Source organism: Equus asinus, chromosome 2 (assembly GCF_041296235.1).
Source record: "Equus asinus isolate D_3611 breed Donkey chromosome 2, EquAss-T2T_v2, whole genome shotgun sequence".
NCBI lineage: Eukaryota > Metazoa > Chordata > Mammalia > Perissodactyla > Equidae > Equus > Equus asinus.
The window spans coordinates 147,957,996-148,246,353 of NC_091791.1; the positions used below are offsets into that span (position 1 = coordinate 147,957,996).

At 39.6% G+C, this 288,358-nt stretch overlaps 3 protein-coding genes and 1 long non-coding RNA gene across 10 annotated transcripts; 2 read left to right on the forward strand and 2 right to left on the reverse strand.

Moving 5' to 3' along the window:
- The first annotated feature begins 12,728 nt into the window (after positions 1-12,728).
- SHC4 (SHC adaptor protein 4) lies at positions 12,729-137,566 on the forward strand. Its single transcript, XM_014852853.3, has 12 exons — positions 12,729-14,209; positions 49,054-49,124; positions 75,619-75,682; positions 79,084-79,203; positions 88,934-88,987; positions 93,079-93,130; positions 101,987-102,110; positions 103,904-104,075; positions 106,871-106,931; positions 114,236-114,415; positions 128,394-128,647; positions 135,226-137,566. The coding sequence occupies exons 1-12, from the start codon at positions 13,625-13,627 to the stop codon at positions 135,379-135,381; spliced, it is 1,893 nt and encodes a 630-aa protein (XP_014708339.2). The 5' UTR covers positions 12,729-13,624; the 3' UTR covers positions 135,382-137,566.
- On the reverse strand, positions 83,607-85,680 carry EID1 (EP300 interacting inhibitor of differentiation 1). Its single transcript, XM_014852856.3, has one exon. The coding sequence runs from the start codon at positions 85,249-85,251 to the stop codon at positions 84,676-84,678; it is 576 nt and encodes a 191-aa protein (XP_014708342.1). The 5' UTR covers positions 85,252-85,680; the 3' UTR covers positions 83,607-84,675.
- On the reverse strand, positions 88,128-95,077 carry LOC123282960 (uncharacterized). The gene is made up of 3 exons (XR_006523343.2): positions 94,920-95,077; positions 94,279-94,323; positions 88,128-88,715 (listed from the first exon to the last, which is right to left on the reverse strand). It is a non-coding gene; the product is annotated as an uncharacterized lncRNA (long non-coding RNA).
- An 8,266-nt stretch (positions 137,567-145,832) lies between the features above and the next one.
- CEP152 (centrosomal protein 152) lies at positions 145,833-240,682 on the forward strand. Of its 7 annotated transcripts, none has more exons than XM_044764926.2 (27): positions 145,833-146,411; positions 151,179-151,272; positions 159,338-159,441; positions 159,665-159,731; positions 159,819-160,097; positions 161,668-161,833; positions 164,703-164,846; positions 165,951-166,090; positions 169,068-169,268; positions 177,045-177,192; positions 178,851-178,942; positions 179,716-179,879; positions 192,261-192,465; positions 198,494-198,622; positions 199,243-199,352; positions 200,122-200,250; positions 200,386-200,521; positions 207,442-207,723; positions 216,829-216,960; positions 220,807-221,457; positions 224,785-224,926; positions 228,822-228,989; positions 233,001-233,097; positions 233,649-233,752; positions 235,538-235,694; positions 235,942-236,045; positions 238,903-240,682. In XM_044764926.2, the coding sequence occupies exons 2-27, from the start codon at positions 151,186-151,188 to the stop codon at positions 239,943-239,945; spliced, it is 5,181 nt and encodes a 1,726-aa protein (XP_044620861.2). In that variant the 5' UTR covers positions 145,833-146,411; positions 151,179-151,185; the 3' UTR covers positions 239,946-240,682. The 7 variants fall into 7 exon arrangements, with proteins under 7 accessions (XP_044620861.2, XP_014708348.3, XP_044620864.2 ...); XM_014852862.3 differs by having other exon boundaries at positions 145,840-145,977; XM_044764929.2 differs by having other exon boundaries at positions 145,840-145,977; positions 192,264-192,465.
- Positions 240,683-288,358: the final 47,676 nt, after the last annotated feature.

Genomic DNA, 288,358 nt, shown 5'->3' on the forward strand with positions numbered 1-288,358 from the left:
TCTCAATTTAAAAAACAATCAACGTATGTGGTCAGCTCAAGAGGCCGACAGGGCTCCCCGGGATTGTTCCAGCCCCATTTATCCTGACAGAAGTCCTGGGCTGTTCCAGCTCCTCTGCAAACACTGCCACATCACCCTTCCTGGACAGTGAGAGGGCCACCAGCCCTACACAGTTTCCCAAGTATAGCGCCAGGCCCTCCTTTCCTTGACTGACCCCACTTTCCTGCAGCAAGCTGGATTCCTCCCTCTCATCACTGACTATTAGGCCAGGGAGGTTCCTGAGCCACTACAGAGGGAGGGTCCTAGCAAGCCCCATTCACTTTCCCCACTGGAGGGAGAAGTCTTGTGGGATGAAATTCCTGTCCTTAAAGAGAAGGCCCGGGCTTAACCCAGAGGCGCCGTGTTGCCCGTGGGCCCTGAGTTCTTTCTCTGTGAAAGGCCTGGTCCCAGTTGGACTCCCAGGGGAGGCGCTGCTTTCCTTTGGGTTCTTTGGGAACCTTGAGGAGCAGCTGGATAATATTTTCATCACCATACAAGCAATGGCACTTTCCGAGACTACAATAATAAAAGCTCACTCTGTATGCATACTTTTAGTTCACAAAGTAAATCCACACACTCTTTTACCATGGTTCCCAGAGCAGTATCTTAAAATTTCATTTGGAGATGGACCTAAGGTTGCTGACTTTTATTTTGCCACGTAAAACCATTTTAAAGGTACTATTTATGATTACCATTACTTCATAACAGAAAGACATTTTTCCACACACACAAAATAGGAAAGACAATCTCAAAAATTTTAAAAACACAGTATTTAAATTTAACTTTATAAAACTCTTACTATAAGGTTCACCTCTCTCCCTGTATACTTCTAAAATTATTACTATTTCTATATAAACTGGTGAAAACTTTTTCACAGACAAGCACTGATTTGGGAAGCAATGTCTGGGAACCATTTCTCCATTGTTTGAGGACGATTAGCCCTGAGCTAACATCTGCCGCCAATTCTCCTCTTTTTGCTGAGGAAGACTGGCCCTGAGGTAACATCCATCCTCATCTTCCTCTACTTTATATGTGGGATGCCTGCCACAGCGCGGCTTGCCAAGTGGTGCCATGTCCACACCTGGGATCCGAAGCAGAACGTGCGCACTTAACCGCTGTGCCGTGGGGCCAGCCCCTGTCCGTTGTTTTTGATCCTTATGATCATCCACTTGTAGACGAGGAAGCCGAGTTTTGGAGACCATCAGCTGATAAGTGATTGAATTAGGATTCAAATTCAAGTCCATTTGCTCCAGAACCAGTGATTTCTCCTTATTCCACATTGCATCTGTGTACCCAGGTTGCCTTTGTGGTTATTCCAGGAAATAGTTGACAGAAAATAGGCCTGATTTGCTTTTCCAAGTCTCGGCTAGATGTGGGTCACCAAAGTAAACCCAGTGGATTGAATTTTGTCTTTGATCCAAAAATCACTGAGCTCATCAGATGGTATTAGCCTCTCAGAGGAGCTCTCCCTAATTTCCTTGTTCACCAAGGACAGCGGAGCTGTCCTTACAGGGGATTTCAAGGGGAGGAGCACATGTGAGAATTCTAATCTGCCCTTAACCTCTACTGACTGATGCCTGGAATTCCTCCAGTTTGATCACTTCCATTGATGTCTTTGAAACAATGATTAAAAACTTGGACACAAGGTAAAAGGGTGAAGAGTATATCCGCTCAATGTTACACTGAGGTATTAACCAAGAATTGTTTAATTGTCCAGGGGAACGTGGCTGTGTCTGACTTTGCTCTTTACTATTAATTAATGGCTCAGACTCCGAAGTTACATGTTAACTTGTAGGGCTTGTCTGGAATAGAGGCAAATAATTTCTGTCCAGTAGAAAAGATAACCCCAAAGGTTATGGTTTTACTGCCCTGTAGAATATTAACCAGCTTTGCCCCTAACTTGCTAAACTTATTTCATAATGGCTATACAGACCCATTTCTCTAATCCACATTTCAATGAGCCTTACCTTATTGCTGGTTTGTTCCCTCTTTGAGGAGCTAAATAAAGTCTATTTAAAGGCAGTCACCACCAATACCCCTTCACAATGTTATCAGTCATTCATCTCAGTGTGAATGAAGAACCTGAGAACAGATTTTGAGAAGTAGAAAGATGCCGTATTTGGGATCTGAGGAGGGAGAGGGTGCCTGAGGGGAGGGGAGATTAGCTGGACTTCTGGGGACAGTGGTGCCAGAATACCTGCATTTTTTCACAAAGTTCCTTTGTTCTTGAGCATTAGTGAGTAGCATGTCTTGCTAAAAATAGGATTTACAAGGACTAATGACTGGAGAAGAGGTTGAAAAGCTAGTTGGGTGAAGGATTGGAATTCTATCCTGTAAATCATAGGAGATATTAAAGGTTTTAATCCAGGAACTGATAGGATCATATTTTTGAATTAGAAAGAAAGATAATTTTGATGACAGTGTATTGGATGGGTGGAGGGAGAGTCTTGGTGAGAGAGAACCAGGGCTTGAGCTGTGTGTGGATATATGTGAATGGGAGGTTGGGTATAAGATCCAATGGCAATTCAAAGGTGGAACGGACCGATTTGGTGAACGATGAGATGTAGGGCATGAAGAGAGAGAGGGAGGAATCTGAGATAACAGCTGGATGGTTGGAAGGATGGTGATGGTGATTAAGGTAGAAGACTACGCTTTTGACCTGTTGAGTTTGAAGACTGTCAGAAATTTGAATCTGGAACTTATGAGTTTGGGCAAGAAAGAAAATCTGAGGTTTAGCAGTGCATTGGTTATGAATAGAAGACATGGACACGTGTATGATTGGTAAAGGAAAACGTATCATTGGAAAACTCTATTACTTCACTGGCTAGGAAACAATCGCATAGTTCACCAGGAGTCATCATTTAATTACAGTATGCTACTGCTATGAGCAGAGCCGCTGCCCAATGAGCAGTCCCGTGAACAAGCCACTGCCCAACACCTTGGAAAAAAATATGCATTCCCCATACCCATTTTACTTTGTGGAAATGGAGGCTCAGGAAGACAAACAAATTTCTTAAACATATGTTGCAGGAACGGAAGATCATTCTGGAAACACCTCCTAGAGTTTCCTCTAGCTGCAGTCCTGACAAGCATGGAGGACCTGAGCCGAACTTCACAGCCCTCATGTCTTCCTTTCTGTTGACAAGCCTGACAAGAGCAGAGCTGAGTATGGGACGATCTGTCTACATTTTTGTGCCCCTCTCCAGCCCTGCTGTCTGCAGTGCTTTTACTTGACCTCCATGCTCCATCTGTAGGATCAACATTATTCCAGGCTCTGCAAAAGTAGGCAGAAAAGAGTCATTAATTCTCATGTATCCATCATCAAGCTTCAACAATTATGGACACATAGCCATCTTGCTTCGTTTGTGCCCCATTCCCTCAACTTTTTCTCTCCTGCTAGATTACTTCAAAGTAAATTTCAGTGATCACATCACTGCATCACTAAATACTTCCATATGTAGCTCAAAAAGATAAGGACCTTTTTTTGGACATAATTTAGGGAAAATTTTTAAATGTTCTAGATCAGAATGTATGGGCTCAGTATCCATTCGGCCTTGCTATTTAGTTCTACTTCTCCTTTGGGCCTCTGTTCTGATAGTAATGGCTATGTCATAATGATGGACTATGATGTGTCACACATCCATTTAGTCCTTACAGTAATGCTACATATAAGGTAGACATTATTATCTTTCTTATACAGATGAAAAGAGACTGAGGCACAGAGAGGTGAAGTAACTTGTAAAAATGACATAGATGGTGTGAAAGGAAGACTCAGAGACAAAAGCATTTCAAAAAGAAAAATTGTTTACCTTGTAAGGCAGTTCTGTAAGGGAGCTTAAGCTTCAGAAAGCTTAGTTCACAAAATAAAAAAAAATTTCTCTTCAGTTTCAGCCCCAGTTTCTCTTTGTCTATATGAGAAAAGTAATAATGTCTACCTTATATGTAGCATTACTGTAAGGACTAAATGGGTGTGTGACACATAGCAGGCCATCATTATGAGATAGCCATTTATTATTTTAACTTCCCGTAGGTAAGTCCGTCCTCTGGTCACCAAAGTGCATGTCTGTCCCATATGCAAAATACATTCACCTCATCCCAAGGTCCCCCAAAGTCTCAACCTACTATAGCATCAACTCAAAGTCCAAAATCTCAGCAGCTCAAAAATCCCAAACCTCATCAACTAAATTATCTAAATAAAGTATGGATGAATCTCTGGGAATGATCCATTCTGGGGCACAATGTCTTTCTATGTATCAACCTTTGAAACTAAAGCAACAAATTATCTGCTCTCAAAATATAATGATGGAACAGGCACAGGATAACAGTTCTAGGTATTCCAGTTCCAAAAGGGAGAACACTGAAAGCAAAAAAGAGTCATTTGTTTCAAGTAATTTCTAAATCCAGCTGAGCAAATTCCACTAGGTTTCAAGGTCTGGGAATAATCCTTTGGGGCCTGTGGCTCTGTCCCTTGGGCTCACGGCTCTGCCGTCCGAGGTATCCTTCCTTTTTTCATGAAGGGTAGCATGTGTTTGTAGCTGAGCAGTTTTATCAGCCTATTTCCTGCCTATGGAATTTGGGGAGTTTGACAACCTTCTTTCATTTTGGACTTTCTCTGTTTATGTCTTTTCAAGCTGATAGTGTTTCTGCTGGCATGACATTCTCCAGAACCTTGTGGGTCTCCCATGTATATTATGGGGATTTACTCTGTTAGAAAAGAGGCTTAGTCACAGACCTGTCCTAGATAATCCCATATCTATTTTTGTCCTCTGTTGGTATGGCTGAGAGAACAGACCTTAAATTCTCCAGTTTGATGGAGGGTATTTGTGAGGCACACGCTTAATATAAGAGCATTTTGTGTGTCTTTATACTCTGACCTTTCGGTCTTTCCAAGGTGTCCCACCTTTGGCTTTTCCTGTAGGGCCCACATTCCTAACAGTGAATCTTTTAATTTTAGCATCTTTTGCCATCCGGATAGTCTGAGAGTTTTCAAAACTATCAAATCCTGTTTATTTTTTGTTTAATAGTTCTTCCCTCAATTTATGACTTTCCTCTGACATTTTACTAAAAGCAGCAAGAAGAAACTAGACCTCACTTTCAACACATTACTTGGAAATCTTGTCTGCTAAATGTCCAATTTCATTTTTCACAAAATCTGCTTTGCACACAACTGCAGGACCCAGTTCCACTAAGTTTCCTGCCACTACGTAACAGGGATCTTCTTTCCTCCAGTCTCCAGTAACATGTTTTTCAGTTTCTCCGGAGACTTCAATGGTAATACCTTTAATGTCCCGATTTCTACTAATAGTCCACTCAAAGAAATCTATGTGTTTTTGATCATGACCTTCAAAATTCTTCCAGCCTCTGCCTATTGCCCAGTCTCAAAGCCATTCCACATTTTGTATTTGTTACAGCAACACCCTACTCCTGGTGTCAAAAATCTGTATTAGTCTTCTATTGTTGCCATAACAAATTACCACCGACTTAGCTTAGACAACAGAAATTTACTATCTTACTGTTCTGTATGTTAGACTGGAAGTCTGACATGGATCTCACCAGGCTAAAATCATAGTGTTGGCAGGGCTGCATTCCTCTCTGCAGGCTTTAGCGAAGTATCTGGGGTTTTTTTTTTTTTTGCTCACTTGGATTGTTAGAATTCAGTTCTTAGCAGTTGTAAGACTGATATCTCTGTTCCTTTGTTGGCTGTCAACAGAAGGCCCTTCCTAGCTTCCTTGACTCATGGCCAGCCTTCCTCTTTCTTCAGTCAGTAACAGCAAGTTGAGTCCTTCTCATGCTTCAGATCTCTCCTCCTTCTTTTTCTGTCTCAAATCTCCCAGTTCTTACCACACGTGGCAAAGGTTCTTTGCTTTGAAGGCCTCGTATTGTTACTGCACAACATTGGGGTTCTCTTGCACGATGAGCATAAATGGCCAATTAATTATGGCATAAGCCTTTGGGAAAAGCTATCAGCTTTATTCTGTGAGATCAACTTGCTGGGAGGCAGGGGGCATGTGCCCTCAGATCTAACTCTCTGATTCCGGATTTGGGGCAGAATTCAAGAAGTTAGGGAGAACAAGCTGGCGTGTGGAAATGCTGGAAGGACAAGTTTTGATTGGTGGGCTTCGAGCATTTATGGTCAAGTTTTAAGGATTTATGATGAGGTTCTAAACTTTTATGATAGAGTTCTAAACATTTATGATGAGGTGGGGAAAGAATTTTAATGCCGGATCTTCCTGAATGAAGGAACCCTTGCTTCTGATAGGAGTCTGACTTTCAAGTTCCAGATGTGTCCTGGTCCTTTTGTTCTGGATCTTTAGTTCTGTGGTGACTTCAGGTCAAGATTTCTTCTTCTGTGCATGCTCTGGCTATGTGACTTTGCACATCTTCTGAAAGACAATTCTTAATCACGCTGTTGATAGGAGATGGGGTCAGTTGAACTGGTCCTGGAGGACTCACGATTACAATGTGATTAGGTTGGGCCCACCCAGATAAACCCCACATCTCAAGGTCTCTAATCTTAAACACATTTTGTGATATTGCGATTTATAATAAGAAATATATATTTGGTCCCCTTCCCCATTGCTGGGACAGAGCTCCTAAAACTCTTGGAATTTCTCAAGTGATGAGAGCGACAAACATGCCTATTGTTATGTTGATGAGCTGATTTTTGTTCTGCACATAAGGATGGGAGCTGATTGCCAGGGGACCCAACTATGTGATTAGAGGGTTAGAACTTTCAGTTCCATCCCTCAACCTCCAGGGAGGAGAAACAGGCGGGAGGTTGAATTGATCATCAATGGCCAATGATTGATCAATCATACCTATGTAACGAAGCCTCTATAAACCCTAAAATGACAGGGTTTGGTGAGCTTCTGGGCTGTGAACACCTGGAGATTTGGGGAGAGAGGCGTGCTCAGAGAGGGCATGGAAGCTCCACACCCTTTCCCTATATCTTGCCTTATGCATCTCTCCCAGCTGGCTGTTCCTGAGTTGTATTCTTTCATAATAAACCAGTGATCTAGTAGATCAAATGTTTCTCTGAGTTCTGTGGGCCACTCTAGCAAATTGGTAGAACCCAAGGAGGGGGTCATTGGAAACTCCGATCTATAGCTGGTCCATCAGAAGCACACGTGACAACCCAGGCTTGTGATTGGTGGCTGAAGGAGGGGGACAGTCTTATAGGCCTGAGCCCGTAACCTATAACTCCAGGAGGGGGTTGTCAGAACCTCCAGTCTGTAGCTGGTTGGTCAGAAGCACAGGGAATAACTTGGGGTTGTGACTGGCATCTGAAGTGGGGACAGTCTTTGGGAACTGAGTCCTTAACCTGTGGAATCTGATGTTATCTCCATGTAGATAGCATCAGAACTGAGGTGAATTGTAGGACACTCAGCTTGTGTCGCTGAGAATTGCTTGGTGGTGTGGGGGAAACCCCCCCGCCATACACACACATATTGGAATTTGACGACCAGAACCACCTTTTATGTTTGCAAAGTGTTTTTGCTGTGTCCCCCGTAATAGAACATGGACATCTTTGGGAGACTTTAGTCAGCCTACCATACTGTCAGCATGCAGATTTGAACCCAAGCTGGTCTGACTACATTTGGACTCTTTTCACTAGACTCTATAGTGTCTTCTCATAACTGTCCCGAGGCCCTGCTCATCTTGTACCCCTGTTCTTGCCACTGTATTTGTATCAGTAGTATGCTTTGGGCTGTAAGTAACAGGTAACAGCTAACTAAGAGCTGCTTGAGCTGCTCAAACCAGTAACGGTTTGTTTTTCTCACATAACAATGGATCTGGAGATGGTTGCTGGTCTTGTTTCAGTGATCAATGATGTCAAGACCATTGGCTTGATAATTTGGGTGGCCTTTCCCTCATTGCTGCAATATGCTGCCACAGCTCCAGATATCACATCCACATTCAAGACAGGAACACATGGGAAAAGGGGGTGTAGGCTCCAGTTTTGTCTGCCCCTTTTAACAGGAAAGCAGATGTGTTCCCAGGAAACCCCCCTTGAAACTTTCACTACAGTTCGTAGACTGGTACTGCGTCACGTGCCCCCATCCCCTGCAGTTGCAAGGAAGCCTGAGGACGTGAGTAGTTAGCTTTGCTGGTGGAGGTGGGCAGAGGAAAAGAGGATGGGAAATGAAGTCTGGATTAGTCAACTTATAGTGCCAGAGTTCCCGTCTGTCCAGGACCCTATCAGACACCTCCTGGTGACCATGCTCTGCCCACCTGTCCAACTCCCCCTCATTCCTTCTTCTAAGATATCCCTGACCCTAATTAACCACTTAGACTGCCATCTGCAGTGGCCTGAAGGCAATCCTGTCACTGTCTGCTCCTGGCCCGGGCAGCACCTGACCGCCTTTCAGAGGCCTAGAGACTCTATCAGTCCTATTGGCTCTGCAGAGGCACGCTTCTGTTCTGACAGCACCTCTTCTGACATAGGCCGTTTTTTAAGCTTTGTGTGTGTGTGTGCACATGTGCACTCAGAAGAAAGGGGAAAATGGGCCACGTTGACCTAGGACATTTTTATCCTATGCTAGCTTTAATTTCTATCTAGGTAGAAAGTCTTCTGGAAAGATTACTATGGCAGAGATACTATATCTACTGCAATATCCATTCCCTTCCCATTCTCCAGTAACAGACTATGATTTTATGTGCAGCAGCCATGCACCCAGACAAAAGACTTCTTCATTCTCAGATGAAGATGATTTCACTTTCTCTTACAGCTAGGAGCAGCAATGTAACCAAGTTCTGGCTAATGTGATGTAAGTGGAAACGTTGTATTGAGCTTCCAGGATATTTCTTTAAAGAGAGTGGGCAAGTCCTTCTTTGTCCTTTCATCCATTTTGCTGCCTGGAGTGCAGATGAGATGGCTGGAGCTCCATTAGCCATTTTGGACTATGAGGAAAAGAGATATACTTCAAGGATGGCCAGGAGCTGACACTATTCCTGAACTTCCTACTTCCAGAGAAATTTTTTGTTTATTCTTTTGGATTTTTGTGTTATTTGCAACTGAAACTGACCCTAAGTAACTCTTCTACTTTTCATCTGCATGATGTCTAACTCTATACATAGTGCTTCCAGGTACATTATCTCATTATCAACAGAAGGGAAAATATCAGTTTTCCTGTGCTTTTTCTAGCTGGTCCTGGTGCCAGGAGAGCCACCTAGGGTCAACAGCAACCATGAGAGAGCTGTTTACTTACCAAGCTTGAAGACTGTGGGAAAATTGAAAACATTTGGTTCAGGAGGCAAAGGAAGATGTTGCTTTCAGTGTGAATGACAATTCTGGGGAAAATGGACCTGCCTCTATTTTTGTGAAGCTAGGCCCTGACTCTCAGAGACTCAATCCTTCCTCACCATTTCACTTCCCCATCCCTAAAATGATATTTTGGTCTCTGCCAAGAGCTTTATATAAATATTGTTTTGGGGAAATGTTTTTTTCCTGAGATAGAGCTTCAGCAACATTTTCATCCCTCAATGATAGGCTGTTGGGCTCATCCCCAGCAAAAATTCTTCAAGAGTAGGTATTGCCCAATGGTGGTTCTTCCGGAGGAGATCTGCTTTGAGAAAGAGATGGTAGTGGTGGCTGGAATAAGAGTCTTTGTGCAATAGCACTCTGAAGCCACCTGCTCCACTTTGTTCCAAAGGAGCAATCAGCCTACAATCCCCCAGAGTTATTTCCATCTTGTTCTGCCTCCACTTCCCTACCCTCTCTAGCATGCCCTTCCTCCACCCCACAAAAGCTAGGCAGGCATTTTTGCTCAGGTTTCCTTCTCCCCTGCTCCTCTAAGAAATCCCAGCAGGACCTGGCTAACTCCAGCACAGCCCAGTCTGACCCAGCGTTTCCTTGAACCTGCCTGTTCTATGCAGAAAGCCCAGCCAGGGCAGGCTGTCCCTTAAGAAGCTGTCATGTTGATTCACAGCAGGCACCCTTGGAGGGCGATGTCTCAAAACCAGGGAAGCATACCACAGTGGGCTAAGCCCAACCCTGCTTTCCAAGGGCGGTGATGACAAGGATTAATGGTACTCTGACAGTTTAATGACAATAATGGTTTTTCTTATCTATTATTCATATTTTTACTCCTGGCAATCCCGTGAGGTATTTAGGGTGAATTTTACAGATAGGATCTCCAAGAAGGAGAAAGGAGCAAGAACTAACATTTAGTGAGTGCTGGGTGTGAGTTAGGTTCTTGCACACACTGGCTGGTGTCACAGTGGGTACGGGCATGAGGTTGGAGTGAGTCAGCACTTTGTTCTACACTAGACCTGCTGTGTAGACTCTCTGGCTGGGGGACTTGGACAAGCTGGTAAACCAGAGTGCTTACTATAAACTCAGAGCCTTGACTGCCTCTTCTGCAACGTGGAGATGGCAGGCCCAGAGTCTAGACTCGAGCTCTCGGGTGCCCTGGGGGGCAGCAGAGTACAATGGCTACAGCACAGGCTTTGCAATCAGGCAGAGCTGCTGGAGGGATCCTGGCATCATTGTTCAACAGCCAGGGGATCTTGGCCAAGTCACTGGACTTGCTCTGAGCCTCGTTTCCACAACTGTAAGCAGTACTGCAAATAGCCCCAGCCTCCAAAAGTTGTTATAATGATTGATGAGAATGCAGGTAAACTGTCTTTTGTTCCCTAATTAGTAGCTCTTATTAATATTCTTTTCATTGTGTCTAATTGAAGAGGATGTTCTAATGTCCTGGGAAAAAGGAAACCATCCACCTTGCCCACCCACCTCCTTGGGAGATGTGCTCAATTCACAAGCCTTCTCTTGGGCTGTTGGGGCAGACTTCCAGCCCCTGCTTTTGGGCTGAGAGCTGCCCAGCTGGGCTGGCTGGGCCTCTGAGGCCGTTCCCCACTCCCCAGTTGCAGATCTGGTTTCTTTCACTCTCATAAAAGGCCCTGGCAAAGCTGCATAGGAGAGCCAAGGTCTCCAGGGTCCCCAGGGAAGATGAAGGAGCCCATGGTGCCGTGGCTGCTTTCTTACCTTACCTGGTCCCACCTGGTTCTCTGCGCCCACCCAACCCTCCCAGACTCATTCCTCTTGAGGAACGTGGGCTGCTCTGAGCCCTGGAGGCTGGCCAGCGGGGAGAGCTGGCTCCCCCGGGCATCCCATGCTCCAGTCCTGAAGACCTCAGCAAGAATTGACATCAGCCACGCGGGCTCCTGTTTTTCCCTTCCTTCTCCAGGCCCGCACGATTGTTAGGAAAGTGTTTCTTAGGACAGGGCTGGCTTTCTCAGCTTCTACTTTGTGCTAGTTTTTCTTTTTAATTGCCTGGAGTGGTGTAGACTCTACAGTGTAGAGGGGAAGAGTACCAGCTTCAGGGGCGGGCGACCCTGGTTCAAATGGCCTTTTTCACATTGCCCGGCATGTCCTTAGTGAGGCAGGCTCTGTATGGAGCATGGTGCCAAGTGCTTTACAGGTGTGAGGGTTATCTCACGAACCCTCCTAACAGCTCCAGTAGACAGCTGCTCTTAACAAATGAGGACATTCAGGCACAGAGAGGTAAAGCAACTTTCTCAAGGCAGCATAGCATGGGGTCTGTGACAGCAAGGAAGGGACCCCTGGGAAGGGAGGACAGAGGAGAGGGAGAGAGAAAAAGATGAAGGTTACTTCACAGTCTTTCCTGGAGCCTGTCTCCTCAGTCCCAGGGACTTGGGGTCCAACTGATTTAGTCACTACCCTCAGTCTTGCCAGGAGGAGGTGTGGGGGCAGAGAGAGGAGGTCAGCAAGGATTGAAGAGATGGTTCATGAAGATGCAAAATGGCCTTCCCAAGGAAAAACACCTCCTAACAGGTTTGGCAGACAGGATGTGAAAAGGTGCATCATTTGGGTGTAGGAGCAGGAAGCCAGCGAGGAGGATTTCTGGCTGGTCATGAGCAGCCATTTAATTCAGAGCCTGTGTTTGGATCCCAAGGGCACTCAGGCCACCAATGTCATGAATACGCATGAGCCTAATGCAGCCTTGTGGGCAATAAGACAATGAATGAAGGTGGCGTCTCTGATTCCCATGGTTGCCAGTTTGTTTTAATTTTTGAATTAATGAACAATTGCAGATTTGAGAGCCTTGGCTTGCTGAGAAATGTAACCTTCAGCAGAGATTTTCTTGTCTCTCCTGATATGTGATTTCCGCCTCCCCCCAGTGTTTCGGCAGTTTCCTCTTCTCCATTCCTCAAAGAACCTGTCTTGCCCTTTCCGGGCTCCCTTCCTGCTTTCCTGTGTGCTGAGCCTCTTGCAGTTGCCATCCTGTCTTCAGAATGCATTTGATAGGTACAGGAAGTTGCACCAGACGGGAGATGGAACCAGCAATCAATAAAAAAAGAACCATGTTTCTAAGAAAAATGCATCACGGCTTCCCACAGGAGTTGTATACCATATGTCCTAATACCCGTGGAACAATGCATCTAATTTTTAGCTCTTCTGCTTGGCTGTACTGGCCATCTCAACCAAAAAGAAAATAGACCTTTTAACCTGCTGCTGCCCAGCTTAGTGATGATTTATAGTAAAGATTTCTTTCCTTTTAACCCTTTCATCAGATATCACAAAGTAAAATCTCTCCCTCCAGCCTTATTTCTCCTGGCTACTAGTTTAGTATATTTATGGTGCATGAGTCATCAAGCTGCCGCCTGATTGGATAAAAACCAAGCACCCCTGAGACCATCAGTCAATTACAGCTATTCTCAGCTTCATTCACAGATTTATTAGCTTGCACACACAGAGAGAAATTCATTCAGCAAAGTTCATTCATAAAAATTTCAACACACTGCGTGTCATCCTGCACATCTCAGCCTTCTGCTGCGGATGGGCTCCTGAAAGAAGCTCTGAGAGGAGTCCAGGAGGGAGGGAGGCTCTGGGTGAGGGTGGGCAGGCTGGGAGGGGATCTGAGGAATACCGAGGGATGCAAGCCCGTGAAATAATGCAGAGCAGCGCCTGTCACTAGTGCTCCTGGCTTGTGGCCCAGACGGGATGCAAGACAAGATCTTCCAAGAGAGGGCAGCCATCAGAATCAACGAACTCAGGCAGAACGGCCTTTGGCTCCTATATACATTTTTCTTTTTTCCTTTTTAAAATGAGCAATCACTGGAACAAATAAAGGGTTAATAGGCCAGTCAGTGCCCCGCCCTGTGGGAGCCGGAGGGAGCAGGTTTGAAAGTTCCTGTGTGCAGAAGAAGAGGTTGGGGGTGGGGGGCGCTCAATATTTCTGCAAGGCTCCTGCACCGCCGGCGATGCGGCGGGACCGACTGGTCGGTGCCCGGCCCGGTTCTGTGCCTAAGAGTTGGCGGTGAGCGATCCCCGCCGCCGCCGGCCTGGGTCCGGGCTTTCCCAGCAAGGAATCCAAAGCGAGAAGGCTGGGTGCTGCCGCCTGGGCCAGGGAGGGACTGGAATCAGCTGGAGAGGCGTTTTGCCTCTGGGCTGTCACCCTGAAAGGCCCGGGAGTCGAGGCGGGCAAGGGCGAGAGCAGAGTTGGAGAGGTGGCTGCCGCGAGTTGCACGGGGCGTTGAGGCTTTTGCTTTCCGTTCGGTTTATCTAGCAGACGACGAGGCGATTTATGCAACAGTATCCTGTTTCGGCACTGCCAAGGCTATGCGAGAACGCGGTCAGGACAGCCTAGCAGGACTCGTGCTGTATGTAGGACTCTTCGGGCACCCCGGGATGCTGCACAGGGCCAAGTACAGCCGCTTTCGCAACGAGTCCGTCACGTCCTTGGACGAAGGCAGCCCAGGAGGATCGGTCGGGAACAAGGGCTCGCCGCAGCCTCCCTACCCCGCCCTGGCACCTCATCTGCCGGCTGAAGATGCCACCTTGGCGTCCCAGGAGAGCCCCACACCACTGTGCACCTTGATCCCTCGCATGGCCAGCGTGAAGCTGGCCAACCCAGCCACCTTGCTGAGTCTGAAAAACTTTTGCTTGGGTACCAAAGAGGTGCCCCGGCTGAAGCTCCAGGAAAGCCAGGACCCAGCTCCCAGCAGCCCGGCTTCTCCTGAAACCAGTCTAAATAGGGCTGTGTCTGCACCTCCACCGCAGCCGGACCTGGTGGGGCACAGGGCAGCCGCCTTAACTCCAGATGTTTGCCCCCCTCCTGGCCCTGGGGAGCCAACCCCGGGGAGCAGGCAGGACAAGCATTTTCTGCAGCACCTGTTGGGGATGGGCATGAACTACTACGTGAGGGTAAGTCCATTTCCCTATCTGCACTCTTTCTAAGAACTCCTGGGGAAAGGCACATCTCTGTTTTCTGTGAGGGGCTGCACACCACCTGGCTTGGGTCTCGGTTTGGACAAGACATTGTGCAACTGGACCGAGGGGAGGAACGGAGCCAAGCTTACAGGTTTCTCTACGATATCTGGCTTGTATTGGAGTCAGACAACTTTGAGTTCAAAGATATGAACTGGTGCTAACTTGTAGGTAGTTGCCAGGTGTGAGAGCACCTTCTAATAGAGACAGCCAAGATGGTGCCTTCTTGTCCCCATTGGACTTAGCATTCTGGCCAAGAAGAGTCAAGAATTTCAAATCTGATTAGTGATTGAGACCTGGTAGGTTATACTGGCCGTTGTAATTCAGTAGAGATTTTTGTGCTAGAGGAATACATAGTGTCTGAGGGGCTTGAATTATTTTTAAAAATTTAATTCAGCATTTAACAAACACTTCTCAAAGCAGGCTGAGTCTCTAGCCTTGTGCTGGGAGCTGGCCTTGGATCTTGGGTGCACTTTCTTTTGCCCTTATTGCCGATAATGTGGCAGGTGGGCCTTGTCTATGAGCTATGTGCAAAATCAAGGTCCTTACTGGCCTTCCGTCTGCCCTTGCCCATTCCAGCTCTGGGTAAAAGAAGAATAGGAGATGTAGCCCCCACACTTCTGGAGCTCACGTTTCAGTTGGGGAGACCAGCAAATGCATGTGAAATAGTAAGAGAACAATACTTAGCAGTAGATGTCGAGCGTGAGAATGATGAGGGAATTCAGGAAAAGGGAAAGGTTGTTGGGTCTGGGATTCATTCACACCGGAATCCTGCAGGAGAAGGTACATCTCGGACGAGATAGCAGATCTGGATTGGCAGAAAGGAAGAGCTTCCTGGCAGGGCAAGAATACGAGCAAAGTCAAAAGCCGGTATCCCTGTCTGCTCTCCTATCATTGTGGTGGCTGCAGGGTGGCATCACATAAGCTGGGCTTACTTGAAGAGGAGGGGGATGCCGGAGGGTGGTGATGATAGAGAGAGTGGCTAGCTCTCTTGTCATAGCTGGTACTCAAGCAAATCTGAGTCAAATAAAGATAAATATAGATCATGGGTGGCTTGGGGAGGAGGGAGCAGTTGATCGAAGCTCTTAAATGCAGAATGAGGAGTCTGTAAATGCTCTGATTGGCAAACAAGAACCCTCAAGGTGTGCAGACAAACTATGACTTGACGAAAGTGGTTTCAAAAAGCTCAGTCGGTGGATTTATTTGAGATGGATTGAACAGGGAAAAATTAGAGATTGGGAGGCCAGTAAGAAAGATGGTCTGAGGGTTTAGGCGTGAGAGATGAGAACATGGATTAAGGTGGAGATGAGAGAAAGGAGATGAATGCAAGAGACTCTGAGAAGCAACAGTTTTGGGTGATTGATCAGATCATTTCAGGTTGTAATGCAAATAACCGAATAGTGAACATTTATTGAGCAGTGACTAGATTGGTGAGTTTGTTATTATTATTTACGGAGATCGACTATTGATAATGGGTTGTGAGGAGTGAAAAATAACTTCAAATTTAAAATTCAGAGTGGGATTAGCGATGCCAGTGATAGAAACAGAACTAGTTGGGAAGGGGAGCTTTTGACATATTAAGTTTAAAGTAATGATATCTCAGTGACACTAATTTGTAAGTAGGCAATCATGCAAGACTAGGACTCAGGTGAGAAGTCTGATCTGAAGGCATAAATTTGAGAGTTAGCCTAATAGCTGTATCACAAACAGAAAATTAAGGTCTCCAGGAAGGCCAGATAATGAATGCTGGAAGGGATACAGAGAGAACGGGCTTGGGACAGCCTTGGCGAATGGATAACTAAAGCCTCTAGGAAGATAAATTTATGGGACACTCAGCTCTTGCCCTCCTCCACAATGATGTGGCTCATAATGGCCATAGTTTCATGTTTCTACCAAAAGTTCATGGACACATTCTCATTTGTCAAGCTTAAGTGTCTGCCAGGCCCTAATGGGAAAGCAAGTGATTCTCCAAGCCCATGCTCGCTGCACCTGCCTTGCCATCACCTAGACATCCTCTGCCCTCTGCCTCGCCTTTCCTTCCCCTCTGTACCTCCTTCCACCTCCCCACACCCATGCACCTGTACAATTTTAACTGTGAAAGAGTTGCTGTGTGATGTGCATTTCCCCTAGGGAGCATCCCCGCTGGTATTTTAGATTTTTAATGAGGACACCATCTGTCTTTTCCTGGCGATGATAAATGACCCCAGGAAAAGTGCGTACCCTGTGACCCAAATGAACAACCCCGTATTGCCAGTAGACAGTGATGTGAGATGCCAGTTAACATCTCTCTTAGGAAATCAAAATACATGGAAAAGCCTACTTTATTAATTTTTATAGAGTCCTAACTTTGAAAGACGGAAAGGACTTGGAAGTTATTGAGTTCAATGCCTCTATGGGGAAACTGAAGGCCAGAAAAGTGATTTTTTAAGGCCGCATGGGAGAGACTTAGCTCCGGAACCCAAGGCTCCTGGGTGTCATTCTTTGTTCTTTTCACCACGCGTTTCCATCCTGGTGGAGGTTCTGTTCCTCAGAATTCTTTGAGATGTGAGCCAATTAAAAAAAATGAAATGCCAACCTATTAATTTACAGTGAAAATTATCACCCCAAGTGAACCAAAATTGTGATCCCTGTATTCCCATCTGTGGGAAAATGCACATAGGAAGATTTCAATCAAAGGTTGCTCGGTGATGATGGAATCAGAGCAGACAAGTGAGAGAGATGTTCTCAATGGCTAGAGGACATAGGGGCGAATTTTGTCGGCAAAACGCAGCCACGTATTCTACTTCCTTATCCACGTCACATGACTGCTTCCCTCCTTGCCCAAACTTACTTGTTTATTCATTTGCTCATTTATTCAACAAATATGTAATGCAAACCAATTTTTCAAAAGAAACTGTTGCAGGCCCTGGGGATTCATCCACGAATGAAACAGACCAGGTCTCAGCCCTGGTGTAACTTACATCCTAGTGAGCGGAGATAGGCCCTGAGTGAGTAAATATTACTTATTTATTCAATGAGCAATGAAGCAGGGCAAGAAAGAAAGGCAGTTCCTTAGGTGAGATGGAAGGTACTGTATTCCTTTAGTGTAAAAATGGCGTAGTTATAGCTACTCTTTATTTTGTTTTCTTGCATATTTTATCTTCACAGTAGCGACTGTATTTGCCATCTACTCTAAGTTTGAGTTGACTCTGGGTTAAACATCCTTTTTTAAAAATGACTATTCTTTCGGTCTTATGATGTAGAATCAAATACACAGTTGAAAATACTTCACGAATCCTGAACAACTATTTTTCAGTTGCTTTCCTTAAGATCAGACTTTGAACCTCCTGAGGGTCTCTCAAGGAAGGTAGGCCAGCAAACCGTTCTTTGAGAGATACTGAGTCAGGAATGGGACAGCCAGACCCCGATCTGAACAAAGTAGTGAGGTGGGTGTAGTCTGTTAATGCCAAATAGTGACTTTTGTTCCCACCATAGGATTAAGTCTCATTTCCTTCTGAGATCTTTCCAAGTCACTTCGTCCAACCACAAACATTCACTTGCAGGTCTCCCAGGTGACCAGCATAGTCTGTAGCGAGTGTGGAAAATACATAGCATGACCAGTGCGCTCATCTCTAAAAGGAGAGGATTAGTCTGTATGACCGTGAAGGTGGCCCCCAGCACCAGCATTTAATGACTCAAGGGCTCCTTTCTCCACGTGGGAGGTATTTTAAACATTAGTTCCCTTTCCCATCCCCAAATGAGGACACGGAGACCTCAAGAGCACGTTATCTACCCTACATTTTACAACTTAAGTAAGTAGCGGACAGGATTCAAATCCAGGTTTGGCTCACTCCAAGGCTTGTCTTCTTCCCACCCTCACACTCCACCTCTGAGCGAGACAGGCAGTTCTGGAAGTTTGTGAATGGATTATAGAGAGGACCACCCTGGGCGGGATAGCTCTATTATAGGACCAACCTGTAGAACTTGCCTGCTTGCATTCATTTGCATGATTTCCTTCTCCTCACTTCAGCCTCGCCCAGCCCAGCCATTTCCCCTGACAATACTAGTTTCCTAAGGCTTCTGTAACAAGTATCACAAGGTGGGTGGCTTACAACAGTAGAAATTTGTTCTCTCGCAGTTCTGGAGCTAGAAGTCTGAAACCGAGGTATCGACAGGGCCGTGCTCTCTCTGAAGGACCTAGGAGAGGATCCTTCCTTGCCTCTTCTAGCTTCTGGTGGTGGCCAGCAATCCTTGGCATTCCTTGGATTGTAGATGCCTCCCTCCAATCTCTTCCTCCATCTTCCCGTGGCTTTCTCTCTTGTATGTGCATGTCCAAATTTCCTTCTTCTTATAAGGCCACCCGTCATTGGATTAGGGCCCACGCTCATCCACTATAACGTCATCTTAACTTGATTACACCTGCAAAGGCTCTACTTCCCAATCAGCTCACTTTCATAGATTCTGGGGGTTAAAATTTCAACTTTTATTTTTTTGGGTGATGTAATTCAACCCATAACAGTCTCCAAGAACATTTATTGCAAGGTGTTCGTCCACATGGACGTTCTTGGGTATTGGACTCATCAGCTTTGTGTGCAAACATGAATTTGAGTTGAGGGGTTTTCTTTACTTCCTTTGGAAATCTCACAGAGTACTCTTACCATCCATCCTCCCTTGTGCTATGTTGTAGCTTAATACTGAACCAATAGACTAGCGTTGTCTACTGTCTATTGTCTAGACTAGATGTGGTCCATGGTACCACCGAGTTCTGTCTGCCTCAAGTATCTTTAATGCAGGAAAGCACAGGTCTAGGAGTTATGAGATTTGGGTTAAAGTAATGGCTCTGACACTAATCAGCTGTGTGATCTTGGGTGAGTCACTTCACCTCTCTGGGCCTCATTTTCTTATATTTAAAATAAGAACAAATGAAACAAAAGAAAAATTTGAACAAAATGGCCGCCTAAGATCCTGAGACTCCAGATGTCCTTTCCCGCTGGTCTGAAGTCTCCTTCTATTAGGATCTCTTTTGGTTAGAAAACAGATTCAAGAGAGTTTCCTGAAGGAAATATTTTTAACATCTTTGTGTTAATAGAGAGGAGAAGGAATATCCTTAGCACCCTCTCCCTAACACTGAGCTGGCTTCACCAGTAAAGCAGAAAGGGGGGTGTTCTCCGCGCACGGGCACAGGTGGCCAATTTTAGAGAGACGGTGAGAAAAGAATCTGGTTGTGGAACTGCAGCCAGGTGTAGGATTCCAGTGAGGGGCAGGGTGTGGGCAGGTCCAGGGGGCAGGCCCGGGTGAATGATGGTAACCGGGATTCTGAGAACGTGGCATTGCTCTTGTGGTCTAGCCAGCTGGGCCGGGCTGGGGCTTGGCATCCACCCTGAGGACTGTAGAAGCAGCAAGAGTTAACCCTTTTCTGTGCTCTCTGGACAAAAGTGCTAAGAGAAAAAGGCCCTGCCACACACGTAGACAGTGTGGAAACTCTAACCTTGACGAGGGAGGTTTGTAAAGCCAGGAAACCCCTGAGGAGGCAGTTCCATGGTTCGTGCAAAATAAAGGCAGACCTGAGTGGTGGGCGTCACCACAGCCAATGGAGATGGCTTTCTGCTCTACTGATTTCCCTCGGTTCTGTTATTGATGGTTAAAAGGGAGGTAATATGGGTGGGAGGATATAATTCCAGCCAAAACTTACAATTTGGCATTGAGGGTGTTATATTTTCCTTCCTGTTTCTTTTTGTTAAAGATTTTATTTTTTTCCTTTGTCTCCTCAAAGCCCCCCGGTACATAGTTGTGTATTTTCAGTTGTGGGGCCCTCCAGCTGTGGCATGTGGGATGCCACCTCAGCATGGCCCGATGAGTGGTGCCATGTCCTCACCCAGGACTCAAATAGGCGAAACCCTGGGCCACCAAAGCGGAGCGCGCAAACTTAACCACTCGGCCACGGGGCCGGCCCCCTTTCCTGTTTCTTTCTTGCAGTAGATGTAGAAGTAGATTCTGCTAGAACTTAGGAAAATCCTGGCAGATTTGACCTGTTGTTGTTATTCTCCTTAAACCCTTGCACATCCCTTGGTATTACCAGTCCTTGCCCACCCCTGACCACTAGAGCATGAACCGGAAGAATGAGTCTTAGAGATCACCAAGTCCAAACCCTTCATTTTACAGTTGAGGAAATGGAGATTCAGAGCTGTGAAGTGACCTGCCCTGAGGCACACAGCAACTTAGTGGTGGAGCCCAGAGAGGAACTCCCAGTTCTGTGTACAGCACTCTATTTTCTACCCACATCTTGTTTCACCTTCCCTTACTCCCTGAACTAAACATGCTATGCCAAATGTCTCTATTTGATTAAAATGCTGTGTCTATACTTTTCTTAAAAGACAGAATAAAAGCTTTTTTTCTAATAGGAAAATTGTCTTTACAAAATGGCAGTAAGGGAAAAGAGAGCAAAGAAGAGTGACGAGGAGCCCAAAGTGCATTGGCTTTGCCAGTTTCACCCTTTAGTTTAAGGAGGTCCCTGTGGATGGCAACATGTCCACGTTGGGCCAGGACTTGTACGATGTGCATGGACTGACCCCCATCTCATTCATCTTCCACAGCCCTTTGGGTCAGTTCCCCAATATGGCTTCTCTCCCTTCTAATATCATATTACTCCAAAGCCAATAACATGTCATCCCATGGACTGGATTGAACCGACCCTGTTTTCTAATACAACAGTTCCATCATGAGGAGAGTGATCTAAATGATGCACACGGCTCATGAGTCAAGGCTATTCCACACCCTGCTCTCCAGCAACAGTGATATGAGGTGGCTGGGGTTTCTTTTCCTCTCGTAAAAAATACAAAATTTGGATCTTGGGGGCGTCTGGCCAAATTTGCATTGACCAAGATCATGTTGACCAAAAAATACAGACTTCAGTGCTGCCCACAAATAGCCATTACATGAAAAGATTGCATCCGAAACAGGAGAGTTTGCAAGGCAGTATTTGGAAAAGTCGAGAGGCCTCAAAAAACTGCATTTTTGATTGAGAACATTGGTTGAGATGATATGAAATGTATTGATATCGCAGTAATGATGCTAAGTAAGTATAAATTTACAACCATAAACTCAGGTGTATACGAAATGTCATTTAAAAATATATTTTTAAAATTACATGAAACCAACACCAAACCCTTTCCTGCTTGGCTGGCAATAATTTCAATTTTGGTCATTATCTGTCCCCCAACTCTAACCAGGATCACATAGCGAGTCAGGGGGCTTATTTTGTGCCCCTAAATGGGGGAAAGGCCTGTGACATTCAGTTCATTGTTTAGGATATTGATGGTCCCCTAAAGACTGGGGGCACCCCCATGTCTAGACCTCCATTTTCACACTAGAATCTCTACCCATTCTGGGAGCCCCTTGCTGAGAATCCAGCCTCCCTAGCTGCCCCTCCAGCCATTCCCCTTGGGAGGCCTTGTCACTTCCTTGGGACCCTGCAAGGATGCAGATCGAGGGTCCATAATGCTCAGAGACCCCCCCAATATCAACCATCCATCCTCTTCCCATCACTGCCTCTGAAGAAAAGGGGGGACAGATGGCTCAAGCAAGTTAATGGGAACTCCAAAAGCAACCAGCAACCAAAGAGGTGGTGATGGAGGGAGGACACAGCAGAAGGGCACAAAGGAGAGGGCAGCCCACCTATGGAGACGTTTAAGGCTGGGCAAAGATGGAATGAAGTTTAAAGTGCTGCTACCATTTGTCAGGGTCAGACACTGGCAGCCAAGGATTCTGAAGGCAAATGAGGCCGGAAGGCAGCTCTTGGGAGGAGATGGAAATTATATTGCCTGTGGGAGGTTGATGGGATCGAGAGCGGGAGGGAGGGAGAGAGAGGGAAAAGAATGCACCGTGCAGGCAGTGCCTACCCAGAAAGAAGCTGGAACACGGAGGACATCAACCAACAGTTTACTGATATGTTTGGTTTGGTCAGATTAGAAAAAAAAAATTCTTTTGGATTAATTTCCAACATTTAAAAACCAAGAAATTCCATGTAAAACTCTGAAATTCTGGCTTCTCAGAAGAGCTGGCAGCACCAGGCTGGCTATTCCACACATCGACTGATGGCCAGAGCTGGTACCACGTCACAGTCCCATCCACTTTCACTCACTTATGTCACCTGGCTGCCCTTAAAGGCGGCTGGATTTGTATACCACCTGTGGCATTGGAACAAGAAGAAATTTCTAACTCCTTTGTTTTCCATTTTCCAATTCCGAATACTTGGGAGAGAAGCTGAGAATGTTTTCTTCTTGGGCCACATGCCAGGGCTTTTTCTTTTATGTAACAGGACTGAGTACGGGGGCTGAGCGAGACCTGTGAGGGGGGGCCTGCCTCCCAGCTCACAGAGCCTTTTCCCATCCTAACAAAGTTGCAGAGTTTTTGAGGGCAGTGGAGCTGCAGGACTAGCACAGACCATGGGTCAGAAGTTAGTTTGTACCTCGGTTCTTTAGGGCAATGAATTTTCCCAGAGAAATAGCGTTAAAAGTTGATAAGCTTTCTCATGTGGTTAAGGAGAGGATTAAGTGAAAAAATACATGTAAAAAGCTTAGCACAGAGCCTGTCACGTAGTAGGTCCCAGATGGAGGGAGGAAAATGAACTTTCAAAGGTCCAGGAGTGACTTTGGGTGAAAAATTTGAAGTAGGCTAAATTTGATTTGGGCGTTTCACCCTGTCCCTTGGGCATTCTTTCTCCTGGCCAGCAGTGCCACCCCAGTGGAAGTTTCTTCCCTAAACCTTTCCTATGGTGCTCCCCAGGGCAGGCCTGCCCTCCTCTCTGAAGTTGTCCACCACTTCTCCACTAGTCCACTTTCCTCTTCCCTCAGTGCAGCAGAGTGAAAAGCACTTGCTTTTGGAGTAATATTTATTTACTTCATTGAATCTGCATTGTAATATTTCCCAAAGTTTGCTAAGGGCCGTCTACATCAGTTAAAAATGCAGATTCCCAGTCTCCGTCCTAGACTTACTGGATCAGAATCTCTGAGTCTGGGGCCCAGAAACCTGCTCCCTATGTGATTCTGAAGCACAGAACATTTGGGATGTGCATTAGGAGGTAATAGTGAAGGGAAGAATAAAGAATTGAGTCATTTGGCTCCTGAAAAAAATCTAAGCTACGTCTAATTTTCTCAAGTTTTCTTCTTTTTCCTCTTTTAAATCCACAGATTCTCTAAAAATTACAGTTCACTCTCTCACCCCCACCCAAACAATACTCCTATGGCTTCCACATCCAGATCAAGTGATGGCATGAGAATGGGGCAAAGCAGCCACATGTTGCTATGACTCACCTGCAGATCAGCTGTGTCCACGTTAGCAGCAGACTTGACCTTAACTCAGGCGCACTCTGGGCTAAATGGCGTGACAGGCTAGCGTGGTATCTACCGTTATTGGTACCTTTATTTCCATAGGGAAATGCACTAAGAGTTTTAACAACTATCTTATGAGTACCTTTTAAGAACAGAGCCTGTCTTGGGGTTGGAAACTTCCTCTAGTTGGAGGAGAAGCAGTGACAGGAAGCAAGCAACTTGAAGAAAATTCCTGCATGTTCTAAAGACAACCCCAGAAATTGGATTTTTTCCTTCACTGTCATCAGATAATAATTTATATGAATCATTTATTAGGAAATGGTGAAATGTATAATTCAAATGTAATTTTTTCCCTTTTTTTTTTACCCTAGTGCCAACTCTAGGTCCTTGAAAGGCATTCCCCTCCCTCTCCTCTCTTCTTAAATCATGGTTCCTTTAACCCTGGACTCAGGACTCAGACTGATACTTTAGACTACAAAGTTCTGTTTCACAGTGAATTCAGCTATCCAAGGTCACAGGGCTAATCAGCGGCAGAGCAAGAACTAAAATTCAGGTCTCCTGACTCCCAGGCCAGCGCTCTTTCACTACCTTTTGTGAATAAGATATAATTCTTGCATGAAGAGGTTACAGGATGAAAAGAGAACAAAGACGTCCACACAAATTACTGTAATACAGGGTGATGTGTAATAAATGACACCAAAGTGATACAGGTAAAGCATGTGGGAGTTTGGGGGGAAAGGGGACTCCTTCCATCTGAGATGATTAGAGTAGTTTTCATGAAGGAGGAGGCATCTTAACTAAGTCTTGAGAAAGGGCAGAGATGAAGGAAAAGCATTCTCTGCAAAGAGAATGACGGGAGTGAAGACACGGGGGTGGGAAAGTGGAGGATGCATTTGGGGAAGACTTGGTTGGACAGTGCATGAGGTCTATGTAGGAGATCAGAGGGAAAATAAGATGGACTGATGCTATAGCAAAGTTGTGTGTGTCTGAAAAGTTGGGTTTTCCAACAGCAAACTATTGAATATTTTTTTATAATAGGGGAACGACAAACTCAGAGGTATGTTTTAGAAAAATTATATGGGTTGCAATGCTCAGAGAGGATCCAAAAGAAGGGAGACTGAAGAAACAGAGGCCAGGTGAGAAGAACTATTGGAACAAAAGCAGTGGCAAGAGAAATGGGGAAAGATGTGAGATCCATAAGAGGAGAAAGTGAGGAGGCAGGAGGGGTTTGGGGGCCAGGAGTGAGTGCCATTTTGCCTGTGCTGCATGAAGCTGCCCTCAAAGCGTCCAGGTGGGAATCTCCAGCAGAAAACAGAACGGTTAGGACTGAAGAGAAACTATTTCCGTTACTATCGTCATCAAGGCTCAGGGAATAGACAAGGCTACCAAAGAGAGAGTGTAGAGCAGGAAGGGAGGAGGGCTTGGGTGTGCCACAATTGGTATTCCATGGAAAGGGAGGAACAACAGGCATCGGTGATGGAACAGCAGCACGAGGAGCAGGATGGAGAGAAGACAGGGTCATCTAGGGAGAGGGAGGAGAGAGTTTCGAGGAGAGAAGGATGGACGAAACATTGTCAGAACCCATGGAGGAGTCAAGGAAGATGAGAACTGAGAAAGAGTCATGGGTTTGGCGTTTTATCTTCCTACTTCCCCTCTCCACTAAGATGTTAAATTCAGCTGTTGCAAACCAAACATCCTATTGGATACCCAGCACCTCCACCCAGTGGCACCTCCCAGTTGTCCGAGAGTCATTCTAGACCACTCACCTTGTCTTACTCCACACAGCCTTCAGTTATCAAGTCCTGTCAGTCCCACCTTTATGACATTTCTCATACCCATCCATTTTTCTCCATCCCCACGACAGTTTCTAAGGTGGGGACTATAGTGGGCAGCATTTTCAAACTTACTGCTCAGCTTTCTATGGAACTGCTATTTCATGGAACTACTCTTTGCAAAACTCTGCTGTTGTAGCTTTCAGTTGAAACTAGGAGATGAATAATCATAATACAAGGTAGAAAATGATACATACCTATAGAAAATAGTCAAATACATCAGCATAGTGAACTCTAAGAGGTAGAGGCAACTTAGAGATCTCTACTTAGAGAGGTAGAGACAGCTGGGTGATCAGAGAAGGCTTCGAGGGAAGATTGTGGTATTTGAGATGGTCCCTAAGATTGGATAGAAGTTTAACCACAGGGAATATAAAAAAAAGGTATTCCAAATGGAGGGCACATAGATAAGGAAATATAGGTTATATATAAGACAGGGCATTGATTTTAGTTTGGTTAGAGTAGAAGCTGGTTGGAAAGGACTGGCGGATACTAAACTAAGACTTGAACCAGGTTATAGAAGGCCTTAAACATCAGGCTAAGGAGTTTAGATGCTTGAGCAGAGGCATGAGGATTCATTTGTGCTAGAGAAGGGAGTGACTGGAGGTGGGGAATCCCTTTCAAAGGCTATTACAGCGATAGTCAAGGTGAGAAGTGTCTATATTAGGGTCTTGATAGAGGGGGTGAAGTAAAGAAACACAAATAGAGATATTGCAGAAGAAAAATTTGATGAAGGGGCAAAGAGGGAGGGCAGATCCCAGTCCAACCTGCCTGAGGTTGTGAGGTAAAGGCCTCTGGTGGAGTGGGGGGCCATGCCAGTAAAAGACATGGTGGACCACAGGAGGAGAAGCAGTGTTGAGAGGGATGGTAAGAGGTTTGATTTTCAATATGTAGAGCTTGAAGTTGCAGAGAGCACTCTGGATGAGAGGGAGATGCCCAGCAGGCAGGCAAAGTTGGGGAGAGCCTTGGGCCTGGGGTGCACTTTGGGGGTCAAGTCAAGCGATTGGACATTCTTAACTAACAACTGTCCCATTAGGCAGAGAGATTTTAGCTGATTTTTGAGGGTGGTAAAGAATGGAGTGTTTTAAAACATTATATAGTACAAGGCTTCTTCTCTGATGAAAATGTTTCGTATATACTTTTCACACTTAAGTTAAACTTACAAAAATGTGCTTTTTGTGTTGTAGATTCAAGGCCTTTTCTCTCAATTTTATACATAGTAGGATTAATATCTCTTTTCATCAGTCTTGCATAAATTCTACCCAGAGTTTTTCATCTGCATTCCTCCTTTCAGTATCTTCAAAATGAGATGAGCTCTTAGAGACATCGTCAAGGCAATCTGAGTACAGAATCCGTTTCATTTTAAAAATCTTTTAGAGTTCTTTTATCCACATCTAATTTAACATTATTTTTAAAAGCAACTTGTCTTCATAAAGTCTTTCCAAATCTTCTGACTTAATTTTCATAGAAGTGACTCACTTTTTCAAAAATCGACACTCACATTTTATCAGTTTGTTTAATGGCTACTTAAATGGTGTAATTTCAATAGCAATTACAACCGCCATAAACAGGTGTGGCACAAACATAGCAGGATTTGGGGTAAATCCACAATTCAAATGGTGGCAGCAGAAAGCGTGGGCATTCTAGTAGCCTGCTGACTGCAGCAAGTTTGTTAAGTGGCAACCAGTTAGCAGAGTTTTATTGTGGTGTTGTGTGTTAACAATTAAGCAACTTGCTTTGTTGATATGTCTCACAATGCATTTCCAATTTTTGTCATCACGTAAATGCCTGGTTTCATGGTTGTAATCAATGAGCATCTCTTACATTCAACTTTTTTCCCCTACTGAACCCAGCAACAATATCTTGCCCTTGAAGAACAGACAGCAGTTAATGAATACTGTTGTGCTTACTCTCCAAACGGTTTTTGTTCAGGGAAAGTGATATATAGAGAGTGTCCCACGGTAAACAAGAAAATAAACACAGCTAGGAAGGCAGCCGCTGTCCTGACTGCCTTGCAGAATCCTATCCAAGACCCTGTTTTAAGAAGATGAGACTGAATCAGCAACTAGAAGGGTATCTCTGGGGGTGGAGGTTTAAATTTAGAAATTCATCTATGACCCTAAACCTTTCTCTTTATCAAGAAAACCAAAAACACGCGAGATTTGAGTTCCCCCCACCGTTGCCAACATTTTTACCAGCTTGAGACTAAGTGAAGACCCTCTGTTTTTTGTTTTTCTTAATAACAATCTGCTTTTTATAGGGTGGCCTTTGCATCTCTATAGCATTTTGTAAACATTAAACAAATAGACTAAGTTTGTTCCAAGGGCAGATGTAATGTGTTCTCAGTAGGTTTTGTTCGTCATTTGGAAAAAATACATATCTTTCTCAGATATCATTACATAATCTACTGGAAATATGCTCTAGAAAAAAACAAGTTGGTTTTGCATATCTATTTGCCGAAAACCAAGGTACTTTACTCAACAAAATGGATATATTTTGACTCTTATTTACCCAGTGCTTTTAGCAATGGCTCCCCAATCCTGGTGAATGAGATTGTTCTCTCACTTATGTTTTTTAAAAATGGAAGAATGAAGGAGGAAGAGCAATGAGGACTAACTTTTCTGAGCTGTTTTTGCTTCATCTAATTTTTCTTTATTGCATTTTTCTGAAATGTCAAAGATAAAACTCATTTTGGGGAAAATTCGAACAATGCAGAAGGTGAAAGATGATCGTCCCTTCTCTAGGGTAATTGGCAGCATCGGCAGTCTGTTTTGTGTTCTTTCAGACTTCTTCCTAAGCTTTGCACACTTCTATACACACACACAGACACACTTGTGGACACAGATGAAGACGGTGGCATGCATGCAGTTCTTCAACATGCGTTTTTCTCTCTGACTGCAGATTAGGGCACCCTCGTGTGTCAGTACTTGCTGATCCTCAGCGGCAGCACAGTGTCCTAGAGGAAGGGCCGTGCTTCCGGCCGTTCCTCTGTTGGTAGACAATTCCCTGACGTCACCTGACCCTGGGAGAAGGCCATCTCCTTCCCTGCACTGTTTCGGGTTGCTCTCTTCTGTCTCACAGCTGCTCTCCTCACCTGAACAAAGCTGCTTCCCCAAGCCCGACCCCCAGGAGGTGGATGTTCCCAGTACATGGGGATCCTGGTCCTCAGTCTGGAAACATGTTCTTCCACTTCTTGTGTAGCTGGAGATGCTGAGATCCGTCAAGACAGACCACTTCCTCAGGGAAAGTGAGAGAGCCTTAACTAAGATTAGCCACCCTGTGACAACTCACCCCAGGGTGTGGGTGCATGTCTGTAAGTGTGAGCGTGTATGTTGTTTCAGAAAGCAAAACCTATAGTTTTGGCTGATGTATTTCTATTAGAGAATAATGTATGCATTTTTGCCTGACGTTTGGTTCATTCTAGTATACAGCTAGCTTATTTAGGGCTAGAAAGGATGACATCTTTTCAGACTCTTGGTTTTTCTTTCATCATTCAACTTCAACTCAGCTTCTAAAAGTCAAAACTAGTCATATGTGATTACCCTTGAGCAGATGAGAGAAGGTATGGACTGTGGAGGGATATTCCTGGGCAGACAGAGTCCCCTCTCTCCTGCCCACTGCCTCCACTGGCTTTGCTAGAGAGCACAATGAGGCCTGGAGCTTCAGCCAGGGATGGAACCTGCCTGTGGGTTGGAGGAGAACCCTGACCAGAGGCTCATCTATTTTTATGTTGGCTTTCTTTTGGTTTCTGAAATGATGTTAAAGATACTTATTCTAGCTAAATGAAGAGATGTTTGGAAAGAGTTTTTGATTTGAAAATAAAGTATCTTGGAAGTACTGAAAGTTTGAAATAAACACCTAAACATTTCAGAGTACCTCTAACTGCATCTGTGCCCTCTCGACTTCCCAACATAGACATCATGACTAGACAGCGCATGGGGGCTAACACAGGCCTGTCTGCATGATGCTGAACTCTCAGGACCTCTCTATTATTTCAAGTATCTCTTCTCAATCTCTTCAAATACAGAGATGAGTTTAAAAAATATGTTAACTCATTTGAAGTAGCTATAAGCTGTTCACTTAAAAACGAAGAAACGCTTATTCAACACCAGATCTTAAATTCTTTATCTTTTACGACAAGCAGTAATAAGTTGCAAAATTCTGTGAAAATAAAGGCTAAGACTGCAAGCACCATATCATTGTGCCTAGTCCAGCGATAGGAAGCTTTTGGGAAGGGAATGTTCAGAATGTATTGCACAGAGAGCAAGGAAGATGATCAGTGAGGAGGGGGAGAGAGCCAGGCAGCAAACCCAACATGAAATAAATCTCATGTGTGGTGAATTTCCAAATCTTCCCTTCATAAAAAGTAAGACTATGATTTCCTGACTAGGCTATCAGCTATGAAAAGAAGGAGGAAGAGAAGGAGGAGAAGAAAGGGGGAGGAGAGGGCGTAGAGGAAGAAGGAAGAGGAAGGAAGAGGTAGGACGTCAGCACTGCTGTGGGAGGCCCTTGGGTCCTGTCAAGGAGCGAGGATTGATCCTGGAGGCCTCCAGGAAGCATAATGTGCATACTCACGGGTAAGATATTTATTTATGATTTATACCCTGCTGACTTCCAGAAGGATTTTGAGGTGGCTCACCTGCTGGTGAGTTAATACTTCCTACACACACTGAGCAACTCTGAAAAAGTGAGAGGGCAGAAACTCTGTGAGTCATCACCCAACTGTTTAAGAGAGCTAAGAAGGGGCCTGTTTCTTCTGAATGAGGTGCCCACAGATGCTGGCAACACTCACCGGTAGGAATCCTAGTGCAGCCAAGCTCGTTTAGTTGACATCACTAGGAAATCTTGGATTTTTCAGCTAACTGAAGCTTTTCCTTTTAAAATATTTTACATAAAAATCTCTGTATAATGAAGACTACGTACTTCTTTCTCTTCAGAGATGCTTGATAACTGATTGAAAATAATTTTTTTTGAGAGGGAAATGCCAATTTTTTTTCTCTAGATCTATGGTTTATTTATTTATTTATTTTGGTGAGGAAGATTGGCCCTGAGCTAACATCCGTGCCCGTCTTCCTCTATTTTGGATCTGAGACGCCTCCACAGAATGGCTTGATGAGCGGTGTGTAGGTCCATACCCGGGATCTGAACCCACAAACTCTGGGCTGCCAGAGCAGAGTGTGCAAACTTAACCACTATGCCACCGGGCCAGCCCTGATCTATGCTTTATTTCTTCACAAGAGTTTTATTGAGATATAATTCACATACCATAAAATTCACCCTTTAAGTGTACAATTCAGTGGTTTTTCATATATTTTCAGAAGTTTGCAACCATAACCACCATCTAGCTTTGGAACATTTTCGTCACTCTGAAAAGAAGCCACATATCCATTAGCAGTCACTCTCTGTCAACCCCCTCCAGCCCCTGGCAGCCACTAATCTACTTTCTGTCTCCGTGGATTTGCCTATTCTGGACATTTTGTATAAATGGAATCATATGATATGTGATCCTTTGTGCCTGGCTTCTTTAACTTAGCATAATATTTCCACGATTAATCCAGGTTATGGCATGTATCAGCATTTCATTCCTTTTTATGGCCGAATGATATTCCATTGTATGGATATACCACATTTTGTTGATCCATTCATCAAGTGATGGACATTTGGACTACAGTGAGCATTCATGTATAATTTTTTTGCATGGATATGTGTTTTTGGCTTTCTTTGGTATATACCTGGGAGTGGATATGGATTAGAATGTAACCTCCTTTTTCTTCTGGTGGAAATGGAGCCTTCATTCTAACAGTCATTGTATTGCTCTGGGACCCAGGGCACACCCTCAATAGCTAATGAGTGTGATGGGTTAGCTTCCCCTGAACTCTGAGTCCCCAAATGGTTGAGCGTTTTGAGCTAGCCTGTCTCTACTTTTATAATTTTTCAGATTCTTTCAGCTCTCACTCTTTGCTTTTGACAGTGAACTTGTCTCTAGGAGAACCCATCGCTTGGATTTGGGCTTCTGAGCTTCTAAGAGGACAACCTGTTACAACTGTATCTAAATCAAGAGTAGATGGGTTCTGAATGAAGGTGTTGCCCTAAGAGAAAAGCACAAGCCTGAGCTTTTGTGTTAACAAGTTTTATGAGTCTCTCTGGGCACCTACTTCTGTATTCTCAGCTATGTTTAGGATATTCAAAGTCATCAAATATGAGACTTTCAGTTAAAGTGTTATTGTATAAAGGCTCTGCTTTCAGATAATAAGGATTAAAATGTTGCTTTTGCTGGAATATAGGAAAAATCCATTTAAGAGTCACTGAACTGATTCTAGTCCAAAATCTAGAGCTCTCATCTGGTAGCAAGGGAGCCACAAAGGAGTCCTGACTCCTTGACTGCCATCTGCAGAGCACTGTAAGAGGCCTCTGTATCTCTTTGGATTAGGTTATCACAAAGCCTCAAATAACTGGAGTTTAGATAAGACAGAGGTTTTTTTGCTCTTGTGAAAGAAGTTTGTAGGTAAATAGGCCAGGACCGCATGGTGGTCCCACAGTCATCAATAACCCAGGTTTCTTCCATCTTTCTGTTTGCCTATCCTTAACACATGGCTTCCATCCTCGGGCTCACTCAAGATTGCAGCACCGCCTTGGGAGCATCCCACATCATGTCCATTTTCCAGGCAGCAGGAAGAGGAAGGGCAAGGACAAAAATGGTGCACTTCCTGACTGAGCTGGCTCCTTTTAAATAGGTTTCCTTGAAGTCCTACCCAATGACATGCTCCTTAGTCTCCTGGTTTCAACTTCAAGGGAAGTTGAGAAATGATAGTTTTTAAGCTGGGCACATTGGGGATACTGTTAGTAAGGAGGAAAGGAGGAAACAAAAAACGGGGGAAAAGATATAGGTAGGCAACCCAGAGTCTCTGCCTTGGCCTCCTAGGAGCTCATGGTTTAAGATGGAGGAGGCAAAGCCAAGTCACCCCCACTGTTACACACAGAGCTGTGCAGAGCTTTACAATGGCCCATCCCTGAGCCACTTCCTAGTTTGTAGGCTTAGATTTTTGAAAAGGATGATTTTGGGTACTGGTTCAATAGTCCATCTCAGTTCTTCAGTGGAAGGATCAGAGGACTTTCTGGAGGATACAGGATTTCAAAAGAATGTTAAAGGAAATGATGCTATGAACAGAGACCCTCTTCAGGTATTATGGGAATGGCTGGCCTAGAGGCATCTACATGGTGTCACGTATGCTTCTTGGTTCCCATTTGTGAACTCATGAATATCATTGGTCAGGGGTGGTCAGGGCAATAGTTGGAAGTTCAGAGTGTAGTGAGAGGCTGGAGAAGTAAAGAAGCTTCTTGATTTCCTTGGGAATCTCAAACCTGAACTAGAATCCTCATTATTTGCTATAACTGACTGACCTCTTCCTGCCCCTGGAATCTTACTTCACGTTCCTATCTTTCTGATTACTTATATCAAATTATATATCCTTGTAGAAAGTCTTTACTTAATGTAATAACGAATAGTACTAATAATCCACCTCGCACTAACATACTTTAAAGGACAATAGGATCTTCCTTGTACTTTTTTCTTTCTCTCCAGCTAAAAATGCTGAGGTTTTGTTTTAAGTGTATAAGCTATAATACAAGCAGTTTGAATATGAGATTGTCTTTTATCTAAAGGTATTATTTGAGTTTGACTCACAAATCTGCGTTAGAATTTGTCGGGAACTTGATGTCTATGGTGTAGTGAACAGGTTAGCAAATTCCTATACTTGTTTAGAGATTTGTGATGTTGCCCAATGTTGTTCAAGTCCCTTAAGTGTTTTAAAAATAGGGGGGTTGGGGCATATAGTCTTTTCCAATGCAGAGATTTTATGAGTCTAGAGTTTTTTGTTTTGTTCTGTTTTGGTGAGGAAGATTGTCCCTGAGCTAATATCTGTTGCCAATCTTCCTCTTTTTGCTTGAGGAAGATTGTCCCTGGGCTAACCTCTGTGCCAATCTTCTTCTATTTTGTATTTGGGATGCCTCCACAGCATGGCTTGAAGAGTGGTGTGTAGGCGCATGCCTGGGATCCAAACCTGTGGTCCCTGGGTTGCCGAAGCAGAGTGCACGAAGTTAACCACTACACCACCGGGCCAGCCCCCTAGGGTTTTGGTTTTTGTTTTTAAATATTGACTAGTAGGTCCCTCCTTTCTAGCTCCAATCACGATGCTCCTGGGATTTAATTCTGTAGCAGCTCCACAGTTGCTGAAGCCATAGGATTGTACTGCTGTCCACCATGACAGCGTTTCCGCTTACACAGACTTAGGCTCAGTCCTGATTATTTGTAAGAATATTTAAGAATCCCCAAATGGTATCCAGACATATCAAAATGGCAAATGTTTCTTCCAACTTTGAAAACTATTTGATTTGGGCACTTAGATGATTCTGACTCATTATTAAAATAATTCATTTAAATCATATTTCATGGATAGTCACCACTTCTGCCTCCATGGGGACTGTGATCTCACCGTTCTCACCCTGTTCCTGTTATTGTCAACCTTTCTATCATACGAGTGTGTGCAAGTCTGTTCCATCCTTAAAATAACCTCCTCCCCATAGCTTGTCTTTCCTCATTTGTTAAAATATAAATTTCTCAAAACAAAAATGAAAACAAAAGCACTGTGCTCACTGGTTTCTTTCATCGCTTCTATGTCACATTCCAAATCTCCTGTTCTCTGGCTCTTGATATTGGTCCATGAAAGCCAGCAGTCGCCAAATTCCAGTGGACAATTTCCAGCCCTGCAGCCTATTGGTCCTCTCCACTGTTCTGCATTCAGTTAACAATCTCTTCTGTTAAACTCTGTGTGCCCTTGATTTCCCCCATATCATACTCTTCCGTTTCTCCTTGTACGTTTCTGACTTTTATTTTGTGTCTTTAGTGGACTCTACTCTGCCTGCCCTTTAAATGCTAGGTGACATCAGATAAGACACTTAATTTTTATCCATGAAAAGTAGAGGGGTTGGATTGGATGATCTCTAAGGTCCCTGCTGGCTCTAGTTCCTTTTAGTCATATTATCAGGAGTTGGAATTCACTGATTTGAGCTACAGAAAACTCTTAAGTTTCATTTAAAAAGAAGTGTAATGAGAGATCGTTAACATTTGGGCTGCAGTTCTGCAAAGGCATCTTGTTGGCTGTTTCTTTTTCAGAGAAGTCATAAAAGCTGAAAACTCGTACGACATCATTCAGCAGTTTATCACCGTGTGGGAGACAGACTACTGTGAGTTAGCGTTTCGGCATAACAGAACAACTGAGCATTCATGGAGGACTTGACTGCTGTGACTTGGAGGGAGGGTGGTGTGAATGAGGTTCTTTGGCCACCATGGCCTCCAGCCGTGACCACACACTCAGCGTGATTACAGTCCTAGACAGCTGGGAAGACTGAGACTACCACGGTACAGAGCCTCCTATTGGGGATGTCATGTTTGACTAAACATGGCAACCGATGACAAAAATGTTGGCCTTTTCCAATTGGCCTTTTTCAGTAACACTTAATTAAATGGTACCCATAGTTTTTAATAGTAATTTAGTTATATATACTACTCTCCAAGATTTCCGATTACTCTCTGAGAGCGGGATTTAATTTGATAGGCGGGGCAGGAGCAGAAGTTTAAGGGTATTTGAATCTCTAAAAGGGGTGAGTATGGACACTGCTGGGTGAGGAAAAGGGAATAGAAGGAGAGTTTGATGGAGCTGCTAAAGTTTGTGTACCTCGTGGTAGTACTTTTGCAGTTGCTTTCGTTTGTGAGAGCCTAACCCTAACCCTCCAATAAGTGTTCAATTCAATCAAAAACTCTAGGTCCTGGGTACACAACAGTGAATCAGATTTGTGTGATTTTGGGGTGCAGGGTATAATTTATTTAATATTTTGTTGTGGAGCTCAGAACTGAGAAATAAGGTCATAAAACCCCAAAGATATAGCATTTTAAGTGGATTATGGGTTGGCAGGAGAGACCATACACACAACATCACTATTAGATTAGATTAAGTTCCCAACTTAATTAGACAAGGATACAAAATATAATTGCTAGGTCATCTGCTAAGCCATTCTGCAAAGACGTTGCCTTGGCTACAGCAATAACCAAATTAAGGCCATAGCCAACAAAATGGTGGACATGTTAGACCATTGAGACAGTAGGCAGGGCCCTACACCTTTTCTTGAGCACATACTCAGAGCACCCTTGTTAGTCTTTCTGCCTGGGCCTGTCCCTCTGCTGCTCTGTATGGGATGCACAGCACTGCTGCCCCTTGGCTTCTCTGATTGGGAGCCTTGGAATACCAGATGGGCACCCAATGGAAGGTCTGGGAATTATATTAACTTGATCTGCACGGTGATAGTGCTGGCATTCTGCCTCACCTTTCAGAGCAAAGGACATCCAGCAACACTCTCCTGGGAAGTAGATTAACTTCTGTGAGTCACTGCTTTTCCATCTCATTTATGATTCATGACCTAGGCTATATTTTTAGCTTGTATTTATTTGGGCCTGAGAAGTGGGCTGGGTGGAAGTGTTGTTTGGAAACTTATGGAAGAATGAGGAGAAATTGGCATCACACTTAAGCCTAGGTGGCCTGAAATCTGGTTGTAATCATCAGGCATTCTGTAAACATTTATTGAGAGCCTACTGTGTGCCATGATCTGTGTTGGATTCTGAGGATGCAAGGTAAGTGGGACCCTGCTTCTGGTCCCCAAGAGCTCATTGAATTGTGCAGGCAAACAATTAAATAGACAACTAATATACTGCAGCCCCTGACTATACCCCAGTCATATCTCTGGACTTTAGTCATATTGAAGTATTGGGTGTTTGGGGAGCACCCTTATTCTTTCCCTACCTCTTGCACATGCTGTGCCCATTTCCTGGAAATTCTTCCCCCAACTTCTTCTTAGTTGCCCTTCATGACTCATGTCAGCATCCCTTCTTCTGAAAAATCTTCCCTGATCCCCTGAGGTTGGGTTGGAGCCCCTCTTACACACTCCCATAGCACCTCACATCTGGGTGTTTATCAGACTCTTATAAAGAGTGCTCTTGATTGGGGTCCCTTCACAGTAGTTGAGGTTTATTCTTCAGCTCCCCAAACCAGGAGGCAGGTGGAACTGAGGGGGATTGGGAAGAACAGCATTGGCATCCCAGAATAGTTACTGCCATTTGCTGAGCCTTTTTGTGTGTCAGTCACTGTGCTCAGCACCACGCATGTTTTGCCTTATTTGAGCCTCTTAATAACTCTGTGAAAAAGATGTTATTACCCCCATTTTATAGATGAGGAAGCCAAGGCCTTGAGATGTAGTTATTTGCCCAAGATCTCCCAGCTAGTACACAAAAGGCTGAGATTCCAACCCAGGCTTGCCTGACTCTCTCAAAGATGCTACTCCTAGACCCTATGGCAGATTCCTTCTCCCCTTTCATGGTTACTAGATCAGTCAGGATAGACGAGGTCATGCTGTGTTAATAAAGCCATCCCAGCATCTCAGTGGCTTAGACAAAAAGGTTTATTTCTTGCTTATGCCACGTGTCCACGGCAAATTGGCTGGGGCTATGCTCTGTGTCGCTCTCCCTCAGGGACCTGGGGGGGCTCTGTCTCTGTGCTTCCCCAAGTGCAAGAGAAAGGAAATCTGCAAAATCACCCAAAGTGGTAGTCTGCTTGAATATCATTAACTAAATCAGGACCCGCACCCAACTTCAGAGGGGTGGGCGGAGTGCAAGCCTACATGCTAGGAAGGTGAAAAATTGCAAATATTTGTGGAACAGCAGTAATAAACTCCCCCATATACAAAGAAAGGAGTGCAGGAAGCAGATAAATGAAAACAAAAGAGAAGGATAAAATGTCCTGAGGAATGAAGGCCTTCCCATGAACAAGTGAGAGCTTGCCTTTTAACCACAGGTCTCTAGTTAAACGGCTGTTGGGATCAGTTATTTGGATGTTCTTCCTGTAAGCAGCACTGTGAAGGCTTCTTCTCTTCAGGATGTACTCATGCTTTGACACAACTTGAGATTTCTCTGGGTCCATCAGGAGAGAGTAGTCAGTTGCTGTGATGAAAGCAGCTTAATTTGAGTAGGGCCAGTATTCCAAGTCTCATTTTCATCATGGGGAGCTAGCCCTGCCAGGTTAGAGACCTTATCCAAGAACAACAGAAAACAGCATTCCTGATCTGCTAGGATCATGCCTACACAGTGATAAAACTCTCTTAAAGGTTCTTGGGAGGCTGGGACCCAGTGCCCACAAAGGCCCTAGCTTAAAGCGATTGGTTGCAGCTTTTCAACCTCAACAACATTAAAACTGAATATAAGATACAAGGCCCCCAAGGAGTTTCTGCAAAGAGCACATTGAGAATATTTTGGTCAAGGAGAATTCACCTTTGTACGATGCAATTCTCGCTTTTTGAGAACACAAAGAGTGATCGATATGGTGTGGAACTGAGTGCAATACTTACTATCTTGGTGGATGCAACAATCATTCTTCAAATCACTATAAGTTATTATAGAATGTAAAAACATTTTCCACCTCCAGAGGGTGCCTGGCTTTACCACTCTTCTTTCTCTTCATGCAAAAAAAGAATTTTATACACACACACACACACACACACACACAAACACACACACACATATGTACATTAAGAGTTTGGGTGAGTGGGAGACATGTAAAATTATTCCTGGGGCAAGTTGTAGCCCTCCAAATGCTCTGGATGTGGTTTTGCCCCACGGGTGACCTCTAGTCCAGTGACTATGTCTGTGCTCAGGTCTGTAGGCAGAGATGAAACCTCTCTCAGTTCAAAAAATCCCCCTGTGTAAGGGCTTTTCAATGGGAGTAGGACTATTGGTATGAGACACTGCATAGCTGCCTCGTGTGGTGCAGATGGTTGTCATACTTTCCTGCCCACAGAAGACCAGTACTTTTTTTTCAGATGGATTGGAAGGTTCTTTGGACTCTTGAAGACAGCCCATATCCTGGTATATTAGAGTCACCAAAGGGCCAGCCACACCAAGGTCTGTCTTGTGTATCTGGGCTTCTGGCACTCAAGACGCTCTATTTGCAGGATCCTGGCTTGTTCACTGTCAAAGAGAAACTTTTCTTGTGAATCAATTTAAAACTTCTCGCATGTAATTCTAAAATTCCCCAGGAGACTATACTTAGGATGTTATCAGTTCTGCTTGCCTTAGAGGGAGTAGGAATGGACTTTTTAAAAAGCAGGTGCTCTCTCCACCTGCTGCAGGCGAAGGAGTCTCCTTATGGGGAGAGAGCATGGAAGGCGAGGTTTGGGCCGGAGCGACAGTCTTCACTCCCTTCACAGCCTGCTTCGCTTGGGTAGGAACCCTGGAGAGGAAGCTCTTGCTTTTGGAAGAACAAGCAGAACACACAACTTACTTTTAGAAAATTCCATCTTTGTAAGACTTAAGGATTCAGAGGGTTGAAATTCTCTGGTTGCCAAGACCCCGAGTGTGAATGAATGAGCAAATCCAGATTTTCAGGCTTTTGAACCTGGAGCAGGGTAGATGTTGGGATTTTTAAGAACATCTTCAATTCAATCAACCCAGGTTTATTCTGAGGAGCTACTGTGTGCCAGGCAGTATTCTAGGTGCTGGAGATAGAGCAGTCCTTCCTGGCTCTCTGCCACTAACCTTCCAGTGGGGTAGAGACAACGAGCAAACAGATACATAATACTGTCGGCAGTAAGTGCTCTGAAGAAAAACAAATACAGGAGGACAGAGAGTGGTGGAGTGAAGGAAGTGTCAACTGCCCTGTGCTCTTGGATGGGAAGTTTCAAAGGGGCTAGAACATCACTCTAAGAAAAGTCAGTGTTTGCCAAGACCACGTGTGTCTCCCTCTTTGTCTCACTGAGCTCCCTCTAAACTTACTCCTCGATACTGCTCCCCATTCCCCAGGCGGGGTCCCTTGTCCCCATGTCTACCAGCTGGGCTTTCATTAGACTGGTGCTGCACTAAAAGGAGAAGGGTTTTTCATTCCCTTCTCACATGAGGCACATCCCAATGCAAACCTGGCACTAGGAGGGCTTTGACCAGCTTAACTTCAGGATTCTTTTAACTGGCAATATACCTCTTTAAGAAGGAACACATTACAGATGGTCCAGTTAGGATGCAGGTTATTTTGAGACTTCCTGAGCATCATTTCTTGGCTACTTCATTCAAATAAATCATTTATTGCCCTGTAAGAGGTGCTGGGGATAATGATGACTAAGACTCACTCCCTGCCCTTGAGAAGCCCACGGTCCAGCGGCGGGCATAGCCATTGAAATAGATAAATTGCAGCACCACTGGATCAGTGCAACCTTGGGGGGGGTGACCAAGATGCTCTGGGAGCCCAAAGGAAGAGCAATGACCTCTGCCTCAAGGATGCTGAAGATGATTTCAAACAACTGTAATGATTTCCGATGCCTCAGTCACTTATTCATTATTCATCCATTTACACTTATTTCCTGAATAGTTTATATCAGGGTCACACACTGCCTGCAGATGTTGTTTGTTTGGTCTGTTATTGTTGCTTGGTAATAGCCATATTGAGATATAATTCACATACTCTACAATTCACCTGTATTAAGCGTACAATTAGGTGGCTTTCAGTATATGCACAGAGTTGTGAAACCATCACCAATATTAGAACATCTTTATCAATCCCAAAAGCAACCTTGTATCCGTTAGCAGTCATCCCACATCCCCCTAAACCTTCTAGTCCTTTCTAACTCTATAGATTTGTCTATTCTGGACATTTCATATAAATGAAATCATACAATATTTGGCCTTTTGTGACCGCCTTCTTTCACTTATAATAACATTTTTGGGTTCATCCATGTTGTAGCACATATCAGTAATTCACTCTTTTTTATTACCAAATACTATTCCATTTCTTGATATACCACTTTGTATTGATCCATTCATCAGTTGATGGATATTTGGGTTGTTTCTACTTTTTGACTATTATGAACAATGCTGTTATAAACATTTGTGTGCAAGTTTTTGTGTGGACGTATGCTTTCAGTTTTCATGGGTATATATCTAATAGTGGAATTGTTGGTTTATATGGTAATCCTAAATTTAACTTTTTGAGAAGCTGCCAAGCTGTTTTCTCTAGTGGCCACACACCATTTTACATTTCCATCAGCAATGTATGAAGGTTCCAGTTTCTCCACATCTTTGCTAACTTGCTACTTTCAGTTTGTTTAAGTGATAGCCATCTCAGAGGTTGCAAAGTGGTATCTCGTGGTTTTGGCATGTGATTCTCTAATGATGAATGATATCGAGTAGTTTTTCATGTGCTTATTGAACATTTGTATCCCTTCTTTGGAGAAATGTCTATTCAGATTATTTGTCCAATTTAAGGTTGAGTTATTTGTCTTTTTATTATTGAGTCATAAGAGTTCTTTATATGTTCTAGATGGAAGTCCCTTATAAGATATATCATTTGCAAATATTTTCTCCCCTTCTGTGGATAATCTTTTCATTTTCTTGATGGTGTCCCTTGAAGCACAAAAGTATTTAATTTTTATGAAGTCCAATTTATCTATTTTTTCTTTGGTTGCTTGGGCTTTTGGTGTCATATCCAAAGTCCTGACAAGTTGTGCCTGCTTTCTTTTAAGAGTTTTAGCATTTTAACTCTTACATTTGGTTTTTGGATTCATTTTGAGTTTATTTTTGCTTATGGTATGAGGTAGGGGTCCAATTTCATTCTTTTTTATGTGATACATTCTTTTGTATGTGATTTCATTCTTTTGATATATAGTTGCTCAAGCACCATTTGTTGAAAAGATTGTCTTTTCTCCCATTGAATTATTTTGGCACCCATGTCAAAAACCAATTGACAGTAAATGTGAGGGTTTATTTCTGAACTGTCAATTCTATTCCATTAATCTATATGTCTTTCCTTATGCCAGTATCATACCTGTTTTGATTCGTGGCTGGGAATTAAGTTTTAAAATTGGGACATGTGTGTCCTCCAACTTTGTTCTTTTTCAAGATTGTGTTGGCCATTCTGGGTCTCTTGAATTTCCATGTAAGTTTTCAGATCAGCTTGTCAATTTCTGCAAAGAAGCCATCTGGGATTTTGATAGGAACTGAGTTGAATTGGTAGATCAGTTTTGGGACTATTGCTATCTTAACATAAAGTCTTCTGATCCATGAACATAGCATTCCTTTCCATTTATTTTGATCTTCTTGAATTTCTTTCAACAATATTTAGTAATTTTCAAAGTATAAATTTTGCATTTATTTTGTTAAGTTTATTCATAAATATTTTATTCTTTTTGATTCTATTGTAAGTTGAATTGTTTTCTTAATTTCATTTTTGGATTGTTCATTGTGACCTGTTGATTTTAAAATTTAGGAAAATTCATAAGTAAAGTCTTATTTCTGACCTCTCTTGAAAAATCAGATTTGGCTTCCCAAATGGCAACAAGGGGCTGGAGTGTGTAGTTTTGGTTTCATCTTTCTTGTAGGCCATGTGGTTCCAGGTTTACCTCCATCTGGCTACTTTCTTTCTGGATCAATTCACTGATTAATATCTTAATTATTAAGCATTGAGTTTTTGACTATATGATTATTCTTTGGGAAATCTAAGCTAGATGAGATTCAGTTTGAAAGAAGGATTAATATTATCTAAGTCTTTAATATGATTACTTATATACACATCCTATCCTTTCTCAAAAGTTATTCAAGCCATATCTTACTCATTCATCTCAGGAATGTTGGTGAGCTAGGTTCTACACTGAGGATGCAAAGAAGAAACAGACACCATTCCTGCTCTAAAAGAGATACAGACACACTGACAAAAAGAATACCATACGGGCAATTTAGAGTTTTATGAAAGGTCTGCTGGGTATCCATACAGTGTAAGGGGAAAGGGAGCAGTCAAGTCTGCCAATAAGAAAAGGGAAGAAAAGGAGAGGCTTCATAGAAATGACTTTCGCATGATGATAATTGGGGTCCTTGTCCACTAAGCTAAGAAAGTTGGATATTTTGCTAAGGACTGTCGTTTTCTCGAAAGTGTAATTCTTGGACTACCTGTAGAGGAATCACGTGAGTGCTTGTTAAAATGCAGTTTCCTAGACCTACTGAAGCAGAATCTCTCAGATCCTTTACAAAGGAATATCCTTTGTAAAATATGCCTTTTAAGTTTCCCTGGTGATTCTAAAGTTCTCTAACGTTTGAGCAGCTCTGCTTTAAGGATGGGGGCCCTGTAAGGGTTTTAAGTGGGATTGAGGTGGGATAGGATGGATTGAAATCATGCCAGATCTGTGTTTCAGTAAGGTGCCAGCTGCACTGGGAAAGGCAGATTCAGAGGGTGGGACACCAGAGACTGTCTTAGGGAGGGTTATGTTCTAAATTCAGCACCAGGGTGAAACTCAGGTGCAGTAAAGGATACTCTGGGCAATCCCCGAAATCTCCAACACCTGTGCACCTGAAGTGTCAAGGGTCAGAATCAATGGTTTGTATTTCTGTTTACATTTACAGAGAAGTCTCCTTTCCTGGGGCAGTTGAGGTCAAAGTCTAGTTTGAGGGGTAGGGCTGGGGGCTGAGGGGCAGAACAAAGGGACTGATGTCTTGCTTTCTGCCAGCCAAACGGATATAGTTGAATTCATGTACACTGAACATGCATATAATGTGAGTCCGCTCTATCACGATTAAGAGACTAGGTGTGCCTAAACTAGGAGGGTAAAAGTTGGTGCATGGTGCAGGGTTGAGGGGAGAAGACACGGCAGATATGAGAGATGATATGGAGATAGAATTGATGGAGCTTGGCCCCTGATTGGATGAGGGATTTGAAAGAAAGGGAAGAGTTGAGTTTTCTGGTTTATGTTACTAGGTAGAAGGTGACACTATTGGTTGAGATCAGATATCTAAGTAGAGGGATAATTTGGATATATTGAATTTGAGATGCAAGTGGAATGTATACATGGTAGAGATCAATTTTATTGGATTGGGGTAAAACTTGGGAATCAGAATTTTTTAAGCTTCCCTGGAGATTCTAATATGCAGTCGGGGTTGAGAACCAATGGTGAGAGGAGAAGGGACATTGGTTAAAGAAAAGACGGCGGGGGTGGGGGGGAAGGCGGGCGGGGGAAAGGACCAGCAAAGGGGACTGAGAAGGAATACTCAGAGGCAAAAGATGAGGAACCGGAGAATAAGCTCAAGAAAAACAAGAAAGGAGAGAGGTTCAGGGGAAAGAAAAGAGGGTGGCTAGAGGTCAGCAATGACAGATGCCATAGACAGGTGAACCGGAGAGCAGACACGGTTCACTGGAGTGAACTACAAGGAGGTAGTTGGTTTGCTCAGGCAGTTTCAGTAGAGTCTCGAGGCCAGAAACTACTGTTGTGAGTTGAAGCAAGAGTGCAAAGTAAGGAAGTAGAGACAATGGCTTAAAAGTTATGAAGAGAATGTCCTCCCCCACCCTCCTTTTTCTTTTTCAAATGGCGAAGACCAGAAGTTATTTAAAGGTGGCAGAAAAATCCTGCAGTGTCCTCAGACCACGTTGGTGGCCTCTACTGTTGTTGAATATTTATTACATGAAGGTCAGACCCTTGTCATAGCATACTTGATTATATGCTGTTCTTCAGTGTTCTGATTGTCTCAAAGTGTCATTCTTCCCTGTCTTATCAAGTGCGGGGCCTACGCCTTAGACCTTCTCTTGAACAATGTTCCTCCACACTCCTGGCACGGGGTGGGCACATTCTAACAAAGGGAATGTGCCATTGAAAAAAAGAGATTTAACTCTACCTAGTAATCAATAAACTCTGGTTCCTAGATGTTAAGTGGCAGCTTTACTTAATTATTTAACTCTAAAATAATGCTACCTACTTATTTTTTAAAACATAAGCAATACAAAATTTTAAAGTAAAAAGTAAAAGTCTGCCTCTCTCCCATTTCCAGAGGTAACCACTGTTAACAGTTTCTTATGTAGCCTTCAGATATTTTTTCTGAGGATATAAGAATATATATCCTTTTTCTTTAGGTAATATTCTTGAAGTAATCATTCTGTAAAAGAGTCAGGATGAGAACTTCCCATAAGCTAGCTATCATTCTTTTTCTCTGAAAACCCAAGTAATTTCTTTTCTGGAATGCAAAGCCCAAGATACACATGGCCATGAATAGGCTGTTCACCTCTCCTTGGGAGCAAGTGGTTGAAGCTTAGACAGAACAAAAATATTGTTACTGCCTTAGGGCATGAAGGGAGAGCATGAGCTGGGAGTTAGGTGAGCGTCTGTTAGGTGATGGATGGGAAGGTTGTCTGAGCGCTGCTGAGCTCCACCACTCTCTCACCACCCCTGTACACCTCTAATAAAGGTCTTCAGTGTCCTCTCCTCCTTACAGGGTCAGGAATTAGGGAGTGTCTCTTGTCTCATGTGCCACCTCCTGCAGTGCCCACAAGACCTTGGATTCATGCCTGCTCTTACCATGTGGGCCCCAGGCTCATCACCTTCTTACCCACCTGGGTAAACCAAATGAAGGGTCCGTGGGAGCTAGCTGGATGACCCCTTCTCTTTTTGCTTTTCCTGTTATACAAGGCTTACACACAGGCTCCCAGGAACGGACTGTGGGCTCTGGAGTAAGCTCTGATTCAGTCTCACTGGATAAATGAAATTGAGCCAGGCACTTCTCTTTAATAGGCCTTAATTTCCTCGACTATTAGATGGAATTAACAACAATGACTAACCTCATGGAAAGAAAAGGTAAATCATCTCTTTTTCTGTTGTCCTATCCTTCTGGGGCTGGGTTTCTCAGGAACAGAGACCATGTCTTATGCGGATCTGCATTTAATAAATGAATGAGAGGTATTGTCATCCCCAGTTTATACCTAAACTAACAAACTAAACCTCTCCTCCCTTGGGCCTCGACATTCAGCCACTGTCCGCTTATGCAGTCATCAGGTACCTAAACAAAGAAGCGGGCAGATTATTTTCACGCACTGCTTTCTCCCCGCTTCTGCACAGCAATGGTTTCTGAGTGACTGTGTGGGTCAATGGGAAGACCAACTCCATCTGGGCTTTGGGGTAACTGTGGCAAAAAACAGGCATTGATGCCCTCCCTTCACTTTGCTCACGTGGCTTCCTCCACCCATGTCCACGGTGGAAGGAGAAATGTACTCGTGATCACCTCAGGCCATGACTCACGTTTCTTCAGAGCCTTCAGTTTTTCACAGGGAGGCTGGCAGAAGGTGTCGCCTGTGCCGTTGCTGACAGACAAGTGTGGGAAGCAAAACAGAGGTTCCAGTGAAGGGAAGGGGATCCGAAGCAATGCCTGGGCCTGCCTTAGAAGGAAGGAGATGAAGTGGTTATCGCCATGAAGTGTGATTAAGAACAAAACCTTGCAAGATTCCCTCTCTGCCTGTCCTCCCCTCCTCCTCTCCACTAAAACCCCTCTCCTCACCGATAACCAACATCCTACCCTTGGTGATTCACTTCACTTGGCTGAGAACTGCCCCTACTTTGTCCCTCTCTCTCACTAATAAGCCTTGGAGGTCTCCATCCCAGTTGACTCTCTTTGCCTCTTTTCCCCTCCTGTTCAGGTATGCAGCCTGCCCTCCTCTCCTGTTCAAGTCCCACCATCAACTTCGTCATTCGTGGCTCTCCCATTCCCGCCCTAGAACACCTGAGGAGTATAGCACATTCTCCCCACCTTCCTCTCCCACTTCACTACAACCCCCTCTGTTTATGTTGTTGGTTGCCAATCTCTCAGATGGGACAATAACAAAAATAGCCAACCTGGAGGAAAGAACAAAGAAATCCAGAAACCTTTCAAAGCTGTCATCCTGGCCTCTAGTTCCTGCATCTCCTTCTGAGTTGTTAGCTCTCCTGTACTCCTCTCATCTCCCTGGATAGACAGACCTGGCAAACCTTCACCTCCATCAGTCTCTTTTCCCTCCCTCTGCACATTTTAAAGATACTGTTGGAGTTGAACAATAGAAGCTTTATTCATTCTTTGAACCAGCATTTACTGAGGACCTACCGTGGCCCAGGCACTGTCCCAGGTGTTGGGAAGACAGTGGTGATCATGGTTCTTACTCTTCTGGTTCTTACAGCCAAGGAAATGAAGACTTGTAATAAAGAAGCAAATTAGCAAGTAAACCTGATAATCAGTCACTGGCATGAAGCTGACAAATGGGGGCTGTGATGAAGGGTGACAGGAGGGGGCCTCTGAGGCAGCAACATTTGAATTAAAACCTGAAGGATGAGGAGTCAGTCCTTCAGAGTAATGGGGAAAGAGGAACAGCAAGTGCAAAGACCCTGTGTTTGGAAAGAGTAGGGTGTAGAAGAATGGAGTTAGGAAGAGTCGAGGAATAGAAAGAAGGCCAATGTAGCAGCAAAGTGCATGGGAGAGAGTGACACAGACAGGATCAAGGGGGTAAGCAGGGCCAGAAAACACAGGGTCTAGGGGTTTATAGTAACACATTTGTTCTAACTATAAATGTCAGGGGTTGTAAGCAACGGAGGGACGTGGTCCGATATTCATTCTTGAAAAATCTGGCAGAGGATGAAAATGTAGGAGCTTGGCGACGTTTTCAAAAAGTGTGCCCTGATAGGCTGTCTGGCTTCGTCTAAATTGATGATTTACAGCTGAAGGGAAAGACGAAACCCACCTCCGCACCGACAGGGCCTCCTGGGGGAATTGGAGGTGTAGCCCCAACCTGTCCACGAACCTGTGTGGGTTGTCCATTCTTTCCAGGTTGAGGGTGCAGGAAGCAGAGACACTGAAAGGCAGGAAAAGCCAGAGCAGCCAATGAGGATATGGACCCATCTTTTCAATCCACCTTGACATGGACCCTTGGAATCTCCTTTCATGACAATTCTGAGATGGGCTTTCTCTCCTACCTCCTAGATCTAGCTTTCTTTTCTTCTCCTAATAAGTCTTATTGTTTATTGAACAGAAATCTCTAGACTTCACTTACTTCCCTGTGGTATTCAAGCCTTGGGAAATTAAGTGTGATTGGGACAGAAAAAAACATTCAAAAGTTTTCTTCTGTCAATCCTAGAGACCCCAAGGGGAGTGTGAAGAACAGAAATCTGGCTGTGAATCACCAGGTGATTGTCTTGGCCAGTGCGCTCTCCCCAACACTGGGTTCTAGGCAACACTTGGCGGACCGACCTGGTCTTAGGATGCTGCGTCTACAGAATTTGCGCAGAAATACTATAAGAAGTGTCTTGGGAGGCACCCCCAGGCTCCTGCCATCTTCCCACGGCGCTTTTGCCATTTCCAAGCAGAGGGAGGCTGGAAGACTTCCAAAGGAAAGCTAAACAGGAAGCATATCATTTCCAAGGGGCAGACGGATCACTTTCAATCAGACTGCTTGGCTCTCATAACATTTCCGAGCTCATTCTCAGAGAAACACTCTCTCTTGTCAGCTAAGGCTCTGCTAAGAGGATTTACTCCCACGGCCTCACCTGGCAAAGCTACACAGAAGACCACTAAGTCTGCATCCCTGGGCTTAATTCCTCTCCACAATTCCAGAATCTAATTTTCAACTGCCAGCTTGTTATTTCCTGGATACCCCACCAGCATCTTTCAGTCAATGGGTCCCAAAACAACTCATCCTCTTCGCTCTCCTGGCTTTCCTGTTTCTGTTAATGGAATCACTGTTCCCTCTGCTACCCTGGCTGGAAACGTCTGAATCATCGTTGACTCATCCTTTTCTTATTCTCTAGATCAAATCAACTGCCGAATCATGTAGTATCTATTTCCACGATGTCACTTGAATCTGTCCCCTCCTTCCTATTGCCGCCATCCCTCCTCAGTGTGGGCTGCCCTTGCATCCCTCTCGACAGGAGCATCCTCACTTATTCCCTCACTATTAGCCCACCTTCAGACTGCTGCTGACTTAAGACTCCTCGTGCACAGATCAACACATCATTATCTTAGCAGCAGCCTGACATGGCTCAACGGTTGTCACATTAAATAAAAACCGTCTTTTAGCTTTATAAATCACAATTCCTTTTTCAATACTCCATGTTCAAATAAATTTATTCATTCCTGGTGTAGGATATGACTTTTTTTCCCTTTCTTAAACCCCTCTCATAAGTGATCTTGCCAAAAATAAGATCTTATGTTACTAAATCCTGTATTAAATGTATTTATATGCTTGTTTTATCGCCTTAGAAGATTCGACATTCTTATATTATCTGTCTTACACTTATTTTTGCTTGCTCTAATATTTGGGCACATGTAAGTACCATGTGCTGCTCGAAGAGCTTTACCTGTGTGAAACAATTTAACTCTTACAACAATTCCAATTGTATTCCCATTTTACCAGTGACAAAACTGAGATGCAGAGAAGTTGAGTAACTTGCTGAGGTATTAAAACTAATAAATGGCTGTGAGCCAGGATTCGGATTCACACAGTCTGGCCCCAGCGCCCATGCTTTTAACAATTGAGCTCACATTTGTCTTTGCTACTTGCATTTCTGATCTCGTAGTTTGGATTTAGCTGATGTTTTATAACTGAGCTGAAGCTTCAGGCGTTAAGTCCACTACTGGTCAGAAATATCAATGGTAGGCTAAGTGTGCCAATGTGACTAGATATCAGGAGCTGATTTAAGGTGTTTCCCAGGAAATCACTCTGAAGCTAAGAGACCTCTCTGTGCTATTTTTTTCCCTACTTTTCCTTTTTCTTTTTTTTTATTCCAGTACATGGGCTGTATTGAAGTGCTGCAATCAATGAGGTCACTGGATTTTGGAATGAGAACCCAAGTTACCAGGTAAGAGAACAAAAGGGAACAGGCTTTGAGGACTATAGTCTAAAGTCACAATAGTTTCTCCCCTCAGGAATTTCACGCAAGCCTTCAAAGTCGCCATGGGTTTTTATTCATATGGCTGGAGGGTAAAACATAGCCCAGTGACCTTGGATGAGTGGCTTTATCTCATTATGTGAGAGATTTCCCAGTTGTGTGGTGGAGCATCTGCATTCCATATAAGAGCTGATAAGATGATGCAGTCATAGAAACAGCTTGCTGCCCAGGTACCAAAAGTCTTTGAAATTACACCTAGAAATAAGACATTACAGAATATGAGATCTGTTGAAGAAGTAGCTGAAAATAAGACAGGGAAGAACTTTCCACATCAGAAATCTCAAGCTCCCCCCATTTATGACATCCCTGATGTGAGAGCCTGCTTACTCCTTGCCTGGGTCTCCTTCCTCCACATACAGCACGCTGGATGGAAGAGTTGAACCAGGGGAAGCCTTACCCAGGCAGCTTAGGGGAAGAACCAGAATCATTATTACACAGAGCACAAGTCAGAAGCAGAAACACAGGGCATGGTTCATTAAGGCCAAGTTCAAAGCAAGAATGGAAAGAGGAATAATTGAGTGCTGAGACTGGTAACTGGGACAATTGTGACGGGAAGGGGATGAGGCGAGAGGACTGCATTGATATGAGTTAGTCAGACTGAAGACTTGGGCATCTGTTGTATGTAGTGCCAGTGTTTGCCTCAGAGGCCAGCTGGAGTGCCTGTCTGCATCCGTGGTTGCGAGCCTCCTGTGTGTTTAAGCAGATAACTTCCCACTGCTCATGCTGTGGAATTCTAGGCCTAGGAAAAGTGTCCTGTTGGTTCAAAAGGTTTGGGAAAAGAAATCATATCACTCTTTAGGAGAATCACAGTATAGAGTAGTGTATATTAAAGATTCGGAGAAGTCCTGTGCTACAGTTTAAAAAACTCTAACATGAGGCCGACCCCGTGGCCAAGTAGTTGAGTTCATGCGCTCTGCTTCAGTGGCCCAGAGTTTTGCCAGTTTGGATCCTGGGCGCGGATGTGGCACCGCTCATCAGGACATGTTGGGGTGGCGTCCCACGTGCCACAACTAGAAGGACCCACAACAACAACAAAAATTATGCAACTGTGTGCTGGGGGGATTTATAGGGGGGAAGCAGAAAGAAAAAAGAAAAAAAGAAGATTGGTAACGGTTGTTAGCTCAGGTGCCAATCTTCAAAAAAAAAAAAAACACTCTAACTTTATCTCAAGATTTTTCAAACTTCTTCGGCCTGGAATCCTTTTTTCATGTAACATAAACAAACGTCCTGTGTATCTCTAGGGTTCCATGAAATGCACTTTAGGAAATGCTCTCTTGGATTCTCGATGATACGTTGAAATCTGTCTTTCCAAACTTCTCGCCCATCCTCAGTCTACCCTCTGGAGTCAAACAGCTGAAATCGCATTCTGGTTGTTTTGTCCTCTGGGCACCCCCCTCAGTCTCTGGCACATGGAAGAGGCTCAACGGATGTTTATTGAATAAACGCATGGTTCCACCTGACTACGTTCCAGGATATGGAGCCAGCCACGTTTATTCTCGCCTTTCAGTTTTATCTTCCACATTCTCAGTCCCTTCAACTCTCCTTCGAGTGAATGGTTTCTATACTACTCCTTGTTTGTTAGCCCTACTGTGGACACACCTCAGGCTTCATTTCATCCTGATGGTCCTTAATCTGGAGAAAGCCCTTCCTCCAATCCTGAGCAGGTTACAGATGGGAGGGAGAGGGCTACTGCCCCAGGTGCCTGGAACCGGGGCACAGGACAAAGGGTGCCCCTGTCCTTACCTGAGGGTGACTGATTTTCTGTTCATTCATCCATTTGTTCATTGACTTCTTCTCTTTCACTCAAATATTTATGGAGTGACAATGAAGTGCCTGAGACTGTTCAAGAATTAAGGACACAGAAGCCTTTGACCTCGTGGAACTTATGTTCTAGCTGGGGAAACAGACGATGGCAAGGAAACAAATTAATATACAATGTACTTTCAGGTAGTAATAAGTGCCTTTGCTATAATAATAAAGCTGGGTAAGAGGATAGAGATGTAAGGGGTGGGCTTTAAATTTTATTTTATTTTCTAGTTATAAAAATGCTGTATGTTACTTAGAACCTTTGGAAAATACAGAAGAATATGAAAAATAAAATCACTCCTCTCACATAGTAATAATGTCTACTGACATTTTGTCTTTTGGAATATCTTTCTGGTCTTTTTTTCCATACATGAGCTTACAGTGATTTTAATAGAAAATCTGAAAAATATTTGATAGTATTTCTCCCATCTTGAGCATTTTCCTGCTGCAAAATATTCTAAAGCATTTTTATTGTGGTAAAATATGCATAACATGAAATTTACCATTTTGACTATTTTATTTTATTTTATTTTTTTGAGGAAGATTAGCCCTGAGCTAACACCTGCCACCAATGCTCCTCTTTTTGCTGTGGAAGACTGGTCCTGAGCTAACATCCATGCCCATCTTCCCTACTTTATATGTGGGACGCCTGCCACATATAAGCATGGCTTGCCAAGTAGTGTCATATCCGCACTCGGGATCTGAACCGAGGAACCCTGGGCCGCCAAAGTGGAACGTGGGAACTTAACCACTGCGCCACTGGGCTGGCCCCCATTTTGACTATTTTAAAGTGCACAGTTCAGGAGCATTAAGTACATTTACATTGCTGTGCAAGCATCACCACCATCCATCTCCAGAACTTTTTATCTTCCCAATTGAAACTCTGTGCTCATTAAACAATAACTCCCCATTCCCCCTCCCTCAGCCCCTGGCAACCACCATTCTACTTTCTGTCTATGATTTTGACTCCTCTAGGTACCTCATATAAGTGGAATCATACAATATTTGTCCTTTTGTGACTGGTTTATTTCACTTAGCATCATGTCCTCCAGGTTTATCACTAGGCCAAACATTGTGAACATTTTGAAAGCTTTTGATGTGTATTGCTAGATTGTTCTGCAGAAGAACTGTGCTAGTTGATACTCCTCCCTCCCAGTCATGTATCTAATTTTTGTTACTATCTATTTTTTTAAATCTTTGTAAACTTTGTATCTATATTTTTAAATCTTTGTAAGTCTATATTTTCCTATTGTTTAGTAAATGGTAAAAGACTATTTTTTTTCTGCCATGAAGATTCCATTTGTGACTAATGTGTACACCCAAAGGAAGGTGTCTGGCATGGTATCTGGATATTATTCCTTGTAGGTGTGTCTGTGCGTGATTCAGGCATGGCAGATTGTGTTCTGAGCAGATTTGTGGAAGCTCAAGGGTGGTGGTCTTGTTTTTTAGATTTGGTGGTGAGGAAGGCCTCTCTCTGAGGAGAAGATATTTGAGCTAAGTCTTAAATAAAGTGAGGGACCCAGCCATAGGAGTGTCTAGAAGAGAGCTCAAAGGAGAGGGAATATGGCTGTCAACCCTATGAATCCACAGCATCAGCACTGACGAGGCTCAAAACGTGGGCGAGCGGTTTGGTAAGAGCGTGAAGAGAGTGTATCTTCTAAGAATAGCTACCAAAAAACCATCCAGTGGCCCCAAAGTCAGGGCAGGGAGAGGCTGACTGGTGGGAGGATCAAGATTCAAGATGTCCTTGTGGTATCCAGGGGTTTGACTTGAAGACAGGAGATTCCAGCCACTAGTGGCCCAGGGATCTTATCCATGGTATGGCTTGAAAGCAGGCTGATTTCCACACGCTAGGGCCAAACATAAGTCTCCCAGCCTCAGAATCATATGTTCTAGGCTGCCCTTCCTACCTTCCTGAACCCATTCGCCGGAGCTTGTAGAGTTTCAGATGCTGTATCTTAAAGCTCCCTGGGCTTGGCAGCAGACGTGAGACTCCCTGATCCAGATGAGAGGAGAAAACCCACCAAGGAAGGTTAGATAGAAGACAAGGGAGAAGATATAAAGTAGGTATGCTCTACGTTAATGAATTAACAAAAATCTAAATTTATTCAACAGAAAAATTCTCATGCAGAATTCACCTCTGCGTTCCTTTAAGTAGCCACATGAGGGTTCCTGCCGCTGAGCAGATGATTTCATTGTTCTCATGTGACCAGCCTAAGAAAATGGTTCACTTTCCCTAAAACCTCCAGTTCCCACTCTACTTCCCAAATATTTACTCTTCTTCCTTCTCTTTTAATTTTTCCTTCGTTGTCTCAATCTCCTTTCCTCTCTCAACTTCTCTGTATTTTGATGGTCAGTCTCTATTCAAGTTCTTTTATTACCAATTATCTTGGATATCATCATCCAACTATTACTGTTGAGTTAGGTTTCAAATTGTTCTAAATTTAAATTTCACGTGTTCACAAAATTTCATAATTTTGTGTAATTCATAATTTACCTCATAATCCTACTTGATCCAAGAAAAAGAATTTCAATGGACCAGTTAGAATTCCACAAGAAAGAACTTTATTTTGTGTGACCACAGCTATCTCCTGACATGTACCATCAAACATAAGATTAATCAGGTGTGAATGCCGATACATTAGTGTAGCTAACTGCCACAACAGATGCGAACATTGGTATTCAGGCTGATGTCCCACCCACAGTAAAGCGTCTTACTATGTCTATACTAGTTAATACATTGTTCCAGATAATAGGGAGAGAGCAACAAGAAATTCCTGGTAATAAAGGAGGAGCAACGATTAAGATACACCAACTGGGTCAGCATTTGAAACAGAAGAGGAAGATGGAGTGGAATTCCATCTACCTTTTTTAAACGTCCTAATGAGGGATCTTTCTGCTAAGTGTTTGAGGGCTGAATCCGTGGACCTAGAACATAGAAAGTATGTTCTTTGCTCTATTAGCAAAGAAAGGGACAGGAGGCCATTCTCTTTCTCAGCAATTCCCCAGATTACACCCCTTTCCAAATCTCCCATGGCACTTCTCCACCTTGAGTCCAGATTTAGTCCCGAGGGAGGTCCTTGGGTGGCTTTTACTTTTGTTCCTCCGCTAATTCTCCCCCAGGCATGCATCCTCTTGACTGACTCTGGACCGGATCGCAATTTTTAATAATCGAGTATTCATAGAAAAGGGCAAAGGAGGAGTTTTTCCTGAAAGAAGAGAACCAAGATCATGAGGAAAACAAAGGCTCAGTGCCACAGTTGTCTTCCAAATGTCTGGAAAACAACAGCTAAAGGAAATAAGAGAAAGGGGAGATGAAAATCCTGCTGAGGATGATAGAGTCATTCACTCTCTCCTGTAAACATGTTCTCGTCAAGATTTGTCAAACAAAACTAAAGAAAACAAAAAACCTCATTTGATCTGAAATACACACACATGTACATACACAAGAAATCAGGTCACTAAAACCGAAAGCCCACTTCCCTCCCCCGAGTAAGCATCCACATCAAGCAAAGAAGAAAAAAATCTTCCCTCTCCTCCTAAGGATGCCTCCTTCTTTGTGTCTAGGTGGGAACCTGCCTCAGATACCAAAGGAGGAAGAAACACATCAGAGTAAACTCCATAAGTGGAGCTGATGGGGCAGGGCTTGGCTTTCAACCCCAAGGAACAGAACATCATAGAAAACCATTGAGGGGACATTTAGTTCATCACCACAGGACAAAATTTACCCCATGGGGCAGGGCACCCTGCTGGTGGGAAGGACCTCCAGATAGATCACTGTCTTACTACCCTGTCCTCTTCCTTCCTCTTTGTCTTACATGCGCAACTCATATTTGGTAATAAAATCAGCCAGGCTAAGCGCAAGGCACCCAGTGCAGCTCTGTCCGTGCCAGGCTCCAGGACAGCCGGGAAGCAGCAGCTTGCAGTGGGTTTGCCTCATTCTGTGATTGCCGTCCCAGGGGGGTCTGTGAAGGAAAATGGGGAGAAAACGTTAGAGAATTGGTGGTGAGTGCTTCCTGTTGGGGTCCTGGCTTAAGATTCATTTTCTCAAGCTGATCATAAGGGGCTGCACGTCGTGGCCTATTTTATCTGCTCCATTCCACTCCATGGAGGAAGAACAACCTTGAGCAGTATTGTTTTTTTGAACTGCTGCTGTAGATGGCGAGCAGGCTGTTCGGGTGATTTGGTACTAGGTAAAGCAACAAGGAAGCAGAGATCATAATTCAGAGGATATTGTAATGGGACTAATTTCCTGTTTATAACGTTATTGCTCCTGGGCAGTGATTCTGCAAATTTAATTCACTATCTTGAAATTTTGATTCTTTGGCTTCAACAGGACATTAAAGCAATTCTTCAGAGACAAATGCATACTTCATGTGTGCGTCTGTGTGTGTGTGTGTGTGTGTGTGTCTGTGTGTGTGTGTCTTAGCAACCATCAGATACAAAGCGGATCCTAGATGCAACTGAACATTTATGTAAAGGCCTGTGCATGTGGTTTCTAAGAAATGAGAACATTAGGAGGCAGACTATTCTATAGAGGTCAAATATCTGTATGTTTGTTGGCTAAATTAAGATATTTGTTTGAAAACAGGCTGGCATTTACCTAAATTTCCTGAGGATTATAGTAATGGGATTGATTGCAGCTATGTGTGGATAAGTGTCTGTATCTCTGTGTAAAACTTGGAGTATCTGCAGTTTCGGGTGTGTGGGTTCTCTGCTGGATGGAAGCAGAGCATGAAGTTAGAAATAGCATTGCAGTCCACATGGCGTGTGAAACAAAGGCCATCACAGGAGGGACAAAAGACCAACTCTATCAACTTGCCAGGCCAACTCCCTGGTGAAGAAATTTACTGAGAAGAGTGCTAAGGAGAAAAAAAATCAGGAGTTTGTAAGTTCTAGTTCATGGTGGTCATGCTAAGGACTGGAAATGAGCACTCTGGCCGAGATGGAATGTACACAGTTAGATAAAACAAGTTTCACTGTTCATTGGTCAGGAAAGAATGTTCAGACCCCAGTAAGGGTCTGGTGTCCCAGGGTCAAGGTTCACAACCTTTATCAGCTGGTTAGAACAGTTACAATAAAACATAATTGTCAAATCTGGTATCTTGTAGGCAAGCACTGGTATAAATGGACCTACTTCCTTTCACACAGGTCAGGAAGCCCTTGGTGGAGGTTTGGGGTGAGGGTATGTGTGCGTGCGTGTGGGTGTGTGTACAATGTACCTCTTCTAGTTTCAAGTTTCACAGCTCCCCAGTTCCGCACAACCTACTTAGGACTGAATAGCAAATTAAATTCCTTTTAGAGGTCTTCAAAGACCTAGTAATTAAAAAAAAAAATGTTTCCGTGCAATTGGGAAGGGTTCTGATAGCAGGCAGAGTCAAATGCAGAGAGAGAGGCTATGAAAATCAATGGCTCTGTTTTGCTCAGAGTCATTAGCACAATGTCTTTCACATACAGGTGCACAGTTACTATTGGAATGAACAGGTGTAGGCCCAAGAGGTATAGTTACTAAGACAACTCACAGAATGGGAGAAAATATTTGCAAATCGTATGTCTGATAAGGAGTTAATATCCAGAATATATAAAGAACTCCTACAACTCAATAACAAAAACAGAAACAACCCTACTAAAAACTGGGCAAATGATGGAAACTAGACTTTTGGTGGTGAACACAATGTAGTCTATACAGAAGTTGAAATATAGTGATGTACACCTAAAATTTGTATTCTTTTATAAACCAAAATCATGTTAAAACACAAACAAACAAAAAAACTGGGCAAAGGACTTGAAGAGACATTTCTCCAAAGAAGATACACAAATGGGCAATGAGCACATGGAAAGATGCTCCACATCACTAATCATTAGGGAAATACAAACAAAACCCATGAGATAGCACTTCATACTCATTAGAATGGCCATTATTTAAATACGAAAAATAAAACCCATGTTGGCAAAGATGTGGAGAAATTGGAACTCTTGTGCATTGCTAATGACAATGTAAATGGTGCAGCCACTAAGGAAAGCAGTTCCTCAAAAAATTAAAAATAGAACTGTCATATGACCCAGCAATTCCACTTCTGGGTATATATCTAAAAGAATTGGAAGCCAGGGACTCAAAGAGATATTTGTACACCCATGTTCACAGCAGTATTATTCACAATACCCAAAAGGTGGAAGCAACCCAAGTATCCATTGATAGATGAATGGATAAGCAAAATATGGTATGTATATACAATGGAGTATTAGTCAGCTTTAAAAAAGAAGGAAATCCTGCTAGTTGTGGCAAGATGAACCTGGAGGGCTTTATGCTAAGTGAAATAAGCCAGACAGAGAAAGATAAATGCTGCATGGTATCACTGATGTGCGGAATCTAAAACAAAAAAAGTCAAAGTTGTAGAAACAGAATCAAATGGTGGTTGCCAGGGACTGGGGGGAGGGGAAATGGAGTGATGTTGGTAAAAAGGTGCAAACTCTCAGTTATAAGATGATTAGGGTCTGAGAATCTAATGTGTAGCGTGGTGACAATAGTTGATAATATCATGTGGCAAAGTGAAATTTGCTAAGAGTAAATTTTAAGCATTCTCACACAAAAATAAGTAAATATATGAGGTGATGGATATGCTAATTAACTTGATTGGGGGCATTCTTTCACAGTGTCTATTTATATCCTATCATGTACACTTGAAACATATTTTTAATTTTTTTAAAGATTTTTATTTTTCCTCTTTCTCCCAAAGCCCCCCGGTACATAGTTGTGTATTTTTAGTTGTAGGTCCTTCTAGTTGTGGCATGTGGGATGCTGCCTCAGCATGGCTTGATGAGCGGTGCCTTGTCCGCACCCAGGGTTCCATGGTGAGACCCTGGGCCACTGATGCAGAGCGCACGAACTTAACCACTTGGCCATGGGGCCAGCCCCTATTTTATAATTTTATTTTTTGACTATCCCTTAATAAATCTGAATAAAAAGGAAGGAAATTCTGATGCATGCTACAACATGGATGAATCTTGTCTTAGTCTCATCAGGCTGCTATGGCAAGCACTGGGTGGTTTATAAACAACGGAAATTTATTCCTCACCGTTCTGGAGGCTGGCTGTGCCAGCATGGTCGGGTGAGGGCCCTTTTCCGGTGGCTGACTTCTATTATCCTCACATGGCAGAAGGGGCTGGGGAGCTCTGTGATATCTCTTTTATAAGAGCACTACAGTAATCTCATTCACGAGGGCCCCAGCTTCATGACCTGATTACCTCCCAAGGGCCCCACCTACTAGTACCATCACCTTTAGGAGTGAGGATTTCAACCTAAAAATTTTGGGGAGACGCAAGCGTTCGGACCACAGCAAACCTTAAAAATATTATGCTAAGTAAAAGAAGACAGTCACAAAAAGAAATTCTGCATGATTTCACTTACGAGAAGTACCTAGAGTAGTCAGATCAAGAAAGAGAAAGTAGAGTGGTGGATGCTAGGGGCTGGGGTGGGGAGTGAGTTGGTGCTTAATGGGTACAGAGTTTCCGTTTGGGAAGGTGAAAAAGTTCTGGAGTTGGATGGTACTGATGGTTCCACAACAATGTGAATATACTTAATGCCATTGAACTGTACTCTTAAAAATGGTTAAAATGGTAAATTTCATGTTATATATGTTTTATCATAATTTTTTTAAAGTATAGTTACTAGAAGAATTATATTTTTGGAGTATTCAAGATTATATAAATTAATTTTATTTTGTTGAAAGAATGAAAAGCCAGTAAACGGAAGATAACTGAGGCTTCAGCGCCTGAGTTTCCAGGAGGTTCTACAGCCAAAAGAATTTGGTAAGGAGTACATAGTGGCCTCCTTCTAATTTCTTGTTGGGGAAGCCCAACCAAAAGCCACACTGGCCAAGAGGGCTGTTGTAGGACAAGAGGAGAGAGTAGCTAACAATCGCTCATATTTGTTTAGCATTCACAGAGCTTGTACATCCATGGTCTCTTATAAACCATACAATCACCCTGAGGGGAAGGTACTATCATTCCCCATTTTAGAGCAGAGGGAGCTGAGGCTCAGAGAAGGTAAGTGACCATTCCAAGAGCACACAGCTCTTTTGCTGGGGCTCCAACCCAGCTACTCTCACTCCAAATCCTGTCCCTATAGCACTGAATGTTTCCTAGTGACGTTGCTTCAGTTTAAAGCTAAGAAACTGCTCTTGTAGCTATGAATAGACTAGGACGGTGGGAGACAGTTAAGGGAACAAAGGCAGGCCTGGGTCATCTTTAAAAATCCCTTCTAAGCGAGAGAACCACAGGCTGTGATCATCATCACCCCTGGTGTCAGTCCCCTGTGGGATATCTCATTTAAAAATTTTTTCACTTTTTTTTTTTTTTTCTGATTACAAAAAGTAACCCCTGCTTACTGTGGGAATTGGGAAGTAGGGTAAAATAAAAGAAAAAACAGACAAATCACTGGAGATAACCAAGAGTAATGGTTTGGTGTAAGGTTTCTTCAATCATCTGTTTAAAAACTAAGGTGGGATTATGTGGTGCATATTAATTTGTAGTGTGTTTTTGTCATTTATTGTGTGCATTTTCTAGGTCATTAAGTCTGAATAGTACTTGCTTTGACCTGAGCTTTAAAGTGGAAGAAATCATTTTAAGTGCATTTACTTGCCATAGGTCTATTTTTAAAATCTTTTTGGATTTCACTAAAGGAAAATGACTCTGCCTAGGATAAGACGAAAGGGGGATTTCTTGAAAGGATATTGGGGCAGCTCGTGGGATCTAAGGAGCCGTGAACAATCACACCGACAGAAGGTCGGAGTCGGGCCTCCGAGGCCTCAGCAGTAGGAGGGCAGAGACCCCTTATCTCTGGTTCTCTCAGTTCCAAATATCAAATTCCCAGGTGAGATGGTGCTTGGGGCCTAATCCTGGACCAGTCGTCTTTGGCCACGACAGAGTTGCCTTGTAACAATACGGTAGTTCCATAATAATCATATATTGGGAAGGGGAGAGGCTGGGAGAAGGAGGAGAAGAGGAAAAAGCAGGAGAAAGAAGCTTGTAAAATGGAGGTAGTAGATGCTGTCAAAAATAGATTTCTACCTCAAAGGGAGAGGAAGACATTAGATCAAATTCTCTGGACACGTTTGAAAAAAAAAAATTGGGACTATTTAAATCATCCCGCAAATGCTGCACTAAAATCCAAGGTTTGTAAAATTGTTAGTCAAATGTTTAATGTTATTATAGCTAGTGCATTAATTTCAGAACATAATTCAATTGAACTGTATTTCTATGTGGTGGCTGGACATTTTAAGGAACTTTGAGACTCCGTGTATGGATATTGCATATGTTTACACCCCTGTTATAGGACTTAGGGCATTGTTTTGGTGCTTTAGATATTTATAGAGGTTTATAAAATGGTTATTATTTTTGCTCCACGACAGGCTGTTTACAGATCTGTATTTTATTTGCTGAGGAGTCCTTGGTCACGAATAAGACTCTCAATTACAGCATTTTTTCCATGGAAAATATGATCCACTTTATGAAGTGGTTTCTAAAAATATGCTGCAGCTAAAATCAGGGCCTGCTAATTTATCTGTATGAATCTATAGAAATGTACAGATATGAAGATATTATCACACACACTTATACACTCTCAAACAGGCAATATACATATTTTCACTGACCTCAGTGAGAATAGTTAGCTATCTGTTCATGTCTACATATGGATGGTAGTGGATGGCCTCGAGTGTTTAAGGAGAAGCAAATTAATTGAGAGCTTAAAATGCATGAATGTGAAAGCCTCTGTATATTGGGGAGACCCCAGTATTTTTAGCTCCAATTGCTGAATGAAATAGCTTCTCTTTTTTTTCCCCAGGCTTTCCTTACCATGCAGAGCCAGATGAGAATGTATTCTAGTATCTCCCTTTTGTGGCCCTTTTTGTTTCTCATAGAAGTCAGTGCTGAATATTTGTAGCACCCCAGAATTTTTTATTACACTCTGTGTAAATGTCTCCCAGAGCAAGAGAATGGATTTCTGATTTTGATTTTCGCAGACACAGTGCTCCACTCCTGGTCTGAATCATTTAACAGTGTAAGTAGAACAGGCCATTTGAACCACTGATCCTACACCAGTGCTGCAGTTGCATGGAAGCCTCCTGAGAAAGCTCAGAAGTGCCCCAAGTATGTTTGGCTTGGGAGGGATTGGGCTCCCTAAGGTCCTGTTTCCATGGAGCAATCATCAGAGTTCCATTATCCATTGTTTTTGGGCTTTAAGGTTCTTCCTGGAAGCCTAGTCCATGGGCCCAGCAGGTTTCAGAGCCACAGTGCCTGGGACATAGTTGGATCAATAAATATTTGTTGATTAACAGAGAGGTTTCAGGACTTCTCAGGCCTGGATCGCAGATCTTGAGATGACTCTGGGGGTCTTGAAGGCTTGACAGTCACATGATGGTAGTCAGAGAAAAGCAGAGAAGACCTAGAGAATCTATAAACATGGAATCTGGCATCCTGAACTAGGCCAAATTCCAGAATGAGGAACTAGGACAATTAGGTCAGATCCCTGGCTCCCGGTAGAGTGTTTGGCACACAGGTACCATCTGTATATATTGTAGAACAAAAGAATAAAAATAAATTCACTGAAGATACTCAGTTTGGCCCAGAGAGCCTTGGGATCCAAGGAGTTTATTCAGATGAAGAGAGGGATTTCTCAATCCACATGGAACTGGCTGAACTTGAACTGCTTTCTAGTTCAGGGACTCAAACATGTTTTCAACTATTAGCAAGCAGATGACAGAGCACTTTATCATAAATTAATAGCAACTGTATCAGCATTGTCATCATCACAAAAGTTAGCATTTATAAAATAGATAATACTATTAATCCTATTTCACCCATGAGAATACTGAGACTTAGAGAAATGACAGAACTCACCCAGGTCACCTAGCAAGTGGTGGAACCAGAAACCAGATCTGCCTGACTCTTGTGTGTTAGGTCTCAATCCAAGAGAGAGAATTTTTTAAGGAGCAAGTCTCAGGAAAATGCTGAAAACCAGAAGTGACGGAATAAGGAAACGGTCAATCTTCAGGTTGGAATTTGGCCTGGGTTCAAGATGCCAGATTCCTTATCTGCAAAATCTCTGTGGAAGGGGCTTCATAAAGATGCTTATAATCTGTAGAAGGGAATACTTTTAGTGTCCTTTTCTGATCTCTACTAAAGCAAAGGCCAGCCCTGGAGGTCCAGTGGTTAAGATTTGGCACTCTCACTGCCATGGCCCAGGTTCAATTCCCTATCATGGAACCACACCATCCATCTGTCGGTTGTCATACCATGGCAGCTGTGGGTTGTTGTGATATTGAAGGCCATGCCAGTGTTATTTCAAATACCAGCAAGGCCATCCAGGGTGGACAGGTTTCAGCAGAGCTTCCAGGCTAAGACGGTCTAGGAAGAAGGACTTGGTCCCCCACTTCTGAAAAAATTGGCTGTGAAAACTCTATGAATAGCAGTGGAGCTTTGTTTGATATAGCACCAGAAGGTGAGAGGATGGAGCAAACAGAGCGGGCAGGGTTCCCCTCTGCTATATGCAGGGTTTGTAGCACTAACAACAAACTAAGGGAAAATAAAATTGTGTCAGACAGTGGTTCTCAAACTTTAGCATGCAAGGCAATCAATCACCTAGAGGGCTTGTCAAAACAGGATGTTAGGCCATGCTCCCAGAGTTTTTGATTTAAGAATTTGTATGTCTGACAAGTTCCCAGATGCTGCTGATGCTGCTGGTTTGGGGACCACACTTTGAGAACCACAGGTCTAAGGGAAGCCTAGCCAGTGATTTCAAAATGAGGTCCCCTGTTGGACCACGGGTCATGTGGAAACCCCTTATTTTTGAGCAGGTGGTTGCCCAGAAAAATCACAAAAAGCATCTGGAGGTTTTTATTGTTGTTTGTTTTGTTTTTAAGAAAGGAAAAGGGGAAAGCCTATGGAATGCCAGAGCAGCAAGTTTTAATGTATAAAACAATGATATAGTTCCTCTTGGGAAGAGTGAACTAGATGGCAGGCACTCAAAATTCATTAAAAGCTAATCTCAGCCTGAGAACATCCTTTCTTTGACAAAAAGAGAGCTTTGTGGGGGCCGGCCCAGGGGAGAAGTGCTTGAGTTCGCATGTTCTGCTTTGGTGGCCTGGGGTTTGCAGGTTCAGATCCTAGATGCAGACCTACACACTGCTCATCAAGCCATGCTGTGGTGGTGTCCCACATATAGAATAGAGGAAGTTACCACAGATGTTTGCTCAGCCACAATCTTCCTCACCAAAAAAAAAAAAAAAAGAAAAGAAAAGAAAGGAAGAAAGAAAAGAGAGCTTTGTGGCCAAAGGGACTCCAGGACAGTTGGTGCCTCTCTCCACCTGCCAGGCAGATTTTCTCTATTTCCTGCTGGTGTTCTCCTTAGGAAAATTGAGCAATGCCTAGTAAACTAAGTGCACAGCATTGACCCCTTTAATTAAACATGATTGAGTTGGAGCTTGTGAGAGCTGCAGTTGCTCTAGGAAAATGTGTATTTCCAAGTGTTTGAACAATAGGAGGGTGGATCTTTTTGATCCAGATCATCTGAGCCACTTATGAGAAATTCTCTGAAAATTGATCTTTTTCACTGTTGTCTGTGACAACACAGATTCTTAAAAAGGAAAGACATTATCTAGTTAAGCGTACATGCCAATGTAAGGTAGCGTAATCTGGCAGCCACTTATTAGCAGGTCTCAGGCTAGATCAAGAAACAGACTCTGAGATGGAGAGTTAAATGCAAAAGGCTTCCTGGGTGGGCTCTCAAGATCTACAGACACGTGAGGGAGTGAGGGATGCAGGACCGGCAGAGGGAGAGCTTGAATAGTGATGCTATCTCAACAAAGGCCTCAGCAGGTTCATGGGCAGTTTGGGAGCTGGGATGACCCTTCAGAGTTGTCCCAAATTGAGGCAAAGGGACCAGGCCTTCGAACCCTGTATTGACCAGTCATTGGATGCCTGCTGCCTCTGGGGAGGGGACATACCTGTGGGCAAAGCAATGGCCTTAAGGAGAGGACAATTTATGGGGCAGGAACTCAGCTGTGAGCTATTAGCGGTGAGCACTCTAGCAAGTGGGGCAATGAGTACCTCTGTTCTGAAGGGGGATCTGGGTTATATAGGGGAACAAGGATCATACTTTTTTTTTTATTAAGATTATGATAGTTAACAACCTTGTGAAATTACAGTTGTACATCATTATTAGTCATGCTGTAGGTACACCACTTCACCCCTAGTGCCCTCCCCCCACCCCCCCCCCTTTCCCCTGGTAACCACGGAAGGATCATACTTTTTATTTCAATGCCATAGAGATGTCTAGACGTTTACGTATTGAATGTATAGTATGTCCAAGCAGGCTGCTAGGTGCCATGGGGTGTCTAAAGAAAACCAGATAGTCATTCTGCCTTTATAGAAACTTGTACCATCCATTACTATTTGCGTGATAGACATAATTGAAGCTCTTGTACAGCATATAATCTATAGCATTCCAGTTATAACACATACTCTGCTGGGTACTAGGCATTGTTCAAAGCAGGTTAGATCCAGTTCTGAAAGCAGACAGACAGTATAAGGATAAAGCAATAATAATGGCTAGCATTTACTGAGGTATTGTTCAAAGCACTGTTATTATTCCCACTTTATATATTTAAGGAACTGAGACAGAGAGACCTTTAAACCTTGCTCAAGGTCATGGAGTTTGTAAGAGACAGCTAGATGTTGAACTCTGGCTGGCTGAGCGCAGAGCCCACTTAACCAGCCTTTCTTCAATCTCTATTATCATAGACAAGCTATAGATAAAGCCCTCAACTTTTTTCCCTTTTAACGTTTACTGTAATTTTGCACTTTTATTTCCGTATTCTCCCAAGCACCTTGTGCTGTACCACGCACTTATCACTTAATAAAGCTTAGTTGATATTTAAAAAAAAAAGAATTTCAGTTCCTCTCTCTCCTTTCACTGAGCACTGGTAGGAGGGACAAAGAATGGAAGATGATAATTTACAGTTCGTAAAAGGAGTTCCATCATCCTTATATTGTTAGTAGAAGACTCATCTCTTATAAAACCCAGCTTCCTGTCCCAAGAAACTGAACAAGACCAAGTCCAAAATACGTATAAATAATCTTTGTAAAGATTAAAAGGGTGTGTTCTAATGGATTTTTTTGCCACGCACAAGCTAATAGCTGACCATGACCCCAAAGTTTGTTCCATTCATTCCTGGTTTGCTCCAGAAGAAGGATCCTCGCACCACGGCCTGCGGGCCAGATCCAGCCTGCTACCTGATTGTAATCTTGTCACCTTTCAAACCAAGAGTGGTTTTTGACGTTTTTAAATAGTTGGAGGAAAAAAAGAAGAATGTATTCGATGACATGTGGAAATTATAAGGAATGCAAATTTTGGAGTCCCTACGTGTTACTGGCACACAAGCACGCCCACTCACTTATGTATTGTCTGTGGCCTCTTTTCAAGCTACAGCTGCGGAAGTGCATAGTTGCAACAGAGACTGCTTGGCCCGCAAAGCCTAACAGTTCTACTATCTGGTCCTTTACAAAGCAGGCGAGCTGACTGCTGCCATTGAGTGATTCTCCACCTTAGCTCTGGTGGAAACACTTGAGGGAGCTTTTAAAACTCCCAATCCCCAAGTCCCACCCTGTACCAATTAAACCAGAAGCTCCGGAGATGAGACTGCAGCTTCCGGATTTGTTAAAGCTCCCTTGTGTTCCCCAGTGTGCAGTCGGGGTTGAGAACCACTGCCGAGAGCCTGAATGCATTCTGTGGGGCAGGTGGATGAGGCCTCTCGGCATCCAGGCTGCCAGATGGGAGAGAGAATGCGGGTCACTCATCACCACCCGTGTGTGCAGAGGGTGATGTGAGCAAAGATGTTCAGGACCTTCAGATGTCCTCTGGTGAAAGCCCTTTCCACAAGGAGAAGGCAAGGATGGAGAGCACAGAGGGGAAAGGAGAGGACTATGTCAAATATCTATCCCAGCATATTGAGGGACTAAGTTGTTCCCCAAACGGAACATTCTCAAAGATACAGGCAGTGTAGCCTTCCCTACCCTAGCCATTAGGAGCAGGTGACCTAATTCCTTTGCATCCTCTAATGCAACCATCTGGTCAAAACTGGAGAGCACAGAGCCAGGCATCCTGTTGGGAGTTCAAGTAGAAGTTTTCAACAGCTGTGTGGTCTGTGAACTGACCTGCTTCAGAATTACCTGGGAGGCTTGTTAAACTGCAGATTCCTGGGCCCCACCCCAGACCTATAGAATCAAATTCTCTAGGAACAGTCCCGAGAATCTGCATTTTAACTCGCATTCCAGTTGATTCTTAAAAGTTTTAAAGTTTGATCACCACTATCTAAATGGTTATACTGGTGATTTCTTAGCAGATGTGCAGGCTACAGTTTTCCCACCATTTTGGCCACAGTGGACTCAATGGCCCAGGCCAGTTATTGATTCCTTCCAGAGGTGCACACACACATTAATAATAATGAAAAAGATGGACTGACCAGATAAAATCTATAATATATATGTCACAGGGCCCTTAAAAAAACCAGAGTTATTTTTAAAAAAATAGTGATGGAAGACATACACTCATTCTACCAGTTGCTATCTTCCTCAATATTATAGATACTTCCATGACAAACTGCCTTTAATAGCTTAAATAGTGCCAAATCTTCCTTTTTTTTTTTTGAGGAAGATTAGCCCTGAGCTAACGTCTGTGCCCACCTTCCTTTACTTTATATATGGGATGCCTGCCACAGTATGGCTTGTCAAACAGTGCCATGTTCGCATCCAGGATCTGAATCCACGAACCCCAGGCTGCCGAAGCAGAATGTGCAGAACCTAACCGCTGCGTCACTGGGCCAGCCCCCAAATATTCCTTTTTTGAAGATAGGTCTAATTTTTGGAAGTAGATAAACATCCTTTGGAGTGAAACGTGGTAAAGAAAGCAGGCGATTAAGTTGGATCTGTTTTGATTTTTTAACAAAATAGCTTTGAATCTTAAATGACCACACTGTATGATCAATACACTCTTTAACTCCAAAACACATGCCTTCACAATATTTTGTTTGTTTGTTTGTTTTTGGTGAGGAAGATTGGCCCTGAGCTAACATCCATTGCCATGCTTCCTCTTTTTGCTTGGAGGAAGATTGGCCCTGAGCTAACATCCATTGCCATTCTTCCTCTCTTTTGTATGTGGGATGCTGCCACAGCATGGCTTGATGAGCCATGTGTAGGTCCATGCCCGGGATCCAACCTGCAATCCCGGGGCTGCCCGGAGCGTGCAAACTTAACCACTATGCTACTGGGCCAGCCCCAATATTTTGAATGCTTTGTCTAAAACAGAGTTGTTTATCCCAAAGTAAAGCAGAAAGGTCTTTTGGACTTACAAATTCCAGTGTATGTCGTATGAAATCAACCCCATTTCTCTATTGCCATTTTCATAAAGCTTTAACAATTTGAAGGTGTATAAGCCATCAGTTTGTGGGTGTAGGTGTTTGCATTTTGAAATATATGATTCTATTACAGGAAATCATTGTGGAGGTAGGAGAAAATCAGTGCTTCATTTCCATTCACTAGAGGAGACTGGGAGGGGACGTGCCATGCTGGGGACAGGATGGTCTTTCACTTCATTGAAGTGCAATTGATGGGTCAACATCAGCATCAGAGCCAGAAGGCAGAATCATGGAGTAGACGGAACGACCTGTATCCTGTGGTTGCTGAGCTGGGCAGAGTTGCAAATGTACTTTAGAATCAGATTTTAAATTTGTCAGGTTGAACGGAGTGGTGCGATGAGTCAATGGGAGAGTAGATGCTGTGGGCAGTACAGAAGGGTTCATTTGATCGTCCTGGGACCTGAAGTGCCTGTTTCTAAAACGAAAGGGTATATTTTATGGGCTGAGTCAACCCTCCTAGAGTGCCTGGGCGATGCCCCTTGATAACTGCACAAAGGGAGTTTGAAGTTTTCCATTTTCCACTGGTCTGCGGGCATTGACTGCATTCATTGTGTGCTTATCGCCACGGAGGCAGGCTCATGTTCTAAAGGGTCCTGTCTGAGGGATTGCACAGGTTCTTGGATGTCTTTAATTTCACAAAGCTGAACAAAATTGAACGCATAGATCACTGAGCCTTAATGTTCTGAAAGCAAAGATTTCAAAAAAGAAGGTACTAGTTTCCCCAGAACTATGGGAACAACATAATACCACACAGATGTGGAGCCTGAGTTATAAGTCCCTCCATTCATCAATATGGAGGCAGTTTGAGACATCCAGGTGACAACCTGTCCCTTTGACATTGTTAACTGATTTCTTTAAGGATTCTTGGTAGACATGACAAGTAAGGGAAATGTCCCCCGGGAAATACAAGTGACTTTGTTTTGCCTGAGTATTTTTGAGTTTTATTTGGGAAAGACTCTTGCTGTGATTAAAATGTATGCTCATTTCTTTCTGCCTGGACAAAACTGAAACCACTCTTTCACTGTGTGTGTGTGCACATGTGGGTGCATGTGTGTGTACGCTCGCACACGTGTGGTGGGAGGTGGGGAGGATTGCCTTTAAGCGTTCTGCGGGGCCATTTACCTGGTTTCATGTTCCACATTTTCTGGCTTTCCTCTTTACTGAAGAACTGCTTTTTGACATTCACTAGAAACAATCTGTGGGAAAGCCCCTCCCCCCATTAAATGCTCCACTTTGTCTTGGATTGTGATATTGCCTTCCAAACTTAAAAAAAAAAGAGAGGGTTAGGCAACATTGCTTCCAGAGGAGCTTAACTGTTTAAGGGTTAAAGACACAGAAAAATTATAACTTAAGTACTGTAGCGGCGAGGGGTTGATGAAGAAAAGTGGCTTTGTGTGGATGGTTAGTTTGGACTCTGTGAAGACAGACAGAATATCTTGTTTTGGTCTTATGGCGTAGGCAGGGTTTTCCATGCTTGAAAGCGAATCTTCAACTGCATTCTCATTCTCTTACATCAGCCCACTTCTCCCCTTCCCTCTCATGTGGCAAAACAATAAACAAAGTGGCCACTGTTGGTGCTGTGGGGCCTTTCTCCCTCTTTCTTTCTTTCTAGCACAGGCTCCCAGGATGGAAATCTTTAGCCATTTAAACTCCGAAAATTCTGCTCCTCTATGAGAGGATGTTTGCTGAATGTTTGCTAGCTGGAGAATGTCCATGGCCAGTCAGCTCCGAAAGGACCATGCAGATGTGCAGGCTGCCCAGGCAGCTGGCATGGGGGGGGCACCCCAGTCCTGTGAGAAATCCCTGATTCAGGTTCTCCCGTTTTCTTTTCCCTCAGCGTTTGCAAAGTCAACGCTTTAGGTCGGAGGGTGTGGCTGAAACTCCAGAAAAGCATTGAAAGTACTATTTGTTCTTAAAAATATTACAGTTAATCTCTTCGTGCCAGTGTGAGGGGAAGAAAAGAAGAAAGGCAACAAAATGCAGGCCTATATCTGTCTTCACTGGCTGGGCTTTCAGATTTGTTAACACTGATAACAGCAAAGAAAGAATTTGAGAGGTTGTTTTAAAGCTGTGGTTCTGAACTCGGGATCTGTGGATTCCCAAGAGGCAGATGGATGGTTTTTGGGGGTGCTGGTGAGGGAGCGGGTAGGCTTTCTAAAGTTCAGTAGAAAAGTTTGTACAAACAAGCCTTTTATTGGAGAGAGAGGCTGTGACTCTCTTTAGAGTCTCAAATCCAAAGAAATTAATAACTATTTTTTCGGTATTTTTTCTTTTTTTATCATATCATTTCTTTTTTTATCATGTAAAGTACACATAACATAAAATTTGCCATCTTAACTATTATTTTAATTTTTTTTTTTTTTGGTGAAGAAGATTGGCCCTGAGCTAACATCTATTACCAGTCTTCCTCTGTTTACTTGAGAAAGATTGTCGCTGAGCTAACATCTGTGCCAATCTTCCTCTATTTTGTATGTGGTATGCTGCCACAGCATGGCTTGATGAGCAGTGTATAGGTCCATGCCTGGGATCTGAACCTGTGAACCCAGGGCAGCAGAAGCAGAGCACACAAACTTAACCACTATACCACTGGGCCGGCCCCTATCTTAACTATTTTTAAGTGTACAGTTCAGTGGTATTCAATACATTCACATTGTTGTGTAGCCATCAGTGCCATCCATCCCCATAACTCTTTTCATCTTGTAAAACTGAAACTCTATACCCACTAATCGATAACTCCCCATTCTTTCCCCTCACCAGCTCCTGGCAACCACCATCCTGCTTTCTGTCTCTATGATTTTGACTATTCTAAGTACCTCATATAAGTGGAATCATGCAGTATTTGTCTTTTTGTGATTGGCTTATGTCATTTCACATAACGTCCTCAAGGTTCATCCATATTGTAGCATATGTCAGAATTTCCTTCCTTTTTAAGGCTGAATAATATTCCATTGCATGTATATACCACATTTTGCTCATCCATCTGTCAATAGACACTTGGGTTGCTTCCATATTTTAGCTGAATAACGCTGTTATGAACACGTGTGTACAGTACAACTACTTTTTAAAAGCAAGTTCAAAAGTGCAAGTTTCCTCTTTTTTCTTTTGAGCAGAGTTGTGTATCAAGAGATTTTCAAAATCTGTGAGGCTTCTGCTGCCTCAGCTGACTTTAAAGTTCTGAGAGAGTGTGCCCATGCCCTCACATGTTTGCTTGCCCATGCGGGCGTACAGCTGGGCTCGGGATGCCCTTCTCTTCCATAAGGAGATAACAGCCAATGTATAGAAAGAAAAGGGTGGGAAAGGGCTAGCGGCATCTGAGTGAGCCTTTCCCAGAATTGACCCCTGCCACTTTGCCCTATTCCTTTGGCAGTTTACCCCAGCCACATTGGCATAAAGATTGGCTGAAAAGGAGCCCCTCACTGTGTTTGGGGAGTGAGCAAGGGAAGTGAAGCTGGGTACCTGAGGGTTGCTGTAAATATTCAATATTAAATATTCAAGATTACCTTTCGACCTTGTTATGAAAAGAAATTAATCTTGTCAATTTGCTGTTTTCCTGTTTAATCTGAGGGGTAACTCAAGGGTCACAGGGGTTTATGAACTTGTTTTATAGAAGAAAGAGAATGCCTTCAAGAATCAGATAACCAGCTCCCAGCTGCCATTGATGCCCAGAAGTCGGATTGGGAGTGAAAGAAACATGGATTAGCCCTTTGTTTCTCAGAAACTCCTCCTGCCACACCCCTAAGCTCTATAAAACCTCCTCTTTCTTCTCTTGTTAAGGTGGATTTGAGTGAACCCGTGCTCCCACCTTCTCGTTTTGGCCAATTTGAATAAACCTTTCTCCATCTCCAGGCACTGATGTCTCAGTGTTTGACTTACTGCACATCAGGCACACAAATTTGAGATGGAGTTCTGTTTCAGAAGGACCAATACATTTCTTCCCTTAGTCCCCAGGGCCTGGGACTCCCTCCTTTTCATGCACCTGGCAATGTGGTCCCTCCCTGGGGGAATGTGGGGTTTTTTTTTTTTTTGAGGAAGATTAGCCCTGAGCTAACATCCCCTGCCAACCCTCCTCTTTTTGCTGAGGAAGACTGGCCCTGAGCTAACATCTCCTGCCAACCCTCCTCTTTTTGCTGAGGAAGACTGGCCCTGAGCTAACATCTGTGCCCATCTTCCTCTACTTTATATGTGGGATGCCTACCACAGCATGGCCTGCGAAGCAGTGCCATGTCCGCACCCGGGATCCGAACCTGTGAACCTCGGGCCACTGAAGTAGAACGTGCACACTTAACTGCTGTGCCACAGGGCTGGTCCCGTGAGTGTGGGTTTTGAAGTCAAACCTGGATTTGCATTCTGTCTCTCCCACTATCAGCTGCTATTTGGAGGCAGTCATTTAAATTCTTTGAATTTTATTAGTTTTCTCATTTGTAAAATGAGGGTAAAATACCTACTTTGAAATGACATTGCTAAGACTAACTGGGATGATGTATGTAGGTGCTTAGTGCTGGGCCTGGTGGTGTAAATAGGAGTTGCTCCTTCATTACAACTTGGACTCCCTGCTCCAGCATCATGTATCATTCTGAAGGTAGGGATTCCTAATGTGAAAGTATTGCTAAACTTGGTCAGGATTTTTTTCCTTTATGAAACTGTTGGGAATGGAAAAAGGCAAGTCTACCAAATAAACTGAAAAAAATAAATCTGACTTTAGAGGCTATAAAGATGGAGGAGTTAAAGGCTAAGCTGGGATGGGAGCAGAGAGAGAAAGAAAGATCTGTTATTATCTGTAACATGAACATTGTCCCAGCTCTCTGTGGGGGTTGGCAAGAGCGAGAAGGGTTGTGTCACCTCTCCTTTGGGACATTCTTGACGTGCCCTCACATCTCTACAGCACATGAGCAAAACCCCTGCTGAGGAACTTACTTTTCGTTCTTTTGAACATTTTAGAAGATCGTTCACTCAATCAACTGCACAATGAAAGTAAAATGTGATATTGTTTATATATAAACATCAACAGAATCAAAAACAGGAAATAACAAACCACACCAAAAAAAACCCCACCTCAATCAAGTCATTGTTTATAAGCTCTTTCTATATCACTATTTATACAGAATTAATTTTATGTAGCTGCCCCAATGTGTATATACCATTCCAAGTTCTACTTTTTCCCACTAATTTATGTAGATTCCCCCCATATTTCTATATTTCTCATATTTAACATTCTAAGTGATGATGTTTATATTGATATGTTTTATATCCGTGTCACAAGGTCTGAGTTGGTTTTTACTCTAAAATAAATATTTCTTTTATATACATACTCAGTGCTATTTCAACACAAATTCTCCCTCCCTTGTCAAAAGCTCTGATAAGGGGCTGGCCCGGTGGCATAGTGGTTAAGTTCATGCACTCTGCTTTGGTGGCCCGAGGTTCACCAGTTTGGATCCCAGGCATGGACATACACAACACTTATCAAGCCATGCTGTGGCAGGTGTCCCACATATAAAATGGAGGAAGATGGGCACAGATGTTAGCTCAGGGCCAATCTTCCTCAGCAAAAAAAGAGGAGGATTGGCGGTGGATGTTAGCTCAGGGCTAATCTTCCTCAAAAAGAGAGAAGGGAAATTAATTTTTAAAAAAACTCTAATAAATTTTATGACATTTGTCATCTTTTACCAAATTACTCTCTAGAAAGACTGTATTAATGCTAATTAAGGCCCCAAGCAGTGGATAACATACGCCTGAACTGGAATCATTCTCATCTTTCCCAATGCTGGATTTTGTAATATTCTTTTTTGCTAATTTAATGAGAGTGAAGTGAGCATCTTATGGTTGTTTTAATTTTCAATTTTAAAATTATAATGCAAGTGAACATTTTCCTGTTTTTAAAAACTGATGTATTTCTATTTCCTTTTGTGTGAATTATCTAACCCAGGGGTTGGCAAACTACAGCCCTTGGGCCAAATGTGGCCAGCTGCCAGTTTTTAGAAATAAAGTTTTGTTGGGACACTGCCTTGCTCATTTGTTTACATCTTGTCTGCGTCCGCTTTGGAGCTAAATGGCAGAGTTGAGTAGTTGCAAGAGCAAAGTCTAAAATATTTACTATCTGGCCCTTTACAGAAAAAGTTTTCAGACTCTAATCCCATCTCTTAGCTCTTATTCACTCTTGCTCTAGAACACTTTATGCTCCAGCAATATCAAAGTACTTGTAGTTCCCCTCACATCATGATAATTGATGTCTTGGTAACTGTAAGCACGCTCTTCCCTCTGTCTGGACTTTCCCAACTCCACTCTGCCAGGAAGGGTCATCCTTCTTGAGAGGTGCTTGTGCTGTAAAGCATTCCCTTTAATTTAAATTCACAACTTTACTTTTTGTTAGAAGGTATTGACAGTTGTTATGAGAATCAAGAAAACAATGCCTGGGAAAGCACTTTGTAAAACTACAAGGTGCTATATAAAAGTAACAACTTCCAATAATAACTGTTATTATCCTTGGCAGCATCAATGCCCAGCTTTGTTTCTATTTTTGTTTCAAACCATTTACAGGGAGCTTTCTAGACCAAAGCACCCCAGTTCGCTCTGATGGAGTAAAGGATCTGATAATACGTTTCTTACAATACCTCTTTGTTAAAAACCAATAACACGGTTGGGTGCCTGCACTAGTGATCCTGGCTGGACCAGAGGCCAATTCGGATCAATTGTATGCATCTCCTCAATTATTGAATCATCATTAAGATGACTCAAAACATTAATCAACCAATCAAACAAAAGAGCCTGACCCTCTATGTTGTCCTTCTATTTGACTCCAGAGACAAAGTTGGAATCCTAAAGAAACCATCAATATAAAATCCTGAGAAAACAAGCTAAACCAAAAAGCCATTCTATCATTTGGTTGCGGGTAATTATACAAAAATCAGATAAGATAATACCTTGAAGAAGAGTTTCGTTTATCCAGAAAAAAAGGAACCTGAATTAAAACATGTTATAAATCCAAAATGATACCTAGAATCTTTGTGAATTCTTCTACTTATCTTTCTAATGTGTCTACTCAAAGAACATTAAGACCATTCCTCTGTACTACCATATCTATATCTATACATATTTTCTTTCTTTAATGGATATGCATTCCTGTCTCTGACTGCTCCTCCCTTCCTTTGAGAATCAAAAACATCTCCTAGAAAATATTTTCATGAAATATAATATATATAAAAACTGTAATCCAACATTGTGTGTGTGTGTTAATACAGTTTACTAATTGAAACAATGATCTCAGGGGACCCAGGAAAGAGCTTAGAGATTTCCATTTGCTTTGTGAAAAGTTTAATATATGTATTGAAAGCCACAAGGCGAAGGTTCAGATTGCGTGGACTGAAAGCTTGGGCGGTTATGAATGCTGAGTCCCAGAGACGAGGCTCTTAGTTATAACCGCCTTGCTGGAGGGGAGGGCGCCAGCTCCTTCACCACTTCCATTAAGGCTCAGCTACTTCTTTCAGTGGTGCCTTTCCTTCAGGAAGTGCAATATATAGTAAGGGCAGAAAAATAAGCAAAGGAGGAAATTTGTTATTGATTTTCTTTTCTTCTGTGAAATTACATGAGAGCTCAATGGCTTGTAGCAGTAACTCAGTCAATAAGGTTCCATTTGAGGCCACCTTGAAGTTCAACTCTCTCCTGATCCGTTTAGACTTCCTCTCCTGTCGGGTTCTTTTGTATTTAATTGTCTTTGATGCTGAGATATATGAAGCTTTTTATTCATAACACCATGGAGAAGATTTTGCTAAACGTAAAACTGTGAAATATTCCCAGACAATATTAAGTTCTGCCCACCTTTTTGGTTAAAATCAAAAAACCAAAAAAACTAAAACTGAAAATCTAAGTTAAAAAAGACATGAAGAAAGTGAATAGTAGGACTCCTTATTGTAAAGTAATTTTTCATTATTAGGGTGTGACTGGGTTTTCCTGGGTTTGAGCTGCAAGATGACTAAGCGCCGTGTTTTCTCCTGTGGCGATGGGGGGAGGTCAGTGATGTCAGACTCACCATGATGCGTGTACATTTCAGTCATAACACTTGCTAACATTTATTGAACAAGTACTGTGTGCTGGGTAGCATGCTAAATCTTTATATGGTTTCTGTTCTGTAGGGAAGCAATCAGTCGCCTGTGTGAAGCTGTCCCTGGGGCAAACGGAGCCATTAAAAAGCGAAAGGTAAATATTTGTGTGGTTTTCTTGTTTATGTTTCCCTAACCATGGGAGAGAGAATGTCAAAAGAGTTGTTAGTTCATTCCGCCAAAGGATCTAAGGTCCAGACTGGCTTTTATTAGTCGGCATGATATCAGAGCTGCACTCAAAGTTGTTCTCGTCCCTCGAATTTCTCTGACTTGCCTGACTCTGCCTGAAACGGTGATGCCTAGAGTGACAGAGTGGAGAAAGCACCTGGCCTTCAAGTCACAAAATCTAGATTCCAGATCTGGGTCTTTGCTTACCTTTGAGCATTTCTCTGAGACTCCATTCTTGTTCTTATAAAGTTCAATTGTTGAACCAGATGACCAGTTTGGTGCCTTCCAATTTCAGTTGTGTAACGTAAGTCTTCTGCATTTTAACACGTTAGCCTTTTTAGACTCCTTGGCTTATTTTCGATGGAAACATGGCTGCTGGCAGAGGTGAGGTAATAACCCATGGGAAGAAGGAGCTTTTGATGCTGGAAGGAAGCCCAAGTTCTGATGCTAGACTTGGATTTAAATTCTGCCTCTGCCACCTACTAACTGTGTGATCTTGGAGAAGTCACTTGACCTTTTGAGTCCTTGGTTTCCTCATCTGTAAAGTGGGAGAAAATAGCACTTATTTCATAGGAAGAACTAAAAGAAATGATGTCTACAAAGTGCCTAACACAGTGTCTGGCATATATTAGGCTTTCAATCGTAACGGTAATTAGTATTACTGCGATTAAGTTTTTAACCCTGGGACGTTTGTTTGCTTTGAAAAGTCCAAATGGGAGATGCAAAAGCTTAAGATAACTATATAAATCACGGAATTGTAAACCGTTTAAGAGGGAAGGAATTTTTAGAGATCTTCTTGTTCAACCCTCTCATTTTGCCGGCTACTAAACTGCGGCTCAAGAAGAGGTGGGATTTGTCTTACGTCACTAGGACGATGAAGGTCAGAGCCAGCTGTAGAAGCCAGGTCTTTGGATTTCCAGCTTAGAGCTCTCTTTTCATACCACCTTGCCTCCTTTTTCATCATTCTTCATCATTTCCCTGATGGGCTGAACCCAGTGTCACCCAGAAAGACTCAGCTGAGCCACACGGTATGGAAGACTCTGATAAATGGCCTTTGAATCCTATTAGAACTCCCTATTACTAGCTTGTTTGATAGAACCCATGGCCCTGAAGGACTTCTAGCCTCCTCTTGCTTCTCATAACCTCTGCGAATAGAATGCGGCAACTGGATGATCCGAATACATGGGCTCATTCATTTAAGACTTTTCCATTTCAGGAGTAGGGAGTCCACACCCTGAAACAAAATAAAACAGACCAGGCTATCTTCTTTTCAAAAAGTAACCTGTAAGAAACATCCTTTTTGAGTTAATTTCCTTTAGCTAGCATTTATTGAGTACTTAATACATGCCAGGGACTCTTCTAAGCACTTTACATTTTCTATACTCTTTCTCCCCAATTTTTAAAATTGTGGTAACATACACATAACATAAAATTTACCCTCTTAACCATTTTTAAGTGTACAGTTCAGTGATGTTAAGTACATTCATATTGTTATGCAATCATCACCACCATCAATTTCCAGAACTCTTTTCATCTTGTAAAACTGAAACTCTATATCCATTAAACAATAACTCCCCATTTCCCCTTCTCTCTAGCTCCTGACAACCACCATTCTATTTTGTGTGTGTGTGTGAAACTCTGCTTTATTGGAACAGGGAAGATAGGCAACAGGAATCACACTTGGTCCACCACTCTATGTTGTCTTTATGATTTTGACTATTCTAAGTACTTCATATAAGTGGAATCATACAGTGTCTTTGTGATTGGCTTATTTCACTTTGTATAGTGTCCTCAAGGTTCATCTATGCTGTAGCATATGTCAGAATTTCTTCCTTTTTAAGGCTGAATGATATCCCATTGCACATACATACCACATTTTGTTTATCCATTCATCTATTGATGGACACTTGGGTTGCTTCCACATTTTAGCTGTTGTGAATAATGCTGCTATGAACATGGGTGTACGATATCACTTAGAGACCTTGCTTTCAATCCTTTTGTGTATCTAACAAGAAGTGGAATTGCTGGATCAAATGGTAATTCTATTTTTAACTTTTTGTGGAACTGCCATACTGTTTTCCATAGCAGTTGTCCCATTGTACATTCCTAACAATAATGCACAAGGGGTTCAATTTCTCCGCATCCTTGTCAACACTTGTTATTTTCTGTTTTTTTTTATTGACTAGTTATCAGTCTATCCAGATTTTCTATTTCTTCATGATTTAGTCTTAGTAGATTTTATGTTTCTAGGAATTTGTCCATTTCATCTAGTAATCCAATTTGTTGGCATGCAATTGTTCATGGTACTCTCTTATAATCCCTTTTATTTCTGTCAAATTCATAGTAGCTTTCCCACTTTCATTTCTGATCTCAGTAAGTTGAGTCTTCTCTCTCTTTTTCTTAGTCCATCTAGCTAAAGGTTTGTCAATTTTGTTTATCCTTTTGAAGAACCAACTATTGGTTTTGTTGATGTTCTCTATTGTTTTCCTAGTCTCTATATTATTTATCTCCACTCTAATATTATTTACTTCCTTCTGTTAGCTTTGGGTTTAGTTTGTTCTTCTTTTTCGAGTTCCTTAAGTTTAAAGTTAGGTTGCTGATTTGAGATCTTTCTTCTTTTTTAATGTAAACATTTATAGCTATAAATTCCCCCCTTAAGCACTGCTTTCACTGTGTCAATACATTTTGATATATTTTTCATAGTCATCACAAAAAATCTAGACAGCAACGTTTTCTTTTTTTTCTGACTTGTAGTGTTCAAAAGGACTTGAGAGTTCAGCTAGTCCAAACTCAGACAGGAATTCCTTTTACATAAAGCAGCCCCTACTCCCAACAAACACTTGGGGAGAAGGCAACGTAGGAGAAAAGTTCTGAGGGCTCAAATTTCACTACATACTAAAGAATTTGCTGCAATCCAATTTTTTTAAAGGCTTTAATTTTTTTAAAAAAGCATTTTGCAGGCTGGCCCCATGGCTGAATGGTTAAAGTTCCATGTGCTCTGCTTCAGTGCCTCGGGGTTTGTGGGTACGACCTACTCCACTCATCAGCCAAGCTGTGGCAGCACCCCACATATAAAATGAAAGAAGATTGGCACAGATGTTAGCTCAGGGCTAATCTTCCTCCAGCAAAAAAAGACGAGGATTGGCAATGGATGTTAGCTCATGGTGAATGTTCCTCATTAAAAAAAAAATGTATTCTATCTCATTTGCCTTATGTAAAGGAAAATAGAGAGGAAGAATATGGGCTTTGATCCATTTTTAACATTTAAAAAAATTCATTCATTCTGTAATAAAATCCATAACTTAGAGTGATGTTTTGTTATTTTTAAAGCCTCCAGTTAAGTTCCTATCAACAGTTCTTGGCAAAAGTAATCTTCAGTTTTCGGGAATGAAGATAAAACTGACCATCTCGACGTGCAGCCTCACACTGATGAATCTTGACAACCAACAGGTAAGATCATGAAAGTCATTTACAGTTTAAAATATCACTTATTTTTCTAGAGGAGCTTGGGCATAATAAAAAGAATAAAGTTTCAGAGTATGTCTAAAATTTAGTAAGGCACAAGGGAAAAAATCTGCCAAGCACTTATGCATAACAATAATTAGAACAACAGCATTACTAACCTATCACTGGGGCATTTAACTGCCTGCATACTTGCTCCTACCTAATTGCCTTCGTGTTAAGAACTAAGGAGTAAAGAACATAGAGAATATCATTTGGCCACTCACGTCCTTGAATCAGTCACTTATTACTCTCTGCCAACCCTCCTTAAAGGGAAAACAACTAACAGACCGTGGGTTGGACTGCGGGTGCAGGTGAAAGACAGAGGGGAAGAGTTTTGTTACGATTAATGTCCTGGTTAACTGAAATTTAAGCAGAAAACATTTTCTCCCAGCCCTAGAGTTTGAAAGGCTTTCTAAAATGTTACTGGGGCCCAGCCGGTAGCACAGCTGTTAAGTGCACATGTTCCGCTTTGGTGGCCCGGGGTTTGCCAGTTCGGATCCCGGGTGTGGACATGGCACTGGTTGGCAAGCTATGCTGTAGCAGGCATCCCAAATATAAAGTAGAGGAAGATGGGCACGGTTGTTAGCTCAGGGCCAGTCTTCCTCTGCAAAAAGAGGAAGATTGGTGGCAGATGTTAGCTCAGGGCTAATCTTCCTCAAAAAAAAAGTTATTGTATAAACATAATTTATTCCTCTTTGATGACTTATGATACTATGTTGTGCTGGAGTTTTCATGTAAACCTTATTTCTCAAGGAACAGCATTGCTGAAGCAAATATAAAAGATATACAGGCATTGGGCTAAATGTGTATCTTAAACTAGGGCACTCTTTTTGACTTTTTATTTTTTTAACTAAATTCCAAATATCAGGTTACTTATGTGTGTTAGAGTCTAATTTTTCTTTGTCTAATATGTAGCGACTCAAGGTTCTTAATAGTTAAGGTTTTAATGTATGGAGTGCTTTATTTTCTAAATTCAAAAGCAGAATAAAATATATTGCTTACACAGTAGTATAAAACACCATAGAGCAAAATGCTTAATATGAAACAATTCAGGAGATTCCTGTCTAGTTGGGTCCTGGTTGGTCATCTCAGATTACACCATTGGTCTAATGACAGCAGGACATCTGGGGCTGTACTTGGAAGATGCAGCATATCTGGGTAGAAGGTGAAATTCATTCAGTCTTTCAGATGCTTTGCCCTCAAGACAGTTGTGGATGTAAAGTTTATTTTTAGTTTTCACCCACACCTGGTACCAGGGATGCTCAACGCTTTTAGTTATGAGACCTCATTGAGTATAGAAGCCCTTGAATCATCTTCTTGTTCTGTAGGGGAGGCAAAGCTAGCGCCATCACGGGGACAGCCTTCTGTGCAAAAGTTAATGAGCATTTTTCTAAATGGCTCTTTCCATGGGGTGACTGAAGCGAATGGGGAATTTAGGAAGAAGAGGGTTGTGGTATGTGTGGTAGGAGGCATAGTTTATTCTCAGCATCGTTTTCCCCTACACTACCACTTTTCAGGCCACTGCAATTAGAGGTGGTATGGCCACAGGCCCATAATGTTTCAGGCAGAATAGAAGGAGGGGCGGTGGACATGAGTGGCTTCCAGGACCAGTACTTATAGCACTGAGGTACCTTTGGGAGTAACTCACACATCTTTTCTGCACTGGTGTCATGGAACGGGGCTGTGTTCAGCCCACTGCTGGAGTGGGGATCAAACTTAGGATCTCATTCATCTCAGAGCCAGGAGCCGCTTTTTAAAAATGATTTTGAACTTTTCTGCAGGAGTGAGGGAAATGGCTTGGTGAGGGGAAGGAGGTGTGTAAAAAAAGATGTGCCACTCTGGATGCTTCAACTCAAGAAGCTTTATACGTCCCATCAAAACGCCAACTAAAATGTTCAAGGGATGAAGGCAGCAGAGAAGTGACCTTATGGATGTAGCATGAGAAAAGGATTTATTAATTAAATTCTTAAAGAAAGCTATCCTTTGAAGTTCTAAGATAAATACAAAATGCTAATGCCTTTCCCCCACCATTTAACTTCTAAGATATATTTTGAACTGAAAACATAAACAGGTTCAAGTTTATGGAAACATTCACAGATGACAGAGCATTTATGAGTCAGATGGTCACATTCATCTTCAGCCACTAAGAACATCAAAAACATAACCACTCACTCCTCCCAGAAAATGTCTCATAGAACCTCAGAGGCAAAAAATAAAATTAAACACATAATGCTTGCAGTTTTTAAAACTTACCATATTTTGGGATTAGAAAATAAATTTTGGAAAAGCAAGTCATAGGGCTTTTTGTATATTCCTTGTTTTAAAAATTCAAGCAAGAGACTTCCTTGACGTACTTTAATATGGCATTTTAGAGCCTTAAGCAAAATGTCAGAGTCTCAGTAGCTCCCACTTCCACGATTTCTTTACTCATTTCTACACTCCTACCACCAACTCTAATAGCTACTGAAATTGAGATGGGTAATAAAGAGATAAAGAAGGTAAAAACAGGCAGTTTCCAAGAAGAGAAGCAGGCCGTTATCTACAGAGGCCAGGCAGGTAATGCAAACTGGCCAGGTACAAGAGAAAACAATGGTGCAAGCACATTGATAAATAGTGAGCGCCCCTGGGCCTCCACGTTGGGGAGACAACACAGGGAATATGGCAAACAGGATACTTACCCTATGTAAAGGTGGATCAGATGCTTTTTCCCATGTCCCTATAGGTCAAGGGCTGCCAGATCTTCCAAAAGAAAAAAAAAAAAAAGATGGAAATCTGGGAGTTTTGCTGCTCTCTTTGGATTAGGAGATGTTGGTCTCTAATTAAGAAACTAAAATTATAAGCATGAGCCAAAAATAGATCTGTGTCCTTAAGACAGCCAATGTGGGACATCTGATTTAAGCAAACATTTATAATACATATGGACAGATCCAGAAAACTCTCCCCAAATCACACCACATACTCATAAGCTTCTTTAAATTCCCTCTCCCCCACCTCACAAAATCAGGATCAGAACTTCCCCAGAACTCTTTTCTTTAGTTCCAATTAAATGAAGATATATGTATATTATTATATATATGTACATATGTGTATTAAATGAAGATATGATATATGTGTATTTTCATTTAATCCTCCTTCATAAGGTACATCCAGTTATCCCTATTTTCAGTTCAGGACCCTGAGGCAGAGAGATTAATTGACCCAGTGACAAAGCTAGTAAGTAGGGGCGCCCACATTTGAATCAGGTAGGCTGGTTCCAGTCTGTGATAACCGTAATGTTTAAAAGAAACACAAGGGATTTTATACCCCTAAAAGGCGTGTTTAAGTGTTACCATTTTCTACCTTCAGTAAATATTAACACATATTATTTTCCATGGTCTCTCAGGTTACTGCCTATTTTTAAGACCAACAAACCAATCATCAGAGGAGCCAGTTTCAGAGTCTAGGTCTTTCTCCCCTAAATGAGCCTTCAAACCCAATAGGGAGTAGCTTTCTTTTCCACTCCTCTTGCTCCCGCTCATCCTGGAGAGAAACAGAATCACACCTCCCAGGTTGTAGACCTTAGTTTTTCCTGAGCCTATTTTCTGGCATCTTTACCTGGAGGTAAATGCAACTGGTCAGTTCATTGTATACCGGCATCCCTTTTTTTTTTTTTTTTTTCCCTTCACATCACACAAGCAATTCATTATCTCTCCAGACTCATCTGCCTGTAGCTACAAGCTCTTTGAAAATGCAATGAAAAAACGCTTGGGAGAGGCAACAGGATTAAGACGTTTAAGTTCCAACATTTTACCTCCTGTCTAATCTTTCCCGTCTCTCTCTCCTCCTCCCCACCAAGCTACTGTTGAAGTGATGATGACCATCCTTGTCAGTCCTCTATTTTACAGAAAAGAAACCCCCTCCCTAAAAGACAGGATGGCTGTGACACAAATAAGGCTGAGTTGTCCTGTTGTGTTGGATGGATATGTCCTTTACTGCCACAAGGAGGCAGGAATATCTGGTAGCTTTTTATTGATCCTGATAAGACCTGCTGATATACTCAGTTTTATTGGGCACAGCCTTCTGACACAATCATTATTCTCACAGAACTTCAGCATCTTCAAAAAATAACCACAGCAACATGCTCATTGACAGGGCAGGCTTTCCCAGGTTGGTAAATTTTCTTACAGGAATTCACTACGTTTAATTTCCACAAATTAACTGGTAGTAGGTATTTGAAGCTTGAGCACTTTCCCCTATAAACAGGGGTTAAATTTATATCATAAAGTGGTTGCAAAGCAATAAAATAGTATAATCCAACATACAGCATTAGAGGAAGTATGTATGCAATATTATTAGACAAACCAACAAAATACACAGAACAAGAAATTTTATTATCTCGAAGGCTGGTGCATAACCAATAACAAGCTTAATTAGAGGAGGAGACAGAGGGAAACTTCAGATACTGTGGTGGATTTCTGGGCAGGTTTAAAACCTTTAAAGGTTGACGGCAAAATTGTTCATAAAGTCTTCTTTTAGATGTAGGGCTTTCCTTTTACTTGACAATTTTCACTTAACAGCTGTTACATTATGAAGTTCAACCAAAGTCTTTTGCCTGTAAAGTTAAATGAAAAACAGAGAGCAGGTAAAACAGAACATTTCTCTAGTATATAAGGGTGTTAGAAATAGTCTCTTTGTACCTCCACATACATTTTAATGTCTAAATTTGAACCTTTATTAAAGACAATTTTTGACTTTTAAAAATGGTCAAGACAATGAATTTTCTTGAATTATAGATCATAGTAGCTTTATAAATGATCAAGATATATGTACAAACTGTCAGATGCTCTTGGAAACACATTTTAAGACACAGCACACGTGATACATATTTCTGTCTGGGTTTGCTTATCCTTTTGGGATTCTGAAGAACACTCAATTTATCTTCCACTAAAAATTTAGCCTTTGATAACTACAGCTTGGATAGATCACAAACTGGAATCTTCAAAGTTTTCTCAATAGGCTTTCAGTCCAAATTACTCAAACAAACTTTGCATCCTAAGTTGGATATACCGGTGGACTCCTAGGCTGGCACTTTGTCTTGGTCATGACTTATTCTTGCAAAACCATCCCTTACAGTGAAATATGAAAGATATTTTCCCCAGTGCAAGGAAAATAATCTGGACCAGTAATGAAGTCAAAGCCAGAGGTGTTTCAGCACATTCTTGAAAACAGGTTTCAACGGTCCTAAGAATCTTTTTCTTTAACAATTTTCTTCCTTTTCCACAACTGTGCAGTCACTGTCCTATTCTATTCTGCAAAACAAAAAGTGTTTTTTGAAGACCAAGTTTTTCATTGGCACGGAACTATCTGGAACGAACCCAAGAGACAGTGGAATGTTGGTTCTCTCCTCAAGTAGTTTCCTCCTCTTTTAACAGCATTTCACTACTCTCTGTCAATAATCTCATCACAGCCGAGTTCTTCGGTCAGACGATTGACAACCATAAGCGAAAAGAGCTCTTCGATAAAAGCCAACTGATCAAAGGGGGTCTTCTCATAATGCATCTGAAACCCGCCATCCAGGGCTGCTTCTCTCGCTCGGGATGTTCTCAGAAACATCTTGTTGGCTTCTTCAAGGGCCGCCGATACTCTGTAGCCTGCACCGCTCAGCTGCTCCTCTTCCGGATAGTCGTAGTCGTCCTCCCAGTCGTCAAACTCCTCACCCTCGTCCTCGCTCTCGAAGTCGGGGCCCGCGATCTGGCCCAGCAGCTCCCCGGGGCTGGGCCGGCGAGCAAGGGCGCGCTCCGCCGCGGGTTCCGCCATTGGATGGGCCGCCTCCTCCTCCATGGGGCCTTCCTCCTCCAGCTGGGGCGCGGCCCCGCCGCGGGAGGGGTTCGGGGAAGGCTCCCGGCTCCCGCCGCCTACCTCCATCTGCGGAAGGTCACTCTCGCCAGGCATCACATCCATCTGCAGCTCATTGCTCTCTTCATATAGCTCGGACAGCTCGTGCATCTCCGACATTGTCCAAGCAGCTCAACCTCTCGCCAGGCGTTTTCAGCAACCTTGGAGCTACGCGGCCGGGCGGCTGTGCGCGTGCGCAAACGCGGTGCGCTTGCGTAACCTTGTGCGTGTGCGCGACCCCCAGACACCGCCTCCCGCTTGCCGCGCTCGTGGCTTGGGAGCTGCTCGCTGCTACACGGGGGACCGCAGCGTGGCTTGGTGGTCTGTTTTTATGGATTCGAATTTCGTCCCTAGATACTGTACATGCTGGCTGCGCCTTACTTAACCGTTCTGCCGCTGATGATGCTCTGAACTTGAAAATACTCTCCGTGGCCTTTGTGACAACGCTTACCAAGCGTCGCCCTCCTCCTTCCCCCTTCCTCTGCCTCCTTATCCTCCTCTTCCCCGCGCTGCAGACAGTCGCATCTGCTCCAAGGTTTCAGCTCCCTGTTATCTATGAGCTAATGACTTATACATCCACACCTGCAAACCACAGCGTTCTCAGCCACAGATCGACATGTTAAGAACTGATCCATTCAGCTCTTCCTCTATTTTCCTCGTTTAAAAAAAAGCTAAATTCACACATAAGCATATTATCCGTGTACTTCTTAGAGAAAATTATAGTGAAAAGATACTTGGTCCCATTTCTTTTCGCAGTAGGTAACTTTCTACTATTATCAGTTTGGTATGTATTCTTTAAATCCTTTTTCTTTGCACTTACATGGATCTTTATGAACTCGTGGAAAAAGCTGCTTTTGTGTGTTTGGTTTTTTTGCATCTCACGTAACTGTCTTCAACTTGCAGAACAAACAAACAAAAAACCCTCAGCAATATCTTGAAGATTTACTTTGTTGGTATACATAGATATGTATTTTTTCATAGCATTCCATTTGTATAGCTGTGCCCTAGTTGACCTAACTATGCACTGATAATTTTCAGTTTTTTGTTATTATAAACTATGGGTAAATGAACAACCACTGATGTTTGTCTAGAATAAATACCTAGAAGCGGAAAGGTGGAATTGTAGGGTATGCATACTTTAGTTTTAATAAATACTGTCAAATTGCTCTCCAAAGTTGCTGTACAAATTTAAGCTCTAGCCAGCAGTGTTTAAGAATATCTACACTTTTGCCACACATGATTTTGTTGAACTTTAACAAATTTATGAATTTAATAGTGTCTTGTTTTATTTTCCGTAGCCTTGATTTATTGGAGATTATCTTTCAATGTGTTTATCGAACGCTGGTATTACTTCTGAAAATTATTGTTCTTATTTGAGTTTATTTCTTTTTCTTATTGAGTTGTAGGAATTCTTTATAAACTCTTTATATGTATACTTTTTACATGTTGCAAATATATTCTCCCTGCCTGTTGTTTGTCCTGATTCAGGGGTCTTTTCTTATACAAAAGTTTTAAAATGAGTTTTTACGTAATCAAATTTAAGGGCTTTTTTCTGTATGTCTTTTTCTTTCTGTTAAGATGGAGTTTTCCTACCTCAAAGATCACAAGCATGATCTTTTGTCTTCTAATGTTTTTGTATGTCTATCTTTGTATCTATCTTTGTAGATCTATCTATCTTTGTAGCTCTATCTTCTGTCTATCTTCTAATGTTTTTGTAGATCTTTATAAGTCAAACATTTATTTATATAAAAAGTATGAGAACAGAACTTGTTTATATATATTTTCCATATATATAGCTAATTCAGCCAACTCCACTAATTTAATCACTTGTTCTTTGGTCTGCTGTTTGCTGCCACATTTATCATAGACTAAAAGTCCATGAATATGTGAGTCTGCTTTTATACTTTGTATTCTAATGAAATTCTATAGTTTTATAATATGCTTGCTGATAAGGAAAATCTTGTCTCTTTGTTCTTTAAAAAATTGCATTAGCTCTTCTTGCACATTTATTTTTCCATATGAATTTTAGAAACAACTTGAATATGTCTTTATATGTCTTGCTATCTGGTAAGGAAAATCTTGTCTCTTTGTTCTTTAAAAAATTGCTTTAGCTCTTTTTGCACATTTATTCTCCCATGTGAATTTTAGAAGCAGCATGAAAAGTTCCCTGAGTGACATTGGTGGAATTTTTATCGGAATTGCATGGAATTTATAGATTAATTTGGTGGAGAATTGACATCTTTACAATATTGTCTTCTCATCCCTAAAGGTGATATATATCTTTTTATTTGTTCAGGTCTTAATTACATCCTTCAGTGAAGTTTTCCAAAAAGCCTTACACAATTCTTATTAGTTTTATATGTAGGTGCTCTTGTAAAATGTATCTTACCCGCCCATCCCCTGAATACAGTGTCTAATTGGCTACTGCTGATATGTGGGAATGACATTGATCTTTGTGTATTGATTTTGGTTTCAGTAATCATTTTTAACTGAAATATAAATTTAGAAAACGTTAATATAGAAAAGTGCACAAATCATAAGTGTACAGCTTGGTTATCACAAAATTAACACATTTGTGTAACCACTACCCAGATCAAGAAAGTCTGCAGGATCCAAGAAAACCACTTGCTCTCTCTTCCTTTGCTCCAGAAGTCACCACTATCCTGACTTCAAACAGAATAAAATAATTTTGCCTGTTTTGGGACTTTATATAAATTAAACCATGCAGTATAATTCTTTGTGTCTGGCTTCTTTTGCCCAAGATATATGTTGTTACCATGTAGTAGTCCATTGTTTGAATATCACCATGGCCATCATTGAGATTGTTTCCAGTGCGGGGCTATTAGGAACAAAGCAGTGATTTTCTTTAGAATAACTTTTGGTGCACATATTCACACAATTCTGTTAGACATACATCTAAGAGCGGATTTGCTTGGTCATCTTATGTAAGCAGCTGTAGTAGATTCTGTTAAAGAATTCTGAAGACACGATTATCTAATAGGTGCACAGTTGGTGTTTTAATGAAACTTCAAAGCAGTATGACAAATACATCTTTGCAAATTGATCGTTACACCGTGGCTTCCAAATAGAATCTCAAGTAAAACAGACAATCTTCTTGGCTAGGTAATACAGTTCACTTGGATAGTCTTACTTCGTGTTGAAAGTCTTAATGTTAGTGCCTTAGTCAGGATACTCTTGGTGGTGAATCACTGAAACCCAAGTCAAACTAACTCATATAAAAATAAATAAATAAAATAGAAAAAATACATAGAAAGATAAAGGAAGAGGGGAAAGGTATTGCTTGAGGTGATGAGAACACAAATGTTACCACTAGACTTTTTTCTGTTTTTAACTCTCAGCTCTGATTTTCTCCAGAGGGAAAACTTCATTTTCCAGCAGGCTTTTCCTCCATGGCAGCAAAAGGTGGCTCCCAGTAGCTTTGGGCTTACACAGTCCTTAATGGCGGAGAGAGATGCATTCTCTCCTATTATCTATCTCAGTTCCACCCCAAAGACATTGATTAGCTTTGCTGTATCCAGAGGGATGGTGTTTTCTGATTGACTAGGCCTGGATCATGTATCCACCTGCAAGGAGAGTGGCAATGAGATGGACATGTCAAACCCACCTGAACCTCCCGGTCTAAATGAAATTAGTATAGAATGTGGGTGGAGTAGTTTCCAAAGGGATGCTAAGCAGGCAAAACCAAAACAAACAAATGTATATCCATGACTGTTATATTGCATATAAATAGGAGTAGTTATTTTATAGCATCATGCATGTCTAATTTGTTTATATTTTTCAGATTATTGCAAACCATCATATGCAGTCTATTTCATTTGCCTCTGGAGGGGATCCTGTAAGTATGGATTCATAAAAGTTCTTCCTTTAAGAGTTAAAAGAACTTCCGTGTAAAGCATATTAGCCACTACATGTCTTTTCCAAATATCTTATTACAATTCATGAATAGCTATGTGCAGCAGGTAATAAATTTGTTTTTGACAAAATATTTCCTGTCACTGGTTTTAAAAATATTCAGATTAGTAGATGAGCTGATAATACTCCATTGTGTTCTTAGCCATGGAGTTATCATCTGAGAACCTTCCTGTAGATAACATCAAAGTCATGAAAAACAAGTTTCTCATACATGTGTTGTCAGCCCTCCCTCAGAATTCTTCTCAACACAGAGTTCCAGGCAGATCCTGCTAATCAGTTGGATTTGACATATGAGGGGAAGCCTGTTGTCGCTCTGAATGTCAACCAAGGCACCCAAGTCTGCTCTAGAATGAGCAATCAGGTTTGCAGAAACTCCGGAGGGAGCACTCAGCTGGGCAGAGAGGACTGCAGTTCCTCCGTAGCGAGAGGCCACATGGGTGCTCAATTCCCTTGAATTAGGCAGGACTGAGCCAGTGATCTCTCTCTAAGCCTACTTTGTAGAGTAGAGGGTCATTCCCTGACTCCTTATTGCATCATTTCTGGACTAGAGCGAAAGGAGAGGGGCATGGAAACTAGAATTTGCTCCTCTGTGACATTGTGACATTTTTTCTTGTACCTGAAAATGTATTGAAGACTAGAAGAGTGCAGAGTATGACTTTCGTAATATTGAACATCAGTAATGTCAAGAAAGCATGTGGGGAATATAGGCAGACTTTTGTTCTTACCCACGATGTTATTACCTTCTTTTCTGCAAAACGTTTATTATTAAAGATTATATCCTTCAGAAATGAGGCAATAAAATCCACTTTAATAGTTGATTTTTTTCTATGCATCACATTTATTTTCTCACTTCCAATTGAAGAATAAAATTTAGGGTCATAAATGAAAGGACACATAACCCAGAAACCCAAGAGAGGTATGGAATGGTAGTAAAAACTAAATTTGGCAGCTGGGGTTACTGCAAAGTGTTGATTTGTTTTAATCTCTAGGATTAATATTTAAAAGGAAAAATAATTGTCTATCCTAAAAGGAAATAAAGTTCTCAAGCTCCTCAGTGTAATCATTGCTTCCTTTACTGGCATCTAAAATATTTAAGCAAGTTCCTCCACTTGGGTGTCGGTGTAAATTTTTTGTGTGTGAAATGTATTGTTAAATGCTGTTAAATTAGCCGTTTCTTAAAAACACTTCAATAATTACTTATCTTCACATTGGCCACCTGTGCCTCAAAGTATTTGAGCATGTCAAAGCTAGGCAGTCTGCCTTCACAACTTCTTTGAAGTGTACGGAAGAAAAGCAGACATTACAGGATATCAAGTCATTGGGTTTTTTCCCTTTATTAATGGATACTCAATTTTCCCTTTAGACTTCACTAATTCCTCATCTTTCAGCTTTGGGTATAGTTATTTTCAAATGAGTATATTAGTTACATGGTTCCATGATGCCATGGAACTAATATATTAGTTGGTAGTGGTACTTTACCATTTAAAAATTTAAATTTTTACCTTCTGCCATTGAAAAGTAAGCCAAATTTCAAGAGCTCCACTTTTTCCCCAAGAAATTCCACAGATGGCTAGTTGTGGGTTCATTAGCAAATAGAGGGCATGCAAGATGCCTGGCACTTAGCAGCTGCAATGTGAGCCCAGTACTGCATGTGAACTCCCATCCAACCAGCCTTGTAATATGGCCTCAACAGTGACTCCAAAGGACATGCAGAGAGGGTCTACTGAATCCAGCCTGGAAAGGCCAGCATTGTCACTTCTCTTCCTAACCCATTATAGCTTGACCATCCATGAAGGACCTCAAATACTTTCCTTAATCTATTTAAAGTAATGAGTTCTATAAGAGGAGTGTGAAAAATAATTATTGCTGTTTGCCCTAATTTCAAGTTTTCAAGTTTCAAGGTTGCTGTCCTTTTAGAATTGGTATGCAAATCCTCATTTACCCTAGGTATGCCCTGCATGGCGTCTATCATAGTTCTCCAGAATCCTAATTCTTTTTAGACTGTCTTCATGTGCTTTTAGTTCTTTAGTTCTTTCAACCAACCAAAGCACTGCCCCTACCCAAAACACACAGTAAAGCATTTGTAGTTGCTGTGGGAAAGTTTGTACCTAGTGAATGGAGTGGGACCCCTGTGTTCTCTGCAGCTGGGGAGAAAGCCTGCTGGTTTGAATTTAAAATAGAAAACTGGAGCAACCATAAGTATTGGCATGAGAGGGCCTCTGAGTGAAGTGCCAGACTTTGGAGTCAAGTAGACTTGACCTGTTTAACCTCTCCAAGCTTCAGGGTGAAATGGGGGCTGATCGCCCTTGCCTCGCAGCGTGGTGAGCATGAAGTGAAATGACGCCTGTGAACAGCTAGCATGGTGCCTGGCACAGAGTGATAAAAGATAACTGTCACCACTACTGCTCACACTTGTCCATAATTTTTTTTTTAGGACGCTTACTGAGATAATTTGCAACTTCACAGCTAACTGGGTACAAGGGGTAGGAAGCTAAAAGTCTGCGTGGCCCAATAGCGTATTTCCTTCAAAGTTTAAAAAATACTGAGTATTCTTCCTCACCTCTTGACCTTTGCTCTCCCTCACCTTTAATCTCTTCTCAAAAACAGTTTGCTTGTCTTCCTTCTATCAGCCCTGAAGACAGTTCTTGGTTATGTTTTGTAGCTATATATACTTTCTCCATTTCAAAAATGCATTATCAATACATCAAAATTAAATACATTTTCTTATATTCTCCCCCATAATTTGTGCTTTAGTTTTAACATACTTTAAATTCTCCTAGATATTTACAGTTACAGAGTTTTGGAACTATAAGAATGTTGGAGACCCTTTTGAAGATGAGGAAACTGAAGTCTAGAGAGGTGCCACAACCTCTTTCCCATCATCTAATGCACCCGGCAACATTGCTGGCATCACACCACATCCTCACCTTTAAAAATAGCAGCCAAGCCCCCAGCAATTGTGGCTTTGCTTCTAAATTGATGTAAACAAACCTTGTAGATATGACCTTATTTATTTACAAGATATTTCAAACCTTTTATCTTTTTGCATAAGAGAAATTTACTTAGGTGTGTGTTATTTTTTTAAATAACTAAAGACAAGTTATGCTGACCCCAAGATCTGCTTCCTGTATGATTCATTGTGGGTTATTAAGTGATTGTCCTTGAGGGTATTACAAACATGGGCTTTTATTTCCTGCCAGTTGATTGCATCTTCCCTCTAGAGAGTCATACTTCTAATCTGCAAATGGCATTGTGTGTATTTTTTCCTGAGAACTGAGATAACAAAAAGCATCTTTAATTATTAAAATCTTATCATTCATCAGCTTACTGTTTTCAATAAAAGTCAGAATTACCAAGTGGCTTTTTCTTTGTTTGTTTTTTACAAAGTTAGTAGTGCATCTCTTTTTGAACTCCTTAGGTTTTTCTTGGGTGTTCATTTTCAAAAGTTATCTTCCCTTTCTATATATTGCTCAAATAAATGCCTTGTATTTTCGCTTTATTATTCCTTAAGTTAACGTGCACTGCGCACAAGCAAGCTAACAGCCACAGAACCCAATGTGTCTCTTTAATCGACTTATTTTCTGACGTACATGGCATCTATTTGGACAACTAGGAAATCATGATGCCACATCCTAGTTCATGACATCTTTGTGATTGCATAACCTCTGGTATTTCAACTTTCAACACAGGAGACAGTCACACCTAATCGTTTTTTAAAGAATGTATGTGCTAACATATTCCATACGTGCATTCTCTTTATTTAGTGACATGGTCTGCCTCTGAATTTTTAATCTTCAAATTCTCTTCCCCAGGGGCAGAGAATGTGGACTCCACAACTGCTAAACTATATAGTGTGTATTTATTTATGTTCCTTCCTGGGATACTTTTATTTTCTCTTTAAACAGAAACATTGGTATTTAAGTCCTTGCCTCAGTATCATGTCCTAAATGTACTCTTATCTTTCAACAGTACAATCCATTCATTTTAAATGCAATCATTTTCCCTTTTTTATAGGATACTACAGACTATGTTGCCTACGTAGCTAAAGATCCAGTTAATCAACGAGGTATGGAAAGCAAATTTCTAGAATTTCTTAAGAGCTGTTATATACCAACTTTAAAAAGTAACAAGCAGTTATTTTCAATATAGGGGAGTGATAAGCATCACTAAAGTGCTATATTCGGTTCTAGAAATATTATGTAAATTTGAGTTGGAAGCAAATAGCCCTGCTAGCAGAGTGAAGTAGAAAAAATAAATAGGTGGGATTTAAATCCCAGTCATTTGAGAAACCCATAAACCCAAAGGCTTATTATCTATTTGTATAATTGAAGAGAAGCTGTTTTGGTTATGATAGAAAGGACTGCTGCCACATCCCCAGTGGACTAGTGAATTAGACATGAGACCCCAGCCAGTGAAGTCATTGGCTGGCATTGGCCTCAGCAAGTGTGTAGGTGTGTGTGTTTATGTGTTGAGCCTGCACACTCACTGTTCAAGAGCCTGGCATTTCACTTTGAGTGTTTGGCTTCTTCCCAGCTTTCGATCTCAGTTTAAATGTCTCTTCTTCAGGGAGAACTTCTTTGACTGACAGCACCTCCTATCTCCAGTAGCATATCCTGCCCTGCTGCATCGTAACACTTTATTTCTCCTCTTACTAACACTTAGCTCACATTTTTACTGTTTTATTTACTCATTTGTTGATGTGTTTAATGTCTGTCCTCTCTACTGAAAGCTCCACGAGGGCAGGAACCTGTTTATCTTATTCACTGTTGTTCGCTAAGCACTCATCATGATGCCTAGCACATAGATGATCCTCGATAAGTATTTTGTTGAATGACTGACTGCAAGAATGAGTTGATTGGATTTCTCATCCCAGGATTTAGCAAGATTGACTAAGAAACTCATCTCCTAGCTACACTTTGGGTCAAGGGCCTGAGGTTCCTTAGGTCTTTGGACCTCTATAGATAGACATGGTTAGTATTTCTCCTCTTCCTTAACTGTGGGACATTCAGACTCCTATAGGGACAAGTATTAGGTTGCTTCTGCTCCTTAACTAGAACTATTATTGGGCAGCATCCTGTGCCACCAAGGGTGGAGTTTGTCCCCAAATATTTATTATGTACATATGGAGTGGAATTGGAAATTCAAAGAGCTGTAAGACGCAGAGGTGGGAATGCACATGGCATGCTGGGGAGCAAATGAATAGAACACACTTACTAGAATGCAGATTGTCCATAGAAGGGAAAAAAGTCCAAAAGGCATCTAGAGGGCAGAGAGAAGAGAGCTAATTAGTAGGGACTTAATCCTGTGGGCCAATGGGTGGAGAAGGCTGTTTACAAAGCAGAGCTTTAGGGAGATTGATTTGACAGCAGGATGCAGTAGATGGGTTCAGAGAGAAACTTAAGGCAGGGAGATCCATTTGGAAGCTACTGTGATTGTCAGAAATGAAATTAAGAGGACCAGCTGCTGGCACAGAACCTGGCAGCTAGTAAATGCTCAGAAAATGCTTGCCAAAAGAACATAGCCTTGATGAGAGGGAAAGGAAGGAACAGGTGACAGATGCTATGAATACTCCGTTGGAATGGACTCACTCTAAAGTATATAATAAAGAATGGATAGTGGTCAAAGAGTGGGTAGGAGAGACAGGAACTGGTGAAGTGGGAACGGGGGTGTAGGAACGGAACACAACAAAGGATACCAGAAAAGAGCAACCCCCTTTAATTAAGCCTGAACTTCTCTGAAGAATAACTGCGTGCTATTTTGGGGACGGCCTCTGAACAACAAAGTCTTTTCTCTTAACATGAAAAGGACAGGGTGAAAGGAAGAACAAACAGATCAGGAAATCTAAATGTCAGTACCTTTGCCATCAGTCACTGAGTATCTCTGGGCATGTCATTGCTCTTCAGTAAATGGTGGGAGGAGTTCAAAGATTAATGCTGGTCGCTGAGGCTGATGGCCAAGCAGGACTCACAGGCTCACATATCTGACTCCTTGCTTAAGTGAAACAGGAGAAGGCAGAGAAGATTACGACACAGCTTGTTCACTTTGAAAACTCCTGGTCTGGTGCCTGACTAGTTCGTCAGAGCTGAGCTGCAGGAAGGGGTTCCATGGGATCCTAGCATGGGATTCTGAGAAGGCATTTATGAGAACTCGTGAGTGAGGTCGTGGGTGGGATTTGAGAGATAAGAAGAGAATGGTCTCAGAAACAGTCTGAATAGAGGTTTCAGTTTTTTCTTTCTCTAGACCCCAGCCTGAGTATAGGAAATAAAAAAGATGCTGGAGTCAGACATACTGGGTGGAAATCATCATTCTTCCACCATCTCACCATATGACCATAGTCAAGTTGTTTCACAACCTTGAACCTCAATTTCTTTAAGTGGAAATAATAGCATCGACTTGCTGGTGGTGTTGGGAGAAGTAACTGAGATATCACATGGAAAGCGTCATGTCCTTTCCTCCTTCATCTCGTCTGTCTTTCTTCTTTAGGGAAACAGCTCTATCTAGCAGATAGATGACTCAGAAACAAAGGGTAATTTTCTTAGATTGAAAAGCTAGTATCTCCTAATCACTTGTTGCTCCTTTTCCTGTTCCCTTGCCCCTTCTCTTGTTTATCTTGGTTATAGAAACCTCTGTGAGAAGCCGCTCTGTTTTCAACATACCCCCAGCTTGTACACCCCTCTGCTCTTAAATCCCTTCCCCTCCCCTGAGCCTCTGGACTTTCCTTTCTGTATAGAGGCTGACACAACTTTTGCGTCCACAAATAATTATAAATTACATATGAATATACGAGGGCTGGGCTAATCACTGTGGAGGAAAATAATTCCTAGCCAACATGGGCTCATCATTTTGGAGGAGAAAGAAACATAGCCTGTAGGATGTGCACGGAGAAGGAAGGAGCCTGGTGAACAGTGCCTGGAGGACAGTGGGTGCTCAGTCAGGGTCTGTGGAAGAGATGAATAAATGTGCAGCTGTGTAATGAGAGCTTAGGGCTGTTTGCATGGATTGTGAGTGTGTGTGTAAAGGTGGGGTTACAGAGAAAGCAAAGAGTAGAAGTAGGGGACCCGTGGCAGAAAAGACGAGCCAGAAACAGATCGTGGAGGACTTTGATGCTGGCCGAAAGGTCACTGGGAGCCATCGAGGATTTTGAGCTTTATAAGAATTATTCTGGCTTCTGCCGTTCTACCAAAATTGTAAAATGATCATTTTTCTGGCATTTGCATCTGTAAAAATGATATTAGAGGGCAGAAAAGTCGTCTGGAACTGTAGAATCCAATTTGGAGGACATCTCATTACTCCTGGGCAGGGGTGGTCATGTGCTAAATTGCACTGGGGGAGGAAGGGACAGTTTGGACAAAATCGTGAGCTAATAGTACTCGGGAACTAGATAGATATGAAGGGTGATGAAAAAATAGAAATCGGATGTTCCTGAGGATTTAATGAGATATTGTATGCAATGCAAATATCTCAATGCCTGGCTCATAGTAAGTATTGCAATAAAGGATAGCTATTATTATTATTATTATCCTGTGTGATTTGGAGTGGTGTTGCCCCTAAAGAAGTAGGGATTCTTACAAATAGGAAAAAGACAAACAACCTTGTAGAGAAATAGGGGGGAAAAGGCCAGCATTTGTTGCACACTCACCAGATGCCAGGCATTGTCAGGGGTACTTTGCATTGTCACAGTTCATCCTCACAACAACCCTCTGAGGTCGGTATTATTCTTATTCCTTTTTTATGAAAGTAAATGCTGGAGCTGAGAAAAGTGAGATGGTTTTCCTAAGCTTGCCCTGCCAATAAGCAGGTGGACCCACTCCAGGTCCTGAGCACACCTTCACAAAAGAACATTACAAGGCACCAAGAAACATTTCAACGTTTGAAAAGATTTACTAGCTACCTCATTAGCAATCAGAGAAACACGAATTATAATTAGATATATTTCATCTTCAAATTTCAAACATTGAAAAAAGGTAAAATATGGTTTAGAGTTGTAGTTACTTTGAACACTGCTGGTAGGAGTGTAAATCCAAATGTTTTGAAGAGCAATTTGACGATTTGACCAAAAGTCATGCAGCAATGAAAGCTAGTGTTATAGAAGAATAAATAATGACATGGGCAAAATATTCTTAATGTTATTAAGTGTCAAAGGCAGAGTGTGAAACAATATGTATATTAGGATCCCAAGTAAATTTTTGGAGGTACATATGCATAGAAAAAAGATTGGAAAGACACATGCCAAAACGTTAATAGTAGTTATCCCTGGATAGTGAGACTTACGTACTTTTTATTTTTTCTTGGTGCCTTTTTTTGTCTAAAATTCCTATAATGAATATGTATTCCATTTGTAAAAAGAAAAAAATGTTCTAAATCCTTGAATAAATAAAAAAATTGTGAAACCAGAAAGATGATGTTATAGAATTAACTAGTGAGTTTGGTTTTACCCCGGGGAAAATGTTCAGCAGACAGAAGCCTGGGGCGGTGGGGAAACGCAAAGAGAGAGAGACAGAGACAGAGAGAGAGACCAGGCCATCAGCTGCAGGTTTGGAAAAACTGCGACATCTTAGTCCTAAGGGTGAGCAAGATCACTGAAGGAGGATCCCAGAAAAAAGGGCTGAGGGGCTCAGGGAGCCAGAGAAGTAGGAGGAGACAGGGACTAGCCAGAGGAGTAGTTGGAGGAGAGGAGGAAATCAGGAGATGAGTATCATCTAGGGAGGAGGAAGAGCAAGTTTCTCTGGGAGAAGACACCCTGGAATGTCACATACGGAAAAGGAGTTGGGAGAATGAAAGTAGAAAGTGCCAGTCTGTCCAGCAGTTAACAGGCCATTGGTCACCTTGGGAAGCACAATGTCAGTGGACAGTAAAGGCAGGAGCCAGACCTCAGGGACAAGGAAGGGAGCAGGGCTGACTGGCAGTGTAGACGGGCAGAGGAGACCAGGCTTTGCACTAATAATCCTGAGTGTTCCCACTGACTCCCATTTGCTTGATTCACTTTTAGCATTCATGCATTCAAGTCAGGGCAGTTGCCACTCTTTTCCTTCTTAGCTAGGACCCTTTAGTGAACTCCTCATTTTATAAAAGGCCTTTTTTGTAGAAAAGGTAAGCTCCAGTAAGAATGTTTTGAGTTTACTTAGTGACTAATACGGCCTGCCCCTGTTATTGCCGTAAATGAGGAAATTTGTATTCTTTCCACCTCTTACTGCAAATGTGTAGCAGTTCAGGGAAGGTTTAAACATTTTCTCTGAGTCTAGTCTGTAAGCGTTTACCTGGACTACCGGGATATAGGAAGGCTGTGGTTCTGAGTCTCTGAAGAAAGTTGAAAAACAACAGCAGCCATAAAATCAGTTTAAATTAACCCATTTATGTACACTTATGGTTATGGTAATAAAATACATGCAGTTGGTCCTGGTGACGTTAGTTAACCATGGACTGACTGCTTACGTCTTCAGGCTGGTTTCTTTCCAAGAGGTGGAGGACTCCCTGCTTTGGTCCTACAGCACCATCTGGTGGTTGATCTAAGAAGCTGCACTTTTGAATTTCTGGTTTTCTAATAACAAAAACAAAACAAAAAAACAAAAAACCTGGCCTATTAAAAACAAATATGAAACTGGTAAAGAAGGGCCTGTTACCTTTAAGAATAGTGTTCAGCCTCTTGTCCATGACTACCCAGTTAGGAAACCAAATGAAAAAGATAGAAGAACATGAATCTAAGATTCTTTTAAATCCTCCTTAATATAGTACCTGATACCCGAGGGTAGAACTGTGGGTCTGTCTGGCTAAAGGTAGAATGAAAAGAACCCAGATCTGCATCTGATTCCAGACATGGGCATCAGAGCTAAGGCCTGAACGCAAAGTTATCTTATCACTGGAAGAGCACATTCTTTTTTGGAAATTGGGACTTTTAATATATTTGCTTTTCTTCCTTCCCATTAACTAAATATTGGGCAATTCTTGGCCCAACTGGCTGCTCATCCGAGCTTTTGGACGTGGGTCTAACACTGGGAAATGGGCATATTTGTATGTGATTCAAAGCCCATCCCTATTCTGGCCCATGACCAACCTAAAAAAGAATGAAGACCCTTGGCATGGAGCAGTGTGAGAGTGGCCACAATAGCACTATCAAAATGTGTGTGTTCAGTGAAGGTGGTGAGGCTGTGCCAAATGTCTGCACTGGGTCAGCCTTTATGTCCAATGTCGTTTCTTTCATGGTGACAGGCACCACTGTTTCTTTTTAATCTTCTCAAAAAAGTAATACGGCATTAACAAGGTTATCCAAAGCCAAGAAGAAAATTATGTGGGTAGCATCAGTCCAGGAACAGGACCCAAACCTCAAAGTATTAGAATCTGAAAAGTTGAGAGAAATGATAGAAGGATGTGAGAAGTGGTGGAGAACAGTCGGCGGGTTTGGTTGACTCATTTGTTCCTGTGTGCCCACGTTCCTTGCCCTGTTCCTCAGAGGGGTCAAGCCATGAAGAAGGGTAGGGTTTCTATAGAGCAGGAAGGGGCTTCGAAGATCATCCAGGGCCCCGTTTTGGCAGGTGAGGACCTTGCTGTAGAGTAACTTATTTGGGGTCACACAGATTGTGGCATAACTGGATCTTGAACTTGGGTCTGAATCTTTTCAGAGTTCTTTTAAACATCCTTGCTCTCTTATCCCTCTCACAGGAGGCACATTGTAGTTTTTCTTATGTATGTATGTATGTAGTGTGTTTGAATTTCCTGCCGCTCTCATTATCTTCCCCATCTTTATCTCTAGACATTTCCTCGATCCTAAGAAAAAATAAAATCACAAAAATCATTGTCTCCATTTTGTTATAATTTCTGGTCTTGACTTCATTTTTAATTGGACCAGGAGGTATGGGATAAACCCCCCCCCCAAATTCAAGTGAATTCCCTTTTCTTATCATAATGTAACACAACTTCTCTTGGCTCAACTGGAGGACACATCTCCAAGGGCACTTTGTGGGTCTGAGGTTATGAGTCCTGACCGAGAATGAGGAGACCCTTTCCACAAATGACCCAAGCAGTCATTCGTACCCCTCAATGGCTCTAAGAACCTGCCCCACTGTGGGGGCTAACTTCAACAAAATTGAAGACAGTTTCTCACAGTAGAATTCTTGATATGATTCAGGGAAATCTGTATTTATTCGTTCAACACATATTTTTAAAACACTTTCTATGTGTCAGTCATTGTGTGAAACTACTAAAGAGAAAAAGAATGGGCGATTGAAAATGGTAGTGTAAAGACAAACCAGACATTTTCCTTTGGTGGAGAGGATGAATTTGTAGATATTCTTAATTGGGTTTTCAAAACTAGAATAATCTCCTAAGTCTATTTCAGGATCAAGTTGCTTCTTTAAAGGGACAACCTTATAAGAAATGATAGCTCTTTCGGAGATTTGACACCTTTATATTGTTTGATTTAGAAATACCACCCCCATTACACCCCACACACCACCCTTCCAAAAGTGTTTAGAGACATAAATTCTTTAAATAAAAGTAAAATTAATTCTGGAATGAGAATTATCTGAGATTCCTTGAGATGATCGTCAACATAAAACTAAAGAAACACTGCTGTAGGTTCTACTATTACCTACTGTTTAGATTCTGCAAATTCTCTCAGATGTGAATGAATTGCCCTTTACTTTAAATAAATACGAAATCCGTTCCAAGACAACGCAAAGCATAAAATCATGCTTCCAAGTCAATGCAGTTAAGTCGTTCCAGAAAGACAGACTTCTCTCCCTCGGCAGGTGTCCCTTTGAGTGAGTGATGTGTTCCCGTGTTGGTTTCACAGCTCCTGAAACCCCCAGTGCTCCCCGGTATCTAATCTAAGTCCCCATGCACTCACTTAAGACTTTTTATTCTCAGAGAGTAGCTGACAATTTTACAACATTCTTGTATATATTTAACTGTTTTCAAGCTTTCCTTCATCCCTCAATTCTTCAGGTTCTACAAACCAATATTCTTTTTTAAAAAATTGTGTTTCTCGTGAGACTTAGTGCCTCTATCTTTACGTCATCTTTAGGACTCTCTCTAAGCCATCCTTATGAAACTTCAATTTCAGTTACATCTTCCTGTTGCAGGGCCCTAAGCACAACACCATCCTCTAACCAAGGCAAGAAGGATGTTCCAAATGGTGGGGAGGTTAATTGACAGTCCCTGAACATGAGCTCTTGTTTTTGCTTAGCAGCAGCAGATTTGCTAGTTCGTTTAATTGTGATGTTCTGTCAGCAGCCCCCTCCACATTTATTTGTTTGATTTACTTGTGAAGACTAGCCGTTCCCAGTCCCTCCTTCTCAGAGGAAGTTTTGATGCTTTTGGTAGTGTCATCCTCCCCAGATCTTGATTTTGATGCTTGTTGGAGATGGCCCTTCAGTAGGACTTCAGACGTGGGGATGACCAGGCCGTCACTGCTCTACAGTTGTAATGACACGGCACAGAGATGCCCAGAGGGGAGGGTATTCTGAAGCTCCTATTTTCACCAGCAGCTCACCCCCACTTTGGGGGAGAGGGCTTGGAAAGTTATCTTTTTCCAATCTTCTGTAGCATGCCATGCAAAGAAAGACCACACGCCCCATCTCCGCACCGGATTACTGCCCTAAGCATCGCCTGTGTTGACTCTACTAACATGAGTCACATTATAAGTCAAGGTCAGTCTACTTTTATAAAAATGTGGGCCCAAAATACCTGCCTTGAGACCAAAGTTTGTAAGCACTTTGAGATATTTAGATGTAAAATATGGATGTTTCTTCTCTTTGATAGATATGAAATATGAGATATTCTTTATGCCATTTCAGAGCTGAAGAGAGCTTGAAACCTACTCCCTTTTATGCAACTACTGGTTCATGTTCTGGAAGTATTTTGACTTTATATAATTTTCTCTAACTCAAAATTTATTGTAATATTTTTCTTGTATGTCCTCTTGCAGCCTGCCACATATTGGAATGCCGCAATGGAATGGCCCAAGACGTCATAAATACCATAGGGCAGGCTTTTGAACTCCGGTTTAAACAGTATTTGAAAAATCCTTCTTTGAATACTTCTTGTGAAAGGTCAGCCAAGAGTTCTATAATTATTTGGCTTGCCATATTTTGTTTTATTTTAAAATTAATATGGCATTTTCATGCTTTTTTGTGTGTGTGAAGAAGATTGGCCCTGAGCTAACATCTGTTGCCAATCTTCGTCTTTTTTTTTTTCTCCCCAAAGCCCCAGTACATAGTTGTATCTCCTAGTTGTAGATCATTTTAGTTCTTCTATGTGGGATGCTGCCACAGCATGGCTTGATGAGTGGTATGTAGGTCCGTGGCCAGGATCTGAACCAGCAAACCCTGGGCCACTGAGGCAGAGTGCGCGAACTTAACCACTCGGCCAAGAGACCAGCCCCCAATATGGCATTTTTAAATTGACTAATGAAATTAGTAATTTTTTTCTTACAAATAGGCACGGTTTCAGTATAAACTAATAGTGACATTTTCTATTTTTCTTCCACTCATATTTGTCTAAATATTTCCTCCTGCTAGATATTTTATTGTCACAAAATTAAAGGAGACACTAAAAGTGAGAAGGGCTCGGCTCTCTTTCTCTGATGTTATACAGAGCTATGAATTAAGTAGTATCATAAAATAATAAACATCAACAAATTTCTCAGATTTGTTTCAACCCAAGATCCCTTGCACATCAGTAAAAAGAAAAAGAAAAATCGAGAAAGAGGAGCCAAATAAGAAAACTCAAATGTCTATAGCAAGAATTGCTGGTTTGCAACGTAAATAGATCTGCTCCAGCTAAACCGTGGCAGGATGGAACACGACGTGACCCAAGGAGCTGGTTGTTCTGTCTGAGGCACAGAAAGTCCGCAATGAAAGCTGAGCCCTTTCAGGGCTGTCAGACTCCACCATGTGTGGAATGCAATGAGGCCCCTGGCTCGCAGAATTGACGCCTGAGAAATGAAACTCTTGGGCACTTTTAAGTGCATTTCTCCCCTTAATTTGTCATTTTGTGTATCCACAAACACTGGGTTTGGAGACCTCCTTCTATAAAGTAGGCTAGGGTAGCACAGGAGAGAGCGTTACCAGAAGGCCTTGATGTTGAACTTTTCCCAGGATAGCACTTACATCTTAGTGCTGTCATTTTGTTGACATGTCATGAACCCAACAAAACTGTGGGTTGTCAATGGAATCCGTTCAATCCAAAAAGACTTGATTTGTTCTTTTTCATAAGAAACTTCTACTAATTCCAATTTGGAAGAAAAGTCTGGGATTTTATTTTGCCCTGTTTCAATTTTAAAAACATTGCATGTTTACATAATTCTACCCACTTGCCACATATGGTTCTAATATTTCTTTATGAATCCCATATACTCCAGATTTGTGCAGACAAGATAGCTGGCCATAGCTCACTTATTTTTTTCATCTTGGTTTAATAAACTTGGCCAGGTCCTTTACCCAATAGCTAAATTTTCTTTCAGCAAAATATTCTGAAGTGGTCCAAAGTGTGCTAGAGATACCCAGGAAAACTTTGTATTTTTATACGCTATTGACAAAACACCTTACATTCAGGGAGTTTATATAAGTATGTATATCTATTTTTTTATCACTGGGGGAGACACAAAGCATCACTCTTGGCACTTTTTCTTGGCCTACCCTACTTTAATTGTCAATGGAAAGCTAAACAACTCAACCATCTGGTTGCTTCCATCCAGATGTTTGACATCACTTAATCACAGCTCTAAACTGAAAACACAAATGCGACGTTTTTCAGGATGATTTGCTTGGTTCTGATCCCTCTGCATCCCCTACAGCATTTGAATTCCCGCCCAGCCTCTTGGGGATTCTTTTTTCCCTTACAGTGAGGAGGTGCATCTTGATGGCCATGCGGAGGAGAGAGAAGATCATGAGTATTACAATGAAATCCCCGGGAAGCAGCCACCTGCAGGCGGGGTTTCAGATGTGCGGATCAAAGTTCAAACCCCAGAACAAATGGCTTACTGCCCCATACGGTGTGAAAAGTTGTGCTATTTGGTAAGTAATGTTTTATTGTTATTGGAACTAGCAAGGCACTTCTGTCCTTATCACTAGAGAGCTTAACTTGAGGGTTTCCAAATGCTAGTTTAGAGAAAGTGTCATCTTCCTCAGTGCGGAGCCAGAGAGTGAATCACGCTTTTACTCCTAATCCTCCAACCTCAGCCTCAGCAGATGACCTCACATCTCACTTCGCTGGGAAGGCTAGGGCGGGCCAACACGTTATCCTCAACTTCACCCTTCCTCATCTCCAAGTCCTCCTGTGTTCTCCTTGCTTCTCTTCCTTAGCTACTGTCTCCACAGCTCATCTTTCCCCTGAGCTCCTGGTCCCATCCCCTCCTTCCAACTCTGTGCCGTTGTTCTGTTCATCAGTCTCCGTCTCAGTCCCTATTCTCTCTCTGTCTGCTGGTTCCTTCCCTTCTATCTGCAAATAAACCTGGACTCCTCCAGCCAACTAATAATGTCCCATCTCCTTCTCATCTTCCTTTCACTCACAGATTTCTAGAAAACAGCATCTTTCTCTCTGCATTCCCATCCACACTCTACTTCTAAGATCTGAACTCTGCTTGACAACTTGTTAGAAACTACTTTTACATTAGTCACTAATTGTTTTTTTGTTTTTGGTCACCAAGGGTTTAATAGTTACATAGATTTAACATCACTAATTACTCCTTTCCTTCCTTCCTTCCTTTTCTCTCTCTTCTCTTTTTTCTCTCCCTTCCTCCCTCTGTCCTTTCTTTTTTCATTCATATTTCCAATACTTATTATGAATATTTTTAAATATACAGAAAAATTGACAGAATTATACAGTGAACACTCATACTGACCATCTAGATTCTGCAATTAAAATTTTACTATATTTGCTCTGTCATCCTATGTAACAATGAATCACCCATCAATCCATCTTATTTTTGATACGTTTCAAAGTAAGTTACATCCTTTCTTTTTCTTTCTTTATTTTTTGCTGAGGAAAATTAGCCCTAAGCTAACATCTGTTGCCAGTCTTCCTCTATTTTGTATGTGGATCACTGCCACAGCATGGCTGATGAGTGGTGTAGGTCTGCACACAGGATCTGAACCTGCAAACCAGGGCCACCAAAGCGGAGCATGCTGAACTTAACCACTATGCTATGGGGCTGGCCTTGCATCTTTTCTTTTCTTTCTTTTCTTTCTTTCTTTTTTTTTTTTGTGAGGAAGATTGGCCCTGAGCTAATATCTGTTGCCAATCTTCCTCTTTTTGCCTGTGGAAGATTGTTGCTGAGCTAACATCTGTACCAATCTTTCTCTATTTTGTATGTGGGATGCTGCCACAGCATGGCTTGATGAGCAGTGCTAGGTCTGGTCTGCACCCAAGATCCAAACCTGTGAACCCTGGGCCTGGAGTGTGTGAACTTAACTACTAAGTCACTGGCCAAGCCCTGGCATCTTTTCTTTTTATGTCTTGTTTTCTTCCATCCCCTCCCCTGCAAACCCAAGCCCTTGCCTTAACACCATGTAAGCAATCTCCAGTGCTCTGCCCTTAGCCCTAGTTTCTTCACTGGTATGCCACCTCTGTACACACTTCTCCAGCTTCTCTGTCTTCAGCCATTACCTGTCTCTCCAGCTGTGATGCCATGTCCATTACCTTGTTCATATCGAGGTTGAACTTAGCATTTTCTCCTTGACTCCAAACCAGACTCCTCTACTGATTTACTCATGTTTATTACTCACACTGCCACTCTTTCACTAATCCACAGTCTTTTGTTCTTCTCACACTTTGGGCCCCATATCAACTCAGTCTTCAAGATCTAGGATTCTACCTTGAAAATACCTTTTTAAAATTTTTTTTAAAGATTGGTGCTTTAGCTAACATCTATTACCAATCTTTTTTCTTCCTTCTTCTCCCCAAAGCCCCCAAGTACATGGTTGTATATTCCAGCTGTAAGTCCTCCTGGTTGTGCTATGTGGGATGCCACCTCAGCATGGCTTGATGAGTGCTGTCATGTCTGTGCCCAGGATCCAAACCAGCAAAACCCTGGGCAGTCGAAGTGGAGCACGTGAATTTAACCACTTGGCCATGGGGCTGGCACCTGAAAATATCTTTTGAATCTATCTAACCGTTTCCATTCCTGCTGTACCTGTCTAGGTCCTGGTCCTCAAGTGCCTAGATGATTCTGAAAGCCCTTTATTTGTCTCCAATTTCATTCCCTCGATCCGTCCGGCACAGTACTGCCAGATTAATCTTTCCAAAGCATAGACACTGCCCTTATCAGAGCACCAGTGGATGCCCATTCCATTATTGAAGAGAGTTGTATGTAGAAGGGATCACTGAAGCCCTTTGATAGCATGAGATTTTTGGGGATGAAAAGTGAGCCTGGCATAGCATAAACCTCAGTAGAGGAGGGCTCCAATGTGCTAATTCACGGTTAGATAGAAGTTTGCTACACGACCACTTTTTATACAAGTGTCCTGGGATCACACTTTCTGGCCGAAACTTGGATTCAGTCCCGGAATGTGACCTCCCAAACAGAAACAGTAACCCACAGGATTCAGGCCTTACATGGGCAGCCTTTATGACCCCTTCAGCCCTACCCCAGTCAGATCCACCTTTGCAGCTCCAAAACAAGGCACTCTGAGAGGAGTCTATGCTCCCCTCCCCAAATCTCAGTTTCCTTTCCTTACCTGTCAGACACTTCCTGTGTTAGAAAGTGAAGTTGTCTGCTATGTTCTGCTGGGAGCATGACTAGTGTTTCGGTTGTTTGTTGAAAGTTTATGGACGTGCTACGTAAATGTTTCACAATTTGTTTTTGGTGCAGCCTGGGAACTCCAAGTGTGGCAGCGTGTACGAGAACTGCTTAGAACAAAGCAGGGCAATAGGTAGGTACCATGGCCCTTCCCCATCTGCCACGCTCTGGATTCCTTTCAAGTTGTGTGGTTGTGTGTGGCCTTCACTCTTAAATACTTCGTAGGAATGGTAGGTGTATACAACTAAACAGGTAAATCTTCAGCCGCAGGCGTCCCCCATTCTGATGGCCCAGAATGCCACATCTGTGTCCATCAGAAGGCTCATGGGTCCCCCTTGCGGTTGTGTGTTCTACCATGTTGTCATTCTCCTTTATGGGTTCCTCCACTGCTTTGACATCATGAAAGCTCTTGGGCTGGAAAGGTGCTTTCTCTGCGCAAAACTCAAGGGAGTTCCACTTCAAAGAATTCAGACAGTAAGCTAACGTGAAAATTGATGCTTGTCGAATCCATAAGGATTAAGATAAAACCTTTATTTCTGCTTGGCCAAGGGAACAAAAAGAAATCTGAAATGTGAGAGTCCCACTTAGGCACCCATCCACCTCATACTTGCCGGGGCATTAAATGTCTTATTACTGCACATGCTAATTGACGTTGGGCACAACTTTGCTGTAATAAATGTAGGGCAATGACTATCCGACTGGAAATATATTTTCATAAAAACAAGTTACACTGCTAGTTAGTCATTTCATTCCTATAACTCATTGGAAGTAGTTCTTCTTTGGGGAAGAAAAGTTTTGCAGCTTTAGAGGATGAGGTGACTGAACGGTAGTGCGGTGGAGGGTAGAGATGGATAACCAACTTAAGGACTCAAATTAGTAGGAACTTGCCACCCAGAAGGCAGTCACTTCCAAGGATACTTTCATATTTCCTATGGAATTACACCAACGTAATCTATTAATTTTATTATTTCTTACAGAATGGGGAATACATGAGGCTTTATTGGTTTTGGTACAGCCATGATTACCACCTTTCTCCATCTTGCGAAAATAATAAGAGTCATGAGCTAAGGCAGTATTTTAAATTCTTTAAAAACACAGTTCCTTTTGATAGAAATTAAAATTCCATGCCATTCTTTAAAGTTACTTGAAATTTCAAACTAATTCTTAATAATGTGACTAAGACAAATTAAAATAACGGTGTGTGACTGTCTTGTTAAGACTGTGCTGTCTAGGAGCTATAATCTCTCTCTCCTTCCCCCCACCCTGAAACTCCCTAACTTAAGGATTTGATAGTCAGGACCATGCCCCATGTGCTCTGTAGCATGGAAACCATTTTTTACCTGTGCTGAAGGGTGGAAATATCTCCTGTCCTGTTTTATCTCATTCTACCTTCTTCATTTATTCAACAATTCACTCAGTGACTGTTTTTGAGGACCTCCCGTGGGTCAAGCACTGTGCTAGGTGCTAGGGATGGAGAGACAACTGGCAAATGTAGTTTGCAGTTGAACCAGGAAGATACACCTTAAACAAGTGCTTATGAGTGTGGGAAGTGTTTCAAAGCCTAGAATGTTATGGAAACAAATAGCAGGGAAACCTAACTTAATCTGGGAGACTATAGCGGATTTCCCTAAGAAAGTAACAAGCAAACCAAACCAAGACCTGAAGGATGAGTGGGAATTTTCCAGGCACAGAGAGAGAAGTGGGGAGGGAAAGAAGAGAAAGAGAGAGAGAGAGAGAGAGAGAGAATACATGAGTACCAGAATTCCTAAGTATGCCAGGATCAGTTCCCAGATCACAGCGCAGAGAGGGCACAGGGGGAAAGAGAAATGAGTCATGGGCCTGGGACAGAGTCCTGAGGAAGTCTGGAATTTTTAGCCCTGCACAATACCTCCCTTTCCAGCTCATCTCCCTCCTCTCCATTAAACAGTCATCATGGCAAGCCCTGCTGTTCTCAGTCACCCAGCCTCTGAAAGGATCTCCCTGAATGCAGATCCTTGACATTTCCAGAATTAAGTTGAATGTGCTAATTCATAACACTGCCATTGGAAAAAAGGGGCATGGTTTCTTGTCTTTCTTCTTCTCAAGAGCTCTCACCTTGAGTTTTATTTTACATTTTAAAGTACATATCCTCCAAAAGCATAAATTTATGAAGGAATAAATAATATGGAAGTACTATTTCAACCTTATTCAAGATTTTTTTTTTGTAAACGTAGCCTTGTCATAGGATCCAATTTGCTTCTGTTTATCTTAGTTTTATTTTTCCATTAAACCAAAAAACAATGAAACTCCTTATTTCATGGTTTATACATGCCTATAAGCAGATCCAAACTCATGAACAGACTTTTGTAATAAACGTTTATTTGGAGCCTGGAATATATTTTTCCATAAATTTAATTTTAGTCATGATGGCCATTTCCTAGACAAGTGCACCATATTCTACTATTCTGATTTACCTGTGCTGGAGCTTCACAGTCTATTTTGTAAGGACAAATACAAACACAGAAAATTCTACTGCAAGTGCCTGTTCGTCAGTTATACTCTAATTATGGGACAGTCTGGGACCAGCACAGAGCTTCGTCACACTACCTTCCTTTTAGAACAGCCCTAAGCTAACAATTCATAACTGAGAGCTTTCCGAATCTTGGGGAGGTGAGAGATGGTATTTGCAGTTTGAAAAAACCCTCCAGCTGGAGACTTTCCTCATCTGAAAATCACTGAGGCACAACATTATTTCCTTAGAAAAGCATCTTGTTCCAGTGGGGAACCAGAACGTTAGGAAGCCATCTCCCCAGACCTCAGCCACTAGGACCATGGAGGATAGAAGGACTCAACCCCTGCTCCAGGAGCCACAACAAGTAAGGTCCCTCCTATTGTGACAGGAAGGACTTTACTACTACAGTGTCCATTCATCCACAGACACCTAGAAATCAGGTGCTCCTGTCTGGGGTCTGCCTGTGACTACTGGGCATATGTTTAAAAGGTGATCTGAAATTCTTGACCAGTGAGCAAATTAATAGCAGTTGCCAGAATAGCAAATATACATGGTTTTTATGGCTTTTCCTAGAGATTCATACATAATCATATGAGAGACACCTATACAAATATTTTCAATAAGGTTTGGCTTTTTCCTTCCAAGACATTTATTAATTCAAATATTAACTTAAAACTTGCATTCTGGTGTATTATAAATACTGCAGTAGGCTTCTGGTTATTGAAGGAGTTGATGGTATTTATTGCCAGATGTATAAAAGATCCTTATCCTTAATACCAAGTTCCCTATGGAAAAAAAAATAATTAGCAAAATAGAATAATGTTTCCCCAACCTTCAAGTTAAAATTAAAATGTTGATATTTTAAATCAAAAAGACACTAAATTCCCACAAATCCTAAGGGCTTGCACTTAAAAACTTTGGTATTTACAGTAAATACACTGTGTATGTATTTATTTTCTGCCACAAATCTTCTCTTGGGCGGGTTGGATAGGTTCTCAGAGTAACACTTGGCATAAGGACTTTTGGAATACATAATGGCTGGCGTGTGTGCTTAAGCTCTCATCAACCACACACTTTATCCTAGAAAGATTTTAAATTTGGTTACAGGATGAGATATCATCTTTTGTTTTTTTTTTGAGGAGGATTAGCCCTGAGCTCACATCTGCCGCCAAACTTCCTCTTTTTGCTGAGGAAGACTGGCCCTGAGCTAACATCCATGCCCATCTTCCTCTGTTTTATGTGGGACTCCTACCACAGCATGGCCTGACAAGTGATGCATAGGTCCACACCCAGGATCCGAACCGGTGAACCTCGGGCCGCCGAAGTGGAACATGCAAACCCAACTGCTATGCCATCGGGCCAGCCATGATATCTTTTTTTTTTTCAGTTTAAAACAATATTGCTGACTTAAATATTGTGGCACATTTGAAAACAAACGAGGGGTAGTTTTCAAGAGAGACTGGGTATAGACATGTATGCTTCTGTGTCATCTTATGGGATGGTAAACTTGATGTGGTTATCTCATGCCAGTGCTCTGTGATGGGCAGAATAGTCAGTGCCCTGTGCTAAAGGTTGACTCAAGATCTTCAGAACACAGTGAGGTCAAGTATGCTAAGAGAGGAAAACTGGGTAGACACTCAGTCATCTGTTCATTTAGCTGACAAACATTTTTCTTTTGAGCACCTGCTTCATAACAGGTGTTGAAGATGCAGAAGATACACAGACAGATGGGTTCTAGCCTCTCCTCAAGGACTCAAGGAATTTGCAGTCTCAACAAAGGAAAGACAGACTAGTAAACAGATAGTGGCACCTTACCCGGACTAGGGGAAGGAAGGACTCAGAGGAAGGCTTCCTGAAGAAGGTGGATTCAGAGCAGAATCTTAAAAGACAAATAAGAGGTAGGTAAAGAAAGAGACGGAGAGGCTGTTTCAGCAAGAGATGAGCATCACGTGCAGAGGCCCAGCAGCAACGAATAAATACACGACTGAGCAGTGATGGAAAGTATTTATTGAATGCCTGCTATGAGGCAGGCTCTGAGCTCAGTGAGTGTCTCAGCCACATTCTTTCATTTAATTCTCACAATCATATCTTAAGCCAGGCATCCTCATTTTATAGATCTGCAAACTGAGTCTTAGAGAGGTTAAGTAATTTGTCCCAGGCCACACAAATAATAAGAGGTACCATAGCGTTCTGAACTCAGGTCCATGTTAATTTAGAAGCAGACTTCTTACAAACGCTTTTGATCATATTCCACTTTCAGTAAATTTTTATGAGCAGGCACTCCTAAATAAATAATTCAATCATGTCTAAGTCATATATATAGTCATACATGTAGTAATATATTATGCATGTATTATAAAGCATACAGAAAAATAGAAAATTTCAAAGTTAGAGTTAATGAGAAATAATATTTTTAAAAAATGTGCTAATTACAGTGGCTGAATAGTATCACTAGATAATATCTCAAGGCCCGATACATATTTAGAGCATTTATTAATAAAGAAAATAGACATAAATCCACATTTAAAATCTTGGTAATTTTAACTTTGGGGGGGGCCAAAGTTCTGATCTAATTAGATCATTCTTGTTTATAAGCTCATAATGCAGTTGAGGAGCTTGTACTGAGTGAAAGAATGGTCTTCAATCCCTGATTTCTTTGCAGTGACCTTTTAGCCACTTGTCCATTTGTGAAAGTAAGTTTAGTTTAAACTAGATAATATAATTCATAAATCCACTTAACCAAGCAAATGGACACTGTCGTGTGTTGCAAAATGCAACAAAGAAACGAGGTGCCCTGTCAACTCCTCCCTTTGTAGAAATACCACTCCTCCCTCAGGATATCCCACATACAGAGGATGACATGGGACAAGGTGACGTGTAACAGCTGACAGGCAGCAAGGAGTAAAGGAGTAAGGTAGTAAGGTACAGTAGTAAGACTGTAGTCTTCCGACTGGGCTTCCCCTATTTGGTGTGCTCGCAGGTTTCCATATTTTGTGTTGTAAGAATCATAGCACTAGTCACCATCACGTGAAATCCAACATAAGGTTGGTCCTTTTCGGACCACATGGAAGGGGTGGTTTTAATGACTGGAACGGTGGAAGGACTGATGTTGTTTTATGGTAAGACAAGGGAATATCAATGTCACGGCTTCAGGGGCAGCTACATGGTGATCTTGTAGCACATATAGCCAAAACTATAAATGTACTTTTTTAAACAGAAAAGCAAAAATATTCTGTCCTGGCATTCTCAGGACAGAGCCATCTGAATGTACAAAGTATGTCATGCCATGAGGTAGTGAAATATGATGTTAATATCCATTCATTCAGTAACTATTTACTGATGTCCTATTCTGTGCCAGGCATGTGCTAGGAGCGGGAGTTGCAGCTGTGAACAAGACAAGATCCCTGTCTTCATGGAACATGCAGTCTAGATGCAGTACAGAAATTAAAAAAAATAGTAACATAATAGAATTAATTACTCTTGTGATGTGGGCTTCAAAGTGAAGTACAAACTTCTAGGAAAGCCGAGAGACTTGGTGTAGTCTGAGAAGGTCAGGGAAGCTTCTTCTGAGAAAGGGATGCTTAAACTGACCCCTGAAGAATGAAGGTGATGGAGAAGGGGAGGGAAGAGCATGTCAACCAGAGAAGATGGCCTTCCGGTGGAGATCACACTGCAGGAAGGCCAGTGTGAGCCGGGCAGAGACTGGGGAGGAGAAGGGTGCAGGGGAAGCTGGGTAGCCAGGAGCAGGGCCTGGGGCTTGTTGAAGAGTTTGAGCTTCATCCCAAGAGCAATGGGAAGCAATTAAAGAGTTCTTAAACCTCTGAGAAATATGATCAGATTTTCAGTTGTCAAAAGATCATTTTGGCCTCAGTGTATAGAATGGAATGGAGGGGGAGGGGAGAGAGTCAGGGGAAGGAGGAGGTAACCTGAGGGGTGAGTCCTTTCCATTAAATAACAGAATAAACATCAGCAGCTGGTGCAAGGCTGAGCTTGGCAAAATGAAACTTTGGACCCAGCCCTGGTGGCCTAGTGGTTGAGTCGAATGTGCTCCACTTTGGCAGTCCAGGTTCGGTTCCTGGGCATGGACCTACACGACTTGTCTGTCAGTGGCCATGCTGTGGTGATGGCTCACATACAAAAAAAGAGGAAGATTGGCAACAGCTGTTAGCTCAGGGTGAATCTTCCTGAGCAAAAAAAAAAAAAAAAAGCAAAAACAAAACTTTTGGCAAAGAGGGAAGACAGACTTATACTCTTTTATTTTTTTTGAAAGATTTTATTTTTTTCCTTTTTCTCCCCAAAGCCCCCCGGTTCATAGTTGTATATTCTTCGTTGTGAGTCCTTCTAGTTGTGGCATGTGGGATGCTGCCTAAGCGTGGTTTGATGACCAGTGCCATGTCCGCTCCCAGGATTCGAACCAATGAAACACTGGGCCGCCTGCAGCGGAGTGCGCAAACTTAACCACTCGGCCACGGGGCCAGCCCCCCAGAGTTATACTCTTAATACTTTAAAACTAAGTAATGAGTGTTTTGAAAAGCAGTTTAGATAGTAGATATTCAGATTCTCTATGACGTGTGTGTTTTCATGCTTCCTGGACTGCAGCTCTGAGCAGGGTCGTGTATGGGTTTGTGCTGTTTGCTGAGCAGTCGGCTCTCTTTCTTTCCTGGCTGTTCCTCTTTGGGGTCTTTCTGCGTTGTCTCCCGGCTCCTGTTGAAGCAATGTGTCAGCTGGGGGATGGGACAGGGAGGGGCGGGGAACCCAGTAAGAGGATACTTTCCCTCAAAGCCCGGGGCTTATCCTGGCTTTACAGGTCAAATCTAAAAGTCAATATTCAGTCCTTGTACAAGATGGGGGTGGCTTTTCCCTTCCTATCAATTCTAGACTCAAACGTGAGGTTTTTTATTGTTTACAAAGCAAAACCATGATACATTGATCATTAATCACTGCAGGTAATGCACAGGAGAGAGGGGTGCAGTCCCAAGCAGACGCCTCATCAATGAAGCACACGTGTCGAGTGGATCTCTTCGACGACCCCTGCTACATTAACACACAGGCTCTTCAAAGTACACTTGGCCCTGCCCGAAATCAAGGCTCAGCTTACCCGCTGGGGAGCCCGTGGCACCGTGAAAGTAAGTGGCTTCTCACTGTCTGTATTCGCTTCCTGTGGCTGCTGGAACAAATTCCCAGGAACTGGGAGTCTTAAAACAACGGAAATGTATTCTCTCTCAGTTCTGGAGGCCAGAAGTGTTAAATCAAGTTGTCAGCCGGGTGGATTCTTTCTGGAGGCTCTGGAGGAAAACCCGTTCCATGCCCCTCTCCTAGCTTTTGGTGGCTGCCAGCAATTCTTGGTGTTCCTTGGCTCATAGACTCATAACTCCAGTCTTGGCCTCAGTCTTCACTTGGCCTTCACCCCTGTTTCTCAAACCTCCCTCTCCTTTCTCTTATATGACATTCCCTTTCTCTTATAGGTAGGCGCTAAATCCGGAAAGCTCTCATCTCGAGATCCTTAATTACATCTGCAAAGACCCTTTTTCCAAACAAGGTCACATTCACAGGAACCAGGGGGCAGGACTTGGACACATCTTTTTGAGGCCACTATTCAACTCACTATACTGTCTCTCGTTTTAAAGAAAGTGATGTCCTTGGCCTCATTTTCAGGGAGCTAAAAGGATTCTTTCTTACCTCAGTCCCTCACCACAGTTATAGATTAGAACTTGGTGGAGATGTTATGGATTTCAAGATTTTGAGGCTTTGATTTTGAATAGTCTTTTCAAATACTTTATATTGACTCTCAACTTTTGCTTTCTGCTGTGTGCTCTTGCTGAAGGAAAGGCCGTCAAATCAGGAGATAATTTTGAATTTGTTTGTTCGCATGAGGTACAATGACCACTATTTCGGCTCTGTTTAGTGGTGGTGTTAATTTTATCCATTTCAAAATCCCTTGGTAAGTCATCTGTATAGCAGTAAAATCAGATGGCTTCTTTCTTCAACCATACACTGTGAGTAACACACAATAGGACAAACATCATTTTCCTGCCAAATTGCTTCAAGGGGTAAATGCATAAACAGGAACATAAATAAATAAAAGGAAAACAAGCCAAAAGCCTACAATCAATTGAAAAATAAACAAAAAGTGCTTTTCATAAAATACCGAAGGTTGTTGGGTTCAGAGCTTGGCTTGGTGTCAAATTTGGCTCGCTCTGAAGATGGAGAACCAGTGGCTGAGAAAGTCCTTTCACTAGCCCAGGAAGTCTCTCCACACTGCCAGGGCAGCTTTCCAGCTAGCCTTGCTGCAATGGCAAGGTGAAATTTAAAAGGAGGTTTTGCTGAGCCTGGGCTTCATCAGACCACCTTAACTTTCTAGGCTAAGAAACAAAGGTCCTCATTGCCAGCCAGGTGGCAAGAGGACCGTCTTCTTGAAAGCTTTCCAAGATCACTCCTGGCACCCAAATAACCTGGTTGGGTTCTCTGAAAGCAGACACTGAGATGAGACTGGGCATGCAGGGTTTTTCTTGGGATCAACGTCAGGAAGGGAGGAGGAGAGGGGCTGGCCCCATGGCTGAGTGGTTAAGTTCGCGTGCTTTGCTTCGGTAGTCCAGGGTTTTGCCCGTTCAGATCCTGGGCGCACATGGCACCACTCATCAGGCCACGTCCCACATACCACAACTAGAAAGACCCACAACTAGAATATACAACTATGTACTGGGGAGATTTGGGGAGAAAAAGCAGGAAAAAAAAAAGAAGATTGGCAACAGTTAGCTCAGGTGCCAATCTTTAAAAAAAAGAAAGAAATCATCTCATGAGCAAGTAATTTAATAAAAAAGAAGAAGAAGAAGGGAGGAGGAGGAAACAGGCCTGGGCAGAGGGAGAGGTGGAGATTCCATGCAGGGCTGACAAAGCCTCAGCCAACCCTACAGAGAGCACAGGGGTCTGTCAGAGTTGTCCCACATTGGGCCAAAAGGGCTGAGCCTTTTAGCCCTACTTATCTCAGTCTTTGGATGTGGGCCAGATGGGGGAGGGCAAGCCCTTGAATGAAGCAGCTCTCTGCAGCTGAGGCAGACCCTGACAGGGTGGTCAGCTGGAGACTGACTGGTGACACCTGGCGCACTTGATCCTTCTTTGAAGAGAAATCTTGGTACTGCATCTCCGTGTCCACTACAGAGGGCATCTGTGCCATGGATGATGGGACATGCAATAATTCAGACTTCTGCAGTGAACTTAACTGTTCAATGTAGAGTGGCCTGTGTGGATAAGGTAATATTTGTTAGAGGGACAGCTTTTTGAAAAAAAGTTTCTGGACCTCAATTGGTAAAAGTAACTCATGAGAGTATACACTCAATAGCTTCCATTTCGTGGACTTTTCAAAGCAACAGTGTGTTATTAGAAAACTCATTTAGTGAGTGGCCCAAACTAGGTGATCTGGGATGTACGTTGATTCACAACTCCGGTTCCTTTGTAAGCAAACCTTCAATGTCAAAAATCTTTATAACTCAAGCAAAGAAACTTTGCCTTTTCTCATAGACAACTCAATAATATGAAAAGGCAAGGGGCTGGCTCCGTGGCCAAGTGGTTAAGTTCACACGCTCTGCTGTGGTGGCCCAGGGTTCAGATCCTGGGCTTGGACATGGCACCGCTCGTCAGGCCACTTTGAAGCGGCGTCCCACATCCCACAACTAGAAGGACCTGAAACTAAGATATATGACTATGTACGGGGGGGTTTGGGGAGATAAAGCAGAAAAAAAAAAAAAAGATTGGCAACAGTTGTTAGCCCAGGTGCCAATCTTTAGAAAAAAAAAGAAAAGGCAAAATTAATCCATAATAACCAGACTTCTTTTCTCATCCTTTCCCCCTCTCCCTGCCTTGGCGGCAACATGTTGAATAATTTAAGGCCTCTGGTACCCTCTCACTGTTTATGTCCTGTTAGGATTTAATGAACCACAGCCCTCCTGGGCTTCTTGCTACTCCTTTGAGGCAAATTTCAGCCTACCATCACTTCCTCCAAAAAGATTAACTCCAACTCCGAAATATAAATAATACTAATTTAAGGAAAATTTAGTAAGTTGTAATAAGGATAACTTTATACATACTTTTATGCAAAATGTCTTAAATACATCTTTTAACCTTTTCCCCCTAATATTTCCTCCTCTTTCTTTCCTTCCTCCCTCAAAAATCCTGTTTAGCTTCTTTAAGCATACTTAGCTCCCCTTGTCCAGACAAAAGTTTGCTATCAATATAAGTTCAGTAAAACAAAATAAAAACAAGTTAGAGACACGAGCCTAAAACTCTCAAGCATGCCTTCAGGGCTCCGCAGTTCACTGCCAACATAAGAAGAGCTCTGACACAATCTTTATTCTTATCAAACGTGGCAGGAGGGAATCATCAGTACTGATACTGCCTAATTTTTGTATTGATTTATTGTTAGTTCCAGTCTAAGCTGCCATAACAAAGAAACATCCCCAAAATACCATAAAATAAAAAGGACTGAAGTTTATTTATTTTACCTAATAGCCCAAAGATTGGTGGTACAGGGCTGGTAGGACAGCTTTGTCATTGTCGACACCTGGCTTCCATCTCTGGTCTAATATCTTTGATCTCTGGTCTGAGAACTTTGATTTGGCAACGGTCTTCTATCTCTGGACTAAGAGCTTGGGCTCTCACCATCACATCTGTATTCAGTCAGTGGGAAGAGAGAAAGGCAAGAGGAGGGCACATACATTCCTTTAAAGGATGTGACCCAGAAGTGACAGACATCATTTCTTTTAACTTGACATTGGCAGAACTTAGACATGTGGCCATACCCACCTTCAAAGGAGCTGGAAAAGTTACTCTAGCTGAGTGGCCATGTGCCTAGCTAAAACTTAGGAGTTCTAAACCGTAATGAAAGGGAGAATAGATATTAGTACACAACTGTCTCTGTCACAGCACACCTTTTGCTACCTAAATATCCGTGAGCTCTTCCTTTCACAGAAAACATATTTGCCCTCTCCCAAGGGAGACTTTGCATAAACCGCATACAATTACAGCATCCAGCTTAAAGTCGATGACATCTGGGTGATGTGAAGTCCTCTTGCTCGAGATTGAATAGGGATCCTTATTATCTGCCAAGTTGTCTGCCCACTTCCACACCCAAAATTAGTGGCAGAAGAGAACTAAGATAACCACAATATAATCCCACATTCGCAAAAAGGAAGCATGCAAAACGCACAGTGGTCGCTGGTCCATAGGAATTACCGTATCCTGCTAGGCAGTGATTGTGAAGACTCCCTGAGCTGGAAGTGGAGAGAGTGATTTTCTTGAACCCGGGTTCAGCTTTATGAGAAAGATCTCCTTGTCCATCGTCATCTGTGGGCCCAAACTGTGCCCTCTGGGTTGTTCCTGCCATTATCCTCCAACTGTACATCTAAAGCAGATATTGGAGGAAGTGCCTTTCTTGGGGGCTTCACCACTCTTACAGTCTATTTCCTGTTGGTGTGCCTCGAGAGATGGAGTTTGCTTTAGAGGTCAAAAAGCCACAGACAAGAAGGAATTGTGATTTCTTTTATGGTGTAATTTCCTTAAAAACTTAGTAGGATTCCACTTTATTTGTTTAGAGTCAGTTCCACATGAAATTTCCCATAATATTCCTTTATTGTCCTTTTATGACCTGAAAGATGACTTCTCTCTTTCCTGTTATTGATAATTTATGTATTCTCTCTTCTTTTCTTCATCAATGTTCTTTGAGATTTATTAATTTAGTTGATCTTTGCAAAAGACCCAGGTTTTGGTTTCATTTTCTCTATTGTTTTTTGCTTTCTGTTTCTATGATTTCCAATTTTATCTTTATTATGTCTTCCTTCTACTCTCTTTGGATTAAATTTTCTCTTTTTTATCCAGCTTGTACTACATTATCCTCTATTGGCTTTATAGTTTTATTTCCATTATAAAATATTTATTCCGTTTGAATTTCATATTTTCTATGAGATAGAGGGTCTAACTTAATTTTATCCATGTAGGTGATCCAATTTTCCAAATACCATTGGCCAAGTAATCTCTTTCTCTAATGCCACTCTCTACTATACTAGATTTCTCCTATATGTGGGTATCAGTTTCTGGGCCTTTATTACTCTACTTTTTGTATTGGCCTACTTGCCTCTTCTTTATCTGTATATTCATTACTATATACTAATTACTGTGGCTTTGTAATATATCTTAATAGATGTGTAATCTTACTTTATATTACAAATAACTTTTCTCTGGGTACTATGTCAGCTTTTCACTGATGCTTAGCATTTTATGTTAACATCCTTTTCTACCAACTTTTTAGACACTTTATAAAGGTGTACATATTTTTCCTCTCAATAATGCAAATAAATCCCTATTTTATAATTTTCACAAATCCAGTAACCCATACTGATAAACCATATATAGTCTATTCTCATAACTGGTGCATTCCATATTTGAGAATTTGCTTACTAAAATTTATTTGTAATCCCCAATTCAGTGCTCATGGCACTTGTGTGGTCATTTGTGGACATGTGCAGGGCAACAAAAAATTTGAGTTGCCCAGTCTGCATATTCCAAGGTGAGGCTGACAGGGCAATGCTCTGCTTTCTTGTTTCACTTCTCATGCTATCAAGTGTCCTTTTGTTGTGTATTGTGTGCCACATTTTTCCTATTTTCGTGCTATTTGTTGATGATTTTGCTGTTTAAAATGGCCTCTGAGCATAGTGCTGAAGTGCTGTCTAGTGTTCCTAAGCACAAGAAGGCTGTGATGTGCCTTACAGAGAAAATATGTATGTTAGATAAGCTTCCTTCAGGCATGAATTATAATGCTGTTGACTGGGAGTTCAGTGTTAATGAATCAACAATATATACTAAATAAGGTGTCTTTAAACAGAAACACATATCCACAAGGTTATATATTGATTGATTGATGAAAATGTTGAGATCTGAGGCTTGAGGAGCCTAACCCTGTCTCTCCACTAAGGGCAATGGTTCAATTTTCACTAATTCAGTGTTCATGGCAACTTTATAAAAGTAACTACTGTGTAATTACTGTGAATAAAGAGAATTGACTACTTATAGTCCTCCCACACCAGAGATGGCGTCATGATAACACATCGTGGGGGAGAATGGGTAGGCTTTTCTTCCCACAACATAAAACTGAGCATAGTCCCCCAACCCTGACCCTTTTCTCACAAGTTTATATCCCTCTTCTGATTTTATCTGTAGTTATGTGGCTATCCTGTCTTTTGTATACATTTTTTATTCCATAAACAGTTTTTTTTTAAATTCAAAAGTAATACAAATACTCACAGAAGAAACCCAAATAATAAAGAATGGTATAAAATAAAAATAAAAAATGTTCCTCCCAGGCTTTAATACTGTATCCAACTCCCTAGATATAAACTGTTTATTCTGATTATTTCCAGAGTGTTAATGCATAGTTAAGTTTCTCTCTACTTGTATACCGCTAGCTAGGTAGCTAGCTAGCTATCTCCTTTAAAAAAATGGAAGTTATAGGGCCAGCCCCGTGGCCAAGTGGTTAAGTTCGCACACTCTGCTTTGGTGGCCCAGGGTTTCCCCGGTTTGGATCCTGGGCATGGACATCAGGCCACGCTGAGGCGGCGTCCCAAATAGCAGAGCCAGAAGCACTCACAACTAGAATATACGACTGTGTACTAGGGGGTTTTGAGGAGAAAAAAAGAAAAAAAGAAAAGATTGGCAACAGATGTTAGCTCAGGGCCAATCTTTAAAAAAAAAAGGAAGTTATGATAACCTCCTTCTATACTTGCTTATTTCTCTCTTCTATTTTAGAGATTTGACCAAATTAGCACATAATATCCTTTGCTATTTTCTTTTTTTCCAATTTAGTTCAGATATAATTGACATATAATGTATTAGTTTAAGGTGTACCATATAACAATTTGATATATGTATATATTACAAAATGGTTACCACGCTAAGTTTAGTTGTCATCCATTACTTCATATAGTTACAAACTTTTTTTTTTATGATGAAAACTTTTAGGATCTACTCTCTTAGCAACTTTCAAATATGCAATAAAGTATTGTTAACTATAGTCACCATGCTGTACGTTACATTCCCAGCACTTATTTATCTTATAACTGGAAGATTGTACTTTTTTACCACCTTCACCCATCCCCCCACCCCTCACTCCCTGCCTCTGACAATCACCAATCTGTTTTCTGTTTCTATGAGTTTGGTTTTTTAAGATTCCAAATATAAGTGAGATCATACACTTTTTGTCTTTCTCTGTCTGACTCATTTCACTTAGCACAATGCTCTCGTGGTCCATCCATGTTGTTGCAAATGGCAGGATTTCTGTCTTTTTTATGGCTGAATAATATTCCATCACATATATATCTCACATTTACTTTATCCTTCACCTGTCAATGGATACCTAGATTGTTTCCCTGTCTTGGCTATGGCAAATAGTGTTGCAATGAATATAGGGGTGAAGATATCTCTTTGAGACAGTGATTTTGTTTCCATTTAGATGTATCCCCAGAAGTGGAATTGCTGGATCATTTAGAAGTTCTATTTTTAATTTTTTTTAACTACTTCCATGCCATTTTCATAAGCCTACACCAATTTACATTCTTACCAACAGTGCACAAGGGTTCTCTTTTATCCACATTCTTGCCAACACTTATCTCATCGCTTTATTTTTTAAGATTTTTTGTGTGAGCTTTATTTTTTACTACATTGCATAAGAAAGTTATGAATTAAGTGTTTTTTTGTCTCTTGCATCCAGGAGTGAATCCATGAAATTCTCAGATAGTAATCCAAAAAATAGGTCCTATTCTTAAAAGTAGCAAAGTGAAAAGGGACCAAATAGCCGGTCTGTTGGTGATCTTGAAAAATGTTTAATGAACTTTCAGATTTTCTTATAATGAAGAGTACTTCAATTCTATGAGATTAGTTAAAATTTAAAACAGCATTGTGTACAAAATCATTCTTGAAGCTCTAAATGCCTTTTAAATAACTAAAATGAAAATTTTAAGTATCTCTTGTTTTTTTGATGATAGCCATTCTAACAGATGCGAGGTGATGTTTCATTGTGATTTTGATTTGTATTTCCCTGATGATGAGTGATGTTGAGCATCTTTTCATGTACCTGTTGGCCATTTGTGTGTTTTTGGAAAAATGTCTATTCAGTTCCTCTCCCCATTTTTTAATTGGATTGTTTGTTGTTTTGCTATTGAGTTGTATGTATTCTTTACATATTTTGTATATTAACCCCTAATCAGATAAATGATTTGCAAATATTTTCTCTGATTCCATAGGTTGCCTTTTCAGTTTATTGATGATTTCCTTTGCTGTGCAGGTTTTGGGTTTGATGTAGTCCTGCCTGTTTACTTTTGCTTTTGTTGCCTTTGCTTTTGGTGTCAAATCCAAAAAAATCGTTGCCAAGACTGATGTCAAAGAGCTTACCCCTTATGTTTTCTTCCAGGAGTTTTATGGTTTCAGGTCTTACATTCAAGTCTTTAATCTGTTTTGAGTTGATTTTTGTGTATGGTGTAAGGTAGGGGTCCCATTTCATTCTTTTGCATGTGGCTGTCCAGTTCTCCCAACACCATTTACTGAAGAGACTATCCTTTCCCCATTGTATGTACTTGGCTCTTTGTCATAAATTAATTGACCATATATGAATGGGTTTATTTCTTGGCTCTCTATTCTGTTCCATTGATCTATGTGTCTGTTTTTATGCCAGTACCATACTGTTTTGATTACTATAGCTTTGTAATATAGTTTGAAATCAGGAAGCATGATGCCTCCAGCTTTGTTCTTTTTTCTCAAGATTGCTTTGGCTATTTGAGGTCTTTTGTGGTTCCATACAGATTTTAGGATTGTTAGTTTTATTTCTGTGAAAAATGCTATTGAAATTTTGATAGGGATTGCATTGAATCTGTAGATTGCTTTGGGTAGTATGGATATTTTAAAAATACTAATTCTTCCAATTCATGAGCATAGGATATTTTTCCGTTTATTTGTGTCTTCTTTAATTTCTTTCATTAGTATCTTATAGTTTTCAGTGTACAGATCTTTCACTTCCTTGGTTAGATTTATTCTTAAGTATTTTATTCTTTTTGATGCTATTGTAAATGAGATTGTTTTCTTAATTTCTCTTTCTGATAGTTTATTAGTGCATGAAAATGCAACTAATTTTTGTATATTGATTTTGTATCCTGCAACTTTACTGAATTTGTTTATTACTTCTAACAGTTTTTTTGGTGGATTCTTTAGGAATTTCTATATATAATATGTCATTTGCAAATAGAGACAGTTTTACTTCTTCATTTCTGATTTGGATACGTTTTATTTCTTTTTCTTGCTTAATTCCATGGCTAGGACTTGTAATACTATGTTGACTAGAAGGGGTGAGAGTGGACATCCTGTCTTGTTCCTGATCTGAGAGGAAAAGCTTTCAGTTTTTCGTCGCTGAGCATGATGTTAGCTGTGAGCTTGTCATATATGGCCTTTATCATGTTGAGGTACATTTCCTTTATACTGACTTTGTTGAGAGTTTTTATGATGAATGGATGTTGAATTTTGTCAAATGCTTTTTCTCCATCTATTGAGATGATTGTATGATTTTTATCTTTCATTTTGTTAACGTGGTATATCACGTTGATTGTTTTGTGGATGTTGAACTATCCTTACATCCCTGGAATAAATTCCACTTGATCATGCTGTATGATCCTTTTAATGTATTGTTGAATTCAGTTTGCTAATATTTTGTTAAGGGTTTTTGCATCTATATTCATCAGGGATATTAGCCTGTAATTTTCTTTTTCATGGTGTCCTTGTCTGGTTTTGGTATCAGGGTAATGCTGGCTTTGGGAAATGAGTGTGGAAGTGTTCCCTCCTATTTTTTGGAAGAATTTGAGGAGGATCAGTGTTAATTTCTCTTTAAATGTTTGGTAGAATTCACCAGTGAAGTCATCTGGTCCTGGACTTTTCTTTGTTGGAAGGCTTTGACTAGTGATTCAATCTTCTTACTAGTAATCCATCTGTTCATATTTCCTCTTTCTTCATGATTCAATCTTGGTAGGTTGAATGTTTTTAGGAATTTACCCATTTCTTCTAGGTTATCCAATTTGTTGGCATACACTTGTTCAGAGTAGTCTCTTATGGTCCTTTGTATTTGTGTGGTATTACTTATAATATCTCTTCTTTCACTTCTAATTTTATTTATTTGTGTCTTCTCTCTTTTTTTCTTGGAAAGTCTAGCTAAAGCTTTGTTTATTTTGTTTATCTTTTCAGAAAACCAGCTTCGTTGATCTTCTCTATAGTCTTTTATTCTCTATTTTCATTTATTCCTGCTCTGATCTTTGTTATTTATTTCCTTCTATTAAACTTGGGTTCAGTTTGTTCTTCATTTTGTAGTTCCTTGAGATGTAAAGTTAGGTTATTTATTTGAGGTCTTTTTTTTTCCTCTCATGTTGGTATTAGTTGCTATGAACTTCCTTCTTAGAATGACTTTTGCTGCATCCCATTAGTTTTGGTATGTAATATTTCCATTTTCATTTGTCGCAAGATATTTTCTGGTTTTTCTTTTGATTTCTTCTTTGATTCATTGGTTGTTCAGTAGCTTGTTGTTTAATCTCCACATATTTGTGAATTTTCCAGTTTTCCTCTTGTAATTGATTTCTAGTTTCATGCTATTGTGATTGAAAAATATGCTTGATATTACTTAAATCTTCTCAAATTTACTGGGACCTGTTTTGTGGCCTGATATATGATCTGTCCTGGAGAATGTTCCATCTATTCTTGAGAAGAATGGGTATTCTATTTGCGTTGGATGGAATGTTCTGTAAATGTCTGTTAAGTCCATCTGGTCTAATGTGTAGTTTAAGTCTAATGTTCTCCTATTGATTTTATGTCTGGATGATCTGTCTATTATTGAAATTGGGGTATTCAAGTTCCCTACTACTTTTTTTTTTTTGAGGGAGATTAGCCCTGATCTAACATCCACTGCAAATCCTCCTCCTTTTGCTTGGGAAGATTGATCCACCCTACTACTATTGTATTGCAGTGTATTTCTCTATTCAGGTCTCTTAATATTTGATTTATATTTTATGTGCTCCCATGTTCAGTGCTTAAACCTTTGTTATTTTCAATTGCTCTATAGTATTTAATTGTATGAGTTCATCATAATTTATATAACCAGTCCCTTATTGAAGGACACCTAATTTTTTCCCAGTCCTTCACTAATATAATAATAAATGCTATTAAAAAAAACCCTGTTTACATGTGCTTTTAAGAAATTGAGTGCATCAATATGCTGTCTTCCCAGTTTACATTGGTTTCTTTCAATGTTTCATTCTTCCTTTCTCATTTGGATTACTTGCAATTGTTTAATCCAGATTTTGCGTGTTAGATTCTTTTCTCTTCCTTAATCAATATTCCCCCCTTTCAAAGGTTTTACCCATCAGCTGCATGTGAGTATAGATATTCATATCTATCTTGTGCTTTCTTGAATTTCTGATTGTGAACAATATGTCTTTAGTTGCTAATGAAACTCCAAGGTGACATGACTACTTTCTTCCGTGATTCCTATCACTTTTTTTCTTTTTTGGTTTCAATTAAATCTAGAGTTGCCTTCCTTGTTGCTTCATTAACCTTCACTACTTCTGAGAAAATATATTATAATTATATCAAGCCAATAATTTATTAAATATTATACGAAAATTATACATACATAACTATATTTAGACTATTATTATCTTTCTCAAAGTCAACTTTATGTAAGACAAGGAGTCAATAGTAGATAATACACACAATGTTAAAGAGTGGCTGTATTTGGTGATGGGACTGTAGGTGATTTTCTTTGTTTTTCTCTGTTTCCCAGATTTAAAAAAATTAGCATGTGTGACTTTTAAAATTAAGGCCAAAATTTCAAAAAATCTGTCAGATATTCTGCTTTTAGAAAAATTAGATTTTTAGCAAATGTTTGCATGATTGAAATCTCCTAGCACAGCGTACTTTGTCCCTGTGTTAACTTGGGAAACCGTGTTAGGAAAATATTGTCCATATCCTCAGGCTGGCCCATGATCTGTTGCCTCTTTTCAAGATGATATAATGTCTGTTTTTCTTTTGTTTTGTCCTTGTCCAAAAGCTCTCCACCATAATCTCAGAATAAACCAAAAGCCATCAGGCACTAAGATATGTGCACCCACACACACGCATGCATGCATCTCCCTCATACTCACAAGAACTTTCTCTCTCACATACACAAACACACACATGGCTACTCATCAGAAATCCTCCATTATGCCTGAAAGCAGGCAGCACTAAGGCCAACTACAAGTATTATTCATCAAATCTGGACACATTTCTTCAGGCTTTTTCTGGCAACACTAGATAGTCCTGACTGTAGTAGAGAATATTTTTAGCCATTAGATATAGACTAAAGATTCTTTTTAAAGATATATTTGTGAATGCTACATTGTAATTGTGTTGTGCAGAGAGAAGTTCTTTTTTTTAATGAGGTAACATTCGTTTATAATATTATATAAATTTCAGGTGTACATCACTATATTTTGATTTCTGTGTAAACTGCGTCATGTTTGCCACCGAAGACTGATTATTTTCCATCACCATACACATGTGCCTTGTCATCTCTGTCACCCGCCTCCCTCCCCAATTCCCTTCTGGTAACCACCAATCCTACTGAGAGAAGTTCTTAAGTAGACACAAACTACAACGTATTAACAGGAGAATTGGATTATGTCTATAGGGCACTGTTTGCCTACATCAGTGACTTCATAGGATTGTCATGTGTAAACTTTAAAACTTAGAGTCAATAGGATGTCTCATTTGTTAGACCCCTATATAAGGAACCTAAACGCTCCTTTGCGTTTATAAAGACTAAGGCTGGTTTCTATGGAAAAGATCCTTTGTGTTTAAAAAGACAAAGTCTGATTTATTATTTTCTTAGCAAATTTGCCATATTAAAGATACAACTTTCACCTGGATTCAGACATAAGAATTTTATGTTATTATTTCTGGAGATGCTATATATCATCTTGATATCCTCGCTATCTACTAGGGACCTTTGTGGGTACTACAAAAGTGAGAGTGGCTAGACCAGTTTTGAAAATTAAAAGATTTTCACATCCAAAGCAAGGGCCTTAGAGTGTGGTAATTAAGAATCTGGGCTTTGGAGTCAGATCTTACTTCAAATCCAAGATCTACGTGTTAGGAGTGTGATATTGGGTAAGTCATTTAGCCTTTTTAAAAACCCATGTCCTTACCTGTCTAATTTTGAGAGTAAAACAAGATGATATATGTAAAGCGTTGAGCAGTGCCTATCATACTCAATAAATGAAAACTATGTAATAATTATTATCACTGTGAGTATCAATAGTACTATTAAGTGCTACCTGGATGTACCTCTCCTCCCCAGTGCTCTCGACTCTGGATAACATTTGTTCTGCAGAGCCTTAGGGAGCTGCCTCAGGCCATACCTTCCTGAGGTTTTGCCTTCTTTTACCTGATGGACTCTCCTTTGTCCAGGCAGGTGAATGACAAACAATAGAGTGGTCATGTAATAGGAATGCTGTGAGGTTCAGCATAGCTTTGAAGGTTTTGGTCAGAAGCATCTCTGAAGCACATTAGCAATTTGGTTTTAAAAAAAGCTAAATGCTAAAAAGTGGCCATAGCCCAAAGTTACTGTAGGCGTTTTCAAAGAGTTTGGGAATGTTGAAAATGTTTTGGAAGTTATCTGTAATCCAGGCACAGCATAAGCCTCTTTCTCTTTAGCATACAGCCCGTGGGACATAAAGAGCCTCTCTCTGCAGTTATGAAAGCGGTTCTCATGGGTCAGTTCCATTTCTCTTCTGAAAGGAAAACTCCTGCCCCTGGGCAAGGCTTTCCTGGTAACAGAAGCCAAAGGCAATGTTTGGATCTACCATTAAATTAGAGCCTGTTGGAAGTTCTGGAAACAAAAACTCCATTTGTTCCAGGAACAGCATTGTTTAAAGAGTACCTGGCCCACAGTAGGGCCTCAGGTTATGTTTGCTGACTAGTTGAATGAATGAATAAATGGATGGATGAGGAGGTAACTTGGTGATATCTCTCTTTGTGTTTTGACTTCAGAAGCGCCAGAAACTGTTCAGCCAGGTGCCACGGTCCAGCCTGCCAACTCACATTCTCTGCCACACATTAAGCAGCAGCTGCGGAATGAAGACTGCTACCATGGCAAGCTGAGCAGGAAGGCAGCAGAAAGCCTTTTGGTAAAGGATGGGGACTTTTTGGTTCGAGAGAGTGTAACATCTCCTGGCCAATATGTGCTGAGTGGACTACAGGGAGGCCAGGCAAAACATCTTCTCCTGGTGGATCCTGAAGGCAAGGTATCATTGACCTCTCGTTACAGTTTTCACAGGATCTTGTGATTAAGGTTACTCTGAATGATAGATCCAAAATCTGATATTGAAGAAAGTTCAAGGCTAAGGGTTTACTTTTTCTTGAACCCTCCAGCTACAGCAGGAAGTGCTATATAGAAACTAGTTGGAGGGGTTCGAGTGAGAGCCACCCTGGAGGATGAAATAGAGGACAGACTCATTCTGTCTTTCTCAATTCAATTCAGTGAATTAAATGAATACCTACTACATGGAAGTACAGGGATTCATAGTTGACTATTGGTCAGTATCATGGACATAGTCCTTGCTCTCAGGGTGCTTATAAATTCATAAAACAGATGCTTAAATAATTATACCATAAGAATGAAGGGCTTAAGAATGTTTCAACTAAAGCTCTATGGTGTTTCTCAGGATAGAGGAGTGCTCTAGTTGAGGCAAACTGAAAAGGCTTATTGAAAGGTCTGACACGTAAAATGAACCTTAAAAGAGGGAAAAATTTTAAAAGGGGGACATTTAGAACATAGAGAAGTAACCACAGGAACAGACAGAGAAGTACAATGGTATTAAGCAAATAAAAGATATACAGCTGGAGCAGAGGATGCCTGTAGACAGAAATGATCCTGGACAAAAAATAATTAACAAAATGTAATATTAAGTCCTTCCCTATCAATAATTACTTTAAATGTAAATGGATTAAATTCCACAATCAAAAGACTTTAGAGTAGTTGAATGCATAAAAAAACAAGATCTAATTCTATGCTGTCTATAAGAGGCTCACTTTAGATTTAAGGACACACATAGGCTGAAAGCGAAAGGATGGATAAAGATATTCTGTGAAAATTATAACCAAAAGGGAGCAGGTGGCCATACTTACATCAGACACAATAGATTTCAAGTCAAAAAGTGTCAAAAGAAACAAAGAAGGACATTACATAATGATAAAAGGATCAATTCACCAGGAAGATATAACAATTGTAAATATATATTCACCCAACATCAGAATACCCAAACGTATGAGGCAAACATTGACAGAGCTGAAGGGAGAAATAGACAGCAACACAATAATAATAGGGGATATTAATACCACTTTCAATAGTAGATGGAGCATCCAGACAGAAGAACAAAAAGGACATAGAGAACTTAAACAACACTATACGACCAAATGGACCTAACAGCCATATATATAGAACATTCCACCCAACAGCAACAAAATACATGTTCTTTTGAAGTACACTCAGAATATTCACATTAGGTCACAAATCTTAGGATAGATTAGCCATTAGGTCACAAAACAAGTTTTAGCAAATTTAAGAAGATTGAAGTTGTACTGAGTATCTTTTCTGATCACAATGGAATGAAACTAGAAATTAGTAGCAGAAAAAGAACTGGAAAATTCACATATATACAGAAATTAAACAACACACCCTTGAACAACCAATGGGTCAAAGAAGAAATCAAAAGAGAAATTAGAAAATATCTGGAGGCAAATGAAAAAGAAAATACAACATACCAAAACTATGGGACGCAGCAAAAGCAATATGAAGGAAGTTGATAGTGATAAATGCCTACATTGAAAAAAAGAAGATCCTAAATAACAAGCTAACTTTACATCTCAAGGAACTATAAAAAGACAAACAAACTAATCCCAAAATTAGCTGAATAAAGGAAATAACTCTGATTAGAGCAGAAATAAATGAAAGAGAATAGAAAAACAATAGGAAAAATCCACAAATCTACGGTTTGGTTTTTTGAAAAGATAAACAAAATTGACAAGCCTTTAGCTACATTAGCTAAGAAAACAAGAGGGAAGACTCAAATAAATAAAATCAGAAACGAAAGAGGAGATATTAAAATTGATGCCAAAAATATTAAATGATTATAAGAGATTACCAAGAATGATTATATGCCAATAAATTGGATAACCCAGAAGAAATGGATAAATTCCTAAAAACATATAACCTACCAAGACTGAATCATGAAGAAATAGGAAACCTGAAGAGCTGAATTACTAGTGAAGAGACTGAATCACTAATCAAAAACATCCCAATAAAGAAAAGTCCAGGACCAGATGGCTTCACTGGTGAATTATACCAAATATTTAAAGAGAAACTAATGCCAATTTTTCTTAAACTTTTCCAAAACATTGAAGAAGAGGAATGCTTCCAAACTCGTTTTATAAAGCCAGCATTACCCTGACACCAAAACCAGAAAAAGACACTACAAGAAAAGAAAACTACAGGCCAACATCACTGATGAAGATAGATGCAAAAGTCCTCAACAAAATACTAGCAAACTAAATTCAACACTGCATTAAAAGGATCATACACCATGACCAAGTGGAATTAATTCCTGGAATGCCAGGATGGTTCAACAAAGAAAATCAATCAATGTGACACATCATGTTAACAAAATGAAAGATAAAAATCACTTGATCATCTCAATAGATGAAGAAAAAGCATTTGACAAAATTAAGCATCCTTTCACGATAAAAAAGAAAAGCAGTCAACAAACTGGGAATAGAAGGAAATCACCTCAACATAATAAAGGCCATATGTGTAAGGTCCACAGCTAATATCATACTCAATGGTGAAAAACTGAAAGCTTTTCCTCTAAGATCAGGAACAGACAAGATGCCCACTTTTACCACTTCTGTTCAACATAGTACTAGAAGTACTAGCCAGAAGAATTAGGCAAGAAAAAGAAAGAAAAGGCATTCAAATTGGAAAGGAAGAAGTAAAATGATCTTTCTTCACAGATGACATGATCCTATATGTAGAAAACCCTAAAGATTCCACAAAAAACTTGTTAGAGCTAATAAACAAGTTCAGCAAAGTTGTAGCATACAAAATCAATGTATAAAAATCCATTGCATTTCTATACACTAACAATGAACAATCAGAAAAAGAAATTAAGAAAACAGTATCATTTACAATGGCATCAAAAAGAATGAAATACTTAAGAATAAACTTGACCAAGAAGGCAAAAGACTTGTACACTGAAAACTAGAAAACATTGCTGAAAGAAATTAAACACAGGTAAATAGAAAGACATCCCATGTTGTTACAATGTCCATACTACCCAAAGTAATCTACGGATTCAATGCAATCCCTATCAAAATTCCAATGGCATTTTTTACAGAAATATAAAAACAATCCCCAAATTTCTTTGGACTCACAGAGGACTCCAAATAGCCAAAACAATCTTGAGAAAGAAGAACAAAGCTGGAGACATCAAACTTACTGATTTCAGAACATATTACAAAGCTACAGTAATAGAAACAGTATGGTACTGGCATAAAGACAGACATATAGACCAATGGAACAGAATAGAAAGCCCAGAAATAAACCTATGCATATATGGTCAAATGATCTTTGACAAGGTTGCCAGAATACACTATGGAGAAATGATCATCTTTTCAACCAGTGGTGTTGGGAAAACTGAGTATTCACGTGTAAAAGAATGAAGTTGGACTCTTACCTTATACCATACACAAAAATCAACTTAAAATAGATTAAAGATTTATACGTTAAGATCTGAAACTATAAAACTCCTAGGAGAAAACATAAGGGCAAAATTTTATATCTTTGGTCTTGGCAATGATTTCTTGGATATGACACCAAAAACACAGACAGCAAGTGCAAAATAAGACGAGTGAGACTACGTTAAACTAAAAAATTTCTGTACAGCAAATGAAACAATCAACAGAGTGAAAATGCAACCTACAGAATGGGAGAAAATATTTGCAAACCATATATCTGATAAAGGGTTAATTTTAAAAATATATAAGGAATTTTTACAACTCAATAACAAAAAAACAAATAATCTGATTTAAAAATGGGCAAATGACTTGAATAGACATTTCTCCGAAGAAGACACATGGATGGTCAACAGGTCTATGAAAAGATGCTCAACCAGTAATCATCAGAGAAATGCAAATCAAGTTCACAGTAAGATATCACCTCATACCTGATAGGATGGCCATTATACAAAACAAACAAACAGAAAATAGCAAATTTTGGTGATGATGTGCAGAATTTAGAATCCTTTGGCACTGGTGGGAATGTAAAATGATGCAGCTGCTATGAAAAACAGTATGGAGTTTCCTCAAAAATTAAAAATAGAACTCCCCTGTGATCCAACAATTCTGCTTCTGGGTATTTATCCAAAAGAATTGAAATCAGGATTTTGAAGAGATATTTGCACTCCCACGTTCGTATCAGTGTTATTCATTGTAGCCAATAGGTGGAAACAAGCTAAATGTCCACTGATGGATTAATGCATAAGAAAATGTGATATATACACATAATGACTATTCAGCCATAAAAAAGAAGGAAATCTGTCACATGCTACATGAATGAACATTGAGAACATTATGTTAATTGAAATAAGCCACTCACATTCTCAGAAGGACGATACTGCAGATTCCACTTATATGAGTTATCTAGAGTAATTGAACTCATAGAAACAGAAAGTAGAATGGTGGTTACCAGGGCCTGGGGTGAGGCAGAAATGGGTTGTTGCTGTTTAATGGGTATAGAGTTTCAGTCATGCAGGATGAAAAATTTCTGGTGATCTGCTGCACAAGTTGTATTTATAGTTAACTATACTGTACACTTAAAAATTTGTTTAGAGGGTAGATCTGATGTTATATGTTTGTTAACACACACACACACACACACACACACAAGTTTATGTGATTAGGGGCTGGCCTCGTGGCCGAGTGGTTAAGTTCGCGCGCTCCGCTGCAGGCGGCCCAGTGTTTCGTTGGTTCGAATCCTGGGCGCGGACATGGCACTGCTCATCACACCACGCTGAGGCAGCATCCCACATACCACAACGAAGAATATACAACTATGTACCGGGGGGCTTTGGGGAGAAAAAGGAAAAAAATAAAATCTTTAAAAAAAAAAAAGTTTATGTGATTGGAGTCACAGCACAAATATTTGCAGGGCCTGGCCAGTACTGTAAATGTGTAATGTTGGGCCAGTGGTGGAATGAGCATAGGGTGCAGTGGGCTGTGATCACCTGGAAAGTGCATTTCCTGTGTAAGGGGGAAATCACTACTCAATTCCAGTCAATTGCTGCCATTTGCAAAAGGGGCATGGGGGAGTCAGAGTTGATTTTTCCAAAGAAGCCACAAAACCAGATTTTCATGTGAAATCTCCCCATTTTTAATTCAAAATACTTAAAAATTCTCTACTGGGCACCTTCCACCTTAGCCCCCAGCAGACTAAAACATCTCCTAGTATATTTGGCCAGAGAGTGACTAGTTTATAATCCCTGTACTAGGAAGATCAATTTAACATTTGTATGCAGGATCAATAGAGTAAAGGAGAAAGACTGGGACAGAGAAAGTAATTAGGGGATTCTACATAAAAACTAGTGAAATCCTGAACCAGAATGGAGGCAAAAGAAATAGAGAGGGATGGGCAGAGTGGGCTGGAATTAAGAAGACAGACTAGCAGGACTGATGAGCTGGTTTGACATGGGTTGGGGATGAGATGGAGGAGGTAAAAACGTCCTCAAGCTTTGGTGCCATTTGAGGGTAAATTGGAGACATGGTGCCCTTTTCCTCTTAATTCTTCAGTGTGTATTACCTAAGAATAGGGATATTCTCTTACATAGCTGTAGTGCAATGATCAAAATCAAGAAATTTAAACATTGATACAATATTGCTATCTAATTCACAGTCCATATTTGAGTTAGGTCAATTGTTCTGATAAGTGTGTGTGTTTTTAATATGCTGAAAACCAAAATCTAGACAGAACTCGATGAATCCCTGTGGAGAGGTAGCAGAATTATATAACAAAGTGCTCCCTGGCTGCATGCCTTCTCTCTCCTGGACAATTCTACCCTCCAAACAGCAGTCCGTTATGGCCAGGCTCTGAGCCAGTACCGTCGTGATGGAGAGTGATGTCTTCTGCCCATGCACAGGGTGAGGACACAGTAATACAGGGAGGAAAGTCCAGGATAAAGCAGGCTGTGGGAAACTGAGTTCTTCTGGAATGCAGCTAAGAAGTTCTATGTAACAAATGTTTATGAATCAGCTACCATGAAGCCTGCAGGAAGGAGACATGAATGCCTATTAGAAAGGTCTGAGGAGGCTTCTTAGAGGAGACAGGATTTGTTTAGAGCCTCCAAAGAGAGGCAGGACTTCTCCAGAGGGCCTACTTCCTGCAGAGACCAGATATTATGGAAGCACTCTGTTTGATGGGATATAATTGTAATCCTGGGATTCGTGGTTGTATACAACTCAGTGAAATATTTATAGGAATGATGACATGATAGAATATATCAAATGGTAACACGGCAAAGAGTCTGGTTGCAAATTTGGATTGAGTGATAAGTGCTTACCATTTTCCTAACTGGGAGGGACAATTACTTTTAAAAGGTCATGGGGAATGAGAAAATTCTTTACTAAGCGATACAGAGTTGAAAAGTACCTTTATTTTCTTTATTCAGCAAAATATCTCCTTCAGCGATACGTCTGTTTTTCCTTCTTGACTGTTTACATCTTTCAGGAGAATTATTATCATTTAACCTAAATACATTTGTATTTCCTTTTCAAGGTGAGGACCAAGGATCATGTATTTGATAATGTCGGCCATCTTATCAGATACCACATGGATAATAGTTTGCCAATCATCTCTTCTGGAAGTGAAGTAAGCCTTAAACAACCAGTGAGAAAGGATAGTAATCCAGGACTTTTGCATTCCAACAAATGACAAAATGGAAGTACCATCATGCTATTTCAAGATATTCCATTTTGTGCTAGGACACAAAGATCATTCAAACTTGGTTTCTGGATAAGATAGAGAACAAACTGTGAAGTGCATCTTTCTGAGACCGTCATTGACTAGGTCCTTTATACAATGAAGAACTAACAAAAATTGATCTTCAGAAAGTGAAAATTTGAAAAGGGCAAGAGGATTGGTCCATTTGAAAAGAAATTATACATATGCACGGATGTCACTTTCTAAGGCCATATTGCATTGATAACAAGCTAAAAGCACAATTAAAATTTCACATGCTAAAGACAACTTGAATGAACTGCTGGGGCAGTGGTATGTGCCTTTCAACTTGATAATTTGGGGACATTTTCATATGGGGGAGATTAGTTATAAGTGTCTTCATATTCTATGACTACAGAACCATTTGCCAAAAAAAGTTTTTCCTTGTTACAAAAATAAGAAGCAATTTGCTTGTCAGTTATTGACTTTATTACATTTTCTGTTTAGTAGCACTTTCACTGCAATGGTAAAATAAATTTGACATTGAATTCGGACTGTGTCTGTGCCAGTGAATCAAATCAAAAGCCACTGAAAGCGTTGGTCTGTTTCATTGGCCTGTCCCAGTGGCTGGTTAAAGGGTTGGGGCCCAAACTCTTTGGCCTAATAGTTCTCAGTCTTTGCTATGAGACTATTTGTAAGCAGCATGTAACAAACTGAAGAGGTCAAATCTGTCAGTCATTTCTGATTTTATCATATTTCTTCCTCCTTCCCCACCCTCACCAAAAAAACAGCCCATGAGTGCATGGATTTAAAAGATGGCAAACAAACGAGTGTTTTTCACATTCAATATCCAAATTGATTCCGTTATTATTTAAAGTACTGAATTTATTTGAAAGTATGGGGAAATAACCTCGACTGGCTGCAACTGAGTGATAGTCCCTCACCGACGTGTATCCTTAGCACCTTTTCTAGATATCATCAGACAAAATGTCGAGGGAGAAAACATATTCAACGAAACATTTGGAAGGTTTGCTGCATGTGGCCGTGCTTGTAAGCCAATAGAGTAATTAAGTGTCGTGTAGGGAAAGCGCTGGATTGGGGCTCATCAATGTGACCTTGAGCAAGTTGCTGAACATGTCTGGATTCCAGTTTCCTTATTTATAAAGCAGGGGAGCTGGGCTAGGCGAATTCAGGTCCAATTTGGCCCTAACGTAATACGAGTCTATAAAAAGCAAATTTTCCATTTATTAGGGGTCAGTGTTGATAACCTGTATAGTTAAGGTGAAGACTTCGGTTTTTTTCCTTTAGTCTGGGTCTAAACTCAAAGAACGAATGGCACAACTGATCAGCATTCAGATAGTGGAGACCCCAAGCCTTTCAGTCAAAAATATTGAAACTTTGGGATAAGATAAGCAAATATGGTAGAAGTGGATTTGATTGTTTTGAGTAGCAGAAAACTACTTCAGGCCTTTACTCACCTTTGCACATAGAGATATCGCCATTACTACAGTGTCTTTTTATCTTGAGTTATCTGGACAGTTGCCTTAACTCCACTTTATTTTGGCTATGTAGATACAACTTAGTGTTTGTAATTGTGATATATTTCCTAAGTTTTAAGTAAAATATGGGAAACTTCTTTTGGATAGAAATCATCAGAAATCAAGTACACTGCTCTAATATTTTTATGTAAAGGTTTATGATTTTATTTTACTTCTACTGCCATTAATTTCTCAGATAGCTTTGTTTCCTTTTATACAACTAGGAAATAATGTATTTTTCATCAATTTTGCATACACCTTAGTTATGGGTGATCTAATCACCTTTATCAGAAACAGAGCAGAGCTGTGGTCGCAGTCTAGTTGAGCAGAGTGTTAACTGGGTAGCAAGAAAGCGTTCCTGATACAAATAGACCCAGAGAGTATAAATGATGTGAGCAGGACACGTCATGGATAAGCAGTATTTGACTATAATGGTATAGGGGTTGGCTGAGCAAATACTGCACTTACAAATACCACAGACACAGTAAAAACAAAATGAAATCATAAAAGAAGTGTTTGATTGCATGCTGTTTTAATGACACACTCTTATCTTCATCTGTCTTAACGTGGAAATTCATTTGCCTATAAATACCTGTAAATGACTTTTCAAAAAAAAATAAATGATTCTTGCTTTGTGACAATTGACAGTATATGTCTGATATTTGGGATTTGGAAAATTTATGATTTGTAGGATGTATCAAGTCCTCACAGGAAACAGATGGCTCACTTAAGTTGGGTAATTTGAGGAGAGCTTAATAAAAAGACTATTTACAAAGATGTGGGCAGAGTATGGGAAACTGCAAGGGAGGATGAAGTGCCCTGGGGCCAGTGAAGGGACAAGGGGAGGGAACAGTAACAGAATCTGGAGAAAAAACTGTGTGGAAGACCACCTTTTAGGAGCTGTGGCCTGCAGTGGAAGGATTCAACCAGCCCTGGAGACTCCACAATGAGGAGGCTGGGGACATATACTCAGTGGACAAACGATAGCTTTTCAACCAACGGTGCTGGAACAATTGGATATCTGTAGGCGAAAAAAGGAAGCACACACTTTACATAAACATTAACTCAAATGGATTATAGACTTTGTATATAAAATGTAAAACTATGAAACTTTTAGGAAAGAAAAACAAGAGAAAATCTTCAGGATAGAGGGCTAGGCAAAGAATTCTTAGACCTGACATGATCCATTAAAGGAAAAACTGGTATGTTGGACTTCATCACAATTACAAATTTTTCTCTGTGAAAGACTGTGTTTAGAGGGTGAAAGACAAGCTATAGATGGAGGGAAAATATTTGCTACATATCTGACAAAGGGCTAGTATCTAGAATATATTTTAAAAACTCTTAAAACTCAACAATTAAGAAAAAAGCAGAAAATGGCCAAAAAACACAAGTAACCATTTCACTGAAGTTATACAGATGACAAATAAGCACATGAAAATATGTTCGACAACGTTAGCCAGTAGGGAAATGCAAATTAAAATCACAGTGAGATATTATGACACACCTATCAGAATGGGTAAGATGAAAAATAGCAACAATTCTAAGTGCTGGCTAGAATGAGGAGAAAATGGATCACACATACATTCCTGGTGAGAATGTAAAACAGTACAGCCACTCTGGAAAACAGTTTGATAGTTTATTAAATAAACTAAACATGGGGCCAGCCCAGTGGTGTAATGGTTAAGTTCACATACTCTGCTTCGATGGTCCCGGGTTTGCAGGTTCAGATTCCAAGTGTGGACCTACACACCGCTCATCAAGCCATGCCGTGGAGGCATCCCACGTACAAAAGAGGAAGACTGCCACAGATGTTAGCTTAGGGCCAATCTTCCTCACCAAAAAAAAAAAAAAAAAAAAAAATCCTAACCTTGCAGCTGACATTCAACCCAGCAATTGCACTCCTGGGCATTGATCACAGAGAACTGAAAATTTACATTCACAAAAAAACTTACACAGGAATGTTCATAGTAGCTTTGTTTGTAATGACCTAAAACAGGAAACAACTCAGATGTTCCTTCAATGGGCGAATGATTAAACAAACTATGGTACATCCTTACATAGAATACTACTCAGCAATAAAAAGGGAGAAGTATTGATAGATGTAAAAACTTGTATGAATCTCAGAGAATTACGCAAAGTGAAGAAACTAATTCTAAAAGGTTACATACTATATAACTACATTTATATGACATTCTTGAAATGATAAGACTATAGAGATGGAGAACAGATTAAGGGTTAAGGAGGGAGTTGATAGGAGGGAGGAAAGAAGGTACAGTTACAAAAGGTCAACATGAGGGATCCTTCTCTGATGAAATTGTTTTGAATCTTGACTGTACATGTGATGTTGTACTACAGTTTTGTAAGCTGTTATCCTTGGTGGAAACTGGGTAAATCTTACAGGAGATCTCTTTGCATTATTTCTTGCAACTGCGTGTGAATCTACAATTTTCTCCAAAAAAAAGGTTTAACTTAAAAAAGGTTTGGGGGTAAAACCTAGATATGTCAAGAGATTTCAGGAAGATTGCTATTTTAACTGTTGGCAGTTTCACTAATATAGTAAGTCCACCGGACATGGTGGTAGGATCATCTTGGTCACCCTAGGTCCCATCATGCTAGGAGTATGGAGAGTCAACTCCATCAGCTCCATGAAGCCTCGCCTTCATAAAGGACCTCAAATGTAAATGTTTGATATTATGTCCAGAGATACGCTGACAAGATCAAAGGATGGTAAACACGAATCTTGGAGACGCTATCAGCTCTGCCCGGACCCCCTGGGATCCCTTGAGCCATTTCTGTATGCCCCTCTGCTAGCTTCTGTGTGTTTTGCTTCTAACTGCCTCTGGGTGACTCTCTGCATTCTGAGGACAGCCTCAGGCTAAGGGAGCTGCTTTGAGTCACCGAGAGCCACAGGCACCTGTGGGTTTCCTCCTCCCCTTCCCTGCCACCATCACTGGTGCAGGAGTGGGAAAGCCCAGCTTCCTTGCTCCGTCCTGATTACACTCTCGAGCTCCCGTGGCATCAGGACAGCTGGCACTTTTGAAAGCACACGCCTGCTTGGCTTTTCCCCTTCCCCGACCTGCTTCCTAACTTCCTGACAGTTCTCCAGGAAACCCTTCCTTTGTAAATCATTTGCACTCAAATTTTCATCCCAAGCTTCCCTTCTTGGGAACCCAACCTAAGGCAGAAGGACATCAAACAACTTTAAACATGTATTTAATTAGTACTGGGCTATACTATCTTAAATGTTCAAATACACTAACATTTTTAATAAATCCTGTAATTTTCTTATGAGTGGTATCCTTATGTTGCATTTTATCAATATGCATTCAACATGTTATGTAAGCATTTAAAATATACACCAATTTTATAATCATGTTTTGGTACTTCTTTCTTTCCTTTTTAATATACTGAGTGTTTCAGAAAACAGAAGTGGAGTAACACTTGGGAGGGTCTGCATTCCGTGTTCAAATATAATTTTTGCAGCTTTGCATCTTTATCAAATAGTCATCATCACTTCTTCTGATAACTTTTACTGGCTTTCTGATTAAAAACCTTGTTGTGATTGAAAATCCTAAACACTGAATCTAGGCACTTGGCTCTCACACTTTTAGCCAAAGACCATCAAAGAGGCAAAAGCCCTATTGTCCCCATACTTTTTATCCCCCAGCTCCTCCTTTTTTTGGTAGGGGAAAAGAACTCAGTGACAATAAAGAACTGGAGGAACAATAGGAATTGTTTATTTACTTAGTTTTAAGGGAGGGATACAATCCTGTTCTTATGATTTGATATTTCAAAATACTGCCCTATAAATTTTTCAAAAAACTTAAGTAATTTTGCCATTTGCTTTGATAATGTGTGGTCAGTTATTTAAATAGACCGAATCTATAGCCAACACATTTCAATAAAGTATAAGCAAATTTCAGAGGAATTATAAATTGATGACTCTACTAATAGATGACTAGTGATAAAAATTGAACTCAACTTGGATATTATTTTAAAGTCAAGTTATAGGAAAAGTGTAAATTAATATATTAAAGTAGTTAACACTATACACAGTTGGGTCACAACAAACTTAATTGATACTGATGAAGCCAAGCTAAGATTGTTCATAATTAAGAAGCAGGAATAACAGCTTTTTTAAAAAACATCAATTAATTAATTTTTTTCATTGAGGTAGCATAGGTTTATAACATTATATAAGTTTCAGGTGTACATCATTATATTTTGATTTCTGAGGGAAAACAGCTCTTAAAAACCATGACTTCCCGGGAAAAGTGGGAATTCCCAAAAGTGGGAATTTCAATTATCTTCAAGTGTGCGAGAGCAGGAGCTTTACCATGTCACACATAGAGATGATGAATCACCATTCTTGGCAAACTTAAATAATGTGCTAATTTTACTTTGCAAATTCTAAACATTCGTAACCCCTAATATCTTAGTTGGTAGATTCCTAATAGGTAAACTTTAGTTGTACATAAAATTGCAAGTTGTTTTCCCATGATTACTGAAGAAATGGCTTTCGTGTTTGTATCATTTAATGATCCATCAGGAATATCCTTGAGGTCTACCAGTGGGCCATGGATCATGTTTGGAGAATCACTGGTCTAGATTTTTCAAATACAATCAATCATCACAAACGCACCTTCGTCGTAAATGGTTGTGAGGAATGGAAAGCCACCTGTATTAATTTCGTAGGGCGGCCACAACAAAGTGCCACAAAGTAGGTGGCTCTCACAGTTCTGGAGGCTGGAAGTCTGATATCATTGACAGGGCCATGCTCCCTCTGAAGGCTCTAGAAAGAACCCCTTGCCAGCTTCTGGTGGCCCCAGGCCTTCCTTGGTTTGTGGCAGCATAACTCCAACTTTTGCCTCTGTCTTCACACGGCAGTCTGTTTCTTGTGTGTCTCTCTGTGTCCTCTCCTCTTCTTTTAAGGATACCAGTTATTGGATTTAGGGCCCATCCATATCTAGTATGACCTTGTGTTAACTAATTACATTTGCGAAGACCCTATTGCCAAGTAAGGTCACATTCTGAGTTCTAGGTGGACATGAAATTTGGGGGGACACTATTCAACCCCTACATGACCCAAGTCAGCTCAAGTCAAAAGATGTTTTAAGGTTCAGGTTATCACAGAACCCAAGGAAAAGCTGAATTGTTAGGCTTCACAAAGTGCGGGAACCAGGCAGATCCACGATTTTGAGCAGCAAAAGTTCACGATCTTCAGTCTAGGTTCCACAACATATATGACAGCTATGGAAGTTGCATATTGCCCATAAAATACAGACAAGTGTAATAAAAGTCTGCTTCTCTTCTGTATGGTTACCACTTGATGCAGTTTCATGGAGTCTTACTGTAGTTATCTGGGAAGTGAACATGATTGGTTCAGCTTGGGTGTGGTGCTCACATTTGACCCAATCAGGTATGGCCAGGTCTTGGGGTGCTGGGGAACTGATGGTGGTGAGGTCACAGCAGCTGTGGGCAGGAGTAGTTTCTGTGATAAGGGACTTAATCAGGGCAGGCATTTTGATCCACATGTCAATATTAAATGAGTCCCTAGAACATGCTTGGCACAAAGTAGATGCTCAAGAAATATTACTGAGTGAATATACTAGAAATAACGAACTGATCTTCCTCAGTTAAATAACGCTCAGTTAAATAGTGTTTCTACATTTTAAAAGCTCTTTCATACAATCTTATTTTAGTCTTTTCACAATCCTGAGATATAGATATTATCATTTCTATTTTGTTTTCCTTTTTTTCTTTTCTAGGAAGATTAGCCCTGAGCAAACATCTGCAGCTAATCCTCCTCTTTTTTGCTGAGGAAGATTGGCCCTGAGCTAACGTCTGTGTCCATCTTCCTCCACTTTATGTGGGAGGCCTGCCACAGTGTGACTTGATAAGCGGTGTGTAGGTCTGCGTCTGGGATTCAAACCAGTGAACTGGGCCGATGAAGCGGAGAGTGCAAACTTACCCGTTATGCCACCAGGCCAGCCCCTCATTTCTATTTTCAAACAGGAACTTTGAGGCTCTGAGGGATTAAATAAATTGTTTTGGACAAAAGCTAGTAGGTAGGAGAGCTGGAACTTGAGTTCAGATCTTCTTTAAGTTCAGCGCTCTTTTGAGGATAGCACTCCTTATTTCATGATGGCATTGCTTTGACCTCATAGTTTTGACACCAAAGAAAAGGTAGGAAAATGGAGGAATGAAGGCTTAGCTCCAGCTTTATAAATGTTCTGAAGGGAGGGAACACATCTCATCAATATGAAATCTCCCCTTGAAATGTAAAGTCTGGTAGAGGTAGGGTCCCTCCCAGCTCACAGGTGTATCTGTTTAAAAAATACAAGACAAGCATTGATCCGACATTCTACAAATAATCTGCTGTCCAGCATTCAGTGCCTTTGGCAGTTTTTCTCTCTTTCCCCTCATTTGTCTTTTTTTTGGCCCACAGAATGCTTCCTTGTGTTTCTCTGGACGTGTTAAGTTCCTTCCTCATGTGCACCATAACTTACCTCTGCAGAATGCCTTTCCCGTCTCTCCAGGCTTCAAGCTCTTCTATTGAATGCTTCCCTCCAGCCTCCTTCTCCAGTCCTACCTCTAAATATAAGAATCCTTTCCTTTTGCTGGTTTGGACTTCACATTGCAATCACTCCTGCTAATCAACCTGCCTGTTGACTCTGCGTCTCCCTCCAGGAATTTTCCCTGATAGGTCCTTCCTTAGACGTTCACTTTTCCCCAGAATTATTACCTATTCGACTCATAGTGCATGTAGTAAACTATTTTTTTGTGTGTTATCATTTCTCTTTTTATGTAAGCATCTTGGACTCCAAATAGAGTGTGGGTACCTGAGGGTATGGGTTCTGCCTCACGCTTTATATGCAAGCACCTAGGCAAGGAATTAAACGCGATAGTCAAGAAAATTTTGTCAATTATGATATACAGATAACTCCGCTCAAATCCATTTTTAAGGCAAGAGGCTCTGATTTACTCTTTATTTTGCATCTTTTGTGACTTATGTGCTTCAGTCTCATATTTTATACGTAGTGATGAGCTCTGGATTTGGAGATAAAGGAACTGGGTTCAAATTCTGTCTCTCTCACATTAGCTGCGCAGTCTTGAACTAGTCACTTAATTTTTTGGGGGGTCAGTTTCTTCTGCTGTAAAATGGAATACTAACACCTGTCCTAACCCCTCACAGGGTTGCTGCGAGGACCAAATGAGCTAGTGTCTGTGAAAGGACTTAGCAAACTGTAAAGCGCGATGTAAGGGGTTATAAACACGGTCTCATGTGCTTTTTCCCCCCTCCATCTTTTATCTTTCATCTCTAAGAAACAGTTGTTTGTGGGCGGGGATTGCTTAGCATCCTGCTACAGCAAGGACCTTCAGCCTCAGCACAGGTCGCTACGCACAGCTTGCTGAGGGACTTCAGTGAGACGTGAGCAGTCCCTGAGCCGCGTTCCCACTAACGGATACCTTGGCTCAGGTTTCAACATCTGCCAATTACCTGAATGCTTTTTATTTGCTTTTTCTGGCACAAAAAGCCTTCATTTAGTTGTTCGTTAACTTGTTTGCTCATTTAACAAATTTGTTTTGAGTGTCTACCAGGGGCCATGAAGCATAGTAGACGTCCAAGAAGCAAAGTAAGTACCTCAAGACGTTAACATTGGACTGAGTGAAACAGACACACAACCACCAATTATAGTAGATAATAACAACTATAATAAGTTATGTACACTGTGTAGAGAGATGGAAAAGGTCGTTTTTGCTCAGGGAGGGAGATGTGTGTCATGAAAGCCTTCAGTGGAGGTCCCCATCTGTCTTGAAGGCTGAGTAGGTGGAGAAGTAAGGGAGGGCAATACAGGTGAAAGAAATAGCTTGAGCAAAACAAAAGAACTTTTGGAACCACAGACAGCTCAGCCAGTGATTTCACTCACCTATTGCTGTGGATTGAGTACCTATTATGTGCCAGACCATTATGCTGGCGGATGGGGTTACAGGTGTCAGTGCAGACATCATAGGGTGGGATGGTGAGGCAGCAAAGGAAAACTAGCCAGATGATGAAGAGCCTTAAACAACCTTTTTACTCCGTGTTAGTATATATGGGAAAGGGTTAAAAGACTATGTGAACCTGTTGCTACCAACTCCTTGATATTCCCTTGGACCCTTTCAACCATAGAAGGTAGATAAAGTAGTGGATTTATTGCAGACTGGGCAGAACTGTCTTAAAGGGCAGGTTAACGTAGACGGAAGTGACCAGAACATTCACGTTAGAGGAAATTCAAGTAGTGGACAAACACGTGGGAAAATGTGCCATCTCATCAGTAATTAAAGAAACACAAATTCAAACAAGTTGGGACCTAGTAAGCAAGAAGACAAAGTAAAAGAACATCGAAGGCTGTTTGGGTGATGGGGAAGCAGGCACCCTAGAGAATCAGAGGAGCAAATGCAAAAACCTCCAAGGTAAGAGTTCAGTGGGGAAACTGAGGGATTCTGTGTGCTGCAGCCGAGAACCAGGGATTTGGGGTGGAAAGCGCGGGGGCCACGAGTCAGCGCACCAGTCGGCCCCATAGGGTGGTTAGGAAAGGGGCAAGGTTGCCCAGGCAAGACAGGTGCATCTTTGCCTAACGCTGGAGGCCAGGCGCTTGGGCGTCTCTAGGCAACCGATAAGCCCGCCCTCACCAGAGTGAACACTTTCGTAATTGGCTCACGAATCCACCAATGGGCGCACAGGAGGAGCTTCCCGCCACCTCTGGCGCCCGCTTTCAAACAGCCGTATATTTGCAACTGCAGGGGGACTTCTCAACCAAGCTTGAGAAAGGCGGAGACTTCCGCCTCCACGCCCTGCCCCGAGCCGGCATGGCCCCGCCCACCGGGCCAGCTTCTAGCCGGCGATTGAAGGCGGCGGCTGCTCCTCAATGGCCTCAGGGCTCCGTGGGTTCGGTTGTGACTAGGAAGGAGCTAGCGGGTTAGAGGGAGGAGAAGGAGGTTTGCTAGAGGTTGGTCTTCGGCCGGGGCTAGGGTTTCCCCTCGGTGACAGCATCCGTGGCCTCCGGTGAGTTTCTCTTCGAGGCTGGGGTTGGAGGAGGTGCACGGTCCTCGGGATCCTGGCTGAGGTTTTCCGGAGGTCTGACCCGCCCCCTCCCCAAATCCTGCGGTGGTGGACTGCCCGCGGTTTGCGAGGCTCAGCCTTGGACTTTGAAGTGTCATCGAGACCCCAAGATCCTACTTAGAAGTGACGTCTGGGAATCCCTCCTCGCCTCCTCCAGGCTGCTGGGGTAGCCCTGACACCCAACCCTGGCGACCCCCGCCCTGGTCACCCTGGCGCCGCGTCTGGCTCACAGTGGGTGCTCTGTGCACGTGTGTTGAGCGAGTGCCTGTGACGCTGGCAGCCAAAGCCTGCAGCCGCGGGCATTCTGGGCTCCGTGCAGCTTCTGTCTCGCGGTACCTATTTGTTGTGCAGTAGTTGACGCTAGACGGAGTTCCTTGGTAAGGCCATTGACTGTTTCATTTGTTAGCCTGTGGGTGCCTACTCGCTGCATCCTCTGGGCACCCTGAATCGATTTGTCCAAGCTGCTGTCATTAGCACTGATCACAGATTACTGTCATCATTTGTATTGTATGTCTATTTTCTTTCCCTCCACCAAGTCCTGTTAAACTTTGTAATCTTGAGCAGTGCTTGGTAAATAATTGTTGAATGAATGAATAGGCCTCATAAGCCTGGTGTTGCAAGTCTAAAATAGGCTAGTGTGCTCTGGCTATTTCCATTCTAGAAGGGAAGCAAGTAAGCAGAATTTCCTAACTCCTAGGGCACTAATAACCCAACTTTGTGGCCCTTAACGGTTTCTATCTTTTAGTTGTGAACTTGAGTCTTATTTCAGCTGAATTTTGCCATATCCTTCACAATGGCGTGACAGTTTATATGCCCTCCCTGGATATGTGAATGCACTCAACTAAATAAGAGAGGCTGAAATTGAAGCTGTGAGAAAAGTCTAAGAAATATAGTCTGAAAGTGCAAGAGTGACCAATTTCCTGGGGGAACAGGATTGAGAGGGCACCTTGAAGGAGGTGGCATTTTCATCCCAGAAGGGGTTGCGTTATTTGAAGGAAGTTTTGCCACAGGCTGCGCCTTCACCTTTTCTCAGGTGTGTTGAATGCTGTTTGTTCCTTTAACCTCTTTGGTAGCTGACAGACTCCTCTTCATCAATAATAATGTCCTAATCATAACAAGACTAAAATGTGTTGTTTGGTACGTAGTGCTAAGCACTTTTGGTGCATTATCTTGGGAATCTTCATAACCAATCTTTGAGGTAGGTACTACTTTTACCTCCATTTTATTAATGAAGAAATGGAGAAGAAATGCACCGCTGATAGATAGAACCAGAATTGAGCCCGGGTTGTCAGAGTGAGAGTGCTCATTCTTAACCACTTACAGTTGTGTTGTGTCCTTTACCATCCATTTGTAATCTAAAGTTTTTTCTTTCTGTGAAACTTCTCTCAGCCTTCCTTTCTTCTTAAGCAAAGTTATTTGTGCTTTGTACTTTCCTCTATTACAGAACTTATTACACTGTAGCATTGTAACTATTAATTTATATCATTGTTTCCTTAAGGGACTATAAGCTTCTGTTGGCTGGTACCATGTCTTAGATACATCTAGGATGTAACTTGGCACACAGTAGGTGTTCAGTAAAATTTTATTGAACTAATGAATCAGTATAGGGCAACGTGAATGTATCATATTCATTCAGCAAATATTTGTTGTGTGCCTACCGTGTGCAAAGGGTAGGGGAGATACATTTTGATTCTGCTTACCAGCTATTAGGTGAGGCAAAAACAATGCTACTTTTGCTTTTTAATGTTGTGTACAACTAAAAACCCATTAGTCTTCTCATTGCAAGGAGGGCAGAGAAAACAACCAGGGACCACAAACTGAGTACTGACACTGAGCCCTTCCAATCTGAGTGTAACTAAGGACAGAACATAGTCTTGTTAATAGGTTCAGAAAAGGTTGTCTACCTAGGAAGAAAGTATTAACCAGATTGCTATTAAAAAAAAAAAGCATACGGTACACTTATTCTGCATTTTGATCTTTTAGTAATCAGTCAATAAATATAGAAACATTTCATTATCTTTATTGGTGGCATAGTGTTGCAAAATTAATTCAGAAGTACTTTTACTAGGGCAAATGTTCTTTTTCAATATACATATTAATATTGATAGTTTTCAAGATGTTTTTCATAGTTCATGCTTTCACCAGCAATTCATGAGATTGCCTGTTTCCTATAAAATAGTCACCACTAGGTGTTATCTAGTTTTTTTGTTTTCAATTTAGCGGTTGAAAATCATATTTCATTGTTTAAATGACACTTTGGATTCTTCCTGAGCTTAAACATCTTCTCAAGTTAATTGAGCATTCACATTTCCTTTTTAAAATCGGTTGTCATGTCAGTTGCGCATTTTAAATTGGGTTGCCTTTTTTTTCCGTTTCTTTGTGAGAGTTGTATGTCTGAATTCTGTCATGTGTTTTGCCAATATTTTTCTCATTATTTATTATTTTATCTTTTGACTTTGTTAGTGATATATTTTTTCATACATAACGTTTGACTTGTTAATGATGTCTTTTGCCACATATAAATTTAATTTTTTTGTAGTTAAGTTTCTGTCAAGGTTTTCCTTTATGGCTTCTGGGTTTACTGTCTTGTTACTTTTTTCTAGAGCTGTCTCTTGTATTGTTCTGAATATTACAGTAAAGTCTCTGAAAGCAGTGGTAATTCATAGTGATTAATAAGTTGAAGAAAAGCATTAGCTCTTATTTTAAATTTTAGTTAAAATACGAATTATCTTTTCAGTCTTTTTTTTTTAGATGACAGTAAGTTTATCAAATTTCTCTTTATGCCTAAAATAGTTTCTTAAGGTCTCTGCTAGTTTGTACTTTTAAGAAGGAAAAGTGATTTGTTCCTTTTCTTCCTCAGTGGAGAGAAATTTTGGTCTTTTCAGATATTTTCAGATTCTTCTTTAATGACATGGTTTGGATTTAAAGTGCCATTCAAAGAAAGATACAGTTTGGTCTTTTACATTCTCTTCACTGAAAAATGAAAATATCTTGTAGAATTCATTATTCTTTATCAGGAAAAAAATAGCTCTTTATTTAAAGTAGCTGTGTTTGGCAATGGGCTCTTGTAAATCTTAATGTTCTTTTTCAATATTCAACAGGAATTAATGGCAGGTTAGTGAAGGACTGAAAAAAAAAAACCACCCTTCCTTCTTTTGTCTAATAAAGAAGAACTTAATCCAAATTCCATATTTTGGCTTTAACTATAAAATGCAGGAGGAGGTGGGGATTGCTGTAAGAATCAGAAACAGGAAAGATTGCTCCTGCCTGAGAATTCAGGATGTCCTTAAGGTCTAACTGAATCTCATTTCTTTTAAGGAGACAGGATTTAAATGGGCGAGTATTTTCATTGTCTGTAGATTCTGTGGACTTGATGTTCACTTGCTGTAGTGAAAAAACCCCCCGAGACATGAGCACGTGTGAGTGTTTTTCCCTCACCATTTCAGCTGTATTGGAGGCTCTTTACCATACTCGGATCTCCATCTTATGCTGGTGTACAAGAGGGTTCTTGTAGCTGCTGCGTGGAGACAAGGTTTAGAATGCCCAGGCTTCTGTCTTTTCCCCCTCAGTGAAAGAGCACACATGTCCCTTCCTCCTTTTAGCCCTGGCACAAGACTAAAAAGGAGCAGGTCTGGTCTAAGAAGCAGAGGCTGGAAGGGTCTGCATTGATGGGAGGCATATGAGTTGATAGAGTTGAAAGGGACGGGCTGAGTGTAGGCGCCAGAGAGGGTGGGTTGGAGAAGGTGGCCTGCAAATTTGAGTTTGGCCAAGAAACATAACCCAGTCCTTGAAAAACAAACAAAAACTCGGCATATGGGGATTTTCAGCATTGAAATTCATATTTGTGTTCATCGGTAATACCATATTTCATCTTTCTAAAGCGCACATTTTCTGTTCACATTTTAACATCTACAAAGTCAGGCTGCATTTTAAAATTAATGATGTTGGCCACATAATTTAATTGGCTACATCTTCTTCTCAGTGGTACAAATGGAACTGTGTCCTACAGTCAAGGGCGCTTTGGAGCTGATGAAGTGGACTGTCTTGCTGCAGAGCTGTTGGCTCACCTGAAAGTTTGTGATCATGGTTCTCAGCTGTTAACACGAGGGAGCTAAGTTCTTTATGGTAAAACGCGTTTGGATTGCTGGGTCTGTCTTCCAATTTAATGACATTTTAGAGCCTGAAAAGTGTCGTGAATGAGTTGTGGCTCAGGCTCACATCAAAGTGTGTTTCATTGGCGTGCACGGAGTGGATTGAATGCAGGGCAGTGTTAGGCCGGGTAATTGATGACGCCTGCCGACTTTTTTGTCGGGATTGTTCAAAGCTTTGAAATTCTGGGTAGTTGCTGTGTAGTGTCAGGATCCCTAAGCATAATTCAAATCGTCAGCAGCCTTTTGACCGTAAGTACTTGAAAACCCAACTGGTGCTTCTGCCACAGCAGTTAGCATTCTCCAGGGAGCTCTTGCTGTTGCTTTTGGAATTGCAGCTCCACAGTGGGACAGCTTTGCAGCCTTCACTTCTGTTTGTCCTGAGTTTTTTTTTTGCTAGAACCTAATTTTATCAGGCTCAAGAGCAGGACATTTACACTTATATTTTTGTTGTTTGTCACATGGAGTTTACCAGATTGTAAATGGTTTTTGGGTGCCAATCGTTAACTCAGAATTCAGTGGCTCTCTTTTTGTAAAACATGAGTCATATCTGGGTTTGTGATGTTCAAAGGATGAAGCAAATTATGGAGGCTACTACCTGTGCCATATTTAATAATAAGTTAGAAACTGAGTTATTCTTACAATTTTTGTGCTTTGGCACATTTCTACTCTGTTGTTACCTTTTTTTGTGTGGACAAAAATTTTGCTGTTTTAAGTTATATTTTCTAGACCACTGGAAATGTATAATCATAGGTTTATTAGCTTTTTGCATTTTTTCTTTTCTATGTATTGCTGTCATACAGCTATTTTCTGTGAACCATAATTAATTTGTAATAACTCTCCTTATATTTGGCACACTAAGCGTTTGTCATACATGAGTTACATAGATCTTCTCCCTGGCTGCTGTTGTCTTTTTGTGAATGGCATCCCTTGTGTAGTTTGGTTGGGGAGCTTTTATGGGATATTTAGAAACCAAACATCTTTATTTTCCCACAGGAGGACCATGTCATTAGACTTTGGCAGTGTGGCACTGCAGACACAAAATGAAGACGAAGAATACGACAAAGAAGATTATGAAAGGGAGAAAGAGGTAAGTTACTCAGAAAAAAGACTCTAAAGGCAATCTTAAATAATTTTGTTTCCTAATTAAAATTATATCATCTTGTGTCATTTTGAAGGAATTTATCATTCTTTTTTTTTTTAATTCCTAAAACCTCATCAGTATTTACACATTTAAAAGGTGGATGAGTGGAATGCTTCCTTGTTTGAGAGAAGAGTACAACACAACTGTGAATGATGCCATCAGATAAATGGTTAGATTCTTTAAGATCTTTCTGTTGAGAAGGTACTGGTTGGCTTTGGAGGCTAAGGCCTAGCTTCCAGTTGCTTGGAACATTGCCTTGAACAAGTCCAGAAGGTTCTTTGCTTTGGGTAGCTTATATCCTAGTTGAGGCAGATAAACAAGTAAAAAATGAATAAAGTAATTTGAGTGAGTGATAATTTAGTGCTGGTAAATGGTAGAGGAACCAATAGGGTGATACTAAAGTGACCCTAGGGAACTGGTGAGGGAAGGTCTCTCGGGAGGAAATGTTTGAGCTGAGACTTGACTCACGAGAAGGAGCAGCCATGCAGAAGCCTGAGGAAGAATATTCTAGGCCAAGACACCAATGAGTGTAAAGCCTGGAAATCGGGAAGAGACCCTTTGTATCTGTGGAACAAGCAGAGGGCTGTGGTTTTGGGATTGTGTGAGCAAGGGGTGAGTGGTGGAGATAAGGTGAAGAGGTGTGCTGGGGCCGGATTGGGGCATGTCATAGTAAGGTGTTTGTACTTTAGTCTAGGAGCAATGGGAAGCCAGTGGGGGATTTTAAGCAAGGAAGTGATACATATTTTGGAAAGATCTTTCAGAATGTTGGGTGGTGAATAGAATAAAGGAGTAAGAGGAGGAGATCCTATTATATATATATATATATATATATATACACACACACACACGAAGTGTTTAATGGAATTCTTCGCACATAGTAACTGTTCAGTAAATGGTGGCAGTAGTAATAGTAGCATTTGGTAAAAGTCAATTTACTTGTTATAATCATTTTTAGTTTGAGTCAAATTTCTTGATTGACTGTGGTAACAGGCTTGTTTTGTACTGAGACTATGCTTGATGTGATCCATTTTCTAGTATGTCAAATAATCCTTTTTAATAGTTACTGTGGACCATTAATATTAACAGGAAGCAAGGAAAAGGGTCTATTGCCCAGATGGCTGGCAGTGGAGTTAGCATAGAGATAGGAAATGGCAGCTTAGGGGATTTTGTCCATAGACATGCATAGTTTGGTTGCACAGTATTTTTAAAATGAATCTACATTTAAAGATTGGAAAATTTCTTGTAACAATCCAGAGTTTCTGGCTTGTCTTGAAGTGTCCTATAAGCTCTGGCCACATGCGGCCTGTGTCTGCAGCTGGCAGCAGGCAGGCTGGAGCTGAGCAGTGGCTCTCCCTTCCCAGCAGGGCACAGTCCCCACCTCTCACAGACAGGGGCTTCTGCACTTGGACCCGCCGGCTTCCTTGCTCTTGTAAACTCTGCCGGGTCGTTGAGGGCATTGGAGTTTGTGACCCTGACCAGGGTTTCTGGACTTTGACAGGGTCCTTCACAACAATTGTTATGGCAAGGATGGGGAGGAGGATTTTCGGTTACTTTGTGAATTCACAGCATGAGGTTTTCCTGACCCTGATGGCTTTGGAGAGGTCGCTGGAATTTAGCTACTGGGATTCTTGAGAGGATCAGTTGAAGTAATTACTATAGTAGACTTTTCAGAAGAAGAAAAAATCATCTGACAGGTGATTTTTCATTGGAAAAGATGTTAGAGAGATGGGTAGGTTGTTAGAGTGAGCTTACTGCTGGGGGTGTTATGTGGTGAAAGTTTTAAATGGGGTGTTAGTTAGTTAAGGAGGCAGTTAATTCTAGATAATATAGAAAATAGCCAGGGGGATTATGTGCTGGCGTAGGGAATTTACAGAGGAAAAGGAGCTCTGAAGAATTGAAGTAACTAAGAGTGTTTCTAGCAGAGTGGAAGAAAAGAATATACAGCTAACTTGATTCTAACATGGTTGTGGTTCATGTTAATAAAAGGTATTTGTACCTTTTTTTTTTGAGGAAGATTAGCACAGAGCTAACTACTGCCAGTCCTCCTCTTTTGGCTGAGGAAGACTGGCCCTGAGCTAACATCCATGCCCATCTTCCTCTACTTTATATGTGGGAGGCCTGCCACAGCATGGCTTATGTCAAGCAGTGCCATGTCTGCACCGAGGAACCGAACCGCGGACCCCAGGCCGCCGAGAAGCGGAACGTGCGAACTTAACCGCTGTGCCGCTGGGCCGGCCCCATACTTTTTTTTTTTTTTAATTGCTGCAGAGGAAGAAATGGAATCAGAGTCTAGAGAGTTTCAGATTTTTCAGCAACAAAATTCAGAATTGTTCATAAAAATTCAGCTGCATGTCTATTTTGTCACAGCAAGTTAAAATAATAAATTGGCTGATCAAACCGAAGCTTGTTTGCGTATCCAGAAGCCTTTTCAGCCTCCTCTGTCTTCCTGACACAGGTTAGCAGAAGAGTTCACGACCTTGACAGGTTGAAGAAAAGAGCGGGCTTCTCCTGGCCGCCTGGTTGGTAGCTTTGGGATTGCTGGCTGGGTTCTAAGCGTTAGCGGTGGGCTTATGTATAGTGCTTTCTCTACGTAGTGAATCACTTTGTATTCAGTTCTCTTATGTAGGAGGAATGCCTGTATCCCCAAGGATGTCCTGTAGGGCTGGCCAAGCAGGCCGTATCTGACTCATGGTCTACCATGCTATAGATTTATGAGATCCTCTCTCTGTAAATGGCAGAATAATCCTAATTTGGACCTTCTAGTCTGAACGGCCAGTTCCTAACACAGCATGCTTTCCCAAACTAAGTTTAATTTTGGTGCTTTGGGGTCACTTGGGATTTTGTCCACACTTGCCCATAAGTCAGTGAATAAGCCAGCCTCCATGCCATCCTAATAGCAGCTCTACAGTTATGATCTTGCCTTTTCCACTTCTATTCCATCCATTCTTTCCACTGAAGGGCAAATGGAGAAAGTGCATTTAATCTTCAGAAAAGGAAACGATTTAGCAAAGTGATTCAATATTCAGAGAACTTCTAGACCAGTGGAATCTCAAGCCACAGACCACCATGAAGAGACTTATATTTTGAAAAAACCTCCAAGAATTTTGCAGAAAAGTAAGGCACTATAATAATTTCTAAATTGCTACACTTCTAAGTGGTATTTTGGTAAAAGTTTGGCCACTGTGGACCAAGGCATAGCAGAGAATTGCATACCTCACAGCCTCACCCAGTGTGTCGCTTGAAACTCCATCTCCTACACAGTTCAGATTAGGGTGCAGGCGAGTGAGGGTGATGATACCATGGAGATGTAGTATTTTGTCAATTAGTCTTCATATCATTCATGTTCCCCACAACTTATTAGAGCACATTACTCTCTTGCTGTACTGCTTGAAAACACTGATGTAGTTGTTCTTCTTGCCACTAAGTAGACCTCATCCAAGGTATTCTAGGCAAACTTTTACTCGTAAAGCTGGCCCAGAGAAGAGGAATTCACAAGTTCTTTTATGAATTCATTCGTAACGTAAGAATCAGGTTTTGCCAAATATTTTTCACCTAAAGTTGCTATACTTTGCGATTTCCTCATCAGATATTACAGAGATACAGTTGTTATTATTGTGGTAGGAATGGTTGTTATAAACTTCAAGGTTATTGGTAAAGCCACAGCTTAAGGTAGATTGTCATTTGGGATCTCACAGTTTGCTGGAGTATACATGTACTTTCTGCAATGTCACCAGAAGTAGCTCTGTGATTATTGCTTGGTTCTAGATAGTAAAATTTTGTATGTATGTATTTTCGAGCTGGTGGTTTGTGGGCAGAAGTACTTAGTAATCTGTGCTGTCAAGGTAATACTTGCTAATGATGGTTCATTTAATGATGCTGTCTTTGAAACCTGGAAAATGATCTTGAGTGGAAAGGTAGGTGATTGAAGTAGCAGATGGCCGAACAGAAACTTGGACCTGGCGATACTGATTTGAGTCCCTGTTGGTTTTAATGTTGGTACTTCTCTAATAGAATAATAAAGCCCAACTGAGCTTGGAATCATGTATTTTAGAGGTAATGCTTCCATTGCATAGCCTTTCTTCCACTTTTTAACTGCCTTGTTTGATGTCATTATGGAAACATTTTGGTATTTTGTCCCCCACTAGAGGGAGTTGTAAAGCTAGTATTTGTTTACATTTTATATTATTTGAGTTATTTAGTGGAATTTTCCTGTCACCACCCAAGAAAATCAAAGAAACAAATGGCTGAGTATTCATATTACATTTTTTCTGATATTTTTCTTTAGCAACTTCTTATACTTTATCTAGATTGTGCCTTTGAATGTACACAGTATTTTTATACATGTATTTTTCAGGGACTGTCACAATGGGAACAAAAACATTGAACTCTGGCAGACTGAAGCTTGACTGTGTACAAACAGGTAGAAATATGTGTCTTCTAGTGACTGACTAAGTGTCAGAAGAAAGCAGGAGAGGGAATGAGAGATTCAGGTTCTGGCGCCGGCTCTGCGACTGTAACTCTTAGTTTTCATGGGTGTGCTCCTTTCCTTCCCTGGCCCTGGTTTGCTCACCTTTAGAAGGATAGGTTTAACTTGGAGGAGCTCCAGTGTTCCTTCCAGGCCTAAAGTTCTATTATGTGTCATCTCTAGTGCAGCCAATATTTGTCCAATAAATGCTGCTGAATTTCATTTTCAGATATGTGGCAACCCAGACAAGGTCTTCCCCACTAACATTATAAAATTTAGTTTAGCTGATGGAATGAATTTTTGTGTTTTAATTCTGCACATAGCGTAATTCATAAACTAAAGCCCTAGTTATTTGACCCTTTATCAATTCCATATTTGGCCTTTTCGAGGATGTTTTTAACTTGGCTCTTAGATTAAAATGAAGAGTCTGCTTAGTGTGTAATCATGAAAGCATTATTTAATAATTCATATTTTAAAATATCAGAATCTCTTGAGCGTACTTATGAGGTAAGCTGCTCAAAAGGCGTGTGAATGTTGGCTAATCATCTGCTGCTTTTCCCTGGGGAGAAGATGTATTGTACGGTTTGTAATCTGAGAACTCTTGCTTTCATGAATATCGAGGATTATAGTTTCTGAAGACAGTCTGTTTAGTTAATTTAAGTTGAAAATCCTGACAAAAGCCTTACGTGTTCTCTGTTTTGTATTCCCTCTAAACATAGGCTTTTTGGATGTTCTTCACGGGTTATAATAAAGTGTTTTGTTGCTGAGGTTCTTTGAGTAAAATGCCTTCATTTTTTTCTCTCTTTTTACAGAAGAAACGTGTGAAGTAGTAAAAGGAGAGGAGTTTAAAGAGCAGTTTAGAGTACATTTCAGTAGAAGCCTTAGCAATGGCAAATTATCTTTTTTCTAGGGAAGTTCTCGCTTTAATCGTTAAATCAGTTGATACACAATAATATCCTACTGAGAAGATTGCATTTGCAACCAAAAAGCAGTCTGATGAATCTGAAAGTAAGGAGTACAATTAAATCTTGTCATTTCTGAGGATTGTTATCTTTGCCTTTGAGTCTGTATTTGGTAGTTGGGTCCATCTTTAGCGAGGAAAGTTTATAGTTTCTAAAATTCTCTACTTGGTGACATGCGTAAGTTGATATGGTAATTCAGTGTTTTATGGCATAAGGTCCAATGACCAAAAGCAAAATCTATTTGACAGTGTATATGAGGAGGGCACACTTTGATGCTGGGAAAAGGAAGCCTTGGGGGTGGGATTTTGTTCCTGAATGGCCTTATTGGGAGAACTCACCTCATTTAGCTTCTCTCTGCCCTGGAAGTTATGGAAGTCAAGGAATATGGTCCAGCTATGCCAAAGAACTTGATGGAGAAATTTTTTGAAGGTGAATGAAAGGATTTTAAAATGTCAGCATATGTGTAAAATATTTTATAAGACACTAAATACTCTAGGGTTGATTTTGCTAGTTGATAAGTTTACCTATGGACCCAGAAGTGTTTTGATGAACTTATTGTTTATGCTGAAATTAATTTTCCTCTGTAGTTGCCAATTTTGTTAAGGTTGTGGTGTCGCAAAGTAAGCTACAAGAACTGCTTAATTACTGTGTAGCTTTTTCTGTCTTTGTGAGGGGGAAAATGTACTGTTCACATGTCCCTGTCAAGGTTCCCCCGAATTATAAGGCGTGTACTTGAACCTCACTGAAGGTTTAGAAGAAAATATTCTTTCTGTACAGGAGTCCTTACTTGATGTAAGTATAAAAGATTTACTTTGTTATTTTTTTCTGTATAGCATGTGGGGATAGTCTTTTTCCTTAAAGCAATAATTATAGACAAAACAGGTTGGACTACTTTTAAAAGACCTCATAGATGTTTTTTCTTAGTGAATTTTGTGTTTGTGAAGTCACTTTGCTACCTGTCAGTTGAGGCGGCGTGCATGTATACGTTTACGAATATGTTGTTCTGTTTGGTTTTCAGTGTTGTTTCTTTTGTGTTTCTTGTTTTTTATATCTTTGCATTAACTCTGATATTGCTGATTCTCAAAATGATTTTTCAATTACCTTGCATGAGCAGGTGACTAATAAATCAGGCTCCTGGTTGTTCATATTAGTATCAAATAAATTGTGAGATGAAGATAACTTTTCATTGGAATAGAATATTTTTCTCTCGTTTCATTTTTAAGGAACCAAATGGATTGAGAAAACTTTTTTTTTTTTAATAATCCAGTGAATATTAGAAATATATCTGGGAGTGAGGAAGTTCCCAAATTTGACTTCACGAAAGCTTGGTAAACAATTGGGGCCTTCCTTTCAGACCTTTCTTAGAATGTTTTAATTTAACTTTTATCATATGTATTTTGTTTAAGAAAGCTTTTTGACTTTTAATGTAATACTCAGATATATTTTATAGCTGCATTTCATTTCTTTTATTCTAATGACAGAGAAAGTGGGGGGAAAAACCTGCCATAGACTAAGGAGCATCTCATTTTTTTCCTCCAAGGTTTTGCAGAGTATTTAATATTTTGAAAATTTACTCATTGCGTAATTTTATGGGATTGATTTTTGTACTGTGCGAGGACTCACTCAACTTGTTAATTTAACTGGTGCTTAATTTTAAAGAGAAATCATTATAAGCAGTCCCCCTACAATTTAGTAACATATTGAATCTTCTGATTGTTCACATTTTAAGACATTATATTGAGATTTAAAGAAAGACATTTACAGATAGATATTGAAATTTAACAAATTAGGCAATTCGTTCATCTCTTTACCACAGTTTATCTTGAAACTTGAATGAATTTATTCTGTCTGAATAGTTTTTATAGGCAGAATGCTAGAGATGTGATTTTTCTAGGAAAAAAATTGGAGAGTGAAGTCAAATCCTTTTATGTCAGTTTTAGAGTTATGCTTTTGAGAGTGCTCTCTGTAGAAAGCTGAATCTTACAGCTCTCCTTTTACCCAAGAGCAGAGTATTGTGTATCTTTTCATCAATGAAATTAGTTGGCTGTCTACTAATTAGTCACTCCCCAAGAGGTTTCCATCACATTGTGAGAGCTTTTAAGGGCCTCTAGGCCACCTGCTGCTGCTGCTGCTGTTACCACCCGGGCAAAGTGCAGCTGGCTACTCAGATTCCCTGGGGGATATCTGATTGTCAAGTCCCCAAGGTCTGATTACTGGTACAAGAGGATTCTGAGAGTCAGGTCTGCCCTGTAATAATGTAATACTTAACAGTGATGGTACCATTATTATGACCTGCTGTGTTCCCGTCAAGAAGTTTTTAAATTCTGTTGTGTATGTGGATTTAAATCTAAGACCTTTTGTAGAAAAAAGCAAAGCCTTCTAATATAAGTCCTGGTATTACGTATTCCCCCTTCCCCAAGTGAAATGATGAACATAATTCGTGTGGAATTTAAGACATTTATTAAATGGAGGAATTAGGAACTTCTTTGACTTCTACGGTCAAAATCACCTGTTCCAAGGCAGCCTTGGTTTGACACCTTGTGTTTAAGGCAATGTGATACTGATGCTGACTTTCCTGTCTCAGTTGCAGCAGTTACTCACGGACCTTCCTCATGATATGCTGGATGACGACCTGTCTTCCCCTGAGCTCCACTCCTTGGACTGCAGTGAGGATGGCATAGAGGGAGAGTAAGGACCTGAAGTCACCTTCACTTGTAGTTTACAGTTCTATAAATCTCTTTCTTTTGATTCTCTGCACGTAATAATGTGTATGATTATAAAATTGTAGACTAATTGTCAAACTTTTAGATGAAGGCTGGAGGGAAAACATGTTAAAATCTTGGGGTTCTTTGTGGTATCTATGTCCAAATAAATGATCAGCTCTAAATCTAAAGTATTGATTTTTCTCAAGACCACATCGTTCTGAGCAATCGGAGATGAACTGGAATGTGCATCGAGTGCTGCCTAAATCTCAAAGTGTAAGTGTAAATATCTAATGTGATAATGACTTTGATGAGGGTGGGAATAGATCTTAGAACTTTTGTTTTACTCTTGTTGTCTGATAGGACTATAATGAGATTCAGGATTTATATGTTGGAGAGAAAAGCGACAATGGCTGGGAGGAGAATCAGATTGAAACTGAAGGCCAGCATCCTGGGTACCATCCTGAAGAAGGTGGAGATGAAGGTGGAAGTGGTTATAGTCCTCTGAGTAAATATGAGCAGACTGATTTATATCACCTTCCTGAAAACTTTAGGCCGTATACCAATGGTCAGAAGCAGGAATTTAATAGCCAACCAACCAATGTAATTAAATTTTCAGATCCTCAAAGGAATCATTTTCAGGTACTGTAAGAACTTGACTTTCAAGGATTTGTGTGTGTACGCATGCCTTTGCTTGTATGTGTGTTTTTAAGAAACGTATTTAAGTGGCATGGTAAGATTTATTTTAAGTACAAAAATTTCTGAGAGTGCATTTATTCATGCTTAGCTGAATTACTCATGCTGTTTTCTCTTTATAGTCTAGTGAAATCGTGATCTGAAGTCAGAATTTTAAAATAGAGGCTTTATGGAAATAGTTAAACATTCAAAGTTAAGTCTGTTCAAGAATAACTATCCTCGTTTTACTGCTGCTTCTGGCTTTTACCGTTTCACTATGCTTTGGGGTGAAGCTACATTCAGGGGATCTTGATGGAGTTTTAAAGCAGTAACTCTATATAGATGTCACCATTTAATTGCTTGATTTTTCTTGCTCACCACCCTTTTAACAAATTTTAGGTCAAACACTTCAAAGCTGATATCTCTTTTGTGATGATATAGCAGTAGAAAGGATGAATGTTAAGGAAAGAAGCACTTTTTTGTTGCTGTTTTACCCTAGGAGAGTTTAATGAAGTAAGACCTTAGGATACAGTTCACTGTTGTTTAGACTTTCTCCCTAACAGTGAATGCTGCATTTTGCGAATAGCTATTCTGTGTCACTCAATGACAGGGTGATTTTTTGGTCCTTTTAAGGGGGTCAATTTCTCTTACTTCTATCTCTATAGAATGTTATTGAATATTTATTGAATATGTTATGAACAAAAGTTATTGAATATTTATTGCATATGAGACATTGTGTCACATGTTCTTGTTATTGAATATGTGCATTTTTATGTTCCCAAGATGTTGGCATCATCTAAATCATTTTTAAATATTTGTATACAATCTTATTGGAATTCTTAAGTGTTATTTATGGAATTGGGCCCATAATGCTCAAAAGTACAATTAAGATGTGTGATACATTGCTGGGGCTGGCCCGATGGCCTGGTGGTTAAGTTCAGTGCCTTCCACTTCAGTGGCCTGGGTTTGTGGATTCAGATCCCAGCTGCGGACCTACACCACTCGTCAGCCATGCTATGGCAGTGACCCACATATAAAATAGAGGAAGACTGGCACAGATGTTAGCTCAGGGCTAATCTTCCTCAGCAAAAAAAAAGATGTGTGATAAATTGCAGACTTTCAATAAACAGTTTTAAATACCAAGTGCTATTTTTAGCAAAGATGTATGTATAAAATTTGTAGTTGTGCCACAATTAAGTTCTGTATATAATTTATGTAATTTTCTTTTTTTTCTTTTGAGGAAGATCAGCCCTGACCTAACATCTGCTGCCAATCCTCCTCTTTTTGCTGAGGAAGACTGGCCCTGAGCTAACATCCATGCCCAACTTCCTCTACTTTATATGTGGGATGCCTACTGCAGCATGGCCTGCCAAGCAGTGCCATGTCCACACCCAGGATCCGAACCAGTGAACCCCAGGCTGCCAAAGCAGACCATGCACACTTAACCGCCGTGCCACCAGGCCGGCCCCTAATTTATGTAATTTTTGAAGAAAAGGCCAAATCCTAATTGTCAATTTCATTTATCCTCTTATAATAGCAATTTGGTACATCACAAGGTCCCACTTGTCAACCTTTGGAATCATATAAAGTGACATATAAACCTTATCAGTCTTCTGCCCAGAATAATGGCTCACCAGCCCAGGAGATAGCAGGAAGTGACACATTTGAAAGCCTACAACAACAATTTTTAGGAGCTAATGAAAGTATGTATCAAGCTTATATTTATTTCTTAATTCATAATTGGAAAATTTTAAACACTTTGAGCATGTTCAAGAATTATTATTATTTTTATGTATTATATGGAATTGTGGTTGTTTCTTTTTAAAGAGCTCTTATTTTTAAAGATATATCCTGAAATATTTAAGAATAAATTGATATGAAGTCTAGGTTTTATTTCAAATAATATGTTGTTGGGGGTAGTGTTGGGTGGGAAAATAGATAGAGCAAGATTGGCCATGAGTTCATAATTGTTATGTCTGGGTGATGAGTTCAGGCGATTCATTCTATTCTACTCTCTACCTTCTTCTATATTTGAAATTTTCCATAATAAAAATTAAAAGAAACTTTTCTCAACTGTATATTTCAGTCTTTCTAGTTGGTTGAGACTTTTCATTAGCTTTATATTTTCTTACTGAAGGCTAATTTGGAAACTGAAATCATAGTTTTCTCTTCAATCTAGATATTTCATTATAAAAATTTAATTTAGTAAATCAGCCATTATCATCTTAATTTTTTCTTTTTCATTTTAGAGTCTTAGCATTGACTAGGCAACTCTGATATAAATTACTTTACATTCAGAGTTTAAACTAGACTTATATTTCAGGTTCAGTCATGTGGCACTTGCCAAAAAAATTTCTTTTGTGTAGTATATGTATAAATATGAGAATAAGAAAAGTGCTACTAGAGAATTTTGATGCCATGAAACATCCAAAACCAAAACCCAAAACACTCCTGTGACTAACCTGAACTAGTGTTTTCATACATCCAACTTTTATTGTCGTAGTCTCTGGCATGTGATATAACTTCAAGTATTGTGCGTTTGAAGAGCCAGTGTGATTCTGGGGTGTGAGGGCAAGGTTTTTGTTTGTTTTATGTTTACGAAGTGGCAGAAAAGTCATATTGGATGTTCTGGGTTTCCTGGGCTGCGCCGAAAAGGAAACTGGACTTCATGCTCTGACTTCTTAGCGCTGCTTCCATCGGATGCTCCGGTTATGGGATGGTTGTAGGGGCAGGCCAGAGCTCACTTTGCCCCGAAGGAGTCGACAGCAAATGTGGGGTTGGCCTCTCTTTGTTTATCAGTTTCCGTGGACTGAAGAGATGAGGCCGTGGACAGTGCGTGTGGCATAACTGGTTTTAGGTTGAGTAAGTAAACAGCACGACAGTGGCCTGACATTTTGGTGTTTACTCTCTGAGTTCCCCTGTGTTCAGTTACGTTTATGTCTCCTGGTCTTTCTGCATATCTAACCTCTCATCACTTTCTTAACAATCTGCATTTTATTAAGTTGATTTATTTTTTAAGTCAGTTACGCATTTGGCCAAATTTGACATTTGGAAGTTAATTAAATAACTTGGTGGTAGTGCCGAATTTAGTGATTACATCTTCTTAGCAACAGTAGTTAAAAGAAATGAGTTTGAAGAGAGATGGGGCTTGTAGACTGTTTATTCCTGGGCTAACCCTTCTCTATGGCCTGAGAGGAGTTTGACCTGTAACCAAGTTTTCAGGCTTCAGATTTTTTGGTTTTAACCATATCTCTTTTTAAAAAGAGGACTGCTTTATTTGTTAGCAAGTAGAAGCATTGTTCTAGTAGAAAATGAAGAATTATTTGTCATTGTGTGGTTAAAGCATTATCCTTTTCCTCTGAGTCATTTTTTTCCTTCTTTTCCCATCTTTTTTTTTTTTTTGGTGAGGAAGATTGGCCCCGAGCTAACATCTGTTGCCAATCTTCCTCTTTTTGCTTGAGGAAGATGGTCCCTGAGCTTGCATCTGTGCCAGTCTTCCTCTACTTTGTTTATGGGACACTGCTACAGCAAGGCTTGACCAGTAGTGTGTCGGTCTGTGCCTGGGATCCAAACCTGTGAACCCTGGGCCACTGAAGCAGAGTACACAAACATAACCTTTCCACCACTGGGTCTGCCCCTCCCCTCAATCCCCGTCATTTTTAAGTGGTCACTAAAATGACTTTAAATCCTTTCTGAAAGAAGACTTCAAAATTCTTTATTAATCTATTCATTAATTTATTAATTCAGTAGGTATGTGCCAGCATAAATATGAATACAATATAATTCCCACTCCTGCTTAAAATAAAATATTTTGTGAAGGACGTTTAGAAATTTTCTTTAGAAATGGTTTTATAGGGACCGGCGCCGTGGTGTAGTGATTAAGTTCGGCACGCTCTGCTTCTGCAGCCTGGGTTTGCAGGTTTGGATCCTGGGAATGGATGTATAGCACTCATCAACCACGCTGTGGTCGTGACCCACGTATAAAGTAGAGGAAGATTGGCACAGATGTTAGCTCAGGGCTAATCTTCCTCAAGCAAAAAAAACCAGGAAGATTGGCAACAGATATTAGCTCTGGGCTAATCTTCCTCAGCAGAAAAAGAAAAAAAAAGGTTTTATAGAAACTGATATACTTTTTTCCTCAATTTTAAGAGAGCCTAGAACTTTATTCCATTGTAATTGGTATATACTTATTTTTAATTAGCCAAAAAGCTAGTGATTCAGGGTTATACTCAAAACCAGTGACTTTTCAAACTTTGCTGGCAGTGACCACAGCAAGAAGTAGTTTTTACATTGTGATGTCGTTTATAATATTGACCTATGTAAATAAGTATATATAACTGAAACAGAAGTTGCACAAAATAATACTTATTCATACTACGTGATGCACTGTGATATGTTCTGTACTATCTTGTTTTTTTTTTTTTTGTTTGAAAAATGCTGGTCACAGTCCACTGAGCTGATTTCATCCTACTCTCATGAGTTATATCCACAGTTTGAAAAGCTCTGCCCTAAATGACCACAAATTTATGTTTTGATGTGCTTTTGTCTGATAAATTGTCTTTAATTCCAAAGCAGATTCTGCGGAAAATATGCAGATTATTCAACTCCAGGTTCTTAACAAAGCAAAAGAGAGACAGCTAGAAAATTTGGTTGAAAAGTTAAATGAAAGTGAACGTCAAATAAGATATCTGAATCACCAGCTTCTGATGGTCAAAGGTAAGACAACACGCCTTGGGTGCCGTCCTTTGTGAGGTGTGGTAGAGCTAGATGCATTGTTTCCAATAAGCTCCTTTTAAGTATGAAGCTTGGAGAGTTGACACACGCAGTCTGAGGGCTCATAGTGAGTCAGTCAGAGGGAGAGAAGACCCAGGACTTTGGACACCTTCCCTTGGGTTACTTGTCTCCAGAACATAGTATTTTGAGGTCCTCATTTTCTCCCTTTTCTTCTTTCTCTTCGATTAGGCTGTTAGAATCAATGACCATTACTGAACGATGCTGATAACATCCTGTCCTAAAAAGTTGTTGACTCCTTATGTAGTTGACCGTGGATGAAGTATTCCAGTTCCCAGAGAGACTTGTCTTTAGTTTGCAGGACATTTTCTGAGCCTACAAATTAGCATAACGTTTTAATCCAAGTGAGAGTTAGTGATCCCGAACCCCTTTAGATGTGCCAAGGAGAAAACGGAGCCATATCTGGGAGAAGCACATAGAGTAAATACAGATTCAAAGTATCATTGCTTATTCTTTGTGCTTTCTGTCGTTTTGGTCAGCGTTGAACTTTCATTTGTAGAATAATTTTGTGGCTGAACTCCAGCTCATTTCAAACTTAATTGATAGTGAAAAGGTCTCTTTCTGTAATGCTCATAAAATTTCTTTTGCGAGAACTTGTGAGCTGTTATGGTAAAGTATGTGGGAAGATTTTAAAATTAGGTGAATTTAAGAGTTTATTGCAAGTATGTATAAGAAGTAATTAGTCCTCACATTCCTTCTTGATTTAGCAGGAGTTTGTCACATCTGTGGAGCTTCTCAAGTAAACAAATGCTGAAATCATTGTTAGGAAATCTTTTGGTCCCAAAAGGGATACAATAAGATTTTTGAAGGAAGTGATTCTGGTTCTCTAAATTTTTTTGTGTGTCATGCATTCTTTTTTGGATCTTTTCTATAGTTTTCTCTAAATCAACTAAAGTTCATTGTCTGAATTGAATTAAATGCAGCAACATTTATATATGCTGTAGATCTGCTATCTATATATAGGGATTGTGACAATTTGGGTCCCTCTACAGTAACATATTATTTATATAAACATTTTTAATGCCCTAGATGAAAAGGATGGTTTGACCCTTAGCCTTCGAGAATCACAGAAACTCTTTCAGAGTGCAAAAGAAAGAGAGATACAGCTTGAAGCACAAATAAAAGCTTTAGAGACCCAAATACAAGCGTTAAAAGTCAATGAAGAACAGGTAAATATTTTATCTTGTTTATTTATGAAAAAAAGTTATGACAGTGAAAGTTTAGTTACTTAACACAACTTTTGGTAGGGTAGGACTAAACTTAGAAGAACTTTGAAGTCTGTCCCTTCTTCTACCATAAGCCCACTTTTCCTTCCCTTCCCTTGAAGGAGTGGGGCTACCATCTACCTAGTCATCTCCACCAGAAATCTGGAGGCGACCTCAGCCCCTCTGTTCCTCTTCCACTGTCAAGCTGCTAAGTTCCGTTGAGTGTCCTCATTTCTGTCCACATGTCCCTAATTCAGGATTTTACCATCTATTGCAAAAGTCTCTTACTAAATCTCTAGTCTTTTACCCCACCCCCTAATTTTCTTTTATGGCCATCTCAGTAATCTTTCTGAAATGCAGTTCTGGTTGTCTTTCCCTTGCTTAAAGCCTTTCAGCGAACCCACTTGACCTGTGGGACGAAGTATGGCGTCAAGATGACCATCTGATCCTTGCCTATGTCTTCTCTTACTCTCCTCAAACTTAACAGTTTGTTGTTTTTTATGTACTTGTATGTGCTGCCTCCTCTCTGGAATGCCCCTTCCACAGCACACTGCTATTCGATTAACAAGCACCTGCTCATGGATTTTCTTTCCCTAAGTGTCTCCTGCTTTCCTCCCAAGCCAGATGATCACATCTGTTATAACAGACTGAGAACGCCTTGAAGGTAAGATTGGGCTGCCCTCTTCTTTGTGGCCCCAAACCCCAGGCCTAGTGCCTAGTGGTCAGCTTATCTTGAGTGAACACTGTTATTCAGAATTGACCTAGCCTATATATTTTTTCTTATAGTTTTCTCTATTCCTGCTCATATCAAAACTATGTCAAAACTATGACCTTATGGTGTGTTTTGAAATTTGGAGAACAAGGGCTACCCTTAATGTTCTTCAAAAATTTTGCAACCCTTTTTCACATTTTTTCTTCCAGATCTTGTGAATCATCTTCTCATATTTTGTAAAAAAATCTTGTTGGGATTTTGATTAGTGAGGCATCATGTTTACTGTTTCATAGATGAGTTAACCAAGTCTTGCAGAGGTCAAATTACTTTCCCATGGTTGCAAAGCCTGTTATTGACAAAACATCAGAACTCAAATTTCCTGACCCCAGTGACTTGTTTTTAAAGTGGTGGCACATTCTTCTATTAATGAGATAGACAGCCATTTGATTGTTGGGAATAGTCACAAGTCATTAGTAGCCAAGCCTGGTGGAGGACGATTCATGAGAGTAATACCATTTTGGGGGCAGAAGGGGAGGTAGTTAAAAATGAAAGTGACTATAAAATAGTGAGCTGGGTTTCAAATGAGATATGTGGCTAATTCAGAGGATGGTTTAATGAAAGAGTTTAAACAATGTTGTCTCATGTCTGGCTCCTTCTCATCCTTCAGGTCTCAGCTGAAAAAAGTCACATTTTCAGAGAGGACTTCCCATCTACCTTATATAGGCCATAGCTCCATACTCCCACTCTCTTTCATCGTGCCATATTCTATTGCTCTATTTTTAAATGATCTGAAATCTCATTTGTTTCACTTGTTGTTGTCTGTCTCTTCTCGCCAGAAAGTAGTGAGAGCCTGGTCCTTGCTTGTCTTGTCATCATGTCTTTAGTGCTTAGAACCCTGCCTGGCTCAAAGTAGCCACATTATTTATTGAGCAAATGATTAAGTGTCTTAAGCAAGCAATCTGTGGAATAGAATGAAGAATAATCATTTGAAATTTTAATTTTTGTGTGTAATGAACATTATTAGTGTTTTTAACTTTTTGAAAACTGATAAAGTTATTAGATTAAAAAGTTCAATTGCTTTTATGTAGTAAAAGGTTGTAACTTTGTAACCTTTTTATATCTTAGAAATGACATTTATACAAAATGGAGTAGCATAAAAAAATAAAAGCAAAATCACCGAGTGTATTGGTTTCCTATTGCTGCTGCAACAGATTACCACAAACTTAGTGGCTTAAAACAACACACATTTATTATCCCGCAGTTCTGGAGGTCAGAAGTCAGACATTGGTCTTGCTGGGCTGAAATCAAGGTGTCCGCAGGGCTGTATTGCTTGTTGGAGGCTCTGGGGAAGAATCCATATTCTTGCCTTTTCCAGCTTCTAGAGGCCGCCTGCATTCCTTGGCTTAAGGCCCATTTCCATCTTCAGAGTCAGAAGTCACTGGTTCTGACTTTCCTGCCTTGGTTTTCCTCTTTTAAGGACTCTTGTGGATACATTGGGCCCACCTGGCTAATCCAGGATTATCTCCTTATTTTAAGGTCCTCTGATGAGCAGCTTTAATTCGGTCTGCAACCTTAATTTTCCCTTGCCATGTAACGTAACATATTCGCAGGTTTGGGGGATCAGGACTTGGACATCTTTGGGGAGCCATTATTTAGCCTACCACATCATTATTTTGCAACAACTGCACAGTTATAATTTTCAAAACTTTGTTTTTAGTAAGTGACCATTGACAAGTTTCATCAGTCTTTCAAGAAACAGTTGTCATTTTTCTATGACCTAATAATTGGATTGCCCCCGACACTTGGCTCACAGAGTAATACAAACAGCACTGGGACCAGTATAGTAGCAGCAGATTCCTTGCCTGGGACCCACATTGCCATCGTGCCATGCAAAATCCTCTTTCACTCTCCTAGGGTAACTACACATGTTTTTCTAAGTGAATAACGTTTCCAGCAACCATAGGCTTGGTGGGTCCCAGTTAGGGAAGTCTTAAGGAACTAGAGCCACCATGGGGAGATCCTTTCTTCCGTGTTCTCGTTAGAGCATGGTTGATTCTTGTTTTTTCTGCTTTATCTCCCCAACCACCCCCCGCCCCCTCCCCGTACACAGTTGTATATCTTAGTTGCCGGTCCTTCTAGTTGTGGGATAGCATGGTTGATTTTTAAAGTCCCTAAGACAGCACAGAGTCAAAATACTGTAAACCTGGATATCCCGTGTGTATTTGCTAGATGATTAAGAAATCCAGAACAACTGAGATGGCTCTGGAAAGCCTGAAGCAGCAGCTGCTGGACCTTCATCATTCTGAAGCACTTCAACGCACTAGAGAGCAGCACGAGAGCATTGTCATGGGCCTCACAAAGAAGTACGAAGAGCAAGTGTTGTCCTTACAAAAGAAATTGGATGCTACAGTTACCGCACTTAAGGAACAGGTTGGGATGATTTCCAATGAGCAACAGTAATAAGCAAGTAAAGTTGGTAATTTTTTGTAACTGACATTTTGTCGTTCTTCATATAGAAATTTCGAATTTTTGCAGTAGGTGTTCAATCATGAGTAAAACTTGAAAGCCAAAGATTTTTATCTGTGAATAAGCCCTGAAGGCATAATTTTGGAAATCCTTCCTCTTGTAGGATTGGTTAGCACTTTCTCAATTCTCACATTACTAGTCCTTTATTTGTGGAGTGTTCATACATATTTATTCTCCTAGAATAAATCCAGACAGAAAGGAATGAGTGTTCTGGGAGCTGGCTGAACCTGAGAGGTTGTCCTGGGAGTTAACCAGTAGAAAGCCTTTCTTGGATTTCCCAGCATTTGGTAATAAACCTGTCAATAAAGATCGTCTAGAAATGATTCTTGGGAGAAGAGGTAATTTTGAGAATAGGGTAATAAATAGGGAAGAAAGTCTGATCTAAAATCATTGAGATTTGAAACTTGAGCATATTTCATAGTTTTTATTATTTTTGCTCAAAAGGGAATAAAATATTGTAAGCTGAGGGTGAATCATGTGGTGGGTTTGCTCGTGTTCCAAAACCCCAGGTAATCACTCGAATGAATAAAATTTCAGAATGCATTTTTCTTAATGTAATTTCGGAATTAATTTAACCCAAGGGAATAGGAGAAGAAAAATAAGATGTGAGGGTATGGAAAATCCCACCACACTTAAAATTCATCCTGATTTGAGTTATTTCTTATTTATACAGCTGACTCTAAATTTTTCCATGATTTAGATAGAGCTATATAAAATTGCATTATTGGCAATAATGATTGTATACCATTTTGTTTATTTTTTATTCTTTTGTGAGGAAGATTGGCCTTGAGCTGACATCTGTTGCCAATCTTCCACTTTTTGCTTAAGGAAGATTGTCGCTGAGCTAACATGTGTGCCAATCTTCCTCTGTTTTATGTGGGATGCTGCCACAACGTGGCCTGATGAGCAGTGCTAGGTCTGCGCCCAGGATCCACACCTGTGAACCCCAGGCTGCTGAAGCAGAGTGTGCGAACTTAACCACTACTCCACTGCACTGGCCCCTATACCCTTTTATTTTTATATCTCTATATATGACTTTTTATTAGATTTATTTTCCTAAATATGTTTTTATTCTTTCTACATAGAAAATTATTGTGAATTTGATCAGTGTGGAGGGTGGGAAAAGACGAAGGCTATACCAAATTATTGAAAAGTCTATTTTATATAATATTTAAACAAATGGAATTTGAGATATAGTTTTATTAATTTTGGCCATATTTGGGTAGTAGCATTAAAATTAGTTGGACTTGGAGAGAGGTCGTCCTTGGATGATGAGAGGAGTAGAGTCTGGTGGCTTTTCCATGCTGGATTGAGGCTCTCTCCATTCTCTGCTGCCTTAGATACAACTACAGAGGGGAGGGCTGGAAGGAATTCCTGGTGAGTTCAACCCCTGTGCCCACTCCATTCTCTATTCTCAGCCCCACCCCCTCAAAGAAGAACCCTAGACTAGATCACAGAAGAAAGATTCTGGGCTGACTGACTTCAGACTTCTGAACCATGAATTGAAGGTGTTGATTAAGGTCTTTTCCACTGTTACATTCTGTGACTGATTTTTTTTTTAAACAGCATAGCACTGATGTTAGCTTCTGCATATAATGGCATAACTGCTTTGAAAAATGGTGATTCCAAAGTGCTTATAGTTTTTTCTTTCTGGGAATGTTTCTTGTCGTATCCCTTTTGTGCTGTCAATTTGCTATCAGTTGGCTCAGCAGTATTTTTTTCTTTTGGTGAGGAAGATTGGTCCTGAGCTAACATCTGTTGACAATCTTCCTCTTTTTTTTTTTAATTTAAAATTTTTTTTTTTATTGAGTTAATGATAGGTTACAATCTTGTGAAATTTCAGTTGTACATTAATGTTTGTCATTCATGTTGCAGGTGCACCATTTCACCCTTTGTGCCCACCCCCCACCCCACCTTTCCCCTGGTAGCCACTAATCTGTTCTCTTTGTCCACATTTTTAAATTCCTCATATGAGTGGAGTCATACAGAGATTATCCTTCTCTAACTGGCTTATTTCACTTAACATAATTCCCTCAAGGTCCATCCATGTTGTTGCAAATGGGATGATTTTGTTCTGTTTTACAGCTGAGTAGTATTCCATTGTATATATATACCACAACTTCTGTATCCATTCATCTGTTGATGGGCACTTAGGTTGCTTCCATGTCTTGGCTATTGTAAATAATGATGCAGTGAACATTGGGGTGCATAGGACTTTTGGAATTGCTGACTTCAAGCTCTTTGGATAGATACCCAGTAGTGGAATGGCTGGATCGTATGGTAGTTCTATTTTTAATTTTTTGAGGAATCTCCATACTGTTTTCCATAGTGACTGCACTAGTTTGCATTCCCACCAGCAGTGTATGAGGGTTCCATTCTCTCCACAACCTCTCCAACATTTGTTACTATTAGATTTAGATATTTTTGTCATTCTAATGGGTGTAAGGTGATATCTTAGTGTAGTTTTGATTTGCATTTCCCTGATGATCAGCGATGAGGAGCATCTTTTCATGTGCCTATTGGCCATCCGTATATCTTCTTTGGAGAAATGTCTGTTCATGTCTCCAGCCCATTTTTTGATTGGGTTGTTTGATTTTTTGTGGTTGAGTTGTGAGAGTTCTTTATATATTATAGATATTAAGCCTTTGTCAGATATATGACTTGCAAATATTTTTTCCCAGTTAGTGGGTTGTTTTTTTGTTTCAATCCTGTTTTCATTTGCCTTGAAGAATCTCTTTAGTCTGATGAATTCCCATTTGATTATTCTTTCTATTGTTTCCCTTCTCTGAGAAGGCATGGTGTCCAAAAAGGTCCTTTTAATACTGATGGCAAAGAGTGTACTGCCTACGTTTTCTTCTAGAAGCCTTATGGTTTCAGGTCTCACCTTAGGTCTTTGATCCATTTTGAGTTTATTTTGGTGAATGGTGAAAAAGAATGGTCAATTTTTATTCTTTGACATATGGCTTTCCAGTTTTCCCAGTGCCATTTGTTGAAAAGACTTTCTTTTCTCCATTGTATGCACTCAGCTCCTTTGTCGAAGATAAGCTGTCCACAGATGTGTGGTTTTATTTCTGGGCTTTCAATTCTGTTCCATTGATCTGTGCACCTGTTTTTGTACCAGTACCATGCTGTTTTGATTACTGTAGCTTTGTAGTAAGTTTTGAAGTCAGGGATTGTGATGCCTCCCGTTTTGTTCTTTTTTCTCAGGATTGCTTTAGCAATTTGGGGTCTTTTGTTGCCCCAAATGAATTTTAGGATTCTTTGTTCTAGTTCTGTAAAGAATGTCATTAGGATTCTGATTGGGATAGCGTTGAATCTGTAGATTGCTTTAGGTAGAACGGACATTTTAACTATGTTTATTCTTCCAATCCATATACATGGAATGTCTTTCCATCTCCTTATGTCGTCATCCAATTCTCTCAGAAAGGCCTTGTAATTTTCATTATATAGGTCCTTCACTTCCTTAGTTAAATTTACCCCGAGGTATTTTATTCTCTTTGTTGCGATTGTGAATGGTATTGTGTTCTTGAGTTCTTTTTCTGTTGGTTCGTTATTAGAATATAGAAATGCCACTGATTTATGCAAATTGATTTTATACCCTGCAACTTTGCTGTAGTTGTTGATTACTTCTAAGAGTTTTCCAATGGATTCTTTGGGGTTTTCTATATATAAGATCATGTCGTCTGCAAACAGCGGGAGTTTCACTTCTTCCCTCCCGATTTGGATTCCTTTTATTCCTTTTTCTTGCCTGATTGCTCTGGCCAGGACCTCCAGTACTATGTTAAATAAGAGTGGTGATAGAAGGCATCCTTGTCTCGTTTCTGTTTTCAGAGGGATGGCACTCAGTTTTTGCCCATTGAGTATGATGTTGGCTGTGGGTTTGTCATATATGGCCTTTATTATCTTGAGGTAGTTCCCTTCTATGCCCATTTTGTTCAGAGTTTTTATCATAAATGGCTGTTGGATCTTGTCAAATGCTTTCTCTGCATCTATTGAGATGATCATGTGGTTTTTATTCCTTGGTTTGTTGATGTGGTGTATGAGATTGATTGATTTACGGATGTTGAACCATCCCTGTGTCCCTGGTATGAATCCCACTTGATCATGATGTATGATCCTTTTGATGAATTGCTGAATTCTGGTGGGACAATCTTCCTCTTTTTGCTTGAGGAAGATTGTCCCTGAGCTAACATCTGTGCCTGTCTTCCTCTACTTTATATATGGGACACTGCCATAGCATGGCTTGGTGAGTGGTGTGTAGGTCCGTGCCCAGGATCCGAACCTGTGAATCCCAGGCTACTGAAGTGGAGCGCGCATAAGTAACCACTATGTCACTGGGCTGTCCCCTCAGCAGTATTTTTAATAAAAGATCAATCCATATTATCTGAGAATCCAAACTGAGATTCCTGATTGGAGAAGTGCTGTAAAACTCAACTGCTAGCTAGGGAGATGCCTGCCTGCAATCAGAAAAATGCATGAGTGTATTCTACACAGAGAGGGTTGATTTAGATTTTCTTGCAATAACTGGTAAGCATACAGACATAACTGCATTGTGCCCCTTGCCCTCTTTTTCTTTATAGAAGTTGTTGAAGAGGTGTAAAATATTTTCCTTTCAGATCAACCTTTTCCTACTACACTCCCTCCAGCAGGTTACAAAGAAAAGTAAAACTCTTAGAAAATACTAGCCAGGTACAAAAGAGTGGATAATATAGCAGATGAACTTGAATAAGTTCAGTGCCAATGTCTAGGTTCTGATGGCTCTCATGTAGTCACACACAACTGTGTACCTATGTACTATGTATTGTCTGTATGCGGCGCTAACAGAGTAGATGTTCACACATAGTGAGTTTTGCTAGTTACAGACTCTTAGCCTGGCATTTCCTAAGGCAGTCCATGACTAGGCTCCAGGGAGTTGGTGAATCCTTTGAAATTTTGCTTATGATTTTGTTTTGGACGTGAGCGTATGCAGGTTTTTTGAGAAGATCCATGAGCTTATTCAGATTTGTCAAGAGGTTCATGCCTCCTCTTGCAAAAGTTTGGAAATCATTGCTTTATGAAAAACTTGCTCCTGGTGGGAAAGGACTACAATTGTGGACTAATCATATTATTTCATCTGTTCATCAAACTTTTACTGAACCATGGCTAAACATCAGGTTGTAAACAGACTTTATGTACATATATTTATTTATATTTTGAAAGACAAAATTCAACATGGGGGCAATTTCACATCATGGAAGGAGTAGCAATCCATGATATAGTTGGTTTTTTTTTGGAATGTCTGTATAACTAGTGTATTTTGAGAAATATATGGCTTGTGAAATTATATTATTAATTGAGTGCTTTCCTTAAGCCATCAGATTTTCTTGGTAGAAAGGATTGTACACACTCACAACATATTATAACAGTTCTTTTTGCTTTGGCTGAGTTCCTCTTGGGTTTTTAGTGTCACAGAGAAGATGAGAAGAAATGAGCTTCTTGAAGCTCATAGTCTTCCTTCAATGACAGAACTCTCTAATAGCAAAGTCTCTCCTAGGCTCTCTCCTCCAAATTGTCTTCTCTCTCTCCCATCATAGAAGTGTCAGATTCTAAGATCTCTGGTTATCTCTTCAAACTGCCTTCTACCTCCTTCCATTCATAGAAGTATCAGGGTAAGATCTCTGATTATCTCCTTGACGGTATCAAACCTTTTCTTCATTTTGGTCTTCTTGAAATTTTCAGCTTTTGGTGAAGTCAAGGACTTTGGTTGATGTCATGACCTTCATCTGATCTATTGTCTAAATTTCCTTTAATGTTATATTACAAGGCTCTACTTTAAACACTTTCTGTTGGCTGAGAGACTCCCACAGACCTCACTGGGTGTCCTAATCCTCACTTTTCTGTGCACTAGAAATCTGTTCAGTTCTGTTTGCTCCCATGGATTCAGCTATTATCTCTTTATCACTACACTTGCCTTGTTCAGTCTTAAAAGATGTCTGCCTTTATCCATCTTGAACTGAGTGTTCTCACTCAAGCTAATCATGGAAAAGATGCAACCATTCATTTTGTTTTATTTGTTTCTTGGTATGTAAACTGCAGAATTATATGAGTATAATCTGTTTCCCTAACCTTGTCAACAGGAAACAACATGGTTTAATTGATTGTTGTGTATAGTCAAATTATTGCCACAGTCTGCCTTTCTTTTAGAATGTTTTTCACATCTGCCTTTTCTTGAACTTTTTTGCCGGTCTCAGTCTCCTGTAAAAGCTCTTGTGACCTCCCCAGCACGTCAGTGCTAATTGTCTCCCCACCCCTCTTGCACACACATTCGCACTGTCATTAATATTAGCTCATTCATTGTGTTTGCCATGTTACTTTGGCGCTTTGGAACTGTGCTTTTCAAGCTGGCCTGGGAATCAGCAGCAGTGTGCCAAGAGGTTTGCAGTGCTGAATAAACATGGACCAGTTTCCAGAAGTTTCATTTTGCTCAAAAATTTGGTAGAAAAAGTTTAAAGCAAACATGGCTGCATTATGAAATAGAATACGAAATTCACATGAGTTTTTTCAGCTAAAATAGGAGACTTTAGAGTCCCTTTCCTCTGCTGAAGGTTACTGTTAGCATCCTTATGAGGCATACCTTGTTTAGTACGCTTAAGGCATTATTGGGCTTCAGGTCAGCCTCTGGATCAGGCTCCAAGTGCCTCCTTTCTGCTTCAAAGCCTTTCTTGATATTCCTCTTACAGCTTATTTTCTTCAGGCTTTTTCAGGTAACTTTATCCACTTACCTTAATTTACTCCTCTGCTTCTCCCATGCTCTGCTCTTTGCCTGGAATTCAGCATGGGTCACCTTTTTTGAATGACAGATGGTGATTTCTCCTACCTGGGCTTAGCACTCCCATGGCTCATTACTCCCAAACATGTTTTCTTTTTGAAGAAACTTGAGTATTGTATACATGCTCTATATTTTCTATATGTCCCCATACAATTACACACATGCACGCACGTGCACACACACATACCTTTATCCTATCTGTGTTTCTTTGTCATTTACTTTTCAAGTGTTTTTTTGGTAGCACTCACTATAAGGCACTGCCTGGGCACCTTCAAGGAGACCTTTAAGGGAAAGAAGACATGTAAAACGTAGAAAGAAAAACATAGGAGAGAAACAGATCAAGTTTAAAAGGAGTTGAGGAGAGGGAGAGATTATTTTTGACAGTTCGGAATAGAATGAGCTTTTGGTTGTTCATAATGGAGTGAGTTTCCATGTGTTTATCTGTCTCCTTGCTGTCGTGAGTACAAATTCCATGGTTCAAAGTGGTTTGCCTAAATGTGTATACCTCCCCTTATCCTGACAGTGTAAAATGCAAGTAGAAATGTAATACATTTCCGTTGGTCTGAATAAAATCTAATTTTAGAATAACAGTGTCTTGTGAATGTAGATCAGAAAGACACTTTAGAAATCTTCTAATTCAACCTTTATTAGCATAATTACAGAAGAAAAAAACCAGACTGAGAAGTTGATGACTTGCCCAAGATCACAGAAGTTTGTTCTCCTTGACTCCCAGTCCTGTACACTTAACCTTGAAACGGATGCTGCCGTGTGATGATATTTGACTTAAAATCCAGTTATGTAAAACCATGATTGTTGGTTAATATTTAATAACTGATCATGAAAATGACTTCTTAAACACTTTTTCTACTTAGGAAGACATTTGCTGTCATTTGAAAGATCAGGTGAAACAACTGGAAAGGAACCAAGAGGCAACCAAGTTAGAAAAGACCGAGATCATTAACAGGTTGACGAGAAGTCTGGAGGAGAGTCAGAAGCAGTGTGCCAACTTGTTGCACTCAGGTGGGTGTCTCAGTGGGCTGTGGTCTCCCTGGAAGGCTAGTGTGATATGCAGAGAGAACGTGGTAGGATCCGTGAATTATAAAAATCTGGAAAAGACAGAAAAGATCATCAGTGACAAAATTTTTTTCACATGGTTACTATATGTGCATAAAGGTGTAGAGCATTTTCATTAGCTAATTTGGAAAACACAGACAAGTATAAAGTAGAAAATAAAAATAACCAATAATCCTACTACACAAGAGATAATTATTGTTAACCTTTGAATGTATTTCCTTCAAGTGAAATGAATGCACACATGTAGACAGTTCCCCCTTCTGTATATACTGCATTTTCGAAAACATAGCGAAGCTGAATGTGCAAAAACTGAATGATAAAATGTATGTTATAAGGTAGGTTCTGTCCCTGGAAGCTAAAAATGATTATGAAATCCCATTATATTTTGCCTTTTAGAATTGATCTTTGATCATATAGTTCTATTGTTTTGTATAACTTCTTTAATGTTTTTTTCTCTCACAGTGGAATAGCCACTTACCTGGGCAGTTGACGCCAGTGAGTTACATTTTTGTCATGCTTAAGATTTCTAGCATGGTCTCCATGGTATTAAATTTGAGACATGCTTCCTATCTATTTCCGCAGTACTTCTATTTCTTATTAGTGTGAAAGGTAATAATAATCAAATCAAAACACTGCCATATAGACAAAACTGCCCTATTTGCTGATGAGTAGCTCACACTGAGCTGTTGGAAATAGCTCAATGGTTATTCGTTAACTGATAGATGAAAGTCACACTTTGGCAGATAAAGTCAATTCAGACTGTTGGTACAGTGTGCATAAGAGAGTTATTCAAAAGGTAGAAGTCCTAAAATCAAAGACTGTCTAAATATGTGTGTGTGTATGTTTTGGTGGGGGCAAAGTTTGGATCATACTCTATTTAGGTCCCTTTCCCTGTTTAGTTTTGTGTCCTTTTGTTTCACATGGCATTACTGAGTGAGCCTTTTTCCTTGCCATTGAAGGCTTTGAAAATGTGATTTTCTTTAGTTGCATAATATGCCATCATCACTTTGCTTAACCATTTCCCAGATGCTCATTTTCTTTTGAGGAAACCTAATAAAGTCCCTTTTAAATAGGAACCTCCCCTAGTACATTAGAAATATTAGGTTACTAAAGTTTTAGAGGTACAATCTTAATATGCTAATATGCTTCTTTCACACGTGGAGGTAGGGATGGTGGGAATAAAAGCATTTAGAAAGAAGCTAAAGACAGCAAGATGTACTTTTCTCATTAGAGGGTAGAAATGGATTCCAAAGAATTTTTGCTTTGGCTTTCTATGAGTTGGAATATTATGCTCCTATTAAGGGACTTGTGGAGTGTTAAGGTCTATAGATGTGGCTGATTGGATTCATTGCAAGGTCACAGTAGCCGGCGTCTTCAGTTTCCCAAGGGCATATGGGGAGCCATACTAAATCTTGGAAATGTCTGGACCAGACCTATGCCTTCTGGGTCCCACTGGCTATCCCTTTGTGCTCCTAAAAAGATAATAAAAAGGTAATAAAGCAGAACTCCACCTTCTATAGCCGCAGTGGATTTCAGTTCTTCTGTACATCGTAGGTACTTTGTCCCTTTACATTTCTTGTGTTCTATGATTCTTTCCCCCATAGGCTCAGTCCAGGAGGTGGCTCAGCTACGGCTCCAGCTGCAGCAGGCACAAAAGGCACATGCTATGAGTGAAAACATGAACAAGGCTTTGCAAGTGAGTGTTGCCACTTGGAAGAGACTTAATGGGTAATTGAATTAGGCCATGGTTACATCACCTTTCTGAAGCTTGGATTTCTCTGTAGAAAAGAGGTGGTTAGACCATCTCCAACCCAGCCCATGAGTCATTCACAATCTCACCCACACAGTTGGGTAGTCAAGCCCAGGTCTACCTCACTGCAGAGCCAGGGCTCTGCCCTCTCCTGCATTCTGCCTGCCACCTCCTTCACACGGCAGGCATGTCCTTTTGTCTAGGGTTGTGTCCCTGAGTTAAATTTATCTACGGATGTGGGAAACCTGCAGTTTAGCTGCAGTTGTCTGACATCCTCCTCCACTGCTACTTATATTTTCCACTGGAGGAAGAGTTCCAAGATTACCTCTACTGGAAAAAGGTATTTTGCCTTTTCGCCACTGGCAGACTAAAGTACAACACTTTCTTGGCAAACCGTTCTACTCTGTCCTCTGCTCTAGTAAGCCAGAAAGTGATGCCACTGGCTTCTCAGCTCAAGGATGCTTTCCATGGAGGACAAAATGTAAGTGAGGGAGGTGTGAGAAGCCACTGACATTTGCTTTCTCATTCATTTATTCATTTGTTCATTCAACTTACTAGAAAGCCTGATACATGCTGGCCTTTAGAAAGTTATTTTTAATGTATGTGAAAAATGTATTTGAAGAAGCATTTCTGCCTTCTATTGATCGTTAAAATGGATTTTGAAGCATGTAATGACTGATTCACATAGGAAAATAACTTTCCATAATTTTGTGTTTTAGGAAGAATTAACAGAACTAAAAGATGAAATTTCTCTCTATGAATCTGCTGCAAAACTAGGAATACTTCCAAGTGACTCAGAGGGAGAATTAAATATAGAACTCACTGAATCATATGTGGATTTGGGTATTAAAAAAGTCAACTGGAAAAAATCCAAAGTTAAGAGGTATCGAGAAAATCGTGTACTGTAGAAGAACCTACATTAATAATACTGATGATGGTGGTAAACATTTGGCACCAGGCATGACATGGTGCACTGACTAGGGGCTCTTGAATGTGGGGCAGTATGTGTTAGTGATTTCTAATGAGGTGTAAATGTCTGATATCCAAATGAACAGAAACTTCAAGGATTAATATTGTACTGTCTTCACTACCAGTAGATAATCAGTTTCAATAACATAAAAATGATTAATTTAAATTCTGCAACTGAGATTATATATCTATTTACTAGTAAGATGAGAACATATTATTTTTATTGCGTTAACACTGTGTTGAAAGTAGGACTTGGCATTTGTCAATGGTATATGAAAAAATAAGCATTAATTTTCCCTAGGAACCTTACTATGATCTTACTTTTTTTTGTTTTTGGTGAGGAAGATTCGCCTTGAGCTAACATCTGTTGTCAATCTTCCTTCTTTTGCTTGAGGAAGATGGTCGCTGAGCTGACATCCGTGCCAGTCTTCCTCTACTTTTTGTATGTGGGATGCTGCCACATCATGGCTTGATGAGTGGTGTGTAGGTCCGCGCCTAGGAACTGAACCCGCAAACTCTGGGCTGCCAAAGTGGAGCACATGAACTTAACCACTGCACAACCAGACCAGCCCCTACTGGGATCTTACTTTTATTTTTTAATTTTTAAAAATTTTTTTTGTTTATTTACTTTTTTTGAAGAAGATTAGCCCTGAGCTAACATCTGCTGCCAACCCTCCTCTTTTTGCTGAGGAAGACTGGCCCTGAGCTAACATCCATGCCCATCTTCTTCTACTTTATATGTGGGATGCCTACTACAGCATGGCTTGACGAGTGGTGCCATGTCCGCACCCGAGATCCGAACTGGTGATACCCGGGCTGCTGAAGTGGAATGTGTGAACTTAACTGCAGCACCACCGGGCCGGCCCCTAGGACCTTACTTTTAAAATAGGGATTCTGGGGCCGGCCCGGTGGCACAGTGGTTAAGTTCACATGTTCTGCTTCTCGGCAGCCCGGGGTTCGAGGGTTCGGATCCCGGGTGCGGACATGGCACCGCTTGGCAAAAGCCATGCTGTGGTAGGCGTCCCATGTATAAAGTAGAGGAAGATGGGCATGGGTGTTAGCTCAGGGCCAGTCTTCCTTAGCAAAAAGAGGAGGATTGGCAGTAGTTAGCTCAGGGCTAATCTTCCTCAAAAAAATAAAATAAAATAGGGATTCTGTCTTTTATACCACTGCTTATACAGATATTTTAGCAATCTCCTGGGAGGGAGTGGTTTATCCTCCCTCTCAGGGACTGACAGGGAGGGATTTGTGGTGGTAGAAGAGGGAGCACATTTAGATATCATTAAACACTTAAAAGATGAATGAAGGAGAGGGCGTACATTTTTGAAGCCCTTGCTGTTTGCAAGCCTCTGGGAGTAGGGCATGGAAGATGAGATAGAAACTCTCCCTTCCCACAAGGAGTTTACATTTTGTTTGATTGAGGAGAGGGAGACATGCTTGTAAGCAACTAAGTGCTGTGTGCAAATATTGTGCTCGATGTACACAGGGGCATTTATCTGTTCCTTCTGCTGATTTGGGATAAGGATGAAAGATGGGGTTTTCGGAAGGGATTGCATTCAGGTTAAGGAAAGGCTTTCTTGAATGTGTTTGACCTGTACCACCACCATCTGGTTTATAGTCTAAGACTGAGTTTACTATATTGTTGTTCAGTGAGAGTGTTTAGTACCTACTGTGTTTCAGGTATCATGTAACTGTATACAAATATATAAATCTCTTGATGAGTTTGTTCCATAAGAGGTTTTTAGAACTTATGTATTTTAGTACTGTGATTCCATTTTCAGAACAGTAAGATGAGATTCAGTAAATTATTAAGGTTCCATTTATCTGGAGGTCAGTCTTTAGGAACTCATCTCGACAGATCGCAGCTACAAACCAGAAGAAAGCAAAGAAGCAAATAGCAGAAGTCGATTATGCGATGTATTTACTAGGAGCCCCCTTAAGGCCCAGGGCCATATTGACTTGGATTTGTTGGCACCCCGTGAGTTATCTGATTTCCTAAATGACCGCAGAGTAGCTGGCTCAGGGGTTGGGAGCAGTACTGCCCATGCTTCAGCCAGACAGCTCAGCCTCAGCAAGGAGAGAATTAGAGGAACACAAGGTGCTGAGGCTGCTGAGCACCAGGGTAAGCAGCTTTGTACATCTAGGCATGTTCTGATCCACATGAGAATGTCCACAATCATGATCCTGTGTTGTTGAAGAAAGCCTTCAGCTTTGGTTAGTTAATTAAAGCAAAAGAGGATGAATGCATTACATTTTTTAGACAGATTTACATAAAATTTTAAAGGTAAAATGTAGTCATCTGGAAAATTTACTGCTGTGAATGCCTCATTTCCTGTTAATGCCAGATTAATTCTAAGGGGCTAGTGGAAAGAGAATGGTCTTTAGATCCAGATTTGCTTTGAACCATAGCTTTGCCATTTATTACTAGCTTATGACCTTGGGCAAGATTCTTGACTTTTCTGAGCCTGTTTTCTTATCAGGTTTTTTTTCTATTAAGTGGATTATAGCATATTCCTTGGGGGTTAAAAGAGATAATGAATATAAAAGACCTCAGGTCATATATTCTAGCACGTATTAGGCACTTAATCAATGGTAACTGTTACTATTGTTATTTAATAGATGATTTGTTAAAATATGCCATTGATTAGATTTTATATTAATTCACTTTTAGTTCAACACATTTTATAAAAAGTTCTTGATCCTCATCTCAACCTTGGGAAAAACGTTGGATCCACATTATCATTTTAGAGTTGGGAAAACTGGAACTGAAAGAGCTGAACTCTCTTGCCCAAGCAGACAGACCATTAGCAACAGAACCATTACCTGAACCCCAGACTTTATTGTCATGTAATCTATTGGTGCATATTTATACAGCAGTCAAACCTTTTTGCCGTAAACGTCATTCTTCTTTATGTCATTTGTTTTAGAGGATTAATGATTTAGTTTCTGCCAAAAAAGATTTCTCTCCAATTTATTACTTTATTTTAGTTTATGCCATAATTAGCCTGGGAATTGGGTAAATAGTACATTTAGTTATATATATTTAACTTTTCAAGTAGACTGACTTCATCATGACGTCTACTAAAATGTCTACTGCTTTTGCCCTTTCTATTTAATTAGTACTCGTAGCCGAAATCCTGTAGTAATTTAAACCGCATTCCTACAGATAATAAACGGGAGATATCACGTCACTATCATAGGAAAAGGAATACCAGCCATGTTCAACTGAGAAAGTGGAGAATAACTAAGCACAAAGTGGGTAGTCATTGAAGTTCAGCGAGATGTTCAGTGAAAGCAGGACAAGTGAAGAAAGGTTTAGCTTATCTCACCCACCAACAGTTTAATAGATAAGAATTCTGCTTTGAGGAAAAAGTAAAAACACTTATTCTTAGATCAAAGTGAGAAGAAGTATAGTAGAGAAGAGATTTGTACCTTTCCTCTGCTGGACTGTGATTGTTAGAACAAGAGAAAGCAGCACTTTTCCCAGTGTCGAGAATTTTAGTTCTTTGTTGACTTGAGCTGCTGTCAAATCACTGACCCAAATATTAGCGGCTCCAAGCTTTGATTCCCAACTACCACCTCCCTCTAGCTACTGCCTAGTAAATTTTAAGGGTTTAGCCTCAGTGTTCTATTTCACATTCACGGAATTTGAGTAGCTAAGTCTGCATGCGGCTTGCAGACAGCTTCCCCTCTCCCTTATTATAGTTGGCTGCGAAGCTCAAATAATAAACATTTAACAAGTGGAATGCCTTTTCCCTTTGGTCTTCTCAGCAGGCTTCATAAGGATCTACAGTTTATTTGGATTTAGGGGAACCGACTTCCACAGGGCTCCGTCCTGAGCCTTATGCAGGACTGGTCACCAACGCTGGCTTTTTCCCTTTTGGGAAAGAAGAGAAAATTATTTTAGCAAGTGCTTTCTCTGCTTTCTGACTTGGCTCCCTCTAGGAGTACATGATGTGCTATTTCAGTGGTCAGCATTGAGTAAGAAAAGAAATTAGGGGTGCATAATTTGTTAACTGAGAAAAATAAATGTCCTGCTTAGCCATAGTTCACCATGTCTTACAGCACAGGAAGATGCATTATAATATATTTTATATTTCTTATATATTTCTACTTATATTTATATATTTCTATAAAATAGAAGTGGTTCAAATAGGTAAGATCTATATTTACAAATATTTATACTATGTATCACATATACAAAAGTTGTGTGTGTTGATAAACATGTAGCATATTGCAGGGAGCTACAAAAACTAATATTTTGTTCATTCTCTCTGTATACATATGTGTGTGTTTGTATACACGTAATATATATTCTCACATTTCATTTGGAATGATCTGAAAGTGAAAAACAGTAAAAATTTTAACTCAGGTACTATTTATTGCTTTTTTTCAAAATAGACTTCAGTTTTTTAGAACAGTTTTGGCTTTACAGAAAAATTAATATAGTACAAAGAGTTCCCATATGCTCTGCACGCATTTTTCCCTATTAACAACTTACATCAACATGGTACATTTGTTACAATTAATGAACTAATATTGATACTTTATTTTAATTAACTAATGTCCATAGTTTATTTAGATGTCCTTAGTTTTTACCTGACATCCTTTTTCTGTTCTGGGATTACATCCAGGATACCACACTACATTTAGGAGTTATGTTTCCTTAGGTTACACTTGACTTTCCTTATTTTTGATGAGCAGGCAGTTTTGAGAAATACTGGTTGACTATTTTGTAGGAAGCCCCCCTATTGGAATTTGATATTTTTCTCATGATTATGTTTTCCTCCTGGGTTTTGTGGAGGAAGACCACAGAGACGAGGTTCCATTTTCATCACATCTTATTAAGGGTACATACTATCAACCATTTCTTTCTTTTCAAAAGTAACTTTCTTCGTTATTATAGAAAAATTAGAAAATACAGATTAAGAAAATTAGAAGCACTCATAATCTTACTTCACCTCCCATGAAGAAAACTACTATTAACATTTTGTTACATAACTTCCAGATTATCTGTTTTGATGTTTCTAAACGACAACATAATATTGAATATACTGTTTTTAATGTGTCTTTTAACTTAATACATTCTGGAATCTTTAGATGTCAGTAAAGATTGTTATATATATTTACTAATGGGTATGTGGCTGAATGTACTATATTTTAGTTAGTAATCCTCTGTTTAAAATTTTTTTCTTATAAATAATGCAATATTATTATTACAGCACCCTTGTAGTCAAGTTGTTATTCACATCTTTGATTATTTCCTTAAGGTGTGGGTGGATATTCTTACTAAAGGGTGTGCATGTATTTGAGGCTTTTGGTACATGTTGCCAAGCAGCCCTGTAGTTTGCACTATTACCCGCATCATGTAACAGTACCTATTCCTCTGCACCCTAGCCAGTGTTGAAAGTTATCACTTTCCCGGTTTAAAATTTTTATGTCGTTAGATCCATCACTCTTTTATGATTTCTTGATGGCATTTTTCTAGTACTTTTATAATTTTATTTTACTTTTTAAACATTTTAAAGCTGTGAAATATAACACAAAGAAAAGTGCATGAAACTAAGTGTACAGCTTAGTGAATGCTTTTAAAGTGAGCGTGCGTGGAACCACCACCCAGGTCAAGAAATAAACATTGCCGGCAGCTGCCCTTATTTCTGTTTCCATTCGTAACCTTGAGGTTAACTGTGACCTTAACTGTTACAGCAATCATTTTCTGGTTTTATCTGTCCTTTTAAGATCTAATTATTCATACCTAAACCCTATAGATTAGGTTTGCCTCCATATAAAGGGAACTCATACATTAGGTGTTTGTACTTGTTCTTTTTTCTTCTATAGTTTTATTGAGATATATTTCACATACCATAAATCCACCTATTTGAAGTGTACAGTTCTGTGGTTTTTTTAGTATAGTCACAGAGTTGTGCAGCTATCACCACAACCTAATTTTAGAACATTTCAATATCCCCCAAAAGAAACCCCATACGTACTACCAGTCATTCCTCATTATTCCTTCCTGCCCTCAGCTCCAGGCAACCACTAATCTACTCTCTGTCTCTATGGATTTGCCTATTCTGTACATTTCATATAACTGGAATCATATAATATGTGGTCTTTTGTGATTAGCTTCTTTCACTTAGCATCTTATGTCAGGACTTTGTATTTCATTCCATTTTAGAGACAAATAGTATTCCATTGTATGAATATACCACATTTTGTTTATCCACTCATCAGCTGATGGTTTATACTGCTATGACATTTGTGCCCAAATTTTTGTGTGGACATATATTTTCATTTCTCTTAGATGTATACCTAGGAGTGAAATTGCTGGGTTATATGGTAACTCTATATTTAGCATTTTAAAGAACAGTCCAACTGTTTTCCAAAGTGGCTACGCCATTTTACATCCCACCAGCAGTGTATGAGGGTTCCAATTTCTCCACATCCTTGCCAACAATTGTTATTTTCCATTTTTTTTATTATACTCCTTCTAGTGGGTGTGAAATAGTTTCTCATTGTGGTTTTGATTTGCTAATGATGTGGTTTTGATTTAATGGCTAATAATGTTGAACATCTTTTCATGTGTTTATTGGCCATTTGTATATCTTCTTTGGAGAAATGTCTATTCAAATGTTTCACCTATTTTATAATTGGGTTCTTTCTATTGTTTAGTTTTAACTGTTCTTTACATTTTCTGGATACAAATCCCTTGTCAGATGTATGGTTTGCAAGTATTTTCTCCTATTCTGTGGACTGTCTTTTTGCTTCCTTGAGAGCATTCTTTGAATCAGTAAAGTCTTTAATTCTACGAAGTCCAACTTTCCTACTTTTTCTTTGGCTACTTGTGCTTTTGTTATTTAAGAAACCATTTCCTAATCGAAGGTCCTGAAGATTTATACCTAGGGTTTCTTCTAAGAGCTTTCTCTCTTACATTAGATGTTGGATCTATTTTGAGTTAATTTTTGCATATAATGTGAGATAGAGGTCTAACTTTGTTCTTTTGCACATGAGTATCCAGTTGTCCCAGTACCATTTGTTGAAAAGACTATTCCCCATTAAATTGTTTTGGCACTCTTGTCGAAAATCAATTGACTATAAATGTGAGGGTTTATTTCTGGGCTCTCAGTTCTATTCCATTGATCTATATGTCTGTCCTTATGCCAGTACCACACTGTCTTGATTGCTGTAGACTTGTAGTAAGTTTTGAAATTGGGTAGTGTGAGTCTTCCAACTTTGTTCTTCTCAAGATTTTTTGGCTATTCTGGATTTCTTGCATTTCCACATGAATTTTAGGATCAGTCTGTCAATTTCTACAAAGAAACCAGCTAAGATTTCAATAGGGGTTGCATTGAATCTATAGATCAATTTGGGGAGTACTGCCATCTAAACAATATTGTCTTTTGATCCTTGAACATGAGATGTCTTTCTATTTATTTAGATCTTCTTTAATTTCTTTCAGTGTACTAGTCATGTACTTTTGCAGTTTTGTGGTTTTCAGTGTCACTAGTCACCTACTTCTTTCATTAACTTTATTCCTAGGTATTTTATTCTCTTTCTTATTCTTTTTGCTGGATTGTTTCCTTAATTTTACTTTCAGCTGGTTCATTATTATTTTACAGAAATATGATTGATGATGTGTATTGATCTCAAATCCTGCTACATTGCTAAACTTATTTATTAATTCAAATAGTTTTTTAGTGGTCTCCTGAGGATTTTTTATATTTGAGACCATGTCATCTGAAAATAGAAATAGTTTTACTTCTTTCTTTCCAATCTGGATGCCTTTTACTTCTTTTTCTTGACTAATTGCTGCAGCTAGAATTTCTAGTACAATGTTGAATAGAAGTGTCCAGATATAGTTATATCATCTGCTAATGGAGGTAATTTTACCTCTTACTTTCCACTTATGCTCCAGTTGCTTCCTCTTTATGCTTGCATTATAGCTCCTCTAACTTATTTTATTTAGGTATGATAGTATAAATACTCTTTTCCAAAGTGGTTGTAGCATTTTGCATTCCCAGCAGCAATGTATGAGAGTTCCAGTTTTTCCACATCATTATTAAAACTTGGTATTGTCAATCTTTTTTTTTTTTTCAAAGATTGGCACTTGAGCTAACGTGTTGCCAATCTCTTTTTTTTCTTTTCTTCTTCTTCTCCCCAAAGCCCCCCAATACATAGTTATATATTGTAGTTGTGGTCCTGGTTGTGCTGTGTGGGACTCTACCTCAGCATGGCCTGATAAGTGGTGCCATGTCCCCTCTTGGGGATCCGAATGGGTAAAACCCTGGGCCGCCAAAGCAGAGCGTGTGAACTTAACCACTTGGCCATGGGGCTGGCCCCTGTCAATCTTTTTTAATTTGAGCGCTTTTAGTGTGTGTGTAGTGCTATCTCATTTTGATGTTAATTTGTATTTCCCTAATGACAAAGGATGTTAAACATCTTTTGATGTGCTTTGCTTTCTTCTTTTCTTTCTTTTTTCCTGATGTGCTTAATTGCCATTTGTGTATATTGTTTGGTCTTTATGTGTTCCAGGATACAGGCCCTTTGTCTGATATATGTCTTTCTGGTTTACCTTTTCATTTTCTTGATGGTATCTTTTGAAGAGCAAAAATTTAAGCTTTTGTGAATTCTAATTTATCAAGGATCTCTTTTATAGTTCTTGGTTCTTGTGTCTTATTGTAACTCAGTATTACAAACATTTTCTTATGATTTCTTTTAGAAGTTTGATAGTCTTAGCTCTTACATTTATGTCTGTGATCCATTACTAGTTAGTTTTTTAGTGTGATGTGAGGTAAGGATTGATGTTCATTTTTTTTCATACTAGTATCCAGTTGATCTAACACCATTTGTCAGAAGAACTTCTTTTCTCATTGAATTGCCTTGATATTTTTGATAATAATCAATTGACCATACATTTGTGGGCCTATTTCTATACTCTCCATTCTGTTCCATTGATCTTTTTGCTAAAAATGAACAGTCTTGATACCATAGTTTTATAGTAAGTCTTGAAATGGGTTGGATATGTCCTTCAACTTTGTTGTTTGTTTTAAAAAATTGTTTGGGCTATTCTAAGTCCTTTGCATTTCAAAATAAATTTTACTATTAGCCTGTCAGTTTCTCCAGAAAGTCTGCTGGAACTTTAATTGGGATTGTGTTGAATCTACAGATCAATCTGGAGAGAATTGACATCTTAAGAAATTGCTATTTTTCAGTTATACCTCAATAAAGCTGAGGGAAAAAGAATTGTCTTCCAATTTCTGCACATGCATACTATACCTCTTCTTTTATTTAGGTCTTCTTCAGTTTCTTTCGATAATGTTTTGTAGTTTTCAGTATAGATTTCCCTATGGGAAGATATCATTTCACTTTAGCTTGAAGTATTTCCTTTAGCATTTCTTCTAGAGTATGTTTCTTGGCAGTAAATTCTTAGTTTCTTTATATAAAATGTCCTTATATTTGCTAATTATAGAATTCTGGATCAGCTGTTGTTTTATTTCAGCACTTTAAAGATAGGTTCTTCTGCTATGTCTGGCCTAAGTGATTTCTGAAGGGAAATCTATTGTTATTTGAAACATTTTTTCTGTGTGTAACGTGTAGTTTTTGTCTCAATGTTTTCAAGATTTTTTTCCTTATTCTTTACTTTTCAGCACGTTGGTTATGATGTGTGTCTGTGTGTTTTTCTTTTAGTTTAACCCATTTGTGGTTCACTGAGCGTCTTGAAAACATAAATTTATTATGTCTTCTACCAAATTTGTGAAAATGTTGACCATTATTTCTTCAAATATCTTTTCTGCCCCTATCTTTTTCTCCTCTCCTTCTGGGTCTGCAATTACACATATGTTAAATCTTTTTATAGTGTCCCACAGTTCCCTGAGACACTGTTCATTTTTTTTCAATATTTTTCTATTTTCATATTAGATAATTGCTGTTGAACTGTTTTCAAGTTCACTCATTGTTTCCTCTGTCATCTCTATTCTTTGGAGCCTGGCTAATGATAAATTTTCTGTTTGGTTCTTTTATAGTTTTTATTTCTCTGTCGAGAATTCCTATCTTTTCATTCATTTCAAGTATGTTTTCCTTTACCTCATAAAGCATAGATATAATAGCTGCGTTAAACTTTTAAGACTCTTTGTGATAGTTTCAGCTTTTCTCTTGTGATTGGCCACATTTTCCTGGTTAGTTCTATTTGGAGTAATTTTAAATTGTATACTAGACATTGTGATTTTTGTGTTATGTAGAAACTTGCATGGGTGTTTTGAATCTCAGTGCACTTTTCCAAGCCTTTGCCACATTGGTTTGGATCTGTCCTGTGTATGCACCCCTCAAGGGTTGGTCATTGTGAGACGTGTGTGTGTGGTTCAAGTTTCAGTTAAATTCTCCAAATCTTTGCTTTGCTGGCTTGAGGGTCTGTTCTGTGCATGCATAGTTCAGAGCTTAGACAGATGCTTATACAAGTCTATACACAGAATTCAGGATTCCTCTCTCTGGTTCTCTCCAGGAGTCTTCCTGCTCTCTCTCTTTATTTATCTTTGGTTTTCAGCAGCTTGATGTTGTTATAACTTATGGTGGTTTTCTTAAGGTTTTTTTTCTGCTTGAGATTTATTGAGCTTCTAGGTTTTCTGGGGTTTTAGTTTTCATCAAATAGAGAAATTTTGGTCATTTTTTCAAATTTTTTTGTATCCCTCTCCCCTCTCCTCTTCTGGGACTTTACTTACACATAGGTTGGAAAACTTAATATGCTCTCTGTGTTTCTGTTTCAGTCTTCTTTTTCTTTCTGTTTAATTTTGTAGTTTTATTGCTATGTCTTTATGTCCACTGATCTTTTCTTCTACAATGTTAAATATGCTGTTAATCTCATGCAGTATATTTTTCATTTCAGATGTTGAAATTTTTTGTCCCTGTAAGTCCCGTTTGGGTCTTTTTTTATATCTTCCATTTTTCTCCTCATCTTATTCATGTTTTTTCTCTATCTTCCTGAACATATGGAATGTATTTAATTCTATTGTCTCTGTCATTGCTGGATCAGTTTCTATTGATTGATTTTTCTCCTGGTTATAGTTCATATTTTCCTTCCTGCTTATTTGCACGCCTGGTAAATTTTGATTGGATGCTCGACATTTGGAATTTTATGTTTTAGTTGTTAGATTTTATTGTGTTTTTAAAAATATTATTCTTTTTCTGTGACACATTTAAGTTACTTGGAATCCATTTGATCCCTTCACGGCTTTCTTTATAGGCTTTGATCGATCAGGTTTAGAGCAGCCTTTAATCTGGGGCTGATTTGGCCCCATTGCTAAGGCAATATTGGATGCTCTGTGAATTCGGAAGTCTTCCCACTACGGCTCATTGGAGCACAAAATATTCCCAGCCCTATTCCTTTCCTGTGGTTCTTTCCCTGGCCTTGAGGTAATTTCCTCACATGCATACACAGATCACCAGATCTCTCTTTCTGTTTAGCTTCTTTTCCCACAGTGTTTCTCTCAAATTCTAGCCATTTTGGCCTCCCCAAACAGAACTCCTTGCAACTCAGTGAGATTGCTGGGCTCTGTGTGGGTTTCCTTCCCCTGTGCTCCAGCCTAGAACTCTCCAGGCAGAAAGCTGCGACAATCACAGGCCTTACCTTGTTTGTTTTCCTTTTCTCAGGGTTTTCTATGCTGTGCTTCCTGTTGTCTAATGATTGACAAATATTGTTTAATATATTTTATTTGATTTTTCTAGTTTTTTAAGCAGGAAGAGAAATCTGGTCCTTTTAATTCTTTATGGCAAGGAGCAGAAATTCTCATTCCAACTTTGAAATTTATTGAAACTAAAGTTGGATTAAATTAGCACAACTTTTTGTCATTTTTTCCCAATTGCTCAGCTATCCACTCAGACTTGTGTTTTAATAAAAGAGATACAGGAATCTGGTTAGGATGGCTATTGTTTACTATTTTTTTCCTCCTTTATTTTCATGTTGTTTCTCTTGGAGTCATAAAGGACATGCATATACAGCATGCAATTTACCACCAATGAAAATGTGTGCCGTGTCAAACTTTGCATGGCTGAACTGCTTTCAGTGAGGCAGCAGGACTAAACTTAAGAATGGTCTTCATGTGAATAAATGTATTTCTGTATATGAAGATGTAGCAAAAATGATATCCTTGTATATGATAAAGCTTGAAATTGTTTTTGAAGTATCAGTATATAGTTGTATAGGTCACAAAACATGGTCACCACTGCAGTTAGTCACTTTGAAGGAATAACTGTCCTTGATTTGTTACTTGATTTAATCTTAAAAGAATAATTTCCCTATTAGCAGTGTACCGCAAGAAGACCCAAATGAAGTGATGTCTAAAGATGAGGTCATCCTGAAGCTGAAAGCAGAAGTGGAGCGTTTGCTGGGCAGCAACTCGGTGAAGCGTCATCTGGTGTCTCAGTTACAAAATGATCTCAAAGACTGTCGAAAGAAAATCGAAGATCTCCAACAGGTGGAAAAGGATGAAAAAAGCATCGAGGTTGAGGTTTGTAGAGTTAAAATGGCATTTTTAGAAGACTTCGTAAAGTAAACACTCTTTCAATTTTCATATTTAAATTAAACCTTAGTCTTTCAGAGGTTCATTTGACTTTTTTAGAAATAAAGGTTAACGAAGGAAATGCCACTTAAGGGAATATATTTTCTGGTTGCTCTTGACACCTAATAAATGAGATGCCGATTAGGTAAAATTCCTTTACCACAAATCTAAGGAGGCATTCTATGTAACAAGGTATCTGCATTTCCTCAAGATTGGCTTGTACCAACAGTGCTCCAAAATCTAGTTAAATGCTCCACAGGGAAATACTTTAGCATTTTGTCTATGACCTTTATCTGGTCCATGTTCCTATAACAAGAGTCATTCTATATAAAGAAATTATGATTATACTGTGGTGGTGTGACAGGTGGGAAAGGCACAGAATCAGATGATGTCAGAATCATTGAAATCCACCTTCATATCCTTCAATTAGCTCCTTACTTTATAGATGAGGCAAATGGAGCTGGAGGAGTTTGTGACACTTCTGAGGTTACAGTCGGTCTTCAGGCAAATTGAAACTAGAACACTTGACCAATAAATAGGCAAGGTTATTTCCCCAGGATCATGCTATCACAGAGATCTTTAGGGTTGCCCTCCTTTAATAGCTGCCTTTTTCACCCTTCCATATTTCCCAAATCCCAACCCATCTACACTCCCAATAGAAAATAATGTATAAAAGACCTAATAACTAAAAGGAAAAGGAAGGGGGAAAATGAGTGTAATTGATGTATTCTTTTTCCTCCTGGAGGGAAATATTTTACTTCCTACTTTAGTACTGTTTTATCTCCTGATCCTTTAATCTAGGAATTGTGTTCATTAAAACAATCCTATTTAAAGCAAAGTATGCAAGATGTTCTATAGCGCTTGTTATTATGGAATTTTAATTGTGTCTAATTTATTTTCCAGAAATAAATAGTGTGTTTTTACTGTTAAAGGCCTGCCCAGTCTGGTTCCCTCTTCTGAGTAACTATGTTTGATGAATACAGCATTGATTTCAATGTTAACAACAAAATGAGAACGAACCCCTTTCCCCCAGCATATCTAACATCTTTAAATCAAGCTGTTTCAACTGTTTCCATGTGTTTCCTAAAAAGGATGGGAATGAAAGCTGTGTCCCAATTTGTGTTAGATTAGAGTCGGTTAGTTTAAGCATTTTGATGAGAATATGCTAAGATTTAGGAGAGTAGGAGCGTGATTTTGAGTCTGAACCTTAGCTCAGATATGTTGGTGCTTTCTTTGTTTTATATTGAAATTACTTATGGCACAGATACACTTCCACATGAGTGGTCATGCCTTACATTGTACTTTTTAGTCTTTCCCTTTGCCTCTATAGTCTGATTGATCAATAGATTGAAGGGAGCCGTCTCATCTTTGAATACTCTTTGTGTCTAGCTACTCTTTTGCCACAGTGATTTCTTAGCAGTCTACATTTGGTTTTTCTTAGAGTGTGACTACAGCCCTTGCTGCGTATGTCTGTTCTACTTCAACTTCCTATATAGGAATTTCTTGGGAGTATTGTATGGATAATTCTCTGTATATTTGCACAGTAAATATTTGCTGAATTAGTACACATATTAATCCACTTCCTAGTTGGAGGAACGGGAGAGGAAGTAGTAATTTAACCAATAGGTGGTTTTCTAAACAAACACTTAAGTTCACAGTCATCTAATTAGCCCATGGACACCTTCAAACTTTTCCTTTGCCTCTTATTTCCCACATCCCTAATGGAGCTTTGTAATGTGTCTGTAAAGTCAAAAAGCAGGGTTGGGAGGTATGTGGAGGAATAGCAAATCATTCAGTGTAAACTTTTTTTCTTTAAACCTATTCAGTGCAAGGTCTTGTGGGATTCAATGAAAGAAACAGTGACTATTCCTTGAAGGAGCTTAGAATTTAGAACTGCACTATCCCATAGAAATATAATGGGACCATATATGTAATTTAAAGTCTTCTAGTAGTCACATAAAAGTCAAAGTAATAAGTGAAATTAATTTTAATAATTTTTTTAATCAAATATATACAAAGTATCTTCTCAATATGTAATCAATATAAAACTTATAAAATATATAATATATAAATAAATATAAATGTAATAAGTAAAAATATAAAAATATATAAAATATATAAAAATATAAAATCAATATAAAATATTAATGAGATGGTTTGCATTTAGGTATATGTGCTAAGTCCTTGAAATCTGGCATGTATTTTCTACTTGTAAGTAGCACATTTCTCTTTGGACGAGCCACATTACAAGTGTCCGTAACTATATGTGGTTAATGGTTACCACATTCAGCAATACAGATCTATAAGGAGATGGACATCTGTAACTTTGTGTAATAAGGATGATACTAATTACAAAGTGCTATGAGAAGGAATAACTTACTAGGCTTGGGGGTGGTGGATGGATGGTAAGGCAGCCAAGCCAAGTCTTTAAGGAGGAAGCATTTGATCTCTGTCCTGAAGGATTAATCCAGGAGAGAAGGTAGGAAGGGACATTTCAGCTCTGAGCAGAAATATATAAAAGAATGTAGCAAATAAGCTGGTGTGACTAGAGAGTGGGGCATGTGAATAGAAGTCTAAATTATATAAGCTCAATCTTCCTGAAATCTTTAGTGAGGCCAGATACATTTACACGTCTTAATATCAATTTGTAGAAGAAATGATTATAGCTGGCGTTAAAGCCTGAGGTTAATGAAGTGATGTTGCACTTCTCTGCTTGCTATAGGGATGTTAAGAGAAAGAACATGTCAATTTGAACTTCCCTGGATGTCTGTTTAAAGAGAACTAGGCCATCAAAACTTTCCCCTGAAGGCTTTCTAAGTATTAAGAAGGCCAGCAAAAATGTTTGCATGTGTAGTCTTATTTGACATGTTTCTTTAGTGAACATTTTAAAGATATTGATATATTTATTGCTTTATACATACCTTTTAGTACATTTTTTGTTTGTTTTTATCCATCTTAGATAGAACAATTTATAATTATAGAGAGTCAGTTTTTTGGCTTTCACGTCATATGACTCTTCAGAGCAGTGCTGCTCTATGACATCTCCAGGATCATGTGTGATGGAATTAAGAGTCTGCCCATACGTGGCACTGTGCAGCGACTGGGAGCGGGTCAAATACTGTTCCGTTCATTCCGGTTGAACAACTGGGCCATTAAGGTAGAATGTGGTAAAGACCTTAAGAAAACCAGACTGGCTTACTAGCAGTCAGGGCCCACATCTACACTGAATTTTTTGTTAGTGTAATAAATAAAACACAGAGACCTTTCTGTGTCTGATACCTAGTAGAGATGATTACCTTACCCACCAGTTGTGGTTAAAGCTGTATACTGATTCCAAGGTACTTGATAGACAATGTTCAGTAGCCAGCTCAGAAGGTTCCTAGCTAGAATCTTTTTAGACATGAAAATTAGGAAGATCCTATGAGAGTTGGTGTATTATATTTCTAGTTTTCTTGAAAATATTGTCTTCAGTATTTCACTTTTAGAAAGAAATTTTTGTGACATTTCCAGGGATCTTTCTCTTTTTAAAGGTCTTTGTGAGGGTTTTGTGCTGACAGGTACAAGTACCTGACCCTGTGTGTCTGCACTGTGATAGTATGTCACACTGAGTGCAATAGCTAGCCATGAAAATTGTTTTTCAGTATATCAGTATGATGTCACTTTCATTCCTAGTAATAAAAACTCACCAGTGGGGAAGGAAGCACAAATGAATATAATAAATTTTAAAAAGTGGAGGCTAAGTTGAAAAAAATGAAAGCCATCCTAAGGAGTCAGTAAAATCCTTTAAGTCTCATTGGTAACCCCAAATCTGGAGAGAAGCTAACAGAATATGTATTCTTAGCTCTTCTCTCTTGTGGCTGGGGTCGGAGCAGTGGCTTCTGGGAAAGGATGAGAAGTGAAAAGAGCAAAGTCAACACTAGAGCAGTCTCCCTCTGGAGGAAGTGAAGATTGTGAATGGAAGACTGAGCCCAAGCTGTGGTGCTCTGTCACCCACATGGCAGTGAGACACGTATTCCTCCCCTGCCCCAGTGGGCAGAATGAACCTTGCCACAAGATATTTTTTAATCATTGTAGAAGAGAGCTCAGAGTTCAGGTAAATACGTAAACCAACAAGTCAAATAGCTATTTAAAAAACATCTTTGTGACCTCCTCAATGAATAAAGAACTCATAAAAATAGATAAGAAAAAAACAGATGGTAAAAGGAAAATGTGCAAAGTCATGTAAACAGACAAATCTGGGAATATGTAAAACAAATGAACAGTGAAGCTAGGTAAGAGATTCCCTTCTGATGGCAAAACAAGAAATGCAAACAAAAGCAATTGTTAGATGCCCTTTTCCCCATCAAATACAATCATTATTTAAAGACAGTCACTGCCAGTGGAGGTAAAGAGAGTTGGACAGGGGCCAGCTCTGTGTCATAGTGGTTGAGTTCGGGGCACTCCACTTCAGTGGCCCAGGTTCTCGGGTTCAGATGCTGGGCACAGACCTGTACCACTCATCAGCCACACTGTGGTAGTGACCCACATATAAAGTGGGGGAAGATTGGCACAGATGTTAGCTCAGGGCCAATCTTCCTCAAGCAAAAAAAGAGGAAGGTTGGCAACAGATGTTAGCTCAGGGCTAGTTTTCCTCAGGAAAATAAAAAAAGAGTTGGACAGACTCATGACAGTTGGACAGTATACATTTGTACAACTTTTCTGGAAACAATTTGCCAAAATCTGTTGAGTCTTCAAAATTGTACCTGTTGAGGGGCTGGCCCAGTGGCACAGCAATTAAGTTTGCACATTCTGCTTTGGTGGCCTGGGGTTTACCGGTTTGGATCCTGGGTGGGGACCTATGCACCGCTTATCAAGCCATGCTATGGCAGGCATCCCACATATAAAATAGAGGAAGATGGACATGGATGTTAGCTCAGGACCAGTCTTCCTCAGCAAAAAGAGGAGGATTGGTGGCAGATGTTAGCTCAGGGCTAATCTTCCAAAAAAAAAAAATTATACCTGTTGAATAAAATATCTATGAGTCAGCACTGATTACATAAATAAATAAATAGATGCTAAATTTAGAGGGTGAAAGTATGATGAAAAATAAGATATTTGCATAGTCTCAAAGTATCTCCTCATAAGATATTTATTACTAATTACAAGTGGAAAAATAGTAACTTTTACAATGGAGGGGTCTGCAGACACCTCCTTCATCAATTGATCATCACCAGTAAGGGGCATATTGATATTACGTGTCTCCTCAAAAGCACACACATCACTTCTGTGGCATTCATGCCCAAAATGGATAACCTGAATTTAATAGTAAAGTAATGTCAGAAAAACCCAAATTGAGGCGCCGGCCTGGTAGCGCAGCAGTTAAGTGTGGACATTCCGCTTGGGCGGCCCAGGGTTTGCCGGTTCGAATCCCAGGTGTGGACATGGTACCACTCGTCAAGCCATGCTGTGGCAGGTGTCCCACATCTAAAGTAGAGGAAGTTGGGCACGGATGTTAGCTCAGGGCCAGTCTTCCTCAGCAAAAACAGGAGGATTGGCAGCAGATGTTAGCTCAGGGCTAATCTTCCTCAAAAAAAAAAAAAAAACCAAATTGAGGGACATCCTATAAAATAACTGGTTAGTACTCTTCAAAAATATCATGGGTTTGAAAGACAAAGACCGAAGGACTGTCCTAGATTCGGGGAGACTAACGAGACCTGATGACTGAATGTGATGCGAATCGTAGATGGGATCTTGAAGCAGAAACAGGACAGTAGAGGAAAACTGGAAAATTTTGTATAAGGTCAGTAGATTAGTTACTACTATTGTATCCTAGTTAATTTCCTGGTTTTGATCGTTGTGCTGTGGTTATATTTGGGGACGATGGTAAAATGTATGTGGAAATTATTTGTATAATTTCTTTGTAAGTATGAAATTATTTCGAACCAAGTACTTAGAATTTTTTAAAAACCTGAAAAACTGTTGACTTTTTAATGTTTAGACTAAAACAGATACCTCAGAAAAACCAACTAATCAATTATGGCCTGATTCTTCTACTTCTGATATGATTGTCAAAGATGATATTCTGCGACTCAAAAATGAAATTCAAGTTTTACAACAACAAAATCAGGTGATTAAATAATTTTCCTATATTTTCTGAGAATTTTCATGGCTTCATTAAATTCAAAGGATATAATAGTCTTTTCAAAAATACAGAGGCAATGTGAGTTAGTAGACAAGTATATTAGTAGGTGATTAAGGATTCCACTCATTTCCTTTTACTGTTGGTCATGGGGTAGTAGTTTCAACAGAAGGTAGGTTAGTGAAAATCCAGTTTCCTGTCTATACAGTGGCATGGCTAATAGAGGTGGTCTTTCCTCCTCAGCCAGCCCTTGACCAAAAAGTAAACCTTTGCTTATTTAGATGGTTGCTGAAGATCATTGGATTCTAAGACTTATTTTAAGGCATCAGCCAATACTTCCCTGGTTAAATGTTTTCATTTCATAGATTTCAGATTAAATACAAAATTTTAACTTTTATTCTTATCAGAAAGCTACTTGTCAAATAAATGAATCAATACTCTTGTCACGGCATGAAGAGACTTTCATAGAATTGTGAGAACTATATTGTTATGTCAAATAATGTTACAGAGTAGAGATAAAGCATAGAGGATGTTAAAAAATGAAATTAGACTAATCAATGAAAATGATGTTTGTTTCCTCTAACCTTATGTTATTATTTTGTATCTAGGAACTTAAAGAAAATGAAGAAAAACTGAGAAATGCAAATCAAGACTTGTGTAATCAAATGAGACAAATGGTACAAGATTTTGACCGTGATAAACAAGAAGCTGTGGACAGGTAAAGTCTATCCAGAGGCCTAATGCAGGCCTCCTGGGCACCCTTCCCTTTCTTTCTCTGCCCTCCCCCAACCCTCCCAAAAAAAGATTCAAGAGAAATGGTGGAGTAAACGCTCCCTGTTGAGATCTTGGATTAGAGAAGAAGAGTCCCTGGCTTCTCAAATTAGAATTTGGAACACATTTCCCATAGAAATGATGTTATGTAGTGGGTTGGGTTCCATAGCACCATCGAAACTGTAGTTCACTGAAATAGTATAGCTTAATGGTTTTTAAAGCCTAGTCTGGGAAACTATTCTTTATAAGGAAGAAATCTGTGGGAGGGAATATGTCTTCCAAATACCAAATCATAAACTTGGAAACAGACTTTTGGAGCATAACTTACTTGTGAGTTGAGTGTTGCTAGTATTTGTGTTTCATATAGATGACTTGGACTTTTGGAACCACATCCTCGATTATTTCAATTCATTTTTTATACACGAGTCCTTACCACAGACTAGTATCTCTGTTTGAAGGATTGAGGCATCCTCACATCCAAGTTTCTAATTTTTTCTAGAAACATTTGAAGGAAGAAAATTTTGAAGATTCTTATGAGATCATCTATTGAAAATTAATTATTGCTGCTCTTGCTTGGGGAAAACCAACCCGACCTGAATTATAATTTGCATTAGAGGGAGAAGTAGTGGGAAAGAAGGAAGAGACACCAATTTATCTTGGCGTTTCTAGTCGTGCTGGGCACTGCCTAAGACCTGCTGTCCGCTGTTTGTTTCCAGGTGTGAGAGGACTTACCAGCAGCACCACGAAGCCATGAAAGCCCAAATACGTGAAAGCCTGTTAGCAAAGCACGCTTTGGAGAAGCAGCAGCTCTTTGAGATCTACGAGGGGACTCGCTTGCAACTGAGGTGAGAATAAAAGAGTTTAGCTGCCTTTTAAACTGTAGAGACACATCATTCTTCTCTTCCATAGTGTAGAGAAAAATTGTTCTGCAGCCTTGTATTTTTTGGTGGTCATTTAGTTGCCGGTTTTGTGTATCCAAGGTCTGAATTAGATCAGATGAACAAGGAGATGGCTGCTGTGCAGGAGTGTTACCTGGAAGTGTGCAGAGAGAAAGATAATCTAGAATCGACTCTCAGGAAGACCATTGAAAAGGAGCAACAGACTCAGGAGAATAAGGTACAGTTCAAGCTCATGTTGTGTTCACTTCAGTTCATTTCTCTGGTCTCACTATTGTCATTGAAACCAGGACACTTGTTCTCCTCTGCAATAGAGAAGGCATCCATTGAAGTCTCTTTACTTTGGGCTGTATCCACTAATATAGCTCACAAAATACAGTAAATGTTGAAATGATTATTAAACCTTAGTAGAAAATGGCATACATTTAGGAGAAAATCATTCTTCCTTGTAGATTTATTCTAAGGGCAAAAGATAGTTCTGAAAACAAGGAAGAGTGGACCTGAGTCGCTTTGAGACTGCAACCCAGGGATCCTCATTTTGCATTTGTTTGTTGGCTGCTCAGGCCACCCAACATTGTGCTGTGAGCCCTGTGCAAATAGTCCTTGCGGAGAGATCTTCCCTTGATCTGTTTCTCTCTCAGTACCCAGGAGTCATTTCATTCTTCTGGGGAGAAGAGCGGGAGTCTGCACCTGGGTCTCCCAATAGGGAAGGTGGTGACACGGAGCTGTGGAGAGGACGGTCACAGTGTTGACGTGACCTCTCTCAGGGAAGCTCTCATTTTCCCCAGAGGCTGCAGGGGCTGCAGTGTACTCTCTCCTCCTGTCTGAAACTTCTAAGTTGCCATTGGTGAGTGTCCAGGAGTAAAATCACGTGTAAACAGCTGCCCCTCCTTTTTTCTTCCCCGTCTTGGCCTGAACCTCACACAGACCCACGTCTGCCTCTCCCTTCCACTGTGGACCAGGCTGCAGACCAGGCTTTGAAAGCCACCTGCGTCAAGATCAGAAAACATTTTTAAAGGCCTTCAGTAAATGTTCTATACGGAGGTTTCTGAATAAGTTATGTTGAAGCAAGCTATTGCTACCACAGACGTGAAAAGAATAGTAAAGAGTGGGTGCGGAGGGGCCAGCGCAGTGGTTAAGTGCACACATTCTGTTTCGGTGGCCGGGGTTCGCTGGTTCGGATCCCAGGTGCGGACATGGCACCGCTTGGCAAGCCATGCTGTGCTAGGCGTCCCACGTATAAAATAGAGGAAGATGGGCATGGATGTTAGCTCAGGGCCAGTCTTCCTCAGCAAAAAGAGAAGGATTGGCAGATGTTAGCTCAGGGCTAGTCTTCCTCAAAAAAAAAAAAAAAAAGTGGGTGCGAAATTTGGTTCACTTAATATTTTGATTATTTTTGATTAGATGAATATGGTAAAAAAAAAACATGCCATGTGTACATATCATCTACTAGAAAGAGAGCTTCTAAAGGGAGCTGTTTTAGTTAGTACTGGCTGTATAAAAGTTAGAAGAGATCTTAAATTACCTGGAAATTAAGGACTTAGGTTTTAGTAATGTTTTAAAAAATTAAAATAGGGAGAAGATCTCCAGCATGATTCTTTTCTTTCTTTCATTTTAACTATATAAATTGGGAAGAACATAAGAGCAATTCTCTCAAAGAATTTATTCTTTTTGGGAATGTATTTTCTGGTGCTTTTAAAAGAATGAATTTGGCTGTAAAATTGGATCTCATATAATTGATTAGTTGCAATTAATAGCTGCTACTGACTGATATTTTGGCTCATGAATGCTTGTGCACTGGGGCAAGAAGGAAAGTTAACACTGCTATTTGGCCCTTCCAAAAGAAACTTATAGGTTAACTGTTTTTCTTTAAAATTTTAAAATTGCCATATAGTAAAATTGACTCTTTTTCCTTTGGTGTACAGTTCTATAAATTTTTAACACATGTATAGATTGATCAGGATACAGAATAGTTTCATAACCTAAAAAACTGCCTTGCACTAGCCCTTTGTAGTTACATCCTCCCCCACCAAGGGCCGGTGTACTTAAACCGTTAGAAGTTTAATTCCCAGCTTTTCTGAGGATTCTTTACTTATTTAGATTTGTATAAGCCCTTTTTAAGGCTTAGTAGTCTTTATAAGCTAGTCAGAACAGAGCTACTTTAAATTTAAGAGACTTTAATCTTTTCATGTCCTCCAGAGGTGGGCAAAGACATACCAGTCTGTCTTCCTAGGAAATGTTTCACACTTACACAATGGAAGAATCTTTCTAAACTCAACAAGCTAGGGAACTTTTTAGGATAGTCCTTCTCTGCAGGACATAAGCCATTTTCCCTGCAGTTGACCTTTGGTCAGGAACTTAGTCTGCATACAGAATTTCTAAGACTCAACACCACCAGTCCCAGGGTAGATTTCCCTGTTTCAGACGTGCTCTTTTCTGAAACACACATTGAGTCAGGCTGTGGGTTAAGTAGAAGCTCAATTCCAAGTTTTAATGTTTTTATTAACCAGTAGAACTTTCCTCACATGTTAACCTGGCTTGTTCAGAGAAAGTGAAAAAAAAGTCATGCACACAGAACCTTTCAGACTGGGTGGTAATTAGTGGAGGCCATGAATCTGCAGACAAAGCAAAGATGATCAATATTCCCATTTTTAATGCCATTCCTATACACAGTAAGGCTCATTTATGGGGTTGTAATACAGCCATCCCCCTTATCCATAGGCAGTACATTACAAGAGCCGCGGCGGATGCCTGAAACCACAAATAGTACTGAACTCTATATATACTATGTTTTTTCCTGTACATACATTCCTATGATAAAGTTTAATTTATAAATTAGGCACAGTAGAGATTAACAATAACTAATAATAAAATAAAACAATTATCACAATGTTCTGTATTGAGAGTTATATGAATGTGGTCTCTGTCTCTCTCAAAATATTGTACTGTGCTCACCCTTCTTCTGGTGATGATATGAGATGATACACAATGCCTGTGTGATGAAGTGAAGTGAGGGGAATTGACGCAGGCATCATGACATAGCATTAGGCTACTATTAACCTTCTGACAATACTTCAGAAGAAGGATCATCTACTTCCAGACCACGGTTGACCACAGGTAACTAAAACCACAGAAAGCGAAACTGTGATTAAGGAGGGAGTACTGTACATGCTAAGTCAGTCCTTAGAAGTTAGAGGTTTTTTGCTGTCCAGGGCATGTAAAACAAGTTGAAATGTTTTAGAACTATCCAAATATTTTCTTCTCTTTAAAGATAAAACTTTTTGGATTAGATATTCCTACAGTGTGTTCAAATAGCAGAGCCCCATGACCAAAAAGTCTATTAGTTTTCCTCTGTAAGGAGAGGGAAGCCAGGTTTTCCTTGTGGTGGATTGCAAAAATGGCCACACATTCTTTTCATCTCTGAATGTATGCCCCCTTACAATGTGACTTTGTAGCTGTTCTCAGTAAGAGGTAGTCTGTTTTTCATTCCTTGAATCTGATCTTAGCCACATGACTTACTTTGGCCAATGGGACATTAGTAAACATGATGCAAAAAGAGCTGTTTTTGGGGGCCAGCCCTGTGGCCTAGTGGTTAAGTTCGGCGCTCTCTGCTTCGGCAGCCCAGGTTTAGTTCCCGGGTGCAGACCTACACCACTCGGTGGTAGCCATGCTGTGGTGGTGACCCACATACAGAATAGAGGAAGACTGGCACAGATGTTAGCTCCAGGTGAATCTTCCTCAAGCAAGAAGAGGGAGATTAGCAACAGATGTTAGCTCAGGGTGAAGCTTCCTCAGCAAAAAAAGAAAAAAGAGGTGTTTATGCATTGGGGCTTGCAAGCTTGATACTCTTAGGAACCCTGCAACCACCACCATGTGAATGATCTGGGATAACCTGCTGGATGATGACACATGTGACCAAGTCATTGCCAGCATCCTAGCAGACATCGAGCTAACTACCAGACAAATGAATGAGGGCATCTTAGACTATGTAGCCCCAATAGCCTGCAGAGATCAGCCCAGCAGACTTAGACCAAAGCCACCACCCAACTGACCCACAGAATCATGAGAAGTAATAGATGTTTGTTGTTTTAAATCTCTTAAGTTTTGGCTGATTTATTATGTAGCAGAGCTAACTGATATACTTACAAACATACAAACACACAGAAAATTGATCACATTTTTCTGCTGTGGGTCAAAATGAAATGCAGATACATGTGGAAACAACTCCTGAAGGGTAGACATACACAGATAAGACAATTTGAGGATTCCTACTACAGTCCATCAAAAATAATAACAGTGATATACAACGTGACACTGGACAACTCTCTCAACTCTATGGCTGAGATTGTCCTGTAGTCTTAGTGCAACTGCAGTCTCCATGACCTGATTGTGAAAAAAGGGGTCCCTCAGACACCAGAAACTTTTCAAAATCATGTGGCACTGAGCAAACATAGATATCTTCTTCTTGGCATTTGCCAGTGGTGGAGAGGAATCAGATAGCAATTAAAACAGAAATAATCCATATCAGCTATGAACCAGAAAAACCCAGATAGCCAGATAGTCATGAATCAGAAATAATGTCAGAGAGACGCAGAGCGAAAGCTCTCTTGCTGCCTGGCAGTAGGTTTGGGATGTCTACTTCCCTGGCCTTGTAGTCTGTGGGCTGCCGTGTGTGGCTTCTCGTGGCTTCTTGGTGGGACCTCCAGAAAACCATTTCAAAAAATTTTCAAACAGAAACTCTTCATAGATAATTTTGATCCCTGAGTAGAGTTTTATTAGAGTTTTCAAATCAACTGAGTTCTTAGAATAAATAGACTGTTGTATGAATAAGTCAAATTATTAAATTTTAACTGACACTTGACAGTTCTTATTTGATAATGCTTTAGCTAATTTTGATGAAAAATTTGTCTTTGATAATGAAAAAATGCAAATATAGATTTATCACAGGAGGCTTAGCTTTTAGGATAGAACAACAATTTTTGGCTTATTTCAGAATACATCTTTCAGAAATGTAAATGTTTTCTGGGCTCTAATACCTAATTTGTCCCGTGATGGATGGGGTGTAAACATAAATGTCAGTTTCACTTTTTAAGAAGAGTATTTGGTCTTTTGGAAATGTAATTTTTGTATTAGATGCTTTTTACTTTTAATATAGTCATTTGTAAATTTTTTACTCAAATATTTGAGATGTAAGTAGGTCTTTACAAGACATTTATTCACCTGATTGAGTTAGCATATAGGGAGACCATTTGTTTCTGTTGCTGCTGTCTTTTATGTGCATATAACCATTATTTTATAAATTTGACTTGGAGGATATTAGTGTTGTACAGGGATATTTTTTCTTGAATTTTGTTTAAAGAGAGAGTTATTGGAGGAAAGAGAAGTATATGTAAGCAAACTGCAGGTGGAACTGGAAGAAAAGTACCAACACACACTTACGATGGAAAAAACAAGTGGCTGAAAGAACAAGAAACTAATATTAAACAGCAGGTTGAAAATGAAGTGATGTTAGCCAAAGGACATTGGGATAAGGAACAGAAAGAAGTTTGGGTTAACATTTCTTTCTAGTCAACCTTGTTTAAAAAATGTAATATTAACTGTTGAAAGACAATTCTTCCAGAACAGACATATAATTTTTAATTCCCAAGTACATACATAGTCACTCATTTTACTTCTCCAGAATTGGGCCATTAGCAGCTTACTCACATCAGTTTTATTTTTTAAAACTTCCCACCTCTTGACTCTTCAAACCAATTCAGGATATAATGGGTTTTGGGGGTCACTTTTTTGAGTCCTCATAATGAATCCTGATCTAATTTCATACTGTGGAATGATTCTAATAACTCTAGACCCATCTGTATACAAATAAATAACCTATATTGTGGGTTAGAAGAAAGAAGTCACGACTGGGCAGGAACATTACCTCTATTACCTGAGTTGTAAATGTGATTAGAAAATGCTAATAATTTCCTAGAAAATTAAGAACCAAATTATAATCTTAAAAGTTTAGTTGGAAGTGAAATAAATTCTCAAGCTTATTTAAACTAGATTCTCCTATCCACAAGATTGTTATTAATTGTGATGGGGGCCACCAGAAGATGGAACAGTAGACAGCTGCCCTGTCTTTTGACCTCCCTACTCCTCATCTCCCATCCTCTCCTCCAAATAGCATTTCATTAATCTAGCACTGGCACCTGAAATTCTTTTACTAGTCATTTTTTATTAACAAAAGATATATATATATATATATATATATATATATATAAATAATCTGGATGACACAAAACAAATCCTCTATTTTCACATTGTTGCAAATTGTCTTTTAGCTGGATTTGCTAGTCAGTTGTTTACCAGGGGGATGAGGTGGACAGCTAATTTTTTGTGAGAATGTCAGGACAGCATCAACTGCTGCACTGGATGGCTATTTCAAGTGAAGAAATACAGCCAGGGGCTCTGGTGTTCAGGGAAGTGGTTTGAGAATCCTGGATACCCAGGAGGTGGGAAATAGGAAAACGGAAAAGCAAATTTTGCTGTTTCACAGTTTTGCCTAAGACTGATTGTATTTGGATCCATCCCACTAGGCTGTTGAAAGTAGAAAAGAATTCTTCTAATAACGCCCCGCTCTTGAGTGCACAGTTGACTCAGTAGAATTTAATATCATGACAAACAAAATTCTAATGTGTTTAAGTAAGTAAAACTGTTTTTTACATTGTTCAATTTTAAGTTTTATTGGTCAGACTTACCCAATACCTGCTTTGTGGAAAGCCTGGTATTGATGGAAAAATACATATTAATAGCAGAAGTTTTTGTCTTTTTTCTTTTAAAGTCATTCCATCTTTATAGTGGCGATGTCAAAGCTTCCAGAAAGTTCCATACTGAAAGCAAGGCAGCCTGACCTTACACAATGTACTTAAATCTTCCATGTGATTTATGTCACACAGATAAGGTCAAAGAGTAACTTTCAGGATTTACTTGAGAATATATTTTCATTGACTAAATTTCTAAACCTCATGCAATTACTACAACAATGTCTAGATGGTTTTCAAACACAGCTGTGGTTGCTTTTTTGGCTAGCTATTAATTCCAGTTTTTGCTTATTTGAATATTTTTCTTTTCATATGATTTTTCTTCTGAAAACAGATCAAACAAGAACTCATTCAACAGCTTGAAAAGGAGTGGCAGGCTAAGCTGGATCAAACTATAAAGGCAATGGAAAAGAAGACCTTGGATTGTTGCAGCCAAACTGACCAAGTAACCACCATTGATGTTATTTCCAAAAAAGAGATGGAAATCATGATAGAAGAGCAGAAGCGAAAGATCCAGCAAGATTTAGAGCAAGAGAAGGAAATAGCTATCAAGGGGGGCTTGAAGAAACTCGAGGTTGAGTTGGAACGCAAATATTGTGACAATATTGCCAAACAGGTAATAAGCAGGTTTATTATAGTAAAATTATTGGAACTGCCTCTTAATGACCACCTGTAAAATGTCACCATTTTTCATAACTTTGTAATTTAAAAATTTGGTACATTCCAGGGGAGAGAACCTCTTATGCTGTTCCTAAAATTTTCTTCGTTATATTTCTATTTGAAAGCTGTCACCCCTCAGTTTTTCTGTCTATCCTTTCATTTTACAAAGAGTTTGCTCCTCTGACGTCAGTCTAAGCTGACCTCAGATGCCTGAGGTTAAAGATGGTGGTTTTATATCTGAATGAAGCACAATTTAATTATGAGTCTCTCATATCTAACTTTATAGAAAATATTCTACTGAAGTGATTATAGAAGCAAACTCAAAGCAGATAAGATATTTAACAGTATTTGTGTTGATACTTGCAGAGCTGAATCTGCAGGCATACCCCTTAAATGGGACTTTGTCTATAAATGCCATCTGCTGCCAAAAAGTGGTGCCATTGCCTCCCCTTGGAAGCACTTAAAGGGCTAGCTCACTTTTAACTGGGATGTGTTACTTGGTTTCCAAGAAATGTCAAACTGAGAAAAAGTATAGCTCTGTGTTAACAGAGTCAAGATGAGTTCTTATTTGTTTTAGCTATATTATCTATTATAGTGATTCTCGAATTTTTTGGTCTCAGGATGTCTTTACACTTTTAAAAATTGAAGACCCTAAGGAGTTTCTGCTTGTGTGGGTTATATTTACTGTGTTAGAAAATCTAAGAAAAATATTTTTGTTTTATAATATTTTAATAAGTACAGTGATTTCTTCACGTGGATCTATATCAGATTCTATACCAGCATCTTTTGAAAGGAACTTTTTTTGGCTTAAAACAACAGAAATTTATTCTCTCACAGTCCTGGAGGGCAGGAGTCTGAAATCAAGGTATCAACAGGACCATACTCTCTCCAGAGGCCTTAGGGGAGAATTCATGCCTTACTTCTTTCCAGCTTCTGGTGGCTGCAGGCGTTCTTTGGCTCGTGGCTGCACTCCCTCCAGTCTCCGCCTGCATCTCCCTATCGCCTTCTCCTCCGTGTGTCTGTGTCTTCCCCTCTTCTGTCTGTCTCAAATCTCCCGCTGTCTTTCTTTTTTTTTTAAATTGATATATAGTTGACATATAACATGTTGGTTTTAGGTGTACAACATAATGATTTGATATTTGTGTACACTGAAAAATGATCACAATCAGTCTAGTTTCCACCTTTTACCATACAAAGTTACAAAATATGCAATACGATATTGTTGACTGTAGTCACCATGATGTACATTATATCCCCATGACTTATTTATTTTATGACTGCAAGTTTGTATCTCTTGACCCCGTTCACCAATTTTACCTACCCCCCTACCTCCCTCTCCTCTGGCAACCACCAGTCTGTTCTCTGTCTATGAGTTTTAGTTTGTTTGTTCATTTGTTTTGTTTTTTAGATTCCATATATAAGTGAAATCATATTGTGTTTGTCTTTCTCTCCTCTGGCAACCACCAGTCTGTTCTCTGTCTATGAGTTTTAGTTTGTTTGTTCATTTGTGTTGTTTTTTAGATTCCATATATAAGTGAAATCATATTGTGTTTGTCTTTCTCTGACTTATTTCACTTAGCATAATGCCCTCAACGTCTATCCGTTTTGTTGCAAATGGCAAGTTTTCATTCTTTTTTTATGGATGAGTAGTATTCCATTGTATATATATATATACCGCATCTTATTTGTGCATTCATCTATCAGTGGACATTTAGATTGTTTTCATGCCTTGGCTATTGTGAATAATGCTGCAGTGAATATAAGTGTGCATATATCTTTTGATTTAGTGTTTTCGTTTTCTTCAGATAAACACCCAGAAGTGACAGTGCTGGATCATATGGTAGTTCTAATTTTAGTTTTTTGAGGAACTTCCATAGTGTTTTTCCATAGTGGCTGCACCAATTTACATTTTCACCAACAGTGCACAAGAAGATGTTTTTTCCACATCCTCTCCAAAATTCATTATTTCTTGTCTTTTTGATAATAGCCATTCTAGCAGGTATGCATATGTCGCTGTGGTTTTGATTTGCATTTCCCTTATGATGATTAGTGATGTTGAGCATCTTCTCATGTGTGCCTATTGGCCATCTGTATATCTTTTTTAGAAAAATGTCTATTCAGATCTTCTGCCCATCTTTTAATTGGATCATTTGGTTTTTATGCTATTGAATTGTATGAGTTCTTTAAGTATTTTGGATATTACCCCTTATCAGATATAAGATTTGCACATATCTTTTCCCTACAGACAGGTTGTCTTTTCGTTTTGTTGATGGTTTCCTTTGCTGTGCAGGAGCTTTTTCGTTTGATGTAGTCCCACTTGTTTATTTTTGCTTTTGTTGCCCTTGCCTTTGGAGTCAGCTCCAAAAAATCACCAAGGCTGATGTCAAGTAGCTTACAACCTATGTTTTCTTCTAGCTTCCAGTCTTATATTCAAGTCTTTAATCCATTTTGTGTTAATTTTTGTGCATGGTATAAGATAGTAGTCTAATTTCATTCTTTATATGTGGCTGTCCAGTTTTCCCATCACCATTTATTGAAGAGATTGTCCTTTTCCCATTGTATATTATTGATTGCAGTGTCATAAATTAATTGACCATATATGTATAGGTTTATTTCTGGGTTTCTATTCTGTTCCATTGATCTATATGTCTGTTTTTATGCCAACACCATACTCTTTTAGTTACTATAGCTTTATAATATTGTTTGAAATCAGGGAGCGTGATGCCTCCAGCCTTCTTCTTCTTTCTCAAGATTGCTTTGCCTATTTGTTGTGATTCTATACAAATTTTAGGATTGTTTGTTCTATTTCTGTGAAAAATGCCATTGGAATTTTGATAGGGATTGCATTAATCTGTAGATTGCTTTGGGTAATGTGGGCATTTTAACAATATTAATTATTCTAATCCATGAGCATGAAATATCTTTTCGTTTATTTTTGTCTCCTTCAATTTCTTTCATCAATGTCTTATAATTTTCTGTGTACAGTTCTTTCACCTCCTTGGTTAAATTTATTCCTAGGTATTTTATTCTGTTTGATGCAATTGTAAATGGGATTGTTTTCTTAATTTATCTTCCTGATAGTTCATTGTTAGTGTATAAAAATGCAACAGATTTTTGTTTGTTTATTTTGTATCCTGCATATTTACTCAATTCATTTATTAGGTTTAACATTTTTTTGGTGGAGTCTTTAGGGTTTTCTATATATAAAATCATGTGTCTGCAAATAGTAACAATCTTACCTTTTCCTTTCCAATTCGGATACCTTTTATTTCTTTTTCTTGCATAATTGCTCTGGTTAGAACTTTCAATACTATGTTGAATAAAAGTGGTGAGAGTGAGCATCCTTGTCTTGTTCTGATCTTAGAGGAAAAGCTTTCAGCTTTTCACCACTAAGTATGATGTTAGCTATGAGTTTGTCATATATGGCTTTTATTGTGTTAGGTACATTCCCTCTATACCCACTTTGCTAAGAGTTTTTGTCATAAAAGGATGTTGAGTTTTGTCAAATGGTTTTTCTGCATCTATCGAGATGATCATAATGGTTTTTATCTTTCATTTTGTTAATGTGATGTATCACCTTGATGGATTTGTGGATGTTGAACTATCCTTACATCCCTGGAATAAATCCCACTTGACCATGGTGTATGATTGTAATGTATTGTTGAGTTTGGTTTGCTAATATTTGGTTGAGGATTTTTGCATTTATGTACATCAAGGATGTTGACCTGTAATTTCTTTTTGTGGTATCCTTTTCTGGTTTTGGTATCAGAGTAATGCTGGCCTCATAAGATGAGTTTGTAAGTGTTCTCCCCTCTTCAATTTTTTGAAATAGTTTGAGAAGGATAGGTCTTAAATCTTCTTTAAATGTCTGGTAGAATTCACCAGTAAAGCTGTCTGGTCCTGGACTTTTGTTTGTTAGGAGGTTTTTCATTACTGATTCAGTCTCCTTGCTGGTAATTGGTCTATTCAGATCTTCTCTTTCTTCATGATCAATCTTGGAAGATTGCATGTTTCTGGGAATTTATCTATTTCTTTTGGTTGTCCAATTTCTTGGCATATAATTGTTCATAGTAGTCTTTTATGATCCTTTGTATTTCTTTGGTGTCAGTTGTAACTTCTCTTTCATTTTTGATTTTATTTATTTGAGTCCTCTCTCTTTTTTTCTTTGTCTAGCTACAGGTTTGCCAATTTTGTTTTTTTCAAAGAATTAACTCTTAGTTTCATCTTTTCTATTGTCTTTTTAGTCTCTATTTCATTTATTTCTGCTCTAATCTTTATTCTTTCTGTCCTGCTAACTTTGGGCTTCATTTATTCCTCTTTTTCTGATTGCTTTGGGTATAAAGTTAGATTGTTTATTTGAGATTTTTCTTATTTCTTGAAGTAGGCCTGAATCACTATGAACTTCCCTTTTAGAACTGGTTTTGCAGCATCCTATTGATTTTATTTTGTTGTGTTTTCATTTTCATTTGTCTCAAGGTAGTTTTTGATTTCTCCTTTGTTTTTTTCATTGACCCATTGGTTGTTCAGGAGCATGTTATTTAATCTTCACATATTCATGATTTTTTTCAGTTTTTTTTCTTTTTTGTGATTGATTTCCAGTTTCATACCATTGTGGTCTGAAAAGATGCTTGATGTGATTTCAGTCTTCCTAAATTTATTGGAACTTGTTTTGTGGCCTAACATATGAGCTGTCCTGGAGAGTATTCCATGTGCCCTTGAGAAGAATGTATACTCTGTTGCTTTTGGATGGAAGGTTCTGTATATCTCTTTTAAGTCCATCTGGTCTAATGTGTTGTTTAAGGCTGATGTTTCCATATTAATTCTCTGTCTGGATGATTCATTCATTGATGTAAGTTGGGTGGCACAGTCCTCTACTATTATTATATTGCTGTCAATTTTTCCCTTTAGGTCTGTTAACATTTGCTTTATGTAGTTAGGTACTCCTATGTTGGGTGGATATTTACAAATGCTATATCTCCTTGTTGGATTGACCTCTTTATCATTATGTAATGCCCATCTTTGTCTTTTATTACAGTCTTTGTTTTAAAGTCTATTTTGTCTGATATAAGTATAGCTACCCTGGCTTTCTTTTGGTTTCCATTTGCACTAAACATCTTTTTCCATCCCTTCATTTTCAATCTCGGTGTGTCCTTACATATGAAGAGAGTGTCTTGTAGGTAGCATATAGGTGGGTCTTGTTTTTTTGTCCATTCAGCCACTCTCTGTCTTTTGGATTGGAGAGTTTAGTCTATTTACATTTAAAGTAATTATAGATAGATATGTACTTATTGCCATTTTGTTCATTGTTTTCTGGCTGTTTTGTAGTTCCGCTCTGTTCCTTTGTTTGTCTCTTGCTCTCTTCCTTGGTGGTTTTACGACTTTCTTTAGTGTTATGTTTAGATTCCATTCTCATCATCTTTTGTATATCTACTCTAGGTTTTTGCTTTGTGGTTACCATGAGGCTCATATATATCAGCCTATGTATACACCACTCTATTTTAGGTTGATAGCAAGTTAAGTTTGAATGCATTCTAAAACTCTACATTTTTACTACTCCTATTCTATGTTTCATGCTTTTCATGTCACATTTTACATCCTTTTATTTCATGTATGCTTTAGCTAATTATTGTAGTTATAGTTATTTTTACTACTCTTGTCTTTTAACTGTTATGCTAGCTTTATAAGTGATTAGTCCACTACCTTTCTTATATATTTACCTTTCCCAGTGAGAGTTTTACTTCCATATGTTTTCCTGTTACTGATTAGTGCCCTTTCATTTCAGCTTAAAGAAGTCCCTTTAACATTTCTTGTAAGACTGGTTTAATGGTGGTGAACTCCTTTAGCTTTTCTTGGCTGGAAAACTCTGTATCTCTCCTTCAATTCTGATTGATAACCTTGCTGGGTAGAGTATTCTTGGTGGGCAGGTTTTTGCTTTCAGCACTTTGAATATATCATGCCCCTCTCTTCTGGCCTGCCAAATTTCTGCTGGAAAACCTGCTGATAGTCTTATGGAGGTTCCCTTGTATGTAACAAATTGTTTTTTTCTTGCTGCTTTTAAGATTTCCTCTTTATCTAAGTTCACATTTTAATTATAATATGTCTTTGTGTGGATCTTTTTGGGTTCATCTTATTTGGAACTCTCTGCACTTCCCAGATCTGGATGTCTGTCTCCTTCCCTCAATAGGGAAGTTTTCAGCTATTATTTCCTCAAATGAATTTTCTGTCCCTTTCTCTCTCTTGGACCCCTATAACGTGAATGTTGTTCTGCTTGATCTCGTCCCGTAGGTCTCTTAAGCTATCTTTACTTTTTAAAATTCTTTTTTCTTTTTGCTGTTCTGTTTGGGTAAGTTCCACGGTACTGTCTTCCAGGTCACTGATCCTTTCTTCTACTTCATCTAGCCTACTGTTGAACCCCTGTAGTGTATTTTTCAGTTTAGTTATTGTATTCTTCAGCTCTGTGACTTCTGTTTGGTACTTTTTTTATATTTTCTGTCTTTGTTGAAGTTCTGTCTGTGTTCATCCATTCTTCTCCCAAGATCAGTGAGCATCTTTATGACCACTGCTTTGAACTCTTTATCAGGTAAATTACTTATCTTTGTTTCATTAAGGTTTTTTTCTGGGGTTTTATTTTGTTCTTTTGTTTGGAACATATTCCTCTATTTCCTTATCTTGCTTGACTCTCTGTGTTTGCTTCCCTGTATTAAGTGAAGCAGCTATCTCTCCTAGTCTTGAAGGAGCAGTCACAGGAAGACTTGGGGTGTGTCTCAGTCTGCTGTCTATGCAGTGCTCTGCGGGTGATAGCCCACTAAGAACTGTCTCTCTGATTGTTTTATTCCTGTAGATCCCAGAAACACAGGTACCCCTGGCCACTAGAGCCAGGCTTTCAAGGGGTGTCCCCTGTGTGAACTGCATGCACTTACTGGTTTTGGTGGGGCCATGGGGGAAGCACTGGGCAGGAGCAAACCTGCCCATCAGGTTTAGTAGGACAGGGCCACAGGAGAGTACAAGGGCTGGGCAAGTTGCATTAGCAAGGTAGAGGGAGAGTGCAAAAATGGTGCCTGCCAGCAATGGTGCTATCAAGGTAGAAGGAGAGTGCAAAAATGGTGTCCACCAGTGCTTCCATCCTCAGAGAGATTCCAACCGACCCTTGCCCCTCCAGCAATGTGTCTAAGATTAGCCAGTGAATCTTGACATATTGTCTAGGTTGTTTCAAACTGGGTCCTTGGGCGAGTGAATCTGTGTGAGCCCTGTAAGAGCCAAGTCTCAGTTTTCTATAGCCCTATGAGTCCATTGGAGGTAAACCCCTTTGATTTTCAAAGCCAGAAACTTTGGGGTTTCATCTCACTGATGCAAGTCCGAAGAGCTGGGGTGCCTGATGTAGAGCTTGAACCTTTCACTCTTCAGAGAGAATCTTCATATTTGTGAGATCCCTCTTGCTCGTGGGTCACCACATAAGGGTGGAGTTTTTGGCAAGCCTGCTTTTCTGCCTCTACTGCCTGTCTTGATGTGGCTTTTTTATCTTTTGTTGTGGAGGAGCTGCTCAGCTAGTTATCAGGTCTTTTTCAGAGGGACTCGTTCTATATGTAGCTGTAGATTTGGTGTGTGGGAGAGGAGGTGAGGTTAGGATCTTTTTACGCTGCCATGTTGCCCTGCCTCCCTAAGAAGTTTTTTAAAAACGAGTACTCAGGCACCCTTGTCATTGGCTGTCAGGGCAGTGACGCGTCACATGGCATGTAGTCTCTGGAGAACTGTACTGTTTACACATGAAAGAATTGGAGTAAAAAAGACAGATAAGGTCTGAATATTATTTTGAAAATAGTTTTTCCTCACAGACCACCTGACAGTGATTCTAGCCCTCAGAGGTCCATGAACCTTTATTTAATATTATTTATTGTATTTATTATTTTAGATCTATTATTTGTTGTAAAGTCTTAAGATAATACCTGAATGAAAGTTTTTAAAAATATACTCAGCTTTTGAGAAGTATTTGAAATTCTAAGTGTTGGTTAAATTATCCTACATGATTTTTACAAGGAACCCTTAAAGTATGGAAACACAGGCAAATATATGTAATTGTATCAAGGACATTGTCCATCAATTAAAAAAGTAATTTTCTGAAATGTTTACTCTAACATTTGAACAGAGTTAAGAAAATTTTCCATAGACAAAGACACATGTTTAAGGATGCTGCTTTGGTACTTATACAATTATAGATTTTGCAAAGGAAAACAAATAGCATGGTATAGTAGAAAGAAAATGTTCATAATAACTTTTTAAGGAATATAAATTTCTATTAGAGCCTTTGTCTTTTCCCCATTTTTTTAACTTCCTGGAATTTACCTGTAAATGTATTTAGCAATTTAGTGAGAAATTCAGCCCCTTATATCAACTCTGCTTTTGTGTGTGTGTATGGATATAGGTATGTGTGTATCTGCATGTATTTCAAAACAGGGAAAGATGATTTACTCAACAGTCTTTTGGTAACTCGTAACAGATTTACGACCAGATGACTCTCATAATTAAAGTCTTACATTTTTGCCAAATTGATGTATTACCCTCCTTCTTTAGTCATAGACTCATTCTTGACCACAGGAAAAGTTGCTAGTTATAAGTCTCTCAACTGTATTGGTGCATACAAGCATGCGTGCCTGTGTTTATATGTAGCGCCTGAGGACTGAGGAGGTGGTGGGTGTACTGACTGGACAGCAGTTGACACCAGCCAGCCTTCCTGCATATCTTCTCCTTTATCCCAAGATAGATAGGAGTTTGTTGGAAATGGCAATTGGTATTTTGTATAAAATTTTCTAGTAATAGTACTGGCCATCAAACATTTATAGATTCCCGCTTCCTGCTGTGGCATTTGCATGGGACAGTGTGGGAAATTTAGAACAGAAGAATTAGAATCTGCTATGTGGGATAAGCTAGGGTACTTGAAGTCAGTGTAACTAATGTAGTATAATACAATGTGAAATACACCTGAAACCATAGTTGCTGTTAGCCAATGGGATCTTTCTGAAATTTTATACCTCACTTTACCTCTTTCTCTTGCAATGTCCTGCAGGTAGAAACAGCTGTGCAAAATGCTCGTCATCGATGGCTGGAAGAAATGCCTGAGCTTGCAGAGTATAAAGCATGTGTCAGAGCAGAACAGAAGAAGTGGGAAGAACAGCAAGAGATCTCTGTGGCCAAACGGGTAAGAGCTCTCCTGGAAAGACGCTTCAGGAGGGCCTCTCTCCTGGCCTCTTCTCTCTTCTCCGTCCTGGGAATTTGGACCTTCTCGCAGTGATGTGGAAGGATTAGATACGACAATGCACGTTAATAAGCATTAGCTCAGGGCCTGACTGGTGGTGTCTGTTCTCATCATCATCAAATTGTTGGGGGAGAGAGAATATAGTTTAGGGTCTTGAAACTCTTGTAATCAGGAAGATAACACTACCTGGAAACTAAGTCCCATTCACTCCTTAGGGGATATTGAGAAAAGGTGTTTATCTGTTTATCATTAGCTATACAGTAGCCTTTCACATGCTTAAAGATTGTTTTCTGTGCTGTGTCAGTCATCTTATAACATATTCTCCTTGGTAAATAGCCAACTCTCTTTTTCAGAAATGTCATGTTCCTTGACTCAGAACATCAGATTTTATAACCGTTTGTATTCTCCCAACTTAATTTATTAGTATAAACCAATTCTAATCAAAATACCAATAAACTCAACCTACTTTTGAAATTTGACAATAATTCTAAAATTTATTTGGAAAACTGAAAGGACTAGAAATGTTTTAAATGTTCTGGAAAAGAAATAGTAGTCCAGCCCTAACACATAATAGAATATGTTGGAAAGCAACAATTCAGAGAGAGCTGAGTCACAAAAATAGAATTCTTTTTTATTCACTACTCTACAGACTTCAGAGATAGGCCCAATTATGAATAAAAGCTTAATAAATTGTTTCAAAACAAGGGAATGAGGAATTATTCCATAATAAATAGTCTTATGATAGTCAGATGGCACTTTGGAAAAATTTTTACTCACTCCATACATCACAGTAAACTCTAGGTTCATTAAGAAATTAAACATTTTTAAATGAAAGTATAAAATAATTAAATTGAGTATTTCAGATCTGTATCATACTAACTCCATTTTGAGACAACAGACACTAGCAAATACGGATAAAATATGTGCAAACATTTAAAACATTTTTGTTTTTGTAATAAAAACAAGAGTGAGGGGATAATAAAAAATAAGGAAAATGAATCAAATGGAAGAAACATTAATTCTAATGTATGATAAGGAAAACAATACAAATTTATAAGAGAAACAAGAATCTATGGATAAGCACACCAAGGATATGAACAGATAGTCTCCATGAGAAGTCCAAATAGCAAACTTAAGGTGCAATTTTCTGCCATATATATAAATCCTTTCTTCTTAATTGTAATGCACAAAATATAGTAGATTGTAGTGTCAGGAGTATACTACTCTCCTGATGTCAAAACTGTTTTGGAAAATACTGTGTGTAACAGACATTATAAATGATTTATATGTTGTATTCATAATCTTATTCCACAAATTACTTAAGGAAATAACTCAACATTAATAAAAAAACCATTTTATTATTTTTCTTTTTATCTAGTAGTACATACATGTTCTCTGTACTTTTTAGCACATTGAAATATTTCAAAAGGAAATTTAAGAGGGAGAGGAGACAGTCTGGTGGTGTGCATGTGCCTCAGAGCTCAGAAGTCAAGAAGAAGAATAAAGTTGGGTAGACTATAGAAAATAAAATAGGCAGGAGATCTTTCCTTAAGAACACAAGGCCTGAATGTATGTGAATACAGAAACGTAGAACAGAGCACAGTGTGTTGCTTCTCAAACCTTAGCAGGTGTGAGAATCACCTGGAGGGTTTGTGAAAGCAGATTCCTGGGCTTTGCTCCTAGAGATTCTGATCTGATGGGTCTAGAGTAGTCCTGAGAATTTGGATTTCTACCAGGCTCCCAGTGATGTGACACTGCTGGTCTTTGATCCACACTTGGGTAGCACTATTCTAGATAATTATTCAGCCACAATACATACTGTTGATGTGTTGCAGATCCTTCCTATAAACTGAAGGTGGTGGGCAAGGGGCCCGTTTCATAGCATTGGCTGGAGAGTTCTTGTAAGATTAGAGTGATCCATCATGATCTGAGGAAATTTAAAGCCAGTTTCCAGAGTTCAGAAGTAGTCAGGTTGCTTCAGTGGTTCCTAAACTTTGCTGAACATTGAAAAAGTTTGAGGATCTTTAAAAAATACTGTTACTCCACTTCCACTCCCAGGTTTTATGTTTTATTTGGTACAGAGTGTGGCCTGGGCGTCAGGATTTTTAAAAGCTCCTCAGGTGTTTCTAATGTGTAGCAATGTTAGGAACCACTGAGGCGATCAGTGCTGTCAAATTCTCCTTGTAAAACTTCATGTGAGAGGATGCACACTTTTGGTGGGGTTGGGTGGGTCATCCAAATTCCATGGGGTCTTCCACCTCCACCCAAGTCACCTGGTAATGATTTCCAGGCATCCATTGTGACATGACTGTTTTCCCTAAAAGCACTCTTTACACGTTTCACATCACTACTGGGTTATTCTGCTGGTAGCAAAAGAATTATCCTGTGAATTCCTTTGTAAAGCTCATCTTAAATAGTGGGTTCCTTTAGTAAACGTAAAATACAATTCAAAATTTTTGATTTATGTGCAACTATTCAGGAACACATGTTGAATAAAAGTATATTACATGTGTTTAAGAATCTATATAGTTGAAGATATTTGCTGTAATTATATAGTAGCTGAAAATTTAGAAAGCAGATCTCAGCATCCGGAGCTTATGTAGAGTATTGATATATAGCAGTCACCACTGTATATACAGTATATATATATATATACACTATATATCAGCCTCTGGAGATGCCCTGTTCTTCTTTTAACAACTGTATCCTTGTGACTTCTTTGAATTCAGTCAGGGAATGTTAGAAGTAAAAGGCACTCCGGGTCATTATCCATTCCCTTCATTATATGGATGAAAACACCAAGTGTAAAGGAGAGTAAGTGACTTTTCTAAGGCCATGCAGCCAAAAGTAATAATGACCACATAACATTTATTGATTCCTTATCCCCCAGGCTCTAGGTCAAGTGCTTTAAGCGGATTATCTCCTTTTGTCCTTTAATCCTAAAAAACCTCTGTCAGGTGGGCATTGTACTTATCCCCATTTTATAGATGAGGAAACTGAGGCTCAAGGAAGTTAAGGAACGGGTCTGTCTGTGTCCCACGGCTGGTGGGTTAATTCTAGCAGTTGTTAAGCACTGTGCTGGGCTGCCTCTTCAATCAAAGGCAGGATTAGTGCTAGAACTCAGGTTTTTTGATTCCCTATTCCCTTTTGGTTATCTGTTGTTATTTTCTTTGATCTACTATTCTTGTTATGCTTTTATGAACAAAATTAGATTAATAAAAAAAGACTTTTTCTTTATGGTATTGTCATTTAATGAACTGTTCTAACCTCTAAAATTACATTAAAATACAGTTATGTTTGCAGCAAGTTATTATGCAGGTGTGTGTTATATTCCTGAGTAATAGTAAGATTTCCTTATGAGGCTGCTTTTGCTTTATGTAAAAGATACCTCATTTGTTGGGGGCTTAGACAAAATTTGAGACTGCATGTGTATAAGAAAAACTAATGTGAATTATTTTCTAAAATTAGTTTGGGATGGTTGTATAATCGTATATATATACTTTTGGTCAGTTTAAGTTTCTAGTTCTCCATCAAGGAACTGATGTTTTGTTTTTTAAATAGCATAAGATATAAAATATTAGGTGATTTAAAATGAAGGAAAAGATCCTTAAGTACAATGTGAGTATACTTTAGGAACAATGTCTTATCTAAATTTACTTTCTCCTCTTAATTTTGATTTTAAGTCTCTTACTAAGTTCGCAAGTTAAGCCAAATAGTTACTTCAGTTTAATTTTTTGTTAATGAGGAGAATCATGAAGAGTTTTAAATATACATTGTTGTGTCTTTTAGATATTGTTTGCTGTTTCTGAAGCTAAGGAGAAATGGAAAAGCGAGCTTGAAAATGTGAAGAAAAATGTCATCCCTGGAAAGGAATTGGAAGAGAAGATTCATTCTCTTCAGAGAGAGCTCGAGTTAAAGAACGAGGAAGTCCCTGTGGTTGTCAGGGCTGAGCTGGCAAAGGCCCGGAGTGAATGGAACAAAGAAAAGCAAGAAGAAATCCACAGAATTCAAGAACAAAATGAGCAAGATTACCGGCAATTTTTAGATGATCATCGAAATAAAATTAATGAGGTGCTTGCGGCAGCTAAAGAAGATTTTGTGAAACAAAAGACTGAACTCCTTCTTCAGAAGGAGACAGAGCTACAAACATGTCTAGAACAGAGTCGTAGAGAATGGACCATGCAGGAAGCCAGGCGGATTCAACTGGAAATCTCTCAGTATGAGGAAGACATCCTAACTGTACTTGAATTTCTCTTAAAGGATGCCCAAAAGGAGCATGTCAGTGGTTCAGAGAACAAGCAACTTTTGGAACTCCTGTCAACTTGTTCTTCAAAATGGGTGTCTGTACAATATTTTGAAAAAGTAAAGGCCTGCATACAGAACGCGTTTCAAGATATACTCTCCCTACTTGTAGAAAGCACCAACTCAGAATGGGAAAAGGTATGTTCCTGAGAAGTGAAAAGAGCTGTTATTAAACGCCAAAGATGGTTGTAGAAGTTACAGATGGCATTTTTGCCTTTCTTCATTTTATAGTTTAATAAAGATGTAAGATTGTGTTTTTACCAGGGGTTTAAAAAACTTTTTGTACCAAATCGAAAGGATTGCATTGTTTTTTGCCAAAAAAATTTTACTTCTTCCTAGTGCCACAAATATGAGGCAGAGCTTTTAGCCTCTAGACATCTTTTTCCTAAAAAATATATGCTATTCTTTGTAAGGGCCTGAGATTTCAGAAACTGAGTAACTCTCATTCCTATTTTTGTTTTTTGGGCATAATCACTTCAAGAAATATGCATTGTAATAAACTAGGGTTTCCTAAGAGCTCCTAAAGAATTTGGAAGCCTATTTCTTGCCCTCAAGGAATTTATATCTCATGTAGGCGAAAAATGCCAACCAAGTACAAAGAATGTTAATGTAGAAGCAGGCAAATGGATATATGGTTCACTCACACAAAACTCCGATGCCTAATTTTGTTGGTGTACTATACATGTGCATGTAGAAAGAATTAGTTGTATTCTTTTAGTTGTATAAGTACTCTCTGACACCAGCTTTCAGTTTGTGTGGAAGATCCATAAAACCAGAATCTTGCTACCTTATGATTAAATTAGGTATGCATGAAAACTCCAGAATGATATTCTAGGCATTGTGATTAGCCAATTTTGACATTTGGAATTAGAGGTAGGGAAAAAAATGTCAATATTATAAGGTTTGTTTGATAGAAGAGTTGAGACATAAGAGTTAAGTTTCATTAAGATGTTGTGATTAAAAATTTTCAAGGCCAGGATTTGGTTATTTGGTATTAATACCTCCTGGAAAGAACAATAAGCTAGGAAAAAAGTCTGAGTTCCAGTCCCACACTTGGGGATAACTAGCTTATTACGTTGAGGAGTCATATATTATAGTTGCTTATCTGAAAAAGAAAAAATAACCCCCTGGCCTGTCTAATTCCTCGAGTTTTGGTGGGATACGAATGACACAGCTTGGCCTCTCTGCGTCCTGCGTGTGAAACGTTACAGAATTTTAGAGGCAGAGGGACTGAGACATGGTCTACCCCATCCCAGTTCACCCCCGTTGGTATTTTTTATTCTTGATTTCACACAGATGTGACTACTTAATAGTTGCTTTCAATGTAACTGGGCAAGATTGTTTCCCACGAATACTGCTTGTAATCATTTATTGAGAATTTTTGAAAAAAATAGATAATTAAAATTAAAATTATTATTTGTAGCAGTTTTTAAGGATGAGAAGTGATAGGAAAATCATGTTATACACTTTCAAGTTTGCTTACCTGAAAAGGAATGTCAGTTTGCCAGGAAAATCAAGAAAATACATCTTTCTCCTACTATTAATATATAATCAACCCTGGGGTCTTTTTATAGGGCTTATCATTGTGCAAGCAGTGTCAAATCAGCTGTATGAGTCAATGTGGCTCACATGTCTATGAAGACAGAATTACATAATTTGCCTAAGAATTTAGATTTGTGCAACTTCTGTTGGGTGGGATCAGATACCGTTCCTGAGAAAAGGGTGGCTTTGAAATGCCTTATCCAGCATTTGTCGTAGGAGAATACTTGACCTTCTGCCATTTTAGAGCTCACTTATCTCAGGACCTCAAGGTAAAGCAATGATTATTGTAAAGCAGTGATTATAAGTTATAATATAGGTGCCATAAATGTGAAGAGCTATGAATTATTTGTAGTTTTTAGAACTGTTCATGAAAATTCAAATAGGAAAAAATGATCCATAGATATAAAACAAGTCCTCATTAAAATAACTTAGATGATCAAAAGTTTTTTTAAATGGAGAGGATGCAATGAATTAAAAATGGAGTTTCCAAGAAAATGAATGTTTATCAAAATATGTGAATGCAGCAGTTTATAATGGATAAAAGAAAACAGAAGTATAAATTGGAGCAAAATTTTCAGACATTTAAGGATGTCTTCTGTCTTTGCTTAACCACCAAAATCAAGTTAAAAGTAAGACAAAAAGGTGGCTGTCCCACCTTTTTTGTCATCTTGACTTTTCCCCAGTTTTGAGTAGAAACTGGAAACACTGGCTACCTTAGGGTTCAACTTTTATTATTCCTTTTGACCTCAACCTCATATCCTCTTGATTGTCTGGAGTTTGCATTTTCTCTGTATCTGCTGACCTCTACTTCTGTTGGACATTGTAGGAAAGTTTCTTGACAGTCAGTTAAATGAATTTCTCATAATCAAAACCAAGTCTTCTAGAATCAAGTGTATGTCATGTGTTTTAAGTAATTAAACAAGGCAGCTTTCTCCACATCGCCTGTTCTGGTTCCTAGGAGTTTAGTAGTCCAAAATCTGAAAATATTGCCTTAAAAGAATGTCTGACCATTAATGAATTTAGTAGCTATATTGCCGGGATAGGGGTTAGAACACAGAAAGCGTTCAATGAATGTTAGTGAAGAAATGGTCTCGTGCAAGATATTTAATTTAAGTGAGCCTCAATTTCTCTTTTTTTTTTTTTTAACATTTTATTTTTTCCTTTTTCTCCCCAAAGCCCCCCGGTACATAGTTGTGTATTCTTCGTTGTGGGTTCTTCTAGTTGTGGCATGTGGGACGCTGCCTCAGCGTGGTCTGATGAGCAGTGCCATGTCCGCGCCCAGGATTCGAACTAACGAAACACTGGGCCGCCTGCAGCGGAGCGCGCGAACTTAACCACTCGGCCACGGGGCCAGCCCCCTCAATTTCTCTTTTTAACATTGGAATTCAACTGGCCTTCCTTACTAAGTGATGGTATATGTCAAAGTATTTAGAAACATACTATATAAATTAATTTCTTTTTTTTTATTATTGTTGTTACTTTCCATTCATGGCAGGCAAAAAGTTGGTATTATAGTTTCTAATGAATTTGACCCCTGCTGCAATGAAAATGTTCTGGATTTTCCAGAACAATTCTCATTTCACATAGTCTCTCCTGTGGTTTGACCACATAAATCATTAAAATATCTTAAATTCATGTGTGTGTGTGTATGTGTACACACGCAAACTATGTCTTCTCTTTGTCTCATAGCCGGCCCACCAGTCCTCTGCCAGATAATGCTGTAATTTGGCAAATATGGTCATAGGAGACTAGTTCATAATAATGACAGTATTCCTGTAACACCCTAAGAAAAATATTGGTGATAGTTTAGGCAAGATTTTTTTCAGGCAATGTTTTCTTTTATATTTTTAATGTTAGCATTTTAAATAGAGAATTGTGTAAAGATTTTAATTAGGTATTAACTATGAAGATAATCTATTTCAGACAAATATGGCCAAGATCTCTGAGGATCCTGCTCCAGGGGTGACTGTCAGGGGAGACCCCAGCGTGCCTGCAGTCCTTCCTGCACCCACTTCTGGATACCACGCTCAGCCCCTGGCCTTGCAGGAAACAGAAGCAGAAGCTGGTAATGGGATTTTATTCCTCTTGATCTTTGTAACATCCATAATGCAGTTCCAGACGGTTGCTTTGAGGATAAAAGGAAAGCAAAGATGTGTCCAGTTTTTATAAGGGAACAAATCTGTGATATTACTCCTACTTAATGTGTGTCCTCTGCCTGGTTTCTTTTTGCATTTAGAAGACAGAGTGGCTCTAGGCCCTCTTACTTCTGTCTTCATGACTTCTCTCCATTCATAAATGATTCTTATTGTAAGGGGAATAATGAGAATTCTATAAAGCACTCATGTTTTTATTACCTGACTTTATTGAGAAATCAAGGGTTTCACATAAGAGAATTGCCAAATAACTGAGACCTTTTCATTCCCATTACTAAAGCTTATTTCAACCGTTTTTTATGGAAATCTTTCTGAAGTGTGTTAGGTTTTCTGATATATTTGTGAGTTTCTTGAGGGCAGGGACAGTGTTTTTATCTCTTCCTCTCCAACACATGGCAGAGTGAATGACACCTAGTTTGTGTTCCTTGAATATTTGATGAATGAATAGTTTAACTTAATGACTTAGAGTTGTCATTATGAAAAATAGTGATTGTCTTGTACTATGGCCCCTTGAGGTATTAAGAGCTCACTGAGAACTATCGGGCTTCTGTTGCCTCTTCGCTGGCATTTCTGAAGCGGGAATTGGCATGTCTTTTATTGCCTCCAATCCTCTTTTAGGATATTGGCCCCTTGTATCCTGCTTCTTCCCTCCACATACAAACACATACACGCTCTGTTTCTTTTCTGCTGTCTCCATTGTAACCTGGAAAAGAACTAAGAATTACCAAAGCAGATCATAACTGCTGAGTCAGTAACCTTAGTTTCCACATGTCTCTAATTCAGCAAGCAGCACTACCAGAATTCTAGAGAACTCTGCCTTTCCTAAGAAGTCAGTTGATGGTTATTTTTCTCCTTGTCCATAGACCCTTTTCCTTTACTTCTAGGTGCTAGACAGTTGAATATCTATTGCCAATGATGTACCTGCTAATACTACCTTAATTTGTATTTTGCTTCTTTCTTTTCAATGTCATTTTATGTCTATTGTTATATCTGGAATAACCTGACAATTATTTTTTTAATTTGTGAAATGGGTAGAAAGAAGTTTTAGATATAATTTGGCCTTGGGAAGTCCTATCAATATGAAAGAAATTAGTTTTGACTTAAGACAAATCAGACTATAAAAGGATTTCTTTTTCTTTCTTCAATCATTTTTCCCTAAAAGCAAACACGTTAAATTCTTTAGAAAGGATTAAATTATCCGAAAGATATATTAAGTGATAAGTCCTTTACAATCCTGCCACCAGAGAATACCACTGTTAATTGTTTGGTTATATTCTCCCAATATCTTATAATTTTTAAAAAATAATTTAAGCATTAATTATGAAATACTTGATACATGCAAAGAATACATATAATGCACATATAAGTTATGAAGCCTAACAACCAGGAATGCACTATATGACTTAAAAATAGAACATTGCCAATATTGTTGAAGATCCTCGTGTGCTATACCACAGTTTCATCCCTGTAAATTCCCTGCAATCTGAGGTAACAAATATTCTGATATTTAAAAATTACTCTTTTGCTTTTCTTTATGTTTTGACCAAATATATATATTCTCAAAAAGCTGTTGCTTTATTTTGTTTGTCGTCTAACATTATAAAAATGGTTTAATACTCATTATAGTCTTTGTAACTTGCTTTTTTCCACTTAATATCAAACTTCCAAGATTTGTCTCTATTAATGCATATAGCTCTAGTTCATTCCTTTTCATTGCTGTATAGTAACCCATTGTATGAACATACTATAATTTATCTATTCTCTTGTCAGTGAGCATTTCACTGGTTTCTAGTTTTACAACAGTATCTTAAATGAAAAATATGAATGCCATGTATGGTACCAGTGTGATGCTTCATTAATCCTTTGATGCTCATGAACATAGATGGCACCATTTAAATGAAACTCAAAAGTCAGGAGAGAGTTAAGAATAATTTTGCTGGACCAATGATTTTACATCAACATTTTGGATATTGGCCTCTGAGTCTGTGCCAGTTTATATTCCTACTTTATTATATCGATTTTGTTAATAGTAATAATCTACTTTTTGTATCATTTTTATATATTACTTAAATTTTATAAATTCTATATATTACTAATAGCAATAGCTATTACTTATTGTATATTTGTTCTATGCCAGGTACTGTGCTGAACAATTTTTATACATTTATACCTCCTGACAGTTTTAAATCTTTTTTCACTTGGAGACAATTTCAAACTTACAGAAAAGTTGCAAAAATAAAAATAATTGCAAAGAACACTCCTATACCTTTTACCTGGATACATCTATTGATAACATTTTACCTTATTTTGTGCTCTTCTGTTTGTATGTGCATGTGAACATTTCATTTTTTTCCTGAACCATTTGATGATGTTATATTCGTTGTGCTCTTTTACCCCTAAATATGTCAGTGTGTATTTTCCAAAGATAGGAATTTTTGTTGTATAACTTTCATACAGTAAATTTCACATTAGATGAAAATGTATCAATCTATTGTCTGTATTCTAATTTTCAATTGACCCAATACTGTCTTTTACAGCATTTTTTCCCCTACAGAAAGGGCATTTGTCTGGGGTCAGGTATTACGTTTAGATGTCATGTCTCTTTACTCTCCTTTCCTCTAGAATATTTCCACAGCCTCTCTTTACCTTTTACGGCACTGACATACTTGAGAGACATATTCTCTGCTCTCTCCAACACTACCTTTCCCCTGGCTTTTAATAGAACTGTCCTCATTTTGAGTTTCTTTCTTCCTGATTAGATTCAGGGTGTGTTTTCTTGGCTGGAACACCGCACAGGTGACATGTTATCACATGTGGAAGTGCACGATACCCATTTGTCTTTTATTGGGGAGTTTATTGAGCACCTGGTCAAAGTGGTGTCCAGTTTCTTCACTGTATAATTACTGGGTTTTTTTCCCCCTTGAAACTAATAAGCAGTCTGTGGGGAGACACCTTTGAGACCATGAAAATGTCCTTCTCCTCATTAAAACTTTCCCTGTATTTACCAGTCGTTGATGATACTTCTCTGATCCACTCTTTACTATGGTGGTTGCAACATCAGAATTTTTCCAACTTCAGACCTCCCTCCACTTCTACCCGTTGGCACTTGGCATGTTGTTATAATCAAGAATCTTCCCCTCTAGTTTGTCTGTGTAGTTATTTATTTATCTGTCTGTTTATGTATCTGTTTGTCCATCTGTCTAAGTACCTACCAACTTACCCACCCATCCATCTCATTATCAGTAGGATTATTGTTCTGACTCATGGATTTCTGTTTTTTTCAATACTTTATAATTCATTATTATACTTAATTGGTGTTCAAATTGTCCCAGATTCAGCTAGTGTAGCCTCTTCAAACTGGCTCCTATGTCCTTGTGATTTGCCTGTAATTTCGAGTAATTTCTTACTTTCTGGCATAGCAAAATATTCTAGTTTCATCTTGTATATCCCCTGTCTCAATAATGGAGTCAGCCATTTCTTGACGATTCCTGGTTTTTTATAGTAACATCTGAGCATTATGTTTCATAGCAATTTTTTAAATAGATGATATTATTCAATTTTATGTATTAAAAAACTTAAGTCTCAGAGAGTTTAAGTAATACACTCTGAGTCACACAGCCAATTAATAGTGGAAACAGGACTTAAACCCAAGTCTCTCTCTCTCAGGTGTCATTCTCTTTTCAGTTACACTGTAGCCTTTAGTCATGTCACTTGGTTTCTTTCCTCTCTTCCTTCCGTCCTTTCTTTCTTTTTGGTAGTTCTTGGTCTGAATTGATATAAAAGTTTGCTATCATTTAATTTTTGCAGATAAGAAAAAGACCCTTGAAATTAAAGATTCATACTGTGGACACTGCTGCCAAGAACTTGAAAAGACAAAGCAGGAATGTCAAGATCTGAAAAGAAAACTGGAGAAATGCTGTAGGCATCTTCAGCATTTAGAAAGGAAGCACAAAGCTGTAGTGGAAAAAATTGGAGGTTAGCATTTGAAGTAGCACAGCTACCACTGTAAATCCCTTTGATCCTTGTGGAAAGTTTCAAATGTGGCATTTTAATTAATGTGGGCACTGATTCTCTTTGGGGATTAATGTAAACTAATTTGGACCTTGTTTTTCTTAACCAAAAATTGTTACTCAACTCAAAAGAGGCAAATTGGAGCTCTGATTAAAAGGTCACATTCTTTTCTTCCTTTTTTGATTAAACAGATATTGAGTGCTCAATATGTATCAAGCAGCGTTCTAGGCACTGGGGAGGTAGCGGTGAATATATCAGACAGAATTCCAGTTCTGATGGAGATGTACAAGACTCTGTTCCCTTTCTTCATGAAGCTTGTCATCATGTGAGGAGAACTAAAAACAGATTAATAAATAATTGTAGCATCAAGTGCTACTGGCATATGTTTGTGTAAACTTGGAAGAAAGGATGTTAAGTAGCATCAAGTGCTACTGGCATATGTTTGTGTAAACTTGGAAGAAAGGATGTTAAGGATGTTCTGGATGTCTCTTCCAGAACAGACTGGAAGGAGGCCAGACCAGACCCATATGCCGTGAACAAAGGCATATGGGTCTGGTCTGGCCTCCTTCCAGTCTGTTCTTCACAATGCTCAAGGGAGAGTTATCTGGAAGGGGTATCTTCTGCCGGTTCCTCTTCCTCCTATTAGAGTTAAGGAAGGCTGGACTAAGCCTTCAAAGATGACAGCGTTTGCCGAAGAGACCAGCATTCTAGGCAGAGGGAGAAGACGTGAACAAAGGCATATGGGTCTGGTCTGGCCTCCTTCCAGTCTGTTCTTCACAATGCTCAAGGGAGAGTTATCTGGAAGGGGTATCTTCTGCCGGTTCCTCTTTCTTCTCTGAAAAAGGGAAGGGTGGGTGCTCCCTCTTACCTTCACTATTCACTTATATCCCGTGCTCTATAGTCCTTACATTTGAAATATTTCAAATGCCTGAACTGGTCAGGAACTTTCTTTTGCTGCTGGACCTTGCATACGATGTTGTGACTCCGTCCTACACTTCACCCTCTCATTCCCATGTTGGCCCAACTCTTCTCATCCTTTACAACACAACTGAGAAGAGGCCTTATCTGCAGAACCTTCCTTGGTTTTCCTGTCTGAGTTAGATGGGCTGCTTCTGTGTGGCCCCATGGTACATGGCTCCTCCTCTATTACTATTCTGTATTTAGTTTTTTAGTTACTTGCTTGATATCCTTTCCAACCTATAAGTTCCCTGAGAATAAGGAATATATCTTATCTTGTTCATCGTTGTAGTCATGGTGTCCACTACACACCAGACAATAATAAATGAATGAAGGACTGAATTCAAGGGTCCCAAATAATTGCATCATGCAGAAAAGACCAGGTGAATAGGCTCACTTTTTTTCTACATTCACATCTATCACTTGCCTGGACAATAGTCACCTCCTGACTCTTTCTGCTTCTAATCTTGCCCCTCCAGTCTGTTCTCCATCAGGCTACAAGAGTGACCTTTCAAAAGTGTAAATTGGATCAGGACACTGTTTTGTTTAAAGCCCTTCAGTGACTTGTGTGGCCCTCACTATGAAATACAAACACTTAATTTAACGTAGTTTAAGAAACCTTTCATGATCCAGCATCTGCCAGCCCCTCAACATCATCTTCCCCCAGCCTTCTTATTCTCTCATAGAGAATTATTCTCTTATTCTCTCATTCTCTTTTCTCTGGACCTCTTTTCATCTCGCCCTTTACCAGGATGTGTCTTTCCATTGACTGGACCGTTCCATCCTAGTCCAGTCCACATTGCCTGGCTGACTCCTGCTCATCTCTCCCCCAGTATGTTACTTTTCAGGGGGTTTCCTAACCACCCCAGACTGGACTAGGTTCTTCTGTTAGATATTCCCCACAGCTCTTAGGATTTTTTTTTTTTTTTTAGATTGGCACCTGAGCTAACATCTGTTGCGAATCTTCTCTCTCTTTTTTTTTTTTTCCTTCTCCCCCGCAAATCTCCCCAGGACATAGTTGTATATTCTGGTTGTAAGTCCTTCTGGTTGTGCTATGTGTGACGCCGCCTCAGCATGGCTTGACGAGCGATGCCATGTCCACACCCAGGATCCGAACCTGTGAGATCCTGGGCCACCAAAGTGGAGCATGCGAACCCAACCACTTGGCCACGGGGCTGGCCCCACAGCTCTTGTGATTTTTTTTTTTTAATTTTATTTTTCTCCTTTTTCTCCCCAAAGTACCCCGGTACATAGTTGTATATTCTTCGTTGTGGGTCCTTCTAGCTGTGGCATGTGGGACGCTGCCTCAGCGTGGTTTGATGAGCAGTGCCATGTCCGCGCCCAGGATTTGAACCAACGAAACACTGGGCCTCCTGCAGCGGAGTGCGCAAACTTAACCACTCGGCCACGGGGCCAGCCCCAAGCTCTTGTGATTTTTATAACATTCATCACCCTTGCAATTAAGTCTTGTCTGTATTCTCTTCTGGAGTGTAGACTTGATAGTGACAAGGATCAAGTCTTGTCCCAGCACTTAGCACGGTCCCTGGCATCATAGCACCTTCGGTAAATGTTGTTGACTAAGAGAAGCCACCTACTTCCACCTACTGCTTACTAAGTCTGTTACAGATAGATAATAATTAAGGCAAGAAAGGGTTTTAAGAACTTTGAGATAAACATTTCAACAGTTATAATTCCCATGGTGATTGCTTAGCTTTTGAGTAGAGGCCGGGAGAGTAAATGAGATATTTGTCTAACCATAGATGTAGATACAATGTAGCTGTTGTAAAATTTGTTGAAAATCAATAAAATTTATTTTACGTAATAAAATGACAAGGGCAGTTGGATGTGATTATTATTTATAAATAATATTTAGCACCATACATTGTGATCATGAAATAGTTATTCTACATAGTGCTTTTTGAGGCTGATGTCTTCTGTAATTCATAGGCCTAGAAATAATCCAAGAAAGTTGATCCTGAGCTCAAAACAATGGGCTGATATAAGGGGTCAGGGTCAGAATTCAAGTCATTTTTGATAGCTTGATTTCAGTGTTTGTCTTAATGTAAATCTATTAGTTGATAATACTTTTGCTATTGGGTGGCTTCTTTTTTGTTTCTTAAATTCCATTTTCTACTGTCTTGGTAGTGTTTATTGAAAAGTGATGGAGTAACAGTGAGTGGTTTAAGATATACAAGTTAGATCAATTACTAGGGGGAATAGAAGCATTCATTCCCTAACTTAATGGGGTGGGTTGAGAGGGTGGCATAGCAGGGAACATGGGGTGCCGTGTTCATATTTATTAAACATTGGTGTTGCCAAGTCTTGTATAAGGTGGTGTGCCTGTATGTTATTTCTATTATAATCTTCAAGGTAGGTAATATTCTCCCCATTTTACGTATGAAAAACTCAGGTTCAGGAAGGTTAAGTAATTTACCTAAGCTCATCCAGCTGGTAAGAAGCAGAGCTAGGAGTTAAACCTACGTCTCTCTGACTCTGAAATCCATGCTTTGTCCTCTGTACCACATGGACTCCATCAGTCTCCTCGTCCTCTTTTTAAAGGTTCAAAGAATTGAAAATCTTATGTTAATTCTGAAAATGGCACCTACTTAAACTTAATTTTCTTTTTATCTTGTATTGAGGTGCTTGTTCAAAGATCATTTGCATGAGCATAGACTGTACACCAGGATCCACGAGGAACATGAAATTAGAAAACCTAGTGTGTTTCTACAGAACTTCAGTCTAATTGGAAAACAAAACACATGCATGTGAAACAGCTGGAAACCTACTTCAGGACAGTGTGTCACCCAAAACAAGATGGTGGTCGAATACAGATTTTAAGTGCTGAGCAAACAGAATGGCGAGTGGTCAGATTAGAGTCCATCAGGGAATGAAGGACACGGGGAACAAGTGGAAATTGGGCGGATTTCTCTCTAAACATTCGCACTGGGAACTTAAGGGAAAGGAAGAGCGAGAAAAAAGAGACTAATGGACCACTACACCATTATCTTTCTTTTTCAGAAGAGAATAGTAAAGTTGTTGAAGAATTAATAGAAGAAAATAATGACATGAAGAATAAATTGGAGGAACTGAGAACACTTTGTAAAATACCACCAAGGTAGACTTTTACTATTTAAAAAAATAGTTTATTTCTTGCATCTTTAAATGTTTTATATTAATTATATCAATATAGCATACCAAAAATATCAATTATTGTTATTATTATACAGCTGAAAGTATAAAAAAGGAGAAAATCTTATCCCCAGAAGATACCCTCTGTTAGCATCCTGTGTTATATCATTTAAGCCCCTTTATACACATAGAACATGTGCACATTTTAAAAATTGAGATTATTGTATAAGATATTTTGTAACCTTTTACTAACTTAATGATATAAGATAAACATGTCCCCTTGTGGTTAGATATTCTCCTATAATATGCTTTTCAATAGCTGCATAGATTTTCATCATGTGGATTTATTAATTTAAGTAACTATAACATTTAAGTTGTTTCCATTTTTCTCCTATTTTAAATAACTATATAGTAATCCTCCTATATGAATTTTTTAGCACATCTCTGTTCATTTTATTGGAATATATAGATATATATTTTTTTCAAATGAAGTTTTCCACTTAAAATCTCTGTTTTTGCAATCTTTGGGTTTTTTAGGTCACTGTCAGAAGGGGCCGTTGAAAATGCTTCCCTGCCATGCAGTAGGGTGGCCTTGGAAGAGCTTCGTGGGCAGTACATTAAAGCTGTAAAAAAAATTAAGCGTAAGTCCTGAAAGAGATTCCCAAGATTTTAAGGTGGTTTGGGCATTTTTTGTTACTAGCAGTCATAATTTGGGGGAATTTTCCAAACTACCTTGTTCTGGGATCTTACGTGCTTTTAGAAGAGATCATTGATACCTTTTCTAAATTATGCAGTAATGGATCCATTTCACCCAAGTAATATCTTTTGGAAGTGACGTGAGGGTAGAGTTATTTTTTTGTTAATTATCCTGTTTCTTTTTTGGACACTAATATTAAACTAACAATTTTATAATCTTACAACTTAAATAACTAATGCCAAAGAAAATGTCATATCAATTATTGCTTCCTACCATAAACTTTTAAGGACCATGGAAAATGGATCTAGTTAGGCGTTGTTCTGTTATTTCTTGTTATTTGGTTAATGGATTAATCATTGACGTAAATTTATCAAGTCCTTTGCAGCATAGGAGACGCAGCACACCCTGCAGGGCATTTCTCTGGTTTATGCTTTCCCAATAGATTACCTCCTGGTTTTTCATCACGATGTTGCATAGATTGTATTTTTCTCCCAGAACAATAACCAGTGTTTATACAGGAGAAATGGATGTTTGTCTCCTAAAATTGCATTCATTTTTACTAAAATGAGCAGAAAGGTCTCAAGTTCCAAATATAAGTGATGGATCATCAGAATCATGTGTGGATGTTGAAAAACCCACTCAGTATCAGTGAAGAGAGTTTGCTCTTCAGTTGTTGCCGGTGCTAACAGAGGCCGTATTACTGCAAACAAAGCAACTGTTTGTTAGCAATCATCTTAACTGGGAAGTGAAATTTTAAGCATGTTTTTAAATCCTAATATGACAACGTGGGTGTGTGTATTGTTTTCTGTTTAGAAGTTGGTTGGAGCTTTTGTGTTGATATGTACTCCATTTTAATTTTTCCCACTTCAAATAATAAAAATAGTCTTCCAGTTAGTATTTTGGCGTAGAACATCTGGTTTTCAGGAAGAGCTTACTGATATCGAGGGAGATTCCTCTGTGAGTTGGATCCTTAATACGTAACAGGGATGGTGATATTTTAGAGGAAGGCTGTAGCCCTGGAATTAGTAAAAAATTGTTAACCTGAAATAACGGTCGTCCCAAAGCACGTTGAGTTAAAGACAAAAAGCGATCTTGAAATAGACTAATTTTCAATGTAAATTTCAGAAGGCACCGTGAGTCTCCTCCCTCTCCTGCAGTAGCATTTTGTGTATATCTCTCATGGATGCTAATGTTATATTTAGTTGGATACTCCTAAGTACTGCTGAAAATCAAATAAGTAATGAAACATTGATTTTCAGAGCACAAGTCAACAGAACAATAGGAGTCTCTTCAGCTCATGTCGCCTCCTTCTGTCTTTCTGTGTCTGCTTCCCTCTTCCTCTCTGCCTCACCCTTTCTGTATATTTCTTTTTTCTGTTCTCTTAACCGGATGTAACATATAATTGAAATGTATAAGCTTCTGTGCCTCTTATTTATGGTGTTTTCTTGCCTCCGTATTTCAGAATACGACAGAATTTCCCTAGGGAATATGCTATGTTTCTCTACCATATGTGGCTGTCATCATTCTAAAAGGACTTTTAGATTATTTCTCCTTTGAGTCTACCAAAATGTTGGTCTGAAATACTCCATGTTATTGATTGTGGAAAAGTATAACGTTTAAACTATACCTCCAGTCACTTCATTTCCCAGAAAATTGGTCTGAAGTCTGCCTCTCCTGTTTTTGAAAAATGCTAATAAACATGCATTTTGTGGGGATCCCCCTGCCCCAGGTGACATGCTTCGTTATATTCAGGAGAGTAAGGAAAGAGCTGCGGAAATGGTAAAAGCAGAGGTACTGCGGGAACGTCAAGAAACTGCCCGAAAGATGCGCAAATATTATTTGACTTGCCTCCAACAGATTTTGCAAGATAATGGAAAACAGGAAGGGTAAGTTCAGTCTAAACAAACAGTGTGACCTGAGAGCACAGGACAGCATGTTGTCATTTTCTAAGCATTTTCCTTAACCACAAAATTAACGGTTTCTGCATGATCAGCCATTGGGTGTTAAGAGAGGCTTGTGTCTCTGCTACCCTAAATGTTGGCAGAGCTAATAGGAAAACAGGAATCCTGGGGCTAAGGAAACTCAGTTTTTCCTTTAAACTGTATTAATTTAACATTCTGGAATTCCCCACAGGGCTGAGAAAAAGATTATGAATGCTGCTAGCAAACTTGCTACAATGGCAAAATTGCTGGAAACGCCTATTTCTAATAGATCCCAGAGCAAAACTACACAGTCAGGTATGTCAAAATGAATCACTCGAAGGGTTTCTCTCTCCCTTCTTTTTTAGCTATTTAATATTTTTAGTATGAAAAAAAGCAGGAATGTAAGGATTATGAGTTAATTTATAAAGTTGTATGTTTTACTTAAATTGGAAACTTATACAAAAGAGTCTAGTTTCCAGTTCAAGTAGGCAGACTGTGCATATCCATCAGCTTTCTATTGCTGCTTCCATCCCCAGAAATGATAGAAAAGATTTTAAACAACAAATAAAGAAGGCGGAAAAGAAGAAATTATAACTGAATTTTAAAACGTTTCAAATGATAGACTAGAAGCTGTGAGAAATCCCAGAAAGAAAGAAGACAGTATAAGATTGAAGGTGGAAACCTCAGTTCAGAACTGCCAGAAGATGACAGCTACAAGCAGGAGCAATACTGAAACTGTTGCACAGATGCAGGTGGCATGTTCCAGAAGTCATAAGCCTAGGGGATAACAATGGGGTAATTAGTTGGTGTTCTAGAGCAACAGTAACCAGGCAGAGTCACCCTCTTTATTTCTTTTTCTACTCTCCCTTCCCCAACCCTAATATTGGGCAGAGTAAGAGCAGCAAGAACAGAGAATCTGGGAAAAGGACAGTGCTCTAGATGACTAACCACACCAAGGAGAAACTGAGAGCCTACATGCCCAGGGTGCCAGCTATTACCCTGCAGCTTGTTCCTTCCCACTCTGCTCCCAACTTCTTTAAACAAGCAGCGCAAAAAGATAGCGCACTCAGGACATCTAAAAGATAAGCATTCAACCAAGAATCACCATATATTTATAGAAAGCCAGCTCCGTGAAGACAGACACCAAACTCAAAACAAGGCAAAATAAAAACCAACAGATCTTAAACCTAAGGAAATACAATTACTAGAACAAGCAATGGGACCTGAGAATGTTAGAAAAGTATAGTATTCTCAGAAAGATCTAAGAGGATATTGTAGAGGAAACTAACAATACGCTAAGATTTTTACTATTTTCAAGGAGAGGGTATAGGTACTGATCACTTCACCATTGCTAGAAAAATACAGGTTTAAATACGTATCTTAAAATTTGAGGATAATTGGTAGAGAAATAGAAATAGAATACATAACTTTCAAACTAGTAGGGGAAAAACTTGGAAGAAAATGTTTTTAACCTAACAGAATCAAGAAATAGAAAAAATACAACTAGAAAGAATGGATAAATAGAAAATAATAGTAGGTTGAACTATCAACAATTACACTAAATATGAATAGGTTAAACTCATTAAAAAACCACAACTTCTGGGGCCTGCCTGGTGGCGCAGCCTGGTGGGGCTGCTTTGGCAGCCCGGGACTCACTGGTTTGGATCCCAGGTGTGGACATGGCACCGCTTGGCAAGCCATGCTGTGGCAGTTGTCCCATATATAAAGTAGAGGAAGATGGGCATGGAAGTTAGCTCAGGGCCAGTCTTCCTCAGCAAAAAGAGGAGGATTGGCGGCAGATGTTAGCTCAGGGCTAATCTTCCTCAAAACAAAACAAAACAAATCCACAATTTTCAAACAGTTTTTAAAAATCCAGACATAACATTATTTTTACAAGAACATCGTCTAAAATTCAAAATAAAGGGATAGAGAGTGATATACCAAGCAATGCAGTGTTGATATTAGATAAATTATAGAGTTAAATACATTATTAGGTAAATCAGAGTTAGCATTAAAAGGGACCAATGTGATAGTTCATAATGATAAAGGAGCAGCTTCCCAAGAAGCTACGAATGGGTTCTTTATGTACATAGTAAAATAGCTTTAGAATATATAAAGCAAAAGCTGATGGGAATACATGAAAAAATTGGTAAATTTTGGGGGCATTTTGAACATATCTGTGGGGAAATGGGATTTTTGACCTTTTGAAAAGCTTGAAGCAGAGATTGTTCAGGAATCTACAAGTGTGATATTGGTAAACATCTCTCAAATAGAAGCACAAACACGAACATTGGATAGAAAAGGGTAGCGGCATAGAAGAAGAAAGTTTTCTGGATTTGGGGCAACAGTGTGCAAATAATGTCCCCAATAGATGCAAACCCTTTTCAGGGACTCCAGGGACCAAGGTACACAACTCTGAGATATGATGTCTCTGATTCTACACTATGTGGCTGCTTTGCCTCTGATCAGATTTAGTGTCTTAGCTAGTTACATCAGGGAGTCTATTTTAGCTTTTACAGTGTGTGTGTGTGTGTGTGTGTAGGTGTTGGGATTCTTCCAGCAAACTTGGTTTATCAGGGGGCCGGCTCAGTGGCCGAGTGGTTAAGTTAGCACGCTCCACTGCAGTGGCCCAGGGTTCAGATCCTGGGCGCGGACATGGTACTGCTTGTCAGGCCACGTTGAGGCGGCGTCCCACATCCCACAACCAGAAGGACCTGCGACTAAGATATACAACTATGTACCGGGGGTGGGGGGGTGGCTTTGGGAAATAAAGCAAGAAAAAAAAAAGATTGGCAACAGTTGTTAGCCCAGGTGCCAATCCTTAAAAAAAAAAAAAAAACTGGGTTCATCAGAAATTCCATGCTTGGCATCAGAGTAGGATTGAAAACATTGCAGTTGGCTCTTGAAATACTGTAGCATCATTAAAAAAAATAATAGATCAGGTAGATAGTGATAATATATCAGATTTCAATAACAAAATTACCTAGCTTTATCTAATCATTATATGTAAAAGAGTATTTTAAAATGTCCAGCATTGTTGTATTTTCTTTGAGAATGATTAAAATATATGTATTCTTTGGAAATACATGAAAAAAAATTTTTTTTCTCTTCTTTCAATGTTAATTTTCTCCTAATTTTATTTTCCCCTGATTTTCTGTTTTGTTGTGTACAGGAGAACTGGCTCTGACTTCAGAGATGCTGATTGGAGTTGAAAAATCAAAAAGAAATGATGTGAATCAGGATATACCATGTCACATTGAAAGCAAATCAAAGAGTGTAAAAGCCAGCCCCAGGCGTATGTGCGACCAAGTTCCTAGGAGGAGGGCTGCTTGTAACTTAGAAAGGCGGTTGGAGGACGCAGAGCACCGGGATGTACAACATGCGGGTTCCAAAGGGTCACATTCAGACTTTCAGTCCGGGGATAACAGTTACAAACACCTAGACATTTTGCCAAGGAATGTTCCTCCTGAGTTTGTTCCTTGTGAAGGTGAAAGAGGCTTCGGTTTGCGCAAGAAGACAGACCTCCTCAGTGATGCTGGCTCCGGATCACTTCTGCCTTCAGCCGCATACCCCTTTCTTGGATCCTTAGGAAATAAACGCTCACCTAGATATACCCCTAGTCATTCTGAGTCTGGATCCACACATACAACCTTTCGAGGTCCTGATGAAAGACTTGGTTTAAAAGTATATAAGTGTAACCCATTAATGGAACGTGAAAATGCTACATCTGAGAAAAGTCAAAGTTTGGGTGTTCAGGAAGCTCCAGTAAAGGATGGAGGGGACCTTAGTGACTCCATAGGCTGGCATTCCAACAGTGCCACTTTACCCTGCGACAGCCGTGAAGGGTCATTTTCACAGGGTAGGCCACAAGAAACTCTGGATACACTGGCTGAATCTGTTAATTTCAGACAGTTTCCGGCAGCCAGTTGTCTTTCAGATCCAGGGAAAAATAACACGATTAGTCGACCAGTGAAACATCAGAGTGGTCACGCTCCAGACCCGTCAGAGGCAACCACCTCTTCCCAGCCAGGGAAAATCAGTGTGACTCTTGGCCATCCGCCGCCCCATCAGGCTGATACATTAAAGTCAGACTTCAAAAAACTGAGCAGTACAGGATGGTCTTCAGTGTGTCGGCAGCCTGCGAAAAGATTAATCCCTCTTCTGTCTAGCCAACAAGATAGTGGCTTTGATAGCCCGTTTGTCAATCTAGACTAATTGTACAGTATTTAAGAAGAATCATTAATATATTCACAAGAACACTGGAAGAGAAGACTTCATACTGAAAAATTTGTGGGCTTTGCCTATTTTGAGATGTTTTAATAACATCTGACTATCATGAGTAAAGTATTCTCATAAAATAACTTGAGATATTAATGTCGCCTTAATCTTCCAAAGGCCTGATGGTGTGTGTGTAATCTGCTTGTGTGTAGTGCTTATATTTGTTTGCTAAATCATCTATTTTTATACTTATGATTATATTAGTTCTCCATGCAGTGTTAAATTATTTAAATAAACTTGCGTATGGTCTGTAGAATTGTTATACATTATTTTTTCCTTCATAATATAGAAATGTTATATTGACATGTTTGAAGTTCATCCAGAAAAAAAGAGAAACTTTGATGATTGGTGTGTATGATCAGCCAAATTTAATTTTTGAAATTAGCCATGTTTAATGAAGCTATAGATTTACTTTAGACATACTTTTCCTGGAAATATCTACTCAAAATTTTGATTCTTTCATTTGGGAAAAGAGGTTTTGCCAAGATTGCCACGAAATACATAGCTGTATCCTGGTTTCATTATTTAAAAGTGTTTTTTAGTTGACATTTGTGTTATTTCAGATCTCCTGTGACATCCAGAGACTTTCTTTGTCTCTTTTATGGTTTCACAGTGTTTCTTTCATCTGAAACATTGCTTTTTAAAAATGGAAATAATAAACTTTATCATGTAGCAAAAAATTTTAAACTATTAGATTTTTATATTCATTTATAGTGCAGAATTGGCTAACTTATTAATGCTGTGGGTTGAAGGTTGTAATTCTAAACCATGCAGAAATGGATGACCACCTAACCCTAATGTTTCTAGATTAATTTTTTTTCAGATTCTTAGAGATGAATATGAAAGTTTTAGGTGTATGCAAGTGCTTCCTGAAAATAGTCACTATAGCTTTTTCTCATCTCTCTCACCGCTACCCATATCATGGACTGTATTTGTGGGTTTATCCAGTATATTTTTCCACTGGGGGTGGTTGGATGAGTGGCAAGATGCATCATCCTCCTGCTGATAACCATCTCTGAAAGCAAGAACCTGAAGTGAACCTTCTAGGGATTGGAAAGCTCTGTCCCCTTAACTGGTGACCAGATATAGATAAACCTAAAAATTAGCATTGGATTTCAGTGCTCAAGTTGACATGCAGCTGGAGAAAGGAACACATCATCTCTTGAGAGTCTCACTTGTATTCCTGAAGATACAGTGTCGTTTCTCCAACAGTTAGCATGACATTTCTCACTCTAGGAAAATCCCTGCACCAGCTGGATTTATGTTCCATGTGGCTCTAGTTGGTGCTTGATCATTTGAAGCCCTGGGTGTAACTGAACTGAGAAGCTAGCTTATTGCTCACCCTCTTTTTCATCTTTGTTTTAATTCTTGTCAGATGTTTAAACTCTTTGCATCAAGGTTGAAATTGGAAATCTTCTTGCTTTCTGCTCCTTTTTTTATGGCATCCTTATTCTCTTTCAATATCCATAATTTCAATAGGATTAGGATACTTTATCTCATACGCTCTACTCACACCCGCCAAGGAAGGTCTACATTGGTTAGTGGGTAAATGAAGGGTCTGCGTGGCCAAGCTACCTCTGGCAATTTGCATGGGTCTGAAGGGTGATATTAGAACAGAGAGGAGGCAGGAGCCCCATAGACGTCACACTCTCATAAATCCCACTTCCTCATGGTGTCTAATCTTTTATGTGTTGCTGGGTTTCACTTGCTGATACTGTGTTAAGGATTTTCATGTGCATGCTCACAAGGCATATTGGTCTCTAGTTTTCTTGTGATATCTTTGTCTTGCTTTGGTGAAAGGGTAATACTGATCTCACAGAATGAGTTGGAAAGTTCCCCTGCCTCTATTTTCTGAAAGAATTTGTGTAGGGTTGCTATTATTTCTTCTTTAAGTGTTGGATAGAATTCACTAGGTGAAGCCATCTATCCTGGGCTTGTGTGTATGCGTGTGGTGGGAGGGGAGGGGCAGATTTTTAAGTAATAATTCAATTTATTTTCTTGTTATAGAGCTATTTTTGTTTTCTATATCTTCCTTAGTCAGTCTTGGTAGTTTTTAAGTAATTTGTTCATTTTGTCTAAGTTGTCTGATTTGTTGATGTAAAGTTGGTCATACTATTCTCCTATGATCCTCTTATTCTGTGTCATCTCTCTTTTTCTCTTAGCCTAGCTAAATGTTTATCAGTTTTGTTCCCAGAAAACTTTTGGTTTCTTTGGTTTTCTCTGCTGTTTTCTGTTTCCTATTTCATTGAGTTTTTCTGCCTCTGATCTTTGTTTCCTTCTGCTTGCTTTAGGTTTAATTCTCACTCTTCTTTATCTATTCGTAAAGTAGAAGTTTAGATTATTGATGTTGAAATCTTTCTTTTCTAATATAGGTATTTAAATCTCTAAATTTCCCTTTAAGCACTAGTTAAGCCATATATCATAAATTTTGATATGTTTTGTTTTTGTTTTTGTTTAGCTCAAAATATTTCTAATTTCCTTCGTGATTTCTTTTTTGACCCATGGGTTATTTAGAAATATGTCACTTCATTTCCAAGTATTGGGAACTTCCCAAATTTCTTTGTCATTTATTTTGAATGTATTTGTTGTTGGAGAATATACTTTGAGTGATTTCGGTTCTTTTAAGTTTCTTGAGACTCGTTTTATGGCCTAGCGTACGGTCTATCCTGGAGAATGTTTCACATGCGTCTGGAAAGAATGCATATTCTGCTCTCTTTTGATGGGGTGTTAGAAAATATCAGTTAGGTCAAGTTGGTTGATAGTGTTGATCAAGTCTGCTATAGCCTTTCTGATTTTCTGCCTATTTGTTCTGTTAGCTATTAAGAATGGGTCATTGTAGTTTCTAACTATAATTGTTAAATTGTCTATTTCTCCTTTCAATTCTATCAGTTTTTGCTTCCTGTATTTTGGGGCTCTGTTTTTAGGTGTATATACCTTTATATTTATTATATCTTTCTGATGTATTGACTTTTATCATTACAAAATATCTCTCTGTGTCTCTGGTAATATTTCTTAAAGTCCATTTTGTCTGATATTAGTGCAGCCACTCCAGCTCTCTTATGATTACTGTTAACATGGCAAATCTTTTTCTGTCCTTTTTCTTTTAACCTATTTGTGTCTTTTGATTTGAAGTGGGTCCCTGGGAGACAGCACATTGTTGGATCTTGCTGTCTTTTTAATACAGTCAGACAATCTTTGTTTTTGGATTGGAGTTTTTGCTCCTTAAAATTTAATGAAATTATGGTTGGATTTTCTTTCTCTATATCTTATGGGGTTTTTTTTGTTGTTGTTATTGGGTTGCTCCTTTAAAACTGCCTTCTTTGTGATAAGCAAATATTTATTAGGGTACCATCTTAATTACTCTTGAGTTTTATTATTTTTTGAGTTCTTTTATAAGTGGTTGCTCTAGGTATTACAGTAGGCACAGTAACTTATTACAGTCTGCTTCAGGTTAATATTGACTAACTTCTGGTAGAACATAGCATCTTTGTTCTATTATACCTTTATTTCCTTTGTACTGTTAATTGTTATATATATTACATCTATATATTATTATACAACAACAATACGGTTATAATTATTGCTTTAAAGAATTTAAGAGAAGAAAGGATTTTAATATATATGTATAGTGTGTATATATATATATATGTATTTTTATTTACCCACATATTTACCGTTTTTGCTGCTCTTCGTTTTTTCCTATAGCTAAGTTACTGAATCTATTGTCATTCCCCTTCATCTGAAGGACTTCTTTAGTATTTCATGTAAGGCAGGTATGCCAGCAACAAATTCTCTCAACCTTTATTTTGGAATATATTTCAAATTCATTTTTGAAGGATAGAATTTGATGGATTTAGAATTCTTAGTTGGCATCTTTTTTTCCAGCACTTTGAATATGTCATTCCACTGCCTTATGGCCACCATTGTTTTTGATGAAAAGTTAGCTGTTAATTGTATTGTTCTCATATTTGTGATGAGTTGTTTTCAGGTTTTTCTCTTTGGCTTTGAACAGGTTGAGCATGGTGTGTCTGGGTGTGCGTTTGTTTGTGTTTATCCTACTTAGGTTTGTTGAACTTCTAAGATTTGTAGATTAATATTTTTAGCAAATTTGGAAGGGTTTTTTCACCATTATTCCTTCTGGTTTTTTTTTTGTTTTTTTTTTTTTTTACCCCTTTCCCATTCTCCTGTCTTTCTGGGGGCTCTCATGTATGTTGAAATTCTTGCTGTTGTGCCACAGGTCTTTGAGACTCTGTACATTCCTCTTTAATCTTTATTATCTTGTTTTTCAAATTGGATAATTTTTATTCATCTATCTGCAAGTTTGCTGACTCTTCTGCCATCTCAATTCTGCTGTAGAGCCTATCTAGGAATTTCATTTTCATTATTATACTTTTTCACTCTATAGTTTTCATTTGGTTCTTTTTTATAGTTTCCTTTTTTTTAGATTCCCCAAAGAGTCATTGTTATATTTCCCTTTAATTCTTTATTCATTGTTTCCTTTAATTTTTTAAACAAATTTATAATGACTGCTTTGTAGTCTTTTTTTTTAAATTGTACTGTGAACAGTTAACATGAGATTTACTCTCTTACATTTTTAAGGGCACAATACAGTATTGTTAACTGTAGGCCCAGTGTTGTACACTGGATCTCTAGAACTTATTCATCTTGCATAACTAAAACTTTATACCCCTTGAAGTAAAACTTTATACCCCTTGAAATGGTTAATCTCCATTTGCCCCTTCCCCCAGCCCCTGGCAACCATCATTTTATGTTTCTATGAGTTTGACTTTTAGATATCTCATATAAGTAGAATCATGCAGTATTTATCCTTCTGTGAATTTTGGTCTTTGTTTATTAAATTCAACATCCAAGTACACACATAGTTTCTCTGACAATGTTTCTTCTTGAATATGAGTCACACTTTTCTATTTCTTGATATGCTTCATAAATTTCTTGAAAACTGGATATTTTATGTAACATTGTAGCAACTCTGGATTGGATATTTGTTCCCCTCAGGGTTGTGCTGCTGGTTTTTGTTGTTGTTGTTGTTTTGATTTGCTTTTTAATTCATCTGAACTTAATCTACAAAATCTCTCCCCTGTGATATATGTTTGCTGATTTCTCTACTCAGTTATTTTAATTTGTATTCTTAGTTTTTAAGCCTGGCATTTCAGGGGATGCCCCTGCATCTATATAGTTTAATGGTCAACCATGATTGGTGAGAGGTTGTGTTCAAAAACCTTGAGTCAGTAGGTTTTCCACCCTCTCTTGATGTATCTGTGGGTGTCTTGGGGTGTGCATTCAACGTGCAGGTAAATTTCCTAGTCTTACCCACTTTTACTTCCTCCTTGAGACTTTCCAGGTCTTCCCTGCACATGTGCACATCCTCTTTCTCAGAGAACTTGGACCCTCTTAGGTCTTCCCTACATATGCATGCAGCCTCCCACTCAGGCACATATGTGTGAAGAGTTTATTTAGCCCCTTATTTCAGGATTTCTCCCTGCTAATTTTTTGATTAGTCTGCTGGTCTCTTGTCTCAAATGGGACCACAGTCTCAGGCAAGCAGAGCTGTATACCTTTCCTGTTTTTAGCCCTCTAACTTTGCTGGCTTTACTAGCAATACCATTGGGCTCCTTGCCTTCTGCTCCAGATTAATTCAGTCCACTCTGGCAGAGAAGCTGTTAGTTTTCAGTACCCTCCCTGACTTGTTAGCACTTCCTCACCCATCAAGCCAGGGAAGAGAATGGAAGTATCCCCATATAAGAATGCTCCCCACCCCGATCTTCCAAAGTTCAGCAGCTTCTCAATTTGTTGTTTCTCTTTGGTTAATTTCCAGAGCCCTGAAATAGTTGTTTTTGACTATTTTTTCCAATTTTATAGTTATTTTAGGGGGAGAAGAGGAATTACTGACCTCTTCACTCTACCATAATTTCCCTTATTTTTATTCTGCTAAGTACTGGAGTTCAATCTCTTTTATGTACTTATTCATTTTTCCTTTATTTTTGCCAACTTTTTATCTTGAAAAACTTCATTATCTGTAGAAAATAAACACCTATATACCTTTCATTTAGATTTACCAATTATTAAATTTCCACATATGCTTTATATTTATTTGTAAATATACATATATGTATGTATGCTTATGTAATATGTAAATATATTTTTCCTTAACCATGAAATATAGTTGCAGACACCATGACAATTCATCCTTCAGTAGCTCAGCATGTATCTCCTAAGAACAAAAATATTTTCTTACATAAATACAATCATCATAATTAGTAAATTGAATTTTCATAAACATCTCGACAGTCTATATTCAAATTGCTTCAATTGTCACAATAATGTGTTACAACTTTTTTTTTAGATCTTTACTGTTCACCTTCAAACTGAGGACTCACTGCTTTTATTCTGATATGAAAAATACTTGGCCGTTAATTATGCATTCATTCAATAAGTGTTTATGAAGTATAACATTGCTTGTTAATGTTCTGGGGGATACAGCAGTTATCAAAGCAGACGAGTTTCTACTCTCATAGCTCTCACATTCTAGTCGGGGGAGACAATAAATATACATAATTTATGTAGTATGTTAGAAGCTGGTAAGTGCTAGACAGAAAATTAACACCAGGTAAGGGCTTGAAGAAGGAATGGTAGGGGAGAGGTGGTCACAGTTTTAAAGGGAGCAGTGGGGTGGATCACACTGAGATGGTAACATCTGGATAAGGATTTGAAGGAGGTGAACATAGCTTCACAATTTCTTATATTCTCTACTTCTAGGACTCTTAGTAAACATAATCCCATCCTCTGTCTCTCTTAATTATTCTCTTGTCTACTTTTATCTCTGCTGTTTTGTAGAATTCCTCAGTACCATCTTCCAGTTTGCTAATTCTGTCTTTGTTTATTCCACTTACTGAGTTTTTTACTCCACTTCCAGGATTTCTAGTTGGTGTGTTTATTCCTACACTTTTTGTATAATTTCTGCTTGTTTCATTTAGTAATCTTGATTTTTAAAATAGATTCTATTTCTTTATATTTTTAAAGACTTAAAAATACTTATTTTCAAGTTACTTCTAGAATAATTATTGGTGTCGCCTGGGAGTGAGGTCATATCCAAACTGCTGCTTTAATTGCCTTTCATAGACTTAGTTTCTCCCATGTGTATGGAATTTTAGCTTGCAGTCTAACAGAGAAGAGGACTTTTTTTGTCTCTTCTGAGTTTTCTCCTTCCACCCTGTCTAGAGTTTTGTGGTTGTCTCCACCTGGACTTTTGGGTCCCCAGAGCAAGATCAGGTCTTAGAAAGGTAGTTTCTGATCCGTTAGGCTTTCCTAAATCTAGTCACTGGGCCAGCAGGCAGCTTGGCTCAGGTTCTGGCTGCAAGGCTCTGCCTGTATCCACCAGGCTGTCTAGCTGTATGGCTGCTACAGAAGCTGTGGCCTCAGGCAGTGCTTGTAGCTTTTCAGTCTCCGTAGGGCAAAGGAGCTCTGCTTCGGTTACTAGTTTAAACAATCAGTGTGTCCTTTATTCCCTTCAAGTTGGATGCTTTTAGTCCTTGCTCTATTCTGTAGGAGCTCCTGGCCACCTCTACTGCTTTTGGATCCAGAGGAGGTCATACCTTACTTTTCAAGTCCTCAGAGACATCTTGTTTTTATTGCCTTTTTTCTCTTTCTGTTTTTTTTCTATCATTGCTGTATGTTGGCAGGTGTTGGGTACTCCCCAAGTATTAACTTAGAATGGCATCAGTGACCTAACGTCTGCTTTGTCATTAACTCTGAACTTTGGCTATTTTCTTAGCGTCTTTGGGCCTCAGTGTCTCCTGTTACTTAAAGTTTAGGCATATCTCACAACAAGCTAATGATTCAGGTAAAGTAGACCTATGACTGTATGAAGGAGAGAAGTTGGAAATACAGCTGGAAAGGTAAATTGAGGCTAGATCATGGGTAGTCTTGAATGTCAAAGCCAAGAATTGAGAAATTTGGTTCATAGAAATTGGAGAGTTGTTGAAGGTTAGGCAGCATGATTTAGAGAAATTAGTGAGACCATGCTGGAGGAGGGCTTGGAAAAGCAGAGGAAATAGGCAGAGAAGCCAGGAGGACAAGGCCAGAGCCAGGGTAGTAATGGTAGGAATGAAGAGATGACAAGATTGAAACTGTTACACCAATAGGTTTAACAGGACCTACTGCCTGATTGAATACAAGGTCAAGGGAAAGAGAAACTCTAAAATGTGTTCAGAGCCTGGGTAATCGTGAAGATTATTGTGCTATCAACAGGTATGGAGAAATCAGAAAGAAAACAGGACATGGTAAATATGAGCCGCTGTGCCTTCCATTGAATACTACAATGTCTGGTCCTTTGGTGGGACGTGTTAACGATAACAAGTAATTTTCATGGTGAGCGCTGTGCCAAGCACTTCATTAGCTCATTTAATCCTCAAAACAGTCTTATGACGTAGGCTCTGTATGGGCACTTTTTGGATGAATGAAATTGAGGTTTCAAGGGGTTAAATAATTTGCTCAAGGTTAACACAGCTAACACATGGCAGAGCCAGAAGTCACACCCGGGTGTGTTTTTTTGTTTGTTTTTTTTTTAACGTACTATTCACTTAAAATAGTTTTAGATTTACAAAAAAGTTGCAAAGATATTACAAAGAGTCTCCATATCCCTCTCTCCCAGGTTCCTCTATTGTTAACATCTTACATCACTAGGACGTATTTGCTGCAACAAGGAAGAATTTCACCTAGGTCTTTTTTTTTTCTTTCTTCCTTTTTGTACTCCAGAGCCCACAGTCTTAATCCCTATACTGTCTTTATTTGGCTTGGCTTATAGGTGAGCTGGAATTCATTTTAAGTTCTTTTCTTTTTCCTCCCCTTCTACTTCTCTACCCTGCTCCCAAGAAGGAAAATGAGTTCAGCAGCCTTCTCCACATGTGAAATCGGTTTAACTTGCTGTCTTGGTAGGATGTAGGGGGAAAAAAACAGGTCTCACTCTTTAGTGGAGTTTTGTGGAATAGGATATTATATGGAGGTTATGTTGCCACTAGGAATTTACCAACGCAACCGGAAAACCTATAAGCCAATAGAACCATCTTTTGTAATTTTAAAATTCAACCAGTAATGGTTCATCTAAAAAGAAAAATTAAAAGACATTTAGAAATTTCTTAGCAGTTAATATGCCATTCTAAAACTTCTTGATATTATTAAAACAACATTTTTCCTTAAGGACCAGAACAGGAAATTAATTAGAAATGAAAATGGTAAATGTCATTAAAGAGAAACTTCTTTATTTTTAAAAGTAACATAAATGGAATGGCTCCTTCCATAAAGTTCAGCAATAATATGGAAACTTTGAGATCAAATTAAATCTTGTGCTCTTAAAAATGTTGTCTGATGAGTAAATTGGATAGAAGTAACAAAAAATGTCTCTTTTAAAATTGTTTTGTTTTGGTTAAGGCACAGTTCTTGTCTGAAAGACTTTGTTTCCTCACAACAAATTTCACAAGTTTGTTAATCATATTGCATACATAATGTACTGGGCCAAATTCTGCTTCCTATACTTCCCTGACCTTAGGAACCCTAGACACACAGTGCATTTGTACAAGAACACAGGGTAAACCCAGTTCATGCATTATCACAATGACCCTCTAGATGTTAATGATTTCATTGGCTGTCAATGAGTTTCCTGGAGGTTTTTTTAAATGCAGTGCAATTTCACAATCTACTCTTCAAAGTCTCCAAGACTTGGATTATTCATTAAACAGTTACTTTGATTTCTTGGATGCTCAAGTATTCACATATTAATGGTGTCTAACCTTCCCATGAATCCACATTTCTGTTTTAATTGGTTCAAAGCTCTTCAAAATTCTTACCTATTATGTATCTTAAGGTTTGGCCCATGTACAAACACAAAATAATAGCGTGTGCTTTTGGGATACCTATAATGGACCAGTCATCATATTAAGCTCCATGCGTACACTTTTGTCCTAATCCTTCCAACAGCCTTTCAAAGTAGGTCTTATTATCCTCATTTTACAGATGAGAAATGCAGGGACTCTCATTGTGTGACTGAGCAGGTATCCAAGGTGGCCATGGAGTTACTACCGCAAGGTGAGTATGAACCCATATTCTCACCAAGCTTTGTCTATAAACCAAAACCATATATCTCTAACACTGATATTGCTCTTTTCCCCAAAATATATGGAGATGCTACTGTATTATTATTAAAGGGCCTTCATACTAAAAATAGTGAGGAGTTGCTGCGCCGTCCTAAAAAATGCCTTCCTAACATCAGATGAGGTCTGTCCTGAATAGCTCAAATCCAGTTAGTTCAAACCAGACTTTTCTCAGGCTAAAGGACTGAGATAGTAATTAGGATCAGACTTTGGAACCAAAGATGGTTCGAATCTTTATTCCATCCGCAGTGAGCCTGGCTTCCACATCTGAAAAATGGGGCTAAGAGGGGCTGACACCGGTGGTTGTGGCTTTTTACCTACTTCTTCCTTGTTGGCCCGGCAAGGAGGGGGCTGTCTGTTCCTTCGCCTCATGACTCAGTCCCACCTCTAGTGCTGCCTCCTGTTTGGTGTGAGCTGATCACAGTGGCCCCAATTCCTGTTGCCAGTGATTGGTTTAGGCGTGGGCATACGACTCAGTTCTGGACAATGTGATACAAGGGAAGGGATAGAGGGCTTCTGGAAAATGTTCCTTCCTAAACGGTGTCTCCTCCCACATTGGAGAGGAGAACTGACTGAGCTACAAGGATGGATGTGTAACTTCTGGATCAGTGGTGGGAGCCACTTTCTAGATGTCTCACCTGTTGAAAGCAAATTATCTTCTTCAAGTCACCTCTTGAATAAATATTGTAGGAAGTCTACTCTCAAAAGTGCTTTTACCTGGAGCAAATCGAATTATTTACATGTATTTGCCCACTATGAAGCCAAAACGAATGAAGAAATTCTGAACTTGCTCAAAATCAAAACACATAAGATTAACTAAAGAGGCTTTAAGGTGAAATGAAAAGTTTTGTCGTTCTTGAAAGAAGACTTCAAAGATTGTAGAGCCAAACACCCATGGATATGGGCACCTAAGATAAAGAAAAAAAATCTTAAAAAATGAAGATGTTTTGTCTTTAAGTCCCTCAGAGTAATTAACATGTTGCTGCAGATGACAAAATCTATGGCCAAATAGATAGAAAGCTGCAAGCTGAAAAATTAGGAATCTTCTGGCTTCCCCCCTCTGCCTAAGACCGTGAGCAAACAGCTCCTCTCCTTCTGCCCATAAGCCTGTTTAGAGAGGTTGGGTCACAGTCTCTCAGAGAAGGTGCAAAGATAAGTGGCAGAGGGGCCAACGCCCAAGGCCACCCTTAGCTTTCAAAATGTTCCCTATGATGGAGGCTCCATTCAGAACACCCAGCTGGCCGGAGAAAGGCTTTTTGGAAACAGCAGAGCAATGGACGTTCTTCGATGCTCATTTTCCAGCAAGGACAAATATTTGATTATATAATGAGGAAGTTATGTCTCCTGGCACCCAAAGAACTGACCTACAATGACAAATGTGCAACTTATTAAGCAAATTCCATTGAGCCTGCAACACGTACTAGTCATTTTCTCAAGACGTAGTTGCTTTACCACCAAAAGCCCTCTCCTCAGTGGTTCCAGCTGGCAAATCTCACTCTCATCCGGATCCGTTACTTTGTAATCACACAAAGCTTCTCTGTGGGTTTTTTAAAATACAAAATAATTTGATGTGCTCTCATTCCCCTGTGCTGCCATGATTCTAGAGACCATAAATAATTGTTTAAGCCCAAACCCATAATGTGAGTTTCTACTGGAGAAAAACCAGAGAAAGAGAGCCCCTCCGTGATGCATCTCGTATATACTGTCTCCTCTGTGGTGGGGGCAGCTTTGTTTTCTTAATTGAGATGCACATCCTAAGCAGAGATGCCTGGTTTCCATTTAAATGGGTACAAAATGCGTTCCCTTTGTTCTGGAGCGCTCACTAAAACTGGTCCAGAAAACTTGGCTCTATGTGGTATAGGGCTTTCTCCTTTTCCCGCAAAGTACGGGGGATGGATGGTTGTGCCAAGGGTGAGCGTAATCACCACAGCCCATGGAGTTAACTGGCACAAATCCTGTGTTTGCTGAGGAGGAATAGAATCTAAGTGGAAATACCAACATGGGGAGTATCACATCGCTGTCATAACAGGTTAAGCTTTGGAGAGGCTTAGGAAAAAGATAAGGATAGCAGTGGCTGCCTACTGTATGCATTTTAGTTACACCCAAAGATATATTGCAAGAGTGACAGAATGATCAATATATATAATGAGAATTTGTTCATAAGCAAGTTTATATTATTTTTAAAATTATTAATATATATGGGGGGCCAACCCAGTGGCGTAGCAGTTAAGTTCACACGCTCTGCTTTGGCAGCCCAGGGTTTACCGGTTCAGATCCTGGGAGCAGACCTAGCACCACTTATCACGCCATGGTGTGGGAGGCGTCCCACATATAAAACAGAGGAAGATGGGCACAGATGTCAGCTCAGGGCCAATCTTCCTCACCAAAAAGAGGAGGTTTGGCAGCAGATGTTAGCTCAGGGCTAATCTTCCTCAATCAATCAATAAAATATATATATAAGTGGCAAATTAAAAATTATAAGAAATGTATAGTAAAAAGCCTCCTTTGCAGCTCTGATCTCCAGTTCTCCACCCTTGAAGCAGAATCTGTTCCTCTGGGTCTATGTACACAGGATATATGTATCTATACCCCTTATTTTGCATAAGTGGTAGCATATTAGAGCCACTTTTCTGTGCCTTACTTTTACATCAAAAAATTTAAAGCAAGTATATGAACAACAAATTGTTATGCTTTTTAATGCTAAAAAAATAATGTAAACCTGAGAATAATGAAAGCTGGGTAAAAAAAGGTCAGTCACTTATAGTATGGAGTGGTTCTCCACAGATAATTTATAACTGAAGTGTGGGGTGGCCTTCTAGTGGGGACAGTCTTCCCTACCCCAAGGAGGGGATGACACTAACCTGGCAAAGCTAAACAAAGGTGTCCCTGCCAGCCTCCTCCTCCTGCTCGCTGTCCCACTCTCTCCTTTCCTCCAGATCTGCTCCTCCGTGCCATTGCCAGACCACACATCCTGCTTCCCCACCCCTCTTCTTCCTCTTCTTCCTCTCCCTTCTGCAAATCACTCACTCAGTTCTTTGCATTCACTCTCTCCACCTCCATTCTTCCACCAGGCCATTCTTCTGGCTTCCCTGATTACTGTCCTTCCTTGCCTTTGAGGTCTTCCTTCTTTAGTTGGAATAGAGGAGCTGTCTGTGGTATTGGGGGTCATGAGAAGGACAGTAATGGTCAGAGCTGCTGGGTCTGGACAGGATGACATTGAGCTGGTGATGGTGTGGAGGAGGTGGCCCAGGGGCTGGAATCAGGACTGCCTTCCATTGCCTTCCCTGCCTGCTCAGCTGTGAGAAGTAGTGTTATCAGTCAAGGTTTAACCAGGGAGGCAGAACCAGTAAGATTATCTATCTATCTATCTATCTATCTATCTATCTATCTATCTGTCTGTCTGTCTGTCTATCTATCTATCTATCTATCTATCTATCTATCTATCTATCTATCATCTATCATCTTTCTCTCTCTCTCTTTCTCAGCAGAACCAGTAGGATAGATAGATAGATAGATACATAGATATTTGGGAATTTATTACAAGGAATTTGCTTATGCAACTGTGGAGGCTGGATAAGCAAGTCCAAAGTCTATACGGCAGGCAGTCAAGAAGGGAAGAACACAAGTGGTCTGGAACCCCAGGAGCATGGGCTAAAGCTATTGTCCACAAGCAGGGTCTCTATTGTAAGGCCTTCCTACCTATCAAGTCAGGCCCACCCAGGATAATTTCCCTCATTTAAAGTCATCTCATTAGGGACTTCACTTAAATCTGCAAAATCCCTTTGCGGCAGCACCTAAATTAGTGTTTGATTGAACAACTGGAAGAAAGCTTGTGAGTACAACAAAATGGCTGCCACTTTCCTTCCATCCTGCAACTCTTGCAAGAGAATATCTTCTACAGCCCACCTTATCTAGAAACATTCTAGAAAGGGAATTCTGGGTAACACAATTTAACTCAAACAAATGGAAACACTACTAAGTCATCACAGATAATTAACATGCCGGGCAAATGCCCCATTCCTTGCCAGGCCAGACTCATCCTAGAAGACCTTGCAGCTATTTTTTGCTCCAATGCTGCTTTGGTAATGTCCTTAAGGAATGGTACAAGCAAAAGTGGGACATTCCAATACCCTGCCTCAAAGAGCTCCCCAAGCCTTCAGCATAGTTCAAGGAGCACTTATTGAAGGGGAAGATACTTCTGCTAAAAAAAATATACTTTCTCTTCCATGCTAGAATTGGAATGTAATCCAAAGCAGAGATGTAACAGGAATAACTTCGGGTTTGCTTATGCCGGAAATCTTCAGTTTGCTCCTCCACACCCTCCCTTCACTCTCCCCTACCCAGTGCTCCCTTGGGGCTCTGGCAGGTTTGGGTCAGTTTAGACTGCATCAACAGTGCTTTCTTGAAACATCAATATTAGGGAAATGCAAATCAAAACTACAGTGAAATATCACCTCATACCTGTCAGAATGGCTATTCTTAAAAAGACAGGAAGTGTCAAATGTTGGAGAGGATGTGGCGAAAAGGAACACTTTACACTGCTGGTGCGGATGTAAATTGATGCAGTCACTATGGAAAAGAGTACGGACATTCTTCAAATTAAAAATAAATGATCCAGCTAGTCCACTTTTGGGTATTTATCCAGAGAACACAAAAGCACTAATTTGAAAAGGTGTATGCACCCTATGTTCACTGCAAAATTATTCACAACAGCCAAGACACGGAACCATCTAAGTATCCATTGATGGATGAATGGATAAAGAAGATGTGGTGTAGATATACAATGGAATACTACTCAGCCATAAAAGGATGAAATCTTACCATTTCTGACAACATGGATGGACCTTAAGGGTATTATGTTAACTGAAATAAGTCAGACAGAGAAAGACAAATACCTTATGATTTCACACAGATGTGGAAGATAAAAACAGCAGCAGCAGCAGCAGAAGCAAACAATCACATAGATACAGAGAACATGTTATGTTGGTGGTTATCAGAGCGCAAGTGGGAGGTGTAGGAGGGGAAAATGAATGAAGGTGAACATTTGTACCAGTGATACAAGGAAACTAGACTTTTGGTGGTGAACATGATGTAATGTATACATAAGTTGAATTATAATGATGTGCACCCGAAATCTATATAATGTTATAAATCAATGTTACATCAATAAAAAACAAAAAGCAGTGCTTCCTTACCCTCTCCCTGGTTTCTGGTTGGGTTTGGCCAATGGGTGGCACTGGCAGGAGATAGGAGGAAAGAAGAATGAAGTCCGAGTGTTTAATTCCCTGGCTCCAGCCCTTGGATGACCTCGAGCTCTACCTGTGTCCCTTAACTAAAGGGAATGCTCACCTCAAGGCTGCTTTCTCTACACCAGGGCTTCCCAAACCATTCATGATAAAGGACCAGGTTTTGTTGTTTTCATTTCCATTTCATCATGGACTGATTTTGTTTATTGCTTTGTTCTTCTTCTTTTTCTTTTTTTTGAGGAAGATTAGCCCTGAGCTAACATCTGCCGCCAATCCTCCTCTTTTTGCTGAGGAAGACTGGCCCTGAGCTAACATCCATGACCAACTTCCTCTACTTTATATGTGGGATGCCTACCACAGCATGGCATGCCAAGCGGTGCCATGTCCACACCCAGGATCCGAACTGGCGAACCCCAGGCTGCCAAAGCAGAACGTGTACACTTAACCACTGCGCCACCAGGCCGGCCCTGATCTTGTTTGTTTTTTATTACAAGATATCACAGGCTTGGATATCTCAGTGATGTCAAATTATTGAAGAAGTTGTTAAATACTCTCAATTTTTATACTCTTATCTCATTGCAGACCGCTAAGTTCAGAAACTGGAATCAGTTCACAGGCCACACTTTAGTAGCACTGCTTTCCATGACTCTCTCTTTCTGGATCTGAGCAATCTCTCCCGTCTCTCATCTCTTAGAGCCTGGGGCTGGTATCAACCAAGTTGTTACTAGCCCTAGGGTTCCTGCATTATGTCTTACGGCTACCCTACGTCTCCACCTTTGGAAATAGAATCTTTATAAATAAACCATTCTCAAATCACCCTAATTTGATTATTCTATGTTTCCTGTGATGGATATGCTACTCTATTTTATAAAGCTTGTGAAGCGGTCAGTGCTGTGATATATCTCACAACTGATCCAGACACACTGGACTGTTGAAACCCCAGATGACAGGTCTGGTTGCAGATCTAAATACTTTTTATCAATTCAACTTATTTTTCGCTCAATATTTAACTTACATAGCACATTAAGGTTTTGATATAATTTTTTTAGTATATACAGGTATCCTTGAATTATTTAGACAGTCAACTCTAGAACGCCAAGACCGTGCCTTGAATCAAGGGGATTTGAGTCATAGGCTGTCTAATTTGAGTCTGAGCTCTCTCTGGGGGATTAGTGGCTTTCCTGAGGGCTGTTTGCAAGAGGGGCCTATGTGCCTCCTAGGAGATAACTCATCCTGGTGGAAGAGAAAGTCATCATGATGGAAGAGAAATTCTGAATGGCTTGGTGTTTGCCTATCAGATTGATGTCTGGGCTAGTGCCTGAGGCCTTTGGATGACAGTGCAGTTGTACATAATCACTGAAAACTGGGTCCCAGAAACCTCTTCAAAAATCAGCGGTAGAAGACAGCACACCTAACAACTCCTCTAAGAATATGCAAAGCAAAGGAGGTAGTAGGTTGCCGGCAGAGGTGGTGGTACCAGGGATGTCTGTAGTGTTCTGTGGATGTGGTACAAACCATGTAGGCAGAACATCATACAGAAACTATCTGGGGCCAGCCCCGTGCCGAGTGGTTAAGTTTGCTTGCTCCACTGCAGTGACCAGGGGTTTTGCTGGTTTGGATCCTGAGCGCAGACAGGGCACCACTCATCAGGCTACGCTGAGGTGGTGTCCCGCATGCCACGACTAGAAGGGCCCACAACTAAAAAAATATATATATACAACTATGTACTGGGAGGATTTGGGGAGAAAAAGCAGAAAGAAAAAAAGAAGAAGAAGAAGATTGGCAACAGTTGTTAGCTCAGGTGCCAATCTTTTTTAAAAAACAAAAAAGAAACTTATCTGACCTGCTTGTGAGTTCCTGGACTGTCCTACATTTGCTAACATGCAAATCAGATAAGTAGGTCCCAAATATCTCACAGAACAATTAGAATTTAAATTTGAATTTCAGATAAACAATAAATACCTTTCTAGTATAAGTATGTCCCAAATATTGCATGGGACCCACACTAAAAAGTTATTTGTTGTTCATATGAAATTCAGATTTAGTGGGACATCCTGTATCTTAACTGGCAATCCTAGTCATTAATCTTCTCTTCCTGTCTACAAAGGTAGATGCCTGACTTAGGCCTGGATAGGGATGAGCACAAGACTCAAGCTAGGGCAATCAGAGTCTCTAGGATTTTATATATAGTTGTTGAAAGAAAGAGATGCTGTCTTTCTGGAGTGATGTCAGTTTTGAGATCCTCCTCCATTAGCCAAATGGAGGAAGCAGTATGCTATTAGAATGAAATACAGGGACCCTAGAATTGAAAGAGACAGAGGCAGACCTGATGATGTCATACATTTAACCTAGTTTAGAGTTGGATTTTTGTCCCTTGTAACCAGAGTTCAGCCTCATGCATTGTGACTCAGGAGAGGTTACATAAATAGCCCCAGGTCACACAGAAGTCCATTCGTTGATTAGGATTCATCTGACTGACTCCAAAGTTAATGCTCTCTCTACTTTATCATTCTGCAACTACTAAGAAACTATAAAATTAAGAAACCCTCCAGGGGCCAGCCCCACGGTGCAGCGGTTAAGTTTGCACGTTCCACTTCTCAGTGGCCTGGGGTTCACCGGTTTGGATCCCGGGTGTGGATGTGGCACCACTTGGCAAAAAGCCGTGCTGTGGTAGGCGTCCCACTCATAAAGCAGAGGAAGATGGGCATGGATGTTAGCTCAGAGCCAGTCTTCCTCAGCCAAAAGAGGAGGTTTGGCAGTAGTTAGCTCAGGGCTAATCTTCCTCAAAAAAAAAGAGAAAGAAACCCTCCAGAAATAGAACTCAAAGAACAAGTGTGTGACTGGATTCTCCTAATACCTGGCCCTCTGAGCTGATGCTCCTGTGGAGCCCCACCAGGGCACCACCTTCCTTCTGCCTCTGTCGCTCTTTCCTTTGCCCAGAAACTAGCTCCCTGAGAATAAGAAGCAGGGGCCCAGATCTCTTTTTAAAATTTTGAAAGAGAAGAAGATGAACTAATTATGTTAAAATTATATTTCTTCAAAGCAAAAGTATTAAACCAATGAGCCAGTGGTCTCTAATCATCTTAATGTGAGGGGACCCCCACCTAAGGAATCTTTCCTTCAGCTCTCAAGTGCAAAGAACTTGGAACACAGACAAGGTTCTGAGGTCTCTTTAAATATTGACCTATTCAAGGGTTGGAACCACTGGGGTTGCTCTGGCCTTTCAGGAAGAATTAGTTTCCAAGATGAAGCAGCTCTTCTGAATTAAGGATTAGGGAATCTTTTTGGTGACTGCAACTCAGTTGTAAATAAAAGAAAATGAGACATGGAACGGGCATGCTTGTTCTAAGGAACTGCTCTTGTTCCATCAGCAAGGAGCCTGAAAGAGTACGAGACTTCTAGCCTCAGGCTTGGGGCTTTATTCCACAGAGCAGAAGATTTCTACATGTAAATGGTGATTCCTTCGCATCTTCGCATTTTAAAGCAATTAAGTGGGATTGATTGGAAACAACAGACATTAGGCTACAGTTGCAAATATAATTTATGCAGGATACCCAAGCTGAGCTGTGGTGTGTTCTCATCCAATGTTTTACTCCCCTCTAGTGGATTTTTATATAGCACAGGATACCCTAAGTATGGTATAGGATAGTAGATTTTGGAGGAAAAAAGAATTTAAAGATATATTTAAAGCATGTTCACGTTCTATAAAATTTAAGTGCCATTATGTAGAATTTCAAAGATAAAAAAATTAAAGTTCTGTTAGTTCCTTCTTCTCATTTTTCAGGTGAAGAAACTAAGACCCAGAAAGGGGAAATGACTCACCCAAGATCACACAGTTTGTTTCGAGTAGATTCTTTTATCACTAATGATGATATTGAACATATAAACCTACTGTTCCTATGGAAATAGAAAGCCTACAGCTGTCCACTCAGATGCTCATCCTGAGGAGAGACTTCTGCCTTGGAGGAAATTAGAAATCAAATTCAGTAAGTGTATTATGGGCTATAGGTACTCTGGGAGGGGAGGGTCTTGCACCAGAAAGGGAAGTGTAAGTGTTAACAAGGATACCTAGAGATGAAAATACTGACAAGGTAAGCTCTGGTTTGCCTTCCTCCTTGCTACTGCCAGTGGGTGCAACACCAGCTCAGAGGTATCCTTTGGCTTTGAGACTTTCCTGTTTCATGGTCTGAATTCTTGCTGTGCAATTTTCAAGTCTGCTTCATTCTGCTAAAACTTTCACTGTCATTCTCAAAAGAATTTCTACTTCTCCATCCTCTCCATATAAATGTAAAGTTTCATTATTTTGTATGGAAAGTTTTCATTTGTGATAGAATATTAATATAATAAAAAAATTTCCTGATTATAGAAGTAACTTTTGTTCAAGGTGGACAATATATCAAGGTCTTAAAAAGAAAATTAAAATCTCCCACAATGGTTGACTCGCTTCAGGAATGTCTGATCAAGATCCTACTAGACTGGTTCCTCTCAGACATAACAACTATAAAGTCTGGGCAAGATAAAACAAATGAACAAAGACTACCTGGAGGCAATGGAGACTGAGAAAAATTAAACAGATTATGGAGAATGGTTGGCATTTGGAAAAAGAAATGGAAAAGGGTGAGTTTTCTTTGTCTTTTTTTTACAGCTTTTAGCCTCAACACAGACCACAGTTGCCTATATAGGCAGCTAAAATGCCTATAGAAAACTAATAGTCTTTCTGGCCTGAAGAATCAGAGAACAGAGTTTAAGGCAACCACAGCCACTGGAAAGTGAGGGAGCTATCCTGGCAATGAGAGAGCCAGAGAGAGGGGAACCAAAAATTCTGTGTAAAAATTCTGCTAAAATCTCTGAACTTTGCATGGGTGGGACAGATTCTAAGTAGCTTGACTAAGAACAAAATAACTGAACTGATATTTGGGCTAATGCCCAAGAGACAAGAGTTTGAGTTTAAGTCCAACTAAGTTACCTGCCTGCCAAACCAAAACAAAAAAATAAAAAGTAATACTCTTCAGAGGAATATAACAGAATCCAGAGTTTCCCTTGATAATGTTCACAATGTCTAGGATACAATCCAAAATTACTCAACATAATAGGAACAAAAAAAAAAAAAAGATCTATTCTTGAGAAAAATGACAGTCAACAAAGATGAAACCTGATATGATCCAGCTTTTGGATTAGCAGACCAGGATTTTAAAGCTGCTATTATAACTATGCACAACGATGTAAAGGAAAACATGCTTACAGTGAGTGATAAGATAGGAAATTCCAACAAGGAACTAAACCATGAATAGAGCCAAACAAATTCTTGAACTGAAAATTAAGTTACCTGAAATATAAAATTTACTTAATAGGCTTAGTAGGAGAAGGACATAACAGAGGAAAGAGCCACTGGACTTGAAGATAGATCAAGAGAATTATCTAATCTGAAGTACAGTGAGCAAAAACATTAAAAAAAAAAAAGAAATAGAACCTCAGGGATTTGTGCTATAATATCAAAAGGTTTAACATATGTGTAATTGGAGGCCCAAAAGAGAGAAATAAAGCAGATGTGACACAAAGAAACATTGTAAGTAATAATAGCCAAAACACCCCAATTTTGTGTAAATTATAAATTTACAGTTTATAAAAGTTCAGCAAACCCCAAGCCAGAGCACAAACTGCTGAAAACTAAGGATAAAGAGAAAATTTTGAAAGCAGCCAGAGAAAAACAGTATATCACATGAAGGGGAGCAATAATTTGAATGACCACTGGAGTCTTAGGAACAATGAGGAGAGAAGACAATTAACCAACACCTTTAAAGAACTGAAAGAAAAAAAAAAACTCTGTCAACCCAAAATTCTGTATCAACAACTTCTATATTAAAAAAAGGTTTTTCAAGAAATGAAGGCAAATACATTTTCAGATAAAAAAGTACTAAGGAAATTCAGAGAACTTTTTGTCAGCAGAACTACACCAAAGAAATGCCAAAAGAAGTTCTTCAGGCTCAAGGGAAATAAGGCCAGATGGAAACCTGGTTCTTTAGAAAGGAAGGAAAGGGGAAAGAAAGGAAGGAAGAAAAGATGGAAGGAAGGAAGGAGGGAGGAAGGAAGGAAAGGAGGGAGAAAGAAAGGAAGGAATGAGTGAGGGGAAGGAGGGAGGAAGGAAGGAAGGAAAAGAGGGAGGAAGAAAAGAAGGAAGGAGGGAGGAAGGAAGGCAGGGAGGGAAAGAGGAAAGGAGGGAGGAAGGAAGAGCATTAGAACTGGTAAATATAAAATACTATTTTTTCTCAATTTCTTTAAAATATGTGACAGTTTTAAACAAAATTTATAGCATTTCATGGGTTTGTGACGTTTATAATGTATGTAGATGCAAGACATGTAACAATTATAGCAAAAAGAATGGAGGTGGCTGATAAGTGGACCTATATGGTTGCAGGTGTTTTACATTTTAATGAAGTGATACAGTGATATTATATCTTGATAGCAGTTTGGGTTACACAGATATATGCATTTGTCAAAAGTCAATGAATGTACATTTAGGATTTTTACATTTTACTGGATATGAATTTTACCTGTAAAGAAAAGTATTACAAACAATATTGAACTCTAGTTAATAACATGCATGCTGAAACATGTGTCTTGATGTCTGCTACTTATTTTGAAATATATTAAAAAGTAAGAGAGATTAATGTATGGCTAGAGGAATGGACAGGTAGATTGATATGTGATGAAGCAAGCATAGTAAAATGTTACTGGTACAATCTAGGTAGTAGGTATACAGTTTTTCACTGACAAATTTTTTTTTAACTTTGCTATATGTTAGGAAATATTTATAATAAAAGGTTGGAAATATAGGATTAAAACCACATTTATAAAGATATAGATTAACATGCTCCTTTATTGATTTTTCCAATGTAATCATGATATTTATTACTGATTTAAGGACTTTAACATGACATTAGGACACTTTTTCAAACCCAACTGTAAAAATAAACACAGGTTCCAGAAATTTTTTTAATATAGACGTATATGAGTCAGCTTCAGCTGCTATAACAAAATACTATAGACTAGGTGGCTTAAACAACAGACATTTATTTCCCACAGTCCTGGGAACTGAGAAGTCCAAGATTAAGGTGCTGGCAGATTTGATTCCTGTTAAGAACCCTTTACCTGGTTTGCAGACAGCTGCCTTCTCCCTGTGTTCTCACATGGCATTGAGAGAGACAGAGAGAGCGAGCTCTAGTTTTTTGTCCTCGTCTTGTAAGGGCACTAATCTCATTATTGGGGCCCCACCCTCATGACCTTAACCCCAAATACCATCACATTGGGGGCTAGGGCTTTAACATATGAATTTGGGGGGACACAAACATTCAGTCGGTAATGAGATGTTACTAAAATAGGAAACTCCCAAAAGTTTATCATACAGTAGTGCCATTTTTAATATTTTGGTTAATTATCTTTCATTATTTTAAAACATTAATATATTATCTCTTTCATCATGGTGATTTTATTATGACATTAAATATTTTTCTAAAATATGATTTTATTTTTTTGGTGAGGAAGATTGGCCCTGAGCTAACATCTGTTGCCAATTTTCCTCTTTTTTTTTTGCTGAGGAAGATTGTCCCTGAGTTAACATTTGTGCCAGTCTTCCTCTATTTTTTTTTGTATGTGGGATGCCACCACAGTGTAGCTTGATGAGTGTTGTGTAGGTCTGTGCCTGGGATCTGTGAACCCCAGGCTGCCAAAGCAGAGTGTGTGAACTTAACCACTGCACCACAAGGCCAGCCCCTAAAATATGATTTTTAATGGCTAAATTATATGAAGTTACCCAAATTAAGTCAATTGTTTTCCTATTATTTGACATATAAATTTTTTTGGATTCTCACATAGATGTTCACATGAAGAGACATTATAGAATAAGAATCAAGAATCAGAAGGGCGTGAGACCTCTCAGCTGCAACGAATAAAATTAGAAGACAGTGGAAGAGTGCCCTTAAAATTCTGATGGAAATAGATTTTCAATTCATAATTCAATACTCAGCCTAACTGTCAATAAGATGAATGGTACAATATCTTTAAGAATTTATTTTTTTTTTTGGAAATAATTATGGGATGTGCATCATCAAAACAAGATGGCAAACAAAGAAAGTGGAAGACGTGGGATTAAGGGATCAAGGATGCAACACAGTGGAGAAGGAAGGAAATTCCTGGGAAAAAAGGACATTCCCAGAATGGTTTGAAGGGAAGTCCCAGTGGTACCGTGAACCTAGAGGGCCATCAGTCTAGAATAATGGAAAAGGATGGAGAAAGCTGAGAGAGAAAATCCTCAAAGAAAAATGAAACTTAGGGAATACCTGATGAGTTTGAACTTTAGAGAATATTTTTAGTTTTGCTGAAGAATTATGGATGACATAGTGAGAGCGATATAAAAATTGAGGAAATTTAAAAGATGGTATTTCCTCTACAGAAAACAAAAAGTTGCTCATGGAAAGAAATCTTATCATTGTAAACTATAGGTTCAGCCCTGAATAATATTTATGTTATTATAATAAACACTATACTGATAGGTTCAGCCCTGAATAATATTTATGTTATTATAATAAACACTATACTGATTTAAGCAAAAAGAGTAAGAAGCTATATTGAGATTATCAGGGAGGAAAATTATGTATGTATGTCAGGGTAAGAGCTAAATCTGTTTTTTAAGATTTTCTTTTTCCCTTTTTCTCCCCAAAGCCCCCTGGTACATAGTTGTGTATTTTTAGTTGTGGGTCCTTCTAGTTGTGGCATGTGGGATGCCTCCTCAGCATGGCTTGATGAATGGTGCCATGTCTGCACCCAGGATTTGAACTGGCGAAACCCTGGGCCATGGAAGTGGAGCACACAAACTTAACCACTTGGCCGTGGGGCCGGCCCCAAAATCTTTATCTTCTATTATTGGAAATAGATAAAATGTAGAACTAAGAAAAATTAATATGACCGCATTATTAAAAAATTTGTAGGTAAATAAAGGAATTAAAAATTGTTGTCCCTGGAGGACAAGAATTAGAAGCAGGAAAGGATGGGCAGCATTTTGCTGTTTTTCATTATATGTTTTCCATTATGAGTTTTTAAAACTTAATGGGAGATGTGTATGTATTCTGTTAGTCCAAGCTAAGGTACTTCCAGGTTGCAAGAAGCTCTGAGTGGGCTTACAAAGCCTAACCACATTATCCTGAAACGCCACACAATTGCCTTGTATGATTATACCCCTGTTTTTAGTAAGCCCTGTCGCTAGACCTTTTGGATTCTGCGTAGAATTTCTTACATCTTCACCAGACCCATCCTGTGACATTGTCCACAGACTCCAGGATAATGACTAGTTATCTCAGACGTACAGTTGAATTGCTGCTGTGAAAGAATGACTCTTTTGCAGGCATGCCAACCTGTGAAAGGCTGGGAGGGGCTGGACATGGTAGGGCTGCTCAGGGACCACCATAGTTCCCCTTCATGGAGAAATGTAAACAGAAGCTAGATTAGGGCTCTAGGGGAATGTTGTGGAGACTTTTGTATTAGGCATAGGGTTGGAGTAGACAACCCTGAAGTTCCTCCACCCTAAGATTCTAGGAAGGAGTTTCATTCTTATGTAGAATAGCTACCAGCTAGTACTTAGGGCAAGGATTATAACTCAGGAGGAGGTGTTAGTTCTCTCTTTACTTCTTTTTCTATTAGATTGATTTACACTCAGTATCATCCCATTTCCTTTCAAATTGTTCCTTACATGTTTTAAAAAAATGTGTATTATCCATTTTGGGGGTCCATGTTCCGTATGTGATCATTTGATTAAGTTTGACAAATGTGTTTGTTTAAATTTTCCATCTTTACACTTTCTTGTTCACTCAATCTGTAAATATTTTAAGAGGTATATGAAATCTCTTGCTAAGACAGCGAATTAATCAATTTCTCCTTGTAGTCATCTCAATTTTTCTCTATATATTTGGAAGCTATCTTATTGTATTTACATACATTTAGAATTTTTATTCCTTCCTGGTTTACTAAAACTTTTAAAAACTATATGGTGGCCTTAATTATCTTCAGTAATGTGTTCCTCTTCCATTTTTAACATAGCTATGCCAGATTTTTCACTAGTATTTGCCTAGTGTGTCTTTTTCTTTTTTTTTTAAAGATTTTATTTTTTTCCTTTTTCTCCCCAAAGACCCCCAGTACATAGCTGTATATTCTTCATTGTGGGTCCTTCTAGTTGTGGCATGTGGGACGCTTCCTCAGCGTGGTTTGATGAGTAGTGCCATGTCCGCGCCCAGGATTCGAACCAACGAAACACTGGGCCTCCTGCAGCGGAGCACGCGAACTTAACCACTCAGCCACGGGGCCAGCCCCACCTAGTATGTCTTTTTCATCCTTCTATTTTCAACTTTGATATATTATGCTTTTGCTGTGCAGAATTTTAATTCACTTAAAATGTAATCCCATAAGTTAGATGTTATAATTGTTTTATGAAGTTATTTGTTGAGATTTATCTATATTCTTATTATTTTTCTCATTAGCATTTCTTCTTGCATTTCAGACCTTCCCTTTGAGATTATTTTCTTTCTTTCTGATATACTTGCTTTAGAAGTTCCTTTGGTAAAGATATGTTGGAAGTTAATTCCTTAAGTTTGTCTGAAAGTTTCTTTTTTAAATTCCTTTTTTAATTCTATATTAAAAGAGAACTTTGCTGGGTACGGATTTATAAATTGACAATTTAATTCAATTCTTTGAGACATTATTCCCTTTTCCTGCTTTTATTGTTTGTGAAAAATCAGTTTTTGGACTAATTGATGTTCCTTTGAAAGTAATCTGTTCTTTTTACTCTCTGGCTGCTCTTTTTTCAGGAGGGGGGGTTACTTTTAAGATCATCATCTTTTTATTATTTATTTTTGGAGGAAGATTGGCCCTGAGCTAACATCTGTTGCCAATCTTCCTCTTTTTGCTTGAGGAAGATTGTCCCTAAGCTAACATCTGTGCCAATCTTCCTCTATTTTGTATGTGGCATGCCTCCACAGCATGGATTGATGAGTGGTGTGTAGGTCTACTCCCTGGATCCAAACCTGTGAACCCTGGGCCACCAAAGTGGAGCATGCGAACTCACCACTACATCTCCAGGCCAGCTCCAAGAGCATCATCTTTTTAAATTGATGTTAGACAATCTCACTACAATGCCTCTAGGTGAAGATATGTTTGTTTTTATTCTGCTTGGGATTCACTGGGGATCCTGAATCTGAAGATTCATTAGTTTAGTAGATTCTAGAGTCTCAGCTATAATCTGTTCATAATATTGCCTCTCCCCATTATCTCCTTCTGGAACTCTGATTAGATGTAGTTAAGACTTCTCAATCCATGCTCTCTGGCTCTCACTTCCATTTCATATTTTGTATTTCTGTATCTGTTGAGTTGCAGTCTAGTTAATTCCTTCAGCCCTGCTATTCACTTTACAAAGTCTCTTTTCAGCTGTATCTAATCTGCTGTTTAGCTTGTCATTGGATTTCTGATTTTAGTTTCTAAATATTTTATGTGGTTTTCAAAAAATGATTTCTTGCTATTTTTGATAAACTCTTATTCCTTGCTATATTTTCGATAGCCCTCATTTTTAATTTTAAGCATATTAAAGTTATTTTATGTTAGCTTTTGGTTGTTTTAACATATGCAATTTTTGTAGATATAATTCTGAAGTTTAATGTTTCTTCTGCCTCTGACTGTTGATGTTTTGTTTATTTACAAGTCTGAAGATGTTTTTTGATGAGAACTCCAGTGCTTCAGAACTTTATCCTTAGGAATTCATTGAAGCTTGGGCTTAATTAAGGTGTGCTACTCTGCAAAGAACCGTGTTTGCTTTTGCAACGTGTCTGGGAGACTTTCTAACCTGAGAACCCTTTAAATTAAAAAAAAAAATGATTTTTGCACCAAATAGAAATTGAACTTCATACCATGATTTTGGTCAGAAATTTCAGGAGAGAACTTTTATTCACTTCTACCTGAGGTGAGTCTGAGACATACAAGTTTTTTTACAGTTTTCCTCTGTGGAGCTTTGGTTTCTTTGTTTTCTATTTTTCCCACTAAGAGTATTACCTTTCAGGTGTCTTGCTTTCTGTGAGAGTCTCTGATCTGGCTCACCTTGCATGGGCCTTGTGCTTTTTTCCTATGCCCCCTTTCCCATAAACCATCAGGGATTGCCATATGTTTTTTAGTGCAACCTTTGGCTTCAGTGTTAGCTTGCCCTCTAAATTCATGCTTTCTTGTGATTTAGGGCCTCTAAGGATTTTCCTAACTTTCTTGCTATATAAACTATCCATTTAATAACTTGTCAATTTTTTTAATATATAGATATCTTTCATCTGATATTTTAAAGTGTGTTGTACCAGGAGAAAATTTCTAGCTATTTAGTTCAGCACATTGAAGAAGATAAAAGTACCTTGCTTCCTTTTATTCTTGATTTCTTTTTTGACTTTTTCCCTCTCTCTCCTTCTCTCTTTCTTCTCTGTTGCCTTTCTTATTTTTTTAATCCTTTTCCATTTTTCTTTTTTGTCATTGTATTTTTCTTTTCACTTGTTCCTGATACTTTCTTTTCTTTTTTGCTTTCTTGTCTCTTTTATTCTTATGTTTCTTTTCCTTCTTTATTATCTTTCTTACCCTTCTATTCCTTTCCTTTCCTTTTTCTATCATTCATGTAATTCTTTAACAAAGGCCAAAAAGTTGTTCTTGATCTAACACAGAATTATAGTTTAATAATCTCTTTTTAGAAAATTAGTTTAGCCATCACTAATTAGAACAATGAAGTTGTGTGTCATTGGAATGAGGTCAAACTTATAGAGCCTTTCACATAATAAGTGCTCAATAAATGTTTTTGTATTTGAATGAAACTTCATTAAAGATTCTAACTCTACTGTGGTGAGCACATTGTGAAATCAAAATGTTGCCAAGTAGACTGTACCTGTGACTCAGTCAAGCCTAACCCAAACTGACAGAGAAATTGATGGAATGTTAATTGATAGCAGCTGGATGACTGGCATGAGTGCAGCCACAGGAAAGGGCCAAGGATCTCTCAGCGAGTATAAAACTTACATTTATCAAAGACCCCAGAGGCTTTTTAATGAGAATGACCTCTGGTTAAAATTAGAGTGAAGGGGAAATAAAGATAGTAATTTGGGGACTTTGGGTCTTAGCATATTTTCCACTTAATAGCCACTGACTTAGAAAATGAAACTCATGGTATTCTCATAATAGTAATGACTTGGCCTTAATAATCTCAAAACCCCATTAGATGGGTTCACAACTTGTTGGTTAGCAACACTGGAAAATATACTAAGTGGAGAAAATGGAGGGGGGTCCCAAAATTTAAAACACTCTTATCAGTGTCTTGGCTGATGGAACACAGGCTGTGGTGACTGGATTTGCCTCTTCGAGTAGGTGCGAGGGGTTGCTTACTCACTGGAACTGAAAGATATTCTAGATGGGTTTGAGGGGAATGGTATTAGAGTTTTTGTGGCTCATGAGCTGGCTGTCCTTCTGTATAGATCTCCCACTATATGAAAAGCCCTAAGTTGCTACTGGAATAAAGTGATGAGGCTAAACCTTACGACAGGTTCTAAAATATGTTTTGGTAGGAGGCCCTGGACAGTCTTCTTTTGAGGCTTGGAATTCCCCCACTCCCCAAGGGAAATTAGTAATCACCCTGTCCACTAAATGAGGCCTCTGGTTTGAATATAAAGTTGACTGATGCAACTAGATTGTAATACACTAGTTTGACTTTGGATATGTTTCAAATGTTAAAGTATGATTCATGTTTAACTATACACTGATGGGTTGTTTTATCTATTTTTCTCTCCCCAAGACACACCTCTATTTTCTGGAGCATTTTAAAGCAAACTCCTGACATTATAGTATTTCATCTGTAAATACTTTAGAATCCTGGCTACTCCTGAGAAGGATAAAGGTTATATCCAGCTGGTCCAATAGACAGAGGCGGCCACAAGACGTGAACTTGGTCCATGATTCTTCCTCTCATCTGCTGATCCTAACATGTGCCTACCAATTTCTATGTCTGTGTCAAAAACATTTTGAGTGCTTTACGTTTTTTAACCCATTTAACACCCCTGGCAAACTTGGAGGGAGTCATTTTCCTTGGGGACCCACAGACTGTCAGACCTACTCTACCACTCTGTCCCCCATCAGCACATACCCCACGCTGTGAGAAGTGCTGGGAACTGTGGCCCTTTGAACCCCTGTTTGGCTAGGCTTTCTCCTTTTCTCTTTCCCACTGAGCCTCGGAAGGGTGGAGGTGACTATACTGGTTGCTTTTATTTTACCCATACATGAAAAATCTGTTTCTTTGGATAAAAGACCATTCATTCAGGGCACAAAGCATTGTTTTCATCCTTGGAACCTGACAGGTATTCCTTCATCAGACTAATATTCAGTCATCTTTATATTTTACCACTAAACAGAGTTTATTTCAGGTATGAGTTCTGCTTCTTTGTGACGATTATGAAGAAATGGAAGAAGGTATATTGAACAGATAGACTTACTTTGGAATTAATCAGCTTGCTTTCCCTCAGAAGGTACAAAGGAAGTAAGTAAATCAGCAGGATGTATTACTCTATCCATCTGCTATAATTATTACCTGCTGTGGTGCTCCTTCAGGTCAGAATATTTTCGGTTGGAAAAAAGAGGCTTTTCCAACTTGGTCACCCAAGAAAGTTTAATCATTTGCATTTTGACTCAAAAATAAACTTTGAAATTATTTGGATGTTTTAAAGGGAACAGATGAAAAAAATTGTATAATATTTTAAATATGTTATTTCGTAGTTAAAAAATTATGAACATAAAGTCTTGTCTCTGAGAATTCAGGTGTACAAAGGAAGAATTTTTCATTAGGGAGAGGCTTTGAGCATGAATCTTCCTCCAAGATTATGTAATTTTTTTTGTACTTAGCTATATTTGTGTGTGTGTGTGTATGTGTGTGTGTGTGTGCACTTTTAGCTCTCTTAAGGTTTCACTTTTACATGTAATTTTTAGTCCTTGGAAATGTTTTTGGTCAGTATAACATATTTCCAAGTAGTCACGTGGTGGTCTTAATGCTTCATATTGAATAATCCATCCTTTCTCCAAAGGTATAAAATCCCACTTGGTTCTCAGAGTAATTTCTTAAATATAAGTGTTTCTGAACATTTTATTCTGTTCCATTAGTGTCTATAATTCTTGTACCAATATCACACACTATTATAATTCAGATAACATTAAAATAAACTTTCATATTTGATAGAGGAATTCTTCTGCATCAGAATTAGCTACAGAGTTTTGGAAAAGTTCTGATTCCCAGGAGCATTCCAAACCTACTGAATCAGACTTTCAGGGGACAAAGTCCAAGAACACATAACTTTTGAAATCTCCCTTGATGATTCTGATATTCAGCTAGGTAATCTAGAGCTATAGCATGATATTTAATGGCTGTGATATTTAATATTCCATTATATGTGCATGTATTTTATTGCTATTATGAACAGTATTGTAACAAATATTCTTAATCTGTAGAATTTGACCAACTATTTATTTGGAATAAATTTCTAGAAATAAATTTTCTGAGTCAAAGGGTGTACATATTTTTATGCATTTTGATGCCCAATGTATATTAGCCCTGTAGAACAGAACTACTTAACATCCCCCCTATTATTGTATGAGGGTATCCATTACCTCCCATCCTTCCCAGTTCTGGGCATTATATTTAATTTTTACCAGTTGTATAAATAAAGAGTATCTTACTGTAGTTTTAATTTACATTTTTGTTGCTATATATATTTATATGTGCATGGACACCAGTTTTTTGATTGGACTCTATGAAAATTATTTCTCCTTGGGAGAGGTATGTCTATAAGTTGACACTGGAAGGCCTCAGGAAGAATGAGGAGGAAGAAGCATATCTTCAACTCACATTGGTGGATAATTCTGGAGGAGATGGGATTTGGAGCCATATACCCACATTGCACTGTTTTGCTTAATCCTTTTGTGTAGGGGGAAAGTACTTCTGGAAATTATTGAGGCCTAGAAGTAATTATCCTGGGGTGGTGTGGGGCTGAGGGAGGGGATCCTGTATGGAAGAGATGGAATTTTCGTAAACATGTGGACATCAGATGGTTGTTCTGAAATGGGAGAAGCTGTCTAGGAGAAAACACAATGGAGAATTTGGAGTAGACTTGGCAGGCAACCATACAAAAGAGTAAGTGTTTTCTAAAAATTTTTAAAGAAACATCAAATAGGAGACTGGATTTCTTACAATTACCTAAGGTGAAGGTTTGAGTTATTTTATTTGTACTTTTTTATATCTCAGGTATTATCCCTGTGTCATACATATTGCAAATATTTTCCTCAGTATGTTCTGTACCTACTGATTTTTATGTTTTAGTAAAAGGCTGGTTTCTTACTAGTTTTACTAGTCTTCCAGTTGTTTTTCTTGGTCTTCTAGGTGGGCAATCATCAGCAGTAAATAATAATGATTTTGCCTTTTCCTTTTAAAAATATATGTCTCTTGCTTTGTTACCTTCTCTGATTGTGTTGGCTAGCACTTCTAGAATGACATTAGATCACAGTGGTAACAGGATTCATTCTTGCCTTATATCTGATTGAAAAGAGAATGCCTTTATAGCACTGTTTCTCACAGTCCCTTTTGATATTCTTTCAAAAAGAGTTTTGTAGTCAAATGTGTTTTTGAAACACGTAATTGTATACTAAAGGCTCTGAAATATCTGTAGTAAATACACTTGTTTAGGTTTGTTTAAATATGCTTACCATTTCTTCAACATATTTAATAATGAACCATAAACCCCTCATCCCTTCTTTTTGTTTTTTTAACACAATAACTATCATCTTACCCAACCAGTGCTCTATGTGTTTAAGCATGCTATTGGATGTTGGCTTGAAACAATTTTTAGGGCCACTTTACATAAATTTCTTTGATTCCTATTTTACTAGTAGTTCAATGATAAATCTTACCAAATACATTTTTAGTGTCTAATTAAGGTCATTGAAATGCGTTTTTCTTTTGATTCATATGATAAATTATATTAACAGATTTTTTGATATTAAACTATCTTTGAATTCCTAAAAGAAACCATTCCATGACCATGGGGTCTCATATCTTTTATATTCTTCAGTATTTTATTTGCTAGTATTTTATTTAATATTTTTGGATCTATAGTCACAAATGATATTGATCTCTGGTTCTTTTTGGAATGTCGGTATCAGCCTTATGCCAACTTCATAAAATAAGTTAAAGTCTTTCCTACTTTCTCTACGCACCGGGCCAGTATTGTATAGCATAGGAATTCTCTGTTCTTCAAGTATTTGAAAGAGCGCTGGTGAAACACAAGGGGTCTGATGCATATTTAGGAAGTAGTTCTTTGACAAGCCTTTCAGTGTCTTTCCTGGTATATCTATATTTTCTCTTTAGTCAGTTTTTGTGGTAGGTAGATTGCATTGATGGATCCAATTAATGGTCTCCTTGTATCCATGTTTTTCCGAATCTGGCTTTGCAACTCTTCCCTTCAAGATGTGGATTCTCTTTCTCCACATCTTAAATCTGTGCTGATCTTGTAACTTGATTTGGGCAATATAATCTAGTAGAAGTGACAATGTGTCATTTCCAAGCTTGGGCCTTAAATGTTCTTGTGTAATTCTGCTCTTGCTCTTAGAACTACCATCTCTGTATGAATAAGCCCAAGCTAGCCTGCTGGAGAATGAGGGAGCACATGGAGGAAACTGCAGTGTCTCATCCTAGACCACCCTGTAACCAATCATCTTCTAAACATGTGCAAGATTCCAGACTAGATTAGTAGAGCTCCTTAATCAACCTACAGCTGACTTCAAACTAATGAGCAAGCCCAGCAAGACCAGAAGAACCACTCAGTTGATGCACAGACTCATGAACAATAATAAATGCTTATTGTTTTAAACTGAGTTTGTTATGCAGAAATAATTAACTAATACAGTTATATTTCCTTAGAAAATCATCCTTTACAAGGAGATTTAAAAATTTATTGCAATGGTTTTCTATGGCATTCTCTTACGAATTTTCTATATTTCCTTCTTATCTGTAATAATATCTCCTTAGTCCTAATGTCCTGATGTTTTTGCTTGTTGCCTTTTGTGTGTGAGTATGTGCTTAGTTACTTTTGTCAAAGTTTTGTCTCCTTTATGGTCTTTTCAAATAATCCACTCCCAAATATACTTAACTCTAATGCTGTTCTAGTATATACTTTCCTTATTTCTTCTTATATTTTCTTTTTCATACCTTCCTGCTGTGAATTTTGTTGTTTTTTCTTCTAGATTTTTGGGTTAAATGACCACTTTATTTTTTTAAATTTAATTAAAAATGGCATTAAGACTATGAATTTTCCTCTCAGTTCAACTTTGGCAGAATCTCATGTTTTAAGGTATCATGTAGTCCTTGTTGCATCTTGTTATATCTAAATTGGTAATTTTAACCACTTTCATATCTTGTGTCACCACAAAATTATACATAAAATGAATTCTTAGTTCTTAAGTGTTTTTGACTTTGTCTACTTATTCTTTAGTTATAAACTTCCACTTTTAGGGCACTATGATTAGAGAATATGGTATTTGCAATTTTGTGAGCTTGAAATTTTGGGGGGAGGGACCTAGGATAGTATTACTTTCTGAAAATAAACCCTTTGATTTTCAACCAAAAGCATATTAACCTTATGGATCACTAAAGTGTGAGACTTTTGGTAGGTTTTGTGTTCAGCAATACTTTGAGCAGTTAATATAATATTATAGAGGAAAATTATAAAACAAGAAAGAGGTAATGGGAAATGAGCACAACAAATGTTGTTGGAGTTGCCTGGATAAGAAGAAAGGAAAAAGAAGTTCTGGGTAACCTTGGTTTTTGTTGATAACGTTGCCTTACTGTTTTGGTTTAGTTAAAGAAGAAAATGAGAGCGGGTTCTTTTTCTCTGAGTGAGCATTTACACAGAGAGCAAAGACTCAGGACTGTGCAAATCAAGATATCTTGAATGTTGTTCCAACTCTCAGGCCCACCTCCACTCTTTCCTAGTCCATGAGAATATAAGGGATATAATTTTTACCACGTGGGGAAAGATAGTAATTTTGCCAGCAGGTACCAATAGGTATAAGCATCATGGAATGGACCTGCTTATGGGTTATGTAACCTAGACTACTCTGGGAAGAAAGCTAAGGCATTTCCTAGCTAACTGGGAAGTCATGGTTTGTAATGAGAACAGCCAGGCACTAATGATCCAGGATGCCTAGATACAAGTAACCTGACAATGCTTTCTAATGCTGTTACCAACAGTAAACAAGATATCCATGCCTAAATTCAAACTACTGCATTGTATTCAAGTTATGTTCTTTATATGTATTGGTATGGTCCCAGCTGATATTTTTGCTGCTAATCACCTCTTTGTCCACAAGACTGGATGTGAGATTTTCATCAGAAAATCAAAAAGAATTTCAATTCTTTTCACTATCAATAATACAATTACTTTCTTCTTTCTAGCTCTGACATTTTAAAAAATGCATATTTTATTCAATTTTTATGGGTTTTAAAATGAAAGATTAGGAGAAGAGAAGGGAATTAGTAGTGGTTTGTTAATGATCTGGAGAAAACCATGCTTGTCTAATTTATGATTTAAAGAGGGAAATGTACTTTGGGAGAATAAATATTGTGCAACAGTAAATCCTTACTAGACTATGAAATAGATAAACAGAAAGTAAAATTGTTCCAATTTATTTGTGTGTGTGTGTAAGAAACACTTCTTTGCACATTCACAGAGGAAACCGCCAGGGGACCCAGTGGTATACAGGCTTGGTAAATTGGAGTTGAGGTTAATATGACTGCATTCTTTCACCATGTGGTAAGATGACAAGATCTCTTAACAACTGCAGATGTCAGTTTTTTATTGTTTTCTTTTTTCTTGCTAGATATCTGTGAAAATGAAAAAAAAAAAAAAGAAAAAAGAAAGCCAACATGCTTAAAAATCCTATATCTGAGGCAGGAAAATCTGAAGTCCAAAGGGCTAAATCTAGGCCTTTGCTTAATGACAATTACATGTATGATGGCAATTCTGGAAACAAACCTATTTTAGTTGCAGGTTCAACTTCAATAGCATTTTTAGTGTGGGTAATTGTAACCTACATGAAAATGACTATAAGTGAGTAACCAGTAACTAGGATCTTGAGGATCCCTTTTAATGTTTCCGCATGCCCTTCCCTCAGTTTCTGTAGGCCTTTGCTCTCTAGTCACCTGTACCTCTCTAGAAGACTCCCCTTGGGCTTCTGCAGCCACTTTGTTTGCAAGCACAGGGCATCCCCTGCACCCCCATGGTGTGGTCCATAGCCAGTGGCAGATGGTGTGGGGGTTTGAAAGCTCACCCTCCTTGCCTTAAACTTGGTCAACATCTGAGGTGTACCCCCCGAGCCCTTCTATGAGATCTGGGTGAGGCTGAAACTATGTCTAAAATTGCATTCTTACTTGGCTTCTTCCCCTCCCCAGTTCCACTTTCCCCACCCTCTTAATGGTTTCTCCTGGAAGCACTTCCTTAATAAATAACTTGTACACAAATCCTCATCTCGGTATGCTTCTGAGAAACCTGACCCAATACAGATCTGAAGTATTTTAAGAAAGGGATGTAAGACAGAGAACTAGGTGCTTTCATAATCATGAAAGGGAGTAAGAATCAGAGACCACCATTAAGTTTAGGAATGTACTGCCATGGTCCCAATCTAAGGGAAGCTGCTCTCACCACAGGCACCATTACCTCTCAGCAGCCAGAGCTGGTGACTAGACAGCAGAACACTGTCCTTGGCCACTATTATGTAGACGCACGTCTTTAGGACCTTCCTTCCAGCTGGAACCACCTAAAAGTTAGGGCAAGGTGATGTCTGATTCAATTTCAACTTCCTAATAGTCATGATACTGCAGCTAACTGGCATAGCCTATTTCAAATGTAGAACCTAGCTGCAAGGGAGTCTGGGAAATTTAGTTTTTACTTCCCAGTCTTGGCAGTACAGGAAGACACCCTAGAAGGAAGTGGAAACAGAAGCTGGTTGCCAATTGATCATAATCACAACACTAGGGGTGAGAGGAAATGAATGACCATGCATTCACTCCAGGACCTTGTGCATACATTTTTTTTTGCCTGGAATATGTGTCTGCTACCCTCAATCCCTACTCTACCCCAGAGCAGGCTAATTGATACTCATCTTAAGTGTCCACCTTAGGTCAGTATATTTCAAGCTGCAGGTTATCACTAATTAAAGGGTCATAAAATTAATATAGTAGGCATTTACCAGCAAGGGAAACAAAGTATAGAATAAAATGAAATAGAATAGAAAAATTAAGCATTGTTTCACAAAATGTCTGTTTTGGTTTTGTGTGAGAGTGTGTGTGTTGTGTTGCACTCTAAATTATGTTTCTTAGTGTAGGTCATAGTCAAAAGGCTTGAAAAATATTCCCTTAGCTGTAACTCCCTCAATTCCCTGGTATTTTAAGTCTGATTATGGTACCTCTCCTGTGTATTGCAGAGAGCTCTGTAATTCACTCATTACAGTTCTTATTGCACACACACACACATACACACACACATGTTCAATGTCTGTGCTCCTCATTAGACTCCGGCTCCCAGGGAAGAGGTTGGATGCAGTGCTTGTCTGTCTTTCTGTTACCTTGGCATGAGGTCTGTCACATAGCAGCTTTTTTACACATCTGTTGAATAAATAAAGGAGAAAGGGATTGTTATGAACTTTTATATCACTTCGCTACTTCTAGGATTAATAAGTAGATTTAAGATTCAGAGAAGACTTTGAAGAAGTGTAGAAGCTAGAAATAAGATTAGTAACCAGAGAACTGAAACAAATTAAAAGATATCCCAGCTCAGATTAACCAGTAATATAGAGCAAAAATGTCATGGAACCCAGAGAGGAGAAACTCTGACCAGATCAGCACAGAGCCTCCACTCCAACCTCACTGCAGAGGCTTGTCGCCAGCTCGTTAGTGCCGGGCAAGAGGAAGCATGTAGGAAACACATTCCAAATGGGTATGGATAGTTCACTGAATTGAAATCTCACCTGAGTGTGGGTTCAGTTATTCTCAACAAGTCTTTATGTGCTCCTCAGTAAGTCTGAATTAACGAACCCCTTAATGGTACTATATGTAGTTTCCTGTGCTGGGTGTATGACCCTAACCATAGAGTGAAAAATCTTGTGAGTAAAGGCAGCAAACAGTACCATACCCCTTCGAGAATTCTGTTGGAGGACATGTATGTGCAACTGCTGTGTTCCTTAATGAGATGTACCTATGGTGAGTTGAGCAGTAGTATAATAATGTGCTACAAATAATAAATGAATAAGTCCAGCACATATTAAATGCCTATTATGTGCCAGGGACTGTGTTAAGAACTTTGCAACAACTCTGGAAGCTTTTAGTCACATTTTGCAGATCAGAAAAGTCAGACTCAGAGAGCGTAGCTAACTTGCTCAAAGTGTTAGAGCTGGTGCGTGGCACTGAGGACTCAGACCCACATCTGTCTCACCCTTGAGCCTGTACTCTCAACCACTCTGGCAAAGCAAGAGGTGACTAACTGTCGAACCCTTTTTATTGCTTAATTATTGCTTTCTGCTTCTTTGTGGCCTGACATTTATTTTAATTTTTCCTGTGGTCGATGGTCCATGACATAAGATTCCACATTCATATACTATAATTGCAAAAAACGTATGTGGATGGCCAAGAAAAACTTCCCCTTCAGATTGCAATCACTTTGAAACATTTGCCTTTACTCTCAAAGCTCGTGCTTGCAGCTGGAATGCATAAACATTCTGAGTTATTCTTCTTGCTCATGTATCTTAAAAAATTTTTCAAATGCTTACAGTGTGTCAGGCACAATTCTAGACATTAGGGATACTGACCAAGTCCCCACTGTGATAGAGTTTTCATTCTCATATAGACATTATCTCATTGGAGGAGATAGACAATTAGATTCAAATTTGACATATATAATATAAAAAGTGGTAATAAGTACTAATAAAAGCAATATTGGGAGGAAGTAAAGCTTAGATATTCTCTGGAGTAAATACACTATAATGTGCAGCTGTATATGTGTGTGAATGTGTAATGTATTTTTTCTAGGGTGGTCAGGGTAGGCTTTTATGATAGGATGACATTTGAGCAAGGACATGAAAAAAAAGAGGGAGAGTGTCCTATGGATATGTAGGGTGGCACTTTCCAGGCAGAGGTCCAACAAGTGTAAAGGCCCTGGGGTAGAAGTGCACTTGGCTTGTTTGAGAAACAGCAAGGAGGTGGGTGCAATGGTAGTAAAGTGAGTGAAGAGGAAATGGTAGAGATAAGACTAAGATAATATAGAATCTTATAGCCTCTGTTAAGGACTTGAGCTTTGTTCAAAGTGAGACATTGAGGGCACTTATCAGAGGAATAACATGATCTGAATTACTTTTCAAAAGGATCACTCCAGTTGCTAGATGAAGGCTATAATAAAGGGAGGCAACAATGGAAGCTGGAAGCCAGACAAAAGAGGACACTATAGCAGTACCCTAAGTGTGACATGGATTGGATGCATACGGTAGTGGCGGAGCTGGAGAAAAGAGGTGGGAACCTGGATATAGTTTGAGGATAAGCTTATAAGATATAGTGTTCAGGTGAGTAGACAGGGCTGGCAATGTTTCAGGGGAGTCGTTAGCATAGAGATGGAACTGAATGAGGTATCTGAAGAGAGAATGTAGATAGAGGGAAGAAGAGGTCCTAGGATTGAACTCTGGGATATGACAGTGTTTAGAGGTTGGAAAGATGAGGAGGAGCCAGCCAAAATGACTGAGAAAGAGTGGACAGTGACAGACAAGGAAAACCAAAAAGTGTGGTATTTTGGCCAGGGCCAAGTGAAGACAGTTTCATGAAAGAGTGAGGGATCAGCTACATCAAATGCTGCTGAGAGGTTGAGCAGGATGGGTTAGATGATTGAGGATTAACCACTGGATTCAACAACATTAAAACTGTTGATGACTTTGACAAGAGCTGTTTAGGGGAGTCACGGCATTGAACAGATGAGAGAAGAAGGCATGGAGATACCAGGTAGAGATAGCTCCTTCTAGGAGTTTTGCAGAAAATGGGCTAGAGAAAGATATTGATAAAAAATTTTTTTAATTTGGTTTTTAGAGATGGAAGAAATGACAGCATGTTTGTTTGATAATGGAAATGATCCAGTAGAGAAGAAAATTAGCCTTAGACAGGTGTATGATTGTCCACCTTTGAAATGGGAGGGAAGGCAATGGCCAGGGACATAGATGCAGGTAGAAGATAGGGTTAGTGAAGGAGGGGCATGTAGATTTACCCTTCTCATTGCTTTTCTTTTCTCCATAAAATAATAACCAAGGTTAGCAATTAAGAGTTAAGGATGAGGGCAGAGTGTTGGAAGTTTGGGAAGAGAGGCGAAAGGGTGAAGTTGAATTGAACGGGAAAATGTAGGAATTCCAGGCAGTCTTGAGGGCCCACTCAAGGTCTGTGGCTATGAATTCAAACTGAGACAAATCAGCACGGTGGTGGGATTTTCTCCAGCCATGCTCAACTGCTCGGGTGTAGGCCTGGGGGCCTATAGGGAGCATTGGATTTGCCAGGATTGTGGTTAGCCAGGCAAGCACAAGAAAGTTTTTCCAGGCAGAAAACTTACAGAGAGACAGAAGGGGAAGGGAGTTGGTAAATGTAGGGGAGTAGTTGTAATGATTATTCCTAGTATCTAAGCTGGGTAAGAAAGGAAATAAGAGTCAACAGGATTGATGAACAATAAAAAGGTGACAGGTCAATTGGTTGGATGTCCTGATAGGGTCAAAGAACTGAGAGTTGAGGTGCTAAAGAGAGGCAGCTGGATATACGGGATGTGGTGGTCAGAGAGCGGAATGCCAGAGACTGAGATTGTAAAATAACTCAATTACTGATAATGATCCATACTTGTCTAAATTGCAACCTAGTGGTTCTTGAGTAATGGCCCCATAATGTGAGAAGCAGTTAGGTATTCCTTGGTTACAAATAACCTACTATTAAAAATTATTGTTTTATAAAGTGTTATATTATTAAAAATATATTAAAAGAGAATAAACTCAATATTATTGTATTATTGAGCCTTTTTTCAAAAAGAATTTTTCTTCAAATAATTAAGACAATATGAAGACTCCCTATTGACCCAGGAATTCCACCTCTAGAAGATAGAGGTGTATACTAAGATATATGTTCACACTGTTTACCAAAAATTACTTATGATAGCAAAATTCAGGAAAAAACCTATTGGGCATATGTTAATTAAATATATTATGGAATATTTATACGATGGAATACTAGACAGACATTAAAATATGACACAGAAAAATATTTTTTGGCATGGGAATATATTCACCACACATGACTAAGAGAAAAGCAGTAGTTATATTATGAGACTTTTTTGGTAAACAATATTGGTCTATTTGCGTAAAAAATACTGCGTGAAAATATAGTAGTAGTTAACTTTGGTTGTTGGCATTGTAGATAATATTTTTTTCCTCTTTGTGAAAGAGATGTTATCTGGTTTTCAAGATTTTTTTAATTGATTATGTACTGCTCTTGAAATTAGAAGATAAAACAAACAATAGTTGCTATGTTAAAAATTCTACCTTTTGGAGTAACCCCTATCTGTTAACAATTATGGTCTGTTTATAACTTGGTTCTTCCCTTAAGCTTGAGCAGAACAATTCATCCCAAGTTATTCTTAGTTTGACTAGGGCTGCTAAGTCTATAGGTAGCTAAACTTTATATTCTTAGAACAGTTATTCAGCTTCTGTGTCACCTGAGAGATTTTTAATGACCATAAAGTTTTTCACTCTGCTAACCATATATATTTCCATCTATTGCCTCCCATGCAGCCTGAAAAAATAATAAAGCAGTATATATTTCAAGTAAATCTTAAAGGCATATCTAAAGTAAGAAATCCTCTTGCTCCTTTTCTAGTCATAAAAAGATGTTTTTCTTTTTTTAAAAAACCCCATTTTATTTCCCTCTATCATCAGATATTTAGTTGATCGATGTTTCCTGATTGATTTCCTGAATGTGAATACAGCTGGCATCCTTGCCAACAGTGATTGTAGGCTTCCAGATCACTTCCAAGTTGGGCTCTTTTAAGAGCTCTGTCTCGTTGTCTTTTCCGGAAAGAAGCATTTAAAAACCACAATTAATCAAAATTAACCATAGTTTTATTTTCTATTTAAAGAAAATCTAATAATTTCTTAATAATCTCATTGAGTTGTCGTAAGGATCCACTATTTTTTTTATTAATGGCCTGGTTTGTTTCTGATTTTTCTGTTGCTCAATCTCCTGGGGCATAGAGCCAAGTGCATGTGTTCAACATTCAACTATTTTCTCTACAGCCCAGGAAACGTGAAATGTGTGTTAAACCCACTGACAGATTGTGCCTCCACCATGGAGCCTTCTTCATTTGAACATCTACTTTTGTTTATCGTTGTCACAGTCCTCCCTATCTTCTTGCACAATCTACGGCAGAGTGAGGATATTTAAAATAACTGTGATCCATATGTTAAGGACTCTAATGGCAAAAGTAAACAACATGCAAAAACAGGTGGAAGATGTAAGCAAAGATATGCATCTCTAAAAAAGAATCAAAAAGAAATGCTAGAAATAAAAAAACCCCATAACAGAAAAGAATACTTTTAATGGACTCCTCAGTAGACTGGACACAGCTAAGGAGAAAATCAGTGAGCTTGAAGAGATGGCAATAGAAACTTCTCAACTTAAATGCAGAGAGAAAAAAATTCTGCAAAAGAAGTAAAACCCAACCAGAACATCCAAAACCTGTGGGACATTTTCAAAAGATAGAACATACATGTGACTGGAATAACAGAAGGAAAGCAGAAGAAATATTTGAAGTAATAATTGCCTAGAATTTTCCAAAATTAATTACAGACACCAAACCACAGAATCAGAAGCTTAAAGAACACCATGCGGGATAGGTATCAAAAGACTACACTTAAAGTGGGCAGGCCCTGTGGCCTAGTGATTAAGTTCATGAGCTCTGCTTCGGTGGCCCAGGTTCGGTTCCTGGGTGTGGCCCTACCCCACTTGTGGGCAGCCATGCTGTGGTGGCGGCTCACATACAAAATAGAGGAAGATGGACACAGATGTTAGCTCAGCAACCAATCTTCCTCAAGCAAAAAGAGGAAGATTGACAACAGATGTTAGCTCAGGGCCGATCTTCCTCACACACACGTGCACACACACACATACACACACACAAGTGAAGGAGAAATAAGGCTTTCTCAGGAAAATAAAACTGACGGAATTATTGCCAACAGATCTGTCCTGCAAGAAATGTTAAAGGAAGTTCTTCAGGGAGAAGGAAATTAATAGTGTCAGAAACTTGGATCTATGTAAAGAAAGGAAAAGCATCAGAGAAGGAATAAATGAAAGTATATTAAAATCATTTGTGGGGGCCGGCCCAGTAGCTGAGTGGTTAAGTTCGCACTCTCATCTTTGGCGGTCCAGAGTTTCGCCCCTTCCAATCCTGGGCACGGACATGGCACTACTCATCAGGCCACGCTGAGCTAGTGTCCCACATGCCACAACTAGAAGGGCCCACAACTGAAATATATGCAACTATGTACCGGGCGGGGGGGAGCTTTGGGGAGAAAAAGGAAAAACGAAATCTTTAAAAAGTGAACTTCTCTTTACATCATCCAGTTATGCTCAGTCAAAATAAAAATAAGCTCAAAGAAGAGCTTTGAAATCCACTTTAAAAAAAAATCATTTGTGTTTCATATCCTTAATTGATCCCAAAGATATCTGTTTGTTTTAATTAATGATAATAACAATGTATTGGGTGATGATATCATAAGGATCATACGGCTATAATATGGTGATTATATCATATGGACTATATCATATGAAACGAAGGACAGTGATGTCAAAAGGAAGAGGTGGAAGGAAGTAGGATACTCTGGCATAAGGTACCTGCACTGCATGTGAAGTAGAATACTGTTCTTTGAAGGCGGACTTGGATTAATTATAAATGTGTCTGCAAACTTTGTCAACCATTAAGATTTCTTTTAAAAGAAATGTTATTGATATGTTGAGATAAAATGGAATTATATAAAATGTTCTGTTAATACCAGAGAAGGCAGAAAAAAAGATGAAAAAAGAAACGAAGAACAAATACAATGAATAGAAAACAGTTACGAACATGGTAAATAAATTTCCATTATACATCTTTGGTTAAAGTAAAATGTTTAGGACATGTGCACACCATTTCCTGTTTTGGCGGTCTTTTTCATTACCATCCAGCTCTCAGTTCCAAAAAGGTCAGACGTGAAGCACTTACTGAGTTTGTGGGACACAGAGCAAGAGTGCCCTCAGGGTGGGTTCTCTTTCTCCTTTGTGCAATTGACTTGAATTGGAACTCACAGAATGTTAGACTGGAGGAAACCATGGACCAATTTTGGGAAAGAGTTTTTTCTGCCAGAAGGAGCCTATGCTGACTGCTCTGCTCATTCCTCTGCCCCATAGAGCCCCAGGAAAGATGTCTCACTCAGAATTTTCTGATAAGCTAATGCAAGTAACAATGACGATAAACCCTTGGGGAAATAATCACATGATTTATATCCTGGAATTCCATGACACCATCAACTCATGAGAATAACAAGCAAGTTCTGGCTCCCTGCCTCCCCCACTGGAATAGTCTAATTTCCAGGTGTATTTGTCAAATGTTAGTTTTACTCTAAGGCATACGCATAATGCTTCAAGACTTGATATCAATCTAATAAGTAGTCATTAGATAAATACAGTCAATTGGCATAACGTTAAATTTTCCAGTACATGGCCTTCAGAAATATCTCCATGCTTTTTCTCATCAAGCATAACCTTCCCCAGATGCTTTTCCACCTAATCTTTCTCTATTAAAATTCTATTTTAATCTTTACTTTTACTGTAAAATTAACATATGCTCGTTTTGTCCCATTAAGAAATATGTAAGCGATTCACTCTTATTTGTCACACATGTCATTCTGCATGTCCTATATAGAATTAGCATTTAACTTGATCATAATAAATGTGCTTTCTAGTACTGAAAGATGTTTGCTGAGAGTTACAACATTCCTGAGCAATAAAAGATCCAGTTTTCACCATTCAGTTTTTCCTAGGGATTCCAAGAATGTCTGTCAAGCAAAAAATAAGATCTGCCTTTATTTTCCACACTCAACAAATGCCTTCAGAGATCCATCAAATGTTCATCATTATAAACTATCATCGTAAGTTACTATAGCTTCAAGTTCCTGAGAGACCATTTAAAATATTTCCCATATTTTCATGTATTCAGATGCTTTTATACAATTAGACTAACATCTTCTACATTGATGTTCCATGGATGTTAATGGCTTGCCACAAAAGTTTCTTGCTGAAATATTTTTGAGAAATTGTATTAAAATAACTTTAAATGATTTTTAATATACATAATAAATTTCTAGAAAGTGGTATATTGTTAAATACTTGGACAGTGTTTAATAGGACACTTCCTAGAAGTTCCTGCATGATGAAGTTAGCAGTAAATGGGCAGTTTTATTATTAATTTTTAGAAGACATTTTCAAGGGAAATCATGACGATATATTAAAATTCAAGAAGTCTGAACACACACAAAAAACTACCTTAGTAACATTGTTTGTATTGTCTTTGTTTCTGTGCATGAGGCAATCACTAATCATGTAGAGACTGAGTTTGAAGATAAGATGATAAGGTTTATGATATGAACAATATTCTGGCTTATTAGAAGAGATCAAGAGATTCTTAGGACCCATCAAAGACTTTAGAGTAAGAAGCCATGGGCCAGGGAGATTTCTTGATAAAGAATTTGGAAGTTGGAAATGTCAAGAGGTTGGTGGAAGGAAGAAAAGAAAGAGAGAAATGACATCCCCGAAGCTATACAAAACATCAGAGAAGCTGGATCTGTAGAGAGAATATCCAGAAATGAAGCAGTAGCATCCACTTCTTGCTCCAAAATATTAAGGAGTCTTCCCACATGTGGGCAGTTTCTGGGATGCCATTATCCCAGCCTGAGGAGGAAGAGACACATCCATGGCAGTTGGCACAGACTCCTTGTTGAGAAGAATAAGGCAGAGAGAGCCCACCTCTGGTGAATAGGGAGGAGTGCATTTCTCATGAATTACATTTCCAAAACAAGATGGCCAACGCTGACCCACATTGCTGCTCTGCACTTCTGCAGGTTCATGTGGAATGAGTTATGTTGCCTCAGGAGACATGGACTGTTTATTTAGTGGTTGCACTCCTGAGAAAGAAGCTAAAAAAATCTGGGTCCCAATCCTAACACTGTCACTCATAAGTAGAGTGATTTGGGATGAGCCTTCCTCAATGTTAGTTGTTTTCATTTCTATATCAGGAATGATGTCTGCTTCTTCAGAACATATTAAGACATCTAGAAGGGAATTTTGCATATGGGAGCCACTTATATAAATACATTTTTTAAAAGCTCCAAATATCTTTAACACAGCTCTGATTAAAATTAAAACAAGAGGCCCAAAAGTTATTTCAAGCAAGAAACTTTAGAGACTAAGAAGCAACGTGTTTTAAAAAAATCAAAGCATGACATTCTGGAAAAGGGATAACTATGGAGACAGTTAAAAGATCAGTGGTTGCCAAGGGTTGGGGGTTAGGCGTTGAACAGGCAGAGCACAGAGGATCTTTTAGGGCAGTGATGTATGATACATAATGATGGCTCATGTCATTATACATTTGTCCAAACCCATAGAAGGTACAACACCAAGAGGGAGCTGTAATGTAAACTATGGCTCTCAGGTGATTATGATGTGTCAATGTAGATTCATCAAGTGTAACAAGAGTACTATTCTCGGGGGTGGGTGTTGATAATGGGGGAGGTTATGCATGTGTGAGGTTGGGGGTATATGGGAAATCTCTGTGCCTTCCACTCAATTTTTCTGTGAACCTAAAAATGCTCTAAAAAGAATAGTCTTAATGAAAAAAAAAATCAAAGTACTAGGCTAGTCATTAGATTTGTTTAGATAGAGAAAAGATAGCAAATATTTATATATCAAGTACCCTAAAATTTAATTTAAATCTATATCTTGTCATCATAAAGTTGGGTTTCTATTTAAAACTGTTTGAAAGGGTTTTTTTATTATTAAATTTTTTTTTTGTATTTTTTTGATGGGGAAGATTGGCCCTGAGTTAACATCTGTTGCCAAACTTCTTCTTTTTTTTTTTCCTCCCCAAAGCCCCAGTACATAGTTGTAAATCCCTGTTGCAAGTCATTCCAGCTCCTCCATGTGGGACACTGCCACAGCATGGGTTGATGAGTGGTGCGCAGGTTCCCCCTGAGGGTCCGAATGAGTGAACCCCAGACTGCAAAAGCAGAGCACGAGAACGGGACCACTATGCCACTGGGCAGGCCCCTGAAAAAATATTTTTGTTTCAATACTTTAAGGACTGTTGAATTGTGACTATGAGTGCTTGTTATAGGAAACTACATTTGTTGAAATGTATATGTGGAAAAGTGTTCACTTAAAACAATAACTATGTCTTAAGAGACTGATTTCACCCACCCAGCTAGTGAAAAATTAATCCACTAACTATGCTTTGACTGGCTTATTGTATGAATTAACTCAACCAGTATAAAAAGACTGTGCAGACTCTTAAAATTACAAACAGATCCAAAAGGCTTTCCTTCTTGAAAATGTCTCTTACATGTAAAATAAAAGTGACTAAAACACATTAACTTTAAAATATAATGCAGAAACTCAATTTTCTTCAACACACATAAATATTTGTCCTAATCAATCAAGTCTGCAACCTATTCACTATTCCTTGAAAGCTCAGATTCCACATAGCCCACTGTCTGGTCAAACCTCACAAATTCTAAATTAAGATTTTTAAATTTGAGATAGAACTCTACCTTGCCTCCTTATGTCCTTGCTTCCAAAGGGTTATAACCTGCCTGGCTGGGATGTTTGCTCATTTAAGAGAGCCATTCGAAGTTAGCTGGGAGAGGAAGGACAAGGGAGAATGATATGCAGATTCTGGGCAGTCACAGCCGTCCTAACTTTTCATAATGTTTTCATTATCTCTGGGTTTGCTGCTGACTCTGTTTTGATAGGAATCTCCTGTAGCATTTGTGTGTGTGTGTGTGTGTGTGTGTGTGTGTGTGTGTGTGTAGAGCAAGAGAAAGAGAGAATGATAATTAACCAAAATGTTAGCAATTGGTGAATCTAATGTATATGGGTGTTCTTTGTCATATTCTTACTGTTTTATTAACATTTAAAATGATTTCAAAATAAAAAGTTAAAAATAAAAAGGAAGCATGCCCAAATTCCACATAAGAATCTCCCCAAATATCTCATACTGGTTTGGAGTTGGTTTGCACACAGTAGATCTCTAAGAGATGGTCCAGCCTAACTTCCTTTTGTCAGTTCTGGCTCAGCTGACACCCCATGTTATACGTAGATGAGGAATTAGTAACCTAGAAAACAAGATGACCTGCTTAAGAAGACGTGCTATACCTCTGGTTGTTAAAAAAGTTGGGGAATATAATCTAGACTTCCTGACTCTGACTTTATGAAGATAATAACTGACTAGAAACGTATGAGAAAGCCAAGTGGGCCTGTGTCAACCAACATTGAACTGAAGTGAAGTTTTCTGACTGGGAAGAGAAAAAGAGTTGTGTGTTTTGGGGGAGGAAAGTGGCCAGGACCATTTTCTCACAACAAGCCCAGCCTTGTCCTCTTAGTTCATAGTCCCAGTGCTCACTTTTCCTCCCAGTCTCCCTCATCTCTGCCATACTCTCCTTTGAGGAATGGTTCCTGACTCTGGAGGATTCCAAACCA

Bases quoted from the DNA above. Each gene is read 5' to 3' on its own strand.
- EID1 (XM_014852856.3), bottom strand. From the start codon at position 85,251: ATGTCGGAGATGCACGAGCTGTCCGAGCTATATGAAGAGAGCAATGAG.
- CEP152 (XM_044764926.2), top strand. From the start codon at position 151,186: ATGTCATTAGACTTTGGCAGTGTGGCACTGCAGACACAAAATGAAGAC. The intron at 198,623-199,242 runs GTGATTAAATAA...TTTTGTATCTAG, and splicing joins TTTTACAACAACAAAATCAG to GAACTTAAAGAAAATGAAGA. The intron at 199,353-200,121 runs GTAAAGTCTATC...GTTTGTTTCCAG, and splicing joins AAACAAGAAGCTGTGGACAG to GTGTGAGAGGACTTACCAGC.
- SHC4 (XM_014852853.3), top strand. From the start codon at position 13,625: ATGCGAGAACGCGGTCAGGACAGCCTAGCAGGACTCGTGCTGTATGTA. The intron at 93,131-101,986 runs GTATGGAAAGCA...GTCCTCTTGCAG, and splicing joins AGATCCAGTTAATCAACGAG to CCTGCCACATATTGGAATGC. The intron at 106,932-114,235 runs GTAGGTACCATG...TAATCACTGCAG, and splicing joins AGAACAAAGCAGGGCAATAG to GTAATGCACAGGAGAGAGGG.